The 281,811-nt window shown below is 41.8% G+C and overlaps 1 protein-coding gene, 1 non-coding gene and 1 pseudogene across 8 annotated transcripts; all 3 read left to right on the top strand.

Moving 5' to 3' along the window:
- Window positions 1-45,630: 45,630 nt before the first annotated feature.
- On the top strand, window positions 45,631-46,631 carry LOC103123276 (small ribosomal subunit protein uS2-like; annotated as a pseudogene). The gene has a single exon (XR_001601735.2). The product of XR_001601735.2 is annotated as a small ribosomal subunit protein uS2-like (transcript).
- Window positions 46,632-63,182: 16,551 nt separating this feature from the next.
- Window positions 63,183-203,226, top strand: CCSER2 (coiled-coil serine rich protein 2). 6 transcript variants are annotated; one of them, XM_060193588.1, is made up of 11 exons: window positions 63,183-63,379; window positions 99,100-99,249; window positions 112,295-113,743; window positions 116,525-116,721; window positions 137,589-137,679; window positions 142,878-143,040; window positions 161,345-161,540; window positions 168,502-168,585; window positions 171,359-171,445; window positions 176,832-176,921; window positions 202,243-203,226. In XM_060193588.1, exons 3-11 carry the CDS (start codon window positions 112,333-112,335, stop codon window positions 203,065-203,067), a joined length of 3,144 nt encoding a protein of 1,047 aa, XP_060049571.1. In that variant the 5' UTR covers window positions 63,183-63,379; window positions 99,100-99,249; window positions 112,295-112,332; the 3' UTR covers window positions 203,068-203,226. The 6 variants fall into 6 exon arrangements, with proteins under 6 accessions (XP_060049571.1, XP_060049575.1, XP_007533985.1 ...); XM_060193592.1 differs by lacking the exon at window positions 99,100-99,249 and adding an exon at window positions 75,189-75,286; XM_007533923.3 differs by lacking the exon at window positions 99,100-99,249 and adding an exon at window positions 183,336-183,420 and having other exon boundaries at window positions 202,243-202,472.
- Window positions 187,137-187,240, top strand: LOC132542720 (U6 spliceosomal RNA). The gene has a single exon (XR_009553694.1). It is a non-coding gene; the product is annotated as a U6 spliceosomal RNA (small nuclear RNA).
- Window positions 203,227-281,811: the final 78,585 nt, after the last annotated feature.

Here is a 281,811-nt window from a genome sequence, read left to right as displayed (position 1 = left end):
CTTTGTGCCACCTGTGCTTAACCGCTGTGCTACCACCCGACTCCCGACTTACTTTCTTTATATCTTTCTCCGTGCTATGAAACTGATAAGAGTTTCTGCTACTTTCCCTCTCCAAGACCTCCTAGTTCAATTTACCCAGTTTTTCTCAAATACAAACCCACTGTCCCTCAAACCTAAGTGGCTCTTCTCTTATGTTTCCTGCCTCAGAAAATATCATTGGTGTCTGTTCTATCATATAAGCTAGACAGAGGGAAATATGCCATATGCATGAATATGACTTGGTGGTCTGGGAAGATGCAGAGCTAGACTTCTACCACACGGTGGCACTGTCATCATAGTGATAACTTAATCCCCGCCCCTGAGGTGGGTGAAACTTTGATTCCTTCAAGACCAACGCCCTTCCTGGTACAGAAGCCCGAATGGTCTGCATAGTGGTCTGCTTCTTCCCATGATGATGTGATTTACATCTCTCTTCAAAGGGAACAGAACCGCATGCCCATTGTTCTGGGGACTTCCAGGCAGCCTTGTGCCTGGAAGTCCCTTGAGCCAGATAGAAACTTCCAAGCTGGGTGGAGGAGACAGCTTAATGGTTATATGAAGAGTCTCTAATCCCTGAGGCTCCAGAGTCCCAGGTTATCCTGCACAAAGTTGAGCAGTGCTCTGGTAGAAAATAATAAACCGGGGAGTCGGGCAGTAGCGCAGCGTGTTAAGCGCAGGTGGCTCGAAGCACACGGACCAGCATAAGGATCCCAGTTGGAGCCCCAGGCTCCCTACCTGCAGGGAGTCGCTTCACAGGCGGTGAAACAGGTCTGCAGGTGTATATCTTTCTCTCCCCTTCTCTGTCTCCCCTCCTCTCTCGATTTCTCTCTGTCCTGTCCAACGACAGAAACAACAACAATAATAATAACCACAACAATGATAAAACAACAAGGGCAACAAAAGGGGAAAAAAGGGTCTCCAGGAGCAGTGGATTCTTAGTGCAGGCACCAAGCCCCAGCAATAACCCTGGAGGCAAAAAAAAAAAAAAAAAAAAAAGAGAGAGAGAGAGAGAGGGAGAGAGAAAGAAAGAAAGAAAGAAAGAGAGAGAGAAAGAAAGAAAGAAAATAATAAAAGGGGCTGGGTGATGGCTCACCTGGCTAAGTGCATATGTTACAATGTGCAAGGACCTGGGTTGGAGCCCCTGATCCCCACTAGCAGGGGAAAGTTTTGCAAGTGGTGAAGCAGGGCTGCAGGTGTCTCTGTATCTCTCCCTCTCTATCTCCCTCTTCCCACTCAACTTCTGACTGTCTCTATTCAAGAAATAAATAAGGATAATAAAATCAAGTAATGGGAGTCGGGCAGTAGCGCAGCAGGTTAAGCGCAGGTGAGGCAAAGCAAAAAGGATCGCAATTCGAGCCTCCAGCTCCCCACCTGCAGGGGAGTGGCTTCACAGGCAGTCTGCAGGTGTCTGTCTTTCTCTCCTCCTCGTTGTCTTCCCCTCCCCTCTCCATTTCTCTCTGCCCTATCTACCAATGACGACATTAATAACAATAACAGTAATAACTATAACAATAAAAAACAAGGGCAACAAAAAGAAAAATAAATAAATAAAATATTTTTTTAAAAGCTGAAGTAATGAGCATAAAAAAAAAAAAAAGAGGTCTGAGTGAAGACCAAAAAACAGTCTCTACACCTCCTGCTCCTCCTCACGGAGGTGACGTACTACTCCCTGGCTTGGCTCCACATAGCCGCTCTTCCCTCGGTCCTCACATTGCTCCGCTGATGGTCTCCACGGTTCCCCCAACAATATCCTCGTCTCAGCTGCCTTCCCCTGCAGCTGTCCCAACACATGCAAGGCCTCTGCTCTCCAAGACAGGCAGTGTGACAACCTGACAAGCATGTGGGACCGGGTGCTAGAAAGACCTACAGAAGATTCTAGGACTTGTCACTTATTTAATGAATTTGACAAAGTTTCTTATCTTCGAGTTTGTTCCACTCCCACCAAATTGGACTCATTGGATTGATCTACTTTTTAATTATTTCTTTCTTTCCAGGTGACCTACATCATCGCAAAACTCACTGGAGTTTTTTATTGGTGTATCGTTGACGTGTAACACTGTTTTCATTCCAAGTGTACAAGATAATGATGAGACATTCGTTGATTTGTTGAGAAATGATCACCATCATAAACAAAGTGAATTATTCATCACCACACATAATTACCATTCATTACTTTTTAAAAAGATTTTATTTATTATGAATGAGAAAAATAAGAGGAGAGAGAGAAAGAACCAGATATCACCCTGGTACATGTGCTACCGGGGATTGAACTCGAGACATCATGCTTAAGAATCCAGTGCCTTATCCACTGCACCACCTCCCAGACCACCATTCATTACTTTTGATGATACTTTCAAGAATTATTTGCTTAGGGAGAGCAGTGGTGATGTACCTGGTTGAGTGCACACATTACAATGCACAAGGATCCAGGTTCAAGCCCCCAGTGCACCTGCAAAGGGGAGGCTTCAAGAGTGTTGAAACAGTGCTGCAGATGCCTCTCTGTCTCCTTATTTCCCCTGTCCTCCCAATTTATTTCTGCCTCTATCAAATGAATAAATAAAATATTTTCAAAAGATTTTATTTTGTGACTGGGAAGACAGCATAATGATTCTGCAAAAGACTTTCCTGCCTGAGGCTCTGAAGACCCAGCTTCAGTCCTTGGCACCATCATAAGCCAGAGTTGTGTAGGGCTCTGGTCTCTCTCTCACTCTCTCTAAATCTTTCTTACTATATCTCTCTCATTAAAATAAATAAAAATTTAAAAAGATTTTGTTTTCTTAGTGACTTTTAAAAATGCAATCGAGGGGCTGGGCAGTGGCACACCTGGCCAAGTGCACCATGTTCAAGGATCAAATTTAATCCCTCGCCCCCACTTGCAGAGAGAGTGGGGCTAGCATAAGGGTGTTTATTCCCAGGCACATGCTCTCTGGGTTGGAGAGAACTCGACCAGAGCCAACCTGGGGCTTCTTACTCAGTGCTGCAGGAGAGAGACCAGGAACTCATGGCAGAGCAGGAACGCAATGTGTCTTTATTGATCAGAGACAAAGCTTTTATCTATTAGAACAGGAAGCAGCAAGTCGGAAGAGGAAATGGCTAGGAAAGGGGATGGAGAAAAGAAAAGAGCAGGTTAAGGTAGAAATTCCCTTAGCAACTGTTGTGAAGGTTTTAACTGGTGGGATTAATTAATACTCTGCAGGCAGGGTGGGTATCAAGGTAGAAAGAAGATAGATCAAAGGTGGGGATCTTTCAGGCAAAGCAATGATTATGTAAATAAACCATAGTATCAGCGAAGAGGATGGAGCAGAGCAGGGGAGGGGCTGACTTAAGGCCCAACAAGAGAGGAAGCTCCCAAATGGTGAATAGGCTTTTCATGTGTCTCTCTTTCTCCCTCTCGTTCTCTTCAATTTCTCTTTGTCTCTATCACAAAGTTAAAAAAAAGGAAGCCTCCAGCTTCCCACCTTCAGGGGAGTCCCTTCACAAGTGGTGAAGCAGGTCTGTAGGTGTCTATCTTTCTCTCCCCTTCTCTGTCTTCCTCTCCTTTCTCCATATCTCTCTGTCCTACCCAACAACAACGACATCAATAACAACAACAATAATAACTACAACAATAAAACAAGGGCAATAAAAGGGAATAAATATATAAATAAATATTTTTAAAGGAAGTAAGGGAGGGAGGAAGGAAGAAAGAACAAAAGGAAAGGGGTGCTGGGTGGTAGCGCAGCAGGTTAAGTGCATATGGCTCAAAGCGCAGGGACAGGCTTAAGAATCCCAGTTTGTTTATTTTGAAGAATCATAGAAAAGCTCTCTCAATTTCTTTCTGCCTCTCTCTACACTGTCTATCTGGAAAATAAAAAAGAAAGAAAGAAAGAAAGAAAGAAAGAAAGAAAGAAAGAAAGAAAGGAGATAGAGAGGGAAAGAAACAGAGAGAGACCTGCAGCACAGTTTCACTATTCACAAAGCTTTCTCCCTGCAGGTGGGGACTGAGGACTTAAATCCGAGTCCTTGCACACTGTTAACAAGTGCGCTTAACCAGGTGTGCCACCATCCAGCCTTTAACATACATATGAGATCACAAATGATTTTTAAGGAATCCTATAAACTTATATTAATCTATTTCTTCAACCACCCCAGAGTCTTTTACTTTGGTGTGATATGCCAATTCCATTTCAGGTTCTACTTCTGTTTTCTTTTCTGATCTTGTCTTTCAACTTCTGCCTGAGAGTGAGATCATCCCATATTCATCCTTCTGTTTCTGACTTATTTCACATAACATGAATTTTTCAAGGTCCATCCAAGATCGGTTGAAAACGGTGAAGTCACCATTTTTTACAGCTGAGTAGTATTCCATTGTGTATATAGACCACAACTTGCTCAGCCACTCATCTGTTGTTGGACACCTGGGTTGCTTCCAGGTTTTGGCTATTACAAATTGTGCTGCCAAGAACATATGTGTACACAGATCTTTTTGGATGGATGTGTTGGGTTCCTTAGGATATATCCCCAGGAGAGGAATTGCAGGATCATAGGGTAGGTCCATTTCCAGCCTTCTGAGAGTTCTCCAGACTGCTCTCCATAGAGGTTTGACCAACTGACATTCCCACCAGCAGTGTAGGAGGGTTCCTTTGACCCCACACCCTCTCCAGCATTTGCTGCTGTTACCCTTTCTGATGTATGACATTCTCACAGGAGTGAAGTGATACCTCATTGTTGTCTTGATTTGCATTTCTCTGACAATCAGAGACTTGGAGCATTTTGTCATGTGTTTCTCAACCTTTTGGATCTCTTCTGTGGTGAATATTTTGTCCAATTCCTCCCCCCATTTTTGGATGGGGTTATTTGTTGTCTTGTTGTTGAGTCTGGCAAGCTCTTTATATATGTTGCTTATTAAACTCTTATCTGATGTATGGCATGTAAAGATCTTCTCCCATTCTGTGAGGGGTCTCTTGGTTTGGGTAGTGGTTACTTTTGCTGTGAAGAAGCTTTTTAAGTTGATGTAGTCCCATAGGCTTATACTTGCCTTAGTCTTCTTTGTAATTGGATTCGTTTCATTGAAAATGTCTTTAAAATTTATGCGGAAAAGAGTTCTGCCAATATTTTCCTCTAAGTATCTGATAGTTTGTGGTCTAACATCAAGGACTTCCTTGATCCACTTGGAATTTACTTTTGTATTTGGTGAAATACAGTGATTCAGTTTCATTCTTCTGCATGTTTCAGCCCATTGTTTCCAACACCATTTGTTGAAGAGACTCTGCTTTCCCCATTGAATAGTCTGGGCCCCTTTGTCAAAGATTAGATGTCCATAGGTGTGGGGCCTCACTTCTGGGCTCTCAATTCTATTCCACTGCTCAGTGTGTCTATTCATGTTCCTGTACCAAGCAGTTTTGATGACAATGGCCCTATAATACAGTTTGAAATCTGGGAGTGTGATACCTCCGGTTCTGTTCTTTTTTCTCAAGATTGTTTTGGCAATTCTAGGTCTTTTCTGGTTCCATATAAACATTTGTAGCATTTGTTCTATTCTCCTAAAAAATGTGCTTGGGATCTTGATGGGGATAGCATTAAATTTGTAGATGGCTCTGGGTAATATATTCATTTTGATGATGTTAATTCTTCCAACCCATGAACATGGAATATCTTTCCACTTCTTTCTGTCTTTTTCAATTTCTTTGAGTAGTGACTCATAATTTTCAGTATACAAGTCTTTCATTTCTTTGGTTAGATTTACTCCTAGATATTTTATTCTTTTTGTTGCTAAAGTAAAAGGAATTGATTTCTGGATCTCAATTTCTTCTAGCTTAGTGTTTGCATAGAGGAATGCCACTGACTTTTGAATGTTAATTTTATAGCCTGACACCTTACTGTATTGCCTGATGATTTCCAAAAGTTTCTTGCTGGATTCCTTAGGTTTTTCTATGTATACTATCATGTCATCTGCAAATAAGGAGAGTTTGACTTCTTCTCTTCCAATCTGTATCCCTTTAATGCCTTGCTCCTGCCTGATTGCTATGGAAAGAACTTCCAACACTGTGTTGAATAGTAATGGTGATAGTGGGCAACCCTGTCTAGTACCTGATCTGAGTGGAAATGCTTCCAGTTTTTCACCATTGAGTATGATGTTGGCTGTAGGTTTGCTATATATAGACTCCACTATCTTCAGGAATTTTCCATCTATTCCTTTTTTTTTTTTTGTAGTGTTTTGATCATAAAGGGATGTTGTATTTTGTCAAAGGCTTTCTCTGCATCTATTGATATGACCATGTGGTTTTTGGTCTTGCTTTTGTTGATGTGGTGGATCACATTGATTGAAACCAACCTTGCATCCTGGAATAAATCCCACTTGGTGATGATGAACAATCTTTTTGATATACTGCTGTATCCGGTTGGCTAGAATTTTGTTCAGTATTTTCACATCTATGTTCATCAGAGATATTGGTCTGTAGTTTTCTTTTTTGGTTGTGTCCCTGTCTGCTTTTGGTATCAGAGTGATGTTGGCTTCATAGAAGCTGGCAGGGAGTATTCCAGTGTCTTCAATCTTCTGGAAGACTTTTAAAAGTAGAGGTATTAGTTCTTCTTTGAAGGTTTTGTAGAATTCATTTGTAAAACCATCTGGTCCAGGACTTTTATTTTTGGGGAGATTTTTGATAACTAATTCAATTTCATTAGCTGTGATGGGCCTGTTCATGTTATCCACTTCATCTTTACTTAGTTTTGGAAGTTGGTAGATATCTAGGAAATTGTCCATTTCTTCCAGGTTCTCTAGCTTGGTGGCATATAAGCCACCAAGCTTGTTCATATAAGCCTCGCATGATATGTTAAATTTCTGCGGTGTCTGTTGTGATATCTCCTCTTTCATTTACTATCCAATTTATTTGGGTCTTCTCCCTTTTTTGTTTTGTGAGTCTGGCTAAAGGTTTGTCAATTTTGTTCACTCTTTCAAAGAACCAACATTTACTTTTGTTGACCTTTGTATGGTTTTCTTATTCTCAATGTTATTGATTTCTGCCCTAACTTTAGTGATTTCTGTCCTTCTGGTTGCTTTTGGGTTCCTTTGTTCTTCTTTTTCTAGGTCTTTAATATGTGCAATCAGGCTGTTTATTTGTGCTTTTTCTTGTTTCCTAATGTGTGATTTTATAGCTATGAACTTCCCTCTTAGTACTGCTTTAGCTGTGTCCCAAATATTTTGATAGCTTTTGTGTCTTCATTTTCATTGAAGTCTCGAAGCATTTTGATTTCTTCCTCGATTTCCTCTTTGACCCAGAAGTTGTTAAGAAGTGTACTGTTGGGAGTCGGGCTATAGCGCAGCGGGTTAAGCGCAGGTGGCGCAAAGCACAAGGACCGGCATAAGGATCCCGGTTCGAACCCCGGCTCTCCACCTGCAGGGGAGTCGCTTCACAGGTGGTGAAGCAGGTCTGCAGGTGTCTATCTTTCTCTCCTCCTCTCTGTCTTTCCCTCCTCTCTCCATTTCTCTCTGTCCTATCCAACAATGACAACAACAATAATAACTACAACAATAAAACAACAAGGGCAACAAAAGGGAATAAATAAATAAAATAAATATTAAAAAAAAAGAAGTGTACTGTTGAGCTTCCACATTTTGGGACTGTTACTAATCTTTTGTGTATTGTTAAGTGTTAGTTTAATTCCACTGTGGTCTGAGAAGATACCTGGGATGATTTCAGTGCTCTTGAATTGTCTGATGCTGTCTTTGTCGCCTAATATATGGTCTATACTTGAGAATGGCCCATGTGAATTTGAGTAAAATGTGTATTCCAGTTTCTTGGGATGAATGACTCTGAAAATGTCCAATAGTTCTAGTTTATCTATCTCTTCATTTAGCTCCCTTATGTCTTTACTGATTTTCTGCCTGGATGATCTGTCAAGTTGAGAGAGTGGGGTGTTGAAGTCCCCTACTATGATTGTGTTGCTGTTAATATATTGCTGTAGCTCTTTCAGTAGAGGTTTGATGTATTTAGATGGCTTCTCATTTGGTGCATAAATGTTAATAATTGTTAAGTCCTCTTGATTGACTGATCCTCTGAGCATTAAGTAGTGTCCATTCCTATCTTTTTTAATCTTACCTATTTTAAAGTCTATCGTGTCAGATATGAGAATAGCTGTTCCTGCCCTTTTTTGTGGGCCATTGGCTTGTATGATAGTTTTCCATCCTTTCACTTTAAGTCTGTGTTTGTCTTGTTGAGTTAGGTGGGTTTCCTGTAGACAACATATTGTTGGGTTGTGTTTTCTGATCCATCTTCCTACTCTGTGTCTTTTAATAGGTGAATTCAGGCCATTGACATTTATTGATATCAAAGATTGAAGATATTTTAACACCATTCTTGTAGAGTTTTAGAGTATTTTGATATATGTACTATTTGTGGTGGTCTGGTTGTTTATAGGAGACCTTTCAGAACTTCTTTCAGGGCAGGCTTGGTGATAGTTGATTCCTTCAACTGTTGCTTGTCTGAGAAGGTTTTGATGCTTCCATCTAGTCTGAATGACAGTCTAGCAGGATATAGTATTCTTGGCTGAAAGCCTTTCTCATTGAGCACTCGATAGATATCTTGCCATTCTCTTCTGGCCTGTAGTGTTTGTATGGAGAAGTCTGCTGCTAATCTTATGGGTTTTCCTTTGTAGGTGACTCTTTGTTTTTCTCTTGCAGCCTTCAGGATCCTTTCTTTATCCTTATTCCTTTCCATTCTAAATATGATATGTCTTGGTGTCTTTAGGTCTGGGTTAATTCTGTTTGGGACCCTCTGGGCTTCTTCAATCTTTATGTCTTTGATGTTGTCTAGACTAGAGAAATTTTCAGCTATTATGGCCTGGAAAATGCTTTCTTCCTCTCCTTCTCTTTCTTCCTCTGGTATGCCAATAATGTGTATATTGTTCCTTTTGAAGTCATCCCATAGGACTCTGTTGTTGTTTTCAGCATCTATTAATCTCTTTTTGAGATCTCTTACTTCTTTTTTAGTTGTCTCTAATTCATCCTCAATCTTGCTAATTCTGTCTTCAGCCTCATTGATTCTATTCTCTCTGCCCTCTACTGTTTTCTGGAGTTCATCTATTTTGTTGCCCTGTTCTGATACTGTTTTAGCTTGTTCAGCTAGTTGTGTTCTTAGCTCAGCGATATCAGCTTTCAGCTCTCTAATAACCATGAGATAATTAGTATTTTCTTCCATAGTCTCATTTGTTGTTCCTGTATTTCTGATTACAATTTTTTCAAATTCTTTACTCACTCCTGTTATTATTTCCTTAGCTAATGTTTGGATGTTGAACTCGTTATTTTGTGCTTCACCCTTTGGAGGACTTTTAGCTGGACTCTTGTCCTGGGTCGATTCTCCAATATTTCATCTTGTTGTTTTAACCATTTTATATATTATGTTATGAGTTCCCTTTATCAGTACTTTTCAAATTACTGATCACGATTGCCTGGATTGAGTTGTGTCTAAGTAAGTTAATTAAAGGGTTCACAGTGGCAGAAGTTAACAGTTCTTTCAGTAGTATTTAAATCTCCGAGTTGGAGCTCAGTAGTTTAAAAGCCTCTTTTTTTTTCTTCCCTGTAGGCTATGGGAGCCTGAGGGCTTTTAAACTATCAATAGGCTTCAGCTTAATCATTGGCTCCTGACCAAGAGATAAAGCAGGGTGTGGCAGAGATAATCCAGTGGTTATGCAAAGAGACTTTCACAGCCCCTCAGCTATGCCCCGGAGGTATAGGTCTTCTCCTGAGTTTCCTGGTTAAATCTCTGTCCCCTGGTGTCCCTCCATGTCGCTGCTCCAGATTCTGAGGGCAGTAGCAATGGAGACTCAGAGTTGTACTTGGTGAGTCCCTGGGGAGTCCTCTCCTCCCTTCAGCTGTCCCCTTGTTGGTGGAGCAGACTGGAGGTGGTGTCTCAACTGATAAACTGCTGGACTGTTAGCAGTCACTTAATCTCTCCTTAGGCCCCTCTCTCCTCTCTGTCACCAGCCACGCGTGTTTGTACTCACGGGTGATTTAGTGGGTTCCTGTGGTCTTTCAAGTCCTGTCTTGTTTTGGCCCCGGGTGGTCTCCTTTTCGGTGTCTCTCTTTCTCTCTCCCTCTGTCTAGTGGATTCGTAGTGCAGGCACCGAGCTTCAGCGATAACCCTAAAGGCAATAAATAAATAAATAAATATTTTTAAAAATTTAAAAGACTCTGCATTTCCAATAAACCCAGTGAAATAGTGCTGGTACCGTGGTATGCTCGGACGAGGAAGCACATAATGATCTGTGATTCCAGCTGCATTCTCTTTCCTTCCTAGCTACTGACTAGAGAGGTTCTTTCTGATGGTTCAGCCAGAGTTTTAAGTCATCATCTATGGAGACTGACAACTAGCTGTCCTCGGTCAGCTACCCTCTACCCTCTACCCTCTACCACCCTCTACCCTCTACCCTCTACCCTCTACCCTCTACCCTCTACCCTCTACCCTCTACCCTCTACCCTCTACCCTCTACCCTCTACCCTCTACCCTCTACCCTCTACCCTCTACCCTCTACCCTCTACCCTCTACCCTCTACCCTCTACCCTCTACCCTCTACCCTCTACCCTCTACCCTCTACCCTCTACCCTCTACCCTCTACCCTCTACCCTCTACCCTCTACCCTCTACCCTCTACCCTCTACCCTCTACCCTCTACCCTCTACCCTCTACCCTCTACCCTCTACCCTCTACCCTCTACCCTCTACCCTCTACCCTCTACCCTCTACCCTCTACCCTCTACCCTCTACCCTCTACCCTCTACCCTCTACCCTCTACCCTCTACCCTCTACCCTCTACCCTCTACCCTCTACCCTCTACCCTCTACCCTCTACCCTCTACCCTCTACCCTCTACCCTCTACCCTCTACCCTCTACCCTCTACCCTCTACCCTCTACCCTCTACCCTCTACCCTCTACCCTCTACCCTCTACCCTCTACCCTCTACCCTCTACCCTCTACCCTCTACCCTCTACCCTCTACCCTCTACCCTCTACCCTCTACCCTCTACCCTCTACCCTCTACCCTCTACCCTCTACCCTCTACCCTCTACCCTCTACCCTCTACCCTCTACCCTCTACCCTCTACCCTCTACCCTCTACCCTCTACCCTCTACCCTCTACCCTCTACCCTCTACCCTCTACCCTCTACCCTCTACCCTCTACCCTCTACCCTCTACCCTCTACCCTCTACCCTCTACCCTCTACCCTCTACCCTCTACCCTCTACCCTCTACCCTCTACCCTCTACCCTCTACCCTCTACCCTCTACCCTCTACCCTCTACCCTCTACCCTCTACCCTCTACCCTCTACCCTCTACCCTCTACCCTCTACCCTCTACCCTCTACCCTCTACCCTCTACCCTCTACCCTCTACCCTCTACCCTCTACCCTCTACCCTCTACCCTCTACCCTCTACCCTCTACCCTCTACCCTCTACCCTCTACCCTCTACCCTCTACCCTCTACCCTCTACCCTCTACCCTCTACCCTCTACCCTCTACCCTCTACCCTCTACCCTCTACCCTCTACCCTCTACCCTCTACCCTCTACCCTCTACCCTCTACCCTCTACCCTCTACCCTCTACCCTCTACCCTCTACCCTCTACCCTCTACCCTCTACCCTCTACCCTCTACCCTCTACCCTCTACCCTCTACCCTCTACCCTCTACCCTCTACCCTCTACCCTCTACCCTCTACCCTCTACCCTCTACCCTCTACCCTCTACCCTCTACCCTCTACCCTCTACCCTCTACCCTCTACCCTCTACCCTCTACCCTCTACCCTCTACCCTCTACCCTCTACCCTCTACCCTCTACCCTCTACCCTCTACCCTCTACCCTCTACCCTCTACCCTCTACCCTCTACCCTCTACCCTCTACCCTCTACCCTCTACCCTCTACCCTCTACCCTCTACCCTCTACCCTCTACCCTCTACCCTCTACCCTCTACCCTCTACCCTCTACCCTCTACCCTCTACCCTCTACCCTCTACCCTCTACCCTCTACCCTCTACCCTCTACCCTCTACCCTCTACCCTCTACCCTCTACCCTCTACCCTCTACCCTCTACCCTCTACCCTCTACCCTCTACCCTCTACCCTCTACCCTCTACCCTCTACCCTCTACCCTCTACCCTCTACCCTCTACCCTCTACCCTCTACCCTCTACCCTCTACCCTCTACCCTCTACCCTCTACCCTCTACCCTCTACCCTCTACCCTCTACCCTCTACCCTCTACCCTCTACCCTCTACCCTCTACCCTCTACCCTCTACCCTCTACCCTCTACCCTCTACCCTCTACCCTCTACCCTCTACCCTCTACCCTCTACCCTCTACCCTCTACCCTCTACCCTCTACCCTCTACCCTCTACCCTCTACCCTCTACCCTCTACCCTCTACCCTCTACCCTCTACCCTCTACCCTCTACCCTCTACCCTCTACCCTCTACCCTCTACCCTCTACCCTCTACCCTCTACCCTCTACCCTCTACCCTCTACCCTCTACCCTCTGTAGGGTAGGGGGTAGGGTAGGGGGTGGGGTAGGGGGTGGGGGGTGAGGTAGGGGGTGGGGGGTGGGGTGTTTCCGTGCTAACTCCAGGGATTCGATCACAGGCCTCTAGCTTCACATCCAGCGATGTAACCTCTCGACCACAGCCGTCAGCCATGCCGGGAGAAGGTTTCTAGTAATCTTGGCTTCTATCCAGAATCAAGAAAACCTGCCAGCACCTACTGCCTGCTTCCAATCACACCGTTCAGGTGTTTTCCTGTCTGCAGCTCACTCTGGCTCTTTCTTCCCTTTCCAGGCCAATCTACCCCACTTTTTCAACGTATCCCCAAGTGCCCCATCATTTCTCCTCTTTTTCCTTAGTAATGCTTTTGCTTTTTTTTCAGGGGGGGGTGAGGTGAGGAACTCTGGTGATAGTAATTCTGTGAAATTGTACCCCTCTTGTCCTATGGTCTAGTAGATCATTATTAAATCAATAAAAATTGATATGAGCTAAAAAAAATTTAAAGTTCATTTATTTTGGTGGTAATAAAACCTTTCTATCTTCCTTGGAATTTGACTATAGATGTCCTAGAGTTATTATAAACTTCTCTTTCAAAAGGTCTGTTTTTCTGGTATTATTCTTGATAAATTCAAAACCTTTCACCTTAAGTATCACCATATATTTGGCTTGCCACTCTCAGAGGATCATATTTAGTAAATTTCCAAGTCAAAGTCCTGGTTCAAAGTTTCACACTTAACAAACAAACTTTCGAGCAAGGCAGATAACATAATGGTTATGCAAAATATTCTCAGGCCTGAGGCTTTAAAAGTCCTCAGCACCACAATAGCCAGAGTTGTGCAAGGTTCTGGAAAAGAGAAAAAAAAAAGTTCAATTAAATAACTACTTTTTAAAAAGAGGGAGAAAGATATGACCCCCCCAAACAATAATCTCTCTTATGTGACAACTGTTTTGTGACAATTGCACTCAACCTGGTGAGCCACAACCTGCCCCAGCAACTCTTTTGTAAACCATTATTTCTCCCAGTGAAGTGATTTGAGGGAAACAAAAAAAAAAAAAAGGGAAACGACCCATTTGAGTACTCAAGGGAGAGCTTACTAATAAGACAAAAGAAAATGATGTTAATTCCAAGCTAATGAAACCATCTAAGTAAAGGCATGGTGTGGAAAAAATGGGTTGGGCAAATCTACCAGACTGCTGCTGCTGAGGGTGGGGTTTGGCTTCTAAAAGAAACAAAATCCGTGGGATACACAAGGCATTATCCAGAAGGGATTAGAAAGTCATGGGAGGAGAGTTTAGGCAGGTAAAGAGTGCAGTCTGCTTTGTATTTGGATTACAGCTGCTCAGTTAATTGTGTGCGGGGAAGAGAGGCAGACAGGGAAGATACTACAATGTCCCTCTCCTCCCCTTTGAGAGAAAAGATGAAGCAGGCAGTGGTGGTGCTGCAGCAGGGGGGAGAGAGGCTTCTTGTATACTTTGCATGAAGAGCCAGTGAAGTTCAATGGTTAGTTAACTATTTTATTTTTATTTATTTATTTATTTTATATAAAGGAAACACTGACAAAGCCTTACGATTAGAGAGGTACAACTCCACACAATTCCCACCACCACAACTCCGTAGCCCATCCCCTCTCTTGATAAGCTTTCCTATTCTTTTATTTACTTTTTTTATTTATGAAAAGGAAACATTGACAAAACTATAGGATAAGAGGGGTACAACTCCACACAATTCCCACCACCAGAACTCCATATCTCATCCCCTCCCTTTATAGCTTTCCTATTCTTTAACCTTCTGGGTGTATGGACCCAAGGTCATTGTGGGATGCAGAAGTTGGAAGGTCTGGCTTCTGTAATTGCTTCCTCATTGAACATGGGTGTTGACAGGTCGATCCATACTCCCAACCTGCCTCTCTCTTTCCCTAGTAGGGTGGGGTTCTGGGGAATCAGGACTATGACCTGTTGTTAAAATTTTCGGAAGCTCTTGCCGGCCGGGTTGGCTGGCTTCATGGCGGGTAACAGAGACGCGGAGACAACGGCTGGGCAGGGAAGCTGTATTTCTTTATTCAGAAACAACGATTCATAAACTAAGACAAACTAATCACCAAACAGAACTCTGCTGTCTCTTTGCAGCAGCGCAAGCACTCTCTCTTACTCTGTAACTCGGGAACTCTGGAACTCTCGTACTCGGGAACCCTCTGAAACTCTGGCACTCTGGAACTCTGGCGGGTTCCTAGGGGCGGGGCCAAGCGGGCCGCGAAATTAACTGGACTGATCTAATTCTCTTGGCGGGGGAGAACTAGAACCCAATGTAAAGCATACAACAATGACCCACATAGTCCACGACTGCCACCTCTCCCAGCCACTGCCACCCCTCCCAGCCACTGCCACCTTCCATCTGCTAACTACTATATGAGCCTTTGCTCCTGTGCTTTGCCAGCTTGCATGCTTTAGTGGTTTACATTACATGTGTGAGTGACAGAAAGCAGGACCATCTTGCATTTTCTAACAATTCATCCCTGATGTCACAAAGGGTCTTTTTAAACCTCTGGGTAGTATTTCCCTGATTATATGTCACCTGGTAATGGGCATTCTGTTCATTCTACATTCTCACTATTGTGCATGATGTGAGTATGAAATAAGGGTGCAGACATGCTTTTGAATGAGTGTTTTACATCTGTTGGATCAATCCTTATTTTATTTTTCTATGAGTTTTCAGTTCTTCAAATTCCTGTGTCCTTATGTCTCTTCCTCCTCCTTCTTCTCCTCCTTCTCCTCCTCCTTCTTCTCCTCTTCTTCTTCTTCCTTACCAGAACACTGATCAGTTCTGGCTCACTGGGGGGGGGGGGGGAGGGTATAGGGGGTTGAATCTGGGACTTTGGATCCTCAGACATGAAGATCTCTTTACATAACCATTATGCTACCTACCCCTGCCTGCAAGCATCACTTTCAACAACCATAATTTTTTTTTTTTTTAATCTTGAGCTGGGATTTAATGAAGAAGTCTCTGGAACAAATTTCTGATGCCAGGAACTTAGATAAAATAATTGGCTTTGTATCCCCTGAGCTTCTCCACTACCAATAAACTGGTTAGCTTAGCTCCGATAGGAATTACTGGGACAGTCACCAGGGGTGAGTGAAGCTGTGGCATGCCATTTGTTAGGTGGAGTCAGCGAAGGTATGTGCAAGATCAATCCTACTCAGGAAGCATAGGGATGAAATAGTGGGAAAATAAGGCCACTTATTCTCTGATCAGGAGGAAAATTCCAATGCCCACTATATGAACTATCAATATATAAGGATTGAAAGCATGGGAGACCCCCACCTACAGAGAGGAACTTCAGAGAGTGGTAAAGCAGGGCTGCAGGTGTCTTTCTTTCTTTCCTCCTCTCTACCTCCCCCTTCCCTCTTGATTTCTGATAGTCTCTATAAATAAAAATTGTAAGAATAAAAAAAATAAAGCATGTGAGAACATGCATGGGCAGCACAGGGGTGACACCTCCATTTCTGAAGGTGCCGTGTACTTAGAGACAGGAGACAACAGGCTACAAGCCAATGAATGTAGGTGCCTCTCAGTCAAGCATCTGAGTCTAATGAGTATCTAGAAATATGAACCGGAGCTAAGGGGAGTTGTCCTAGGTAGAGTCACCCACATCCGTTGGCATCACCAGGACAGAGTGACATACTTCCAACCTCAGTCTCTACGACAGCCCAGAAATCAGAATAAGCGGTGGCCTGGGATTCTGACAAATGTTTAGGGCAGTGACTTAATCCCCTGCACCACCATAAACCAGAGTTCAGCAGTGCTCTGGTGGGGGAAATAAATTATATATATCATTGCATATGCTTGGGGTTTTTGTTTTTTGTTTGTGTGTATGTTTGTTTTTGCCTCCAGGGTTATCACTGGGGCTTGGTGCCTGCACTATGAATCCACTGCTCCTGGAGGCCATTTTTTCTTTTTTTTTTTTAATTGCATAGGACAGAGATAATTTGAGAGAAGAGGGGGAAATGGAGAGGGAGAAAGAGAAAGACACTGGAAGACCTCCTTCACTGCTTGTGAAGTAACACCCCTGCAGGTGGAGGAGCCAGGGACTCAAACCAGGATCCTTGCGAGGGCCCTTGAGCTTTGTACTATGTGCACCACGGCCTGACCTGTCACCAGTGAGCAGTGCAAGAATTTGGTTGAGAGTCAGAGGCTGGAATCAACAAAGATTCATTTGTCAAAGTCCAAATTGATTCATCAGAGAGAGCACACTCCAGAGAAACATGGAGTAGGTCATTGTTCCAAAGGGAGAAGAAACGTCACTGGCCATTCGCGGTGGGGTTTTAAGAGCTCTTTGGGTTCCTTCTCAAGGCTCAATTCCCCTCCCACCTCATGCATGTGGATACAAGCTGGTATCTTTGCACATGTCCCCTACTTTTGCATACTCAACTATTGGGACTGTCCATTGATCCTTATCTTCCCCTGAGGTCCCTGTCCACAGGACTCTTTCTGAGCTGTCTATGCATGTCCTAGGGTTGTCCTAGGGGTGGCCAGCAGGGCTGCAACATCAGCTAATTACAGCTGCCTTGGTATTTTCCACTCAAGCTTCCTCCTTCCTGCTCTTGTCTGGCTAACTGCCTGCATTACACTACAGAAGTTAGAATTAAACATCTTCATAACCTAGCTTCCTTCAGTGACCCTTAAAACAACCAAAAAAGGAAAGCAGGAAGCGGGCTGGAGCTCCATTTTCTAGAATGAAAAAGAAAAAAGGGGGCAGGGGAAGATAGCATAATGGTTATGCAAACAGACTGTCATGCCTGAGGCTCCGAAGTCCCAGGTTTAATTCCCAGCACCACCATAAGCCAAAGGTGATCAGTGCTCTGGTAAAAAATAAATAAATAAATAAATAAATAAATAAATAATAAAAAAGAAGAAGGAGAATAAAGGGGGATTGGGGTAGATAGCATAATGGTTATGCAAAGAAACTCTCATGTCTGAGGTTTCAATGTCCCAGGTTCAATCCCCTGCACCACCATAAACCAGAACTGAACAGTGTTCTCGTAAATAATAATGAGCTGGGTGGTGGCACACTTAATTGAGCACACACATTACAGTGCTCAAGGGCAAGGGTTCAAGCTCCTGCAGGGGGAAAGCTTTGTGAGTGGTGAAACAGGGCTATCGGTGTCTCTGTCTCTCTCTGTCTCTCTCCCTCCCTCTCTCTTTTTTTTTTAAAGAAATATAATTTTATTTTACTTTACTTTAAAGAATTTATTTATTTATTCATGAGAAAGATAGGATAGAGAAAGAACCAGACATCATTCTGGTACATGTGCTGTCAGGGATTAAACTCAGGACCTCATGCTTGAGAGTCCAGTGCTTTATCCATTGTGCCACCTCCCAGACCACACTTTCCCTCTCTATCACCCCTTTCCCTCTCAACTTCTAGCTGTCTCTGTCCAATAAATAAAGATAATAAAAAAATTTAATAATAATAATTTTTTATAAATCCTTTTTTTAAAGAATGTATTTATTTATTTATCTATTTATTCATGAGAAAGATAGGAAGAAAGAAAGAACCAGCCATCACTCTGGTACATGTGCACCAGGGATTGAACTCAGGACCTCATGCTTGAGAATCCAATGCTTTACCCACTGAGCCACCTCCCGGACCACAATAATAATAATAATAATTTTTAAAAACAGTAAAAGAAAAAGAAGAAAAGAAAATCCAGGTTTATGTAGCTGAACGGAACACACCAGAACCTGTGTTTGATTTCACCCTCTTGATTCTAAATCTAGCCTCTAACTGCTGTAGATGTAAGACTAGTCAGATAAATACCTTCTAGGATACAAGATCTATACAAAGGTATCCCGTGACTCAAGACAGCACAGTCTCGAGCGTGTGCTGTGCTGTCGGCAGTGACAGGACAGGGTGGCCAGCAGATAAGGCTGGACTTTGGTCAGGACACCTTTCTGGAGTCCCAACACTCTTGCTCCCTTCCTTCTGATCTCCCATACACCACTGAACTCTCCCGGTCTGCATTTTCCTCTACCCAATAAGGGACCTGAACCAGATCAGTTGTTTTCCAACTTAAAAAAGAAGCTTAAGACTAGGAGATAGTTCACCTGGTGGTGCACACACCTGACCACATATGAGGACCAGGTTTGAGCTCTGACACCACATTGGAGCACTGTGGATGGCACCATAGGGAGACAGCCCTACGACATGGTGAAGCTACAGTGTGTCTGTCTCTCTATATCTCCCTCCTGGAAATCTAAAAATATGAAAAATCAGGTGGTAGCAGTGGAATCACCTATGTGCAGGGCCCAGGTAACACACGGGAAAAATAAGTAAATAAATAAATAACACCTAGAGACATAGCATAATACTTATGCAAATTATCATAAAGCCTGAGGCTCAAAGGTCCCAAATTCAGTCTCTAGAACCACTATAAACCAGAGCTAGTGCTCTGATCTTCCTATCTATCTCCTTTCTCATTAAAATAAATAAATAGATAATAAAAAAAAGAAGTAAAGAAGCTTTTAAGTGGTCCAGGAGATGGCACAGTGGATAAAGCACTGGACTTTCAAGTATGAGGTCCTGAGTTCAATTCCTGGCAGCACATGTGCCAGAGTGATGTCTGGTTCTTTCTCTCTCCTCTTGTCTTTCTCATTAACAAATAAATAAAGTTCAAAGAGAGAGAGAGAGAGAAGCTTTTAAAAATTCATTTACTTTTAGAAACACCATGCCAGAAGTGCAAATAAATTTAATTTTAAAATTTGGAGCTGAGTGGTGGCATGTCTGGTTGAGCACACACATTATAATGCACAAGGACCCGGGTTCAAGGTTCTAGTTCCCACCTGCAGGGTAAAAGCTTCACAAGTGGTGAAGTAGTTCTGCAAGTGTCTCTCTGTTTCTCTCCCTCTCATTTTTTTTTCTTTTTTCCAGAGCACTGATCTGCTGTGGCTTATGGTGGTGTGGGGCATTGAACCTGGGACTTTGGAGCCTCAGGTATGAGATGTCTCACTCCCTCTCTACCACCCCCTTCCCTCTCATTTCTGGCAGTCTCTAGCCAATAAATAAAGATAATAAAAATTTTTATTTTAATTAAGGGGGCTGGGTAGTGATGCACCTGGTAGAGTGCACATGTTCCAATGCACAAGGACCCAGGTTCAAGCCCCCACTCTCCACCTGCAGAGGGAAAGCTACATGAGTGGTGATGCAGGGCTGCAGGTGTTTCTCTGTCTCTCCCTCCCTCTCTGTCTCCCCCTTACTTCTTGATTTCTGGCTGTCTTTATCCAATAAAGAAAGACAACAACAAGGGCAACAAAAGGGAATAAATAAATAAAATAAATTTTAAAAAAAGAAAGATAAAGAATAATAATAGTAATAATTTTAGCAAAATATATAATCTTTCTTCTACTCTTAAGTCTATCATCCTATAATGTCTACGGAGTCTTCTGCTTTGCTCCCTTTTCCTTTGTTTTTTTTTTTTGTTAAAGATTTTTTTTAATTTTTTATTTATAAAAAGGAAATATTGACTAAACCATAGGATAAGAGGGGTACAACTTCGCAAAATTCCCACCACCAGAACTCTGTATCCCATCCCCTCCCCTGATAACTTTCCCATTCTTTAACCCTCTGGGAGTATGTGCCCAGGGTCATTCTGGGATGCAGAAGGTGGAAGGTCTGGCTTCTGTAACTGCTTCCCCAATGAACATGGGTGTTGACAGGTTAATCCATGCTCCCAGCCTGTCTCTCTCTTTCCCTAGTAGGGAAGGGCTCTGGGGAAGCAGAGCTCCAAGGCACATTGGTGGGGTTGTCTGTCCAGGGAAGTCTGGTCACATCCTGCTAGCATCTGGAACCTGGTGGCTGAAAAGAGAGTTAACATATAAAGCCAAACAAATTGTTGACCAATCATGGACCTAAAGGCTGGAATAATGCAGATGAAGTGTTGGTGGGGGTCCTCCATTTTGTTGTTAGCTAGTAGGCATATTTTAGTTATATTTCAAAGGGCTTATAGCTATACTAGTGTTTTGTTTTTGTTTTGTTTTGTTTTGTTTGCCTGAGCCTGAAATCTGATATACAGGTGGGTTGAAGTCATTGTCTGGGGAGATGATGTCATGGCTAGGAAAAGGACCAGAAAGCTGGATCAGGGAAGAGAGTAGCTCCCTAATATGGGAAAGAATATGGGAAAAGGGTATAAATATTGACTGTAAACCCCATCGATTTGATGTGATCTGGGACCCATAATCAGTTTAGGAACCTATGTGACCTCTGCATTCCTCTAGATCTGAGCTCACATTTTGTAGTCATGAGTAGGAATATTCCATGCTGCCCCAGTATTGACCCATCTTCCTCAGGTGTAGCATAGAGTATGTTGTCCATCCTTCCTTCAGAGGATGGAACATTCTCTACCATTGTTGATCCAAGTTGAGGGCAAGCTCCTATGGGGTCCCACAGAGGGGTCTATTTTGTTGTTCCTGTAAAGATTTTTTTTAAGATGTATTTATTTATTTCCTTTTTGTTGTCCTTGTTGTTTTATTGTTATAGTTATTATTGTTGCTATTGATGTCATTGCTACTGGATAGGACAGAGAGAAATGGAGAGAGGAGGGGAAGACATAGAGGGAGAGAGAAAGATAGACACCTGCAGACCTGCTTCACCACTTGTGAAGTGACTCCCCTGCAGGTGGGGAGCCAGGGGCTCAAACTGGGATCCTTACACTGGTCCTTGCACTTAGTGCCATGTACACTTAACCTGCTGTGCCATGTACACTTAACCTGCTGGGCTACCGCCTGACTCCCTCTTTCTTTATTTATAATTGTTTTATTGGGGGGATTAGTGGTTTACAGTACAAATGTTGGCACAGGGGCACAATCATCACCCCCCCACAGGTGACTGCAGACACTCTCACCCCCAACTTCCTGCCCCAGATCTTTTGCTCTGGTGCAATACAGCCTACCTGGTCCCCGTTTTGCTTGGTGTTTCTCCCTTGACGTCCTTGTTTTTGAGGTTGCTTCCTTTTCCAGGCAAGTCCTGAGTTGGTCTGCTGCTGGGCTAATATGAGGGTGCCTCTTCTCAGGTGTGTACTCTCTGGGTTGGAAAGAACATGACCGGAACCATCCTGGGTTGCTACTCACTCAGCGATGTGAGAGAGATGACCCAGGAACAGAGCTGGTGGTGGCGAGGCGATTCAATTCTCTATTGATCAGAGAGCCAAGGCTTTTAAGAGTTGGACCCAGAAGTGGCAAGTCGGAAATGGAAATGGCTTGATATGGTTTGGAAAGGGGCAGAGAAGGGCAAAAGGGGACTGGGAAAGGTAGGAACTTCCTTAGCAAATGTTGCAAATGTTTTAACTGGTAGGATTAATAATACCCTGCAGGCAGGGAGGGTCTTAAGGGTAGAAAGAAGATAGATCAAAGGAATGGAATGGGTGGGAATCTTTCAGGCAAAACAATGATTATGTAGATAATAAGGGAGCAGGCCATAGTATCAGGAATGCAGGGTGCTTTGTGAGGCAGGGAGTCTGATAAGATGAGGCAAACCTTGGGGGGTTGTGTCCCTCCTCGCTCAACCCTCAGAGAGAGAGAGACTGATGTGCCCTCAACTCAAGCCCTGCCAAGCTCAACCACATCCTCACAATTTCCCTAAAGTCTGCTTGCCTGGCTTTAACCCTCCCCCCCCACCCTCCAGAGAAGCCACCTTGCAGTCTCAGCACCCTACCTACCTGCTTGGCTGCATTCAGCCACAAGTGTTCTCTGTCCCTGGTTCTGTCAGAATGTGAACCCCATTGACAGCACCCTGGATTTCTGCTTGCCCAGGTTCAAAGAACACTTTGATGGATGCTCAGGCATCAGGTAAAAACACTATTTTCCCTCAATTTCTTTTTTTTTAAATTATCTTTGTTTATTTATGTATTGGATAGAGACAATCGGAAGTCAAGAGGGAAGGGGGAGACGGAGATGAAGAGAGACAAAAACAACTGCAGCACTGCTTCACCACTTGCAAAGCTTCCCCCTGCAGGTGGGGACCGAGGGCTTGAACTCAGGTTCTTGTGCACTGTAGTATGTGCACTCAACCGGGTGAGCCACTACCACCAAACCCCACCCCCAGCCCCAGTTTCTATTAGTAGGTGTGCATTAAACCTTTACTCAAGCTAAATAGGAAGTGATTATGGGCAGCCTGCAGTTAGGAGCAGTCAGGAAAATAAACAGTGATATTGTGAGTAGCCATGCCTGTGTGCCATGGCTGTACAGTGTGCCAGGTCATCTGATCCTCTGAACCATGGGAGTAGGATGCATCATGATCTTAGGTGTTATTAGTCACATCACTTGAGTCTCTAAATATAGTAGCTTTCCCTCACTCCTTCTCTCTTTCCATTATCTTTCTGAAAAAGTTGACCTGGACCTGTGAAGCCCTGGTAATGACCAAAAAAAAAAAAGGGGGGGTGGGAGAAAAAAAAGAAAGGGGTAGGGGTACATAGCATAATGGTTATGCAAAGAGACACTCACTCATCCCTGAGACTCCAAAATCCCAGGTTCAATCCCCCTGAACCACCATAAGCCACAGCTGAGCAGTGCACTGGTAAAAGAAAAGAAAGGAAGAGAGAAAGAAAGAAAGAAAGAAAGAAATAGAGGAAGAGAAGGAAAAAAGAAAGAAAAGAATAAGAAAAAGAAAGACAGCATAACTCTAGGTCCTAAAATCAGTAAGTACACATACCCTTCTGGTTCTCTGAACCTCACCATTGCTAGTTTACAAGAGTCACACACTTGCTTTTTTTTTATTATTCTTATTCTATTTACTGTTTGTTTATCTAACCAAAGTGATGGGCTAGCTTCTCGGGCAGGAGACAGATGACCAGGGACTCATGGCTGAGCTGGGAAGCAGTGCAATGCCATGCTGGCTTTATTCATCTGCATTTATACTTTCCAGGAAGGAAGAGACAGGGTGTAAAAACAGGGTGTGACTAGGAGAGGGGGCGGAGCAAAAGGAGAGTACAAACCAGTGGGGATTAAACCAATACCCTGCAGACAGTGCAGGTCTCAGACAAAATGATTATGTAAATAGACCAACATTGTTAAGCAGTGGGGAGCTGGCTACTGCCCAACACTAAAGCACTGCTCAGCTCTGGCTTAGAGTGGTACCAGCAGGGCCACTAAATCTGAGATATTGGAGGCTCATACCACACTTTGAGAGTCTCTTTGCTATATACCCCTACCTGACTTTTAGTTGGAATGTAATAAGTAAGTACCAGAACCCTGCTGGTAGGGTGTCCAGGAAGATCAAAACAGAACAAAAAATTTTATCATCGATGGTGGGAAATGATTGGCTTTCTCATGGAAGAGCATGAGTTCTGGCTGGGATTGTGACTGGTGTGCTTTTGTATTAGCAGAGTGGAAATGCAGAGATGATTGGTTATGAATGAAGCTCAGGGAGGTTTGAGAAGTGTGGAGACATGCCAGTCTTTGCTACAGAGTTGGTATAACTCCAGTTGTGATTGTAGTCCGTGATGGCAAGGTGACAGGATCTTCTCACTTCAGAACTTATCTGTGCCTTTTATATCATCAAAGAATCAAATATTAATGAGTATCAATGTTTGCTTACAAAATATGCTTTCACCTCTTTTTCCTTAGTTGTACACTGCTCTGAAAATAATTCAGTGTTCCAAAGACAACTGCTTTGGGAGTCGTTACAGAACATTCTCGGGAGTCGGGCTGTAGCGCAGCGGGTTAACCACAGGTGGCGCAAAGCACAAGGACCGGCATAAGGATCCCGGTTCGAACCCCGGCTCCCCACCTGCAGGGGAGTCGCTTCACAGGCGGTGAAGCAGGTCTGCAGGTGTCTATCTTTCTCTCCTCCTCTCTGTCTTCCCCTCCTCTCTCCATTTCTCTCTGTCCTATCCAACAATGATGACAACAATAATAATAACTACAACAATAAAACAACAAGGGCAAAAAAAGGGAATAAATAAATAAAATAAAATATAAAAAAATTAAAATAAAATAAAAGAACATTCTCCTCGAACCTGTAAATTAACCAAACAAGCAGCAATTTTTAGAATTAGTCACCTGTAACCAATAAAAATGTAATAGAAGTATTATTTACCCTTGTCTCCTCATAGATGAAGAAATTCTATTTGGGGCCAGGGTAGATAGCATAATGGTTATGCAAAAAGACTCTTGTGTCTGAGGCTCCAAATTCCCAGATTCAATCCCCCATACCACCATAAGCTAGAGCTAAAGGAAAGAAGAAAGAGAAATACTATTTTCCACACACCAGTCTCTGTTCTCCCCCCACTTTTTGCCCAGGGCTCCAGCCCTACTTCATGAAAAGACTGTGTATTCAGTGAGAAAGACACGAGGTTGGCTTGTGCAAACCAAGCATAAAAGACACAAGAGCAATTTATTCTGGTTATTCAGCTGAGAGAAAAGTACGTAGAGGCCAATTGTCTGGTGGGCACAAGAAGGCTTCCTGTATGAAGAGAGTAGAATGTGATGGCAGACAGTGTTGTTTATTTGCCTACCGGGTAGCTATGACCCTTCCTTACTGCACAGAGAAAAGCTACTTGCTACAGCTATCAGGCAGGTGGCCACAGGGTTTAGGAGACAATGATTTACTATTAGCTCTGACACACACACACACACACACACACATACACACACAAACATTCCAGTTTCCCTACAAATCACAATGGAGCCAGACCCTCAAATGTGTCTCACCTCCTGGTGTTTCTCTCTATGTGTGGCATTGTCCTACACTAAGGGTATTGAGGAGATTAAATTAAAAAAAAAAAAAAAGCAATCTCAGAGACTACTCTACCGCATGCCTACTGTACGTAAGACTAGAATCCAGGTTATTGTTTAATTTAATGATACAGGTAGAGTGCTAAGTGCAAGGTCTGGAGTGCAGTAGAGGCCCAGTAAACATGAGCTGCCAGCATGGCTGTCCTCACCACATTCTCCAGCAGGAAGTCAGTCATTAGCATGAATGTTAAACCAGACCTGTCTCCAAATTTTCCAGCTGCCTCAGCCCCTTTCTCAGTTGACTACAGCACTACAGTGCAGAGCGGTAGAGAGTCACTACAGAGACTGATCAGAGGCCACAGCCAGGTTGACCACAACAACTGCACATCAAGCTTCAACATACTCAAGTAGAGAGAAAGGAGAGTGGTCAGAGGATCCAGAAAGCTGTCCTTCAGCACCAGTCAGAATTGCCCCCCCCCCGGGGGGGGGGGGTTTGAGTCAGGAACCCAGGGAGCAGGTGCTGTCCCTGGCCTAAGCACTGAAAATCCCTTGGGTCCTGCTCTCAACAGCAGCAGTAGTGAGGAGGAAGGAAAAAACAAACAAACAAACAAACATTGGGACAGGGTAGATAGCCTAATAGTTATGCAAAGAAACACTCCTGCCTGAGGTTCCAGAGTCCCAGTTTCCATCCCCCCGCACCACCATAAGCCAGAGCTGAGCAATGTTCTGGCATAACAATAATAATAATAATAATCAGAATAAGTAGTGAAGGGGTCAGGTGGTGGCACATCTGGTTAAGCGCTCACATTACAGTGTGCAAGGACCCAGGTTCAAGCTCCTGCTCCCCACCTTCAGGGTTAAAACTTTGCAAGTGGTGAAGCAGGGCTGCACGTATCTCTCTCCCTCTCTATCATCCTCTTCCTTCTTGATTCCTGGCTGTCTCTATCCAATACATAATAAATAAATAAACAAACTCATCTTGAAAGCATGTTTCAGATGTGGTCAGTTCAGCAATCATCACATGTTAGCATAAGCCTTGGGCAAGATCATAGGATGGTGGTTGTCAGTTCAAATAGTCTCCATTCACTGTAACTCCTTTTTCCTTTTCTTTTCTTTTCTTTTCTTTTCTGTTCTTTTCTTACTTTTTTCTTTTCTTTTCCTTCTCTTCTTTCCTCCTTCCTTCCTTCTTTCTTTCTTCCTCTCCCACTCTCTCTTTATCAGAGCACTGCTCAGTTCTGGTTCATGGCAATGTGGGGGATTGAACCTGGAACATTGAAGCCTCAGGCATGAGAGTCTCTTTGCATAACTATTATGCTATCTACCCCCCCCCAGTAACTTTCCAACTATAACTTTGGCAATATTTGCGTAACTTCATAAGCCTCAGTTTTCCCGTCTATAAAAAGGGGTGAGTGCAGTTGATGGCCTGCAATTATGTCTGCTGTGGGCCTGGCCTATGGAAATTTTTCTATAAATTTTAGTTATTTTATTCTAATGAGTGAACAGTGATGCAGGTCACTGAGGAAGAAGCTGCAGGTTTGCAACAATAAAAGAGAGATATTCTTTAATGTGTCTCCATTGTCCCTGAGGATCTGGAAAGACAGGATGGACTTGGTCTCACAGCCCCAGGTGTCAGTGACATTTCCTGACTGGTCCCACCCAAGTCCTAAAACATTCCCAAGAAGGACAGGAGGATGCAATGACCTCAACCCCTCAGCTGTGTCATAGTTGAACCTCTGATTAGGCACCCACAGAGTCCCAGGACAGAGAAGATTTGCAGGGGCTGTGGAAAGTGCTCACCTGGGTCGGGGAGTCACAGTGCCATCATTCTCCTGCCAGTCTCTCAGTAAGGTTCAGCTTAGCTACCTCTGAGGGTAGAGGGGAAGGCTCCCCTCCAATCCCTGAACAAGAAGCTATAATATCCAGACAGGGACTCACTTCACACAAGTGCCCACCAGAGAAAACCTGTCAGAGTGACTTCCTGCTAAATGGACATGAGCAAGAGCAGTGTCCTGGAGCTCAGTGGGTATCTAATCAGAGGCTCAATTGGTCTAATGAAAAGGCCTCTAGATATAATCTTCCACACTATTAGGGAGTTGGGTGGTAGCACAGCAGGTTAAGCGCATGTGGCACCAAGCACAAGGACGTAAGGATCCCAGTTCAAGCCCCCGGCCCCCGACCTGCAGGGGAGTCATTTCACAGGTGGTAAAGCAGGTCTGCAGGTGTCTATCTTTCTCTCCGCCTCTCTGTCTTCTCCTCCTCCTTGATTTCTCTCTATCCTATCCAACAATGACAACATCAATAACAACAACAACAATAATAATAATAAAAGGGCAACAAAAGGGAAAATAAATTTTTTTAATATTTTATTTTATTTATTTATTCCCTTTTATTGCCCTTGTTGTTTTATTGTTGTAGTTATTATTGCTGTTGTCGTTGTTGGATAGGACAGAGAGAAATGGAGAGAGGAGGGGAAGACAGAGAGGAGGAGAGAAAGATAGACACCTGCAGACCTGCTTCACCGCCTGTGAAGCGACTCCCCTGCAGGTGGGGAGCCGGGGTTCGAACCGGGATCCTTATGCCGGTCCTTGTGCTTTGCGCCACCTGCGCTTAACCCACTGCACTACAGCCCGACTCCCAATAAATAAATTTTTAAAAAATCTTCCGGGAGTTGGGCAGTAGCACAGCGGGTTAAGCGCAGGTGGCACTAAGCGCAAGGACTGGAGTAAGGATCCCAGTTCGAGACCCCAGCTCCCCACATGCAGGGGAGTCGCTTCACAGGAGGTGAAGCAGGCCTGCAGGTGTCTATCTTTCTCTCCCCCTCTCTGTCTTCCCCTCCTCTCTCCATTTCTAACAACGACATAAATAACAACAACAATAATAACTACAACAGTAAAAAACAACAATGGTAACAAAAAGATATATATATATAGAGAGAGAGAGAGATAAAATGGGGAAAAATATATATATTTTATTTGGAGAAATTGACTCGTGTAATTGTAGAGGGTGGCCAGTCCAAAATCCATAGGGCAGGCCAGCTGCCTGCAGACCCAGATGGATCTCTAAACAACAGTCGTACAGACAGACTTCCTTCTTCTGTGAGAAACATCAGTTTCTTGATTTCAAGGTTTTCAGCTGTTAGGATGAGGCCCAGCTACCTTATAGAGGGTAATTTACTTCACCTAAAATCAACTAATTGGGGTCCAGGTGGTGGCACACCTGGTTGAGCGCACATGTTACAATGCTCAAGGATCTGGGTTCAAATTTCCAATCCCCACCTGCAGAGGGAAAACTTTGCAAGTGGTGAAGCAGGGCTGCAGGTGTCTCTCTGTCTCTCTTCCTCTCTATCATTCCTTCCCTCTTAATTTCTGGTTGTTCCCATCCAATAAATAAAGATAATAAAAAATAAACAAATAAAATAAAGTCAACTAATTGTAAATGGTAGCCATGTCTACATAAGCTTTCATAGCAACGTCTAATCTAGCATTTGACCAAGCAACTGGTGCCATAGTTCCACTGACATGAGTTAATCATCTCAGTCAAAAGAGTAAGTGGAAGCCAGCTAACATGTTCAAGTGCACTTTGACTTCTGACAGATGCTCACCCATCTTATGATCTCATCGTTAGAGAAAAACAATGAGAAGGCTGAAAAGTGTGTGTGTGTGTGTGTGTGTGTGTGTGTTTTCTTCAGGTGGAAACTTTATATTCAAAATCGCACTTAACTGGAATATTTATTCTTTCTTCCTAACTGCTGAATGCATCTCACACAGGTGCATTGCCTCCAAGGGGAGAAAAAAAAAAAAAGAAAGAATAACCATTTAAAACTGAAACAGGGTCTTAGTCCTGGAGACAGATATTTGGCAAAAATGCTAGCAGCATCACTATAGGCACTGAGATTTTAGAGATAAGGACAAGGAAAGATAAGACCCAACAAAAGGAATCTCTGAAGTTGTAAAATCCCATTCTTACTGTCCTTTGTGTTTTTGTCTCCTGACTCTTGAGCATGAACTTTCAGATCTGGCAAGGTGAGGGGAAAAGTACAAAGATAGAAACTACCCCATTCTCTCCCCTCCCCCTTTTGCCTCTAGGGTTCTTGCTGGGGCTAGGTGCCAGCACTAGGAATCCACTGCTCCTGGAGGCCTTTTTTTTTTTTTTATTCCTTTATTGGGGGATTAATGTTTTACATCTGCAGTAAATACAATAGTCAATAGTTTGTACATGCATAACATTTCTCAGTTTTCCACATAACAGTACAATCCCCACTAAATCCTCTGTCATCCTTTTCCAGGACCTGTACTCTCCCCCCAGCCCAACCCCGAGTCTTTTACTTTGGTGCAATACACCAACTCCAGTCCAGTTTTTTTTTTTTTTTCATTTTATGGGACAGGACAGAGAGAAATTGAAAGAGGAGGGGAAGATAATGAGAGGGAGAAAGATAGACACCTACAGACCTGCTTCATTGCTTATGAACTGATTCCCCACCCCCACCTCTACCCCGCAGGTGGGGAACGCAGGTGGGGAACGAGGATGCGTGCACTGCTGCGTACTGTGTGTGAAACTGCCCCATTCTCGATCTCAAAGAAAGAAATTACAAGGGACTCTCCCTCTTTTCTGATGAATCTTTATAACAGTAATCCACATAGTGAATCAGAATCGAGTTTACACCGCTGGGTGCCCCCGTGATTTCACCAAGAAAACACCTCAGCTTTTTGGTGAGGATTTGTCTTAGTGTCACAGAGAAGCTACAGAGGGTGGTCCTCAAAGAAACGGGGGTGGGGGAGTGTACACAGACTTCCCTCCGCTGTAATGCGTTTTTTGGATCTGGTTGTAAAGCAGAGTGTTCTGCTTTTAGTAGCATGGTTCCCTCCATTCCCCACTCCACCCCACCCACCACGCACATCCTGACCTTCAGGGTAGGAAAGGCTAAGCAGGGAGACTAAGCTGAGGGCAGCTCAGTCAGGCAACATTTAAATTTTTATTTTTTAAGTTCTCATGTTGTTGTTGTTAATTATCTTTATTTATTTATTGGCTAGAGACAGCCAGAAATAGAGAGGAAAAGATGTGATAGAGAGGGAGAAAGACAGAGAGATGCCTGCAGCCCTGCTTCATCACTAGTGAAACTTTCCCCCTGCAGGGGAGGACCAGGGGCTCGAACCTGGGTCCTTGCACATTGTAACATGTGTGCTCAACCAGGTGTGTCACCACCCAGCCCCAACATTTATAAAAAATATATATTTTTTCTTTATTTAATAGAGATGGCCAGAAATTGAGAGTAAGGGGAAATTAAGAGGGAGAGAGACAGAGATCCCTTCAGCCCTGCTTCACCACTCATGAAGCTTTCCCCTTGAAGGTAGGGACTGGGGGATTGAACCTGGGCCCTTGTGCATTATAACGTATGTGCTCAACCAGGTGTGCCCACCCGGCCCCAATTTTTTTTTTTTTTTTATACAGAGAAGGTACAGAGAGTGAGAGACCATAGCCCAGTAGGCTTATTCTTTCAAAGATACCTCTGGTCTTATCACATCAGGAGTCAGGTGTGGCCAAAATAGACCTGTTTCAAAATGAGCCCTCTTATCCCTGTATGTATTTGTATGCTTTTTCTTTTTTTTCCTTTTGTTATTAGTGATTTAACAAAGTTTTTACAAAACAGGATTTCAGGACTTTAAGTTCACAGTCATACAAAATCAGTGTATGCCACCACACGCTGTCTATGTATTTTTATAAAAATTTTCTAAAACATTTGTTAAATAACATCTCCTCCAGGTGGTGCAGAGGGAAGCAGCATAATGGTCATGCAAAAGGTCTTTCTTTCCTGAGGCTCCAAAATCCTAGGTTCAATCCCCAGCACTACCATAAACCACAACTGAGCACAGCTCTGGTTTTTCTTTTTTTCTTTCTCTGTATCTCTCTCTTATTAAAACAAACCAAATATAGTAAAATAAATAAATAGTGTTTAAAATACATATGCTTGAATACATTTTAAATGTATCTCACATCTATTATTTTTAAATATAGTTTTGTTTGTTTGAGAAGTTTTCTGACACTTTCAAACATTCCTAGTGAAACTTGTTGGATACTTGCAAGACAACAATTCAGAAACCTTAACAATGTGTTGGTAAACACCTTGGCAATTTATTTTGAAGTAACTGACAAGTGCTCAGGAATATATGAATGGTGCTGTGGTGTCATTATTTAATGAAAACATGAGAAGTGCGGGCGGCTTAATGTTCAACAGTACTGAACTTATGAGTAAATGGTGATGTTATACTATGTTGCAATTGCTATGGAAATTTAAATGAATATTTATTTATTAATTAATAGATATAGCTGTATTTTTGTTTGTTTGTTTGTTTGTTTTTGCCTCCAGGGTAATTGCTGGGGCTCGGTGACTGCAAGACCAATCCACTGCTCCTAGAGGTCATTTTTTCCATTGTTGTTGTTGTTGTTATTGTTATTGTTGTTATTATTATTGTTATTGCTGCTGCTGCTGCTGTTGTTGTTGGATAGGACAGAGAATAGTTGAGAGAGGAGAGGAAGAGAGAGGGGACAGAGAGAGAAATAGACACCTGCAGACCTGCTTCACCACTTGTGAAGCGACCCCCCTACAGGTGGGGAGCCAAGGGCTGGAAGTGGGATCCTGGTGCCAGTCTTTGTATGTTGAGCTATGTGTGCTACCGCCCAGCCCCCAATAGATATAGTTCTTCTAAAAGGGGGGGGAGAAGGTGGGGGCAGATAGCATAATGATCATCCCCCACACCACCATGACTGAGCCATGGCTGAGCAATGCTCTGGTTTTTAAAAAAGGGTTTTGTTTTTTTTTTAAAGGAGGGGATCGGGTGGTAGAGCACATAGTACAAAGTGAAGGGATCCTAGTTTGAGCCCCTGGCTCTCCACCTACAGAGGGGGGTCGCTTCACAAGTGGTGAAGCAGGTCTGCAGGTGTCTATCTTTCTCTCCTACTCTCTGTCTTCCCCTCCTGTCTCAATTTCTCTCTGTTCTTCTTCTTCTAGCGTTTGCCCTTCTTCCATAGCCAGTCAACAGGTCAGGTTGAAAGCTGTCAGGAGCTGCTTGTTGCTGGCTTTGAAAGTGACTGGGATCCATGTGGATTCAGTCAGCTAGGAAGGATCGTCAGTTTCCCCAATGAATGGGTACTCACGGGATGCACCACGAGAAGGTCGATCCAATGCATCCCATCTCTCTGTCCTATCCAGCAACAACAGAAACAACAACAATAATAGCAGCAACAACAACATTGGGAAAATGATGACCACCAGGAGCAGTGGATTCGTAGTGCAGACACCAAGCCTCAGTGATAACCCAGAAAGACAAAATAAAAAAGATAATAAAATAATAGAAAAATACTTCTATGTCCCTACCCAGATACTATTACCATGGTGTATTTTCTTTCAGTTTCTTGTTTCCTGATACATGTGTAGTTGGAAATATATCACACAGCCTTGTACTAGGGAAAACTGGCCACTATCTCCCATTTCCTTTAGAAGAACATGGGGATGAAAGGGGCTTGGCTGAGAATGAAATGAAGCCCTTGTTAGAAGGATCATTTTACAGCCCCTGTCAGGGTAACCAAGGGAGCCTCTTTTGAAGAACAGTGTGACCTCATTTTTTAGGCCAGCCCCCAGAGAGGCAGGAAATATATTACACAAAACACAACAGAGAAATGCAGCCCACTGACTCCCAGGGAGAAGGGAGGTATGTCACTAAGTATGTTTAGAAAAACACTTCTTCCTTGCTGTGGGCTTGGGGACTGTCCCTGACAATCAGTACTGGTGTCTGCCCCTGAAACAAGTGGGTGTTGATGCCGGATGACACACCTGCTGAATCTGAGGGGGCAGGAGAGCCCAAGGTCACACCTATGGTGATGTGGCAAAGTGACACTGACTCACTGGCCGTGTGCACTTGGACATTAACATCTGAGCCCCATGGTCCACCTGACAGAGTGCAGGGGAAACTAGCTTATGAGACCTGGGCTCCCCATCACTGTCCCTGGACCCAGGAGGCTGGTTGAGATGAATGGCTCACACTCAGGGACAGGTACTAGAGCTCTGGAAATTGGATGTATGCGGAGAGTGACATCACGTTCCTCAGATGGGGGCTATGTCTTCTGAAAGGTAGGTGGAGATTTAGATTTTAATTACTTTATTTTTTACTTTTCATCAGAGCACAGCTCAGTTCTGGCTTATGATGCTGCTGGACAAGTGGGTGGAGATTTAAAGAAAGTAGCTTCACCATAGTGGGTGGGGCAAGCAGAAGCAGGAAACCCTGGGCTGTGCCCTGAGGGACCTCACCTTGACTGACTCCTCTCCTTGGTATTTAAATCCTGGGGAGAAATGCTAATTACCGCCCAGGTGGGAAATCTAAGTGGGTCAGGGCGGTGGCTCAACTGGTAGAGCATAAGACTTGTATGAGGAAGCCCCTTGGGTTCCATCCCCATTACTGCACATGCTCAAGCAAAGTGGTCCTCCTCTCCTCTCCCCTCCCCTCCCCTCCCCTCCCTTGTCCCCTCCCCTCCTCTCCTCTCCTCTCCCCTCCTCTCCTCTCCTCTCCCCTCCTCTCCTCTCCTCTCCTCTTCCCTCCTCTCCCCTCTCCTCTTTTCTCTCTCTCTCCTCACTCCCTCTCTCCTCTCTTCCTCTTTCCTCCCTCTCCCTCTCTCCTCATTCTTTCCTCTTTTTCTGCTTTCTCTCTCTCTTCTCTCTTCTTTTTCTTCCTTTCCTGTTTTCCCCCCTCTCTCCTCTTCCTCTTCTCTCTCTCCTCTCTCTCCTCTCCTTATCCTCCCCCCTCTCTTCTTTCATTATTATTATTATTATTATTATTTACCAGAGTACTGCTCAGCTCTGGTTTATGGTAGTATGGGGGGTTGAACCTGGGACTTTGAAGCCTCAGGCATGAGAGTCTCTTTGTATAACCATTATGCTATCTACCCCACCTCCTCTCTCTTTCTTTTTTCTCCTCTCCTTTTTCTCTCTCCACCTCTCTAATTTATCTCTCTCCTTCAATACATTTTTCTTAAGTTTTTCTTATTTATTTATTTATTTACTATTGGACAGAAATAAATTGAGAGGGGAGGGGGGAAACCGAGAGGAGAGAGACAGAGAGACACCTGCAGCCCTGCTTCACCACTCGTGAAGCCCCCCCCACCCCCCGCAGGTGGGGACCAGGGACTTGAACCTGAGTCCTTACACATTGTAGTGTGTGCACTTAACTAGGTGCACCACTGTCTGCCCCCATCCTTTTTAAAAATTTTAAAATACTTTATTTATTGATTAATGAGAAAGATAGGAGGAAAGAGAAAGAAACAGACATCACTTTTAGGCTACCAAAGATTGAACTCAGGAACTCCTGCTTGAGAGTCCAGAACTTTATCCACTGTGCCACCTCCCAGATCACTCAATACTGTGATATATATTTTTTAAAATTTTTGTTATCTTTATTTATTGATTGGATAGAGACAGCCAGAAGTCAAGAGGAAGGGGGAGACAGAGAGGGAAAGAGACAGAGAGATACCTACAGCCCTACTTCACCACTTGCAAAGCTTTCCCCCTGCAGGTGGGGTCCAGGGGCTCAAACCTGGGTCCTTGCATTGTGGCATGTGAGCTCAACTAGGTGCGACACCACCTGGCCCCATATCTTGCTCTTTTCACTTAATGTTATCTTATGGGGTTTTTTTGTTTGTTTCTTTGTTTGTTTTGCAGTATGTGTCCTTTGACAATTTGTTCTAAATGGTATTTGGTATGGCTATACTATCTTAGTGGCAAATTGGAAAATACAGCACTGTACTGGTTAAGAGTGCTGGAGTACCACTCCCATCTTCTAGACTAAACTCGTGCCTGCCTCTTTCCAGCTACATCACCTTAGGACACACAGTTTCTGTTTCTTCTTCTGTAACAAGAAACTCATGCTAATTTTATTTATTTATTAAAAAAATAATTTCTCCCCTTTTGTTGTCCTTGTTGTTTATCATAGTTGTTGTTGTTATTGCTGTTGTTGTTGTTGGATAGGACAGAGAGAAATGGAGAGAGGAGGAAAAGACAGAGAGGGAGCGAAAGACACCTGCAGACTTGCTTCACCGCTGTGAAACGACTTCCCTGTAGGTGGGGCGCTGGGACTTGAACCAGAATTCTTACACGGGTCCTTGTGCTTCATGCCATGTGCGCTTAACCTGCTGCACCACTGCCCAGCTCCTGCTAATTATATATATTTTTTTTATTTAAGAAAGGATTAATTAACAAAACCATAGGGTAGGAGGGGTACAACTCCACACAATTCCCACCGCCCAATCTCCATATCCCACCCCCTCCCCCGATAGCTTTCCCATTCTCTATCCCTCTGGGAGCTAATTATATTTTTTTAAATTTTTTTGCCTCCAGGGTTATCGCTGGGGCTGGGTGCCTGCTCTACAAATCCACAGCTCCTGGAGGCCATTTTTCCCATTTTGTTTTCCCTGTTGTTACCCTTGTTATTATTGTTGTTGTCATTGCTGTTATTGGATAGAACAGAGAAAAATCAAGAGAGATGGAGAAGACAGAGAGGGGGAGAGAAAGATAGACACCTGCTAACCTGCTTCACTGGCTGTGAAGCGACCCTCCTCCAGGTGTGGAGCAGGGGACTCAAACCGGTATCCTTAAGCAGGTCCTTGTGCTTCATGCCACATGCAGTTAACCTGCTGCGCCACCACCTGGCTCCCACTAATTTTATTTATTAATTGGTGCTGATGATTTAATCCAAGGTCTCATACATATGACACATACACTACCACTGAGCTACAACCCTGGCCTCTCATCCTCATTTTAAAATGTCTTGAATTTTCAAGTATCTTTACCACTTTGGGCTGACTTTTTCAGAGAGAGGTTGAGAGAAGCAGAGAGAGACCACAGCACTACTGCCTCCCCACCATGAGATGGGGCCCAGGCTTGAACCTGAGTTGTGGACATGGCAAAGGAGTATACAAAGGGAGGTATTTTGCTGACCCCACTTTCTTTTTCTTTAAATTTTTTTTCTTATATTATCTTTATTTATTTATTGGAAAGAGAAGGCCAGAAATTGAGAGAGTAGGGGGGAGATAGAAGCAGAGAGACAGAAAGACACCTGGAGCCCTGCTTCACCACTTGTGAAGCTTTCCCCCTGAAGGTGGGGACTGGGGGCTCAAATTCAGGTCTTTGCACATTGTAACGTGTGTGCTCAACCGGGTGCACCACCAACCAGCCCCCCAAGTTTCTTTTTATTATTATTATTTTAATTATATTTACTTATTTTTTAAATATTTATTTATTCCCTTTTGTTGCCCTTATTGTTTTATTGTTGTAGTTATTATTGTTCTTGTTGGATAGGACAGAGAGAAATAGAGAGAGGAGGGGAAGACAGAGAGGGGGAGAGAAAGACAGACACCTGCAGACCTGCTTCACCGCTTGTGAAGAGACTCCCCTGCAGGTGGGGGGAGCTGGAGGTTGGAACCGGGATCCTTATTGCTGGTCCTTGTGCTTTGTGCCACAGGTGCTTAACCCGCTGTGCTAACACTGGACTCCCTTATATTTACTTATTTAATGGATAGAGACAACCAGAAATCGGGAGGGTAGGGATGATAGAGAAGAAGAAAGACAGAAAGACACCTGCAACACTGCTTCACCACTTGCAAATCTTTCCCTCTGCAGGTGGGGACCAAGGGCTTGAGTCCTTGCACATTGTAATATGTGCACTCAACCAGGTGTGCCACCACCCGGCACCCCAAGTTTCCCTTCCTTCCTTCCTTCCTTCCTTCCTTTCTTTTTTCCTTCCTTCCTTCCTTCCTTTCTTTCTTTCTTTCTTTCTTTCTTTCTTTCTTTTTACCAGAGCACTGCTCAGCTCTGATGGTGGTGCAAAGACTTGAACCTGGGACTTTGAAGCCTCAAGCAAGAAAGTCTCTTTGCATATCCATTATGCTATCACCCCCGTCCCCAAGTCCCAAGTTTCTTTTTCTTAAAGTTCACTTTTGATAAAAATAATAATAAAAAAAAAAGGACATTTTTTTGGAACAACTTAGTAATAGGGCTGGGGAGACAGCAGCACAATGGTTATGCAAAAAGACTTTCATGCCTTTATCTCTCATTAAAATAAATAAATAAGGAATCGGGTGATAGCGCAGGTGGCAAAAAGTGCAAGGAATAGCGTAAGGATCCTGGTTCAAGCCCCCAGCTCCCCACCTGCAGGGGAGTCACTACACAAGCAGTGAAGCAGGTCTGCAGGTGTCTTTCTCTCCCACTCTCTGTCTTCCCCTCCTCTCTCCATTTCTCTCTGTCCTATCCAACAACAATGACATCAATAACAACAATAATAACTACAGCAATAAAACAAGGACAACAAAAGGGAATAAATAAATATTAAAGAAATGAAGAAAGAAATGAATTTTTATATATTTTTGTGTGTTTTTTATGTTTCTTTTTTAATTTCTTTATTGAGGGAATTAATGTTTTAAATATTAATGTTTAAATTTTTTTAAATATTTATTTATTTATTTATTCCTTTTTGTTGCCCTTGTTGTTTTATTGTTGTAGTTATTATTGATGTCGTTGTTGTTGGATAGAACAGAGAGAAATGGAGAGAGGAGCGGAAGATAGAGAGGGGGAGAGAAAGATAGACACCTGCAGACCTGCTTCACCGCCTGTGAAGCAACTCTCCTGCAGGTGGGGGGCCCGGCTCGAACTGGGATTCTTATGCCGGTCCTTGCGCTTGGCGCCAATGGTGCTTAACCCGCTGCACTACCACCCGACTCCCTAAAATATTTTTTAAAGGGGGTCAGGTGGTAGCGCAGCAGGATAAGTGCACATGCTGCGAAGTGCCAAGGACTGGTATAAGGATCCGGGTTCAAGCCCCCAGCTCCCCACCTGCAGGGGAGTCACTACACAGGGGGTGAAGCAGGTCTGCAGGTGTCTCTCTTTCTCTCCCCCTCTCTGTCTTCCCTTCTTCTCTCCATTTCTCTCTGTCCTATCTAACAATTATTACAGAACAATAATAACTACAATAAAACAACAAGGGCAACAAAAAGGAATAAATATCAAAAAAAAAAAAAAAAAAGCAAAGGCAACAAAAGGGAAAAATAGCCTCCAGGAGCAGTGGATTCATGGTGCAGGCAGCACGAGCCCAGCAACAACCCTGGAGGCAAAAAAAAAAAAAGTAATACAAATAATTTATATTCACTATAGAAACAACTATATATGTAGATGAGCAAAGAGAAAGGAATCAAAAGTCACATGACTGTTATCAACTCTCCAAACTAGCACAGTATATTCGGCATGCATATTTCAAGACCTTTCCCCATGAATTCTGTGATTCTGTTTCATAGATTTCTTTTTACAAGTTAAGAGCAGGTTAAGAACAATTGTAAGGAGAAAAGTCAACAACAGAAATTTTAGTAGCTACCTACTCTTTCTTTGCATATTTGTATTATTTTTTATTATCATCCACTGTTAATTATATATAGCATTTTCTATTCAGACTGTGTGTAATGGGGTAAAAATGTTTGCACAGTCTACTCAGGTACAAAAGAGCACAACTTTGAGTGGAGCACCTGGTTAAACAGAGGTACTATCAAGCACAAGGATCTGGGTTCAAGCCGCCAGCTCCCCACCTGCAAGGGGTCTGCTTCACAATAGGTGAAACAGGACAGCAAGTGTCTATCTTACTCTCTCTCTCTGTTTCCCCATCCTCTCTCAATTTCTCTCTATCCGACCTAAAAAAATTAGAAGGAGGGCGAGGGGGGGTGTAGATAGCATAATGATTGTGCAAAGAAATTCTCATGCCTGAGGCTCCAAAGTCCCAGGTTCAGTTCCCCAACCACTGTAAACCAGAGCTGGGCAGTGATCTGGCTAAACAAACAAACAAAAAATAGAAAGAAAGAGAGAGGAAAAGAAAGAAAGAAAAAGGGGCAGGGTGGCAGCTCACCTGGTTGAGTGCACAGGTTAATATGTTCAAAGACACTGGTTCAAGCCCCGCCCCCACCTGCAGAGGGAAAGCATTCCAAGTGGTGAAGCAGGCTTGCAGGTGTCTATTGGTTTCTCTTCCTCTCTATCTCTCCTTTCCCTTCAATTTCTGACTGCCTGTATCCAATAAAAAGATTAAAAAAGAAAGAAAGAAAGAAAGAGCACAGCCTTTACATTTATGTTTCTTAATAAATGTCACAAGATAATCTCTATTATTCAGTGTAGTGAGAAAAACTTAAACTTGCCACTGAAAACTTTAGCCATCTCTTCTTGTTTGTGTCTCTTATTAGAGATTATTAGCTGGGTGGGATTAAATAACATAATGGTTATGCAAAGAGACACTCATACCTGAGATTACAAATTCCAAGTTCAATCCCCCTCACCACCATAACCCAGAGCAGAGTAGTGCTCTGGTTAAAAAAAAAAAGAGAGAAGAGAGTTGGGCAGTAGCACAGTGGGTTAAGTGCACGTGGCGCAAAGCACTAGGACTGGCGTAAGGATCCCTGTTCGAGCCCCCAGCTTCCCACCTTCACAGGCTGTGAAGCAGGTCTGCAGGTGTGTCTATCTTTCTCTCCCCCTCTCTGCCTTCCCCTCCTCTCTCCATTTCTCTCTGTCCTATCCAACAACAACGACATCAATAACAACAACAATAATAACTACAGCAATGAAAAACAAGGGAAACAAAAGGGAAAATAAATAAATAAAATAAAAAGAGAGAGAGGTTATTAGTTCATCAACGCTCAGTCTTCTCCTTCTGAGTGCAGCACAGTATGTGCTCAGGTTGTAGAAGACAGATGCCAGAACAGGACTCCCAGCTGCTGTGTGCTCTGTCATGTCTGGTCATGAAGTGGGAAGTGGCAGGCTTAGTATCTGGGATCCCCTTTCCAACTGAGTTCAGGAATCCTGTAAATCCTAAGTGTAGACATTTTCTTGGTCTGTCTCATTGTCAGATGGCCTTGGCCTGTGCTTTCCAAAACTCTAGCACGGAGAGAAATCAGTTAACTAGGGAGCCTGTCAAAGCAGCTTCCTGGGTGCCACACCTGGAGACTCTGATTAGTAGGTGTTGAGTGGGGCTGAGGGTGTACAGTTCTAACAAGCTCCCAAGCAGAGCACAAAGGCTGTGTTTTAGGTAGTGACAGCCCATGTCTCTACCATAGCTTCTGCTTGGAGTCACTTTGCCTTCATAGAAGTGACTTATTCTCAGCTCAACTGTCTACTCCACACATTTCTAGGTATTTGAGAGAACTCATCCGGATTCCTTGATTAAGTCAAAAGAATAGGAGAAGGGGAGGAGGAGGAAGGGGGAGGGGAGGAGCAGGAGGAATGGAAGGGGGAGGAGGGAGGGACTTGATTTCTTGATCTCTCTTTCTCTATTTAGCATTCCAGAACAACTCTTCTTCACTCAAGTGTTGTGGGAGCTACCTGTGAAAGACATCCTTACAAATGAGAAGAGAAATACAAGCTCCCTATGCTCTGGACTTCTGATCTGAAGGTATAATTTCCCATGTATTTCCCCCACACACACTTTAACATTAGAATGCAAATGTGGAAACAGGTGGACACAGGGCACTGGCACTCGACATCATACATATTTTCTGTTCTATTCTCTTAGCCTCTGAACCCCACAAAGATGTTCCTTAATTTACCCTCTTTCTTGTTAATTCTTCCTTTGTCCTGTGGTGTCCATTTGCTCTGCTTCCCCGGGCCCTAATGGCAGGGTTTCTTCTGGTAAACATAATTTAGAGAGTAAAAAAAAAGACACACAGCTTATTGTTTTAAAGAAAATGTCCCAACTCCATGTGGTAATTGTATTATATTTTTCTCTATTACATTTGCTAGAGACTTGTCAATTTGTTTCTGCTTCTTTCAGATTCAATAATGTCATGACCTTTATGATGTTTTTCCTTTGTGGATATCTTTCTCTCTGTTAACCTATTGAGTGGAAAATGTTCATCAATGTGAACTTTTGCAACGGAAGTTTACCCTCATACATAGACACACAATCTTGCAAATATGAGGTCAAGTTGTATATGCTGTTTTTTTAATATTTATTTACCCCCCTTGTTTTTTATTGTTGTGGTTATTATTGTTGTTATTGATGTTGTTGTTGGATAGGACAGAGAGACATGGAGAGAGGAGGGGAAGGCAGGGGGAGAGAAGGATAGATACCTGCAGACCTGCTTCACTGCTTATGAAGTGACTCCCCTGCAGGTGGGGAGTTGGGGGCTCAAACCAGGATCCTTACGCCAATCCTTGTGCTTTGCACCATCTGTGCTTAACCCACTGCACTACTGCCCGGCTTCCTGTATATGCTGTTTTTATGTCCTCTCAGCTCTGTCATCCCTTCAGGCCAGCACCACCTTTGCATCTTTCTTTTTATGTAATAAAGTATTGAAGTCTAGAATCTTTCCTATAGTTTAGCTGTTTCTCCTTAGTTCAGCCTGGGGCATTCTCATTATCTTTAATTTCTACAGACATTAAATTCTGGCATAGCTTAGTGATGCTTCATCTTTCTTACTCTCATTTTCTTTTTTTTTTTTTTTTCACCAGAGCACTGATGACCTCTGCTTATGGTGGTACAGGGACCTTGGAGAGAGTCTTTTTGCGTATCCATTATGCTATCTACCCCCCACCCTCTCACTCTCTTTTCACCCATCCTCTTTCGACTCAAATGAGACACATTATTATTTTTATTTTTTAATTATCTTTACATATTTACTGGATAGAGACAACCAGAAATGGAGAGGGAAGGGATGACAGAGAGGGAGAGACAGAGAGAGGCATCTGCAGCCCTGCTTCACCACTCACAAAACTTTCCCCCTACAGGTGGGGAAAATTTTTATCTTCACCACAGAGGGAAGGGAGCTGGAAGATAAGAAATTGAATCATATTTTTGTTTGTTTGTTTGTTTGTTTGTTTGTTTGTTTTTGCCTTCAGGGTTATCACTGGGGTTTTGGCGCCTGTACTATGAATCCACTGCTCTTGGCGGCCATTTTTCCCATTTTGTTGCCCTTGTTGTTATTGTTGTTGTTGGATAGGTCAGAGAGAAATTCAGAGAGGAGGGGAAGACAGAGTGGGGGAAAGAAAGATAGACACCTGCAGACCTGCTTCGCCGCTTTGAAGTGGCCCTCCTGCAAGTGGGGAACCAGGGGCTCAAACCAGGATCCTTATGTGGGTCCTTGTGCTTTGTGCTATGTGCACTTAACCGCTTAACCCACTGCTCTAACATCCAGTCTCCTGAATCATGTTTTAAGGACAACATAGCCTCCAACTTTCTGAAAGTCTCCTGGTTCACTTACCGCAAGTTACTGGATAGCAACTGACTAAGAGATGCTGTAATTGTTGCTCTGTCCTGATGTCTAACAGCCATAGAACCAGACTCAGCCTAGTTCGTGTTCAAGGTGAGGTAGCTGTCTGCTAAAAGGTAGCACCAGCTGCAGCCAGGACTTTGATGATTTTGGAAAGTCCCAGCTATAAAGACCTGTATCTCCTCTTTCCTTCTCATTAACTTCACAGTAAGCTGAAAATTTTGGACATTTCTGAAACGAATCATGGTGAGAGGTAATCATGGTGAGGAGTAAATCTGAGACAAGTTCTAGTTGGGTCTGCTAGCATCCCTTTTTCTAACTTTTTAAAATTATATTTATTTAAATTATTTTTAATTTCATTATTTATTATTGGATAGAGACAGCCAGAAATCTAGAGGGAAGGTGGTGATAGAAAGGGAGAGACAGTGGTCTGGGAGGTGGCACAGTGGATAAAGCACTGGACTCTCAAGCAGAGGTCCCGAGTACGATCCCCAGCAGCACATGTACCAGAGTGATGTCTGGTTCTTTCTCTCCTTTCTCATGAATAAATTCTTTAAAAAAGAGGGGCAGGGAGACAGAGGGACACCAGCAACCCTGCTTCACCACTCGCAAAGCTTTTCCTCTGCAGGTGGGGATGGGGGCTCGACTCCTGGTCGGTCCTTGCACATTCTTTTTTTTAAATTTTTATTATTATTATTTTTTACCAGAGCACTGATCAGCTCTGGTTTATGGTGGTGCAGGGGATTGAACCTGAAACTTAGAAGCCTCAGGCATGACAGTCTGTTTGCATAACCATTGTGCTATCTACCCCTGCGCTCCTTGCACATTCTAACATGGGTGCTCAACCAGGTGTGTTACCTGGACTTTGGAGCCTCATGCATGAGAGTCCCTTTGCATAACCACTATGGTATCTATCCTCCTCCCCCCATATACTCTCTTTTCACCTTGCTCCAATCAGACTTCATTCCTGGCTCCTGCTTCTGCTTCTCACACCTGTGGCTCCTAACCTGTGAGCAACTTCCTTCCTTAAGCCTTATTACTTTGGTATCTATGTTTATACTTTGTTTTGTTATTATTATTATTCTCTGTCTTCTAACTTCCCACTTTGAGCACATGACACCACATAGAAAAAAAGCTATACAGAGTTGTGCAGTATAAATAAAGTCTCCTCCATGTCACATATTTTTTAAAATCATTTTTATTTATTGGATAGAGGCAGCCAGAAATTGAGAGAAGGGGGGAGATAAAGAGGGAAGGAGTGGTCCAGGAGGTGGTGCAGTGGCTAAGACACTAGACTCTCAAGCATGTGGTCCCGAGTTCAATCCCCGGCAGCACATGTACCAGAGTGATGTCTGGTTCTTTCTCTCCTATCTTTCTCATTAATAAGTAAATAAAATCTTTAAAAAAAAAAAAAAAGAGGGAAGGAGAGGGGCTGGGTGGTAGCACACCTGGTTGAGTGCACATGCTACAATGTGCAAAGACCCAGGTTCGAGCCCATGGTTCCCACCTGCAGGGAAAAAGCTTTACAAGTGGTGAAGCAGTGCTGCAGGTGTCTCTCTGTATCTCTCCCTCTCAGTCTCCCCTTCACTCTCAATTTCTGGCTGTATCTATTTAATAAATAAAGATAAAATTTCTTTAAAAAGGCAGGGGAGGGAGATAAAGCACTAGAGTCTCAAGCATGAAGTCCCGAGTTCAATTCGCAGCAGCACATGTACCAGAGTAGAGTAATGTCTGGTTTTCTCTGATCTTCTCAATAAATAAAATTCAAATAAAAGGAAACACACACACTTTTTTTTAGTATGAATTGTGTAGGCTACATATTACAATTTGCATGGTATTATTGTTATTAGTGTCATGTTACTATTATATTACATCCCTATCTTTCTTCTCTTATCATGACTTGGAGAGAGCTTCATTTCAGTATACAGACTTGCTCATTTAACTTTTTGTTCTTTTTTTTTTTTTTTTTTACAAATCTTTATTTATTTATTCCCTTTTGTTGCTCTTGTTTTATTGTTGTTGTTATTGATGTCGTCATTGTTGGATAGGACAGAAAGAAATGGGAAGGGAAGACAGAGAGGGGGAGAGAAAGATAGACACCTGCAGACCTGCTTCACCGCTTGTGGACTTCCCTGCAGGTGGAGAGCCGGGGGCTGGAACCTGGATCCTTCCGCGCTGGTCCTTGCACTTTGCGCCACCTGCGCTTAACCTGCTGCACTACCGCCTGACTTCCAACTTTTGATCTTTTAAAATGCAGTGCTAGGAAATGAACACAAAGCCTTGTGCATGAGCAATCCTACAGCACTTCCCAGCATGATTTTTTTTTTTTTTTTTTTTTTACCAGAGCACTGCTCAGCTCTGGCTTATGCAGTGTGGGGGATTGAACCTGGCACTTGAGAGCCTCAGGCACGAAAGTCTCTTTGCATAACCATTATGCTATACCCCCACCCTCCCAGCATGATTTTTAAAATATATTCCATAGGGGGCTGGGCGCTAATGCATCCAGTTAAGCTCACATACCAGCATGTTCAAGGACCTGCTCTCCACTTTCAGGAGGGACACTTCATGAGTGGTAGAGCAGGGCTGCTGTGTCTCTCTGTCTCTCTATCTCCCCCTCCCCTCTCAATTCCTCTCTGTTCTGTCAAATAAAAAAAAAATAGAAAGAAGGGAGGGGTAGATAGCATAATGGTTATGCAAACAGACTTCCATGCCTGAGGCTCCAAAGTCCCAGGTTCAATCCCCTACACCATCATAAGCCAGAGCTGAGGAGTGATCTGGTAAAAAAGAAAGAAAGCAAGAAAGAAAGAAAGAAAGAAAGAAAGGAAGGAAAAACAGTGGGAGGTAGATAGCATAATGTTTATGCAAAGAGACTCATGTCTGAGGCTTTGACATCCCAGCTTCAATCCCCTACACCACCATAAACTAGAGGTAATCAGTGCTTTGGTAATAATAATAATAATAATAGAAAGGAAAAAGTAGCTGCAGAAAGCAGTAGATTCATAGTGCATGCCCAGCAAAAGCCCTGGTGGGGAAAAAGAAAGAAAGAAAGAAAGAAAGAAAGAAAGAAAGAAAGAAAGAAAGAAAGAAAGAAAGAAAGAGCCTTTCTGCACTACCCAAAGACGGGCCCATACGGCGTTGTTCTCGGTTCCCGTTGTAACTTAAAGGGAAACATTCACAATGTCCGGAGCCCTTGATATCCTGCAAATGAAGGAGGAGGATGTCCTCAAGTTCCTGACAGCGGGAACCCACCTCGGTGGCACCAACCTCATTTCCAAATGGAGCAGTACATCTACAAGAGGAAAAGTGACAGGCATCTACATCATCAACTTGAAGAGGACCTGGGAGAAGCTGCTGCTGGCTGCGCGCGCTATTGTTGCCATGTGATCTCTTCCAGGAACACTGGCCAGCGAGCTGTGCTGAAGTTTGCTGCTACCACTGGAGCCACTCCGATTGCTGGTCGCTTCACTCCTGGAACCTTCACTAACCAGATCCAGGCTGCTTTCCGGGAGCCAAGGCTTCTCGTGGTTACTGACCCCAGGGCCGACCACCAGCCTCTCACAGAGGCTTCTTACGTTAACCTGCCTACCATCGCTCTTTGTAACACAGACTCTCCTCTGCGCTATGTGGACATTGCCATTCCCTGCAACAAGGGAGCCCATTCAGTGGGTCTCATGTGGTGGATGCTGGCCCGTGAAGTTCTGCGCATGCGTGGCACTATCTCCCGTGAACACCCCCGGGAGGTCATGCCTGATCTGTACTTCTACAGAGATCCTGGGGAGATTGAGAAGGAAGAACAGGCTGCTGCTGAAAAGGCTGTGACCGAGGAGTTCCAGGGCGAATGGACGGCTCCAGCCCCAGAGTTCACCGCAGCCCAGCCTGAGGTCTCAGACTGGTCTGAGGGCGTGCAGGTGCCTTCCGTGCCCATTCAGCAGTTCCCGACTGAAGACTGCAATGCTCAACCTGCCAGAAGACTGGTCTGCAGCTCCCACTGCTCAGGCCACTGAATGGGTGGGAACAACTACTGAGTGGTCTTAAACTGTTCTCCAATAAAATCAGAGAGTGGCAAGTAAACATTTTCTATTTGATGGGAAATAAAACATTTCTAAAAAAAAAAAAAAGAAAAGAAAAGAAAAGAAAAAGAAAGAAAGAAAGAAAGGCGGGCAGGTGGTGGCACACCTGGTTAAGTGCACACACTACAATGCACAAAGACCCAGGTTCAAGCTCCTAGTCCCCACCTTGTGGGGGGTGGGGGGGAGCTTTAGGAGTAGTGAAGCAGGGCTGCAGGTGTCTCTCTGTCTCCCTGTCTCCCCTACCCTCTCAATTTCTCTCTGTCTCTATCCAATAATAAATAAATAAAATTATAAATAAATAAATAAAATAATATAAAATAAAAATAATGAAATAAATAAATAGTAATAATAGAGAGGGAATAAATGGCTGCAGGGAGCAGTAGATTCATAGTGCAACCCCAGCAATAGCCCTGGTGGGGAAAAGAAAGAAAGGAATAAAGAAAGAAAGAAAGAAAGAAAGAAAGAAAGAAAGAAAGAAAGAAAGAAGAAAGAAAGAAGGAAGGAAGGAAGGAAGGAAGGAAGGGGGGCCAGGTGGTGGCACACCTGGTTGAGCACATATGTTGCAATGTTCAAGTTTGAGCCCCCGGTCCCCACCTGCAGGGGAAAAGCTTTGTGAGTGGTAAAGCAGTGCTGCAGGTGTCTCTCTGTCTCCCTCTCTATCTCCCCCTTCCCTCTCAATTTCTGGCTGTCTCTATCCAATAAATAAATAAAGATTAAAGATTTAAAAAAAAAAAAAAGGAAGGAAGGAAGAAAAAGTATTACATATAAGACGGAATCTCACATGAGATAAAAAGGAATACAACAAGGGCAACAAAAGGGAATAAATAAATATTAAAAAAAAAAAAAAAAAGGAATAGAGGCTCACCAGCAGTCACTCTGGTCCATGTGGTCTTGGGAGCAGGCTTGGATACTCCAGTGTAAAAAGTCTGATGTTCTACCAATTGAGTGACTTCTCTAGTCACAATTCCCAGCACAATTTTACACTACCTTTTGTTTAGGAAGAAGGGACAGAGAGAGGAGAGCAACACAAAGCATTACTGAAGTTCCCATGGTGCTGTCCATGGAGCTCTCACATGGCTCTGGATGTCGAACCCAGGGCCTCAGGTATCTATCATAAAGCACGTGCTCTGCCCATCTAGCTGCTTGCCAGGCCTCAGGCACTCATTCCTGATGATACCATCACAGTTTGACTTTGACTTTTGGAGAAATGTCTTAGGTCACTATGGTGACACCCTAAACTTGCCCAAGCTGTGATTTTTCAGTCAGGGGTCCATCCTGCTGTCCTCCTCAACCTTAGGGCCACCACAGTCCCTGCAGCTCTCCTTCGTGGTCCTGCCAGTGGCTACAAGGTGAAAAATATAACAGTTGTAGTTGGTTCTTTATTTATTCCCCGGAGTGGCTACCTCTTTCTGGAAGAGAGTCCATGGACCTTCAACAATGACATGCTGATGCCAGGCAAGCCTCCAGGAGTCAAAAAGCCTCCCCAGCCACAACAGAGAAACAGCATTTATACAGTGAGGGCAAGACTCCCAATATCAAATCAGCAAATCCTTCCTGCCTCATCTGCCTGTTTCTCCTGTAAGATAAACAGGAAGCCATTTCCCGCAAGGGACAGTCAGTCTCCTTCTCAGGCTCCATGGCTGCAGAATATTTCAATATTCTTTCTCCATTATCATATAGGTCATTATAGTCTCCCTTCCTAAAATGTGAAACATTCTCTCTCCAATTCAACACATACTCAACAATTATACATTGCTCTCTAGACATCACTACTGTATAGAAAGTTTTGGTTCCTATGTTCAATCTAGTTTTTTTTTTTTTTTTTTTTTTTTTTTTAGTCTGCCTGTTGCCTATTGTTTGTATATTTCCACTGGGAGGTAATTTGGTGGGCAGGGCAGAAAACTTTGCTCAACTGTCCTGCTTGCTTTCAGTTCCTGTTTCTTCTTCCAGAGATGTCACAGGTCAAGTGAGTCAAGCAGAGAGCATCCTGACTTCTCTGGATTAGGCCTGGTGTCCAGGAGAATGCAGAGGAGGACACTGGAGGAAAAAGGAATCAGACACTGTAGTCAGCTGTGGCAGGAACTTTTGTGGTTGTTTGTTTTGTTTTGTTGTTTTTTTAACTGAAGGGTCTGACTTATTTTTTAATATATATTTATTTTTAAATTTTTTTATTACCTTTATTTATTTATTGGATAGACACAGCCAGAAATTGAGAGGGAAGGAATGATAGAGAGGGAGAAAGACAGAGAGACACCTGCAGTACTACTTCACCACTGATGAAGCTTTCCCCCTGCAGATGGGAACCTGGGGCTTGAAGATAGGTCCTTGTGCACTGTAACATGTGCGCTCAACCAGGTGCACCACCACCTGGCCCCTAAAATATATTTATTTATTTTATTGACAGATAACAGAGTGAGAGAGAGAGGGAGAGAAAGACTGATCAAAGCACTTCTCAACTCTGGCATAAGAATCTTTTTGCATAACCATTGTGCTGTCTCCCCTGCCTGGTGGGAAACTGTTTTGAATGTACATTTTCCCTGTCTCAAATAGTTACAAGTTTTTATATACAGGCACAGAACACTGGAGAAGGAAAACAAACAAATATATATTTGCCGGTCTCTGGACAACTGGCTGTGGTCATGAGCTAAAGCTTTAGGAAGTGTACTGTGACTACCTTGGGGAGTTTCCTTAAGAGACTGCTGGGAAGTACCCAGCCTTTTTTTTGTTGTTGTTGTTCATTTATTTCATTTCATTTTTTCATCTTTTTATTCCTTTTTCCATCCTGCTGACTTGTAAGGTTACTATCTTAGGAATGAAGGAGGGACTTCAAGGGAGTTTGAAAGAACCAAGTCCCTATTCCAACCTGAGAGTGGACACATCTTGACTTTTCCACAAGTGCAGAATCAGTTTTGATCTGGTTTGTCAGGTAGGATTTTGTTGATTTTTTTTTTCACCTCTTCCTTTTCCTGATGAACTATCCATTTGAAACTCTCAAGAAAGCAATTTTAATGTCTTTAATCTCTGCTGCTAAAAATGATAATGGTTAAATTTATGAAGTTGATTTAATGTCTATCAGCCATTCTCAACTCCCTATATTCTCAACAGACAAAATAATCTCTTTTTAATTTTTTATTACCTTTATTTATTGGATAGAGACAGCCAGAAATTGAGAGGAAAGGGGGAGAGAGAGAGAGACACCTACAGCCCTGCTTCACCACTTCTGAAGCTTTCCCCCTGCAGGTGGGGACCAGGGGCTTGATCCCCGGTCCTTGCACAATGTAATGTGCATGCTTAACCAGGTACACCACCACCCGGCCCCCAAAATAATCTCTTTAGCTTGAAATGAAAGCCCTTGTCAGTGGGCAAGCCCAAGAGGAGAGCAGGCACAGAATTACACATAGGGTTTATTTGTTTATTCAGCATATTCAGGTGGGTCATAGTCCAATATGATTGTTGTCCTTATAAGAAGAGAGGCCATGTAAAGACATCCACAGACTGAGAGAAGCCTTAGAGATCAACCCAAATCTTAAATTTTTAGTCTCTGGATCATGAAACAATACACTTCTCTATTTTTTAAAGATTTTATTAGCTTTATTTATTTATTGGATAGAGATAGTCAGAAATCAAGAGGGAAGGGGGAGATAAGAGAACATGAAAAACAGAGATACACCTGCAGCCCTGCTTCACCACTTTTGAAGCTTTCTCCCTGCAAGTGGGGACTGGGGCTTGAACCCAGGTCCTTGCGAATTATACCATGTGTGCTAAACCAGGTACACCACCATCCTTCCCCCTCTTTTTTTTTTTTTTTTTTTTTAACCAGAGCACTGCTCAGCTCTGGCTTATGGTGGTGCAGAGGGTTGAACCTGCAACTTTGGAGCCTCAGGCATAAGAGTCTGTTTGTATAACCATTATACTATCTACCCCCACCAGACAATACATTTCTTTTAAGAATTTGTTTATTTATCCATGAGAAAGATAGGAATGAGAGAAATAACCAGACATCACTCTGGTACATGTGTTGTCAGAGATTGAACTCAGGACCTTATGGTTGAGAATCCAGTGCTTCATCCACTGTGCCACATCCCAAACCACCCAACAATACATTTCTGTAATGAAATTTTAAAAAAAAACATTTTTATTTATTATTGGATAGAGACAGAGAAGTTGAGAGGAGTGGGGGAAGATAGAGAGGGAGAGAGAGAGAGAGAGAGAGAGAGACAGAGAGACAGAGAGACACCTGCAGCACTGCTTCACCACTCATGAACCTGGGTCCTTGTGCACTGTAATGTGTATGCTTAACCAGGTGTCCCATTGTCTGGCCCCTGATAATACATTTCTGTCCCCCCTCCCCTTTCTCTTTCTATCTATCTATCTATCTATCTATCTATCTATCTATCTATCTTTCTTTCTTTCTTTCTCTCTCTCTCTTTCTTTCTTTCTTTCTTTCTTTTTATTTCTTTATTGAGGAATTAATGTTTTACATTCAACAGTGAGTACAATAGCATAACATTTCCCAGTTTTTCACATAACAATATAACCCCCACTAGGTCCTCTGTCATCCTTTTTGGACCTGTATTCCCCCACCCCCCCCCCACCCCAGAGTCTTTTACTTTGGTGCAATATGCCAACTCCAGTTCAGGTTCTACTTGTGTTTCCTCTTCTGACTTTGTTTTTCAACTTCTGCCTGAGAGTGAGATAATCTCATATTCATCATTCTGTTTCTGAGTTATTTCACTTAACATGATTTCTTCAAGCTCTATCCAAGATGGGCTGAAAATGGTGAAGTCACCATTTTTAATAGCTGAGTAGTATTCCATTGTGTATATATACTACAACTTGCTCAGCCACTTATCTGTTGTTGGACACCTGGGTTACTTCCAGGTTTTGGCTATTACAAATTGTGCTACTAAAAACATATTCGTACACAGATCTTTTTGCGTGGATGTGTTGAGTTCCTTAGGATATATCCCCAGGAGAGGAATTGCAGGGTCATAGGGTAGGTCCATTTCTAGCCTTCAGAGAGTTCTCCAGACTGTTCTCCACAGAGGTTGGACCAATTGACATTCCCACCAGCAGTGCAGGAGGGTTCCTTTGACCCCACAACCTGTCCTGCATTTGTGGCTGTTAATCTTTTCTGTTGTATGACATTCTCATAGGAGTGAAGTGGTATCTCATTGTTGTCTTTTATTTGCATTTATCTGACAATCAGTGACTTGAAGCATTTTTTCATGTGTTTCTCGGCCTTTTGGATCTTTTCTGTGGTGAATAATCTGTCCATGATCTCTCTCCATTTTTGAATGGGGTCATTTGTTTTCTTGTGGTTGAATTTGACAAGCTCTTTTTATATTTTGGTTATTAAACTCTTGTCTGATGTATGGCATGTAAAGATATTCTCCCATTCTGTGAGGGGTCTCTTGGTTTGGGTAGTGGTTTCTTTTGCTGTGTAGAAACTTTTTAATTTGATGTAGTCCCATAGGTTTATACTTGCCTTAGTCTTTTTTGTAATTGGATTTGTTTCATTGAAGATGTCTTTAAAATTTATGCGGAGGGAGTCGGGCAGTAGCGCAGTAGGTTAAGCGCACATGGCACCAAGCGCAAGCACCGGCATAAGGATCCCAGTTCGAGCCCACAGCTCCCCACCTGCAGGGGAGTCACTTCACAAGCGGTGAAGCAGGTATGCAGGTGTCTATCTCTCCCCCTCTCTGTCTTCCCCTCCTCTCTCCATTTCTCTCTGTCCTATCCAACAATGACGACAACAACAATAAAAAAACAACAACAAGGGCAACAAAAAGGAAATAAATAAATATTTTTTAAAAATTTATGCGGTAAAGAGTTCTGCCAATATTTTCCTCTAAGTATCTGATAGTTTGTGGTCTAACATCCAAGTCCTTAATCCACTTGGAATTTACTTTTGTGTTTGGTAAAATAAAGTGGTTCAGTTTCATTCTTCTGCAAGTTTCAATCCATTTTTTTCCAACACTATTTGTTGAAGAGACTCTGCTTTCCCCATTTAATAGTCTGGGCAACTTTGTCAATGATTAGATGTCCATAGGTGTGGGGGCTGACTTCTGGGCTATCAATTCTATTCCACTGGTCAGTGTGTCTGTTCATGCATGTTCCAGTACCAAGCAGTTTTGATGACAATGGCCCTATAATACAATTTGAGATCTGGGAGTGTGATGCCTCCAATTCTCTTCTTTCTTCTCATTGTTTTGGCAATTCTAGGTCTTTTCTGGTTCCAGACAAACATTTGTAGCATTTGTTCTCTTCTCATAAAAAATGTGGTTGATATCTTGATGGGGATAGCACTAAATTTGTAGATGGCTCTGGGTAGTATATTCATTTTGATGATGTTAATTCTTCCAACCCATGAACATGGAATATCTTTCCACTTCTTTGTGTCTTTTTCAATTTCCTTGAGTAGTAACTCATAATTTTCAGTATACAAGTCTTTCACTTCTCTGGTTAGGTTTATTCCTAGTTATTTTATTTTATTTTTGCTATAGTAAAAGGAATTGATTTCTGAATTTCATCTTCTTCTAACCTTTCTGTTTTTTTAAGCCACACAGTTTGTGATATTTAGTGGTGACTGCCCCAGCAAACATATATTTTTATGTCTGAATAATATTGTGAATACATTTACATTCCCATTACATCTTTATTTTTACATAAAATACAATATCTAGTATTTAGTGTCAGGCATTGTTCTAAGGCTATGTCTGTAATGACTCATTTAAATTCTTACAACCACATCCTTCAATTGCCATTTAAACTGAAGATTTGAGAAAGTAAGTTGTCCAAAACTTTACCAAATATAAATAGCAAATATCAGAGTCAGTATTCAGAGCCAGGCAGTTAAGCCCCAGAGTCAGGTATTCTGCCAGTGCAGGGTAATTTGGCCTTTCACTTAAATATCCTTCTTGATAGTCTTCCAGTCAGGATATATATATATATATATTGCATTTAAGAGTCACAGAAAATTCTTTGAGTCTAGAGTAGATAGATTAACCTTCACTGGTGTTGCTGCTTTAAGCAAGAAGCTTTTGATCTGACCTCAAGAACGCTGACTCATACAGAAAGGATGAGGGTGTTTCCTCTTGCCAGCAGAGGCTGACTGGCCATTGTGTTTCTAATGATTCCTGCCCCACCCTCTACCCACCACCCCTATAATTTAGAAAGCAGACACTTTTATTTATTTTTTTTCTAATTTTTTATTTAAGAAAGGATTAATGAACAAAAACATAAGGTAGGAGGGGTACAACTCCACACAATTCCCACCACCCAATCTCTATAACCCACCCCCTCCCATGATAGCTTTCCCATTCTCCAGCCCTCTGGGAGCATGGACCCAGGGTCATTGAGGGTTGCAGAAGGTAGAAGGTCTGGCTTCTGTAATTGCTTCCCCACTGAACATGGGTCTCCCAATCCAAACCAAATAATATTGCATCCGCCGATCACAACCTAACCAACGCAACGATTGCCACCTCAACATGCTTCACCTCAGACTGCGTCCAGAGACTTCACATGTGGAATGACAACCCTTCGGCTTCATTACTCAGGTGAGACCTTTCCTTTTATAGTACACTCTAATTTCATCTCAGGTAGTTCACTTTCTAACAAAGTCCCATAACCTAGATATACACCAGTTTCTGTGAGAGAGAGCATATGTTCACACGTATCCATAAACTACTGCAAAATATATACCAGAAAGCAGAAGTACATTAGAGTTTACAGTGAGTACCTCCCTAACACTTCCTCTCCACTATTCCAAGCTTGGGATCCATGATTGCTCAACAAATTGTTTGGCTTCGTATGTTAACTCTCTTTTCAATCACCAGGTTCCAGATGCCACCAGGATGCTGGCCAGGCTTCCCTGGATTGAAGACCCCACCAATATATCCTGGAGCTCTGCTTCCCCAGAGACACACCTTACTAGGGAAAGAGGCAGACTGGGAGTATGGAGCGACTTTTTTTTATTTCTAACAAGAGCCCATTTCAAAGAAACCTGAAAGGACTTTAAGCTATATGTGACAGAAAGAAGCAGAGAGGACTAAAGAGATTTGAGGAGCCGGTTGTTGGTACACCTAGCTGGACATGTTACAGAGAGAGAGAGAGAGAGAGAGAGAGAGGGAGAGAAAGAGAGAGAAACCTGGCAGTAGTGCACCAGATTAAGCACATATAGTAAGAGGAAGTACTGCTGAAGGATCCTGGTTTGAGCCTCCAGCTCCCCACCTGGAGAGGGGTTGCTTCACAAGCTGTGAGGCAGGTCTGCAGGTGTTTATCTCTCCCCCCCTGCACCCTCTCAATTTTTTTCTGTCCTATTAAAAAAAAAAAAGGCCACAGGAGCAGTGGATTCACAGTGTGAGCACCCAGCCCCAGCAATAACCCCAGAGGCCAGAGAGAGGGAGAGGTTTGAGACAATACCTTTCTTTTTTTTTAATTTTTTTTAATTTTTTTTGAGACAATACCTTTCTATAGCTTAAGTCTCCTATGCAGTACCTGGTTAAGGCAACCCTAGCAAAGTAATGTGTCTGTACTCATGAATACTAGCACACTAGTATTAACTAGTATTAAACTTGAACTGAATTTTAGCTGGCACCGTAAGAATTGCTGAGGAGGGCTGGTGAAATAGCTTACTTGAATAGTGTGCTGCTTTGCCATCTGCTCGCTTCTATTCTGTCTCAATCTAAAAAACAAGAACACAATCCTGGGCAATTGGGAACAGAAAGAAAGATTCTGGTTCTTGGGCTAGTACTTGACATTGTTTGCATGGTTTGGAAAAGGCCATATCTGGGTAGGGGGTTGATAGCATAATGGCTATGTAAAGAGGTTTTCATGACTGAGGCTCCAGTGTTTCAGACTCAATCCTCCCCATCACCTTAAACATGCAATGAGCAGTGCCCTGGTTAAAAAAGGAAAAAGGAAAACGCCATATCCAATGTGATGGGGGTAAAGTGTTATAGGAGGTTCTGTTGGGGTGCCCAGAAAGTAATAGCAGGCTAGGAAAGGGTGATCCTGCACCAAGAGGTCAAAAGTGGTCACTTCCCTGTCTGGGCTTTAGTACTCTTGACTTTCATAATAATGATAATAATTATTATCATCATCAAATTATTATTATTATTAATAGAGCACTACTCAATTCTGACTTATGGTGGTACAGGGGATTGAACCTAGGATTTGTGAGCCTCAGGCACAAGAGTCTTTTCATAACTATTATGTTATCTACCTCCACCTGACTTCCTAGCTTCATTCTTCTTCTGCTAGCGTTTGCCCTTCTTCCGTAGCCAGTCAACAGCGTCAGGTTGAGCCTGATGTAAAGTTTCGAGACCTCCTTTGAATCATAATGCTGTCCATTATATACCTGCTCCACAGTGAGCCACTGTTCTATGAAGGCCTTTTTTTTTTTTAAATGAGTGTGCAGGTTCTCTTTTTATTATATTTATTTATTTATTCCTTTTTGTTGTCCTTGTTTTTTGTTGTAGTTACTATTGTTGTTGTAGTTACTATTGTTGTCGTCATTATTGGATAGGACAGAGTGAAATGGAGAGAGGAGGGGAAGACAGAGAGGGGAAGAGAAAGATAGACACTTGCAGACCTGCTTCACCGCCTGTGAAGCGACTTCCCTGCAGGTAGGAAGCCAGGGGCTCAAACCGAGATCTTTACCCCGGGTCCTTGAGCTTTGTGCCGCGTGCTCTTAACCGGCTTTGCTATGGCCAGACTCCCAAGGCCTTTCTTTTCATCCCTCAGGATTTGACAAGTTTTCAGGAGAGTTAATTTAAATCATTTTGTCACCTGTTCTCAGTTTCTTTCTTTCTTTCTTTCTTTCTTTCTTTCTTTCTTTCTTTCTTTCTTTCTTCTTTTCTTTCTTTCTTTCTGTTTGTGTCTATTTATGGGAGAACACTTCATCTTTAACTTCTGTTCCCTCTTTTGGGTTTCTATTTTGCTATTATCTTTTTACTTTCCAAAGGTTGTGTTTTTAGAAAATATTTTTTATGGGGCCGGGCGGTAGTGAATCTGGTTGAGCACACATGTTACAATGTGCAAGGACCCATGTTCGAGCCCCCAGTCCCCACCTGCAGGGGGAAAGCTTTGAGAGTGATGAAACAGGGCTGCAGGTGTTTCTCCCTCTCCCTCTCCTTGTTTCTCTCCCTCTCCTTCTTTCTCTTCCTCTCCCTTTCCCTGTCTCCCTTTCCCTCTCCCTCTCTACCTCCCCCCCTTCCTTCTCAATTTCTGGCTGTTTCTATACAATGAATAAATAAAGATAATTTTAAATATAAAAAAGAAAATATTTTTGTGCTGTCTGTTCTTGCTTCATGATTGCAATATTCTGCCATATTTCTCTGAATTGTATGGTGTTGGTGTATTGCACCAAAGTAAAAGACTCTGGTGTGTGAGGAAAGGTTCAGGTCCTGGAACATGATGGCAGAGGAGGACCTAGTGGAGGTTGAATTGTTATGTGGAAAACTGAGAAATGTTATGTATGTACAATCTATTATATTTTACTGCCAACTGTAAACTATTAATCGCCCAATAAAGATATTTAAAAAAAAAAAAGAAAAAAGCTTGGATGAGTAGTAGCACACCTGGTTAAGTGCACACATTACAGTGTACAAGGACATGGGTTCAAGCCCCCAGCCCCCACTTGAAAGGGGAAAGCTTCACAAGAGGTGAAGCATTTCTGTAGGTGTCTCTCTATCTCTCTCCCTCCCCTTTTGTCTCAAGTTCTCTCTGTCCTATCCAAAAAATAAATAAAATTAAATAAAATTTTTAAAAGAAATTCTTTTAAAAAAATCTGTATGGGGTGGGGTGCTTTTTCTTTTTCCTGAAAAGTTTCTGATTAATTTCCTTATCTTCCACTTTAGAAATTAGTTTCTAGTATCTAGCAGTTTTGGTTTCCTGTTCTTTGTCAATCAGAAAAGGGCACTAATATGTCCTACAAAAAACTTTTTGAATTGTGTGCCTATATAAAGTACAATATATAGTTTTGTTCAAGTGTGCATGAAATATTCATGAAGATTGAATTACTAGACACCAGAAAAATCTCAAGAAATAAATACTACAAATGAAACAATACAGTACATACTCTTGCTTCTTTTACCTTTTTATTTTCTTTTCTCCAGAGCACTGCTCTGCTCTGGCTGATGATGGTGTGGGGGATTGAACTTGGGACTCTGAAGCCTCAGGCATGAGAGTCTCTTTGTGTAACCATGATACTTATCTACCCTCCCCTTTTATCCTCCTTTTAAATTGTGACCTAGTATTTTACCTGTAGCTATTTCTACAGTTTGTTTATGCTTTTACCTGTTCAGGGATAGGTGGTCATTTGCAATTTGGAGCATTTCTGAACTTTTTATTTAAGTTTGTTTTATGAATACACTTTCATTTCTTTCAAGTAAATACCTCCAGGAATAGTCACCTGGTTGTAGTGCAAGACTAGGTTTAATTTCAAGAGGAACAGTCAGAATTAGCTTCCATCTGGTTCTATCACCTGTAGAGACTTATGGTCTCTTGGTAGCCTTTATGTTGTTGAAATATTCTTACCAATTATCTTTAAATTCGCACATTTTTCTGATTTACACTTTTCTTGTGAATATTGTCTCCTACTTCCTTTTTAAAAATTTTTAATATTTATTTTCCCTTTTGTTGCCCTTGTTTATTATTATTGTTGTTGTTGTTATTGATGCCGTTGTTGTTATATAGGACAGAGAGAAGTGGAGAGAGGAGGGGGAGGGCGAGAGGGGGAGAGAAAGATAGACACCTGCAGACCTGCTTCATCGCTTGTGAAAGGACTCACCTGCAGGTGGGGAGCCAGGGGCTTGAACCGGGATCTTTATGCTGATCCTGATCCTTGCGCTTCTTGCCAAGTGCGCTTAACCTGCTGCGCTACCTCCTGACTCCCTGTCTTCTACTTTCTGACTTGCTTTTTCTGTTCCTCAATAATTTCTTGAAGAATACAGATTTCTGATTTCATAGAAGTCAAACTTATTTATGATTAGTACTTTCATGGCTCTTCTTCTTCTTCTAGCGTTTGCCCTTCTTCTGTAGCCAGTCAACAGCGTCAGGTTGAGCCTGATGTAAAGTTTTGAGACCTCCTTTGAATCTGGAGAGGTGGCAGTCATTGACTATGTGGGTCATAGTCTGTCTGTAGCCGCAGGGGCAGTTCGGGTCGTCTCTGGCTCCCCAGCGATGGAACATAGCAGCGCACCGGCCATGGCCTGTTCGATAGTGATTGAGGAGGGCCCAATCATAACGTGCTAGGTCAAAGCCGGGTTGATGCTTGCAGGGGTCTGTGATGAGGTGTTTGTTCTTTACCTCAGCTGACTGCCAACTCTGTTTCCAAGAGTCTGGAACAGAGAAGTTCAGTGTAGGCGTAGGGGACCAGATTGGGTGACGAGACGTCAAGCGTTGGTCAGGGTGGGTGAAGATATCCGCGTATATTGGCAGGTCCGGTCGAGCGTAGACATGGGAAATGAACTTAGATGATGCCGCATCCCGACGAATATCTGGCGGGGCGATGTTGCTAAGAACTGGCAGCCATGGAACTGGGGTGGAATGGATGGTTCCAGAAATTATCCTCATGGAGGAATATAATTTGGAATCGACCAAGTGGACATGGGAGCTACGGAACCATACTGGGGCACAGTATTCTGCAGTGGAATAGCATAATGCCAGAGATGATGATCGTAGTGTGGAAGCGCTCGCGCCCCATGAGGAGCTGGCCAGTCTTGCAATGATGTTATTCCTCGCGCCCACCTTTGCTGCAGTTTTTATGAGATGTTCGTGAAATGACAGAGTGCAGTCGAGAGTAACGCCAAGATAGACTGGCTGGGCTTCATGCCGGATTCTCGTACCGCCAAGCTGCACATTAAGCTCATGCGAGGCCGAGGCATGGTGTAGATGGAAAACAGATGATACCGTTTTTGCAGTGCTAGGGATTAGTCGCCATTTTTTACAGTAATCAGATATCAGAGACATGTCTTTCGTGAGTGTTTCCTCGAGGATGTCGAACTTGGATGTCTGAGTTGCACAGGCATCTAACAAATATGTTCATATTCCAAGATTGTGAACATCATTTCCTATGTTCTACAGGTTTTGTCATTTTAGCTTCTATATTTAATTTTTGTGTACATATCAGAGTTGATTTTTTTTTTTTTGAGATCAGAACACTGCTCAGTTCTGGCTTATGGTGGTGCTGGGGGTTGAACCTAAACATCAGAACCTCAGGCTTGAAGGCTTTTGCATAACTATTATGCTGTTTCCCCAGCACCAAAGTTGATTTTTAAAATTATTATTATTTGTTCTTTTTAATAGATTTTTTTTAGTATTTTTATTTATTTATTATTGGATAGAGACAGAAAGGAAAGGGGGAGACAGAGAGAGGAGACAGAGAGACACCTGCAGCCCTGCTTCACCACTTGTGAAGCTTCCCCCATGCAGTTAGGGACCAGGGGCTTGAACCTGGGTCCTTGCACACTGCAGTGTGTGTGCTTAAGCAAATGCACCGGCAAGCGCTAGAAGAAGCAGATGCACCACCGCCTGACCCCTTATTATTTGTTCTTTAATTTTTTTAATTATTTTTACTTATTTATTGGATAGAGACAGCCAGAAATTGAGACGAAGGGGGAAGGAGAGAAACAGAGAGACATATGCAGTCCTGCTTCACCACTCACAAAGCTTTCCTTCCCCTTGCAGGTGGGGACAGGAACTTAAACCTGTGTCCTTGCACGTTATAACATATGCATTCAACCAGGTGCACCACCAGCTGGCCCCCCAAAGTTAATTTTTAAAATTTCATGTGAGTAGTTGGTTGTTCCAGCACTGTTAAAAGGGATGAACTTTAGTGCTAAGGTTATCAGAGAGGCACATGAAAGAGAGAAAATTTCAGTTATGGTTGACAGGAAAAATAGGTGGTTTAGTCAAGTGAGCTATATTTCAGAATTCTGACCTACAGATTGTTTATTATTACTAGTGATTTAATATTGATTCACAACATTACAAGATAACAGGGTACAATTCCATACCATTTCCACCGCCAGAGTTCTGTGTCCCATTTCCTTCACTGGAAACTGCAGTACTTCTCCCAAGGTCACAGATATGAGTTGACTTATTTTTATAACTGTCTCTATCTATTTTTGCCCATTTTTCCTATGGTCTTAAACTTCTCTTTCTTTCTAAGTCATACCTACACTTCCTATTACTTCTGAATGTCTTCTTTTTTTTTTTTTTTTTAACCAGAGCACTGCTCAGCTCTGGTTTATGGTGGTGCAGGGAACTAAACCTGGGACTTCGAAGCCTCAGGCATGAAAGTCTGTCTGCATAACCATTATGCTATCTACCCCTGCCCTGAATGTCTTTCCTTTTCCCCTCTTTTCTCTCTGGGTCCTGACACAATTGAGTTTTAGAGCTATGTTTAGTCATTTTCCCCTAACATTTCTCCTCTGCTGAGAATATGGACCGAAATTCTTTTTGGGGTGCAGAAGGTGGGAGTTCTGGCTTCTGTAATTGCTTCTTCATTGTACATGGATGTTGGCAGGTGGCTCCATATCCCCAGCCTGTTTCTCTCTTTCCCTAGTGGGGTAGGGCTCTGGAGAGGGGAGACTCCAGGACACATTGGTGAGGTCGTCTGAATGGAATCATAGCAGCACCTGCAATGTGGTGGCTGAAAGGAGGACTTCTACATTATAGTAGGTGACAACTAAGCTTTTGCCTCTCAGCAATCCTTTAATGGGTCCTGGAAAAATCGTCATTTTGGGGGCTGGGTGGTAGCACAGTGGGCTAAGCACAGGTGGCATAAGGACCCTGGTTCGAGCCCCTGGCTCCCCACCTGCAGGGGGGTCACTTCAAGATAGACACCTGAAGCAGGTCTGCAGGTGTCTATCTTTCTCTCCCCTTCTCTGTCTTCCCCTCCTCTCTCCATTTCTCTCTGTCCTATCCAACAACAGTGACATCAATCATAACTACAAGGGCAACAAAAGGGAGTAAATAATAAATAAATATTTAGAAAATTGTTATTTCAAGAGGTTCTCTCCTATTTGGATGATTGTAGCAAATACTGTTAGTGAGGTACTTCAGTGCAGTGGCACCCAAGGTGCCATGCCAGGGGCACTGCTCTCCTGAAAACTTTTTAGAAACACAACTTCTGGGGCTGGGGTTCAGTTAGAATCACAGTGTCCAGTCCCTTGGAGGGCAATATGCTAGAGCTTTGCTCTAATTTCAGTTTCTCTCACTCATATGATACATAAATGAATAAACTCCAATAAGTCCTTGGGCATTACTCCAGGCTGGCTGAACTAGGAACACAAGGGCTGGTGCCCAGCAATCTGTATTTTGTTGAATCCCCCAGATGGCTCTGATACATGCTAAATGTGATATGCCGTTTAACTTTTCAAACTCTCTTTAATTCAGGCTTCAAACTCTCAGATATATTCTGCACATTTTTATAAGTTTACATATCTGTATGTGTGTAGACGTTTAATGTCTACACTTAAATATTCTATAAATCAAATGCACACATATCTACAGATGGAGACCTGCAGTGCAGATCCGGATATGGGGAAGAAGGGAATAGGAGGTGGCCCTCAGAAGAAGGAAGGTTTCTGGAGAAAGAGCCCAGTTGATAAATCTCCAGAGTGCTGCCCGGCCAGGCCAGCACACAAGGATGTCTGTCTCTCAGCAGGCCTTGGTGTCCCAGTGGGGTATGACAGACAAGTCCGCGCTCTGGGAACAGGCAACGGAGCAAACTCGCAGACATACAGCCTTGGAGGCGTCCACAGCACCCAAAAGTGGAGGACCTGGGTAGCCCCTAACTTCCGACCACTCTTCACTTTCGGGTCACTAGATGGAACACAGGTGTGACAGCGACGAGGCAGGAAGCGTTGTCGAAGGCTTGGCTGAAGGCTAGGGTGTGTGGCCAGCGGGCGACATGGGGTGGGTTTTGGGGACAGAAGGACAAGGTCAGCGTGGGGCGGTAGGGCTGAGTCCAACTTGGGGAGGAGCATAGGCTACAGTGGGAGGGGCCTGAGCGTGCAGTGAGGGCGGAGTCTGGAGCACGTCTGGAGGTGGGTGGAGCCTGGTGAGAGACTGGAGTGGGCGGGGCCCGCGTTGAGCGGGTCTGGGGCTGGCCTGGAGTGGGCGGAGCCTGGGGCGCGCCTTGAGATAGGTGGAGCCTGGGAGGAAGTGAGCCTGGAGATGGGCGGAGCGTTGGCCTGAGGCGGGGGTGGAGCCTCCTGAGACTAGTGGAGTGGGCGGGGCCCGGGTTGAGCGGGCCTGGACTGGCCCGGAGTGGGCGGGGTCTGAGCGTGCGGCGAGGGCGGAGTCTGGGGCGCACCGGGAGTGGGCTGGGCCCGGGGCGCCTTGCCAGGGCGAAGGCGTGTCAGAAGTAGGCGGAGCCTGGGGGCGATTTTGGAGGTGGGCGGAGCCTGGGGCCCGCGGCCAGACGGGAGGCGTGTCTGAAATGGGCGGGGCCTGGAGCGCGCGGCCAGGCCGGAGGCATGTCTTGAGTGGGCGGAGACCGCAGTCCCGGGGCGGAGCGGACCGAGGTCGCGCGTGCGCGGGGTGCCGGGGTGGGGTGGCGCGCGGCTGGGGAGGGCGGTGTCCGGCGGGCGCTGAGGGCGGGCACGGCTGCTTCTGGAGCCGGCCACCCTCAGGCCTGACGCGGTGCTGGCTGCTGCGGGGCGGCGGGGCCGGAGGCCATGTAACGCGCAGTGCTCGTCCTCGGCCCCAGGGGCGCAGAGCTCGCGGCGGCCGGGCGGCGATCAAGGAGGCGCGACCTCCGCGCGGTGAGAGCGGGGTCGGGGGACCGCGAGATCGGGGAGGCGCAGGTCGGGGGATCGGGGGAGCTCTGGGCGGGGGACCGGGGGGGGGCGCGGGATGGGGGCGGGGAGCTGGCGTAGCCCCTGAAAACCTGCCCCCCCGCCTCAGCGACCCCTCTCCTCGCGGCCCAGCCGCCCTCCCTCCCCCGTGACGCCCGGGCCACCCATGGGCGCCTCGCCCTCCGCGAGGTCGCGTTGACACCCAGACACCCCGCCCGAGCCGGGATGCTCCCCGGGGCTGATGGGGGCGCGGGGTAACCCGATCAAGGCCTGGCTTTGTTTTTCCCTTTGATGACTGAGCCAAAACAGAGACACACCCTACGACCATCTTCAGATGAACTTGGAGGGACCCGGCCTTGCTGTGGGTCCAGATGTTCCGTCCCTCTCCCTCATAGGCCGCTGCCATGTTCTTGACTGTCACTGTGCATTTGCGTGTCTGTGTGTCTGTCTGGCTATTCACCTGCCCCTGCTATTGTCAGAGGAAGAGAAGGATGACTGCTTAGAGACAGATTGGTAGTGAGTTTGAATTTCAGTAATTGCAGACTCATGTCATCAGGCTCCTGTGTCCGCTCAGGTCCTCCCTGCCCCTGCCCTCCCTCCCAACCTCCCTCCCGGTGTGCAGAGCACCTACCCTCTCCCACTCTCCCTCCCTCCCTTCCAGTGTGCAGGGCACCTGCCCAGTCCCACCCTCCCTCCCAGTGTGCAGAGCACCTGCCCCAGGCCCACCCTTCCTCCCAGTGTGCAGGGCACCTGCCCCTGGCCCTCCCTCCCTGTGTGCAGGGCACATTCTCTCTCCAGGCCTCGGCAGTGTCACTGCTGCCAGCCTGGGCCGGGCCTGTTCTCTCATGGTTCGATGAACCACTCTTAGGGATTTTCAGCATAGACTAGTTGTTAAGACTTTACTTTTATTTTTATTTTTAATTTTGGTTTTCGTTGCCAGCATCACTATATTAATCTATTGGCTTTGCTAGTTTTTAAATGCATTGCCCATACTAGTTTAAATGTTTAGGAGCAATTTAAGTTAAGCTTTCCTTTTTTTTTTTTTTTAAAGATTTTATTGACTTATTCATAAAGAAGATAGGGAAGAGAGAGAAAAAAAATCAGACATCACTCTGGTGCATATGCTGCTGGGGATTGAACTCAGGACCTCATGTTTGAGAGTCTAATGCTTTCTCTACTGCACCACCTCCTGGACCACAAGTTAAGCTTTTCTTAACCAAAAGGAATTCAGAATATTCTCTTTCTACACACAGACGCAAAACAATGCCTGATCTATAATCAGCATGTGATGAAGATTAAACTTCCTTGAATGTTTTGCTTGGACTCACTCTTTTCACACAGAGTTATCTTCAGATTTATTATATAGCTCTTTACTGTTTTCCTAGTGTCTTCACCAACTTTAACATTTCATAGTTCTTAGGTAAACATACACATTTTCCTGTGTCCTTTGATAGTCACTCATAATGGTTTACTTCAGTGTTGCTATAAATATGCCCTGGAGCTGGGGAGATAGCAAAATGGGTCGGTGCCTGCACCGAATGTCCCTGAGTCAATACCCAGCACCACTGTAAACCAAAGTTTAGCAGTGCTCAGGGAAAGAAAAAAATCATGATGAAAATGCTTTTAGATGAACACATAAATAAATAAATAAATAAATAAGCCCCAGTAAGTAACTTCTAGAAGCAGTCCTAAGATCAGGAGCACTCCATTAAACAACAAAGTTTATTCTACCTTTCTATATGTCCTGGTCTGTACTTTTTGTTTGGTCCTTTGATTACCTTTGAATTTGATGGGCAAAGGTGACTTTGAGTCCTATTTTTTCTTTACTTTTTTTTTTTCAGGTGTCTTTTTCAATTGGAGGATTAATGTTTTACATTTGACAGTGAATACAATAGTTTGTACATGCATAACATTTCTCAGTTTTCTACATAACAATACAATTCCCATTAGGTCCTCCATTTTGGACCTGTACTCTCTCCCACACCCACCTCAGAGTCTTTTACTTTGGTGGAATATACCATTTACTTATTTTTAAATATTTTATTTATATATTAATGAGAAAGGTAGGAGGAGAGAAAGAACCAGACATCACTCTAGTACATGTACTGCCGGGGATTGAACTCAGGACCTCATGCTTAGCATTCATTGCTTTATCCACTGTGCCACCTCCTGGACCACTGCCCCCCTTTTTCTTTTTAATTTAATTTATTTGATTTTAATGAGAGATACAGATATGGAGAGAAAGACTAGAACACTATTCTGCTCTTGTATTATAGTGGTGCTGGGGATTGAACCTGGGACTTTGGAACCTCAGGCATAAAAATCTTTCGCAGAACCATTTTGCTGTCTTCCTAACCCCTGGGGACCTTGATTCCATATTTAATAGTCATAGTGAATCCCAAAAGCCTGGATTTGATAAAATTCAAGCTTCTGGTACATACTGTGTTTCTAACTACATCTTATTTTAATAACTGTCCTCATAGGAAGACTACTTAGATTCTCTGAAGATGGCATTTTCACTTTCTGGCACTATTTTTTCCAGGAATTTTATTTTAGTTTATTTTTTATTGGATAGAGTCAGTCAGAACTCAAGAGGGAAGGGGGAAATAGAGGGAGAGAGACAGAGAGACACCTGCAACCCTGCTTCACCACTGACAAAACTTTGCCCCCTGCAGATGGGCACCAGGAGCTCAAACCTGGGTCCTTGCACATTGCGACATGTGGAGTCAACCAGGTGTGCCACACCCCAGCCCCCACTTTCTGGTTTTACACTGCCCTTTTGGTTGAGAATTCTGTATGTAGTAAACAACGTGCTTTTCAACACCTAATCAGAATAATCACCTTTGACTTGTGTCTAGACATTTTATTCCCCCTACTTCAGCCAACTCAGCTGTACATTGTACTTCTGCAGTTAGCATTTGTCAACTGGCAGCTAATGACTTGTTCATATGTCTCGCTCCGCTATAGGTTTGGAGGTTTGGGTTTCTTAAAAGAAGAGACCATTGCAACTTAAGCACATACTGTTGTGTGTGGCACAGGTGGTGAAAAATCTGTTATTGAATGAATTTCTGAGGAATATTGCCATTCTTGAAGAATGTTTTTTTTTTTTTTAAAGATTTTATTAATGAGAAAGATAGGAGGAGAGAGAGAGAAAGAACCAGACATCACTCTGGTACATGTGCTGCCGGGGATTGAACTCAGGACCTCATGCTTGAGAGTCTGATGCTTTATCCACTGCGCCACCTCCCGGGACCACGAAGAATGTGTTTTTAAGATAGGCAAACTGCATTAACATCAGAAAAGATGGAGAGATGAAGGCACAAAGTAACTTTTAAATTTCTAAGATGTAAAAATTGTGTTTGGTTAGAAGTGAAACCTCAGTAATGAGTGAAAAAAACAATTCATTCTATGAAGCGAGGATAAAGTGGGCATGACCAGGTTGTTGCTTTCATTTTAGGACATTATTATGAGATGTGATTTGCCCAAGGCAGACAGGTAGGAGGGAGTGATAGAGTCCAGATCTTTTGACCATCTTTGCATTTTATTCTTGTCTCCAGTTTTCCTAATTCTGAATTTCAATAATTGCTTTACAATTTCAGTAGGGGGTTTTGAGAGACTTGAGTACATAGTTGATAAACAGGGATCAACTAATTTAATAGGATACTCAAGTTTAAGTAATCTATTAATTACTCATGAAACACCCACAGCATGGACAGGCAAAGGCAACCTGTTCGGTTTTTACTTAGGACCACCTGTATCCCATATCTCCTTACTTCATGCTTGTGTGTTTTCATTACTCCATGGTGCTTTGTAGGAAAACCAGGAAATTGTTAATTTTCTTTGAGGGATAGTCAGTCTACTTGTGTGCAAATTCTGTCTCTTTAGAGCTTACTTGCCAGTCCAGGAGCTTAGAGCTGGGGTGTGAAACACAATCATTCACTTGGGCATATAAGGGAAACCTAACCTTCCACTTACAGGGCCGCTGCTTTTTAACTGAAGTGTTTGGGGCTTCTTCTCCAGATGCTGCTCAGTAAATGGCTTCTGTTCACCAGATGGTCACATTTTGATGGTAAAGTGAGATTTTAATATGATAAGGCTGCAGTTGGCTAATAGCAAGGCTAATCTGAATGCAAAGAATCTCCTTAAATTACTCTATGTAGTAAGTTTTTATTTTCATTTTTTAAAGTTAGATTATTATGGTTTTATGTCTCTGAAAAGTCAGTTTTGAAATGTATACTTACTCTGATAGGCCTGATCATAATAGATGTTTTTAAAAAATATTTATTTATTGGCTAGAGACAAAGAGACTTGGAAGGGAAGAGGGAGAGAGAGAGGGAGAGAGAAAGACAGAGAGACACCTGCATCCCTGCTTCACCACTTGTGAAGTTTTCCCCCTGCAGTTGGGGACTGGGGGTTTGAACCTGGGTCCTTATACATTGTGACATGTGCATTTGACCAGGTGTGCCAACACCTAGCCCCCCCAATAAACTTTTAATTTAACAAGCAACTTAATGGTCAAAGAAATAAGAAAAAGGAAAATAAAAAATTCAGAAAAACTTAACATTTAACTCATTTATTTTTTTGTCATATATATGTGTGTATATGATTTTATACTATTATCAAAGCATAAAGATAGTGCCTACTATCTACTTTTAGATTTAATGAATGCTTTTGTTAGAGTTTTTTTTTAATTTAATTATCTTTATTTATTGGATGGACAGCCAGAAATTGGGAGGGATGGGGGAGATAAAGAGACAGAGAAACACCTGCAGTCCTGCTTCACCATTGGTGAAGCTTTTCCTCTGCAGGTGAAGGCCGGGGGCTCGAACCTGGGTCCTTGTGCATTGTAATGTATGTGCTCAACCAGCTGCACCACCACCCGGCCCTTTGTTATAGTTTTTATACATTTTAATCACACAGTATTACAGTGTGTTGAATTACTTTTTTTAAAAAATGTTTTATTTATTTATTCATGAGAAGTGATAGAAGAGAAAGAACCAGACAGCACTCTGGTATATGTACTTCCAGGGATTGAACTCAGGACCTCATGCTTGAGGCCTTATCCACTGTGTCACTTCCCAGACCACTTGAATTACTTTTTTAAAGACTTACTCTTAAAAGATTTATTTATTGTTTATTTTGTTTGATTGTTTGTTTGTTTTTACCAGAGCATTACTCAGCTCTGGCTTACACGGTGGTGCAAGGAACTGAACCTGAGACTTTGGAGCCTCAGGCACGAGAGTCTCTTTGTATAGCCATTATGCTATCTACCCCTGCCCAAAAGATTTATTTATTTATTTATTTATTTACTTATTGATAAAGACAGAAATTGAAAGGGAAGGAGGTCTTGAAAGGGAGAGTCAGAGAAATACCTGCAGTACCGCTTCACAGTTTGTGAAACTTCCTAGCTGCATGTGGGGACCGGCATCTTGAACCTGGGTCCTTGTGTACTATAATGTGTGCACTCAACAAGGTGCACCACCACCTGGCCTTTGAGTTATTTAATTTTATTTTTTGCTAACAGAGTTATTGCTGGACCTTGATATTTGTGTCTTAACTCCACTACTCCTAGTGGCTTCTTTTTGTTTGTTTGTTAATTTCTCTCTCTCTCTTTTTTTTTTGATAGAGGATGAAACAGAGTTAGAAAGGGAAAGAGGGAGAGAGAAATAGGAGAAATAGCACCTGCAACACTGACCACCTGTGAAGCTTTGTCCCTACAGAGAGGGACTGGGCACTTGAACTGGGTCTTGATGCATGGTAATGTGTACACTCTACTGGGTCCGTTAGCACTTGAACCCGAAACTCCATAGATGTAGGAAGAGCATCTTTAGAAATTGACAGCTGTCAAGTAGGAGTAGGTAGCAACCTTAGTGCTGGAGGTGGGTTGGGATGTTAAGGAGAGAGAATTATGAACACAGACGTAAGCACAGAATGCTGCCTCGGGCTCCAAACAGTTCTGGTTGGTTTGGCCCGTGTGGTGTGCTGACAAGCAGTGGTTGTTGAGAGCTAAATTGCTTTTCACTCATTGCTGACTGTTCTGCCCCACCCTGTCCCTTCTTAGTATCCCCTGACTTTTGCTGACTTCTGCTCTGCTATAGGTGCTGATGCTGGAGCTTGTGGCAGCCTATGGAGAGCAACCAATCAGAACTTTTCTTTCTTTTCCTCTGATTCGACCACACAGAGTGTGATAGGTGTAATCTATTAAGGTTTTAGCCCTTCTTCTGAGCTGATTAATTTTGAATACTCTCAAAATTACTTTTTTGATTTCCAGTTGATTAATTTGAGATTTGGAGCCCTTGGGAAGCCAGAGAAGACTCTTTAAAGACTGGACCTACTAAAGCTTGAAAATTGTTTTCCACTTTGATTAGTAGATTCATTTGATTATAGTTGGTCTTAAACATGTACCAGGAGGGGCCAGGCAGTGGTGCTCCTGGTTGGGCACACATCTTACTATGAGTAGGGACCTGGGCTCTAGCCCCCAGTCTCCACATAGTGGGGAAGCTTCACTTTTGGTGAAGCAGGGCTGCAGGTGTCTCTCTCTCCCCCACCCCCAATTCCTCTCTGTTCCATCAAATTAACAAAGAAAAAAAAAAAGGAAAGGATGGCTGCTGGGAGCTGTAGATTTATTGTGTAGGTACTGAACTCCAGTGAAAACCCTGGTGACAATTAAAAAAATGTACCAGGAAGGGTAACTCAGCCAATAGAACATAGGACTAGTGCGTGAGAGACTGGATTCTATCCCTTTCACCAAATGTGTCAGAGTGGCACTCTGGTATGGGTGCATGTTTCAGTTTCATAAATTAATCAAAGATGTACCTGGACTATGATCCCAAATAATTAGGGATCTCTCCTCTTTGTACAGTTCTATAGTTAGCTAAGGTGTGGTTATCAATTCCTCTATCAGTTCCTAACTTAATCCATGTCCTTTCTTCTTTCTTCCTTTTTTTAAGAGAGCAAGGGGTTCCCAGAGCACTTCTCTGCTCTGGTTTGTGGTGCTGGGGATGCACTTGGGACCACCTCATGCATGCAGATCCTGTGCTCTGCTGCTGAGCCACCTCTGCTGACATATGTCTGTTTTTCAGAGTTGCTCCAAAAAGGAATTTATGTTGATATTTTCTACTACCATTTATTTGAGCATCCTTAGCCTTCACTTTGTCTTTTTCTTTAGTTTTCATTTTTTCAGTTTTTGCACCTCGTACAACTGGAATTCCCAAAACCCAAATAAATCAGGAACCAAAGCATGTATTCTTTTCTCTGCTCCAACCCCCCCCCTTTTTTTATTTTTTAACGAGCACTGCTCAGCTTTGCCTGATGGTGGTGCAGGGGGTACAGGGGTGGTGAACCTGGAACTTTGGAGTCTCAGGCTTGAGAGTCTCTTTGCAGAACCATTATGCTATCTACCCTTGCCCTCCCCTTCCTTACCTTAGTTGTTACTGTGCTTCTCTTCCTCAGCACTCTGCCTGCCTCTGACTGCCATGGCTTCTGGTTCTGTGAATGGAATGGGGTTTGCAAGACAGTTCTTTCTCTGAGAAAGTCTGGCTGCTTCAGGGTTCTGGTCCTTCTGTCATTCTCTCTTTTTTTTGTCTGATATCAAAAAGTCCAAGTGAGGTGTCTTAGTAGATGCTTTCTGATCCTTAGCACACCTCTCTTTCAAAAGCAAAGAATAAATTTAGATTCTGGTATTATAGAACCCCCCCTCCCTGCCCAGTTCTTCCATGCCAAAATAGAAGCCTTGATGACTGAGCCCCGGAGTGAACGCATGAGGGGCAGTAAAGACACGCAGACACAGGAAGGCACTTAGAATCGTTTCCATGGTACTAATGATATTGGGTTGCAGCTTGAGTGCTTTGGAGGAAATTTGAGCACTTTCTCTGACCATTATGTCTTGGCAGCTAGTGTTAGGGATGGGAGTTACAATATTCTCTGAAGACCATGGCTTAGAAAAGCAGGAATTACTCATAACAGCTATTTAAGTATTTAGAATGATATTTTGGTCTGAATTGGTAACCTAGCTTATAGGAATCATCTAGGTGGTACTTTACTTCTAAGGGAGTCGGGAATCAGGGGTGGCCATTTCTACATTTTATTTTACATTCAAAAACATTTTTTTTATCATGCATTTATTTATTTTTATTTCTTTATTGGGGAATTAATGTTTTGCATTCAAGTGTAAATACAATAGTTTGTACATGCATAACATTCCCCAGTTTCCCATATAACAATACAACCCCCACTAGGTCCTCTGTCATCCTTTTTGGACCTGTATTCTCCCCACCCACCCACCCACCCCAGTGTCTTTTACTTTGGTGCGATACACCAACTCCAGTTCAGGTTCTACTTGTGTTTTCTTTTGTGATATTGTTTTTCAACTTCTGCCTGAGAGTGAGATCATCCCATATTCATCCTTCTGTTTCTGACTTATTTCACTTAACATGAATTTTTCAAGGTCCATCCAAGATTGGCTGAACACGGTGAAGTCACCATTTTTTATAGCTGAGTAGTATTCCATTGTATATATATATATATATATACCACAACTTGCTCAGTCACTCATCTGTTGTTGGACACCTGGGTTGCTTCCAGGTTTTGGCTATTATGAATTGTGATGCCAAGAACAAATGTGTACACAGATCTTTTTGGATGGGTATGTTGGGTTCCTTAGGAGAGGAATTGCAGGGTCATAGAGTAGGTCCATTTCTAACCTTCTGAGAGTTCTCCAGACTGTTCTCCACAGAGGTTGGACCAATTGACATTCCCACCAGCAGTGTACAAAAACATTTTTTTAAGTTACCTTTTTTTTTTTCTTCTTTCATTTTCTGGATAGTGTGAACATACCAGTTCTGTTACTGGTACCAGTTAGGTTACAGACTTGGCTTGTGTTCCTTCTTGCCTTTGATTTTCTTCCCCCCCAGGATTTGAGAATGGTCTCAACCCAGGTTTTATTTATTTATTTATTCCCTCTTGTTGCCCTTGTTGTTTTACTATTGTAGTTACTATTGTTGTCATCGTTGTTGGATAGGGCAGAGAAATGGAGAGAGGAGGGGAAGATAGAGAGGGGGAGAGAAAGACACCTGCAGACCTGCTTTAACTGCCTGTGAAGTGACTCCCCTGCAGGTGGGGAGCCGGTATCTTGAACTGGGATCCTTACGACGGTCCTTGAACTTTGCGCCATCTGCGCTTAACCCCCAACTACCGCCCAACTCCCTCAACCCAGGTTTTGAGAGCAAATCCAACTACCGCCCAACTCCCTCAACCCAGGTTTTGAGAGCAAATCCTTAGCCTAGATTTTCCTTATTCTATCAGCTGTCAGTTCTAGAAATATCTTCTAAGGACGTTGCTAATAACAGTGCAGTGGGGAAAAAAAGAAAACACATTTTCATTCCTGTAGAACTTACATTCTAAGGACACAATATGAAAAATAAGCAAGTATATATGAAATGCAGCAGCTATTATACTGATGTGGGTAAAACCAATATAGAACGACTCAGAAAGGACTTGAAAGGGGTTATTGCAGTTTTCTATAAGGTGGTTAGAGAGGGTTGCAGTGATAAGTGGTATCTGAACAGATGTGATTTGCACTTCGCAGATACGAGGGGAGAGAGGGTTTGAGGAAGATGACACAGATGTGCAAATGTTTTAGAACTGGAGCATGCTTGTCTTGTTTCAGGAGGAGCAAGTCGATCAGTGAATCATTGGAGGGGACGATTGAATATGAGGTCAGAGAAGTGAGGAAGGGGGAGGAAAGGAACATTGGGGCGGTTCAAGGTAAATCATATACGGAAACTACATGCCAACAGTAATTTGGAATTTAATCTAAAGGTGGGAAACCTTATAGAATTTTGACTGATTTTTTTTTTTTTTTTTTTTTTTAGTAGCCTTTCAGTTGCTATGTGGAGAGTGCCATGGTGGGGTGGTCCAGGAGATGGTGCAGTGGATAAAGCATTGGTCTCTCAAGCATGAGGTTCTGAGTTCAATCCCTGGTTGCACATGTATCAGAGTGATGTCTGGTTCTTTCTCTCCTATTTTTTCATTAATAAATAAATAAAATCTTAAAAAGAGAGAGAGAGAGAGAGCGAGCCATGATGGGCAGTGAGATCATTTATAGACTCCAGCAATAATCCAGGTAGTTGGGAGAGGTCCTCAAAGTCTGCATGTTTTGAAGTTGGAATCAACAGAATTTGATGGGCTCTGGCGTCTGGCCTGAACAACTTAAGAGAACAGATTTTTCTGTTTTACTGAGATGGAGAAGATTTTAGGGAGACATGAACGAGTTCAGTCCAAGCAGAGGTACTGTCTAGATATCTAGACAGGTAGACATGAATCTGTAATTCAGGCCCAAGGTCTGAACTGGAGCTGTAAATCTCTAGTTACCAGTTTAGTGATACTATTTAGTACAGTGAGAGTTGATTAAGATAATAACCTCTGGAGTAAGCGTGTCCAAAGACTTTCGGGTCAGTATTTACACATGTGCACACACCTGTCTCTGTTTTGTCTAAGTATGTATCTGTCATCAGTAGGGAGACCTAGAGCCAACAGAGGAGACTAAGGAGGAAAATTAAGAGTAAGTGGTAACTCTAAGATCAAGTTACATAGCTTAAGGAGGGAATGAATGATCAGCTGTGTCAGATGCAATTAGATCAAGGACTAAGATGTGACTTAGAGCTGGCAACATGAAAATCATTGGTGACTCGAACAAGTTGTTTCTAGTGGAGTGGTAGATGTAGAGTTTAAGAGAGGAATTGTAGAAAGCCATCTCTTTCAAATTATTTGCGGTAAACTAAAGTTGAAGCTGAGAAACAGTGTGTGAGCTGGAAGGGTTGTGTACTCTAGGAATTTTTTTTATCAGTTTTTAAAATATGGGTGCTTTTCTGTTACATTTATGTAAATACAGAGCACTTGTCATTGATGAAGCAATATGTCACATAGAGAAACGGGGCCACTTACTAAAAAAAAAATAAAAAATTGGAGCCACTTATTAAAAAAATAAATGGGGAGTTAGGTGGTAGTGCAGCAGGTTAAGTGCAGGTGGCGCATAGCACAAGGACCGGCATAAGGATCCTGGTTCGAGCCCCCGGCTCCCCACCTGCAGGGGAGTCCCTTCACAGGCGGTGAAGCAAGTCTGCAGGTGTCTATCTTTCTCTCCCCCTCTCTGTCATCCCCTCCTCTCTCCATTTCTCTCTGTCCTATCCAACAATGACATCAATAACAACAACAGCAATACAACAACAAGGGCAACAAAAGGGAATGAATAAATATTTAAAATAAATAAATACATAAATATTAAAAATAAATAAATGAAATTAATTTCATACTAATGTGAGTCCAAGGTCTATCAGTATCATATTTTTGTTCTTCTGCATTGATCTACTTTTCTCAAATGAAGATGACTGAAGATAGTGGGTTGAAGTGTTAAAAAAAAAAACAACCTTTACCAGGGAAGCCCAATTGAGTGCACACATTACCATATGCAAGGACTTGGGTTCAAGCTCCCCTCTCCCTGCAGGGGGATATGTGAGGAGTAATGAAGCAGGTTTGTTGGTGTCTGTCTTTCTCTTTCCCTCTCTATCTCCACCCCCTTCAGTTTCTCTCTGTCCTATCCAATAAAATGGGGGCAGGGGATGGCTGTTGGGAGCAGTAGACTTATAGTGCTGGCTGAACCTCGATGATAGATAACCTTGGTGGCAAAAACAAAAGAAAAAAATGTTCCCTCAGTCTGTGAATTCCACTGTTTCACAACTATTTTTGTGTGTGGGTAACACGTTCTCTGCATTATTAGGAAGTGGACCAAGTGGGCTTTTCTTGGAACATAGTTCCTCACTGATGCCATTTCTGTATCAGTCACCATCTCGGCAGCTTTGTGGTGCTTGACTTACAGTAGGTTTTGAATTTGATTTTATTCTTACAGTACTGCAGTTTCACTCTGAAGTGCACTTAAAAAAAAGAAAACTGAATTTTAAATGAAAACTTTTAGAGAGTAAATACTTTTAAAGGGGACATTTTATGGACACTTTTCATCCCTTTCCTTTCTGCTAATGTACCTACCAGCACTTTTACTGTAATTGCCTCTGGTTATTGAGTTTGTTTGAGAAGAGTTCAGAAGCCTAGGCTGAAAGCCCATATTACAGTCATAGCACTCTATGTGCCTGTTCTGTGGCTCATTTATATTTGAGTAAGTAGCTGTCAATACTTGGTGCATTATTACAACCACTCCTCAATCCTTGCTGGTCTTCCTCCAGACTCTCTCCCCTTTGCTACTGACCCAAGCTACTAACATTTGGATTTCTGAAACACACATCCAGTTTCTGTGATTGCTTAAAACCTGTGACTCCCTGTTGTCTAATAGTTTGCTTCTTACATGCTAGATATTTTGCTTCCTGTGCTGCTCCTGTCTTGTCAGCACATACATTCTGCTTCAGGGTTTCTGAAGTGCTTGCTGCCTCTGGGCTGTAATGCACATTTGTTACTTCTCACCACAGTGTTGGTAATAGTCAGAATCCTTAACGTGAACAGAAAGTTTTGGTATTGTAGGTTTGGTTCCAGGACACAGTACAATGTACATTGCAGTAAAGTCTGTCCCATGTAGTTCTTCCCAAGCACATCTTAGAGCTATGCTTGCATGATAGTCTAGTAAGTGTGCAGTAGTGTTCACAAGTGTGCATGCCTTGATTACATATGACACAAACACAAAGTCAGCACATGATATAGAATCATGGTGCTGACAGAATTGCTCAATGCAGGGTTGCCACAAACCTTTACTCTGTAAAAATAGCTAAAAAGCTGTGTCTTTAGAGCATGGTAAAGCAAGGCATGCCTGGAGTTTGTTCTTATGAGCACACAATGAAATTCATTGATAATCTGATTGTATATCTCAGATTTCTATGTTTGGCTGAATATCTTTAGTATTCTTTCTCCCTGTGGTTTCATTTTTTTCTTTTTCTTTTCTCTATCATTTCTGTCTGCATGCTGTCCTTAGATACCATTCATCTGAAACACATCTTAAACTCACTCATTCCCTAAACTTGATGCTGACTTCTTCATAGTATGTTCATTAATCTTCTAAGTACCTTAGATTCTATGCAGTTATCTGTTAAGTCTCAACTTCTGTCTTGTTACTGAGCTCTGTTATAACTAACAGCCTTTTTTTTTTTTTTTTTGCCATTTCTTAAGTTCCAGGCTTGTTAGTACTAATGGTAAGAAACTGCATAAAATAGCACTTCAAAAGAAAAGATAAAAGATTAAAACTAGAAAATACAGAGAAAACATAAAACATGAACTAAAAAGAGAAGTGAAAATACCAGAATAAAAAAAACCAAACACACACAAAAAACAGAGGGTCTGTAAATGATTTTGATACAATGTGATGAATATAAGAATATGATAATGGTGGAATACTTAGGACTCCCTATAGGTAGAGAATATCTCTTATATTAATCCTTAATTCTTACTTTGCCAGTACTAACATCTTTTAGATCCTATCCGTGTGTTTAGATAATTTTAAGACTGTTTAATAGCTTTTACTATTAAACAGTAATTTGTCACTCCAGTTTATCATGGATTCTGCTATCATAGTCACTATCTGTAATTCATTAATTAATGAGAGACGATGACAACCAGAGAATCACACTAGTTTTTTAGTGCTGAGGATAAAACTCAGGACATCATGTAAGTCTGCTGCTCCACCTGCTGTACAAAATTCTGGACCAGAAGAATTGTCATAAAAAGAAATATATATCCAAAAAGCTACATGTCTTCTTCCTGTTCATAGAATAAAATTCAAAATAGAACAAAATCTGGAAAGCTAAGTCTTTGGTTTAGAACTGTCTTCTGCTTCAGGAGCTTTTAATTTTAGAAAAAAACTTCCACAGTTTATTTGAAACACTTCACAATCTCTCTTTTTTCTCATTTGCTTGAGCCAATCCCCTCTCCACAGTGTTCTACCCTTTATCTTTAGATTATTAAACAAATAATCATTGGAGGAGTCTGCCTGTAGCGCAGTGGGTGAAGTGCAACAGGTGGTGCAAAGCGCAAGGAGCGGCGTTAGTCCTGGTTTGAGCCCCCAGCTCCCCACCTGCAGGGGGGGTGCTTCACAGGCAGTGAAGCAGGTCGGCAGGTGTCTATCTTTCTCTCCTCCTCTCTGTCTTTCCCCCCCTCTCCATTTCTCTCTGTCATATCCAACAACGACGACATCAAGAACAACAATAATAACTACAACAATAAAAAAACAAGGGCAACAAAAGAGAATAAATAAATAAACATTTAAAAATATTCATTGGATACAGACAAAAAAATCAAGAGAGCAGGCAGAGATAGTGAGGCAGAGAGACACCTACACGTCCAATTGACTGCTCATGATGCTTTCTCCTCCACCTGTGGGGAGTGGAGACTGGAAGCCAGGGCCTTGTGCGTAATAACACGTGCTCTGCCTCTTGACCCCCACTCCTGCTTTTTACGTGTACTGAAGTTGTGTGTCATTGGGTGTGGTTCCTAATTATGAAATACTTGCAAACCTTTAGATGGCCATGCTCATGTTGACACCCTCTTCCTTTGCTGTGCCTGTTAACACTTTCTTTTGCTCCTCTCAAACGTACTTTTCCTTCGCTTTCTTTACTCTCTCTTTAATTTTTATGTTTCCCAGAGTTTCAGCTTGATACTTTCTTTTTGTTCATTCAATAATCTTTTTCTTTTTCTTTTTTTTAAAATTTTTTTCATATTTATTTATTTTTCTTTTGTTGCCCTTGTTGGATTTTATTGTGGTTGTAGTCATTATTGTTGTTATTGATGTCGTTGTTGGATAGGAACGAGAGAAATGGAGGGAGGAGGGGAAGACAGAGAGGGGGAGAGAAAGATAGACACCTGCAGACCCGCTTCACCGCCTATGAAGTGAAGCGACTCCCCTGCAGGTGGGGAGCCAGGGGCTTGAACCGGGATTCTTATGCCGGTCCTTGCGCTTTGCACCACCTGCGCTTAACCCGCTGCACTACCGCCTGACTCCCAATCTTTTTCTTTTTTTAAAAATATACTTAACATTTATTTTAATACAAGAGGGAGAGGGAGAGAGTCTTGAGTATGTGCATGCCTGTCTCAGCTCTGGTTGATAGTGGTGCTGGGGTTTGAACCTGGGACTTCAGAGCCTCAGGCATGAATGTATTTTTGCATAGTAATTATGCTGTCTCCTTAGAACTCTTTTTATTTAAAAAAAAACACTTTATTTATTGGATAGAAACAAAAACAAATAGGGAAGGGAAGATAGAGAAAGAGATAGAAAAAAAATACCATTTCTTTTCCCATTAGAGCTTCACTGGGGGTTCATGTCAGTAGATGATGACCACTACCACCACAACCTATTATTTTTTAAAGATTTATTTATTTATTTATTTATTTATTTATTTATTTATTTATGAGAAATATAAGAGAAGAGAGAGAAAGAACAAGACAACACTCTGGTACATGTGAGGCCAAGGACTGAACTCAGGACTTCATGCTTGCGAGTACCTCCCAAACCACACCGTGACTTATTTATTGTCATTATTTTTTATTTTTATTACTGCCAAGGTTATTGCTGGGGCTTGGTGCCTGCACGACGAATCCACTACTCCTGGCAGACATTTTTTCTTTTTTTTCTTTATTTGATAAAACAGAAATTGAGAAAGGAGGGTAGATAGAGAGGAAGAGAAAAAGAGAGACACCTGCAGCACCACTTGGTAGTATGTTCAAATGGGTGCACCACCATCTGGTCCCTGCCTCTCACATCATCATCGTCTTTTTCTTCTTTTACTTTTTCCAGGTAGAAGGTGAGAGATAGGGGGAGAGATCCAGAAAGAGTAGAGACATCATGGCACTGCTCCCCCTTCACTTTCTTGTGCCCCACGTGGTGGCTGAGGCTTTAGACCTGGTTCCTCTTCCATGGTAAAGTGAATCTGCTGGCTGAGCTATTTCATTTTTCCCCTCCCCTCCTCCCCAATGTTTTCTTTTTTTTTTTAAACTTTTTTTTTATATTTTATTTTATTTATTTATTCCCTTTTGTTGCCCTTGTTGTTTTATTGTTGTAGTTATTATTGATGTCATTGTTGTTGGATAGGACAGAGAGAAATGGAGAGAGGAGGGGAAGACAGAGAGGGGGAGAGAAAGATAGACACCTGCAGACCTGCTTCACCGCCTGTGAAGGGACCTGCCTGCAGGTGGGGAGCCGGGGGCCCGAACCGGGATCCTGACGCCCGGTCCTTGAGCTTAGCGCCACCTGCGCTTAACCCGTTGTGCTACAGCCCGACTCCCCCCAATGTTTTCTTAACTAGAAAAGAGACTAGTGAGGATATAACATTTTTATGGTTAATCTTCAACAGTTAAAGAGCAATTAACTACAGAAAGATCTTGAGACTGACTCTAGACCAGAATGGAAACTGCAGAATTGAAGTTATGAGCTAATATATGAGCAGTAGTGATATTTTGAAGAGATGCTGTTTAATTCTCAGTTAATGCTCATGAGAGTCTCCTTATATCATTGTTCCTGGAAGATACTGGTCTAATATGCTGAAGCTACAGCTGTGGTAACATAATCATTGCTCTTCTGTGCCATCTAATATGTGTTATAAGCCAGGTCATTAGTATTGAGTGTTTCCTGAATTTAGATGTCCTAGAAGAGCTCTGTAGTTTTTTGAAAAACTTCTTGGTATGTAAATGGTAGCTGTTAGACAAGATTTATCACATTTGTAACATTTAAAAAGTCTAAGTTTGCTGAAGAAATTACTAGAAAACTTGAATTGCACATATTCAGAATGACCCCATATTTCACAGTAACTAAATATTAAATATTTGTGAATATTTTACTATATTGTGTATTTTTTTTAAATAGAAGAACTTGAGGACTTATGCCTCTCTTTTTTAAAAGTTTATTTTAATGAGAGAGAGATAGAGAGAGATGCCAGAGTTATACTCAGCTGTGGCTGATGATGGTGATACTGGGGATTGAACCTGGGACCTTGTAGCCTCAGGCATGGTTGTCTGTAAAAAAAAAAAGTGTGGTCTGGGAGGTGGCACAGTGGATAAAGCATTGGGCTCTCAAGCTGAGGTCCCGAGTTCAATCCTCAGCAGCACATGCACCACAGTACTATGTGGTTCATTCTCTCTCTCTCCCTCTCCCTCTCCCCCTCCCTTTCTCTCTCTCTCTCTCTCTCATCTTTCTCACGAATAAATAAATACAATCTTAAAAAGAAAAGTTGTTTGTGTAACCATTATGCTGTTTCCCCAGCCCTATATTGTGTATCTTTAAAGTATTTTCATTTTAATGGGAAAGAAATTGAGAGGGAAGGAGACACACACACATACACACACACGGCGGGGGGGGGGGGGAGAGGGAGAGAAGAAGGGAGAGAAACACACACACACACACACACACATTCACCCACTCAACTTGCAGGTGGGGACCTGAGGCTTGAAACTGGGTCCTTGTGTATGGTAGCCTCTAAATTCAACCTAGAGTGCCACTCTCCTGTTGCCCAGTATTGTGTGTTTTTATTAGTTCTTGTGGTTGTGTTGTTGGTCTTTACTCACTTTCTCTTCTGTTTAGGGATATGAGGCTGGCACTAGAGTTTTAATTGATGTCACCTTCCAAAATCTGTGTGAGGCTGAGAGTGGTAGCATTCTGAAGTTCAGAGGTGGGTATATCATTTTGAGTTAGTATACGTTATTCTAGTCAGAGCAAAGGCTTCAGGGTTCTCTCCACACTGGATCAAGGTAGAGGAGTGGCATCCAAGCTGAGGGAATAGTGTGTTTTATGGTAAAGACTCCTGTACTATACTAAGGTCACAGGTCCTTAGGTGGTTTGGCGTGATTAAAGGTAAAAGGAGCCTTTCTACACTGCTGGTGGGAATGCAAATGGGTCCAACTCCTATGGAAAATAGACTGCAGCTTTCTCAGAACACTAGAATTGGACCTAGTCTATGATCTGGCAGTTCCTCTCCTGGGGAGATATCTGAAGGACACAGGCACCATGTAAAGAGATCTTTGTTTTTATTTATTTTTATTTTTTTTAATTTATTTCTTTATTGGGGAATTAATGTTTTACATTCAACAGTAAATACAATAGTTTGTACATGCATAACATTCCCCAGTTTCCCATTTAACAATACAACCCCCACTATGTCATTTATCATCCTTCATGGACCTGTATTCTCCCCACCAACCCACCCCAGAGTCTTTTACTTCGGTGCAGTACGCCAATTCCATTTCAGGTTCTACTTGTGTTGTTTTTGTTTTAATTTTTTATTATCTTTATTTATTGGATAGAGACAGCCAGAAATTGAGAGAGTAGGGGAGATAAAGAGGGAGAGAGAAGGAGAGACACTTGCAGCACTGCTTCACCACTTGCAAAACTTTCCCTCTGCACTTGGGGACTGAGGGCTCGAACCCCAGTCCTTGAGCACTGTAACATGTGCGCTTAACCAGGTGCACCACTACCTGGTCCCTGTAAAGAGATATTTGTACATCTACATTATAACAGCACAATTTGGAATGTTCTTGGAAGTAATCCACGTGCCCAACAACAGATGAGTGGCCAGGAAAATTGTGGTATTGTGGAACTATACCCCTAATATCTTATGATTTTGTAAATCACTAATTAAATAAAGTTGTGGTATGGCTACATGGTGAAATATTACTCAACTGTTAAAAATGACGAAGTCGTGTCCTTTCCTTCATCTTAGATGGAACATAGAGAAGTAGGAACACTTAATATTAGAATATTGGCTAGTGGTCCGGGAGGTGGCACAGTGGATAAAGCGCTTGACTCTCAAGCGTGAGGTCCTGAGTTCAAGCCCCAGCAGCACATGTACCAGAGTGATGTCTGGTTCTTTCTCTCTCTCCTCCTATCTTTCTCATCAATAAATAAATAAATAAAATATTTAAAAAAAGAATAATTGGCTAGATGGGGGCCAGGTGGTGGTGCACCTGGTTGAGCACACATGTTACGATGCTCAAGGACCCCGGTTCAAGCCCCTGGTCCCCACCTGCAGGAGGAAAGCTTTGCAAGTGGTGAAGCAGGGCTGCAGGTGTCTCTCTTTCTCTCTCTCCCTCTCTATCTCCCCCTACTCTCTTGATTTCTGACTGTCTCTATCCGATAAAGATAATTTAAAAAAATTTAAAAAATATATTGGTTAGATGGTAAGCTTTAAAAATTTTTTTTAAGATGGTAAGATTTTAAATGAACACATGGTAAAGTTAGGAAAGAAAGACTGGATTTGAGAATTATTACTCATCTATACATGCATTGTAGTTCTTGAGCAGGGGAGGATCTGAAAGGAAGAAGAATAGATGGACCAGCTGAACAGAGAACATTTTATTCTCTGGTTCATATAGGAGAAAACAGAAAATGCTGACTAAAGACACAGGGTTCTGCTTGCCAAGGCTCTTTGACTGAATGGGGGCGCCTGCCGGTCGCTTGTTGGGAGTAGAACATTGGGCAGCTAGTCTTAGGTGGCTCAGTGATAACATGCGGGACAGGCCTTGTAAGCATGAACAGATCTCATCAACAAAACTGAGGAAAAACTACTTGCTGAGAGTCTGGAAGGACAACTGACGATTGCGCTTGATTTGGACTTCTCCAGATTCTACTTTGTGATTGCTACGAGGAGCCGTTCTGCTGGGGGTTGGGGGGAATTGAGCTTTACAGACTCAGAAGTACAGTTTCAGCATCTAATGTATAGAAAGTTGACTGGGATATTCTGAAAGCGTCATCTGTTTTTTCTCAGTAGAGATGCATTTCTCTTTTCTAGTTTTGTTTTGGGAGTACTTTATGCACATTCTCATTTAATCCTTTTCTCTTTGACTAGTTTAATTTAGCATTTTAAAATTACTTTTCACAATAAAATTATTCATTTTTAATTTGTTTACTAAGTTGACTATCCTTTACACAATTTTAAAGATTCCTTGATAATTGAGAACAAGGTTCTTTCTCGAGTATACGATATATGTGCATATATATTAATCATTGAAACATTCCTTACGCTGTACTCAGCAGCTGTTAGTATAGTCTAGATAGCAGTGTACTTTGATTTTTAAGGTGTGGTGGAGACTTCTTCTCAGCCTAAGCTGCCCTTTTTTACTTTCGTTTTACCACTAGGGTGGTCACTGGGACTCTGCGTCTACATGATTCTGTTGCTCCCCTCAGCCTCCCCGTTTTCCTTGATAGAGGGTGAGAAACGGGCTGAGAGAGACAGAAAGAAGGGGAGACACCGTTTTACTGCTCTACCACTTGTGAAGCTGCTCCTGGAGACATCTCCAGGTGCTGCCCTCTACTTCTTCTTCTAGCGTTTGCCCTTCTTCCGTAGCCAGTCAACAGCGTCAGGTTGAGCCTGATGTAAAGTTTCGAGACCCCCTTTGAATCTGGAGAGGTGGCAGTCGTTGACTATGTGGGTCATAGTCTGTCTGTAGCCGCAGGGGCAGTTCGGGTCGTCTCTGGCTCCCCAGCGATGGAACATAGCGGCGCACCGGCCATGGCCTGTTCGATAGCGATTGAGGAGGGCCCAATCATAACGTGCTAGGTCAAAGCCGGGGTGACGCTTGCAGGGGTCTGTGATGAGGTGTTTGTTCTTTACCTCAGCTGACTGCCAACTCTGTTTCCAAGAGTCTGGAACAGAGAAGTTCAGTGTAGGCGTAGGGGACCAGATTGGGTGACGAGACGTCAAGCGTTGGACAGGGTGGGTGAAGATATCCGCGTATATTGGCAGGTCCGGTCGAGCATAGACGTGGGAAATGAACTTAGATGATGCCGCATCCCGACGAATATCTGGTGGGGCGATGTTGCTAAGAGCTGGCAGCCATGAAACCGGGGTGGAACGGATGGTTCCAGAAATTATCCTCATGGAGGAATATAATTTGGAATCGACCAAGTGGACGTGGGGGCTACGGAACCATACTGGGGCACAGTATTCTGCAGTGGAATAGCATAATGCCAGAGATGATGATCGTAGTGTGGAAGCGCTCGCGCCCCATGAGGAGCTGGCCAGTCTTGCGATGATGTTATTCCTCGCGCCCACCTTTGCTGCAGTTTTTATGAGATGTTTGTGAAATGACAGAGTGCAATCGAGAGTAACGCCAAGATAGACTGGCTGGGCTTCATGCCGGATTCTCGTATTGCCGAGCTGCACATTAAGCTCACGCGAGGCCGAGCCCTCTACTGGTGAGCTATCCTGGCCCCTTCAGATTTCTGTCAGTCGTGTTTTAAAAAGTTGTGATCACTTATGTTATTGAAGTAAAATCTGGGGGATTGTACACCATAATTATCATTTTTACTTATCAGCAAACTCTAGGTGTTATGTATCTTTTGATATAAAATTAGAATTAGACTTTCTACATACTACTATGTCCTTGGCAAAAAAAAATAAATACCTTTAATAGAACCATAGTCATAATATTTTTTTCTTTTTTTTTTTGACTCTGATTTTTTTTTTTATTGGGGAATTAATGTTTTACATTCAACAGTAAGTACAATAGTTTGTACATGCATAACATTCCCCAGTTTCCCATATAACAATACAACCCCCATTAAGTCCTCTGAATCCTTCTTGGACCTGTATTCTCCCCACCCACCCACCCCAGAGTCTTTTACTTTGGTGTGATATGCCAATTCCAGTTCAGGTTCTACTTGTGTTTTCTTTTCTGATCTTGTTTTTCAACTTTGGCCTGAGGGTGAGATCATCCCATATTCATCCTTCTGTTTCTGACTTACTTCACTTAACATGAAGTTTTCAAGGTCCATCCAAGATTGGCTGAAAACAGTGAAGTCACCATTTTTTACAGCTGAGTAGTATTCCATTGTGTATATAGACCACAACTTGCTCAGCCACTCATCTGTTGTTGGACACCTGGGTTGCTTCCAGGTTTTGACTATTACAAATTGTGCTGCCAAGAACATATGTGTACACAGATCTTTTTGGATGGATGTGTTGGGTTCCTTAGGATATATTCCCAGGAGAGGAATTGCAGGGTCATAGGGTAGGTCCATTTCTAGCCTTCTGAGAGTTCTCCAGACTGTTCTCCACAGAGGTTGGACCAATTGACATTCCCACCAGCAGTGTAGGAGGGTTCCTTTGACCCCACACCCTCTCCAGCATTTGTTGCTGTTACCTTTTCTGATGTATGACTGTCTCACAGGAGTGAAGTGATATCTCATTGTTGTCTTGATTTGCATTTCTCTGACAATCAGAGACTTGGAGCATTTTGTCATGTTTCTTAGCCTTTTGGATCTCTTCTGTGGTGAATATTCTGTCCATGTCCTCCCCCCATTTTTGGATGGGGTTATTTGTTGTCTTGTTGTTGAATTTGGCAAGCTCTTTATATATGTTGGTTATTAAACTCTTATCTGATGTATGGCATGTAAAGATCTTCTACTCTGTGAGGGGTCTCTTGGTTTGGGTAGTGGTTTCTTTTGCTGTGAAGAAGCTTTTTAATTTGATGTAGTCCCATAGGTTTATACTTGCCTTAGTCTTCTTTGTAATTGGATTCGTTTCATTGACGATGTCTTTGAAATTTATGCGGAAAAGAGTTCTGCCAATATTTTCTTCTAAGTATCTGATAGTTTGTGGTCTAACATCCAAGTCCTTGATCCACTTGGAATTTACTTTTGTATTTGGTGAAATACAGTGGTTCAGTTTCATTCTTCTGCATGTTTCAACCCATTGTTTCCAACACCATTTGTTGAGGAGACTCTGCTTTCCCCATTGAATAGTCTGGGCCCCTTTGTCAAAGATTAGATGTGCATAGGTGTGGGGGCTCACTTCTGAGCTCTCAATTCTATTCCACTGGTCAGTGTGTCTATTCATGTTCCAGTACCAAGCAGTTCTGATGGAACCATAGTCCTAATATATGTAGATTTTTTTTTTTTAGTGACTTGTTTCTTCACTTGGAGCATTTATTGATTTATTATGGTGCACTTTAGGGATTGAAGTGGCAGGGAGAAGGCCCACCCAGTACAGCATGTATATTATTACCATGTGCAAGGATCATTTCAAGCTCTGGCAAGCATCCACATGCAGTCGATGAGAAACTTCACAAGTGGGGAAGCAGTGTTGCAGGTCACTTTCTCTCTCTCTCTCCTTTTCTATTTTCCCCTTCTCTTTTAATTTTTCTGTTTCTATTAAGAAGAAAAAAATGAAAAAAAAAAAAAGTAAAACAGCTACCAGGAGTGGTGGATTTATTTTGTAAACACTGAGCTGCATTGGAAACTTTTGTGGCAAAAATTAAAAAAAAAAAAATTCCATGGCCAGCAAAATAGAGTAGTGTGTCTGTGTTGCCAGTTGTGTGATCCAGGCTCACGCCTGTCCCCACCACATTGAATAAAGCTTCGTGCTATGACTTTTCCTCTCTTTCTGTTTGTTTCTCTTTGTATCTGAGAAAGTCAATGTGGAGTGCTGAAACCTCAGCAGTGACACAAACAAACAAACAAACAAAAACACCCATCCTTAAAATTGTGTGATCCTTGTTCACAAGGATCTCTGCCTAGAAGAAGAACACATTTAAAAAATTATGTTGACATAGTTTTTAGGATAAAATAGTTTGATAATTGTTGTGCTTAGAGGTTATTGGAAACATGTCAGGGGGCAAGGCAGTGGTGCACCTGGCTAAACACACACATTACACTGCACAAGGACCCAGGTTCAAGTCCCTGGTTCTTCACGAGTAAGCTTCACAAGTAGTGGGGAAGCTTCACGAGTGGTAAAGAAGTGCAGGTGCCTCTCTCCTTTTCTTTCTCCTACTCCCCTGTCAATTTCTCTCTGTCTCTATCCAAAGCAAGCAAACAAACAAACAAAAGACCCAACATGTCAGAGGAGCATCTATTCCAGACACATGTTATATGATAGGTTAGTTTTACAGTGAGATTTATTGCTTTATATTACAGGAGAAGAAAAATATAAGATTGTAAAGTTTTCATGTAGTGGTCTGATACAGCTCAGGGCCTAGGACATAGTCTAGCCTAGAATACGGTTGCACTTCTTGGGAAGGCGTAAGTTGCAAGAGCCTGTTATGGTTCTCTTGTCATGCCATCTTTTCACAGAGTTGTGTACGCATCTTATCTCCCTGATGGGGAGATTACTTTGGGTATTGGGAAAATATCTTCACTTTCTTTGACTCACTTTTCTTTTCTTCTCATTTGGCAAGTTAAGAAACAGAGGGGAGAGGAGGTAGGGAGAAAGAGACACCTGCAGCCCTGCTTTACCACTCAGGAAGCTTTGTTCCTGCAAGTGGGGATTAGGGGCTTGAACCTGGGTCCTTGAGCATGGTAATGTGTGTGCTCAACTTGGTGTGCCACTGCCTGGGCCCTTAGATTATTTTCCTAGATGATTTGTGATTTCCTAATACCAACATTATGGTTTATTAAAATATAGTTTCCAGAGAGACATTTTGAATTCAGGACCTCATGCTTGAGAGTCTAGTGCTTTATCCATTGCACCACCTCCCAGACCACCAAGGATTCTCTTTTTCTCCACACCCTGCCAGCACTATTATATCTGCTAAGAATAAATTTCTCATTTATGAGAGGAATGGGGGGCACACAAACCAGACATCACGTTGGTACATGTGCTGGTGGAGATGGAACTCCAGACCTCATGCTTGAGAGTCCAGTGCTTTACCCACTGCACCACCCCCTGGACCACAAGAATCAATTTCTTTTTTTTTTAAATATTTATTTTATTTATTCCCTTTTGTTGCCCCTGTTGTTTTATTGTTGTAGTTATTATTGTTGTCGCCATTGTTGGATAGGACAGAGAGAAATGGAGAAAGGAGGGAAAGACAGAGAGGGGGAGAGAAAGAGAGACACCTGCAGACCTGCTTCACTGCTTGTGAAGCGACTCCCCTGCAGGTGGGGAGCCAAGGCTTGAACCAGGATCCTTATGCCAATCCTTGTGCTTTGCGCCACCTGCGCTTAACCCGCTGCGCTACAGCTTGACTCCCCAAGAATCAATTTCTATGTAGTTTATTTTATTATGGTTTATTTATAGATATTGTCCTCAGGCACATTTTGCGATTCTCAAATGGAACGACAAAGTTTTTTCCCTTCAGAATTAATACTGGAGCAAGAATTGGAAAACACAGGAGGCGGGAAGGATAAGTACCTTGTTTTGATGTTTGTGCATAAAGGCTCTGTTGTCTTGGTAACTAGTAGCCACATCTAAATATTTAAATTTAATGACTTAAAATTGAATAAAAATAAATTTCTCTAGTCACCCTGACTCCATTCTAAGGGCTCAGTAAGATATATGTGACTGGTTAGTGCTATGTTGTTTAATCAGAGGATTAATCAGGAAAGAGATCTCCAACACTGCTCAGCTCTGGTTTACGGTGGTGTGGGGTATTGAACCTGGGACTTTGGAGCCTCAGGCATGAGAGTGTCTTTGCATATCCACTATGCTATCTACCCCCGCCCGGATAGAGGATGTTTCTATCATCACAGAAAGTTCTGTGACCCGTGGTGGGATAGCACATGCTATGGGATGACTCAGGAGACTGAAGACAGGTAATACAGTGGTTCTTCTGTGTGTTACTTTAGAGACTGAAGAAGAAAATCTTGAAAGGTGGGCATGAGAGAAAGGAGGTGTGTACATAAGGTGCCCCAAATACAAGCTTTGGGCTGACCGTCAGATGACAGTGTCTGCTAGGTCAGTGGGTAATGGAAGAGGCACTGAAAAAAGAAAGAAAAAGAAAGTCTTGGAGTGGGTGATTGCTGGTTTGCACAGTTGTGTTGGTGGAGTCTTAACATGTGAAGGAATACCTATACAGAAAACATTTCTTGGGAATTAGAATAGAATAGTTTATTCTGGTATATTTTCTTTCTTTATTATAGTTACTGTTTTGGGTAGAGACAAAAAGGTGGAGAGAGTGAACCTTCCTTTATTGTGGTAGTGGCCAGGCTCGGTGGTGAATCCACTGCTTCCAGTGGCTACTTTTCCCCCAATAGAGACAGAGAAATAGGTAGAGAGAAAAAGAAAAGAAGAAGAATAGGAGGAGAAACCGAAGCTTTACTGCTAGATGGGAACTGTGGGCTTGAACCTGGGTCCTCATGTGGTAATGTGTGCGCCCTTCCAAGTGTGCTACCACCTGTCTCTAGTACTTGTGTATTTGAAATCTTAAGTGTTCAGAGCATTTCACACGATGCGCGCGCGTGCGCGCGCGCACACACACACACACACACACACATCTAACTGAAACTAAAGTGTTCTAAAACTCACTGTGTTTGATGTCTTTGATATTTTTCTTTGTCTTTTTTAAAAATTTCTTTATTGGGTAATTAATGTTTACATTCGACAGTAAATATAATAGTTTGTACATGGATAACATTTCTCAGTTTTCCATATAACAGTACAACCCCTACTAGGTCCTCTGTCATCTTTTTTGGACCTGTCTTTGATATTTTTCATCCCATCTTATTTTTGTTGTAAATGTGGCAAGTACAGTGATTTATTATTAAGTAGGAAAAGCCTGCTTAAGATGTTACTATAGGGCTGGGGAGATAGCATAATGGTTATGCAAACAAACTCTTAAGCCTAATACACTGAAGGTACTAGGCTCAATCCTCAGAACCACCATAAGTCAGAGCTGAGCAGTGCTCTTGTAAAAAAAAAAAAAAAAAGAGAGAGAGAAAGTTACTATAATATAATGACTATACTATATATAATAAAGTTACTATAATATAGTTAATATTCTAAATATATTACAAAACATTTTGTTGAGGTTTTGCAAAATTAATTTGAAAAATCCAGCTGAAGGGTGGCAGTGATAGCATAATGGTTATACAAAGAGATTTTCCTGGTTGAGGCTCCAGGGTCCCAGAACTGAGCAGTGCTCTGGTGAAAAGAAAAAGTTATAGTAAAAAAATCCAGCTGAAACCACAAGGGCAACAAAATGGGAAGATAGCCTCCAGGAGTAGTGGATTTGTAATGCTGGCACCGAGCCCCAGTGATAATCCTGGAGGCAAAAAAAAAAAAAAAAATCCAGGTGAATACTGCAATGATTGTTGTGTCTAAGTGATGCTTGGTCTTAGTTTTCCTTACATTAGATAGCACGAAGCAACTCTATAGTACAGGTAATTTCATGTTGTTCTCTGTGTGTGTCCAGTGTGTTTCACCACTTCCAAGCTGTCTTTTCATACAGATGGAGAGGGATAGGGAGAGACACCTTACTCCCAGAGCTTTTCCCAGTGCTGTGGCTGCATGCTTGCCAAGACATAAGCCCTACCTGGTGGGCTAGCCCTAATTCATTTTCAGCTTTCTGAATGTTTTTTGCCTCCAGGGTTATCACCGGGGCTCCATGCCTACACTATGAATCCACTGCTCTTGGAGGCCATTTTTCCCATTTTGTTGCCTTTGGTGTTAATTGCTGTCCTTGTTGTTGGCTAGGAAAGAGAGAAATCGAGAGTGGAGGGGAAGACAGAGAGGGGAAGAGAAAGAGAGACACATGCAGACCTGCCTCACTGCTTGCGAAACAAACCCCTTGCAGGTTGGGAGCTGGGGTTCTAACCAGGATGCTTATGCTGGTCCTTGCGCTTCATGCCATGTGCACTTTTAACCCACAGCTTTACTACCGAGCTCCCTTCTTTTTTATCTTTATTAGAGAGAATTGGATCTTTCCACTCTCCTCATTCTGTGAGAAGAGTTTTCTAGGCTGGACCCAGGAGACACTGCAGCCCCACCTCTCATATGTTCTCTCAGATGTTAGGCTGGCCCAGCCCCCGGGAATCATTCTTCTGTATTCACTGACGTCTTTTGTGTGCTAGACTCGGTGTTAGGTGGGAGAATTTAAGAAGTCTTTTCATTATGCTACTGAACACATATTATATTTTCATTACATATATGTTTTAAAATACTTTTATTTTTTATTATTTTATTTGTAAAAATATATTATTTATTTTATTTTAATGAGATAGATACAGAAAGACATAAAGAGAAACACCAGTGCACTGCTCAACTCTGGCTTGTGGTGGTACTGGAGATTGAACCGGGTAACTTGGAGCTGCAGGCATGAAAGTCCTTTGCATAACCATTATGCTGTCTCCTTAGCTCTTGAAATAATTTTAAAATTAGTTGTATTGCCCATGTTTGGTTGAGTTGCTCAGCTTTGTGTGACTAAGTCACTTCCTTGTACAGCCCCAGTTTCCACAACCTGCTGTTGAATCAGTCCTAAGGTGGAGTGATTGCAACATACAGTTAATTCCTGGGTCAGGAGCTGAGCAGGGTGTCAGTCAAGCTGCCCCCTTCCCCTTCCCCTTCCCCTTCCCCTTCCCCTTCCCCTTCCCCTTCCCCTTCCCCTCCCCTTCCCCCTCCCCTCCCTCTCCCCTCCCCTCCCCCTCCCTTTCTCTTTCTTTTTTTCTTTCTTCTTCTTTTAAAAAATATTTTATTTTATTTTATTTTATTTTTGAGAGAGATGCAGAGAGAGAGAAAAACACCAGAACACTGCTCAACTCTGGCTTATGGTGATACAGGTGATTGAACCTGGGACCTTGGAGCCTTAGGCATGAAAGTCAGTTTGCGTAACCATTATGCTATTTCCCCCACCCACACCTTTCCTTTCTTCCTTTCTCTCTTTCTTTCTTTTAAAGTTTTATTTTATTTCTTTTATTTTTTATTATATTTATTTATTAGATAGATACAGCCAGAAATTGAGATGGAAGGGGAGATTAAGAGGGAGAGAGACACCTGCAGCACTGCTTCACCACTTGTAAGGCTTTCCCCTTGCAGGCAGGGACCAGGGCTCAAACCTGTGTCCTTGCACATTGTAGCATGTACGCTAAACCAGGTGCTCCACCGCCCGCCCTCCCTCCCTCCCTTCCTTCCTTCCTTCCTTCCTTCCTTCCTTCCTTCCTTCCTTTTTCCCTCTTTCTTTCTTCCTTTCTTTCTTCCTTTCTTAGGGCTCAAACCTGTGTCCTTGCGCATTGTAGCATGTACACTAAACCAGGTGCTCCACCACCCACCCACCCACCCTTCCTTCCTTCCTTCCTTCCTTCCTTCCTTCCTTCCTTCCTTCTTTCCTTCCTTCCTTCCTTCCTTCCTTCCTTCCTTCCTTCCTTCCTTCCTTCCTTCCTTTTTCCCCCTTTCTTTCTTCCTTTCTTTCTTAAGGCTCAAACCTGTGTCCTTGTGCATTGTAGCATGTACGCTAAACCAGGTGCTCCACCAACCTTCCTTCCTTCCTTCCTTCCTTCCTTCCTTCCTTCCTTCCTTCCTTCCCTCCTTCCCTCCTTCCCTCCCTCCTTTCTTTCCTTCTTTCTTTCTTTCTTTCTTTCTTTCTTTCTTTCTTTCTTTCTTTCTTTCTTTCTTTCTTTCTCCAGATCACTGATCAGCCTTGGCTTTTGGTGATGTGGGGGACTGAACCTGAGACTTCAGAGTGTCAGGCATGAGACTCTCTTTGTATAACCATTATACTGTCTACCCCCTCCCTGATGCTACCTTTTCTTGACTGACTTTACAGCAGGACTTCTGCTTTGTTTTCCTGTCTGATCTCTGTTTTAGCTGTAGGTTATTTTCCTTGTAATGTCAGTCCAGCCCTTTTTTTTTTTTCCTTTTTCTTTCTTTCTTACTAGATGGAGGTAGCCTTCTAGCACATTGTCTTCTTGTTGCTTGTTTTTCTTCACCTCAGTAGTTTGGAAGGTACATAGCACTACAACATCGGGCATCCTATGTGTGTTTCGGTTCTCATTGGCACATCTGTTTAAAATCTTGCAGTCCCCAGAGCCCTTACCCCACTAGAAAAAAGATAGAAACAGGCTGGTGGTATGGATCTACCTGCCAATACCCATGTCTAGCAGAGAAACAATTACAGAAGCCAGACCTTCCACCTTCTGCATCCATAGAGATTTTTGGTCCATACTCCCAGAGGGATAAAGAAAAGGGAAGCTTCCCATGGAGGGGATGGGATGTGGAACTCTGGTGGTGGGAATTGTATCTTTTTTTTTTTTTTATTGTTATCTTTATCTATTGGATAGAGACAGCCAGAAATAGAGGGGAAGGGGAGACAGAGAGGGAGAGAGACAGAGACAGAGAAAAGCATGCAGACCTACTTCACCACTTGTGAAACTTTCCCCCTGCAGGTGAGGACCGGGAGCTTGAACCCAGGTCCTTGCACACTGTAACATGTGCGCTCAACCAGGTGCACCACCACCCGGCCCCAAATTGTACCCTTCTTATCCTACAAACTTGTCAGTCATTATTAAATCACTAATAAAATTTGTAGTCAGAATAGCCCTTCAAAAGTCAAATGGTGTGGCTAGGCAAGTGTCTTAGTAGTCAGAACACTCTACTTCCATTTGTAAGGTCCTTAAGTTGATTGCTTGCAGCCCATATGCTGGAGTTATACTTCTACTTTCTTCTTTTAAGTCATGATAGTTCTTTTATTAGTTTGTAAATAAACTCTCTTAGCAAAGACACTTTTACTGCTTGATAGGATGGAAAGTAGCTTTTGTGAAGTCAAGATGCTATGCAATTTAAGAAAAATAGCAATAATCCCCAAGATGTGTAGAAATAGGTTTTCTTTAATTTTATTTATTTATTACTGGATAGAGACAGAGAAGATGAGAGGGGATTGGAAGATAGAGAGAGAGAGAAACAGAGAGACACCTATAGCCCTGCTTCGCCACTCCTGAAGCTTTTCCTGTGCAGATGGGGACCAGGTACTTGTATACTATATTGTGTGCATATAACTAGGTGTACCACCACCTGGCCCCAAAATACATTCTTTTTCTTGCCTCCAGGGGCATCACTGGGGCTCGGTGCCTGCACCACAGATTCACTGCTCCCGGAGGCCATTTTTCCCCTATTTTTGTTGTCCTTTTTGTTATTGTTGTTATTGGTGTTGGATAGGATAGAAAGAAAGCAGAGCTTTCACTGCTTGTGAGGGTGACCCCTGCAGGTGGGGAGCCAGGAGCTTGCACTGGGATCCTAGAACAGGTCCTTGAACGTTGTGCCATGTGCACTGTGCTACTGCCCAGCCCCTCAAAATGCATTTTCTAATGCCATGATTTAGACATACTAACAGAAATCTGGGAGTAACGCTCAGTCACCTCCATGTGATTCTGATGAACACTGACATTGGTTCTGTTCTTACTGCTGTTACCATAGTGGGGTATACAAGTGATATTGTGCTGCTGAGAACTCGTAAAGAGTCTCTGTGCTGATTGAAGGGCATGACTAATCTCTGGAAACTTATCAGTACAGAGGTCTAAATATGTATGATGTTATATATATAAATACAGCAGATACATGTTATTAAACTTCTGTTTTTCTCTTGTTAATTTGTCTTTTGTTAGAAGGGTTCTCAGCCAAGAGCATAGAAAGGTAGAGGGAAGATAATTTTTCTCTCCTCCATATTAGGTATGAGTAACATTCACTGTAGCTTCTAAGTCCTAAATAGAAGGTGAAGTCTTGACTCCCTACATCCCTGCACTCGCTACCTTTTATAATTTAGTTAAAGGAAATTTACTAGAACAGGCCGGTAGAGAGAAACACTAAATTATCACATGCTGTGATTCAGCAAGCAACTGATGTTTGTAAAACATTGATGCCTGATTGCTGCTGTCTGCTGTTCTGAAAGGTGCTGTAGCCACTGAGGTGTATATTTGTCCATTACCCAAGCAACTTGGCATCTGTCATCTTCACTAGCTTCAGCACTTTAATCTCATTTCCATGCCCAGCACACTGAATTTTATTTGAGTTAAATGGTAACAGCCAGATCTCTTACTGTCTGCTAGAGCTCTCCTTGTTCCTTAAATTAAAATGCCAGGGGCATTTTTTGAATATACTTTGAATATACATTTCCTTTAAAAAAAAACTATTTATTATTGGATAGAGACAGAGAGAAATTGAGAGGGGAGGAAGAGATAGAGATGGAGAGAGACAGAGATACACTTGTAGCCCTGCTTCACCACTTGTGAAGCTTTTCCTCTGCAGCTCGGGACCAGGGGCTTGAACCTGGGTCCATGATCACTGTAATGTGAGCACTTAACCACTACCACCTGGCCCCTGAATATACATTTCCCAGCAGACTCCTTCATTTCATCCAGAGTGTGAGAGAGAAGAGAGAGACAAAATAGAGATGCCTTTAGCACTGTTTCACCACTTGTAATGCTCCACCTCCCCACCACGTAGGTGGAGATCAAGGATTTATTTTATTTTATTTAAAGATTATCTTTTTTAAAAATTTTATTTATTTTTCCTTTTGTTGCCCTTTGTTGTTATTGATGTCGTCGTTAAGATAGGACAGAGAGAAATGGAGAGGAGAGGAAGACAGGGGGGAGAGAAAGGTAGACACCTGCAGACATGTTTCACCGTCTGTGAAGGGACTCCCCTGCAGTTGGGAATCCCGGGGCTCAAACCAGGATCCTTAAGCTGGTTCTTGTGCTTTGCGCCACGTGTGTGCGCTTAACCTGCTGCACTACCACTGGATTCCTAAGTGTTTATTTTTTAAATATTTTATTTATTCATAAAGGAGATAGGAAGAGAGAGACAGAGAAAACCAGACATTCTGGTACATGTGCTACCAGGGATTAAACTCAAGACCTCACACTTGAGAGTCTAATGCTTTATCCACTGTGCCACCTCCCAGACCACGAGATCAAGGACTTTAACTCGGGCTTTGTTCTTAGTATCTTGTACATTTTACCAAGTGTGCTACCACCCAATCCCAGAATATACATTTAACATAATTATTTTATGTTCCTAAGCCACAAATAAATTTTGAGCTCAATTTTTAATAAGTTGCTTTGATCTTCATGTGTATAAGAACTATTGCTGAAGGATAATTAAATCATCTTGAAAAACAATGCTTTGTGTTAAAATTAGTGTGTACCCTATAAAACTGTAACAAATTTGGAATGAAGTTTTTAACCATTACTTTTGGCTGATTTTTTTTGCTTATAACTGCTGTCATAAAGCTTCTGAATCAAGTTGTACCACAGATAACAGAAAAGAGGATACAGGAGAAGAGTTAAGTAACTCTGGGCAAAAGTAATTAAAACAAAACAAATAAACAACAAAATAATGTAGTTACCAGTATGTGGAAGCAAGTTTCAAAAAGTGGCTAGTTCTGGGCATGTAGTCACCATAATTGTTCAGTGAAGTGCTCTGGGTTGGACTGATTAGTAATCAAATCATGCCTCTATAAATTCCTAAAATGCAGACTATTTATACCTTCAGAAAAGCTATTTCAAAAGCTAAAAAAAGAATATGAGTGGGCAGTTCCTCAGGTGATAAGGAATGAGTTTGAGGAAGTCAAAGCTTTCTCTGTTCTTTGGTAAAACTCCTGCAATTAGTTTTGGTTCTCCTCCTCTGCCTCTGTTCCTTGTGCTTCTCCCTAACTTCCCTCTTGTCTCTAGCTGTTAGCCTCCCAGAATATTCCATTCTTGGCCAGGGAGGCAGCCTCCAAGGGGCCCCGGAACCCTAATCCGTTTTAGTAGTTGATGAACGTGACATTGGACAGTTATTTTAGCTTTTTGAGTCCTTAGGATCAAAGCTAACACCACATACTGTTATGAAAATTCAAAAATGCTGTTTCCTCTTTTTTCCTTCTTTACCCAATTGTGAATTCCTTTTAAAAGGAGAAAAAAAAAACTTTACTAGTGTCCATTTTATTTCATTATTTTTATTGCGTTTTAAATGGGGATTAACAAGAAACTTTGACAATTCTTTTGAAGTTAAACAGCAGTACTGTAAATGTGCTATACTTTTAAAACCTGTTTTATAGAGAGTCTTAGACATTTCCATACCTGTACCAGGTGTAATTTTTAGTCCAGTATTAAATTAAAATTCACATACAATATCAAAGTATTTCATTGGTGATTATATTGCTAGATTATATAACCAACATACATCTATTTTTTCAAATTATGATAAATTTTTAAATATTCCCTTTTGTTGCCCTTGTTTTATTGTTATCGTTGTTGTTGGATAGGACAGAGAGAAATGGAGAGAGGAGGGGAAGACAGAGAGGGGGAGAGAAAGATAGACACCTGCAGACTTGCTTCACCACCTGTGAAGCGACTTCCCTGCAAGTAGGGAGCCAGGGGCTCCAACCAGAATCCTTATGGTGGTTCTTGCACTTTGCGCCACATGCGCTACTGCCTGACTCTCTAAATTATGATATTTTTTAAATTTATAAAATATAAATATTGACAAGGTCAGGATAATAGTGGTGCAATTTCACACAGTTCCCACCACCAGAACTCCATATCCCATCCCCTCCCTTGATAGCTTTCCAATACTTTATCCCTCTGGGAGTATGGACCCAGGGTCATTATTGGGGTGCAGAAGGTGGAAGATCTGTCTTCTGTTATTGCTTCTCGGCTGAACTTGGGCATTGATCCATACTCCCAGCCCGTGTCTCTCTTCCCTAGTGGGGCAGGGCTCTGGGGAGATGGGGCTCCAACACACATTGGTGAGGTCATCTGTCCAGGGATGTCAAGCTGCCATCATGTTAGCATCTGGAACCTGGTGGCTGAAAAAGCATTAAGATATAAAGCCGAACAAATTGTTAAATAATCAGGAACCTAAAGGCAAGATTATTGCAGTTTTGCCTGAGCCTGACAGCTAACATGCAGGTGGACCCAAGGTATTGTCTGGGGAGATGGTGTCATAGTTGGAAAAAGGACTAGAAAGCTGGATTAGGGAAGAGAGTAGCTTGGAAATATGGGAAATGTATAAAAATATTGTTAACTACTGTGGGAGTCGGGTGGTAGCACAGTGGGTTAAGAGCAAATGGCGCAAAGCTCAAGGACAATGTAAGGACCGCGGTTCGAGCCTCCGGGGTCCCCACCTGCAGGGGAGTCACTTCACAGGCGGTGAAGCAGGTCTGCAGGTGTCTGTCTTTCTCTCCCCCTCTCTGTCTTCCCCTCCTCTCTCCATTTCTCTCTGTCCTATCTAACAACGAAGACAGACTACAGTAATAACTACAACAATAAAACAAGGGCAACAAAAAAGGGAATAAATAAATAAATAAATATTGAAAAAAACTGTTAACTATAAACCCCATCAATGTTATCTGGGACCCATATTCATCTCAGGAGCCTTTGTAACCTCTGCATCCTGTAGATCTGAGCTCATGTTCTGTGGTCACAGCTAGGAATATTCTAGGCTACACTAATTTCAGGACTAGTCTTCCTTGAGTGGTAGAGTATGTTGCCCAACCTCCCTTTGATGATTGGGGCTGTTCCTACATTGTTGATCCACACTGAGGGCAAGGTCCTATGGGGCCCACAAAGGGGTCCATTATGTTGTTCCTGATGGAGATGACCAGTGACAGTGGCGAGAGGGATCTGTTAGAGGTCTAGGCCCATCATGTCTGTGTGGAAATCCCAGAACTCTCTGACGAGGGTCTGGGTGATGGGGTGGCCTGGTAGTGACCAAAGAGCCATCACTGAAGTATGCTCATCTCTTGTACTTATCCAGCTTTTGTAAACCTTACTTTGTCTGACCAGGTTAGCCTTGGAGTGACTGAGGGAAGTGAAATAGGTAGTAGTTGAGGAGGGTATCCAGGTCTAAGTAGAAACTATTTGATTAGGTACCTTATGGTATCTTGTTTAGGTCTTTCTATTTGCTTGCTGCATTTAGTGACTCACTGCAGACTTGTGCACTTTTGCTGTAAGGTATGTATTTTCCCCCAATGTATGGAGACATGTGTACATATGCCCTATCTCATGGGTCCTGTTCTATATCTAGGTTTTGAGGCTTTGTTAGGAAGTGCACCACCTGAAATGGAATCAAGAAGTTCCTACAAGCTAGGAGAGGTCTCACCAGAGGAATGAAGCTGGAGGGTTGACATTCCATGCCTGATGTATCTGGACACAGTCTGAAGTGAAACATGCTGAGGTGGTACTGGTTTCACTGATTGTGACAATTTTTTACTCTGGTTTCTGACAATTTTTAATCACTTAGTAGAATGCATATCTCATAAAGTACATTCAAGACAATCCAGCTACTAACATGAGACAGATTTACAGTGTCTATTTTGTTTTAAAGTCATGATCACATGTAATAGTTTCATGACTAGTTAAAGGCAGAAGGCAATTCATCTATATATAAAGTAACAAACATAATATAAGCAGATCATGGAAACTTTACTGTTGACCGATCAGATTATCTTAGTCTCAGATCTTAGTCCAAAATGAATACATTAAAAAAAATACATATATATATTATTGGATAGAGACAAAGACAAATTAAGGGGGGAGGAGAAAGAGACACCTGCAGCCCTGCTTCACCACTCATGAAGCTTTCCCCTGCAGGTAGAGACCAAGGGCTTAAACTTGGATCCTTGTGCACCATAATGTGAGCACTTAACCAGGTACGCTGCCACCTGGCCCCTCCTTTTTGTTGTAACAAAGAGATTCTTGATTGGAAATAGTTAATTCCAGCTCTAACCCTCCCAGGCGCTCTCTCTCCTAAGTAGTAGTAGCATTTCAGGGTGTTAAAGTCACAGTGTGTCTTTCTTGAGAGTATGTCCTGACCTCTAAATCATTAATACTTAAGATGTTCCTGGAGTCAGGAGGTAGTGCAGCAGGCTAAGTGCACATGGTACAAAACTCAAGGACCACCATAAGGATCCCGGTTTGAGCCCCCGGCTCCCCACCTGCAGGGGAGTCGCTTCACAAGCGGTAAGCAGGTCTGCAGATGTCTTATCTTTCCCCCCTCTGTCTTCCCCTCCTCTCTCCATTTCTCTCTGTCCTATCCAACAACAACAACATCAATAATAATAATAGCTACAATAATAAAACAAGGGCAACAAAAGGGAATAAGTAAATAAATATAAAATTTTTTTTTAAATACTTAAGATGTTCCTGGGAGATAACATGTATCCCCCTCATTTTAGACAATAGGATAGAGGTTCATGGAGAGAAAGAATAGAATGTTTTGTTCTCAATCTATTTATGACATGCCAGGGACCTTTCAGGCTGGAAGAGTGACTCTAGAGGACAGGACTGTTCACATGTGTTATTTGGCTATTTGCAAAATGAGTCTTTTGTTTAATATGCTTGGGATCATGTCACTGGTGATTTTGAAAGTGTGTGTATCAGTGTGCTTTGTAGAAAAGATTATCATAAAAAATGTGAATGAAAAGTGTTCATTTGACAGCACATGTACTAAACTTGAAGCAATGAAAATTAGCCCCTGTGTGAGGATGATTAGTGCAGATTCATGAAGCTTTCCACAGTAAAAAGCAAAAAATGGCACTGGCAGTTTTATCTGGCATGATATTGCCACTGTGCTTTTTTCTGCTGGAACAGATATGACTGTTATCTGAGCATGATACTTGAGAGTCTAGATTCAGCTCCACAACGCCTTCTAACACGTTGCTCAAAGCAGTTATTACCCTCCAATCACAGCCCCACAAAGCTGTTCTTTTTTCAGTTTTGACTAATTATAAAGTTAAATCGCACTAAGAAATTATAAATGTGTTTGTCAAATCTGTGGTCCTGTAGCAAGGTATAAAGCTCATAGGATTCTGTTCAGTTTCTCAATGAGCTCACCTTTTTACAGGTCAAATAGATTTGCATAGTCACAAAACAGACTCAGTTATGCTATTGGTGTAAAGGGAGATACAGAAGGACATGAGAAAATATTAACTGGGAAATGTTAAGGGAGTAGTGATTTTGAACTTTGAGGGTAGGACTTTTTACCTTTTTTAAAATTTTTATTATTATTTTTAAGATTTTATTTATTTTATTAAGGAGAAAGATAGAAGGAGAGAGAGAAAGAACCAGACATCACTCTGGTACATATGCTGCCAGGGTACATGGCATCACTCTAGTACATGTGCTCCCCTCCTCCGACCCCAGAGTCTTTTACTTTGAGAGCTTGTTTAATTTTTTAAAAAAATTTTTGCCTCCAGGGTTATTGCTGGGGCTTATATATGTTAGTTTTCCATACTTTCACTTTGAGTCTATATATATTTGTCTTGTTGAGTTAGGTGGGTTTTCTATAGACAACATATGGCTGGATTGTGTTTTCTGATCCATCTTCCTACTCTGTGTCTTTTAATAGGTGAATTCAGGCCATTGACATTTATTGATATTATAGAATGAACATAGTTTAATGCCATTATTCTATAATTTTAGAGCGTTCTGATATATGGCATGTTTATGATGCTGTGATTGTTTATAAGAGACCTTTCAGAACTTCTTGCGGGGCAGGTTTAGTGATAGTTGATTCCTTCAACTGTTGCTTATCTGAGAAGGTTTTTGTGCCTCCATCAAGTCTGAATGACAGTCTAGCGGATACAGTAGTCTTGGCTGAAAGCCTTTCTCACTGAGTGCTTGGCATATATCTTGCCATTCTCTTCTGGCCTTTAGTGTCTGTGTGGAGAAATCTGCTGCTGATCTTATGGGTTTTCCTCTTTTGGTAACTCTCTGTTTTTCTCTTGCAGTGTTCAGGATCCTTTCTTTATCCTTACTCCTTTTCATTCCAAATATGATGTATCTTGGTCTTGTATCTTTAAGTCTATGTTAGTTCCGTGCGGGGGGAGTCGGGCAGTAGCGCAGCAGATTAAGTGCACGTAATACAAAGCGCAAGGATCAGTATAAGGATCCCGGTTTGAGCCCCCGGCTCCCCACCTGCAGGGGAGTCGCTTCAAAAGTGGTGAAGCAGGTCTGCAGGTGTCTTATCTTTCCCCCTCTCTGTCTTCCCCTCCTCTCTCCATTTCTCTCTGTCCTATCCAACAACAACATCAATAACAACAATAATAATTACAACAATAAAACAAGGGCAACAAAAGGGAATGAATAAATAAATATTAAAAAAATTTTAATTCTGTTTGGGATCCTATGAGCTTCTTGAACCTTTATTATCTTTATTTATTGTATAGGGACAGCCAGAAATCGAGAAGGGGGAATTAGTAGAAAGGGAGAGATAGACACCTGCAACCCTACTTCACCACTCATGAAGTTTTTCCCCTGCAAGTGGGGATCAGGGGCTTGAACCCAGGTCCTTGTGCACTGTGATGTGTGCACATAACCAAGTGTGTGTCCACCTGGCCCCATCTTTACAGTTTTAACAAAGGCAGCAAAGGTAGAAAATGAATGACAGTACATCTTGACTAAATGTAAATTGATATGACAATGATAGGGCTGACTCATATAAACACACACACTTTCTTTTTAGATTTTTTATTATCTTTATTTATTTATTGGATAGAGATAGCCAGAAGGTGAGAGGAAGGTGGGGATAGGAAGGGAGACAGAGAGATACCTTGCTTCATGATTCACAAAGCTTTCCCTTACAGATGGGGACCGGGGCTCAAACCTGGGTCCTTGCACATTGTAACATGTGTGTTACATGTGTGTTTAACCAGGTGCGCCACCACCTTGCCCCGTATAAATGCTTTATGTCTGTAAAGTAAATTTTGGATTTTATTTTGTTGTTCATCTACTGCAAATAGTTTTTAATCAGTAGGATGGTATGGTTAGATCTGTACTTAAACAGAATAAATGTTGACAATTTAAATAGAATATTGAAGTCTGGACTTAATATAGGAAACTTAAAGAATGAGTTGATACCAAGAAGGATGACAGAGGACCTAGTGGGGGTTGTACTGTTATACAGGAAACTGGGGAATGTTATGAATGTACAAACTATTGTATTTACTGTTGAATGTAAAACATTAATTTCCCAATAAAGAAAAAAAAAGAATGAGTTGATAAAGGTAAAAGACTAGAATTGTGGGACAGAAGTGAATTTAAGTATGTTTTAATAAAACTTTACATGTGATGCATATTAAATTGAAATTATGTTATCTGGGAGGTGGTGCAGTAGATAAAGCACAAGACCATCAAGCATGAGGACCTGAGTTTGATCCCAGCAGTACGTGTACCAGAGTGATATCTGACTCTTTCTTTCTGTCTGCCTATCTTCTTTATGAATTAAAAAAAAAAAAAAGAAAAGAAAGAATTGAGGTTGAGGTCTGGAAATTGAAATGGTAATATATGAAGAAATAATTTCTGTTGAATAATTGTTTTTTTTTTTATCCAGACAGCTCCTGTTTTTGTCTTTTAGATTGATTTTTATATAGTTATAACACTTTTTCTTAGTTTGAACAACGTCTTGATGGGAGTATTTTTTAATTTTTAATTTTAATTTTTATTATTTTTAAAATATATATTTTTATTTATTATTAGAGACAGAGAGAAATTGAGAGGAGTGGGGGAGATAGAGAGGGAGAGGAAGACAGAGAGACACCTGCAGACCTGCTTCACCACTTAGGAAGCTTTCTTCCTATAGGTGGGGACCAGGGGCTTGAACCTGGAACCTTGTACACTATAATGTGTGCACATAACCAGGTGCACCACCACCTAGCCCCTATTTTTATTTTTATATTACAGAATTACATGTTGACAGAGGTTTGAATCCACACCATTCTCACCATCAGTGTTCTGAATCTTCACTCTCCCCACTGCAATCCACCCCAGTTCCCCTAAGGTTGTAGACATGAGCCAACCAACTTCTCTGAACTATCTGTCCACATTTATACATAGTTGCCCCCTTCTCTGAGTGTAGTATATTCTTCTAGGGCCTCTAGACTCTTTCATCAAATTAGAAAAATGCCATAGGAGCTCACAAGTTTTCTTGAACACTTGCCTCACTGAGGGTTTCAAAGTTTCTGAAAAAAAAAGTTTTCTTTTCAAAGTTTTTTTTCTAAGAAAAAATATTTTCTTAGATTTTTTCGAAGACATGTCAGAAAAGCTCTTTCTGTTCAATCTAGAGGCAGTTAAGCGTGTTCAAGTTTTACTGTTTTTCTTTCTTCTTTCCTTTCTGTTTACCAGAGCACTGCTCAACTTTGGCTTATGCTGGTGCAGGGAATTGAACCTAGGACTTTGGAGCATCAGGCATGAGAGTGTCTTTGCATAACCACTATGCTGTCTACCCCTGCCATAGAGAGTCTTTTTTTTTTTAAATTTCTTTATTGGGGAATTAATGTTTTACATTCAACAGTAAATACAATAGTTTGTACATGCATAACATTTCCCAGTTTTCCACATAACAACAAGCCCCACTAGGTTCTCTGTCATCCTTTTTGGACCTGTATTTCCCACCCCACCCTACCCCAGAGTCTTTACTTTGGTGCAGAGATTGCTTTTTAATAGAAGTGTAGTGCTCATATAATGATCTTAATAGTAGGGAAAGTATTTCAATGCTTATACCTCATCTTCATAATCTCATCATATAATCCCATACTTTATTAGATATCCTAATAGAAGACATTTTGTTGTTTCTGGTCTTATGTCCTTATGTATGCATTGAACTGTTTTATATCATCTTTAAACAAATTTTAGAGTGCAATTAGTGGACTAGTCAACTTTATTAAATAATTATGCATGTCAGTTAACCATAGTGGCTATTTGTTACTAGATGGGCATTCTTTGTTATATTGCTTAAAATGCTAATATCTCAGTCCTCAGTGTAAATTTTTTTAGTATTCTTCTAAATTTGTAATGAATTAATTAATTATTGGTTGGAGAGAGACACCTAAAGACTTACCCCACAGTTTGTGAAGAGTCATCCCTAAAGGTGGGGACTAGGTGCTTGAACCCAGGTCCTTCTGCACTGTAATATGTGCAGTTAACCAGGTGCGCCACCACCTGGCCCCTTGAATATTCTTTACCTGGTCTTTCCCATGGTTTTAATAATGAAATATTAAAAAGATGTATTCTTGTTTTTAGAAGATCATGTGTTTTAAAAGATAAAAAAGCAGGAGTCCTGGGGAATCGCAGAGGGTTAAGCGCACATGCCACTAAGCACAAGGACTGGTGTAAGGATCCCAGTTCAAGCCCCCGGCTCCCCACCTGCAGGGGAGTCACTTCACAAGTGGTGAAGCAGGTCTACAGGTGTCTGTCTGTCTCTTCTCCTCTCTGTCTTCCCCTCCTCTCTCGATGTCTCTCTGTCCTATCCAACAACAACGACATCAACAACAACAACAATAATAACTACAACAATAGATTCGACTTCCGGAGGCGGAGCTACGAGCAGCAGATCGCTTTCTCTCCTCTCCTCTCCTCTCCTCTCCTCTCCTCTCCTCTCCTCTCCTCTCCTCTCCTCTCCTCTCCTCTCCGCTCCGCTCCTCTCCGCTCCGCTCCTCTCCTCTCCTCTCCTCTCCTCTCCCGGATCAACTAGGAATACCAAAGGAGACCACCCGGACCGAAACAAGACAGGACTAGAATGACCACAGAAACCCAGTAAATCACCCGTGAGTACAAACACGTGTGGCTGGTGACAGAGAGGAGAGAGGGGCCTAAGGAGAGATTAAGTGACTGCTAACAGTTCGACACTTTGTCAGTGGAGACACCACCTCCAGTCTGCTCCACCAACAAGGGGACAGCTGAAGGGAGGAAAGGACTCCCCAGAGACTCACCAAGTACAACTCTTGAGTCTCCATTGCTACTACCCTCAGAATCTGGAGCAGCAACAGGGAGGGACACCAGGGTACAGAGATCTAACCGGGAAACTCAGGAGAAGACCTATACCTCGGTGGCATAGCTGAAGGGCTGTGAAAGTCTCTTTGCATAACCACTGGATTATCTCTGCCACACCCTGCTTTATCTCTTGGTCAGGAGTCATTGATTAAGCCAAGAAGCCTATTGATAGTTTAAAAGCCCTCAGGCTACCATAGCCTACAGGGGAAAAAAAAAAAGGCTTTTACACCACTGAACTCCAACTCAGGGATTGAAAAAACTGTTAACTTATATAAAATGGTTAAAACAACAAGAAAAAATAATGGAGACTCGAACCAGGACAAGAGTCCAGCTAAAAGTCCTCCAGAGGGCGAAGCACAAAACAACGAGTTCAACATCCAAACATTAGCTAAGGAAATAATAACAGGAGTGAGTAAAGAATTTGAAAAAATTGTAATCAGAACTGCAGGAACAACAAGTGAGAATATGGAAGAAAATTCTAATAATCGCATGGTTATTAGAGAGCTGAAAGCTGAAATTGCTGAGCTAAGAAGGCAGCTAGCTGAACAAGCTAAAACAGTATCAGAGCAGGGCAACAAAATAGATGAACTCCAGAAAGCAGTAGAGGGCAGAGAGAATAGAATCAATGAGGCTGAAGACAGAATTAGCAAGATTGAGGATGAATTAGAGACAACTAAAGAAGAAGTAAGAGATCTCAAAAAGAGATTAAGAGATGCTGAAAACAACAACAGAGTCCTATGGGATGACTTCAAAAGAAACAATATACGCATTATTGGCTTACCAGAGGAAGAAAGAGAAGGGGAGGAAGAAAACGTTCTCCAGGCCATAATAGCTGAAAATTTCTCTAGTCTAGACAACACCAAAGACATAAAAATTCAAGAAGCCCAGAGGGTCCCAAACAGAATTAACCCAGACCTAAAGACACCAAGACATGTCATACTTAGATTGGAAAGGAATGAGGATAAAGAAAGGATCCTCAAGGCTGCAAGAGAAAAACAAGAGTCACCTACAAAGGAAAACCCATAAGATTAGCAGCAGACTTCTCCATACAAACACTACAGGCCAGAAGAGAATGGCAAGATATCTATCGAGTGCTCAATGAGAAAGGCTTTCAGCCAAGAATACTATATCCTGCTACATTGTCATTCAGACTAGATGGAAGCATCAAAACCTTCTCAGACAAGCAACAGTTGAAGGAAGCAACCATCACCAAGCCTGCCTTGAAAGAAGTTCTGAAAGGTTTCCTATAAACAACCAGACCACCACAAATAGAACATATATCAAAACACTCTAAAACTCTACAAGAATGGCGTTAAAATATCTTCAATCTTTGATATCAATTAATGTGAATGGCCTGAATTCACCTATAAAAAAGACACAGAGTAGGAAGATGGATCAGAAAACACAACCCAACAATATGTTGTCTACAGAAAACTCACCTAACGCAACAAGACAAACACAGACTTAAAGTGAAAGGATGGAAAACTATCATACAAGCCAATGGCCCACAAAAAAGGGCAGGAACAGCTATTCTCATATCTGACATGATAGACTTTAAAATACATAAGATTAAAAAAGATAGGAATGGACACTACTTAATGCTCAGAGGATCAGTCAATCAAGAGGACTTAACAATTATTAATATCTATGCACCCAATGAGAAGCCATCTAAATATATCAAGCTTCTACTGAAAGAGCTACAGCAATATATTAACAGTAACACAATCATAGTAGGGGACTTCAACACCCCACTCTCTCAACTTGACAGATCATCCAGGAAGAAAATCAGTAAAGACATAAGGGAGCTAAATGAAGAGATAGATAAACTAGAACTATTGGACATTTTCAGAGTCATTCATCCCAAGAAACTGGAATACACATTTTACTCAAATCCACATGGATCATTCTCAAGGATAGACCATATGTTAGGCCACAAAGACAGCATCAGCCTATTCAAGAGCACTGAAATCATCCCAAGCATCTTCTCAGACCACAGTGGAATTAAACTAACACTTAACAACCAACCAAAGATTAGTAACAGTGCCAAAATGTGGAAGCTCAACAGTACACTTCTTAACAACTTCTGGGTCCAAGAGGAAATCAAGGAAGAAATCAAAATGTTTCGAGAGTTCAATGAAAATGAAGACACAAGCTATCAAAATATTTGGGACACAGCTAAAGCAGTCCTAAGAGGGAAGTTCATAGCTATACAAGCACACATTAGGAAACAAGAAAAGGCACAAATAAACAGCCTGATTGCACATCTTAAAGACCTAGAAGAAGAACAACAAAGGAACCCTAAAGCAACCAGAAGGACAGAAATTACTAAAGTTAGGGCAGAAATAAATAACATTGAGAATAGGAAAACCATACAAAAGATCAATGAAAGTAAATGTTGGTTCTTCGAAAGAGTAAACAAAATCGACAAACCTTTAGCCAGACTCACAAAACAAAAAAGGGAGAAGACCCAAATAAATCGGATAGTAAATGAAAGAGGAGATATCACAAGAGACACTGCAGAAATTCAACATATCATGCGAGGCTTCTATGAACAACTATATGCCACCAAGTTAGAGAACCTGGAAGAAATGAATGATTTCCTAGATACCTACCAACTTCCAAAACTAAGTAAAGAGGAAGTGGATAACATGAACAGGCCCATCACAGCTAATGAAATTGAAACAGTTATCAAAAATCTTCCCAAAAATAAAAGTCCTGGACCAGATGGTTTTACAAATGAATTCTATAAAACTTTCAAAGAAGAACTAATACCTCTACTTTTAAAAGTCTTCCAGAAGATTGAAGACACTGGAATACTCCCTGCCAGCTTCTATGAAGCCAACATCACCCTGATACCAAAAGCAGACAGGGACACAACCAAAAAAGAAAACTACAGACCAATATCTCTGATGAACATAGATGCGAAAATATTGAACAAAATTCTAGCCAACCGGATACAGCAGTATATCAAAAAGATTGTTCATCATGACCAAGTGGGGTTTATCCCAGGCATGCAAGGTTGGTTTAATATACGTAAATCAATCAATGTGATCCACCACATCAACAAAAGCAAGACCAAAAACCACATGGTCATATCAATAGATGCAGAGAAAGCCTTTGACAAAATACAACATCCCTTTATGATCAAAACACTACAAAAAATAGGAATAGATGGAAAATTCCTGAAGATAGTGGAATCTATATATAGCAAACCTACAGCCAACATCATACTCAATGGTGAAAAACTGGAAGCATTTCCACTCAGATCAGGTACTAGACAGGGCTGCCCACTATCACCATTACTATTCAACATAGTGTTGGAAGTTCTTGCCATAGCAATCAGGCAGGAGCAAGGAATTAAAGGAATACAGATTGGAAGAGAAGAAGTCAAACTCTCCTTATTTGCAGATGACATGATAGTATACATGGAAAAACCTAAGGAATCTAGCAAGAAGCTTTTGGAAATCATCAGGCAATACAGTAATGTGTCAGGCTATAAAATTAACATTCAAAAGTCAGTGGCATTCCTCTATGCAAACACTAAGTTAGAAGAAATTGAAATCCAGAAATCAGTTCCTTTTTCTATAGCAACAAAAACAATAAAATATCTAGGAATAAACCTAACCAAAGAAGTGAAAGACTTGTATACTGAAAATTATGAGTCACTACTCAAAGAAATTGAAAAAGACACAAAGAAGTGGAAAGATATTCCATGCTCATGGGTTGGAAGAATTAACATCATCAAAATGAATATATTACCCAGAGCCATCTACAAATTTAATGCTATCCCCATCAAGATCCCAAGCACATTTTTTAGGAGAATAGATCAAATACTACAAATGTTTATCTGGAACCAGAAAAGACCTAGAATTGCCAAAACAATCTTGAGAAAAAAGAACAGAACCGGAGGCATCACACTGCCAGATCTCAAACTATATTATAGGGCCATTGTCATCAAAACTGCTTGGTACTGGAACATGAACAGACACACTGACCAATGGAATAGAATTGAGAGACCAGAAATGAGGCCCCACACCTATGGACATCTAATCTTTGACAAAGGGGCCCAGACTATTACATGGGGAAAGCAGAGTCTCTTCAACAAATGGTGTTGGAAACAATGGGTTGAAACATGCAGAAGAATGAAACTGAATCACTGTATTTCACCAAATACAAAAGTAAATTCCAAGTGGATCAACGACTTGGATGTTAGACCAGAAACTATCAAATACTTAGAGGAAAATATTGGAAGAACTTTTTTCCGCATAAATTTTAAAGACATTTTCAATGAAACGAATCCAATTACAAGGAAGACTAAGGCAAGTATAAACCTATGGGACTACATCAAATTAAAAAGCTTCTTCACAGCAAAAGAAACCACTACCCAAATCAAGAGACCCCTCACAGAATGGGAGAAGATCTTTACATGCCATATATCAGATAAGAGTTTAATAACCAACATATATAAAGAGCTTACCAGACTCAACAACAAGACAACAAATAACCCCATCCAAAAATGGGGGGAGGAATTGGACAGAATATTCACCACAGAAGAGATCCAAAAGGCCGAGAAACACATGACAAAATGCTCCAAGTCTCTGATTGTCAGAGAAATGCAAATCAAGACAACAATGAGATATCACTTCACTCCTGTGAGACTGTCATACATCAGAAAAGGTAACAGCAGCAAATGCTGGAGAGGGTGTGGGGTCAAAGGAACCCTCCTACACTGCTGGTGGGAATGTCATTTGGTCCAACCTCTGTGGAGAACAGTCTGGAGAACTCTCAGAAGGCTAGAAATGGACCTACCCTATGACCCTGCAATTCCTCTCCTGGGAATATATCCTAAGGAACCCAACACATCCATCCAAAAAGATCTGTGTACACATATGTTCTTGGCAGCACAATTTGTAATAGTCAAAACCTGGAAGCAACCCAGGTGTCCAACAACAGATGAGTGGCTGAGCAAGTTGTGGTCTATATACACAATGGAATACTACTCAGCTGTAAAAAATGGTGACTTCACCGTTTTCAGCCGATCTTGGATGGACCTTGAAAAAATCCTGTTGAGTGAAATAAGTCAGAAACAGAAGGATGAATATGGGATGATCTCACTCTCAGGCCGAAGTTGAAAAACAAGATTAGAAAAGAAAACACAAGTCGAACCTGAAATGGAATTGGAGTATTACACCAAAGTAAAAGACTCTGGGGTGGGTGGGTGGGTGGGGAGAATACAGGTCCATGAAAAATGATGAATGAAATAGTGGGGGTTGTATTGCTAAATGGGAATCTGGGGAATGTTATGCATGTAAAAAAAAAAAAAAAAGAAGTAGAAACGCAAAGCAGAAATTGACTGAGTTTGGAGTATGGCACCAAAGTAAGAAAGCAGAAGTATACTAGAGTTTGCAGTTAGTACCTCCCTAATACTTCCTCTCCACTTTTCCAAGCTTTGGGTCCATGATTGCTCAACAATTTGTTTGGCTTTGTATGTTAACTCTCTTTTTAGTCACCAGGTTCCAGATGTCATCAGGATGCCGGCCAGACTTCCCTGGATTGAAGACACCAATGTGTCCTTGAGCTCAGTTTCCCCAGAGACCCATCCTACTAGGGAAAGAGAGAGGCAGACTGGGAGTATGGACCGACCAGTCAACGCCCATGTTCAGCGAGGAAGCAATTACAGAAGCCAGACCTTCTACCTTCTGCAACCCTCAATGACCCTAGGTCCATGCTCCCAGAGGGATAGAGAATGGGAAAGCTATCGGGGGAGGGGGTGGGATATGGAGATTGGGCGGTGGGAATTGTGTGGAGTTGTACCCCTCCTACCCTATGGTTTTGTTAATTAATCCTTTCTTAAAAAAAAAAAAAAAAAAAAAACTACAACAATAACTACAACAATAAAAAATAGCAAGGGCAACAAAAGGGAATAAATAAATAAATATTTTTTAAAAAAGATAAAAAAAAAACCAGACAAACAAATCTAATACCACAGATTTTTCAGATTATTACTGTTAAAGTAGATAATATCCAAAGTGGGGAAAAAATAGATAGGAAATTGTAAAAGTTGTGGAAGTGCTTTTATAAAGATGATTTATTTACGTGTAGATGTGTGTATGAGAGGGAGAGAGAGAACACACATACCAGAGCACTGCTCTGGCACATATGGGATTAACCTTGGGAGCTTCATAGAAGTATTCTCTATTTTTTCTGACATAAAGCTATTCATTTATTTGTGCATTTAGTGCTTGCTAAGAGTTTTTTAGGGGCTAGAAGATAGTAAATGTACCTTACCACACCACACCCTGAATTTATTCTCTAGTTCCACACTGGAAAAATTAGAGTCATCAGTAGCATTTGGACTTTGTTGGATTTAATTATATAAATGTGAATTCACATTATGCGGTCTATAATTATTGTTATTTATGAATGACTTATCTATTTTTTTATCTCCTCAGGTTCTGTCAAATTTTAAGAACAAATGCATCTATAGCTCATGGAAGAAAAAACACAAATCAAGACATTTTTTGGTTCCAAGTTGCCAAAGTATGGAACAAAATCTGTAAGAAGTACACTGCAGCCAATACCAAATGGGGCACCTGTTAATTTATTGGAAACTTCCAAGAATAGCAATGTCAGAAGTTACATCAAAAATAATGGCTCTGATTGTCCATCTTCCCATACATTTAATTGGAGAACAACAAATAAATATCAACTCAGCACACATAATGCTGAGGTATTTAATACTCAGAGTTCACATAAAACAACTGAACCAGAAAAACACACACCCAATCAAGGAATGCTTGATAAAAATGGGATCAAAGGAGGTTTGAAAAGTGTTTCTTTACTTACATCCAAGTTAGTAAAACCATCCACTATGTTTGTGCCATCTACAGAGGAATTAAACCAGAAGTCCTTATCTGGGCCATCTAACCTGGGTCAGTTCACCAAAGGGAAGTTACTGGGAAGGACTCCGTTTTCTTCAGTCAGTGCTCCAAAGCCACAGTTGAATGGATTTTATGGAAACCGGTCAGCTGGTAGCATACAGAGACCTAGAGCCAACTCTTCTGCCACTAGAAGCAGTTCTGGAGAAAGCTTAGCACAGTCCCTAGACAATATTAAATCTATGACTTGTGAAAAGATGGTAAGGTCACAAAGTTTTTCCCATTCCATTCAGAATTCACTACTCCCATCTTCAGCTATAACCCGATCGAACTCCTTCAGTCGAGCTGTAGATCTCACCAAGCCTTATCAGAACCCACAGCTACCAGTTAGAGTGCCTCTAAGGTCGAGTTTGCTCACAAGAAACCCTCGACAGTCAGAAGTGCTGAACGGGAACGAAACTTTAGGATATGGGTTCAGCAGGCCATATGCTACCGGTGGGAAGAAGTTGGCTTTGTCAAGTGGACCAGGGGTGACGTCCAGTTTGGGCTATAGGATGGTTCATCCCTCTCTACTAAAATCCAACCGGCCTCCATTTCCTGGGACTATCATAGTGGATGGTAATGAGAATTCACCTGCTGACCCTTGTGTAGAAGATGAGGCTACACTTTGGGCTAAGAACATAACTACTCATAATGGCCAAGAACTGACTGAAAATAACAGTTTTAGAACAGAAAATGACCAGGGCATTAAACATGATTCTAAAATTAAGTACTTGAGTGATGATGTAGATGATATTTCTTTGTCATCCTTGTCATCTTCTGATAAGAATGATTTAAGTGAAGATTTTAGTGATGATTTTATAGACATAGAAGACTCCAACAGAAATAGAATAACTCCAGAGGAGATTTCTCTCAAAGAAGACAAGCATGACAGTGTACCACCAAAGGATATATTTGACTCCCCAAAAGAAAAAGAAAAATCCTTAAGTAAAACTGATGAATGGCTAGATTTAAGTGTCTCTGGTAAATATTAATATCTTTATATTTGTTTGCTTTTTCCTAAATAGTATAACTGAACTTACTTTTAGGATTGTCTTCTGATAAATTCCAAACGCTGTCAATTTCATGGAGTGAATAAAAGAATATGAAGATAAAATTAGAGTGAGGTAACATTTGTCTACCTTATGACATTTATTCTCTGTTCCTTTTCAACACCCTTATCTGAGTCAGCATCAATAAAACACACTCTCCCCTAAGGTACTTTGCCTTTGCTCATCTTTGACTGTTAGAAACACACTGATTCTTATTTTGCTTCCAACTTCTTTTCTTTTTGCTTTCTCCCATCATGGGCACACCACTTTAAGCCATCTCTTTCCTTAGGGTGGTATTTGATTGCTATTTTTCATAGTACAATATACTAACAGGCAAATGAGCTAATATAGATTTGGGCCAATTTAACAAATATTTTTATCCTAGGCTATTCCTAGGATATTTTATTCCTAGGCTATAAAAAGGAAAACTTAGATTTTTTTCCTTCCTCCTCCTTTTTTTTTTTTTTTTTAATAGATATTTCTGTTTATTTAAATGAGAGAAAAAGACAGAGCAAAAGACTAGAGCCGTGCTCAGCTCTGGGTTATGGTGGTTCTGGGAACTGAACTTTGGACCTTGGAGCCTGAGGCGTGAAAGTCTTTTGCATACCATTAAGCTGTCTTCCTAGCCCTTGGATTTCACGTATAACGAACTTTATTTTTGGGGTAGGGGTAGATAGCATAATGATTATACAAACTGACTCTCATGTCTGATGCTCCGAAGTCTCAGGTTCAATCCCACACACCACCATAAATCAGAACTCTGCTCTAGTTAGGAAAAAAAAAAAAAAAAAGGAGTCCAGCGGTAGTGCAGCAGGTCAAGCGCATGTGGTACAAAGCGCAAGGACTGGCTTAAGGATCCCAGTTTGAGCCTCCAGCTCCCCACCTGCAGGGAAGTCACTTCATAAGCAGTGAAGCAGGGCTGTGGGTTTCTATCTTTCTCCCCCCTTCTTCCTCTCCTCTCTCAATTTATCTTTGTCCTATCCAACAACGACATCAACAACAACTATAATAACTACAACAATAAAAACAACAAGGGCAACAAAAGGGAATAAGTAAATAAATATTAAAGGGGGGCAAGTGTTGGCACACCTTGCTGAGCGGCATATGTTACAATGCATAAGGACCCAGGTTCGAGTCCCTGGTCCCCACCTGCAGGGGGAAAGCTTCATGAGTGGTGAAGCAGTGCTGCAGGTGTCTCTCTGTCTCTCTATCCCCCACTTCCCTCTTGATTTCTGGCTATCTCTATCCAGATAAAGATAATTATCTCTATCCAAATAAATAAAGATAACTTAAAAAAATCTTTAAAAAACCTTTATGTTTGCAGAAGAGCTTTTATTTTTCTAATTGAGAGTGAGAAAATACCTGTTATACATTTCCTTGTACAGTTGTTTATTCCAGTGCTGAGTACTGAAGAAAAATAGTATCTGCTCATGTAGCCTGACAGGAAATAGACTGAGGATATTGGGGGTAGCCATCAAGTATCCAAGCACTGGCTTGTCTGAGAATATTTTAGAGAGAGCACAAGCTATATAATCTGAAGAAGGAGTCTCCTGGTCAGTGCGCAAAAGTAAACATCTCAGAATATATATGTAAAACTATACAAGTTTTATTTATGATTATAGAAATACTACAGAAAGAAAGTTGGAAATTTTCTTTATTAGAAAACATTTTAGTATGGTATGTTTAAGATTTTACCTCTATTATTTAGGTTTTAGAAAATGTTACAATTACCAAAAGCACTGATCAGCTTTGGCTTCTGGTGGTACAGGGGATTGAACCAGGGACCTTGGAGCCTCAGGCATGAGAATCTCTTTGCATAATCATTATGCTATCTATCCCTGACCTTTTAATTATTTTTTTTTGCCATGTCACATTATCAATAGAACAGTTTTTTTTTTTAAATCAAGTTGTTATTTTTACAACAGAGCACTGCTCAGCTCATTTCAGCTCTGTCTTATGGTGATGTGGTTATGTGGGGCATTCTATCTGGGACTTTGGGGCCTTAGGCGTGAGAGTCTCTGCATAACAGTTATACAATCTCTCCCACTCTCCACTCAGTTTTCTACCCTCCCACCCTCAATGTCAAGGAATTAAGCCAGGTTTGTACATACATAATACTGCTGAGCCACTTCTCTGCATAATATGTGTATTTTTAACTGCTGGGCCTTCACGCCTGCACATTTCCATGTGTGGTCTTTGTTTTTGGTTTTGTTATTATTGTTGTTGGATAGGACAGAGAAATGGAGAGAGGAGGGGAAGACAGAGGGTGAGAGAAAGACAGACACCTGTAGAACTGCTTCAACACTTGTGACGCAACTTCCCTACAGGTGGGGAGCTGGGTGCTCGAACCAGGATCCTTATACAGGTCCTTGTGCTTTGCGCCATGTGCGCTTAACCCTCTGTGTTAACGCCCGTCCCCCCCCCTCTGCTGTTTTTTTTTATTGTAAATTGACTTTTCATTACAATGTTGTGGATGTCTATTTCACTTGTTATAAAATATACACACTTCAGGACCAAGGAGATTATTTCTCAGCCTTTTAAAGCTCCAGGTTGTATACCTGGGACCCTAGAGGTCCCAAGTTCAATCCCCAGCATCATCCTAAACCAGAGCTGAGCAGTCCTCTGGTGATAGAACAGATTTTTAAGTACCTGAAAAATTATGTTTTTGTGAATTAATAACTCTTTCTCCTCTCTTTTAAAAAATCATTTGAAGACAGGAGTGAACGTACAAAACATACTTCTGGAAATAATTTGATTTCACCAGATACAGATTACAGAGCTGGCTCTTCGTTTGAGCTCTCTCCGTCTGACAGCTCTGATGGAACATACATGTGGGATGAGGAAGGCTTGGAGCCCATTGGACATGTGCACCCTGTTGGGAGCTATGACTCTTCTGAAATGAACAGCATTGTATGTATGAGTTCATGTACTCTTTTGGAACATTTTGTTTATCTTATAGAGATTTGTCAAGTTTACCTGATTTTTAAAAATTTATGAACTTACTCTAAAAGTATATGGAGATTCATATGGTAGTTCTGTAGAATGTCTATAAAACACCTGATCTTAGTATTTAGTAAAATAGAGTTAAATATACTTGTACACAGGTATTTGTGGTACATATATCCACACATATATATGACATTTAGATTAAGCTGTATTGGTGGTTCTCAAGGGAGGAAATTGTTTCATATTTGTGTAAAATGTAGTTGGTGTATTTAGTATGACAGTATACAAAATGGACTTTTTCCAATAGCTATCTGATATTTTTTTTTGCCTTTGTGAATATATTAAATTCCAAGTTGATTTCACACCATGTGATTTTCTATACTCATATTAACTTGTGACTTCAGAAAAATAATCATTATTCCTGTGGTGCTTTTAAATTGCATAGAAAGAGAAAGCACATTTTTTAAGTTTAGAGTATTTCTCTGATGTAGCTTAGAAAAAAAGTTCATGCCTTATTTGAACCCAGGTTCTTGTGCACTGTGATGTGTACACTTAGCCATGTGCACCACCACCTAGCCCCTATGCTTTATTCATTTTTTAAAAAATCTTTTAATTCTAATTTTGAAAATATTATTTACTGGATAGAGAAAGCTAGAAATCGAGAGGGAAGATTGTGATAGAAAAGGTGAGAAACAGAGAAACACCTGCAACCCTGCTTCACCACTTGCAAAGCTTTCTCCATGCAGGTGGGGACAGGGGGCTGGAATCCGGATCCTTGCACAGTGCAACCTGCCACCTGTCCCCCTAGTTCATGCTCTCTTACTCAAACTTTGTAAAATTTCTGAGTTGTGTGTGTGTGTTGTTGCTGTCTTTGAATTTTGTTTTTAATGATCTCAGAATTCTGCAACAGTTTTAGTCAAATTGTTTCCCATTTAAAAGTACTGATTTTTAAACCTAATAGCTTGACACTGCCACACACACACACAGAGTCTACAAAATATTCTTTCCTTCTGAAGGTCTTTTTTAATATTTTATTTATTGAATAGAGATAGGAAACAACCAATGAGATAGAAAGGCAAAGAGAGTCATACCTGCAGCCACTTCTGAAGCTTCTTCCCTGCAGATGGGAACTGGGGGCTTGAACCCAGGTCCTTTGCGCATCCTAACATGTTTGTTGTACTAAATGCATCATCACAAAACCTCCTCCTGAAGGTTTTATGATACAGAGCTGTCATTAATCAGTCTTTTACTATGGCTTTCTTTTTTCTTTTAAATCAGAGCACTATTCAGCTCTGGCTTATGGTGGTGTGGGAGGTGTCAGTCTTTTACTATGACACTTAAATGGCCAAGTAAGACAAATAGTTCTCTGGCTTTTCTCCCATCACTGATGAAGGGTAACAAGTATTGGGGACAATACTAACTTGGTAAAATGTGTCTGATTATAAATGGAGAGGAACATTGTATCCAGTAGGTGGCAGCAATGAACCACTTAGGTCCTAAGGACATTTTCTGAGGTTCACCATACTTGGGTCGCTGTACCTGTAACTTCATAATCAAGCATCCTCTAGAAAGGTTCAAAATGCATCTGCATGGTCATTAGTATTTAAGATCCATGAGTTTTTTCCTTGATCACAAGGCTTGTGTACATGTTATGGGAAACAACAGAAGTGCTTTGAAGTAAGATGGTATCTTTTAATCTAGGAGGAGAGTCTGATAAAGCATGGGAAGTTGACAAAGCATGGGAAGTTGATGACAAAGGTTGGGGGAGGATGTGTTAAGGTGATTATAGTGGCTTTAGCATTTTTGCTCTGAAATTGAGTTCGTTTTTTGTTTGTTTATTTCACATTTGGAGTTTATTTTTAAGTGTTTGACTTTATGGTGAATTAGATTTTTAGTTTTTTTGTTTTTTCTTTTATTACTATCCCTCATAAAGCTTTTTGTCTTAGGGCTCTTTTTTTCAGATATTGTCATATTTTATTAGTTTTATTAGTTTTATTTGTGTCTGCTTTATCCTTTGTTGACCACCTTTTTGATATATAGAAGTAGATAATTCTAAAATGCAAACTGATTTTTTTTTATCTATTTATTTATAAAATGGAAACACTGACAAGACCATAGGATAAGAGGGGTACAATTCCCATCACCAGAACTCTGTATCCCATCCCCGCCCCTGATAGCTTTCCTATTCTTTAACCCTCTGGGAATATGGACCCAGGGTCATTATGGGGTGCAGAAGGTAGAAAGTCTGGCTTCTGTAATTGCTTCCCTGCTGAACATGATTTATTTTAACAGATGAATCTAATCTCTTTCTGTATGCATTTTTATTTATTTATTTATTTATTTTGCCACCAGGGTTATTGTTAGTGCTGGCACTGTAACCTCTGCCCCCAGTTTGGTTTGGTCTTGTCTTCTCTTGTGTTGTCTTTTCCTTCCTTTTTCTCTTTTTCTTTCTTTTTTCTCCTTTTTTTCTAAATTAGAAAGTACAGATAAGGAGCTCCAGTGGCACAAGCAGTTAGTGTGCGATACTTACACAGAAAAGTAAAGATAGAAACTGAGAGCAGATGTGGGTAGAGAGGGAGAGACAAAGAGAGATGCACCTGCAGATCTACTTCAGCACTCAAGAAACCAAGTAACTTTCCCCCACAGGCGGGGACAGAGGCTGGAAGCCAGGTCCTTGCACAAGGCTACGTGTGCTCAACCAGAGTTGTTTGTTTGTTTGTTTGTTTTTTACCAGAGCACTGGTCAGCTCTGGCTTATGGTGGTACAGGAGATTGAGCCTGGGACTTTGGATCCTCAGGCATGAGAGGCTCTGCTTAACTCCTCCAGGATTATTGTTGGAGCTTGGTGGTGCCTACACTCCAAATCCACTTCTCCTGGAGGCCATTTTTTCCATTTTTCTTGTTGTTTCTGTTGTTGTTGGATAGAACAGAAAGAAATTGAGAGAGGAGGGGAAGATAGAGAGGGGGAGAAAAAGATAGACACCTTCATATCTGCTCCACCGCTTGTGAAGTGACCCCTCTGCAGTTGGGGGACCAAGGGCTCAAACCAGGATCCTTGCGCCTGTCCCTGCACTTTGTACTATGTGTGCTTAACCCAGTGTGCCACTGCCTGGCCTACTAAGGGCAATTTTATTATAGTTTAGTTCAACACACTATTTAGTGGTGTTTTGTTTGTTTTTCCTTTCCACCAGAGCACTGCTCAGCTCTAGTTTATGGTGGAGTAGGGATTGAGCCTGGGACCTTGGAACCTCAGGCAAGAGTCTTTCTGCATAACCATTATGCTATCTCCCTAGCCCAACAACCCACTATTTAGTTCAGCTGGCATTGCTTTCATAGCAAGACTTGCTTTTTGAAGAAATTAATGTGTTGATAAACATTATGGACACTCAACTTTCTTGTCACAAACCCTGATAATTTGTAAACTGATTGTCTATTTTTATTGTTTTTTTTTAATTATTTTTTCCCATCAGTTATTGCTGGGACTCAGTGCTTGCATAATGACTCCACTACTCTCAGAGGCCTTTTTTTTCTTCTTACAAAGGCAAAGAGAAATAGGGAGGAATGAGGGAGAGAGGAGAGAAGAAAAGAGAGAAGGGGGGGAAGAAGAGGGATACCACAGTACATGAAAGCCCAGGTTCAAGCACCTGCTCCCCACTTGCAGAAGGTAAGCTTCCCAAGCAGTGAAGCAGTACTGCAGGTGTCTCTTGCTCATTCTTTATCTCCCTACCCCCTCTCAGTTTCTCTCCTAAACAGACAAATAACTACTATAAATAAAAGAGAGAAGGAGAGAGAGAGATAATGAGAGACACATGAAGCACTGCTCCTCCACTCATGAGGCCTCCCCTCTGCACATGGAGACCTGGGCTTAAACCCGGGTTCTTGCCCACATATTACTAAGAATTTTACCAGTCGCACCATTGCCTGACCCCTGGTTGTCTCTTGTGTATAACACTTGTTTAGAGTCTAGGGATTATTTTTGTTTACATGCTAAGTATTTTGATAGGACACAATTTGCATATAGTGATGTATGCAAGTACAGTTGTGGAAAATGTGAAAATGTATATGCTTTGTGGATAGCAGTAGATTAGTTCCATCACTCCAGAATGTTTCTTGTTTTTGTTCTCTCAGCTCCTTCTCCATTATACAACCAAGTATTCAGATTTTTATCATTATAGCTTAATTTCTTCTTCTTCGTCTTCATTTTTTTGTCTCCAGGGTTATTACTGGGGCTCAGTGCCTGCACTATGAATCCACTGCTCCTGGAGGCTATTTTTTTCTTTTTGTAGCCCTTGTTGTTTATCATTGTTGTTATTGTTGTTGTTATTATTGCTGTCATTGTTGTTGGATAGGACAGAGAAATCGAGAGAGGAGGGGAAGAGAAAGATAGGCACCTGCAGATCTGCTTCACAGATTGTGAAGTGACCTCCCCCTGCAGGTGGAGAGGCAGGGGCTCCACCTGGGATTTTTGCACTGGTCCTTGCGCTTTGTGCCATGTGCACTTAACCTGTTGCGCTACTGCCCGGCCCCCGCCTAATTTATTCTTTTTTCAAAAATGTGTTGATTGATTGATTCATTCATTCATTCATTTTTTTTTACCAGAGTAGTGCTTGGCTCTGGCTTATGGTGGTGCCACGTTGGGGACTGAACCTGGGACTGTGGGTCCTCAGTCATGAAAGTCTCTTTGCATAATCTTTGTGCTATCTCTCCGGCCCCAGAGAGACAGAAAGACAGATATTAGAAACTGCTCAGTGCTGGTCTGTGCTGTTGCCAGGCCTTGTACCTGGGTTTTCTGGGACCTCTGAGACCTGAGGTATACACACATGCCATGTGCTCTTACATTGACTATCTTCTGCTCTAACTGTGGTTATTGAACTCCGTGTAAGGAGAACTATAAACATTCTTTTGTCAGTGCTGACATTTTAAATATTTTTTATAATTTATTTTTCCCCACCTCTGTTTTTTTATTTTTTTTATTTTATTTTATATTTTTTTACATTTTACTTTTTTTTTTTTTTATTTAAATTTTTAATTTAAGAAAGGATTAGTGAACAAAAGCATAAGGTAGGAGGGGTACAACTCCACACAATTCCCACCACCCAATCCCCATAACCCACTCTCTCCCATGATAGCCTTCCCATTCTCTAGCCCTCTGGGAGCATGGACCCAGGGTCATTGAGGGTTGCAGAAGGTAGAGGGTCTGGCTTCTGTAATTGCTTCCCCGCTGAACATGGGCGTTGACTGGTCGGTCCATACTCCCAGTCTGCCTCTCTCTTTCCCTAGTAAGGTGTGTCTCTGGGGAAGCTGAGCTCCAGGACACATTGGTGGGGTCTTCAATCCAGGGAAGCCTAGCCAGCATCCTGGTGGCATCTGGAACCTGGTGATTGAAAAGAGAGTTAACATACAAAGCCAAACAATTTGTTGAGCAAACATGGATCCCAAGATTGGAATAGTGGAGAGGAAGTGTTGGGGAGGTACTCACTGCAAACTCTAGTGTAATCCTGCTTTCAGGTATATATTTTGCAGTAGTTTATGGATACGTGTGCGCATATGCTCTCTCTCACAGAAACTGGTGTATGTCTAGGTTATGGGACTTTGTTAGAAAGTGAACTACCTGAGATGAAATTAGAGTGTACTACCTCTGTTTTTTTTTTTTTATATTGTATATATATTATGCCGATATACTTATTTTTTATATATTCTATATTTTCAGTAACTTAGCTAAATGTATCTGGATATTTTTTACTTTCTTATTAAATTTTCGGCTTTAAGGGATTTTAATGAGAGAGGAAGGATTGGCTGGTGGTGGACTGGATCAAGTGCACATAGTACATAGCACATACCACAAGGACACACACAAGGATCCTGGTTCCAGCCCCCGGCTCCCCACCTGTAGGGGGGGTCACTTCACAGCGGTGAAGCAGGTCTGCAGGTGTATATCTTTCTCTCCCCCTCTCTAGCTTCCTCTCCCCTCTCAGTTTCTCTCTGTCGTATCCAACAACCACAGCAACAACAAAAATGGGGGGGGGGGAATGACCACCAGGAGCAGTGGATTCATAGTGTAGGCACGCAGCCCCAGCTATAACCCTGGAGGCAAAAGAAAAAAGAGAGGGAGAGGAAAAAGAGAGAGATGCAAAAGCACTGCTTTGCTAGTTTGTGACATTTAGTTTGTTTATGTCTGGCTAAGAGTTAATGTGTCAGATAGCATTCTATCTAGCATGTAGAAAGTTATTGTACAGTGGGCCAGGATGACCTATTTCTCAGCTCCTGTTGCTCTCTTCCTTCCCCTGTTAAGAGTTTATGCACAGTTGGGGTGTGTGTGTGTGTGTGTGTGTGTGTGTGTGTGTGTGCGCACACACACACACTGATTTTTGTCGTAATTTTTGAGAATTTGCCCATCCTTGTTAAATTGTCATTTGCTGATGAAAGCTGCTCAGGGGCCAGATGGTGGTGTACTTGGGAAAACTCATACATTACTGTGCTCAAGACTCAGGTTCAAGCCCCTCTGGTTCCTGCCTGTAGGGGGAGGTTTCACAGATAGTGAAATAGTGCTATAGGGGTTTATCCTTATCTTCCCTCTTACCAAAAAATAAGATAATGACTGCAGTAATTGGTGGAGTCATTATGCAGACACAGAGTCCCCATGGTAACACTGGTGGCCAAAAATAAAAGAAAGTTGTTCTGGACTGTATTTAGTTTTTTTGTTTTGTTTTGTTTTTTAAAGATTTTATTTATTTATTAATGAGAAAGATAGGAGGAGAGAAAGAACCAGACATCACTCTGGCACATGTGCTGCTGGGGATCGAACTCAGAACCTCATGCTTGAGAGTCCAAAGCCTTATCACTACACCACCTCCCAGACCACAATTTTTTTTTTTTTAAACCAGAGCACTGCTCAGCTCTGGCTTATGGTGGTGCGGGGGATTGAACCTGGGACTTTGGAGCCTCAGGCACGATAGTCTCTTTGTATAACCATTATGCTATCTACCCTCCTACTTTTTAAAGTAGTGATTTAATAATGACTGACAAGATTGTAGGATAAGAGGGGTATAATCCCATACAGTTCCCACCACCAGAGTTCCATGTCACATCCCCTACATTGGAAGTTCCCCTATTCTTTACCCCTCTGGGAATATGGACCAGAATTCTGTATGGGGTGCAGAAGGTGGAGGTCTGGCTTCTGTAATTGCTTCTCTGCTGGACTTGGGTGTTGACAGGTGGATCCATACCCCCAGCCTGTTTCTGTGTTTCCCTACTGGGGCAGGGCCCTGGGCAGGTGAAGTTCCAGGACACATTGGTGAGGTTGTCTGCCCAGGGAAGTTAGGATGGACTCATGGTAGCATCTGTAACTTAGGCAGGACTGTCTTTTTAAAAAGTAAGTTGTGGGCAGGGGTAGGTAGCATAACAAACTGTCATGTCTGAGGTTCTGAAGTCCCAGGTTCAATCCCCTGCACCACCATAAGCCAGAGCTCATCAGTGCTCTGGTTAAAAAAAAAAAAAAAAGTAAGTTGTCATTATGAAGTAACATTAACTAGTGAAGTAACATTAGTTTGTAATATTCAGGCTTCTCTCTCTTTTAATGCTCTATTGCATTAAAATGGCAGATTATCAATATAAATAAACAACTAAAGTTTTTATTTAATATTATTCAGTATTTCCCCAAACATATTGTGACATAACGTATTTGTAAAGTAAGTTTCTGAGGTATCACGTGTCATAATAGCAAGCTGGAAGTAACTAAAAATGTGACAGTAGCATAGATGTGATAGTGGAGAGACAGCTTATGAAAGTTAAGACCAACCACCCTAGTATAGGTAAGTGAAAAATCTAAAGATAACATAGATGCTTCTTGCTCTGATACAGAATAGAGAACTTGAAGATAAGGAAAATACATTTTTCTTATATAAGTAAGGCTCTTTTTTACTATCTTTATTTATTGAATAGAGACAAAGAAATCAAGAGTGAAGTGGGAGATAGAGAGACAGACACCTGTAGCCCTCCTTCACCACTTGTGAAGCTTTCCCCATACAGGTGGGGGCCAGGGGCTCAAACCTGGTTCCTTATGCATGTTAACTTGTGTGCTCAACCAAATGTACTACCACCTGGCCCCATCTTTTTAAAAATATACTTATTTACTTATTACTGGATAGACAGAGAAATTGAGAGGGGAGAGGTAGAGAAGGAGCAAGATAGAGATACTTGCAGCCCTGCTTCACCACTCATGAAGCTTCCCCTCTGCAGGTGGGTACCAGGGGCTTGAACCTGGGTCCTTGAGCATTATAACATGTGCGCTCAACCAGATGCCACCACCTGGCCCCATAAGTAATTATACTTTTATAAATTATATCACATAAATTATGATTATTACACATGGGTTCTCTCTCTTTTTTTAATGTTTTATTTATTTATTTATTTATTTATTTATGAGAAATATAGGAGGAGAGAGAGAGAATGAACCAGACATCTTTCTGGTGCATGGGCTGCTGGGCTAGCGTGGGGGTGCCTCTTCCTGGGAGTGTACTCTCTGGGTTGGAGAGAACTCAACCAGAGCCAGCCTGGGCTGCTACTCACTCAGTGATACAGGAGAGATGACTCATGAACTCGTGGCAGAGTGGCAGTGCAATGTCTTTATTGATCAGAGAGCCAAGGCTTTTAAAAGGTAGACCCGGAAGTGGCAAGTCGGAAACAGAAATGGCTAGGAAGGGGGTGGAGAAAGACAAAAAAAAAAAAGAGAGAGCTAGAAGGGTAGGAACTTCCTTAGCAACTGTTGCAAGGGTTTTCACTGGTAGGATTAATATTACCCTTCAGGCAAGGAGGGTCTTGAGGTAGAAAGAAGATAGATCAAAGGAATGGAATGGGTGGGGATCTCTCAGGCAAAACAATGATTATGTAGATAGGCCATAGTATCAGGAATGCAGGGTGCTTTGTGAGGCTCCTCACAATTACCCGCCAAGCACCTCATGCTGGAGAATCCAATACTTAACCCACTGCACCACCTCCTGGACCACTCACACATGGGTTCTCAATGCAGAAGGCAGGTTTAAATGACTGAGTGAGTGAGTGAGTGAGTGAGTGAGTGAGTGAGTGAGTGAATTAAAGTTTTAAAAGGAAGTAGCATCTGAGCTGTATTTCAAAATATGAATGCACTGTTGACCACTTGGCCAAGGAAGTTATCTTTTTGTAAGGTCCTTGTTATTAAAGGTATCACAGTTTTACCAATATTTGCTCAATCTAATTTAATTTTTAATTTTTAAAAATTGTACTTGTTATTAATAGTTTGTTGCAAGACTGTAAGATTGCAATGTATAGTCCCACACCACACCCCCACCAAAGTTCTGTATCCTCAAAGATAAACACCAGAGTTCTCACTTGTCTTACAAACAAAACAGTTTGCTTGTGTCTATTTTGTTTGAAGTGTGTGTGTGTGTGTGTGTGTGTGTGTGTGTGTGTGTGTGTGTGTGTGCGTGTGTGTGTGTGTGTATGGTTTTGTTTTTGGCAAGTCCATGTAAATCAGATGTCCAGAATCCACATTATGAGTGAAACCATCTGATAGGTGTCTTTCTTCTCTTTACTTATTTCACTAAACATAATCACCTTCAGTTCCATCCTCAATCATAGTTTTAATTACAGTTATGCTCTAGGGGATCTTCTGGAAGCTAGAGAGGAGTATATAGATTCAGGTTTTCAGTGTTGTACTCACAGCTGATGTTTTTGTAGATAATCTCCCAGTTAAAGCAGATATCTGTCAATTTTGGCGCCTAATAAATGTGGTCTTGCCAGTTAGAGAAAAGAGCCTCTAATGTGGAACAGACACTCTTTCCCATGTTAAGCAATCTCTATATTGACTGACTTTTTTTTAAAAAAAAAAATTTATTTATGGGAAAGATAGGAGAGAGAAAGAACAAGACATCACTCTGGCACATGTGCTGCTGGGGATCAAACTTGGGACCTCATGCTTGAAAGTCCAAAGCTTTACCACTGCGTCATCTCCATGACCACGACTTTTTTTTTTTCTGTCAAGACAATAATGTAGTTCCTAACCTGTGCAGGTGGCAGATCTCTAAGTGAGTGAAGGAAGTATATAGTAGATTACCTTTCTCCTTTGTCTTTTGTCTTAACCCTTATTGTAAGGTCTGATGGAACTCAAAGGGTGTAGAGATGAATAGAGACAAAATAGTCTTTAAGACAGAGACACTAAATCCCAGTCTTCTCACTTGATACTGCTTCTCTTTTCAAAGTTGTTATTTAACTTTTTTTTTTTTTTAGTTGTCACAGGTGACTCCTAGACCTGGGTGGCTCATACACCTGTCATCTCTTTGCTTATCTCTGCTTTCTCACACATTTGGTTATTTGCTACGTATGTCCGAATTACCAGCTTTAAAAACTATCATTATTTTATTTGTAATCATTTTATGAAGGTTATTGACATGTGGGTGCAATTACTCATCTCCCTGTGATAGGTATGTGCAAAGCACTCTCACCCCCAGTTTATATCCACATCCACTACCGTGCACCAGCACCCCAGAGTCCTTTGGTGCAATACATCACACCCATAGTCAGTCCAGGTTTCACTTTATGCTTCCCTTTCAGTCCTTTTTTTTTTTTTTTTTTTTTTTTTAAGATTTTATTTATTCATTGATGAGAAGGGTAAGAGGAGAGAGAAAGAACCAGACATCATTCTGGTGCATGTGCTGCCAGGGATGGAACTCAAGACCTCATGCTTGAGACTCTGGTGCTTTATCCATTGCGCCACCTCCCAGACCACTGTCCTATTTCTCTCTTAATATCTATTTTTTATTATCTTGGATAGAGACAGAGAAAAGTAGAGATGTAAGGGAGAAATAGAAGGGAAATACAGAGAGATACCTGCAGTACTGTGTCACTGCTTGTGAAACTTTGTCCTATGCAGGTGGAGTCCAGGCCTTGAACCTGGGTCCCTATATCCTTGTTCTTATGTTCTACCTATAGTTAAGTTCACTCAGTATTTTCCCTTCTGTTTTATATTTATCCCTCTTAACATGATTTTTTTCAAGTTCCATTCAAGATGGCAAAGGAGTTGGTCTCTCTTCTTAATTTATTGGATAGTGACAGCCAGAAATTGAGAGGCTAGGGGGAGATAGAGACAGAGACACCTGCAGCCCTGCTTCACCACTCGTGAAGCTTTCCCCCTGGAGGTGAGGTCTAGGGACTTGAACCTGGGTCCTTGTGCTCTGTAACATGTGTGCTCAACCAGGTGGGCCACACCCAGCCCCATGATCTCTCTCTCTTTTTTTTTGCCTCCAGGGTTATTGCTGGGGCTCGTTGTCTGCACTATGAATCCACTGCTTCTGGAGGCCATTTTTTCACTTTTGTTGCCCTTGTTTATCATTGTTGTTGTTATTATTATTATTGTTGGCTAGGACAGAGAAATCAAGAGAGGAGGTAAAGACAGGAGGAAAGAAAGACAGATACCTGCAGACCTCCACCACTTGTGAAGCAGCCCCCCTACAGGTGGGAAATCAGGGACTCAAACCAGGATCCTTACATGTCCTTGCGCTTTGCTAAGCGCACTTAGCCCACTGCACTACCGCTAGGCCCCATGATCTCATTTTTTTTTTAACAGCTGAGTAGTCATCTGCTGTGTATACAGACCACATTTTGTTAGCTGCTCTTCTGTTATTGGACATCTGGGTTTCTTCCAAGTTTGGGCTGTTATGAGTTGTGTTGCTGTGAGCACAGGTATACATAGATCAATTTGGATAGATGTTTCTACACTACTGGTGGGAATACTAATTGCTCCAACTCTTGTGGAAAACAGTCTGGAGATTTCTCAGAACATTAAAAATGGACTTACCTTATGACCCAACAGTTTCTCTCCTGGGCATTTATCCAAAGGAAATAAAACTATTCTTTGATTCCCTACCAGAGCTAGTCTTTTTTTTTTTTTTCTTAATTCTGAAGTTCATTTTAATGAAAATTTTATGGTGGCAGTAAATTTCAGTTTACAACACAGAGTTTTGAAATCAACCCATGCTTTAAAGATCTATGACAATAAACTCATTCAAAGAACTTGAAATTCAGGTGCGGGGGGAGGGGGTAGATAACATAATGGTTATGCAGAGACTCTCATGCCTGAGGCTCTGAAGTCTCAGATTCAATCCCCCTTATCACCATAAGCTAGAGCTGAGCAGTGCTCTGATGTTTCTCTGTGTCTTTCTCTCTATGCATCTCTCTCAAAAATAAAATAAACAAAATACTTTAGACTGGGAGTATGGACCGACCAGTCAACACCCATGTTCAGCGGGGAAGCAATTACAGAAGCCAGACCTTCTACCTTCTGCAACCCACAATGACCCTGGGTCCATGCTCCCAGAGGGATAGAGAATAGGAAAACTATCGGGGGAGGGGTGGGATATGGAGATTGGGCGGTGGGAATTGTGTGGAGTTGTACCCCTCCTACCCTATGGTTTTGTTAATTAATCCTTTCTTAAATAAAAATAAAATAAAATAAAATAAAAAATACTTTTATAAAAAAGAAAAGAACTCAAAATTCATAAAGAACATCTGACTGTAGACTGAACAAAGCACTGTTATTTTTATTTTCTAGTTGCCATTTTCTTCTAGTTACAATGAATGCCCAAACCACCTGCAATAAAATCTTGATGATAGTGTAGCAAAAATATGACAGTTTCTCCTTAAAAGGTGGAAAATAGAGTCAGTTCTTTCTTTATACTTAATCTCTAGTAACAAGCATACCTGAACAAGAGTTCTCTGCACTAATATCATATGGGCAAGATTTCATTTTGTTTCCATTCTTCATTTATGAACCTTTCATTTTACTGCTTTTCTCACTTTTGTTAGAACTTTTTTCTTACAAACCATGTCTTTGCAAATTTTTCTGGTGTGTCTAACTTGAGTTTGGGGTAGATTTTGTATTTTTACATAGTTCCCCTTTAAATGGTATCACCTCCCCTCACCTTACTGCAAACCCTATATCACTTCAGAATTATTCAATGCCATTCTTTTTAATGCTTCACCTTCATTATGTCCCTGTGAAGCTTGTTCATTTTATCATTTATTTCCTCATGATTTTCTTTCCATTTTTGTTGTTGTTGGAGAGCCACTGTTTATTTATTTATTTATATACTATGGGAAAGAGACAGAGAAAAATTCAGAGGGGGTGGGGAGGTAAAGAGGCAAAGAGACAGAGAGACACCTGCAGCCCCACTTCACCACACATGAAGCTTTTCCCCTGCAGGTGGGGACCAGGGGCTTGAACCTGGCTGGTCCTTGCACACAGTAATGTGAGCGTTTAACCAGTTGTGCCACCACCTGGCCCCTGAGAGCCACTCTTTCTTTACTTGCTACGTAATAGGGACTATGCTAAGAAGCACTTGACATAAATTTTCTCATCTCAGAGATGAGAAGGAAGGCATGCAAAAGTTTCATCTAGTCCATGACAGATCAATATAGTGACTGGACATGATATAAATTTGGGCATTTCAACCCAACCTGGGATATCATCATATTTGCCATGAGACCAGCTATCAATGGACTGCATCTAGCTGACTTCTCTTTCTTTCTTTCTTTCTTTCTTCCTTCCTTCCTTTCTTTCTTTCTTTCTTTTTTTCCCCCTTATTGGGGGATTAATATTTTACATTTGATAGTAAATACAATAGTTTGTACTTGCATAATAACATTTCTCAGTTTACCACATAACAATACAACCCCCACTAAGTCCTCTGTCAACCTTTCCTAGGACCTGTATTCTCCCACCTATCCACCCCAGAGACTTTTACTTTGGTGCAATATACCAACTCCAATTCAGGTTCTGCTTTGGGTTTTCTCTTCTGCTCTTGTTTTTCAACGTCTGCCTGTGAGTGAAATCATTGCATATTCATCTTTCTGTTTCTGACTTATTTCACTTAGCATGATTTCTTCAAGCTCCATCCAAGATGGGCTGAACACAGTGAAATCACCATTTTTTTTAAAAAAATTCTTTATTGGGGGATTAATGTTCTACATTCAACAGTAAATACAATATGGTCAGTGTGTCTATTCATGTTCCAGTACCAAGTAGTTTTGATTACAATGGCCCTATAATACAATTTGAGATCTGTGATTGTGATGATGCCTCCAGTTCTGTTCTTTCTTCTCAAGATTATTTTGGCAATTCTAGGTCTTTTTTTTAAAAATACTTATTTATTTATTAATTCTCTTTTGTTGCCCTTGTTGTTTTATTGTTGTAGTCATTATTGTTGTTGTTATTGATGTCGTTGTTGGATAGGACAGAAAAGAAATGGAGAGAGGAGGGGAAGACAGAGAGGGGGAGAGAAAGATAGACACCTGCAGACCTGCTTCACTGCCTGTGAAGCAACTCCCCTACAGGTGGGGAGCCGGGAGCTCGAACCGGGATTCTTATGCTGTTTCTTGCACTTCGCGCCATGTGTGCTTAACCTGCTGCGCTACCACCCAACTCCTGCAATTCTAGGTCTTTTCTGGTTCCAGATAAACATCTGTAGCATTTGTTCTATTCTCCTAAAAAATGTGGTTGAGATCTTGATGGGGATAGCATTAAATTTGTATATGGCTCTGGGTAATGTGTTCATTTTAATGATGTTAATTCTTCCAACTCAAGAACATGGAATATCTTTCCACTTCTTTATGTCTTTTTCAATTTCCTTGAGTAGTGACTCATAATTTTCAGTATACAAGTCTTTCACTTATTTGGTTAGGTTTATTCCTAGATATTTTATTGTCTTTCTTGCTATAGTAAAAGGAATTGATTTCTGGATTTCAACTTCTTCTACCTTAGTGTTTGCATAGAGGAATGACATTGACTTCTCTAAGTTAATTTTGTAGCCTGATACCTTACTGTATGGCCTGATGATTTCCAAAAGCATCTTGCTGGATTCCTTAGGTTTTTCTATGTATACTATCATGTCATCTGCAAATAAGGAGAGTTTGACTTCTTCTCTTCCAATCTGTATCCCTTTAATTTCTTGCTCCTGCCTAATTGCTATGGCAAGAACTTCCAGCAGTATGTTGAATAGTAATGACAGTAGTGGACAGCCCTATCTAGTACTTGATCTGAGTGGAAATGCTTCCAGTTTTTCACCATTGAGTATGCTGTTGGCTGTAGGTTTGCTATATATAAACTCCACTGTCTTCAGGAATTTTCCATCTATTCCCATTTTTTGTAGCATTTTGACCATAAAAGGATGTTGGATTTTTGTCAAAGGCTTTCTCTGCATCTGTTGATGTAACCATGTGTTTGTTGGTCTTGATGTGGTGGATCACGTTGATTGATTTACGTATATTAAAACAACTTTGCATCCCTTGGATAAACTCCAGTTGGTCATGATGAACAGCCTTTCTAATATACTCTTATATCCAGTTGACTAGAATTTTGTTCAATTTTTAGCATCTATGTTCACCAGAGATATTGGTCTGTAGTTTTCTTTTTTGGTTGTGCCCCTGTCTACTTTTGGTATCAGAGTGATGTTGGCTTCATAGAAGCTGGGAGTATTCCTGTGTCTTCAATCTTCTGTAAGACTTTTAAAAGTAGAGGTATTAACTCTTTTTTTTAATTCCTTTTTTTTTTTTAGATTTTATTTACTAATGAGAAAGATAAGAGGAGAGAGAGAAAGAACCAGACATTACTCTGGTACATGTGCTGCCAGGAATTGAACTCAGGACCTTATGCCTGAGAGTCCAATTCTTTATCCACTGCGCTGCCTCAAGGAATATGAGGTATTAACTCTTCCTTGAAGGTTTTGTAGAATTCATTTGTAAAACCATCTGGTCCAGGACTTTTATTTTTGGGAAGGTTTTTGCTAACTATTTCAGTTTCCTTGACTGTGATTGGCCTGTTCATATTTTCTAGTTCCTCTTTATTTAATTTGAAGCTTTGTAGGTATCTAGAAAATCATCAATTTCTTCCTGGTTCTCCAGCTTGGTGGCATATACTTGTTCATAGAAGCCACCCATGATATGTTGAATTTCTGCAGTGTTTGTTACGATATCTCCTCTTTCATTTACAATCTGATTTATTTTAGAGAGGGGTAGAGAAAGAGAGGCACCTGCAAACCTGCTTCACTGCCTGTGAAGCGACTCCCCTGCAGGTGGGGAGCCAGGGGCTTGAACCAGGATCCTTCTGCCGGTACTTGAGCTGTGCTACTGCCTGACTCCCTGAGATAATTAGTGATTTCTCCCAGAGTCTCATTTGTTATTTCCCCATTTCTGATGACAATTCTTTCAAACTCTGTACTCATTCCTGTAACTATTTCTTTAACTAGTGTTTGGTTGTTGACTTCATTGTTCTGGGCTTCAACCTTTGGGGGGCTTTTAGCTGGATTTTTGTCCTAGTTCATTTCTCCAATATTTCTTCTTGTTTGTTTAACCATTCTGTATAGTTTGTTATTAGGTCCCTCTCTCAGTACTTTTCAAATTATTGATAACTCTTGCCTGGATTGACTTGTGTCTAAGTAAGGTACTTAAAGAGTTCACAGTTGTGGAAATTAACAGTTGTTTCAGTATTACATCAAGCTGAAGCACAGTGGCTGTTAAAACTTCTTTTGTTCTTTTTCTTCCCTGTAGGCTATGGGAGCCTGAGGACTTTTCAACTATTAGTATACTTCTTAGGTTAATCACTCACTCCTGACCAAGAGATAAATCAGGGTGAGGTAGAAATAAGTGGTTATGCACAGCTATTCTCACGCCCCAAGGATCCAAACCACTGGGCTCAATTCAGCTGCTCTTCCAGCAGCCTGAGCCAAGCTGAACGTACATTGTCAGTTTACAAACAAGTCCCATTTATACTCTCTGCATTCTGTGGCAGTTATTCACCATGTCTCCCCAATTCATCAGAAGAACAGTGTGGAAAGGTTCTCACTATACAGCCCCACCTCTAGCCCACCAGGGTATAGATCTTCTCCTAAGTTTCTGGACCAGTTTTCTGCCCCCTAATGTCAGCATGGAACTTCCTGGCTGCTGTTCCAGCCTCTGTGGGCAATAGCGATGAGACTCACAGTTGCATTTGGTGAGACTTAGGCAAGTCTTCTCTTTTCAGCAGTCTTTTTGTTAGTAAAACAGACTGGAGGTGGCGCCTCAACTGGTAAACTGCCCACTTTTCATTTGTGTGTGTGTGTGTGTGTGTGTGTGTGTGTGTGTCTTATTTTTTCCAGTGAATACAAATCATCCATTTGTTTCTCAAACAGGAACCAAGGAAGGAGACACTCATAACATGTCTCCTTCACTACTTCCTGGTTGACTTATGTTCTGTAGATCAAACTTTTTTCACACAGTCCACATTTACTTAGTCATCATTCTCTCAGAGACTAATACTAGTCACTGTCAGGTGTCGTATGGATTTTGCAATACCTTCAAAACTGGTTCTTCTTTTCCACTTAAATAAATTCTCTGTACTGCAGTCAGAATAATATTTTCCAAAGCATGTTTTTTCTATTTTTTCCTGTTCCCGCCCCTAAAGCATGTTTTTTCAGGTTTTTGTTTGTTTGTTTTCGTTTTTACCAAGGTGCCACTCTTTGAGGCCTATTTCTTTTTTCAGGTAGAAAGAGAGACAAAAAGAAGGAAGGAGAGGAGCCAGGCAGTGGTATACCTGGATTAGCACACACACACACTACAGTGCACAAGGACCTAGGTTCAAGCCTCTGGTCCTCACCTGCTTCACAAGTAGTGAAGTAAGGGGTACAGGTGTCTTTCTTGTCTCCCTCTCTATCTCCCCTCCCTTATCGATTTCTCTCTGTCCCTATCCAATAATAAACATTAAAAAATTAAAAAGGCAAATGCTTAAAAAAAATTAAAAGACAGAAGGAAAAAGGGAACAATACCACAGCACATAGCTTCCTCCTAGGCATTTTATTTTTAATTGGAGGAGATTAATGGTTTACAGTAAACACAGTCATTGAGTTTTCCGAACAACAGTCACACCCCTAGTCTAGGTCTTCCTCCACCATCATGCGTCAGGACCTGAAAGCACTACCACCCCCATCTCCCCACCCCCATCCCCCTGCCCTCCTTAGAGTCCTTTACTTTGATGCAATATACCAAACCAGTCCGAGTTCTGCTTTGTGTTTTCCCTTCTGTTCTTACTTTTCAACTTCTGTCTATGAGGGAGATCATCCCATATTCATCCTCCTCTTTCTGGCTGATCTACTGAATGAGTCCTTCAAGTTCCATTCAAGATGAGGAGAAGAAAGTGAAGTTATCATTTTTAATAGCTGAGTACTATTTCATTGTGTATAATTACCACCACTTCCTTAGCCACTCTGTTATTGGACACCTGGGTTGCTTCTAGGTTTAGGTATTAAAATTATGCTGCTATAAACGGGTGCACGCATATTTTTTTATGCATGAGTGAGTTTTTTGGGTGAGTTTGGTTACTTAGCATATATTCCTAGGAGAGGAACTTCAGGGATATATATTTATATTGAACTCTGGAATTGGACTCTGGACCTCATGCTTGAAAGTCCAATGCTTAATCCACCGTGCCATCTCCTGGACCACCATGGGTACAATTTTTCATCACCTTATTATTACACTTTTTTTTTTTTTAATTAACCAGAGTACTGCTCAGATCTAGCTTATGGTGGTGTATAGAATTGAATCTGGGATTTTGGAGCCTCAGACTTCAAGAGTCTCTTTGCATAATCATTATTCTATTTACCTCCCATTACTACACTATCTTGATATACATTTAAATTATTTCAATTTGTTTGATTTACAGTGATCCATTAAAAAATCATTTGCAAGGGCAAAAGACTGAAACAATTTTATTCTGCCTTCAATTATATCTTTCCACATCTTTATATATTTTCTTAACATGAGGATTTTTAATTAAAAATTGAGTTACATATAATGTGCATTTGATAGTTTTTCTATCAGTTGTAAGGAGCCATAACTGACATGGAATGTCATACTAGTTAAAGGTATACAACATAATAATCACATTGTTTCTACTTTTTTGCATCCTGAACAGTCTTACAAGAACTGTACACATACATTTTCTGTGTTTGTCTACTTATTTTTAGAAAACTTTTTCTGTGGTCTGGGAGGTGGCACAGTGGATAAAGCATCAGACTCTCAAGCATGAGGTCCTGAATTCAATCCACGGCAACACATGTACCAGAGTGATGTCTGGCTCTTTCTCTCGCCTCTTATGTTTCTCATTAATAAATGTATAAAATCTTAAAAAAAAAAAAGAAAAATTTTTTAAAAATTTAACATACTGTGTGGGAGAGAGTTTCCTATGAGAAAGAAAAACATCAGACCACTGCTATGGCATATGCAGTTCTAATCAGGTTTCAAATCAATAAAAGTAAGCTCCAAATGGATGAAATATTTGGATATTAGGCCAGAAACTGTCAAATATGTAGAGAAAAATACTGGCAGAACCTTTTTGACGTAAGCTTTCAGAACATCTTTGAATAGTTCTCAAGTCCAACTGCAAAGAACCCCAAACCAAAAATAAACCAATGAGACTACGTTAAGCTGAAATTTCTGTGCAGCAAAATGAATCACCATCAAAACAGACTCACTGCAGAGTACAGGAAAACCTTTACTTGCCAGACATCAGACAAAGGGCTAGTAACCAAAATACATTAAAAAACAAACAAAAACACCAAACTGAGCAAAACACCACCACCAACAACAACACCTTTTTTAAAGGTAGACAGTAAGATTGCAAAGACCAATCTGACCAGTCCTATTTTGGAGAAAGAATAGAGGAAGAGAAGACCATGAGGTAATGAGTATGCAAATGAGTAAACAACATTGCTAAAAGCTTACTGTTTTATCTATGTGGTTCATTCCTAGAGATAATAAAATAGTGTTGCACACCAGACATGAACATTTTTGGAGAGTATTGTCTTTGTTTATGTTTCCAGGGAAGTTGAAGTCTGAACTTAAGGACTAGCTCTGTGTGTCCATACATCCTTTCAGCCAAGTTTTTTATTTATTTTCCCTTTTGTTGCCCTTGTTTTTTATTGTTGTTGTGTTGTTACTGATGTTGTTGTTGTTAGAGCAAAGAGAAATGGAGAGAGGAGGGGAAGACAGAGAGGGGGAGAGAAAGAGACACCTGCAGACCTGTTTCACCACTTATGAAGCTACTCCCCTGCGGGTGGGGAGCCACGGGCTAGAACCGGGATCCTTACACCAGTCCTTGGCACTTTGCACCACCTGCGTTTAACCTGCTGCGCTACCACCCACTCCCTCATTTCAGCCAAGTTTTTATTTTTATTTTTTAAGATTTTATTTATTTATTCATGAAGAAGATAGGAGGAGAGAGCCAAAAAACCAGACATCACTCTGGTACACGTGGTGCTGGGAATTGAACTCAGGATCTCATGCTTGCGAGTCCAGTCCCTTATCTGCTGCGCCACTTCCCGGATCACTCAACCAAGTATTTAAGACTCTTGCTACATTAATTTTACATATGTGTCATGGGATCATATTACTCATAAAGCCTCAGAACAATATTTTATATTTTACAGATAAAGAGCTTTTTAAAAGTAAAAATAATTCACTGGAGGATATTGCAGATTACAGGTGGAATGTAATTTTTTTTTTAATTTATTTTTTTTAACCAGAGCACTGTTCAGCTCTGGTTTATGGTGGTGTCGGAGATTGAACCTGGAACTTTGGAACCTCAGGCATGAGAGTCTGTTTGCATAACCATTATGCTATCTACCCTCCACCCAAATGTATTTTTTAAAGTTTGTTTTATTCTTTTGACAAAAATAGTAGTGTCAGTTATTACTATAGTGATGTCTTCAATACTAATGATTATGTATACCTTTTTAACATGATACCCCTTTTTCCCCCTATTGTTCACAGGATATTCTGAATAACCTTGAGTCATGTGACCTTGAGGATGATGACCTTATGCTTGATGCGGACCTTCCTGAGGATGCCCCCCATGAAAATGGTGAGTGGGGGAGCAGACTGAGATTCCAGAGGTGATGGTGAGTTCCTTGACTCCAGTCAGTCTGGTATCTCTTATCTGTGGACTTCCTCATGGTAATTGAGGAAACTGTCACAAACTTGAAGATCAGTTCTACGGAATGGTTATTTATTTAAAAAAATTTTTAAATTTAGTTTCCCTTTTCTTGCCTTTGTTGTTTTAATTTTTTTTGTTGTTGTTGCAGTTATTATTGTTGTTATTGATGTTGTTGTTGATAGGACAGAGAGAAATGGAGATAGGAGGGGAAGACAGGGGGGAGAGGAAGACAGACACCTGCAGACCTGCTTCACTGCCTGTGAAGGGACTCCCCTGCAGGTGGGGAGCTGGGGGCTCAAACTGGGATCCTTAAGCTGGTCCTTGCGCTTTGTGCCATGTGTGCTTAACCTGCTGCGCTACCACCCAACTCCCAGAATGGTTATTTTATTATTGCATTAGGAGACTTCTTCCCAGTGCTAAAATTTTGCCTTAAATGTTTAATTTTCACACAGGAGAGATGGGGAGAGAATGAAAGAGAATTTCTTACAGTCTGGCGGAGACCAGGCTGGAACCTGGGTCATGCACAGTACCCCAGGGAGCTATTTCTCCAGCTCCTTACTTAGAATTTAAAACTTGACTTTGTAGGTATTCATATAAATATATATAATAATCAGACAGTATTATGCCATAAAGTAAATGGTAAATAGGATTTTGTTCTTTTTTTCCTTGTGTATGTATTCAACTTTCCCTCTTACACATTTTGATTCTGAGGAAAACTGTGGTTAGAGAAAATCCATCATTTGACTTTTAAAGCAGTGGTAAAATCAAGTTGATAAATATTGTTAAATTTCTGGTGGTGATAAATATTGTTAAATTTCTGGTGGTCCAGGAGGTGGTAGCGTGGATAAAGCACTGGATTCTCAACCATGAGGTCCTGAGTTCAGTCCCTGGCAGCACATGTACTGGAGCAAAGTCTGGTTCTTTTTCTCTCTTATCTTTCTCGTGTGTTGTATGCTTTACGTTGGTTTGTTCTAGCCCTCCCCCCGCCAAGAGAATTGGATCAGGCCTGCTAATTTCGCGGGCCCGCTTGGCCCCACCCCAAAGGAACCCCAGGAGAGGGTTCCTGAGTTCGAGAGTGCCAGAGTTAGCCAGAGTTCCTGAGTTCCTGAGTTAGACAGAGTTCCTGAGTTCATGAGTTCATGAGTTCAAGAGGAAGAAAGAGAGGGCCAGAGAGTTCCTGAGTTCGAGAGTGAGAGAGTGCTTGTGCCGCCGCAAAGAGACAGCAGAGTTCTGTTTGGTGATTAGTTTGTCTTAGTTTATGAAACGTTGTTCCTGAATAAAGAAATACAGCTTCCCTGCCCAGCCGTTGTCTCCGCGTCTCTGTTACCCGCCATGAAGCAAGCCAGCCCGGCAAGAGCCTCCCGAAAATTTTAACAACACTCGTGAATAAGTAAATTCTTAAAAAAATTTTTTTTTCTGGGAAAATAGTGGTCTTCTGAGTGAATCATTTTGCCTTGATATTTCCAATTCCATTCTATTTTCCTGTGCATATTCCAGTGACTACTGGAATAAAACTTTAGATAATTTGTGATTAAGAGCTATGATCACTCTTGTCCCAGTGACATAGCATTTATTCAATTTGCTATCTTAAGGAATGGGTCAAGAAAATGAGAAAACCTAGGGAGTAGGACTAGGATTAACAAAGGGTTCCTGGGATCCTGTTAAGTATACATGTTATCTTATGCATAACATGTTCAAGCCCCCTGTTCTCCCCTGCAGGGGAGAAAATTCACAAGTGGTGAAGCAGGACTGCAGTGTCTCTCAACTTCCATCTCTCTCTCTCTCTCTCTCTCACTTTGTCCCCCTTCCCTCTCAACTGCTGCCTATTTTATCAAAGAAGATAATAAAAAGATAATATTAAAAAGAGATTTCTTCTGGGAAGAGAATGTAGCCATAACCTGAGGATTCCTTTTGAGTTAATCCCTCAGGTCAGAGATAATGGAGAAGACTTTTTTTTTTCCTTCTTTTTAAAAATTATTTATTTGTAATACTTTTTATGTTCTGTGGTCCAGGAGGTGGCGCAGTGGATAAAGCACAGGACTCAAGCATGAGGTCCTGAGTTCAATCCCCAGCAGCACATGTACCACAGTGATATCTGGTTCCTTTTCTCTCTTTATTTATCTTCTTCATAGATAAATAAAATAAAAAGTTGTTTTAAAACCTTTCCTTTGAGGGTAAAAGTTCTAATTTTTATTATTTTTTATTTTACGATTATTTTTACCAGAGCCCTGCTCAGCTCTGGCTTACAGTGGTGCTGGCATTTCAGCCTGGGGACTGAGAGCCTCAGCCATGAAAGTCAGTTTGCATAACCATTATATTGTCTCCCTAGCCCCAAACTTCTGATACTCTTACATTCATAATGAAAAAAACTATGAAATCTGTTGCCTTTTGCTTTTGAGGGCTCTTCCATATTGCCCTTACTGTTCTTTGGTGCTAAGCTTATATAGATAGGTAGGGTCAGATCTGTTGTGTAGATGATTTTAATTACTATGTTGGGTTAAAGTTTTTTTTTTAATATTTATTTGTTCCCTTTTGTTGCCCTTGTTGTTCTATTGTTGTTATTGATGTAGTAGTTGTTGGATAGGATAGAGAAAAATCGAGAAAGGAGGGGAAGACAGAGGGGGAGAGAAAGGTAGACACCTGCAGACTGCTTCACTGCTTGTGAAGTAACTCCCCCGGGGGCTCGAACTGGGATCCTTGCGCTTTGCGCCAGGTGCACTTAACCCACTGTGCTACCTCCCGATTCCTAGGGTTAAAGTTTTTTCAAGTTCCCACCATCCCATCATTTTCTGTGGTATTACACATCCAGAGGGGCTTAACTTCCTTTCTTAGTCATTTGTAATGTTTTGTCATTGATTCTCAAAATGAGCTTTACGTCCATCTTACAATTTTATTTACTCTCCACTTTCTTTAGTATATTCTCTCATTCCTTAAGAAACCCATAGCCTTTTCAAAAAAGGAACAAAACAAACAAAAAATGGGGGGTGGGTGGGGGGTGGCATTGGGGTTAAACGCACATGGCAGCAAAGCACAATGACCTGCACAATGAAGCTCACAGTTTGAGCTTCTGGCTCCCCACTTGCAGGGGGGTCCCTTCACAAGCGGTGAAGCAGGTCTGCAGGTGTCTACCTTTATCTCCCCCTCTCTATCTTCCCCTGCTCTCTCAATTTCTCTTTGTCCTATCCAGCAACAACAATGGGAAAAAAATGGCCCCCAGGAGCAATGGAATTGTAGTGTAGGCACCAAGCCCCAACAATAATCCTGGAAGCAAAAACAAACAAACAAACAAAACCAAACACTAATGCTATTTCACATTATCTTGTTAGTAATATTTTTACATTTATAAACACGTGATTGATATGTGTTTGTGATAGGAGTCTAAGTACCAGATTGTAGAGACATCAGAACCATTTCTCTTAGAATTCATGCCCCTTTGTTCAGTTTCTACCTCTTGTCACAGAGAATGTACGTTTGTTTCTATGCTACTTAACACTGTGCCTGTGGCTAAAATTCTGTCTAGTAAAAGTGTTTTAATTTGGGGCCCATGTGTAGTACTAATAGTAGCAAACATAGAAGCAGCACATCAGTCCCTATACTCTAACTTCTCACAGTATCTAATCCATTTCCTGACCTCTTTGCTTGAGTCTTTTTCTTCTTGCTATTGTGTGCACTGTCATGATATCCTAACTACTTAAGCAGGTTCTTATGAGAGATTTTTTTTTTTTTTTTTGGCGAGGGGGGTAAGTAGAATATTATTTGCCTAAATCAGATGATGTTTTCAGATCACTTAAAAGTACAGATTTTCCTCAGCTACAAGTTGCTTAAACAGTTTGATGCCATGTAAACTTATTTAAGGAGCATAACCTTTATACAGAGTTTGGTATCAAAACCGATTTCTCTAAAGTTCAATTTTTTTTTAAATCTTGTTTCTTATTTTGAAGAAATTTGTGAAATCAATCTAAAAGAATCAAAACATCTACACTTTACTGTAACTCTATCTTTTTTTGGATTGGAAACACTTTTATCTAGTCGACTATAATTGTCTTAAATTCAAGTTTTAAGTGAAAACTTAATTAAGTTCAGATAATCAGATTTTTAAAAAAGTGTTTTCACACAGATTTGTCTATTGTTTTTTTAGTTGTGAGGAACTCTGAGTTTGGGAGATTTTTAACTTTCTCATGCAGTAAGCCTCAGACTAGAGAAACTTTTTCTGCCAGTGGTTTGGCTTGGTGTTAAGCTGTATTTTTAGTTCAGCCCTAACTCAGTAGCTATGTGAGCACTGAGGAGATGGAGTCACAGGGTAGTCTGGGCTCGCTTCCCACAGGGAGGGCTGGGAGTTGAGCAGGAAGGAAGGCTTGTTTGTCAGCCCTGTATGCAACTATGTCTGAGTAGGCCGCTGCCTGCTGCACAATGTACAATGTCTTCCTTGTACAGAGCAGCCCCTTGGTGAGTGCTGAAATATGCGAGGAAAAAGTATTAGGGTAAGTGCAGGAAGAGCTGGGTGTTTCACAGATTCTTCTTATGTTTTTGCAGCATTCAGATTTTAGGGAATGTACTATTTGTTGCTTCAAATTACTGGCTTTGTTTTCAGTGGCATTTTAGACTGCTTGAACAAGCTCTCACTAAGGCAGATTGAATCCTTCTAAAACTGAGCTTAATTTAAAAACAGAATTTGTGATGAAATTAGTTTCTTAATGTCAGTGAACAATAGCAGAGGCATTCATTGTTAGGAGTTCACTATTAGATTTAAAACCTCCTGTTTCTTACATTTTTTTTTCTAAAGTGAAACTCACTAGTGATAATGTAAGAAAAAACACTTGAAATTTGTAATGGCATTTAAAATTGGCACAGTGTTGATTTCAAGAATCAGTTCCTTGTTTTCCAACAGAAGGGCCCTTAGTTGTTACTTACATGACTATGTGTGGATATTTTATAAGTATGTTTAATTAAAAAAAAAAACTGGCTGTTTTTTTCTAGAAAACCTTTTTGTGATAAGCTGACATTTAAAAAGAAAGAATATTACTTTTATGTTTTCAGCAGCATTTAACTACCAGACTATCAGTAGTTAACTTTGATAGAGTTAAGAGCTTGTTTATAGTGTTTGTTCTGCTTTGCAATCTGTCTAGTGGAGTGGGACAATATGAACCGCTTTGACCGACCAGACAGAAATGTGCGTCAGTCCCAGGAAGGATTTTGGAAAAAGCCAACCCAGAGGTGGAGTGGACAGGAACATTACCACCTCAGCCATCCTGACCACTATCATCACCATGGGAAAAGTGACTTGAGCAGGTGAGTTGGCTTTATGTTGTGCTTTTAATCTTTTGATTATACTGAATTATAATTTTCTCCATGAATTGTGCTTTTGATTAGCTTTTAGAGACAACAAGAAACATTTCAACTTACACATGGTGTAATTAGAATGTAATTAGAATGTCTAGTTCTTTCTGTTGGCCCAAATCTTTTATATATTTTTTTACTTAAAGTAATTTATAATTAAGTTTTGGTATGCCTTTTCTAGTTCTCATTTGATAATTATTAAATGTTGATTTCATTAAAGTGGTTTTTTTTAATAGAAGTACGTGAAATTAGTGTCAAGTGATTTGCCTTCTTAGACAACAAACTAAGATTTTAAAATTCCAAGCTGAGGAGACAGCATAATTTTAGGTTCTGCAAAAGACTTTTGTGTCTGAAACTCCAAGGTCCCAGGTTCAATCTTTAGCACCACTATAAGCCAGAGCTAGTCTTTCTGTATTTGTCATTCAAATAAAATAAAATTGAACCTGCAGGACAAAAGACTTGCAAGTGTTGAAGCGGTGCTGCAGGTGTCTGCCTTTCTTCCTTTCTCCCTCTCCTTTCCTTTGGATTTCTGGCAGTTTCTATACAATAAATAAAGATAATAAAAAAGTAAAGACTTAAAAATTAATTAAAATTAAAAAGATAAATGATATTCTTTAAGTATTCTTAAAAACAGCAGGAGGTAGTGTATAATGCTCAGATTCTTTTATTTTTTGAAATCCAACATAACTTTAATGTAACCAGTCCTTATATGTAAGGTAGCTTTGTAGTTATTTGAGCTTGGGATCAAAACTAACCTGGCATAAATTAACATTGTGAGCATACACAGTTTATTTAAATCTTCTATACTTCAGTTTGCTTTTGTAAACCATATGTAAAAAGACCTTTTCCTCAGTGTTCCAGCATCAGGGATAAAAATGTCTAGAGTGGGGCCAGGTGGTGGCACACCTTGTAGAGTGTACATATTACAATGCTCAAGGATCTGGGTTTAAGCCCCTGGTCCTCATCTGTAGAGGGGAAGCTTCACAGGTGGTGAAGCAGTGCTACAGGTGTTTCTCTGTCTCTCCCTCTGTCTATATCCAGTAAATTAATACAGATAATAAAAATTTAAAAAGAAATGTCTAGAGCATTTTGACTTACATTAGGCACTCAGCGGTAACTATTATTAATTTCTTTCCTTTTCGGTCTTTCATTCTGTTAAGCATTTGAAGTCATATTGGGGGCACTTACTATACAAGAAACAAATGAGATGAAAGGATGATGGAAAGGAAGCATATGGCCCTATATGTACTTCCAACTAAGGGAAAACAATTGGCCTTAAGATTCCTTGAGACAAGTCAACCAAAACTTGATCCTATATAAGACTTATAGTATATACAAAGATAAAAAGTATCTTTTTTTTTGGTTAATTCATTTTTATGAAACAAACCTGAAAGAAATGGCTTTGCATGAATGAGCTCTTACAAGGGGAATAGTTTGAGTTGTCTCAGAGTAGCTTCTCAAAGTAGAAATAACAATTCCTTAAGTCAGTTTCCATTTATGTTCTTCAGTGTGAGCTACAGAGAGCTCTAGTTCAGGTGACATAGAGTTCTTCAGTGGATCACCAGATTATGAGGTCACAATAAAGTTTGTTTATTGCCACCAGGTTATTGCTAGGGCTTACTGCATATATGGAGAATCTACGATTCTTAGTGGACTTTTTTTTTTTTGATAAATGCAAAGAACTTGAGAGGGAAAGGAGAAATAGAGAGAAAGACACATAGAGACTAATGGCTTAAACCCGGGTCCTTGTGTACTGTAACATGTACGTTTTAGTGGGTATGCCAATGCTTGGCCCCTAAAGATCCTTTTGGTGTGAGGATAAAATTTAGAAGATCTGGAGTACTATACAGAATGTATATCCTTCCAATCTTATTATTTATTTATTTATTTATTTATTTATTCTAGTGTATTTATTTGTTTTTGTTGTATATTAATCTCTGAAATAAAGCAACACATGCAAAAACATTGGCTTACAGTATGGCCTGTAACACATAGGCACAACCTCTCATCTTCCCTTGACATGTGGAGACACAATGTCCCTTCATCCTGTCCCTCTCCCTCCTTCCCCAGTCATTTGCTTTGGTGCAACATGCCACACCCAGTCCAGGTTTCAATTTATGTTTTCTGTTACTGTCCTTTCTTCTTAAGTTCTGCCTATAAGTGAGGTCATTTGTATTGGTCATTCTCTTTCTGCCTTGTCTCATTCAATATGATGCCTTTAAGCTCAGATCATGCTATTGCAAAGGACATGACCTCATCATTTTAAGAGCCTAAGCATTATTTTGATTATTTTTGTTTTTTTCACCAGAGCACTGCTCAGCTCTGACTTATGGTGGTGTAGAAGATTGAACCTGGGACTTTGGAGCCTCTGGCATGAGTGCTTCTTTGTATAACCATTATGCAACCTACCCCCACTTTTTATTTATTTATTTATTTATTTATTTATTTGCTTCCAGGGTTATTGCTGGGCTCAGTGCCTGCGCCATGAATCCACTGCTTGTGGAGGCCATTTTCCCCCCTTTTGTTGCCCTTGTTGTTGTAGCCTTGTTGTAGTCATTATTGTTATTGTTGATGTCATTTGTTGTTGGATAGGACAGAGAGAAATAGAGGAGGGGAAGACAGAGGGGGACAGAAAGACACCTGCACACCTGCTTCACCACCTGTAAAGTGACTCCCCTGCAGGTGGGGAGCAGGGGCCTCGAACCGGGGTCATTACGCCAGTCCTTGCGCTTTGCGCCACATATGTTTAACGCGCTGCACTACCGCCCCACCCCCACCTTTTTTTTTAAATGAAAGGAATATCAAAGAGTTGGCATTTATCTTGAATATGTTATAAAAATGGTTTTCATTGATAATTAAGGTTTTGCTTCTTTCATCTTTGATGATTGGTTATAAGAAGGTAGGCTTAAGACCAACTTAAAAAATTAAAAGTCCAACTAAAATTGAACCACCATTAATATCAGATAATATTTATTTACCTATTTAAGAAATATTAATGTAAAAATCTATATGTTGAGCTGTATGTCAAATTCTCCCCATGTGCACTTAACCCACAGCACCACTACCCAGCCCCTATATGTTAAATTCTTAGTTTATAGGGACCAGGTGGTGGCACACCTGGTTGAGTGTACATGTTACAATGCACAGGGAACCAGGTTTGAGCCCTCAGTCCCCACCTGCAGGGGGAAAACTTTGCAAGTGGTGAAGCAGGGCTTCAGGTGTCTCTCTGTCTCTCTCCTTTTATCACCCCCTTCCTTCTTGATTTCTGGCTGTCTCTATCCAATAAATAAATATATACAAAACTTTTAAAAAAACTTAGCTTGTGAAGAATTTTTGAGGAGTAAAAATTGTGGATTAGTAGTGCAATTTGTTTGAGAAGAATGAGAAATATTATACAGTATATGAAACCACCAGTTAGGTGGAAGAGTCATTTCCCTCTTCCATTCCATACAACAAGCATCAAATATTTCCTGCTCCTAGATGCTCAGAGTCTGGGGGAGGAAAAGTAATGCAGGTAGTTAAGAGTTAGTCTGAGTATGGTGTAGTGATAGGCACATGAATAGGGTGACATACTGCAGGGATATATAGCAACTGGGTCCCACCTGGATTGTGATGTATAAAGCTTGAAGTTACTATGGAATTGCTAAATATGACTTTAGTTTTTTCAGAGTTGTTGTTTCTGTAGAATATGTATTTATATGGAAAAACAGAATTTTTAGTGAACTACTCAGGTCATAGCTGATTTAGAAAAATGTACATATACATATATACATATACATATATATATATATAATCTGTCTGTTAGACAGCAAAACTATCTGTGCTTTTTTAAGAGAGAAGGTGGCAAATTTCAAAAACTAGATTAAGTATCCCAAAATGAATGAAACTACATGGAGTCAGGCATGCCTATCCTTGGGGATGATCAAGATGAGCTTGATTGGTAACATTTTCTAAAAAAAAAAAAAAAACTAGTTCTTAGATATTAACATCAGAAAGATTCTTTGGTCATGTGAGTGTGGGAATGAGTAAGTAAGCAAAGTTAAACAAGCTTTTATTTCTTTTTCTTGATTGGAGGGAGTAATGGTTTATGGTTGACAGTAAAATACAATAGTTGGTCCATGTGTCACATTTCTCAGTTTTCCACATAACACTCTAACCCCCCACCTAGGTTCTCCTCCACCATCATGTTCCAGGACCTGAACACTCTCCCTCCCCCCTGCCCCAACTCCAGAGTCCTTTACTTTAGTTCAATACACCAACTCCAGTCCAAGTTCTGCTTTGTGTTTCCCTTCTGTTCTTATCTTTATACTTCTGTCTGAAACTTTTATTTTTTAAATAGAGAATTCCACAGTGCCTTTATAAAGATCTATGGTTTTCCAAAAAGTTGTATAACTATTTCCTAAAATGTTTAACTACAAATCCTTTCTTTTTTTAATTTTTATTATTTTTATTTATTTATTGGATAGACACAGAAATCAAGAATGAAGGGGGATATAGGGAAAGAAACCGAGACACCTACTTCACCACTCGTGAAGCTTTCCCCCTGCAGATGGGGACCAGAGACTTGAACCTGGATCCTTATGCACTGTACCATGTGCACTCAACCAGGTGGGCCACTGCCAGGCCCCACCACAAATCCTTTCTACAAAGTATATTTTTAGAAAGCATTTCTTAATGGACCACATGGCGATCTTTAGAGAAAAAGGGACAGCAATCTTGGGTTTGTTAATCTGACTCAGTACAGAACATCGAAGTATGTGGCAGAGGCACACTGATTTATGATGAATGATTACGAGTTAATCATTTATTAATTACTTCAAGTTTTGGTGTGGTTGTATTAGATTTATCTCATCCAAGGGCCTGGTGCACCTGGTTGAGCACACGTTACAAGGACGTGGGTTTGAGTCTCCAGACCCCACCTGCAAGGGAAAATCTTTGTGAGTGGTAAAGAAGTGTTGTAGGTATATCTCTCTCTCTCTCTTATCACTCCCTCCCCTCTTGGTTTCTGGGTGTGTCTATCTAGTAAATAAAGATAGTAATAAAAAAAATCTCATTCAGTTTAAATCTTAACTAGTGTAACCATAAACTATTATTTTTTCTCTTTGATTTAGTAAGGAATAGGTGGACTAACCCTGGGACCTTTTTAATATTGGTAATATCCCTCATTCCATTTTATAACTTCTTGACTTTGGCTTCCTTTCCTGTCTTTCACTCCCCTATTTTCAGTTTTCAGTTAATTATAGGGTAGTGTCTTATTCAGAACTCAGTGGTTTAAGACCACTAATGTACATATATATATATATATATATATATATATATATATATATATATATATATATATCAAAGAGAAATGGAGAGAGGAGGGGAAGACAGAGAGGGGGAGAGAAAGACAGACACCTGCAGACCTGCTTCACCACCTGTGAAGCATTCCCCTGCAGGTGTGGAGTTGGGGGTTTGAACCGGGATCTTTACACCAGTCCTTGCTCTTCCCCCAGCATGTGCTTAACCCGTTGTGCTACCTCCCGACTCCTATGTACTTTTTTTTTAAGTCACAGTACTGTGTGTGTTTTTTTGTTTGTTTGTTTTTGTTTTTGCCTACAGGATTATTGCTGGGACTTGGTGCCTGCACTATGAATCCACTACTCCTGGAGGCCAATTCCCCCCGCCTATTTTTGTTGCCCATGTTATTGCTATTGTTGGATAGGACAGAGAGAAATGGAGGGTGGGAGAAAGAGAGGGTGAAAGAAAGATAGATACCTGCAGATCTGCTTCACAACTTGTGAAGCAACCCCTCCTGCAGGTGGGGAGCCTGGAAATCAAACCAGTATCCTTACACCAGTCCTTGCGTTTTGTGCCATGTGTGCTTAACCTGATGCGCTATTGCAGGCCCCAATACTGTGTTTTTCTTTCATCTTTTCTTTCACTTTTCTTCTTACATATCCACCTCCCCCAACCTTCTACTGTCCTACATGGAGTTTTATACCAATAAGTTTGTGTTCTATAACTTTAAATATATTTTCATTTATTTATTGGATAGAAGAGAGAAATCAAGAGGGGATGTAGAGATGGAGAGGGAGAGAGACAGAGACACCTGCAGACCTTCACTTGTGAAGCATCCCTGCTGCAGGTGAGGACCAGGAGCTTGAACCCAGGTCCTGTGTATTGTAATATGTGTTCTCAACTGGGGCGCTGCTATCTGGCCCTTAAAACTTTTTAATCCAGTTCTCCCTTGATGGGTATTTAGGTTACTTCTATGTTTTGGCTATTGAACGTAGGGTTACATATATCCTTTCAGATTAGTGTTTATATGTCTTTTGGCTATATGCCTGGGAGTACTGCAGCATCATAAGGTATTTTCATTTAAAAAATGAAGTATTCTTAAGTCTCTTGAGGTTTGGGCCTTTTGGCTATATGGCCTTCTCTGCTGGTTCTGACTCCAGCTCACAAAAACATTGACTTGGGGCACTTCTATTGATTGTAGTTTTGTTACAATCCTGTCTGACTCACCTGCTACCAACATGATTTATTTATTAATTTTTAAATGTTATCATCCTTTAAAATTTTTTTTTTATTTATAAAAAGGAAACATTGACTAAACCATAGGATAAGAGGGGTACAACTCCACACAGTTCCCACCACCAGAAATCTGTATCCCATCCCCTCCCCTGATAGCTTTCCCATTCTTTTTTTTTTTTTTATTTTTATTTTAGGAGGGGTACAACTCCACACAATTCCCACCGCCCAATCACCATATCCCACCCCCTCCCCCGATAGCTTTCCCATTCTCTATCCCTCTGGGAGCATGGACCCAGGGTCATTGAGGGTTGCAGAAGGTAGAAGGTCTGGCTTCTGTAATTGCTTCCTCGCTGAACATGGGCGTTGACTGGTCGGTCCATACTCCCAGTCTGCCTCTCTCTTTCCCTAGTAGGATGGGTCTCTGGGGAAGCTGAGCTCCAGGACACATTGGTGGTGTCTTCAATCCAGGGAAGTCTGGCCGGCATCCTGATGACACCTGGAACCTGGTGACTAAAAAGAGAGTTAACATACAAAGCCAAACAAATTGTTGAGCAATCGTGAACCCAAAGCTTGGAAAAGTGGAGAGGAAGTATTAGGGAGGTACTCACTGCAAACTCTAGTATACTTCTGCTTTCTTACTTTGGTGCCATACTCCAAGCTCAATTTCTGCTTTGCGTTTCTACTTTTTTTTTTTTTTACATGCATAACATTCCCCAGATTCCCATTTAGCAATACAACCCCCACTATTTCATTCATCATTTTTCATGGACCTGTATTCTTCCCACCCACCCACCCACCCCAGAGTCTTTTACTTTGGTGTAATACTCCAATTCCATTTCAGGTTCGACTTGTGTTTTCTTTTCTAATCTTGTTTTTCAACTTCGGCCTGAAAGTGAGATCATCCCATATTCATCCTTCTGTTTCTGACTTATTTCACTCAACATGATTTTTTCAAGGTCCATCCAAGATCGGCTGAAAACGGTGAAGTCACCATTTTTTACAGCTGAGTAGTATTCCATTGTGTATATAGACCACAACTTGCTCAGCCACTCATCTGTTGTTGGACACCTGGGTTGCTTCCAGGTTTTGGCTATTACAAATTGTGCTGCCAAGAACATATGTGTACACAGATCTTTTTGGATGGATGTGTTGGGTTCCTTAGGATATATCCCCAGGAGGGGAATTGCAGGGTCATAGGGTAGGTCCATTTCTAGCCTTCTGAGAGTTCTCCAGACTGTTCTCCACAGAGGTTGGACCAATTGACATTCCCACCAGCAGTGTAGGAGGGTTCCTTTGACCCCACACCCTCTCCAGCATTTGCTGCTGTTACCTTTTCTGATGTGTGACATTCTCACAGGAGTGAAGTGATATCTCATTGTTGTCTTGATTTGCATTTCTCTGACAATGAGAGACTTGGAGCATTTTTTCATGTGTTTCTCAGCCTTTTGGATCTCTTCTGTGGTGAATATTCTGTCCAATTCCTCCCCCCATTTTTGGATGGGGTTATTTGTTGTCTTGTTGTTGAGTCTGGTAAGCTCTTTATATATGTTGGTTATTAAACTCTTATCTGATGTATGGCATGTAAAGATCTTCTCCCATTCTGTGAGGGGTCTCTTGATTTGGGTAGTGGTTTCTTTTGCTGTGAAGAAGCTTTTTAATTTGATGTAGTCCCATAGGTTTATACTTGCCTTAGTCTTCCTTGTAATTGGATTCGTTTCATTGAAAATGTCTTTAAAATTTATGCAGAAAAAAGTTCTTCCAATATTTTCCTCTAAGTATCTGATAGTTTCTGGTCTAACATCCAAGTCCTTGATCCACTTGGAATTTACTTTTGTATTTGGTGAAATACAGTGATTCAGCTTCATTCTTCTGCATGTTTCAACCCATTGTTTCCAACACCATTTGTTGAAGAGACTCTGCTTTCCCCATGTAATAGTCTGGGCCCCTTTGTCAAAGATTAGATGTCCATAGGTGTGGGGCCTCATTTCTGGGCTCTCAATTCTATTCCACTGGTCAGTGTGTCTGTTCATGTTCCAGTACCAAGCAGTTTTGATGACAATGGCCCTATAATATAGTTTGAGATCTGGCAGTGTGATGCCTCTGGTTCTGTTCTTTTTTCTCAAGATTGTTTTGGCAATTCTAGGTCTTTTCTGGTTCCAGATAAACATTTGTAGCATTTGTTCTATTCTCCTAAAAAATGTGCTTGGGATCTTGATGGGGATAGCATTAAATTTGTAGATGGCTCTGGGTAATATATTCATTTTGATGATGTTAATTCTTCCAACCCATGAGCATGGAATATCTTTCCATTTCTTTGTGTCTTTTTCAATTTCTTTGAGTAGTGACTCATAATTTTCAGTATACAAGTCTTTCACTTCTTTGGTTAGGTTTACTCCTAGATATTTTATTGTTTTTGTTGCTATAGAAAAAGGAACTGATTTCTGGATTTCAATTTCTTCTAACTTAGTGTTTGCATAGAGGAATGCCACTGACTTTTGAATGTTAATTTTATAACCTGACACATTACTGTATTGCCTGATGATTTCCAAAAGCTTCTTGCTAGATTCCTTAGGTTTTTCCATGTATACTATCATGTCATCTGCAAATAAGGAGAGTTTGACTTCTTCTCTTCCAATCTGTATTCCTTTAATTCCTTGCTCCTGCCTGATTGCTATGGCAAGAACTTCCAACACTATGTTGAATAGTAATGGTGATAGTGGGCAGCCCTGTCTAGTACCTGATCTGAGGGGAAATGCTTCCAGTTTTTCACCATTGAGTATGATGTTGGCTGTAGGTTTGCTATATATAGACTCCACTATCTTCAGGAATTTTCCATCTATTCCTATTTTTTGTAGTGTTTTGATCATAAAGGGATGTTGTATTTTGTCAAAGGCTTTCTCTGCATCTATTGATATGGCCATGTGGTTTTTGGTCTTGCTTTTGTTGATGTGGTGGATCACATTGATTGATTTACGTATATTAAACCAACCTTGCATGCCTGGGATAAACCCCACTTGGTCATGATGGACAATCTTTTTGATATACTGCTGTATCCGGTTGGCTAGAATTTTGTTCAATATTTTCGCATCTATGTTCATCAGAGATATTGGTCTGTAGTTTTCTTTTTTGGTTGTGTCCCTGTCTGCTTTTGGTATCAGGGTGATGTTGGCTTCATAGAAGCTGGCAGGGAGTATTCCAGTGTCTTCAATCTTCTGGAAGACTTTTAAAAGTAGAGGTATTAGTTCTTCTTTGAAAGTTTTGTAGAATTCATTTGTAAAACCATCTGGTCCAGGACTTTTATTTTTGGGAAGATTTTTGATAACTGTTTCAATTTCATTAGCTGTGATGGGCCTGTTCATGTTATCCACTTCCTCTTTACTTAGTTTTGGAAGTTGGTAGGTATCTAGGAAATCATTCATTTCTTCCAGGTTCTCTAACTTGGTGGCATATAGTTGTTCATAGAAGCCTCGCAATGATATGTTGAATTTCTGCAGTGTCTCTTGTGATATCTCCTCTTTCATTTACTATCCGATTTATTTGGGTCTTCTCCCTTTTTTGTTTTGTGAGTCTGGCTAAAGGTTTGTCGATTTTGTTTACTCTTTCGAAGAACCAACATTTACTTTCATTGATCTTTTGTATGGTTTTCCTATTCTCAATGTTATTTATTTCTGCCCTAACTTTAGTAATTTCTGTCCTTCTGGTTGCTTTAGGGTTCCTTTGTTGTTCTTCTTCTAGGTCTTTAAGATGTGCAATCAGGCTGTTTATTTGTGCCTTTTCTTGTTTCCTAATGTGTGCTTGTATAGCTATGAACTTCCCTCTTAGGACTGCTTTAGCTGTGTCCCAAATATTTTGATAGCTTGTGTCTTCATTTTCATTGAACTCTCGAAACATTTTGATTTCTTCCTTGATTTCCTCTTGGACCCAGAAGTTGTTAAGAAGTGTACTGTTGAGCTTCCACATTTTGGCACTGTTACTAATCTTTGGTTGATTGTTAAGTGTTAGTTTAATTCCACTGTGGTCTGAGAAGATGCTTGGGATGATTTCAGTGCTCTTGAATAGGCTGATGCTGTCTTTGTGGCCTAACATATGGTCTATCCTTGAGAATGATCCATGTGGATTTGAGTAAAATGTGTATTCCAGTTTCTTGGGATGAATGACTCTGAAAATGTCCAATAGTTCTAGTTTATCTATCTCTTCATTTAGCTCCCTTATGTCTTTACTGATTTTCTGCCTGGATGATCTGTCAAGTTGAGATAGTGGGGTGTTGAAGTCCCCTACTATGATTGTGTTACTGTTAATATATTGCTGTAGCTCTTTCAGTAGAAGTTTGATGTATTTAGATGGCTTCTCATTGGGTGCATAGATATTAATAATTGTTAAGTCCTCTTGATTGACTGATCCTCTGAGCATTAAGTAGTGTCCATTCCTATCTTTTTTAATTTTATCTATTTTAAAGTCTATCATGTCAGATATGAGAATAGCTGTTCCTGCCCTTTTTTGTGGGCCATTGGCTTGAATGATAGTTTTCCATCCTTTCACTTTAAGTCTGTGTTTGTCTTGTTGCATTAGGTGAGTTTCCTGTAGACAACATATTGTTGGGTTGTGTTTTCTGATCCATCTTCCTACTCTGTGTCTTTTAATAGGTGAATTCAGGCCATTCACATTTATTGATATCAAAGATTGAAGATATTTTAACGCCATTCTTGTAGAGTTTTAGAGTGTTTTGATATATGTTCTATTTGTGGTGGTCTGGTTGTTTATAGGAAACCTGTCAGAACTTCTTTCAAGGCAGGCTTGGTGATGGTTGCTTCCTTCAACTGTTGCTTGTCTGAGAAGGTTTTGATGCTTCCATCTAGTCTGAATGACAATCTAGCAGGATATAGTATTCTTGGCTGAAAGCCTTTCTCATTGAGCACTCGATAGATATCTTGCCATTCTCTTCTGGCCTGTAGTGTTTGTATGGAGAAGTCCGCTGCTAATCTTATGGGTTTTCCTTTGTAGGTGACTCTTTGTTTTTCTCTTGCAGCCTTGAGGATCCTTTCTTTATCCTTATTCCTTTCCAATCTAAGTATGACATGTCTTGGTGTCTTTCGGTCTGGGTTAATTCTGTTTGGGACCCTCTGGGCTTCTTGAATCTTTATGTCTTTGGTGTTGTCTAGACTAGAGAAATTTTCAGCTATTATGGCCTGGAGAACGCTTTCTTCCTCCCCTTCTCTTTCTTCCTCTGGTAAGCCAATAGTGCGAATATTGTTTCTTTTGAAGTCATCCCATAGGACTCTGTTGTTGTTTTCAGCATCTCTTAATCTCTTTTTGAGATCTCTTACTTCTTTTTTAGTTGTCTCTAATTCATCCTCAATCTTGCTAATTCTGTCTTCAGCCTCATTGATTCTATTCTCTCTGCCCTCTATTGCTTTCTGGAGTTCATCTATTTTGTTGCCCTGCTCTGATACTGTTTTAGCTTGTTCAGCTAGTTGCCTTCTTAGCTCAGCAATTTCAGCTTTCAGCTCTCTAATAACCATGCGATTATTAGAATTTTCTTCCATATTCTCATTTGTTGTTCCTGCAGTTCTGATTACAATTTTTTCAAATTCTTTACTCACTCCTGTTATTATTTCCTTAGCTAATGTTTGGATGTTGAACTCGTTGTTTTGTGCTTCGCCCTCTGGAGGACTTTTAGCTGGACTCTTGTCCTGGTTCGAGTCTCCATTATTTTTTCTTGTTGTTTTAACCATTTTATATAAGTTAACAGTTTTTTCAATCCCTGAGTTGGAGTTCAGTGGTGTAAAAGCCTTTTTTTTTTCCCCTGTAGGCTATGGTAGCCTGAGGGCTTTTAAACTATCAATAGGCTTCTTGGCTTAATCAATGACTCCTGACCAAGAGATAAAGCAGGGTGTGGCAGAGATAATCCAGTGGTTATGCAAAGAGACTTTCACAGCCCTTCAGCTATGCCACCGAGGTATAGGTCTTCTCCTGAGTTTCCAGGTTAGATCTCTGTGCCCTGGTGTCCCTCCCTGTTGCTGCTCCAGATTCTGAGGGTAGTAGCAATGGAGACTCAGAGTTGTACTTGGTGAGTCTCTGGGGAGTCCTTTCCTCCCTTCAGCTGTCCCCTTGTTGGTGGAGCAGACTGGAGGTGGTGTCTCCACTGACAAACTGTCGAACTGTTAGCAGTCACTTAATCTCTCCTTAGGCCCCTCTCTCCTCTCTGTCACCAGCCACGCGTGTTTGTACTCACGGGTGATTTACTGGGTTTCTGTGGTCATTCTAGTCCTGTCTTGTTTCGGTCCGGGTGGTCTCCTTTGGTATTCCTAGTTGATCCGGGAGAGGAGAGGAGAGGAGAGAAAGCGATCTGCTGCTCGTAGCTCCGCCTCCGGAAGTCGAATCCTCAGCTTTCCCATTCTTTAATCCTCTGGGAGTATGGACCCAAGGTCATTGTGGGATACAGAAGGTGGAAGGTCTGCCTTCTATAGTTGCTTCCCCACTGAGCATGGGCATTGACAGGTTGATCCATACTCCCAGCCTGTCTCTCTTTCTCTAGTGGGGAAGTGCTCTGGGGAAGCGGAACTCCAGGACACATTGGTGGGGTTGTCTGTCCAGGGAAGTCTGGTCGGCATCTTACTAGCATTTGGAACCTGGTGGCTGAAAAGAGAGTTAACATACAAAGCCAAACAAATAGTTGACCAATCATGGACTGGAATAGTGCAAATGAAGAGTTGGGGGGGGGGGGGTCCTCCATTTTGTAGATAGTTAGTAGGCATATTTTAGCTCTATTCTGAAGGGCCTGTGACTATACGAGCTTTTTCTATTTTTTCTTTTTCTTTTTTCTCCTGAGCCTGAAATCTGATATGCAGGTAGATCCAAGTTATTGTCTGGGGAGATGATGTCATGGCTGGAAAAAGGACCAGAAAGCTGGATCAAGGAAGAGAGTAGCTCCCTAATATGGGAAAGGGGTATAAATATTGTTGACTGTAAGCCCCATTGATTTGATGTGATCTGGGGGCCATATTCAGCTTAGAAGCCGATGGTGTCCCTGGTTTCAGCACCAAAAAAAAAAAAAAAGGAAGAAGCCTATGGTGACCTCTGCATCTCTCTAGATTTGACCTCACATTCTGTGGTCATCAGTAGGAACATTCCAAGCTGCCCAAACATCAACCCATCTTCCTCAGGTATAGTATAGAGTATGTTGTCCATCCTACCTTCGGAGGATAGAACACTCTACCATTGTTGATCCAAGTTGAGGGCAAGGTCCTATAGGGGCCCACAAAGGGGTCTATTGTGTTGTTCCTGATAGTAATGACCGGTAACAACGGAGAGAGGGATTTATTTGAGGTCTAGGCCCATCATGTCTGTTTGGGAATCTCCAACTCCCCGATTAGGGCCCCAGCTGATGGGGTGGCCTGATAGTGACTAAAGAGTCATGGTTAAAGTATGCCAGTCTCTTGTCCTTATTCAGCTTTTGCAGTCCTTGCTTTGATAAGGTTAGCTTTGGAGTGAGTGAGAGAACTGTAATAGGAAATAGGTGAGGGAAGGTATCTAAGTCTAATTAGACACAATTTCATTATGAACTTTATGCTGACTCACTACAGACTATTGTGTATTTTTGCTTTCAGGTATATATTTTGCCCTAATTTATGGATACATGTGAACCTATGCTTTATCTTACGGGACCTGGTCTATATCTAGGTTTTGGGACTTTGTTAGGAAGTGAACCTCCTGGAATGCAATTAGAGAATCCTATGAAAGAAAAGGTCTCAACTGAGTAATGAGGATGAAGGGTTGACATTCCATATGCCTGACATCTCTAGACACAGTCTGAAGTGAAGCATGCTGAGGTGGTTCTCATTGCGCTGACTTTTTTTTTTTTTTTTTTTTTAGCCTCCAGGGTTATTGCTAGGGCTCAGTGATGGCACTACAAATCCACTGCCTCTGGTGGCCATTTTTTCCATATTGTTGGATAGGACAGAAAAATTGAGAGAGAGGGAGAGAAAGATACTTGCAGACTTGCTTCATCATTTGTGAAGCTAACCCCCTGCAGGTGGGGAGCTGAGGGCTCGAACCTGGATTCTTACACAGGTCCTTGCATTTAGTAATTAATGTGCTTAATCAGGTGTGCCACCTCATATAACTTATTTAATTAACTCTTTAGATTTATAACAAAGTAGGCACATTCTCTATAAACGAGTTTTTTTTTTTTTTTTTTTAATCTAAGAATAACAGTTTTACGGTCCTCTCTGCAGTCTGGGTGCTGCAGAGGTGTCCAGGCTTGAACTGGATCCATGTCATAACATAGCAGGCCCCTCTCTGGTAAGCTGTCTTATTAACTATTCTCTCCTAGCATGAAGGGTAGTTTGACTTGATGCAGAATCCTTGTGTGATATTCTTATCACATTTAGATTTATGTGTCTTCTCACAACAAATTATTTGCTAGTCTTATAGAGTGTATCTTCTACATAAGTTACATTTTCTTAATGTAAGTTTGATAATCTGTTTTTTCCTTTCGTTTTTGACAGTTTAACTATGATTTTTTTTTTTAATCAGTCAGGTTTTGGAGTTTAACTCATGGCTAGACAGCATTTTTCTTAGACATCTTGAACCAGTCAGTCGCCCAGCTTTTGCTAAGGGACTCTGTGTATTTAGTGTTCTGATCTGCCTGCAACAGCCTGGTCAGCAGTTTCCAGCTTTGCCTTTTCTTTCCATTTTGCTCCAAGATTCCAGGTCAAGTGAGAGATTAAGGCCTTCACAGAATGTCTTTTTGCACACACATCCCTACATATGTGCGTGGCCTCCACGCCTGGGAATATTTGGTTTTTCTTTTTCTTTTCTCCTCTCTCCCCGTTCCTTCCTTCCTTCCTTCCTTCCTTCCTTCCTTCCTTCCTTCCTTTCTTTCTTTCTTTCTTTCTTTCTTTTTTACTTGTTTACTTTTATCTTTATTTATTGGATAGAGAAAGCAAGAAAACAAGTGGGATAGGGTTGGTAGAGGGGATGAGAGACACCTGCAACTCTTCTTCACCACTGTAAAGCTTTCCCCCTACAGGTGGAGACCAGGGGCTCGAACCCAGGTCCTAGCACATTGTGACATGTGCGCTCAACCAGGTGCGCCACCACCCAATCCCAATATTTGGTATTTCAACATCTTCTGTGGACATCATATCTTCTGGCTTACCTCTTATGTTTTTTAATTACCTTGACTATTCCAACTGGTATCACCAGTTTTTTTCTCCTGAATTTGAGTAATTCTCTTGCTTAAAAGTAGCTTATTTCCCTGAGTGAACCCAGAAATAAGTCAAGCAAAATAATTTGAGAATGGACCTTTTCTAGAAGGTGCCAGATAGGTCAGGTAGTAGTAGTTCTTTAGAAATGACACTTTTGAAGAGTTCCAGACAGAGTTTATTTTCTATCCGGCCTCTTAGTGTTTGCTGAGTTTCACAGCTACCTTGCTTGTAAGCCTTTTCTTTCAAGCTACAACAAAACTAAGGAGAGAGGTAGGACAATGAAATAACCACAGAGCTTTCTGGTCTCTCTAAAATGCAGTTAGTTTCGTGGGATCAGGTGGTGGCATACCTGGTTAAGGACTTAAATTTTAGTGATCAAGAACCTGAGTTCGAGCCCCCAGTTCCCACTTGCGGGGGGTAATCTTCATGACTGGTGAAGCAGGGAAGCAGGTGTCTCTTTGTCTCCTCTCTCTGCCATCTCTCTGTCTCTGTCCAAAAATAAATAAATTAAAATATTTTTAAAAATAAAAGAAAATTTTAGTTTGCATACCAGTATAAATTACCTGTCAACTTGTTATAGTTTCTAGTAAATCCTCTTCTATTTCTTGTTTCTCTTTCTGTTGTTTATATATTATATAAAGTATAACTCTATATAATATATCAAATATATATTATATATGTTTGATAGAGACAGCCAGAAATTGAAAGGGAAGGGGGTTATAGAGAGGAATAGAGACAGAGAAACATCTGCAGCACTGCTTCACCACTTACAAAGCTTTCCCCCTGCAGGTGGGGACCAGGGGCTTGAAGCTAAGTTCTTATGCATTGTAGCATATGCACTCAACCAGGTGCACCACCACCCGGCCCCTGTTCTTTATATTTCTTTTTGTTACTGAATTTGTGCTTCCTATCTTGGGAAGTGGTTGTCACATTGCATTTTGAATTCTGTTCTCATGTCTAAAATACATTGTTTTCTTGGAATGTGAGATCTCAGAATCTCTGATGTTTCTGCTTAATTTTTTCTAATGCTATTATTTTTATGAAAATAACCATTGTTAAACTACTGTTCTGTGACCCTAAATTTATGATATAGTGCAAATTAAGGGAAACTATATATGTATCACTTGTAATTAAATTACAAGCCCTTTGAAAGCAGCTACTGCTTACTGATTTTCTCTTTTGTTGCTGAGGCCAGGGTTTTACCACTCTGAGTCAAGTTGTTCAAACAGACAAAGAAAGACGAAAGGAGAGAGGAGATACCACAGCACCAAAGTTTCCTTCCGTGCAGTGAGGGTCAGGATTGAACTTGGGCATGGTGCATGACAAACTTGGAACATTATCCATGTGAGCTATCTTCTCAGCCTCTGACTAATGTCTTCTATTGTCTGCAGAGATAATCTGAGTTAAAACCTCAGGGGGCTGGAGAGATAGCTCACCAGGTATGGTACATGCCTTGCCAGGTATATAGGTTCCAGCCTTAGCAATCAATACTGGGAGTACCACAGCACCAGGGGACGATGTGGAGGAAGAGAGGCAGAGAGACACAGGAAGCACTACTCCACTCCCCATGAAGCTTCCCTTCTGCAGGTAGTGACAGAGGACTTGAACCCAAGTCCTTGTACTTGTGCCTGGTAATATGTGCACTCTACTGGGTAGCCACCCCGTGTCTCCTCACTGTAAAAGCAGAAGAACAAATAATAGTTCATCTCTCTTACTTGTCTTCTGGTGCTTCAAGGAACAGGACTCCCCAAGTGTGTCCATAGTGGGAACTGATGTGGGTAGTGTAGTGAAAAGCTAAAATCATGCAGAGTAGACAGTGAAGAAAAGAAGTATAGTTTTCCATGCAACCCTCCCCCTACATCTTGTGGGTTTTGTTCCTGTTCTTATTCTTTTTTTTGCCTCCAGACTTATTGCTGGGGCTCCGTGCCTGCACTATGAATCCAATGCTCCTGGAGGCTATTTTTCCATTTTGTTGCCCTTGTACTTGTTATTGTTGTCATAGCTGTTGTTGTTGGATAGGACAGAGAGAAATCGAGAGAGGAGGGGAAGACAGAGCAGAGGAGAGAAAGATAGACATCTGCAGACCTGCTTCACTACTTGGGGGCTCGAGCCAGGATCCTTACACCAGCCCTTGCACTTTGCACCATATGTGCTTAACTTGTTGCGCTACCGCCCAGCCCCACCCCCCACCCCACACCCGTTCTTATTCTTAAGGAATAGTGCTTATCCAGTCAATGTGTAAAAAGAGGCAGAATGTGCAAAAGACTATAGCCAATTCACATTTTCAGTAGAAACAACTTAGTGTCCACTAGCATGCAAAGATAAGAAACTGTATATAAATGATAACAGTCCTAAATCATTTCTGAATAAAGTGGTAAAACATTCCATTTTTGAAGTATGCAAAAGTCAGGGGTTTTGCCACGTTACAGGATTTTTAATAAGCGTTGCTATAGTTGCAATATTTCTATTAGCATGATTTCATCTGGAAATGATAGTTTATATTTTTTCATCCAACTTCCTTTTTCTTCCAGAGGCTCTCCCTACAGAGACTCTCCATTGAGTCATTTTGAAAGCTATGGAGGGACCCCCTTTTTTCCGATGCAGAAGATGTTTGTAGATGTACCTGAAAACACAGTTGTGTTGGATGAGATGACCCTCCGGCACATGGTCCAAGATTGCACTGCAGTAAAAACTCAGCTTCTGAAGCTGAAACGCCTGCTACGTCAAGTGAGTACTAGTGAATGCTTGTAGCTGATATTCTGTTTTGCAAGGCATATTTATTTACATGCCATTAAATAAACAGATCTGCGGCTTGGGAAGTGCACTGTGAGTAGAATAGACTTGCATGCATCATGTCCTGTGTTTGAGTTCTCTGGCACTGCAGATGCCAGAGGAATGATCTGGTGCCCACCTCCTAACCTCTCCCTCACAAAATTGAATAATAAGTATTTAAATAAAGTTATTTGGGTTTCTAAAGTTTTTCTCTCCCCCCAGTGGAGGCAAGAGTTCATACATGGTTTATTTTTATTTTTAGCTTTTTACTATTGTGCAAGCACGTGTGTGTGTGTGTGTGTGTGTGTGTGTGTGTGTGTGTGTGTGTGTAGAGAGAGAGACTGGGAAACTGTGTGTGTGTGTGTGTATGTGTGTGTGTGTGTGTGTGTGTGTGTGTGTGTGTGTGTGTGTGTGTGGAGAGAGAGAGACTGGGAGACTGTGTGTGTGTGTGTGAGTGTGTGTGTGTAGAGAGAGAGAGAGACTGGGAGACTGTGTGTGTGTGTGTGTGTGTGTGTGTGTGTGTAGAGAGAGAGAGAGACTGGGAGACTATAGCACTGTCGCTGTATTTGTAGTGCTTCCCCTGATGTGACACTTCAGTGTGGTACCGGAGTTCAGATCTGGAGCTTTGCACATCGTAAGGTTCCCGCTTTACCCGGCGACTGTCTCCAGGTTGCCTAACATCCATTTGGAGTTTTTTTTTTTTTTTTTTTTTTTTTTTTAGAAAAGCTTGTAAATAGTATATAAGCAAATTTGTAAGATGAGAAAAGATAAGGTTTTTCATGATGGCCTCACTACAGTACTAACATTTATGAACTGTTGGTTCATACTTGGTACACCAGTTTCTCTGTTCATGCTACGTCATTTTTGTGGTAGCTATATTGTAAAGTTGTTGAAAGAATCAGAAATAATAGTTGTAAATTGAATGATCTATACCTGAGATAGCAGGAATTCAGTCATTAGTGGCTGCTACCGTATTTCACAAAGGTTGAATAAGGAATTTTACTTTCATGATTATTGTCATATAGTTTTATTTTTGTTTGAAACCATAAAGTTTCATCTCCCTCATTTTCTCATTTTATTCGTTTGTTGAGAAAATCTAGATTCATAGTAGTGATGTGATATATGTAAATATACAGGATTGGCTGATGTTAGAACTTGACTTGATTTAATATTATTTTCTGTCTTGAGAAGGCCATAGACATTACAAACAATAAGGAGCAAAATATTAATTAAATAGTGAAAATTTTCTTTATTTTAAATCTTTTTCTACTTGTCTTTTCTAAACTAATCAAATTTGGTTAAAATTGATAAAGAAAGAAATAGATACTTTGCTTACTTCTCTTTCTGAGTTACCTTATTCAAGATTATATGTGCAGACTTTCTGAGTCGGAACCCAGACTTCCTACTGGGCCATCAGAATCAGTCATGACTTGTGTTCACTAAGGCTAAATGAAGTGGTGATAGTGACTAGTGCAAAAACTTCCTAAAGCTATGCTGATTGTTTTATGTTACTTGATTGGGCAAATCTCTGGACTATTTGTCTCCGTTTTTTTTACTATTTGACAGCCCTTGGAAAATAAACTAAGCTGGAAACGAGATAATGGAGGGTCCTTTTAAAAAAAAAAAGTAATTTAATACTAATTTATAAACATATGAGATAACGTGGGTACAATTCTGCACCATTCCCACCACCAGAGTTCTGTGTCCCCATTCCCCCCATTGGAAATTGCAGTAGTTCTCCCAAGGCCACAGATATGGGTTGACTATTATTTCTATAACTATCTATATTTATATGTATATGCTTTTTTTTCAATTCTTGGACTCTTTTTAAAATTATTTTTATTATCTTTATTTACTGGATAGAGATAACTAAAAATTGAGAGGGAAGTGAGAGGGAGAGAAACACAGAGATACCTACAGCACTGCTTCACCATTCACAAAGCTTTCCCTCTGTTTGTGGGGACCAGGGGCTCGAACCCAGGTCCTTGCACATGTTAACATGTATACTCAACCATGTGTGCCACCACCCAGCCCACTTCTTGAACTCCTCTTAAAATAGAAAGAGATGTTAAAATAATTGTCCAGATATAAAGCTTACAACAGTCTGTGGTAATCAGTACATTTAATAATATAAATTTTATACAGCTTCCCTTTTAAAATAGCAACAAAAATTTAAGATACAGAATAAATTCAAAGATTGTCTTTCTAATACAATACGTATAAGAATTTAAAAAGTTATATAGAAACATGTAAGTGAAGATACTTGTAATGCTCATAAAAGTACTTGTCCTAAATATGTTCAAATCACTTTAGCTCTAAAATACATACTGAAAAACCAGGGCTTATACTACTATATTTTTAAAATTCTCTCAAATTCAGCATGAATACTTAGATTTAAAATGCCCTGCATGGATTAACACCATCACACAGACATTATTTTCACTGTATGTTCTCTAGTTTTTGTGATGTTATTGCTCAACTACCTGCCTTTGTATTGAGCAGAAAGTCCACTCTGCTCCTCTGTCCCACTTTCTCGGTGCAGCTTGTGATTGTGTTGTAACTTTTTGAGACACAAGGCAGCTTTGTTGACCTCACTGATGGTGCTTGTCAACAGGGACTGGGCAGTGCTGCCAGCCTTGTTAGTCATTTCAAGTGTCCATGCCCATTGCAGCTGCCCTGGACCTCCTAGGAAAACCCCAGTTTTTACAAGTCCATGGCCAACCCACCTGGGTAAGCTGGAGTTGCTGTAGCATTTCCCAACAAGTTAATATGGAGAAAAGTCATATTATTAGAACAAGTTTGCTTTTATATTTGTTAAAAAGAAGGAGAAGATGGCTTGTTGACTGTAATCCTCAGTACAAGGTTGACACCTCATGGACTGTAGTCTGCAGCAATTCCAGGTGCTCATAGGGGGAAAGAGAGGCACTGAAGTAGAGCTGGAACTCTCAGGCCCTCTGGGAGAACAGGCTGATAGTTTGGTAAAGGGCAAGATACAGTGACACTTCCGTTGTGGAGATGTACTCTTGTGACAGCAGTTCTGTTCCCTTGATAATGCAGTACTGATTGAATACCCCCACCATCACCCCCCAAAAAAACCTGGTAAAAATATAAAGTCTTATCTAGCTTTTGAGTCTTTAAGTAAAGCAATAATTATACAGAGTTAATTTACCTTACTTGCATTCAGAATTCAGAAAAGCATTCCAGAATACTTGGACTACCACTTAACTATGAATTACTGTGTGTGTGTGCGCGTGTGCATGAGTAAACAGGCACGTGCAATGGTGTTTTATAATCATGTTAATTTTGCACCTTTGCACTTTACAACATGCAGGATGCAAAATGCTTAGAAAATTGCCCAGCACTGATCAGTCAGTGTCAACTTAGTATGTGTAAAGTATTATCATTGAATGTGTGATGGCTCTTAGCATTTTTCAAGAAGAAAGTATTCACTGTCCATTTCATGATTTTAAAAAAAGTCCTTCTTATCCTCAGCTTCTCTCAAGACATTCTCTGGTTTTGAATTGCTTACTTCATCTTAGTTTAGATTTAACAGAGTATACAATATAGCCTAGTGTCAAAGTTACTTGTAGGGTAAGGTGGCCTTAGTAATTTAATTGGAGATTATATTCGTTGTCTTTTAGCTCTTTGATTATAGATTTTTCTTTTTCTTTTTTTCTTTTTTCTTTCTTTTTTTTACCAGAGCATCACTCAGCTCTGGCTTATGCTGTGCAGGAGATTGAACCTGAGACTTTGGAGCCTCAGGCATGAGAATCTCTTTGCATAACCATTATGCTCTCTACCCCTGCACGATTACAGATTTTTCAAATTCTCTTTTTAATGCTGTCAGGTTTTATTTCAGTCTCTTCATGTTATTTTGTAAGGTGTGTAAATGTTTATGATGAGTATATCTTTTGTGCTGTTCCATATATATATATATGTATTATATATTATATATATTATATATTGTAATATATAATACATATTATATATATATAATTTTCCCTTTTGTTGCCCTTGTTGCTTTTTATTGTTGTTGTAGTTATTGTTGTTGTTATTGATGTCATTGCTGTTAGATAGGACTGAGAGAAATGGAGAGAGGAGGGGAAGACAGGGGGGAGAGAAAGATAGACACCTGCAGACCTGCTTCACCACCTGTGAAGCGACTCCCCAGCAGGTGGGGAGCCAAGGGCTCAAACCGGGATCCTTATGGTGGTCCTTTGCTGCACTTTGCACCACTTGCGCTTAACCTGCTACGCTACCACCTGACTCCCTGTGCTGTCCCTCTTATTGCTTGTTAGACTTCAACCTCATTCATACTTTATAGCTCTTCTTCTTCTAGCGTTTGCCCTTCTTCCGTAGCCAGTCAGCAGTGTCAGGTTGAGCCAGATGTAAAGTTTCGAGACCTCCTTTGAATCTGGAGAGGTGGCAGTCATTGACTATTTGGGTCATAGTCTGTCTGTAGCCGCAGGGGCAATTCGGGTCGTCTCTGGCTCCCCAGCGATGGAACATAGCGGCGCACCGGCCATGGCCTGTTCGATAGCGATTGAGGAGGGCCCAATCATGATGTGCTAGGTCAAAGCCGGGTTGACGCTTGCAGGGGTCTGTGATGAGGTGTTTGTTCTTTACCTCAGCTGACTGCCAACTCTGTTTCCAAGAGACTGGAACAGAGAAGTTCAGTGTAGGCGTAGGGGACCAGATTGGGTGACGAGACGTCAAGCGTTGGACAGGGTGGGCGAAGATATCCGCGTATATTGGCAGGTCCGGTCGAGCATAGACGTGGGAAATGAACTTAGATGATGCCGCATCCCGACGAATATCTGGCGGGGCGGTGTTGCTAAGAACTGGCAGCCATGGAACCGGGGTGGAACGGATGGTTCCAGAAATTATCCTCATGGAGGAATATAATTTGGAATCGACCAAGTGGACTTGGGGGCTACGGAACCATACTGGGGCACAGTATTCTGCAGTGGAATAGCATAATGCCAGAGATGATGATCGTAGTGTGGAAGCGCTGGCGCCCCATGAGGAGCTGGCCAGTCTTGCAATGATGTTATTCTTCGCACCCACCTTTGCTGCAGTTTTTATGAGATGTTTGTGAAATGACAGAGTGCGATCGAGAGTAACGCCAAGATAGACTGGCTGGGCTTCATGCCGGATTCTTGTACCGCCAAGCTGCACATTAAGCTTACGCGAGGCCGAGGCATGGTGTAGATAGAAAACAGATGATACCGTTTTTGCAGTGCTAGGGATTAGTCACCATTTTTTACAGTAATCAGATATCAGAGACATGTCTTTCGTGTTTCCTCGAGGATGTCGAACTTGGATGCCTGAGTTGCACAGCAGATGTCATCGGCGTAGCTCTAATTTTACCTGTCTCCTGTATTATGCTAATTCTTTATTTTCCCCATTGTTGACAGTTTATTTTTCATATATTCATTTTCTAAACCTGAGTAGCAAAGTACCACAACTTGAAAGGAGCATAATGACAGAAAGTGTATTCTCTGTCACTCTGGAATTCTGAAGCCAGGGTCCTCAGGACCTTGTTCTCCTAGAAAGCTGCAGCAGAGGAGCCTTCCTTGCCTCCAGTGTCTGGTGTTAGCTGGCAGCTATGAGCCTTCCTTTGACCTCTGCCTCTGTCTCTGCATGATCTTTACTCTCTTGTGTCTGTCTAGATTTCTTTTGACGCTTATCAGTTGCCGTGTTTATAATTCTCATCCTAACTCTCTATGATCTGAACTCACTTACATAAGAAGAGACTTTTTCTAAATAAGGTTATATGTGAATTTCTAGGAGGACATAATTCAACTCTATTGAGGCATATTTTACATGCTGTCAAATTCAGCCTTTGTATTATACAGTTCTGAGTCTTGACAAAGGCAGCATACACTTGTGCAGCTGTGATGTAAGCCAGTACTCAGAATTATTTTCTTACAGTCTCTATATACATTGCTAGCTCCTGGAAACCACTGTTTTATGTAGATTTGCCTTTGCAAGACGATCATTTAAGTACTTTCTCTTTTTTCACCTGTCATAATGTATTTCAAATTCATGCGTGTATTTCTGCTAATTCATGTGTCAGTAATTTCTCCTCCTTATTCTTTATATTACTGAGTAGTGTGCATATACCTTATGCACACCTTAGTTTGTCTCTTTACTAATTGAAGGATATTTGGTTTTTCCACTTTTAGTTATCAATAAAGCTACTATAAACATCCATGCATAAGTTTTATGTGACCATGTTTTTCATTTCTCTTGGATAAATAATTTGGTGTAGGGGTTGCTGGGTTATCTGTTAATATTTTTTAGCTTTTAAAAAAAAAACTGCTGAACAGTTTTACAAAGTGGTCACTTGATTTTGTATGTCCAGTGATGATTTATAGTTTTTCTAAAGGGCTAAAATTCTGCTATTAAAGGCAGATTTGTTTTTAATAGATCACATTTTTGATATGTTTTAAGAATCTTTTATCCCAATTCAGGTCCAGAAGGATTTTCTGTGTTTACTTAGAGAAGTCTTGTAATTTTTTGCTTAGCATTTAGGTCCAAGGGCCAGACAGTGGCATACTTGGTTAATTATAAACAGTACAGTGCACAAGGATGCAAGTTCAGGCCTAGAAAGGAGTTTTGTTTTTTTTCTCTCTCTCTTTTCTCCAACAGAGACAGAAGTGACACAGAAAAACACACATGCACACACACAGCACTGGAGCTGCCTTCAATGCAGTGTGGGTTGGATTCAAATCTGGGTTGCACAAGAGAACATGGTTGAAGTGAGCTGTTTTGCTGGCCCCGGAAGGAGATTTTTAAATATTGTACTTTTTTTTTTTTGCCATGGTAGGACTTAGAGTAAATGCAGTCTGAATTAAAGGGCTAGATTTACTTTCTTTGTTAATCTCATGTCTTCCTTTTTTCCTTGTACCAGCATGATGGGAGTGGTTCATTGCAGGATATTCAGCTGTCACTGCCGTCCAGTCCAGAGCCAGACGATGGGGACCATGTTTACAAGGTACTGCCAGAAAGTCATGAATTGCATAAGATACTTCTTTGCTGTTAAAGTTATAAAATTACAGCAGTTGAACTGCTCAGTAGTAAATATATTAAAGTCTGCAACTGTGCTTGCTCTAATCAAGTTTTTAAAATTTTTTTATTATCTTTATTTATTTGTTGGATAGACACAGCCAGAAATTGAGAAGGTTATAGAGAGGGGCGAGAGACACCTGTAATACTGCTTCACCACTCATGAAGCTTTCCCCTGCAGGTGGGGACCAAGGGCTCAAACACAGGTCCTTGTGCCTGTAACATGTACCCTCAACCAGGTGCACCACCACCCAGCCCCTAAAACAATTTTTTTTCTTTTATTTAAAGTCTTCAGATTCATTGTTGGGGCTTGGTGCCTGAATGATGACTCCACTGTTCCTAGTCATCTTTTTTGTAAATAATTTTCACGATCAGTTTATTTTTAGTTGAAACAAGGTGTGAAGTAGACTCGCAGTGTAATTTACTGAGTCTAGTTACTGGATTTGGGTGTTTATCCCTATGTAGTTTCTTTCCATGTGTAGAAGCTTTTTATTTTATTTTTTTTCTTTCTAATCTTTATTAAGTAGGACAGAGAGAAATTAAGAGAGGAGAGGGAGAGAAAAAGAGAGACATCTGCAACCCTGCTTTGCAGACCACATGTGAAGTGTACCTTCCCTGCAGGAGGGGGGTGGGGGGCTCAAAGCCAGGTCCTTGCATTTGGTAATGTGTGTTTTTAACTGGGTGTGCCACTACCTGGCCCCAATAATTTTTTATATGATTTGTTGAATGGAAAAACAATTTAGTAGGATTTGAACATAATTCACAGTCCTATGAAGGATTAGACTTGTGTGAGAGAAAATTTATACAGGTCAAGGAAGTGTAGTGGCTGGAATAATGGAATAGTAGTAAACAGTGGACTAGCTTTATGGCAGTGACGTTCTGTACTTGGAATCTTAACTGGATCCCTGCTTAACTTTAAAATCTAAAATTTCCCGGGGCTGGGCCATAGCGCAGCGGGTTAAATGCACATGGTGCCAAGCGCAAAGCTGGGCGTAAGGATCCCGGTTTGAGCCCCCAGCTTCCCACCTGCAGGGAGATCACTTAACAGGTGGTGAAGCAGGTCTGCAGGTGTCTGTCTTTCTCTCCCCCTCTCTGTCTTCCCCTTCTCTCTCCATTTCTCTATTCTATCCAACAACAACGACAATAATAACAACAACAATAAACAAGGGCAACAAAAGGAGAAAAAATAGCCTCCAGGAGCAGTGGATTCGTAGTGCAGGCACTGAGCCCCAACAATAACTCAGAGGCAAAAAAAAAAAAATCTAAAATTTTCATTCAACACCATTAGAAATTTCTTTTTTCTTTTTCTAAGATTTGTTTATTTTATTTATTATTGGATAGAGACAGAGAAATTGAAATGGGAGAGAAAGAGACAGAGAGACACCTGCAGCCTTGTTCACTACTCGTGGAGCTTTCCCTCTACAGGTGAGGACCAGGGGTTTGAACCTGGATCCTTGCACACTGTGGTGTGTGCACTTAGCCAAGTGTGCCACCACCTGGCCCCCTGAAATTTCTTACAGGATTTCCAGGGTATCTTCTCTTTGATTTGGCTTAGCAGCTCTCAGCTCTCAGGGAGAGGAGAGTCTCTGTCACCTTGTATTTCTTTTTTTTTTTTTTATTCCCTTTTGTTGCCCTTGTTGTTTTATTGTTGTAGTTATTATTGTTGTTGTCATTGTTGGATAGGACAGAGAGAAATGGAGAGAGGAGGGGAAGACAGAGAGGAGGAGAGAAAGATAGACACCTGCAGACCTGCTTCACCGTCTGTGAAGCGACTCCCCTGCAGGTGGGGAGCTGGGGTTCGAACCGGGATCCTTATGCCGGTCCTTGTGCTTTGCGCCACCTGCGCTTAGCCCGCTGCACTACAGCCCGACTCCAGCACACTTGTATTTCTGCTGACATCTGACCCACCCATGAAATAACTCTGCTTTTAATTTTACTGTTGTAGGGACAAAAAAGTAATAATTTTACTATTGATTTCTGCTATTGTGCCCTTTATTCCCTGTAACAGGAGACTCTGAAATATCCTTTGAAACTGAGATAGAGTTTCTGTTTGTTGGTTTATCTGACTAGATGACCTGTGTAAAAGGGGGATACTGTGCCTATAACAGGATTATACTCAGGAGCAAATGCTTACATAGCCAAAAGTACTTAGTGATTGGCATCTATAAGTAGTCAGTGAACTAGATGTTGCTGTTACTGTTAGTGGTTACATGACTTCTTATCATACAATGAATTTTTAGAAGATCAAAATGTTTTGTTTTCTTTTGTTTTGCCTCCAGGGTTATTGCTGGGGCTCAGTGCCTGTGCCATGAATTCTCTGCTCCTGGAGGCCATTTTCCCCCTTGCTGTTGTATCATTGTTATAGTTATTATTATTGTTATTGTTTAGGACAGAGAGAAATGGAGAGAGGAGGGGAAGACAGAGGAGGGAAAGAAAGATAGACACGTGCAGACCTGCTTCACCAACCGTGAAGCGACTCCCAGGACCCTTATGCTGGTCTTTGTGGTTTGCGCCATGTTCACTTAACCTGCTGTGCTACCGCCCGATCCACCAAAATGTTTATATTTTTAGAAGATTAATATCCACCATATTGAAATCTTTTCCATTTACTGTAGAAATCAATTACTACTACGTCTTTTATTTATTTAATTCTTCTCTGGGGTATTATAAGTAATATAAATATTTCATTTTTAATATTTTAGAATGAAGATTTGTTAAATGAAATAAAACAACTTAAAGAGGAAATAAAGAAAAAAGATGAAAAAATCCAACTACTAGAACATCAGCTTGTAAGTATCACAGTATAATATATGAAGTATAGGCTCCTCACACCAGACACTAGATGTATTTCTAATAGAATTCTAGTTGGAATTGAAATTCAGCTTTTTTGGCCTTCAGACTGAAAGGAAATGGAAAGTCATTGTCAATCTGAATTTTTCAGCTCTGCTTGGGAGCTTTGAAATTCAACAATTTGGGAGTCAGGCGGTGGCACAGCGGGTTAAGCGCACATGGTGCAAAGCGCAAGAACTGGCTAAGGATTCCGGTTCGAGCCCCCAGCTCCCCACCTACAGGGGCATCGCTTCACAGGCAGTGAAGCAGGTCTGTAGATGTCTATCTTTCTCTCCTCCTCTCTGTCTTCCCCTCTTCTCTCCATTTCTGTCTTATCCAACAACAATGACAACAATAATAACTACAACAATAAAACAAAAGGGAATAAATAAATAAATATTTAAAATAATAATAATAATAGAAACCATTGAAATTCAACAATTTACATGAATTTATTGTTATACATTAGTTTCTTCACACATATTTGAAGAATTGAGCACTGCTGAGTTGAGAACAGGCAGAACAGAAAAGATGAAGTAGGGTATTCAGGCTTAAGAAACTGTATTGACTGATTTAGAATGAAGGTCAAAAATGACCTTCCCCATGAGTGATGTTGCATGTTCTCTTAGATTCATATTTGATGCTTTATAACATTATTTTACTCATTTTTTATCAGCTTTATTGGATCATGAAAGCCAAAATCAAGAGGGAGGGGGTATATAGAAGGAGAGAGAGACACCTGTAGCCCTGCTTCACCATTTGCAAAGCTTTTCACCTGCAGGTGGGGACCAGGGACTTGAACCCTGGTCCTTGAGCATTATAACATCTGTGCTCAACCAGGTACACCACTACCAGGACCCTGAAGTTTATATATATATATATATATTTGCCTCCAGGGTTATTGCTGGGTTTCGGTGCCTGCACTATGAATCCACTTGTTCCTGGAGGCTATTTTTCCATTTTGTTGCCCTTATTGTAGTTGTTACTGTTATTGTTGTCATAGATGTTGTTGTTGTTGGATAGGACAAAGAGAAATTGAGAGAGGAGGGGAAGACAGAAAGGAGGAAAGAAAGACAGACACCTGCAGATCTGTTTCACCTCTTGCGAAGCCACCCCCTGCAGGTGGGGAGCTGGGGGCTTTGAATCAGGATCCTTAAGCTGGGCCTTGCACTTAACCTGCTGCGCTCCCGCCCAGCCCCCAGTTTTATAATTTTATAATTATTTTTAAAAATATTTTTATACTTTATTTAATTGATAAAGATGGAAGGAAATTGAGAAGGAAGTATGAGATAGGGAGAGAGACAGAAATACCTAAAGTACTTCTTCACCACTCATGAAGCTTTCCCCCTGCAGATGGAAACCAGGGGTTTAAACCTTGGTCCTTACTCATGGTAGCATGTGTGCTCAACTAGGTGTGCCACCACCCAGCCCTCTATAGTTTTATAATTTTCACAATTTCAACACAAACAATGTGTGCATTGGCTTGACTGTAATGTTATTTGTAGTAATACAAAATATCAAGAACAAGAACCCTAAAGGCAGAGAAAACATTACAGATCAAAGGAAGTATTTCACTGGAAGTCAAAAGAACAGTTTTTTGTAGCAAGCAACTCAAAATATAAAATACTAACCTGAAACTATAGTAAACATGATATAGTGAACTGAATGTTAGGGTTAAAAGTTCAAAGAAAACTTCTAAGTCTTAAAAAAGAGTCACTGAATATTGTAAATAGAGAGACTAACAACTATAAAATTGAGAAGGAAAATCGTAACATCTAATGTATATATTTTAAATTCAAAGACAATGACACTTTTGACACAGTTTTCAGGAATGAGAAAAGACAAATTTAGAAAACTAAGCTTTAAACTTTGGGAAAAAATGTATTATAGAGAATAATAAAGGTCTGTTTGTCTTTAATGAATGTTTCTTTCATACACGTTTGAAAGTAGGTTTGCAGCTGTTGAACTATTATCAGCTGGAGCTAAGAAAGGCTTTGTACTCTCTGTCTCTGTCTTTCTCTCATTGAAATACATTAAATATGGGGTAGAGAGACAGCGTAATCATGATTGACGCTCTGAGATCCCAGGTTTAAACCCCTGCCCCACCATAAGCTAGGTGTGAGTAGTACTTTGGTCTCTCTCGTCTGTCTTTATCTGTCTGCCAGAAATAGAGAAGGAACGTAATAAGGAGAGAGAGACAGAGAGACGCCTACATCCCTGCTTCACCACTCGCAAAGCTTTCCCCTTACAAGCAGGAACTAGGGGCTCAAACCTGAGTCTGTGCATACTAACATGCACGCAACCAGGTGCACCACCACTTGGCCCCATGATAGGTTTTATTTTTTATTTTACCAGAGTACCGCTCAGTGCTAGCTTATGGTGGTGTCAGGGATTGAACCTGGGACTATAAAGCCTCAGGTACCAGAGGCTCTTTGCATAACCATTTTGCTATCTCTCCTGCCCCATAATAGCTCTTTATACAAATCTTTTCACTCTAATCTCCAGTAATTTTGAATCTGTTATTTATTTATTATAAGAGTACTAGAGAGATTTTTGTTCTCAAATAGATTTTATTTTATGTGGATATTACAATGATCTGGTTGCAATTGCATTTTACAAAGAGAATTTAACACTTTTTTCTTTTCTTTTTAATTTTTTAAATTTTTTAAAAATTTCTTTTAAGTACTTATTTATTCCCTTTTGTTGCTCTTGTTTTTTTGTTGTTGTAGTAGTTATTATTGTTGTTCTTAATGTCATTGTTGGATAAGACAGAGAGAAATGGAGAGAGGAGGGGAAGACAGAGAGGGGGAGAGAAAGATAGACACTTGCAGACCTGCTTTACCACCTGTGAAGCGACGCCCCTGCAGGAGGGGAGCGGGGTGCTTGAACTGGGATCCTCACGCCGGATCCTTGCCCTTTGTGCCACGTGCACTTAACTTGCTGCGCTACTGCCCGACTCCCAATTTTTTTTAATTTATAAAATGGAGATATTGACAAGACCATAGGATAAAAGGGGTACAATTCCACACAGTTCCCATCACCAGAACTCCATATCTCATCCCAACCCCTCTGAAAGTTTTCCTGTTCTTTATCTTTCTGGGAGTGTAGACCCAGGATCACTATGGGGTTCAGAAGGTGGAAGGTCTGGCTTCTGTAATTGCTTCTTGGCTGAACTTGGGCGTTGGCAGGTTAATACATACTCCTAGCCTGTCTGTCTTTCTCTAGTAGAGCAGGGCTCTGGGGAGGTAGGGCTCCAACACACATTGGTGGGGTCTTGCCCCGGGAAGTCAGGTTGGTATCATGGTAGCTTCTGGAACCTGGTGGCTAAAAAAAAGAGTTAAGATATAAAGAACAAATTGTTTACTAATCGTGAACCTAAAAGGCAAGAATATTGCAGATGAAGATTTGGGGGTCTTCATTTTGGAAAAAGCTAGAGGGTCTATTGTAGGTGTATTCCAGGGGCCCATGACTTTACTAGTTTTTACCTGAGTCTGACAGCTCACATCCAGGTGGACCCAAGGTATTGTCAGGGGAGATGGTGTCAGAGTTGGGAAAAGGACTAGAAAGCTGGATCAGGGAAGAGAGTAGCTCCCAAATATGGGAAAAATATATAAATATCAGGCATGGAATGTCAGTCTTCCAGCTTTATTACTCTGGTGAGATCTTTCCTAGCTCATAGGACTCCTTAATTCCATTTCAGGTTGTGCACTTTCTAACAAAACCTAGATATAGGCCAGGGCCCATGAGATAGGGCATATGTACACATATATCCATAAGTTAGGGGAAAATATACACCTTAAAGTAATAGCACACAGTAGTTTGCAATGAATTAGTAAATGCAGCAAACAAGTAGAAAGACCTAAAAAGATACCATAAAGTCCCTAATCAAATAGTTTCTCCTTAGACCTAGACACTCTCCTCACCTACTTCCTATTTACTTCCCTCAATCACTCCAAAGCTAACCTTGTTAAACAAAGTAAGGACTACAAAAGCTGGATAAGGGCAGGAGACCAGCATATTTTAATGATGACTCTTTGGTCACTATTAGGCCACCCCATCACCTGGGGCCCTAGTCAGGGAGTCCTGGGATTCCCACACAGACATGATGGGCCTAGACCTCTAACAGATCCCTCTTGCCACTATCACTGGTCTTCTCCATCAGGAACAGTATAATGGACCCCTGTGTGGGCCCCTACAGGACTTTGCCCTCAATGGGGATCAACAGTGGTAGGGACTGTTCATTCTCTGAAAGGAGGTTGGGCAACATACTCTTACCACTTGAGGAAGATGAGTCCTGAAATTAGTGCAGCCTGGAATGTTCCTAGCTGTGACCACAGAATGTGAGCTCAGATCTACAGGGATACAGAGGTTACATACGGTCCTGTGCTAAATATAGGCCCCAGTTCAAATCTTGGGGGTTTACAGAATTTAAAAATTTATCTTGATCTGATCATTGAGAATACATAGGCGCTTTTTTTTTCCCCCCTCTGGTTTATGGTGTAGGAGATTGAACCTGGGACTTCAGAGCCTCAGGCATGAAAGTGTATTTGCATAACCATTATGCTATCTACCCCTGCCCAATACATAGGCTTTCTTAAAAAGAAAGTATATTTATCTCATTTGGGGTTGCTCAACAAATATGGTTGTATGACAATGTTGGATTAAGGACAGTTCTCATTTTCACTATCATGAATTAAAAAAATCAAGACAGATATTTATCCCATAATAGATGTATTACTTTGTGTTATATAAATGACTTGAGAATGCTTTGACTGTAATTACCTACAGAGAATTCGTGAACTGATGTAATCAGATGGATCTTGTCAAACAACTAAGATTCTTCAAGTTCAATAAATCAAGTCATTTGGGTGGGGATAATAGTAATAGTACAGAGCTGAGGATGTAGCATAGTGAGTATGCAAAAAAACTCTTATCCCTGAGGTTTTGAGATCTCAGGTTCAACAGCCATAAGCCAGAGCTGATATCTCTGTCTCATTAAGTAAAATGTTAGTACTACATAATCAAAGAGACAACCTTGTTTGTGAAGTACTGATACTTAATATCTATCAGAGCCCCATAAAATATAATTTAAGAAATTAATGTGATGCAGGAACTAAATTTATGGAAATAAAAATTTTCAGTAATATCCTTTATATTACAAAACATATTTTGTAGCTATACTCATAGTGATATATGTATTTTTATGAATATGAGGTGTCAGACTACTGAGTAGACCTTGATGTTTACTTTTTGTTTTAATCCATGGATCCCCTTAATAGCTTTATTTGAATCTATATATGTTTATGTAGAATTATACCAGTGTGAAAAGTTTTATTTTTGTTTTAGGCTACTCGATGTAACTGTCATCTAAATTCTAAAGAGGAAAAATGTTCGTATACTGATAAATACACCCAAACACCCTGGAGAAGAATGCCTGTAAGTGGCACTCAGCCTACTCATTTTATCTTGTCATTCAGTATTGTAATAGCTTTCTTTGAGAAACTTTTTTTACTCTAATTATAGTATTTTTTTAATCTGCTGTGGCTGTTATTTCTTTGTTTTTGAATAGTTGGCTTTGCTTGTCTTTGGGGTGTTTATGTGCTTTCTAAAGCTTCTCTTGTGTGTCTTATATAAATCAATGTGTATTTAATAGCTTTTTCATTCTACACACTCATTTGAGTATCTAGTTTCTTCTCATTGCATATTTCTGAAGGCATTATTTCCCCACACATTAAAAGAAACAAAGCCCCAAAGTACAGTTTCCCTTAACTACCATAGACTCTAAAAGTGTATGTTGTAGTATATAGCTTTTGTTGTTAAAAGTCTTCAGATATATCCTATAATTGTAATTACTCAAATGTTGAGTTTGTTAGGTTGTATGTGTACATTAAGATACAGATAGTTAGTTATGTTTTAATTATAACCTGTAAATGCTTTCTTCTAAGCAAAAAATAACTGCATTATTAAATTTATTATTTCCCAACATTGATACATCTCAAAATGGGGTTAAGGATACTGGATGGCTAATTGTAGAGGAATGAAACTCGATTATCACTTAACACCACCATATGCCAAAATAAACTCAAAGTGGACTAAAGACTTGTATATTATAGTAGAATCTATAAAATGAAAATATATTTAGTACTAAAATACTGACAGAATTGAGTGAGTAATGAAGGTCAAGGTAGTGGCTGGATTATAGACAGTAAAATTACCAGTAAACAGTGATAATGAAGTAATTCTTTTTTTAATATTTATTTATTCCCTTTTCTTGCCCTTGTTTTTTACTGTTGTAGTTATTATTGATGTCGTTGTTGGATAGGACAGAGAGAAATGGAAAGAGGAGGGGAAGATGGGGGTGGAGGGCATAGACACCTGTAGACCTGCTTTATCACTTGTGAAGTGACTCCCCTGCAGGTCGGGAGCCGGGGCTCAAACTGGAATCCTTACCTGGTCCTTGCACTTTGCGCCATGTGCGCTTAACCCACTGGGCTACCACCTGACTCCCGGAGTAATTCTTTTATATCAGAAGTATGGGAACTTCTGGCTACACAACTGTAGTATAAAAGGGCATGCTTCTTCTGGATGGAGGTTTGCTTGCACCTTGATGGGGCTGCTGGGTAAATTCCCCAAGTGATTTTACTAGCTGTCAAAAGTTGCATTTTGCCATTTTCATGGTAATATGGATAAAATCTACAACTCTCAGTTTCACTGTTAAAGACTGCCATCATAGTCTCCATATACAGGCAACTCCCAGACACTTGTGAATCTATTTCTGATTCTAATATAATTTGGGAAGAAGTGAGGTGAAATTTTCAGCTTACAACACCTTAAAAATCTAGGCTGTATTGATTTTTTTACTATAGAAATCACCCTAGGGCTCAGGTGGTGGCTCACTTAGTTGAGCACACACATTAAAGTGCACAAGGACCCAGGTTCAAGCCCCTTGGTCCCCACCTGCGGGGGGGGGGGGGGGGGCTGGTTCACAAGTGGTGGGTAAACTAGGGCTGCAGGTGTCTCTTTCTCTCTCCCTCCCCCTCTGTCTCCTTTTTCTAACTCAGTTTCTTTGTCTGCATTCACTAAGTGAATGAGTAAAGTATTAAAAAAAAATCACCTTATCTATAAGCTGATCCTTTTATAGACAGGGAAATTACATCCCTTAGTCTAGCCTGATTAATGGCAGAAAGAAAATGTAGGGAATTCCTCACCGTGTCCCCTTAGATTTCAAGTTTTCTTAGCTAGTCTGCCTTCTACCCCCACTTTTCAGGGATTTTAGTTGTACTTAGCAGGAAGCAAAAGGAGAAATCTCTTCCATGTGTGGGAAATGGATGTCTTTCTGTTAAATGTTACTCATGGCATGTTGTTGCTGCTCTGTGAAAATCATTTAATAAGCTTTAATTGATAAGAAGAGTAAGAAAGTTTTTATTCTTGGTGTAGTTCTATTTTAAAACATTCAAATCAGCATAGTAAAGACACATTTCCTAGGGCAAGTAGTCAATAAAAGTGGATATTTACAAACAAAAGCAATCAGGAAAAACATTAGAAAAATGTCTTTGAAATGGACTTGAGCACAGGGATAGATAGCATAATGGTTCTGCAAAGAGACTCTCATGTCTGAGGCTCCAAAGTCCCAAGTTCAATCCCCCACACCACCATCAGCCAGAGCTGACTAGGGCTCTGGTAAAAACAAAGAAAGAAAAGGAGAGGAGAGAGGAGGGGTGGGGAGGAGACTTGGAAGATCAGATAGAATTCTTTGACAGATGGGGACAGGTTACTATAAGAAATGATTTTATGGGAGTCCGGCTTAGTGTAGCGGGTTAAGCGCACATGGTGCAAAGCGCAAGGACCAGCATAAGGATTCTGGTTAGAGCCCCCAGCTCCCCACCTGCAGGGGAGTTGCCTCACAGGCGGTGAAGCAGGTCTGCAGGTGTCTTTCTTTACCCCCATTCTGCCTTCTCCATCTCTCTCCACTTCTCTCTGTCGTATCTAACAATGACAACATCAGTAACAACAACAATAATAATAACAACAACAATAAAAGACAACAAGGACAACAAAAGGGAAAATAAATATTAAAAAAATTTTTTTAAGAAGTGATTTTATGTGAAAGGATTAAAATGAGTAACATTTTTCCTTTCTAGATATAAATTCAGATGACAACCTCTTAGTCAAAATAATAAATGACTACCCTTTGGTAATAGGCAGAACTGCTTATTCAACTCTAAAAAGTATACCAGAGTTGGTTGTGGGCTGTGAATAGTGTAAATAATGTACATGGGTCCTGTTAGATTTGTTTGTCTTTTTTTTTCTTTCTTTTTTCTTTTTTTTCTTTAGAGGCTTACACTATGTGTCCATTCCTGACACTGTAACTTTATCTCTTAATAAACATATTAATAGAATTGAGGTTAAGTCAGTAAATAGAATTTTCTCTGTACTGGGGGAACAGACCAGAGGAGGAAGTGGAATCACTTCTTCAAAAATGCCTTCTAGTTTCTAGGCATAATAACACATTTTTCACTTAAAGTATTTCAAAGAACTAGTAATTTACCAGAAGACATTTGAATGAAAAGTTAAGGCCCTCTTCCTACTGTCTCCTAACATGGTGGGAGGGTTGAAGACACCAGTTACTAGGTCGTCTCTCACCTGTAAATACTGTCACACATGGGAAATTTGAGAGGGAGTCTACAGTTCCTTTCTTTCTTCCTTTCTTTCTTTCTTTCTTTCTTTCTTTCTTTCTTTCTTTCTTTCTTTCTTTCTTTCTTTCTTTCTTTCTTTTGTCTCCAGAGTTATTGCTGGGGCTTGGTGCCTATACCATGAATCCACTGCTTCTGGAGGCCATTTTTTCCCTTTTGTTACCCTAGTTGTTTTTATGGTTGTTGTGGTTATTATTATCGTTGCTATTGATGTTGTTGTTGGATAGGACAGAGAGAAATGGAGAGAAGAGGGGAAGACAGAGAGGGAGAGAGAAAGATAGACACCTGCAGACCTGCTTCACCGCCTGTGAAGAGACTCCCCTGCATGTAGGGAGCCGGGGGCTCGAACTGGGTTCCTTCCTCTGGTCCTTGCGCTCTGCACCACGTGCACTTAACCTGCTGCTCTACCACCCGACCCCTACAGTATATTTCTACCTCATCTAGGGAGTCCGGCAATAGAGCAGTGTCTATCTTTCTCTACCTCTCTGTGTCTTTCCCTCTTTCCATTTCTCTCTGTCCTATCCAATAACTATAATAACAAAAAACAAGGTCAACAAAAGGGAATAAATAAATAAATAAAATATTTAAAAAAAAAAAAACTCATCTGAGAGTTTCTACACAGTGCCCTAGTATAGAAGCTTGAACCAGGTAAAACTTGTGAGGAATGAGTACACACAGTGTCTTGATTGAGGAATTGCTCTGTGTAAAACTTTTGAACAAAACCACGTGAAACTCCAAATAGAATTCTCTCAAGTAGTTCCTGAGACGCTCATGCATGGTCATCACCCTGTGAAATATTTCTTTTCCCTTTCTCTCCATTCACTCTCTTTCCTTGCCACCAGGGTTATTTTTGGACTCGGTGCCTGCAAGAGCCCCCTGCTCCTGGCAGCCATTTGTTTCATTTGATAGAGGGTGAGATGTTTGGTTGGGGGCTGTGGCAGAGAGAGAGAGAGAGAGAGAGGCCTACAGCACTGCTTTACTACTCAGGAACCTTCCCCCCTTTGTGGGGGCCAGAGGGTTAGGACCTGAGTCCTTGTGCATAACAATGCATGCTCTCTGCCAGGTGCCCCACCACCAAGCCCCTTTGTAATATTTTTTAACCTTAGTTTTATAAACCTATGTTATGGCTAAATTAGTGGACAAAATAATAGGAATTTCAAAAGGTGATGTTTAATTTTTTAATTATTATTATTATTATTATTACTTTTTTATTTTTACATGATAGGACAGAAATTGAGAGGGGAGGAGATAGACTTGGAAAAAGAGAGACACCTATGGCCCTGCTTCACAAATCCTGAAGCTTCCCCCCTGCAAGTGGGGAGCAGGGGCTTAGACCTGAGTGTGGTAAGCTTAACCAGGTGTGCCACCACCGACACCCCCCCCCCAAGAAAAGACATATTCCTCATTTATTAAACAGTTTTAAAGCATCCTAATTTTATTTAGCATCTTTAGCTTTTTTTTTATCAGCATAGAAGATGGACTTTTTAAAAAAAAATTGACTTAGTAATGATCAGCAAGGATAAGAGGGGTACAATTCCACACAATTTCCATCACCAGAGTTTTGCATCCCATCCCTTTCATTGGAAGCTTCCCTATTCTTTATCCATCTGGGAGCATGGACCCAGGATCATTATGGGGTGCAGAAGGTGGGAGCCCTGGCTTCTGTAATTGCTTCTCCACTGGACATGGGCATTGGCAGGTTGATCCATACTCCCAGCCTGTTTCTAAGAAGATGGATTTTTTTTTTTGGTTTGTTTTGTATTGGACCATATAGGATTACTTTCTTTTAAAATAGTTTTATTTATTTGTTTATTAATGGATAGAGACAGATAAATTGAGAGGGGAGGGGGAGAAAAAGAGGGACAGAGACAGAGAGACACCCGCAGCCCTGCTTCATGACTTATGAAGTTTTCCCCCTGCAAGTGGGGACCAGGGGCTTGAACCTGTGACTTGCACACTGTAATGCACGCTCTCAACCAGGTGTGCCACCACCTGGCCCCTATATAGGATTACTTTCAAATTTAAAGAAGTGCCTGATGATACTGAGCCAAGGAAGATTGTTGATGGGGGGAGGGGGGAGTTGTAAAGCACCTGTAAGCAATGTTAGAATCTTGTAGTACTTTATTTCTATGTCTGAATAATTGTGGAAAGCTATGCATAACCTATTATTGCAAATTAAAGTGATTATGATGATTTCTAGACTCACTTTTTCTTGGTGATACCTTGAGTCTTTCAGTCATTTTTTCTGACCAGGAACCAGAGATACATGAGACCCAATCTGATTTTCTTTTAAGAGATTTTAAGGGTGGGAGTAGATAGCATAGTGGTTATGCAAAGAAATTCTCATGCTTGAGGCTGGCTCCAAAATCTCAGGTTCAGTCCTCCGTACGACCATAAGCCAGAGCTAAACAGTGCTGTGGTTAAAAAGAGAGAGAAATAGATTTTAATCTTTTCAATTCACTTGTTGATACTTTAAAAATGAAGTAGATAGGAAAAAGCAATGACTATAATCAGCTGCAAACCTACTGTGATAATTTCCTTATATCTGTAATTCAGATTTAGGTTGATAATTGAGTTTGATTTTTTTTTTTTTACTTTGTTAGGGAAATAGTGATTTATAAATGTATAAATGCCTCTCATGGAAAGATAAGAACCTGTATCCATGTGGCTATAACAGTCTTATAAAATCATGTATTTCCAATCTGGTCATTTTTGTGTCACATTTAATAAGTACTTTTCTTGAAGACCTGATTTTTCTGAAAAGTGAAGAAATTGATGTAAATGGCATTTCAACTGATCATTTATAGTTAAAATAACCTCTCACTATGATATGTGACTTTATTCATAAGAATTCACAGGTTATTCAGATTAAAAAGCTGCTTCCAGGTATTGCTCTTTATTTTCCCTGCTAATTCTCTAAAAACTGTGATTTTTATAAAGCAAGTTTGGGTATGGTAATTTTTTATTGTCTGTTTAATGTTTGATTAATATGTTAGGAAGAAGTTAATTTTTTTTGTAATTTGAATTGCCCATATGAAAAAAAGTGGAATCTGTTTTCTTGTTAACTCCATTGTGCTATTTTTAAGTGTGACGTTGGTTTCTCTATTTTGTGGTTCCCTTTTTTATTATACCTTCCTATCCTCATCTCTCTGCACAGGGTGGGTATTCTGCTCCCTCCTTCTCTCCTTGGCAGGGCTCCTTCCAGGGGATCCCACGGACTGTTCAGCAGCACCGCAGACAGAGTGAGTCTGTGTCTCTCACTCCCATCCTGCTCTGGCTTCCGGTTTATGGTCCTTCCCTTTTGCATGATTTGTCCCTTCCTAGCACCTCCTTTCCCACCCAGAGGGACCTGCAGGCACATGCTAAACCAGCACTTCCTGGGCTATTTTCTCTTTAATTAACATTTTCTTTGACTGCATGTAAATAGCTGTCTAATTAGAGCCTTAGGAAAGCTGTGTGAAGTTAATTTCATTCTAATGCTATTTAAACCAGTGACATGCCCATTGACACGCTTAATGTATTTTCTTCACAACCTTAAAGTATGTGCATAAAGATGTTTATCTAGCTGTGCTAAAATGTATATACTGTCTGCAGTGGTATAACTGACAGAAGCATTCTGCTCAGGGAGCCGGCTTAATGAGACTGGTGCACATTTCTTCAAATATTTTTAATGCTTGATTGGATTATACTGTCACTTAAAAGAATTTTTCAGTTGTCTTTCTAGGTTTTTTTGTTAACCACATAATATGTCATCTGCTTTATGGCACCAAAAAGTGGCTTTTGAATATGCATGGTTTACTAACAGTTCTAATGATTGAGTAACTGTTTGATGTAAAAAATTTTGTTTACTTGATTCTACTTTCCAAAACAGTGTTTATTATTTTGCATTATGTACTTTAAGTATACCTGGTAAGTTGTTTATATTTTACTTTTTTGAAAAGTCACCCAAAATAGCTAATGTTAGTAAAAAAAGAAAGATATTGTCAATCAGAGCCACTCTTATGCCTTCTTTGTAGATTTACCCTGATTAGTGATTTATTTTTTTCTCTCTTTTCTATTTTTTTTAATTAACAAGCAAATAATAATAAAAAACACAACAAGTTGAAATAGAAGTGAGTCATACTGCTGCTGGAGTTTGTAGATGTATCGGAGGTACATGCCCCCTCACTGCGAGGCAGGACTTCGTGATTTTTATTTTTACACTGTCTTTACATATGTGAAGTATCAGAAATCGAAGATGGAAATTTTTAAGCAATTAAAATTAAGTAATTGATTCACTCAAATAAAAAAATAATTGTGTCTGTCAAAATTAGGAGTCATCAACTTGAATTTTAGGCTCTAAGAAGCCAGAAGCACTCTTGTCCTCTCCCCAACTCTTCCCTATAGTATATGTCAAACCCACTCCAGGATTTACTTTGTGTTTTCCCTTTCTTTGTCTTTCTTTTTTTTTAATCTTTTTACAAAATTTTTATTATTTTTATTGGATAGAGACAGCCAGAAATAGAGAGGGAAGGGGGAGATAGAGAGGGAGAGAGACAGGGAGACACCTACAGCCCTACTTAACCACTCATGAAGCTTCTCCCCAGCAGGGGGATACTGGGGGCCACCCGGGAGCTTGCACATGGTAATGTATGTGCTTAACCAGGTGCACCACCACCTGGCCCTTGTGTTTTCCCTTTCTATCCTTGTTTCTCATGGTCCACCTATGAGTGACATCATCAGGTATTTGTCCTTTCCATTTTGGCTTATCTCACTTAACAGGATTCCTTCAAGTTACATCCAAGATGAAACAAAGGGGCTTTCTTCATGCCTCTTGGGTTCAGGGCTATCACCCCAACCCCACGCCCAAGTGGTTTTCACTGCTCCACTTCTCATGAAGCTTTCACCCCAAAGGTAGGGACTGTGCTTTTGAGCCCAAAGGCTGTATTTTCATTTCTGTGGACTGGCAGCACAACTATCTGTTTGACTGACTTTACACTAGCTCAAACCTCTTTATATCTAAAGTAAGCGAAAAGAAGGTTTTGAATCTCCAAAGTTTGGATGTGTTAACCACACAAGACAAGGTGTAGACACTGAAGCCTGTTATGGGTAAGTTCTCATGACTTTGCACCTAAAAGAACTGACCCTGGACCTTACTTGATTTAAGACTTGCTGGGTCCTGTTTATGAAAAGTGCTAACTGAATGATTTGTTTACAACTTTTGACCTTATGAACCTGAAAAGTCTTTTAGAGGAGGGTTATGTTTTAAACTCCTACACTATTTTGAATCCTATATTGCACTATTTTTTCTTCATCCTGAGAACAACTGAAATAATTTACTAATACAATTATTGTTGTTATTATAGTTGGCTTATTTCTATAAAGGACAAAGATAGGGAATTATGGAAGTAAATCAAATGTTTTTTTGAGAAGATTTTGAAATAGAGCTACTATTTGCCTATACTAATCTTATATTTAGTGATACTATTATGGTTCCTAGTACTGATTTTTTAAAAAGGTGTTTTGAAATTTTTCTTTTTAATCTTTTTATATATTTATTATTGAATAGAAACAGACAAATTGAGAGAGATGGAGAATTTAGAGAGAGGGAAAGAGAAAGACACTTGTAGCCCTGCTTCACCATTTGTGAAGCTTTCCTCCCTGCTGGTGGGGACCAGGGGCTTGAACCTAGGTCCTTGCGCATTGTAATGTGTGTACTTAACCAGGGACGACACTGCCTGGCCCAAATACTGATTTTTTTTTTGAGAAGTTAATTCTGTTTTTTTAAAGATTTTATTTATTAATGAGAAAGATAGGAGAAAGACATCACTCTGGTAACATGTGCTATTGGGTATTGAACTCAGGACCTCATACTTGAGAGTTCAATGCCATACTCAGTATGCCATCTCCTGGACCATGAGAAGTTAATTCTTGAAGTGATGGTAGACAATTGAGGATTCTTCTATATTATTAATTTCTTTTTTCTTAAATATTTCGTTTTATTTTATTTTAGAGAGATACAGAGTGAAAGATATACACAGAGAGAAAATGACCAGAGCCCTGCTCATCTCTCTCTGACATTGGAGCTGATGATTGAGCCTGGGACCTTTGAGTCTTAGGCATAATAGCCTTACATACTCATTATTCAATCTCCCCAATCCTGTAGTTAATTTCATTAGTAATTTCTTTATGATAACATGTTAAGTGAGCTATCTTAAATGTGGAAGCCGGGTGACTTTGGCTATTAATTATTCCTTAGAAAACAATGTTTTGGCTCCCCTTCCCCCTCATTCTATTTGACAGGACAGAAAGAAATTAAGATGGGAGGGGTACAGAGAAAGAAAGACAGGCACAGAGAGAGAAAGACAGGTACCTGCAGACCTGCTTCACCTCTAGTGAAGCTTTCCCCCTACCGGTGTGGAGTGGGAGCTTAAACCAGGTCCTTGATCATTGTGCTATATGTGCTTAACCAGATGCACTACCGCCTGCCCCCACCCTACCCCCCCACCCCGGGCTTTGCTTTTTTTATGTTTATTTATTTTCTCTTTTGTTTCCCTTGTTGTTTTATTGTTGTTGTTATTGATGGTGTCGTTGTTAGATAGGACAGAGAGAAATGGAGAGAGGAGGGGAAGACAGAGACGGGGAGGGAAAGATAGACACCTGCAGACCTGTTTCACAGTTTGTGAAGTTACTCCGCTGCAGGTGGGGAGCCGGGGGCTTGAACCGGGATCCTTAGGGTGGTCCTTGTGCTTGGCGCCACGTGCGCTTAACCCGCTGCGCTACCACCTGACTCTGGGCTTTGCTTCTTAATTTGTAAAAGTGGTAGAATTTATAGCATAAAACTATTTGGGTTAGAGGGTATATAGCATAATGGTGATGCCTGAGGCTCTAAAGAGGAGGGAAAGAAGGAAGGTAGGGAGAGAGGGAAGGAAGGAAGGGAGGAAGGCAGGCAGGGAGGGGGGGAAGGAAAGGAAAAAGAGTGCTCGTTTCGGCAGCACATATACTAAAATTGGAACGATACAGAGATTAGCATGGCCCCTGCGCAAGGATGACACGCAAATTCATGAAGCGTTCCATATTAAAAAAAAAAAGAATAGAAAGACAAATTTTGTAAACATGCAATGAAAGAAATAACTAATGCTTGCAGAGAGTAAAAGCTGTTCTAGATTGAGGATGTTCTTCCCGAGTTAAAGAAAAACTCCAGAAAAGTAGAGATAAAAGAAAAAAAAACTGATTTTCACCCTTCACAAGAGATTGTAGCTCACATTTCTCAAGTTCATCATTAGTCTTGACCTGATGATGCTTCTCTTTTAGTTTTAAATCAAAATGCTTGCTGATTTAGCATAAAAGAATGCATATTTAGAAAATCCTATCTTTCTGTTGTATGATTTTTGTTCAGATAAACTTTTCTGACTTTTTCATCTTTCTAATCTTCAGCTGTGTAAAATCAGGAATTTTTTTTAAAAAGTTAATAAATATAAGTTCTTTTACAAAATAAAAAGCCTTAATGGTAATCTTTAATACTACTGCTCCTTGTCAGAAAACATCCTTCAATGAATGCTTAACTTTCAAAAAAAAAAAAAAAAAGCATGTTTTAGGGGGTGGGGGGTTAGGTAGCATAATGGTTATACAAAGAGACTCCCAGGCCTGAGGCTCCAAGGTCTCAGATTCACTCCCCTGCACCACTATAAACCAGAGGTAAGCTGTGACCTGGGGGAGAAAAAATAAAGTCTATTTTGAAGTTAATACTTATTACCTGTCATGCTTAAAGTGACTTTTAAAAAGCTGCTTTTGGGCATCTTCCATAAAAGACTTTAGAAAATTTAATTTAATCTACTTTTATCTTCCCTAGATGGGGGGCCAGGGATGCTAAAACAACAAAAATAATATAAAGTACTTACCCTGGCAGTTTTTTTAAATAATGTTTCCTGATTTCTAAATTTGTATGATAATTATTATTATTAATCAGAGTCAACAAAATTATTATCTTCTGTCCTCTTCATTTATAACCTTTTTCAACAGAGGCACTTATAGATTCATTTTATATTACAACCTATTATATGTTTACTGAACAAAGTGTTTTTTTCTAAATACTTATTTATTTATTCCCTTTTGTTGCCCTTGTTTTATTGTTGTAGTTATTGTTGTCATCATTGTTGGATAGGACAGAGAGAAATGGAGAGAGGAGGGGAAGACAGAGAAGGGGAGAGAAAGATAGACACCTGCAGACCTGCTTCACCACTTGTGAAGCCACTCCCCTGCAGATGGGGAGCGGGGGCTCGAACCGAGATCCTTGAGCTCGAACCGAGATCCTTACGCTCATCCTTGCGCTTTGCGCCACCTGCGCTTAACCTGCAGTGGCCTGACTCCCCTGGACAGTGTTTTTAACATTCAGATTATGAAACAGCATTTTCTCATATATTCAAGTTCTGTATTTACCCACTGAGCTACCCTCCCCATGGTAGAAACAATATCTTCTCTTCCACCATATAATTTCATATATATCCTCCTCACGTCTTGTTTTTTTCCCTACATGCAGTTACATATGAACTTTTGAACACAGTAAATATTTCTCTAAGATGTTATTTTGATGACTGAGTGATAGTATATCATATCGATGGCCTCTAATTTACTTAATTTGGGGGGCTTGCATATTGATTCCATCTTCCTTTGCTAAGCAAAGACACTGGTAGAACAGTCATCCTGCTTATCTATGTATATAGATAAGCATCGCTGAAGTAGACTCCTAGAAGGGTGTGTGCATTCTCAGGGTGAATGGTTTTGCATTGCAGAGCTGTCCAACAAGCCCCTCAGGTATATTAATGTGGCTTACTCTGATTGGCTGCACCATGTGACTCTAATTAAGTTTATATGTAAGGAAAGCGTCATCCTCAGTGCTTTAAGGAGACATTTAGCTCTGGGAGTGACTTTTCATAAAAATAAAATATGTTTAGTGAAATAAAAATTGGTAACTCACTGAGAGCTGAACAGTTTTTCACTTTCCAGCAAGCTTAAGTGTGTTAATATAGAAGAATATGGAAGTGTGTGTATGTGCTTGCAGCTGCTTTCATGTGCTGTATAGAATATGTTATTTTGTAATTGATTTGAAATGTGCATTAAGCTCGTGGTCAGAAGGCCATTCCATGAAGCTAGGCTTGGGCTAACTTTCTCGACACTTTGCAATTACGAGAAACACAAAAAACACTGTTTTCTGTGCAAACTTTTTATAAAGCCTACCTTGCAGATTGTGAAATTGTTTTGTGAGATGTATGTTATTTTATCATAGTGCCTGCAGAATCCTACTCTGAATAATTATACTATGCATATTGGTCACACCAATGGAATTGTACTATTATAGTGTTATTTACTTTTTGATTTTTTTTTTATTACTCTGCATCCCAGATCTCGATGCTGATGGGTTCTATGTCTAAGAGATATAGACCCATGAAAATCAAGCATCTTATACTAATAGTGCCTAGTCACTATTGGTCATGTTGATAGTTTTTGAAAGCAGTTCAATGAGCAATATAGAAAAGCCATTGAACTTATTTCAGAATTTAATTACATATGATTTGTATATATCAATCAGGTAGGTATCCTCTAATTCTCTGAGATCCAGAGATACCATTCTCAGATCTTGAGGAATCTCAAAAGTATCCCTGTGTTGTGATTGGGAGTTATGTGGTTCAAGAGCAGAATCCTTGTAACCTAGTTGTATTAGAGGTCCAGTCATGTCTTTCATCTGTAGTGATATGTGAAGCCTTACTAATATTTAGCACATCACACTTAACTTTTACATGAAAGATTTGCTTATATTCTTTATTAGCCTTTAATTCAACATAAGTAATCAAAGTAAATTAGCAAATACTGAGATTTACTTATAATGTGTAAGGTATCAATATATTTTTTTCTAATTTCCTGTAGGATGTAACATGAATCTAAGCATTTTTAGCTATTTGAAATATGGGTATGAGATTGTATCAAAATCATTTTCTATGTTTTATATTGAGAATTTCAAGTGATTCCTTTCAAGTATGACAAGTTTTACATGAATACCCTTAGGTGAATATGAGTATTTGCACTAACTTGCATATGACTTCAATCAAACATATACATTTATTGAATGTTTTAATTTTATACACATATAGTAATGCCTAGAGAAGCAGAGCAGGTCTTGTTAGCTGCTGCTCAGTGGTGGCAATTCCTTGGTGTTGTGTGTGGTCTCTGACACCATTGTCCTGTCTCTTTCTTGTCTTCTGCTCTCCCATTTTGCCATTGGCAAGGAGTTGAGAAGTTAGTCCATTACTTCTCTGACAAAGCGTGGTACAGTACAACTTTAGACTTTCCCTACCACCTTCTTATAATCACTTTTTTGTTTTTTCTTTTCCCAAGTTTGCATGATGCATGTCAGAGTCCGCATGTACTACAGGCATGTTTACATATGGCTCCATTTCCATGTACTTTCTGACCTGCAAAATGTACTTGGTATTGATAGCAATAGCAAACTTGTATATACTGAGAAAGTAATTTCAGGTAACCCCTGTATCTGTTATGAAGTAGCATTATTATACTTTACAACATTTTTGTTAATGCCTCACACACTTTGGCATATTTTCACTCAATCGAAATCTAACTTTTCTAGCTGCCATCTTACTGCTGTTAACTGTGAAAGAAGAATATTTACAGAAACTGATTTGGGGGGTTTTCTCGGTGACAAATACTAAGTTTCCTCTCCTAGTGTTTAGCGCATGTCTCCCAGTGGATCACGTGAAACTTCTTTTCCCCAGAAGTACTACTTCACAATGTGGCTTAAACTTGGTGTCTGAGAGTTATATTACGTAGATCATCTAAGAAGGAAATAGTCCAAGAAAGTTGGTAATTGTATGCTTGCTTTCATATTGGTTTTTAAAAATAATCATTTGCCCATATAGCATATTCTGAAAATCTGTGAATTAGTTGGGATTGCCCAAGTATTTATTATAAAATAATAATATAGTATATATTATTTATTATTTTTTTTATTTATTTATATTTTATTATATAATATATAATAAAATATAGTAGTTTTACTACTGTATTTTAAGTTATTAAATTTTATTATGCTACTTACTTTTTAAAAATATTTTTATTTATTTAATTTCTTTATTGGGTAATTAATGTTTTACATTTGACAGTAAATACAATAGTTTGTACATACATAACATTTCCCAGTCTTCCATATAACAATACAACCCCCATTAGGACCTCTGTCATCCTTTTTGGACCTGTATTCTCCCTCCCGAACTCCACCCCAAGAGTCTTTTACTTTGGTGTAATACACTAATTCCAGTTCTGGTTCTACTTGTGTTTTCTCTTCTGATTTTGCTTTTCAACTTCTACCTGAGAGTGAGATCATCTCATATTCATCCTTCTGTTTCTGACTTATTTCACTTAACATGAATTTTACTTTTTTTTTATTTTTAAACATTTTTTTAAATTTTATTTATTGATTAATGAGAAATGATAGGAGACAGAGAAAGAACCAGATATCACTCTGGTACATGTGCTGCCGGGGATTGAACTCAGGACCTCATGCTTGAAAGTCCAATACCTTATCCACTGCGCCACCTCCCGGACCATAACATGAGTTTTTCAAGGTCCATCCAAGATCCACTGAAAATGGTGAAGTCACCGTTTTTAATAGCTGAGTAGTATTCCATTGTGTATATATACCACAACTTGCTCGGCCACTCATCTGTTGTTGGACACCTGGGTTGCTTCCAGGTTTTAGCTATTAAAAATTGTGCTGCCAAGAACATATGTGTACACAGATCTTTTTGGATAAGTGTGTTGGGTTCTTAGGATATATCCCCAGGAGAGGAATTGTAGGGTCATAGGGCAGGTCCATCCTTCTGAGAGTTCTCCTGACTGCTCTCCACAGAAGTTGGACCCATTTACATCCCCACCAGCAGTGCAGGAGGGTTCCTTTGACCCCCACAACCTCTCCAGCATTTGCTGCTGCTACTTTTTCTGATGTATGACATTCTCACAGGAGTGAAGTGGTATCTCATTGTTGTCTTTGTTTGCATTTCTCTGACAGTCAAAGACTTGGAGCATTTTTTCGTGTGTTTCTTGGCCTTTTGGATCTCTTCTGTGGTGAATATTCTGTCCATGTCATCTCCCCATTTTGGGGTGGGGTTATTTGTTTTCTTGTTGTTGAGTTTGGCAAGTTCTTTATATATTCTGGTTATTATTAGCCTCTTGTTTGATGTATGACATGTAAAGATCTTCTCCCATTCTGTGAGGGGGGTCTCTTGGTTTGGGTAGTGGTTTCTTTTACTGTGAAGAAGCTTTTTAATTTAATGTAGTCCCATAGGTTTGTGCTTGCCTTAGTCTTCTTTGTAATTGGATTCATTTCATTGAAGATGTCTTTAAAATTTATGTGGAAAAGAGTTCTGCCAATATTTTCCTCTAGGTATCTGATAGTTTGTGGTCTAACATCCAAGTCCTTGATCCACTTGGAACTGACTTTTGTATTGGGTGAAATATAGTGGTTCAGTTTCATTCTTTTGCATGTTTCAACCCATTTTTTCCAACACCATTTGTTGAAGAGACTCTGCTTTCCCCACTTAATAGTCTGGACACATTGTCAAAGATTAGATGTCCATAGGTGTGGGGGCTTACTTCTGGGCTATCAGTTCTATTCCACTGGTCTGTGTGTCTATTCATGTTCCAGTACCATGCAGTTTTGATGACAGTGGCCCTATAATACAATTTGAGATCTAGGAGTGTGATGCCTCGAGTTCTGTTGTTTCTTCTCAAGATTGTTTTGGCAATTCTAGTTCTTTTCTGGTTCCAGATAAACCTTTGTAGCATTTGTTCTATTCTCCTAAAAAAATTTGGTTGGAAACTTGATGAAGATATCATTAAATTTGCATATGGCGCTGGGTAGTATATTCATTTTGATGATGTTAATTTCTGCAACCCATGAACATGGAATATCTTTCCACTTCTTTGTGTCTTTTTCAATTTCCTTGAGTAGTGACTCATAATTTTCAGTATACAAGTCTTTCACTTCTTTGGTTAGGTTTATTCCTAGATATTTTATTGTTTTTCTTGCTATAGTAAAAGGAATCGATTTCTGGATTTCAACTTCTTCTAACTTAGTGTTTGCATAGAGGAATGACATTGACTTTTCTAAGTTAATTTTGTAGCCTGACACCTTACAGTATTGCCTGATGATTTCCAAAAGCATCTTGCTGGATTCCTTAGGTTTTTCTATGTATACTATCATGTCATCTGCAAATAGGAAGACTTTGACTTCTTCTCTTCCAATCTGTATCCCTTTAATGCCTTGCTCCTGCCTGATTGCTATTTCAAGAACTTCCAACACTATGTTGAATAGTAATGGTGATAGTGGGCAGCCCTGTCTAGTACCTGATCTGAGGGGAAATGCTTCCAGTTTTTCACCATTGAGTATGCTGTTGGCTGTAGGTTTGCTATATACAGACTCCACTATCTTCAGGAATTTTCCATCTATTCCCATTTTTGGTAGCATTTTGATCATAAAGGGATGTTGTATTTTGTCAAAGGCTTTCTCTGCATCTGTTGATATGATCATGTGATTTTTGGCTTTGCATTTATTGATGCAACGGATCATGTTGATTGATTTACGTATATTAAACCAACCTTGCATCCCTGGGATAAACCCCACTTGGTCACGATGAACAATCTTTTGAATGTACTGCTGTATCCGGTTGGCTAGAATTTTGTTCAAGATTTTAGCATCTATGTTCATCAGAGGTATTGGTCTGTAGTTTTCTGTAGTTTTCTTTTTTGATTGTGTTCCTGTCCGCTTTTGGTATCAAAGTGATGTTGGCTTCATAGAAGCTGGAAGGGAGTATTTCTGTGTCTTCAATCTTCTGGAAGACTTTTAAAAGTGAAGGTATTAGTTCTTCTTTGAAGGTTTTGTAGAATTCATTTGTAAAACCATCTGGTTCAGGATTTTTATTCTTGAGAAGGTTTTTGATAGCTTTCAATTTCATTAGCTGTGATGGGCCTGTTCATGTTATCTAGTCCCTCTTTATTTAATTTTGGAAGTTCTTAGGTATCTAGGAAATGGTCCATTTCTTCCACATTCTCTAGCTTGGTGGCATATAGTTGTTCATAGAAGACTCGCATGATATGTTGAATTTCTGCGGTGTCTGTTGTGGTATCTCTGAAAATGTCCAATAGTTCTAGTTTATCTATCTCCTCATTTAGCTCCCTCATGTCTTTATTGATTTTCTGCCTGGATGATCTGTCAAGTTGAGAGAGTGGGGTGTTGAAGTCCCCTACTATGATTGTGTTGCTGTTAATATATTGCTATACCTCTTTCAGTAGATGTTTGATGTATTTAGATGGCTTCTCATTGGGTACATAGATGTTAGTAATTGTTAAGTCATCTTGATTGACTGATCCTCTGAGCATTAATTAGTGTTCATCCCTATATTTTTAAATTTTATTTATTTTAAGGTCTGTCGTGTCAGATATGAGAATAGCTGTCCCTGCCCTTTTTTGTGAGCCATTGGCTTGTATGATAGTTTCCCATCCTTCACTCTGAGTCTGTGTTTGTCTTGTTGAGTTAGGTGAGTTTCCTGTAGACAGCATATTGTTGGGTTGTGTTTTCTGATCCATCTTCCTACTCTGTGCTTTTTAGTAGGTGAATTCAGTCCATTGACATTTATTAATATCATAGATTGAAGATATTTTAATGACATTATTGTAGGTTTTTAGAGTGTTCTGATATATCACATATTTATGGTGATCTGACTAATTATAGGAGACCTTTCAGAACTTCTTTCAGGGAAGGCTTGGTATTGATTTTTTTCCACTGTTGCTTGTCTGAGAAGGTTTTTGTGCCTCCATCTAGTCTGAATGACAGTCTAGCAGGATACAGTAGTCTTGGTTGAAAGCCTTTCTCACTGAGCACTCGATAGATATATTGCCATTCTCTTCCTGCCTGTAGTGTTTGTGTGGAGAAGTCTACTGTTAAATTTATGGACTTTCCTCTGTAGGTGACTCTTTGTTTTTCTCTTTCAGCCTTCAGAATCCTTTCTTTATCCTTATACTTTTTCATTCTAAATATGGTGTGACTTGGTGTCTTTAAGTCTGGGTTAATTCTGCTTGGAACCCTCTGGGCTTCTTGAACCGTTATGTCTTTGATGTTGTCTAGACTAGAGAAGTTCTCAGCTACTATGTCCTGAAGAATGCTTTCTTCCCCTCCCTCTCTTTCTTCCTCTGGTAAGGCAATAATGCGTATATTATTTCTTTTGAAGTCATCCCATAGGTCTCTGTTGTTGTTTTCAGTATCTTTTCATCTCTTTTTGAGATCTCTTCTTTTTTAGTTGTCTCTAATTCATCCTCGATCTTGCTAATTCTGTCTTCAGACTCGTTTGTTCTATTCTCTCTGCCCTCTACTGTTTTCTGTAGTTCATCTGTTTTGTTGCCCTGTTCTGATACTGTTTTAGCTTGTTCAGCTAGTTGTGTTCTTAGCTCAGCTATTTCAGCTTTCAGCTCTCTAATAACCTTGAGATAATTAGTGTTTTCTTCCAGAGTCTCATTTGTTGTTTCTGCATTTCTGATGACAATTATTTAAACTCTTTACTCACTCCTGTGATTATTTTCTTAACTAGTGTTTTGGATGTTGACCTCATTGTTTTGTTTTTCAATCTTTGGGGTGCTTTTAGCTGGACTCTTGTCCTGGTTCATTTCTCCAATATTTCTTCTTGTGAATGCTTTAACCATTCTATATAGGATGTTATGAGGTCTCTTTCTCAATAGTTTTCAAATTACTGATAACTCCTGCCTGGATTAACTTGTGTCTCAGTAAGGTAATTAAAGGCCTCACAGTTGTGGAAATACTATTTTAATACCTGAGTTGTATTACAGTGGTTTAAAATACCTGAGTTGTAGTACAGTGGTTTTCTTTTTCTTCCCTGTAGGGTATGGGAGCCTGAGGGCTTTTAAACTATAAGTAGGCTTCTTAGCTTAATCCCTCACTCCTGACCAAGAGATAAAGCAGGGTAGGGCAGAGATAATCCAGTGGATTGTGCAAAGAGATTCTCACAGCCCCACAGCTAGACCACTGAGGTATAGATCTTCTCCTGAGTTTCCTTGTTAGTTCTCTGTCCCCTGGTGTCAGCACAGGGCCTCCCCCCTGCTGTTCCAGTTTCTGAGTGCAGTAGCAATGGATACTCACACTTGCATTTATTAATTCTTAGGGGAGTCTTCTCCTTTCAGCCGTCTTTTTGTTGATGAAACAGACTGGAGCTTGTGTCTCAACTGGTAAACTGCAGGACTGTTACCACTTAATCTTTCCCTAGGCTCCTCTCTGTCCACTAGTCACATGTATTTGCACTCACTGGTGATTTGGTGGGTTCCTGAAGTCATTCTAGTCCTGTCTTGTTGTGGTCCCAGATGATCTCCTTTGGTATTCCTAGTTGGCCCAGGAGAGGAGAGGAAAGAAACACAGCTGCTACTGCTCTGTAGCCCCGCCTCGGAAGTCCAAAATTATTTTTTATTTATCTACCAGAGTACTGCTAAACTCTGGTTTATGGTGGTGCAGCAGAGTGAACCTGAGCATCCGGCATGAGAGTCTCTTTGGCCTGAGAGTCTCTTTGCGTAATGCTATCTACACCCACCCAACTTTGCTAGTTATGTGTGTGGATTTACTTTTACTGTGGTCCAAGAGGTGGTGCAGTGAATAAAGCATTGAACTTTTTAGCATGAAGTCCTTAGTTCAATTCCTGGCAGCACATGTACCATAGTAATGTCTGATTCTTTCTCTCCTCCTATCTTTCTCATGAATAGATAAATAAAATATGTATTAAAAGAAATTTAGACTTTAATTTCTTTTTGACCTCAGTTTATTTATAAAAGGGGGACTATGCTTTCCACTGAGGATTTGGTGATACAGAGATAATGCATACAATCATTAGAATTTGACTCAGCCTGGATATCCTATTCTCTCAGAATTTAGACTCTAAAATTTCCCAAACATTTGTAATGCATCAGATATTATACCAAGCACTTTGTATGTATGTTATTATTTATTATCTATAGTGGTTCAGTTAGGAATAAGTACCATTCCACATTTTATTTATTTTTTTATTGGTTTATTTATTTTTAGCAGAGCATTGCTCAACTCTAGATTATGGTGGTGCAGGGGATTGAACCTGGGGCCTCAGAGCCTCAGGCGGGATATCCTTTATGCTATCTACCCCCATCCCTGTTCTACATTTTATAAGTTAAAATTTCACTAGAAAAGAGTACTACAGTTTACCCAATATGACACATACCATAAGTGATAGAGCCAGAACTCAAGTCCAGGTTGATCTGGCTCTCTATGCCAAGTGATTTAGTACTGTGTTGTACTTACTTGTAAATTACTTTGAAGTGTTGAACTACTTTTATTCTATAAATAGAAGCATGCTTATTAAATAATTCATTTAGATAACTGACTTTTATTAAAATATGTATCTGAAGGCTAAATACTTCTAAGTCTATAGAAACTGATTATATGAAGTGTTTCCTTCCCCCACCCCTAAGAACCAGTTACAAAATAGTCATGCTTTTATGATAACACTTTTTAATCATCATAGGTGAAGATTATTATGCTTTTTTGATGCACTAGGAGATTCTGTGCTAAGTGTCATACATGTATAATTCTGAGAATTAGAAATATTCTAATTAGAATATTTCTAAAATTAGAAAATAGCTAAATGCCTTCTGATGCAGTTCTTCCAATTTATTTCATCTAGAAATGTCTCATCTCCAATTTTTAAAATGCAGTCTCATTTTTTGGTCACTATGGGAAAGCATGTATTCAGGTTAGCATGTAATTAATCCTACTATGCTTCTAAAAATGAATCATTACGATACCTCTAAAATTTAGAAAAAGCAACATAAGATTTTTTTTTAATCAATGCTTTCTTCTAAAGCTTTCTGTTTGATTATTCCTGTTTTGATTATTAGGGGTCATATAGGTCAGTAAAATTCCTTTCTTTTGATTATTATGATCATGTAAGTTGACTGAGCATTGACTTAACAAAGAAGTACCATCTTACTTTATTGCAAAGAAGCAACTTTGGAGTATGACCCTCACTAATCTTCATTTGTGTTTTCACAAATATATATTTAATCCCTGCTATGTGCCAAGAGTACTGATTATAGCAGCATGAGTTCATAACACTTGACATCTGATTGTAAGGGACTCGTTGACTCTGATGACTTTTGTAAATGGCTCAGAGTAGAGTTTTTAAGTTATCATAGAAGATATTTACCAATCCTTTGCATAAGTACCCAGCAGTTTCTATTGCTACTGACTTCAACACCCTTAACCACTGCTTCTGACAATTGTCAGAATCATGTGCTAAAGTACGTTTATTTAATTAAAGTAAGTTTGAAGTTCCTGAGTTTAGTTATAAGCATTTAGTTCTGTAAGTCTGGGAATGGGGCATACAATGTGAAGCTTCCATAACACTTCCATTAAGTAGCAAGGATAGATAGGGTGCTGAAGTGAATTTGCAACTATATAGACATTTTCTTAGGAGAGTGTATGGAGGGTTCCTCTTAAATCATGCATCTGCAAAGCCAAGCCTGCGCTCATCATAAATTTCCAAACAGCCCCCCTGCCTGTCTCATCTTCAGAATAGCTTTCCATTCATTGTAGCTTTTCTCACAGTATCCAGATTATAAAACCATCATGTTACCACTTGGGCTACTATCCATAGCTTGCTACCTGACTAGTAGTATACATAGTAGTAGCATACACTGTAGCCGCATTCGTGCCTTCATACTATGTTTCTCCCTGACTGCTCTAGAATGACTTTATAATACATTCGTTGGACTACAGTCCTCTGCTCTATTGTTCATCAATGTCTTTCACCATCCACTGGGCAACATCTGAACTGCTTAGTCTTGACTGGATTTCCTCTGAGCTCGCTCTAGACTAGACTTGCTCGCTAGTACTGTGCTCTCCAAATTCAGTCTGATAACTATCTAGAGTTACTAGGACAGACATGTTCTTTTTTCTGCCTTTATGCTTAGTGTGTACTGGCTCACTATGCTGACTGCTCTTACTTTTGTGTCTAATTGGCAAATTTCCTGCTCATTCTTTTAAAGCTCAGTTCAGATGTTGACTTTTTTTCCTTCTTTCTTACCAGAGCTCTGCTCAGTTCTGGTTTATGGTGGCATGGGGTATTGAACCAGGATGTAGAAGTCTCAGACTATAGAGTCTCATAACCATTGTACTACCTCCCCTCGTGAGATATTAAAGCTCTTGGGTGTCCTGTGACACCTCTCCAGATAGGCACATGCTTCCTTTGGGTTCCTATATGCTGTTTTGTTTGAAGCATGGTCTTATCAATTGGATACCTTACTCTCACTAGAACAGCATTCTGTTCCCATTCATATTTTCATATCCCCAGTGTAATGTGCATAATGCATAGAAACATTTAAAAAAGTGAATCTCCGAGTGCCTGTCCCAGCTGACCAGCCCATCCTTTCCACTCAGCCCTGGAGGAAGAGGAGGAGGTGGTAGAGGTGTCTGTCTTGCCCACCGGTCCTGGGCACCAGCTCCCAGGAGGAAGACAAGGCCCAGGAGCCTGACAACCCCCCACCCCAAGTGCTCCAGTCTCCCTGTCTTTACGTCCACCTCCAGCCTTGCCCCCCCCCAAAAAAAAAAAGTGAACGAGTAAGGACAGATATTTGGCTTGTGGTAAAGCACCTCAGGTTCATCCCCAGCAGCATGTAGGAGTAGCAAGGAGAACTGCATGGCGTCGAGCTGTGCTCGGTGTTCTTTTCTCTTTCTCCCCGCACTGCTGAGAAATGGGCCACAGAGAGGTGACTCAGTCACAATACTTATGCACGACTCCCTGAATTCCTTTTCTAGCATCTCATTTAAGAGAGTTTTTCATATACTTTCCTGTTGTTTTCCTTATCCACAAGAACATGGAATCTTTTATATTTGGTTTTCATTCTAGAGGTGTTTGAAAGTAGTGCGTATGATCAAGAGGCACTGTCTTGAGTTTCTAATGTCTTAAGGTTATTTCAGGCTCATATTCAAAACCTGTCAAACTTGCTGACATTTTCTTTTTTATTTATTTATAAAAGGGAAACATTGACAAAGCCATAGGGTAAGAGGGGTACAGCTTCACACAGTTCCCACAACCAGACCTCCGTATACCGTCCCCTCCCCTGATAGCTTTCCTATTCTTTGCCCCTCTGGGAGTATGGACCCAAGATCATTGTGGGATGCAGAAGGTTGAAGGTCTAGCTTCTATAATTGCTTCCCTACTGAACATGGGCATTGACAGGTTGATTCATACTTCCAGCCTGTCTTTCTCTTTCCCTAGTGGAGAAGGGCTGTGGGGAAGCGGAGCTCCAAGTCACATTGGTGGGGTTGTCTGTCCACGTTAGTCTGGTCACATTCTGCTAGAATCTGGAACCTGGTGGCTGAAAAGAGAGTTAACATACAAAGCCAAACAAATTGTTGACCAATCATGGACCTAAAGGCTGGAATAGTGCAGATGAAGTGTTGGGGGGTCCTCCATTTTGTAGATGGCTAGTGGGCATATTTTAGTTATATTTCAAAGGGCCTGTTGTAGCTATACTAGTTTGTTTGTTTGTTTTTGTTTTTTAGCCTGAAATCTGATATGTAGTTGGATCCTAATTATTGTCTGGGACTTCTTGACATTTTCAACCCACATTACTCCTCCTCCTACTGCCTACTACTATTGACTTTTTAGCTGAGAGAGATGCAGAGAGAAAGATACCAGATCACTGCTCAGCTCACCGCTTTGGTGTATGGTGGTAGGGACTGAACCTGGGACCTCAGACTCTCAATCAGGAAAGTCTTTTGCAGAACCATTATGATGTCTCCCCAGCCCTCACTCAGCCATCTGACTTAATAGAAAGTGTGTGTGTTTATACATTTGTGGGAACCACCCTGTCCTCAAGAAGCTTTAGCCGTTAAGCAATTGAAAGGTATTCGCTTATCAGAAAAAGTCAGGATGCATTTTCCTCTATGCAAAAAATGGATTCTGACTTTTCTGACAACCCAATAATCTGAAGACTAGGTTTTGGAACTTTAGTTCAAGTTAAAGGCACATTTGTTTTTACCCTCAGCCATCATTCAAAAAGCTAGACATTTTAAATTTTACTGGGTGCAAGTTCACTCTGGTGTGTGGTGAATCTGTTAGCCATGGAGTAAGTTGAGTTGGTCCCTCATGTGACAAAGAGAAAGAACAGAGCAGCTGTGAAAACATGTCATTCTGAAACTGTCCAAGAATATTAAAGACAGTGAGTTAGCATTAACTAAATAGATGTTTTGTCCTTTTTTTTTTTTTTGCTTAAATATAATTTAACACCAACTTAGAGATAATTTCCATTCTAAACCTTGTTTCTCCCCATCTCTACCTTAAGTAAATAAGTAAAACATTAAAAACATTTTTGGATCTATAGAGAGGAAGGTAGCACAGCACCAACACATCCTTCATGAAGCTTCCCTGGTGCTATGCTAGGTGCCTCCATGTGGTGCGGGGGGCTTAGACTCTGATCTTCATGTGCGGTAACATGTACACTGAACTGTCTCCCACCAGCCTCTGGCACTTTTAAATGAATGCTTTCTCTAGTCAAGTGTAAATAACGTGTTATTCAGCTTTCTTTTTACAAATCTTAAAGTGGATAGTGCTTTGAAGACCACAGTTAAAATCAGTGTTTCATGGAGATTAAATCAAAGTGCTATAGACGTATCATTAAACTGTCTTGGATGTCAAGTTTTAAACACCTGGTCAGTTGAGGCACGATTCTTTCTCTGTAGTAGATTAGTACTCAAGCATCTTCCCCCGTTTGAGTTTGACTCTTGTTTAACTGCCTGTACCACATTTTGTTTACATTATCACCTGTGTATGTGTCTCATGAATTCATTTGAATATTACTATTTATTTTTTAATTGAAAAAGTACATGTGTTTCTTAAACATAGTAAGTATCAACTTGGCTTACTTGGATCTACTAGTTTTAGGTGACATTTCTAAAGGATTTATTGTTGTTTTTATCTTAATAGCCTCAAGTACTACAGCCTTCCAGCAACCTTCCCAGGCCCACAGACCACACCCAGGGAAAACTAATAAAGCCACAACATACAGAGGCCCACAGTGAATGCACAATCCAGGCTACACATCAGGATGTTGCACGTCTGGATGAAAGCTGTGCCTGTGACTTGCAACCAGAGAGTAGCCATGGCCCGGAGGAGCAGCAGCCCTTTGCATCAAGACTACAATGCACTAGGGATGTCGTTGAGAGTCCTTCTTCTGAAGCAGACTTGAACATGACCAGGGATGCTCAAGAGCCTCACCATTTGGCAGATTATCAAGTTAGTGACATGCAGTCAGTACCCACTTCTCTTCAGACACTTCCTCAGCCCAATGTGGCAGAGCAGGCTAAGAGAGTTGGAGGAGGTGGTCAGCCTTCTCCAGAGGGCTGCACGTCTCAGCCCAAGTCCTGGAAGCTTCCCAAGCCATCCATGTTGAATTCTTTGGTACCTCCTCCAGTTTATGAATTACTTCCAAATAGAACTTCCACTTGTAAGAAGTCATCAGTAATCACACCCTGTAATTCAGCCAAACTTCAGCCAACATCTAGTCAGACAAATCTTGCCAGTAACCCAAGCCCCAAGGTTTCTAAGCTCCGTCCCCCGTCAGGCTCTTTCAAGCAGAAACAAATAAGTAACCCACGAGTTGAACCTCAGAACTTTCAGTCCAAGACAAACATCCCAAGGCCACTAATTAGAAGAAAAGAAATCATGCAGAATGCTAATGGCAATTTGAATTCTGGGGACTGTTTAGCCTCTAATCGATATTCTCGTCTTCCTAAACCAAAGATACATTAAGTACTTAGCCACCGCCTGCCAATTTGCCTTTTTTTTTTTTCCCCTTCCCTAAATCAGTCTAACTTTACATGCAGTTTGTAATGTTACATGCAGTTTGCTACCTTGATGAAGGTTCCAAAGAAAGCCTGAAAATCTTAAATTAAAATATGGAAACTGCTACTAGTTTGGCTCTTCAGTTTTATGTCCTGCTTGAAGTACCTAGCATTTGAGTGTATTTGTCTCAGGTAAACACCGAGTTTGCTTGCCCACTTTAGAGGCCTACAGAAGAACTCCAGTCATGCTACTCATCCCTTTGCATATCAGAACGTTCATAAGGTCACCCTTTGCAGGTGGAAAAAATGTGCTTTGCTGATCTAGTCCTCTTAAGTCACATTGATTGTGGTTCTCAGAGCTTCGCTCTTTTTCACTTGTCCCTTTTGTAAATATGGCGACTATTTTAACTATATATTTGGTGATAATGGAAGACGATAATTTTTAAGCAGAGTTCTGGTCAGTGATTTGTATATTTGAAAGGTCTAAAGGTCTATGCAAAAGCTCTGATGAGTATAAGATATTGGACTTTTAATGGGAAGTCTATGTAATTTTATTTTTGCTTTCTGGCATCAGTAAGCTTTTCTCAGTATTTATTTATTTACCAGATAAATTCTCTATGCTATAAATGTCTCCTATTGTATATCAGCATATCACACACGTTGCTTTAACCTTGTCATACACAGACACACTGCATGTGTGTGTGTGCACATATACATATTTGTTTCTGCTACTGGCTAAATCTTGTAAAACAAGATACACCTTGAAATCTGTATCTGGAGATGTATTTATTTGTAACATATGTTGGTGCTTAAGTTTTGCCCATAATCAAACTTTGAGACCTTTGTAAGTTTATGTGTCCATTATAGCTATGGTTAAAGGTTCCACAGCATATATTTTAAATTAAATCTGTATTTTAATATTTATATTTATTGAGTTTCTGCTATTAGCTGAAGGAATGATGGAGTTGAAATGTTTGCACATGAATTTGGTAGACTATAAGTGTCTCATATATATATATATGTCTATATGTGTAATATATATAACAAGGGAACATGTTTTGAGAACAATTATAAATTTTAGTAAGGCTATCTTGAGGAAGTTGGGATTCATGTTTTGTCCTTGTAGTTTTCCAGGTTTCCCTTTTATGTGGCTGTGTATTCAAATGAATTTTTAAGAAATGTGTATTTCTTAAAAAAAAAAAAAAAGATTTAGGAAGCAAAATTAGAGAGGGGTGGTTGTGATGTGTTGACTATGAAAGATACTCTGTTTTTTGTTTTTTTTTAACCAGAACACTCAGCTCCGGTTTATGGTGGTGTGAGGGATTGAACCTAGGATTTTGGAGCCTCAGGCATAAGAGTCTCTTTGCATAACCATTATACTATCTACCCAACCCTCTGAAAGACATTCCAATGTCAACATGCTTCTTTGTTTTAATGTGCTAGGAAGGCAGCTGTGGAATCTCCAGGAGACCAAGGTCACTCATCTAATCCGCAGACTTGCCCTCTCAACTCCCCTCAAATCATGTCATATTTAGCCTTTTCAGTGCTTTTAAAACAGGTAACTTTATATATATATACCAGTGTACTATTCAGCTCTAGCCAGGGATTGAATTTGAGACCTTGGAGCCTCAGGCCAGAGAGTCTCTTTGGATAACCCCAAAAGACAGGTAACCTTTTATAAGGTCAAATTTTGCTTTAATCCACCGTGCAAAATGTACCAAAAGGGATTATGGCCAAAAAATTGAGTCCACTCAGATTGCCAGACATTCCTGAGATTTCTTTTATTCTTCATTTTTTCTGCCTTCCACTCCATTTTTCTTTTTCTCTGCTGACTCAAGTACATGTTGGGCCTAAGGATATCTTTTTTTAAAAGTGAGTGTGAAAAATTTCCCCTGAAATGTTGCAATTCTGTAAAATTTGTTAAATCAGTAATAGTAATTCTGAAAAGAGGAAAAATGAGTATTGACACCAAGTGGTGTCGTGGACATTTCCAGAGATGTTTGCTACCATTTTGATGTGATTGTTCCATCATGGCAAATGATTCCACTGAATCTAGTATTTAGTGTTATGAAAACCATGCTTGGATTGGTGAGGGTGGCGATACTTGAGTCTGGAATCATACTCTCATCTGGCAACACATCTGCTGGAAGAACCACTAAGAGTCAGTGAATCTGTCAGACAGTCCAGATATTATTAATATGAAGTGGTCAGATATCAGCAGTTTCTGTTTGCTCACAGAGATAAGCAGTCACTGCTGCAGTGGTAAGGGGGTACATATGAGCTTCATTCTGAGGGAAAATGAAAACTAATGTCATATTGCCAGTGGAATGTTATCACACTTTAATTTCATTGAAGTAAACCCACTGATGAATTAGTAGTTTTTGGTTTTTAAGAAGAGGCTGGGGAGTTGGGTGGTAGCACAGCAGGTTAAGTACAGGTGGCGCAAAACACAAGAACTGGCATCAGGATTCTGGTTCGGCTCCCCACCTGCAGGGGAGTTGCTTCACAAGTAGTTAAGTAGGTCTGCAGGTGTCTTTCTCTCCCCTCTCTGTCTTCCCCTCCTCTCTCTATTTCTCTTTGTCCTATCCAACAATGACGACAATAATAACTACAACAATAAAGCAACAAGGGCAACAAAAATAAATAAACAAATATTTTTAAAAGAGTATCAGTATTTCCACTTAAAAAAACTGGTATAGACTCTTTTGAAACATTATAAGTAAACTTTTATCACTAGGGGAAAATTCTAAATTTATATTTAAGTTCCTTTTTAAAATTTTTTGTTTAGTTTTGGATAGAGATAAATTGAAAGGAGAGGAGGAAAGCAGAAGAGATCAGGGGTGGGGCAGGCTAAGTGCACACAGCAGAAAGAGATATACCTCCTGCCCTGCTTCACCATCATGAAGCTTCCTCCCTATAGGTGGAGACCAGGGGCTCGAACCCAGGCATCTGAGCATTGTAATGTGTGCTCTACCATATGTGCTATTATTGCCTGGCCCTATAAGTTCTTTTTCTGAGAAGAGTGGTATTTTCTATTCTATAAAAATGTTGATTCCTAAAATTTGCTTATTCTAGTCACTTCCATGTTTATTTTTCTCTCCAGTGAACCCCACCAGTTCAACTTCTTTGTACCCTTGTGTCTGAGCCTTGTGCAGATGTCTCCTCAACAGAACTGTAATATATAACACACTTAAAAGAACAGCCAGAATGCTTGCACAAAGTAACACAGTATTTACCTGCATTTTTTTCATTAGAAACTGAAGACTACTAAAGTAGTCTGCTCTGGAGTAATGTCAAATTTAGAAGTGAAACAAGAATGTAGTTCACCTGAATAATCAGAAGTCACTTTTCAATTTGGCTTGATCTCTGCTCAGTGCTTCTGTAAGTTGACTGTGCCCAGTCCTTCCCCATCAGAACTGTATCTTAGTTCTTGTGATGTGAGTGAAGATGGCTGCAGGGTAAAAATACTAAGTCCCCAGGAAGAAGTTTTATGGGATTGTCTGAATGTCACATTTGTAAGAGAAGAGTTACAAAGTATGTAGAGTTATACCTTTTGTGTATATATAAAATTTATATATATATATATGTAATTTAAGGGGTGCATATCAAATTCCTTAGAGAAAGCTTGGCCTAAGTAGTTAAACAGTACAGGTGCAGATGATTTTAAAGCATTAAGCAAAGGATTATATAGTCCATCATATAGAATGTCTCTAAGAACTGAGACCCACTAGCAGTTTTCTTTTGGTGTCTCATTTTAATGTGTGCAATACTTTCAGGCATATAGAGCATTTACTGTTTGTGGTATTTAGATATTAGGAAATTTACTAATTATTTTAACATGTGAAAATCTGAAAATGAGAGCAATGAGCAGATTTGCACTTTAAATGAGCTTAATTGCTTGGAGTTGTGCCTGAAATGTTGAAATGCCTCCTGTGGGGGAAGGCTTTCTTTGTTGAAAAGACTTTCTCTGTAATCATAAATATTTTAAGTAAAAGCCTTTCACAGAATGATACCCCCAGCACATCACTTTTCCCATTAAAGTTCTTGAATTCTTTGAATGTTCCATTCCTCCCTTAAATATTTGTACTTTATACATCCAAGAGAACATGACCCCACTAGAGCTGTCATTTCTAAATCTTGTAAACCAAGGTGCACTCTTCAATTCTGAAGGAATTGTGTGGTTTTCTGGTCTTTAGGACACTGAGGATGGAATTTGGCTTACCGTGAGGATCACTGGAGGTTGCAGTACAGTTTCCTATTACTCCATCTTGCACAGTGATTTTTGCCTTCATATGTTAGGTGGTTATATTTGCATGCTTATGCACATGGAAATTAATGACAGCTATAATGCAAACACCTGATGTTCTTCTTTGGGTATGATGGCCTTGCTATTTTAAACTCTGGATACTTGAATTATATTTTCTACATCTTGATTTTTTTTTTTCCCTGCTGCAGTAATTTTGAAAGAGTATGTTTGAATACATGATCCTGGTGGGTGTCAACCAGCAACTATGCCGTTGATGTTAATATACATCATTTATTTTAACCTTGTTGGGACAAAAGCTACCTACTTTTCTTCTTTGATAAAACATAACCATAAAGTAAAACTGACCGTAATAACTTAGTCTTATAAGTCATTACTCACTGAGAGCAAAACACCACAGTCTGAAGTATCTGCACTATTGTTTTCCCATTAACTAAAAAAACAATTCAGAGAAAATACTGTATATTAAGAATTTGCTTGTAAAATGAATTATCAAGCTGGATGTAAAGTATCTTTCCTGAAAACGTTGAAGAAGTAAATAAAAATAAAGTTCATAATTAGAAAAACTTTCTTGTCTTCAACATTGACTTGGTTCAGTCTACTTTTTGTCAAAACTTTTTTTTTTCCACAAAGGTTTAAGAAAAAATTTTTCATTAGGTTGATTGTTTTTTCTCTTTCAAACTGCATATGATTTTACATGTTTTTTTAATTTTAATTTTATTAATGCTTTAACATTGTGGGATAAGAGGGGTGCAATTCTACATGCCCTACCCCCTCCACTGGAAGCTTCCCTATTCTTCACCCCCTCTGGGAGTGTCCTGACTGTGACCACATGCTCTCTTCTACACATGCATCACATCCCCAGATATTACTAAATACCAGTTTGTAGTGGTGTCACAGACTCTGTAGATGGTCTAGTTTTCACTTTAGTAAAATGCTAACTTGGTCTTGAGAAACAATACTGGGGTAATTACCCCAGTTGTAGTGGAGTTGTAATACTGCATAAGAAGTGGAAAATGATAATTTCATTGTTACTAAACAGTTTTTTAATTTTTTTATTAAAAGGGAACATTGACAAAACCATAGGATAAGAGGGGTACAACTCCACACAATTCCCACTATCCGAACTCCTCATCGCATCCCCTCCCCTGATAGCTTTCCTATTATTTATCCCTCTGGGAGTATGGACCCAAGGTCATTATGAGATTCAGAAGGTGGAAGGTCTGACTTCTGTCATTGCTTCCCTGCTGAACATGGGTGTTGACGGGTCAGTCCATATTCCCAGCCTCTCTACCTAGTGGGGTGGGGCTCTGGGGAAGCGGAGCGCCAGGACACATTGGTGGGTTGTCTGTCTGGGGAAGTCCGTTTGGCATCATGTTGGCATCTGGAACCTGGTGGCTGAAAAAAGAGTTAACATATAAAGCCAAACAAGTTGACTAATCATGAACCTAAAGGCTGGAATAGTGCAGATGAAGAGTTGGGGGAGGGGGTCTCCATTTTGTAGATAGTTAGTAGGCCTATTTTAGTTCTATTCTAAAGAGCCTGTGATTATACTAGTTTTTTTGTTTGTTTGCTTTTTCCCCTGAGCCTGAAATCTGATATGCAGGTAGATCCAAGCCATTGTCTTGGGAGATGGTGTCATGGCTGGAAAAAGGACCAGAAAGCTGGATCAGGGAAGGGAGTAGCTCCCAAATATGGGAAAGGTGTATAAATATTGCTGACTATAAATGCCATCGATTTGATGTGATCTGGGGCCTATATTCAGCTTAGGAGCCTATGTGACCTCTGCATCCCTGTAGATCTGAGCTTACATTCTGTAGTCATGAGTAGGAATGTTCTAAGCTGCCCGGATTTCAGGACCCATCTTCCTCGGGTGGAGCATAGAGTATGTTGTCCAGCCTCCCTTCAGAGGATGGAACATTCTCTACCGTTGTTGATTCAAATTGAGGGCAAGGTCCTATGAGGGCCCACAGAGGGGTCTGTTGTGTTTTTCCTGAGAGAGATGACTAATATTGGCTAATATTGGGGAGAGGGATTTATTCGAGGTCTAGGCCCATCATGTCTGTTTGGGAATATCAGGACTCCCGCAAATAGGGCCCCAGATGATGGGGTGGCCTGATAGTGACTAAAGAGTCACCGTTAAAGTAGGCCAGTCTTACCCTTATTCAGCTTTTGCAGTCCTTTTATAAGGTTAGTTTTGGAGTGACTGAGGGAAGTATAATAGGAGGTAGGTGAGGAGGATATCTAAGTCTAAGCAGACACTATTTCATTAAGAACTTTATACTGACTCACTGCAGACTTGTGTATTTTTGCTTTCAGGTATATATTTTGCCCTAATTTATGGATACATCTGTACATATGCTCTATCTCATGGGACCTGGTCTATATCTAGGTTTTGAGGCTTTTTTAGGAAGTGAACCATCTAGATTAGAATTAGAGAATCCTATGAAAGGAAAGTTCTCACCTGAGTAATGAACCTGAAGGATTGACATTCCACACCTGACGTCTCTGGACACAGTCTGAAGTGAAGAATGCTGAGGTGGTATTCGTTAATTAGGTTGGGATCGGCGGATGGAATATCATTTGGTTTGAACTGAGAGAAGCATTCAGGAAAGTGAGCCCCACCCTAGAGGTTCCAGGACTGGGGGAAATAATAGGCTCTATAGAGGAAGCAGGAGGTTCCTGCTGTCTTAGGGTTTAAGAAGGCAATAGATAGTTAATGCTATAATCATATTATTTGGCAATTGAGTTAACTTTGAAAAATCCCTTTGTTGGGATTTGCTGTATCATACACATCACCATAATTTATGTCACTAAGCATTTTTTTAAAAGAATTTATTCATGAGAAAGATAAGAGGACATGATTGAAGTGAGCTGTTTTGCTGGCCCTGGAAGAAGATTTTTATATTGTATTTTTCTTGTCATGGTAGAATTTAGTGTAGAATAAATGCAGTCTGAATTAAAGGGCTAGATTTATTTTTTATTATGTATTTATTTATTTTTTACCAGAGCACTGATTGACTCTGGCTTATGGTGATGTGAGGGATTCAACCTGGGACTTAAGAGCCTCAGGCATCAGAGTTTCTTTGCATAACGATTATGCTATCTACCCCCATGCTCAAACATGCACTTCTGTAATAATTTAAAACTTGCAGATGAAAATTAGATGATTCAATATCTGTATCTGGTAACCGAACTTTAATCAATCTGAGTCATTTTTAAGCACATGAGTTCAGAATACTAGATTTCAGGTAATTTTCATGAGCAATTTGAACTGAGGTTTTATACTTAGTGCATTATAAATTAAAAGCACAAGTAAGAGTTGCAGTTGCAATGAAAGCAAAAATAAAAGGATTTGAGATACAATGTTAACAGGTTTCTTTTGTTTCCTTTTTGAAAGAGGAAGAAAGAAAGGGAGAGGGTGTGGGAAGAGGAGGGAAAATAGCTGTTGCTCCACAGCTCATCCCCTCTTCAGTTGGGGACCAGGGACTTCAACCCCTGTTCTTGTGCGTGGTAATGCATGTACTCTACTGGGTGTGCCACCACCCAGCCCCTAATGTATGTTTCTTGAATTGTGTTCCAGATTAATGCTGATAAACAAACACATGCCTTGCAAAGTCTTTGCCACTTTCATTAGGTTCAGATACCAGGGCTTGGACCAAAGGGGGTGGAGTAGAGGGCAGTAATGTTTTACCTTTTAGAGAGTCCCCCAGAATTTCAGTTTATCTCTGGCTCCAAGCAAAGGTTGATTTTTCCATGTTTCATGACCCTTTTGTATATCTATGATTAGTCTACTCTGTGACTTAAGTAGTGCTTTTTACAAGATTCACAGATGACTTTAAGTTCATGGTCATCTCTGCTTTTCCCCTCTTAAATTCCAAGCCCCCTGTAGGATGCCTGCAATCAGACTGAGGCCTAGGGTTTGCAGGAGCCCAAGATGAACTGTCCATGAGACCAAAACCCTTCCCCAAACACCTCTTGGAAGTTCTGCATAGCCCTGAATATAGAAGTTACATTATCAGAATCATTGAGTATCTACAAGTAAAATGTCAGTAATTTTTGTAGTTATTAATATATTAATATTAAAAATATTAATATAAAGATTACATAGCACTATATAATCATTGTAAATATTATAGTTTATATAAAAAGTAAGATAAAAAGGGGCTGGGTGCTGGAGTAGGGCACCAAAGTAAAAACCCTGGGGTGAGGGTGAGGGTCGATATTCCGCTTCCCGGGGTGGAATGGGTGGGTTTGTGGGATGGGTCACAGTCTTTCGGTGGTGGGAATGGTGTTTATGTACACTCCTATTAATTTTTAGTTTTATAAATCACTATTTTATATGAGAGGGGAAAATGATTATATGTCTCAAACTTTTTAAGGCACAAACTGAATCTTTTTAATACATAAGCTGAGTCTTTGATATGGTAACTCTCAAAAGCTAGACCAGGGAGAACAGAAGCAACCAGTGGCAAATAATGTCAAAGGACATAAATTATGGTGATGTTGTATATGATACAGCAAATCCTAAAAAAGTGATTTTTCAAAGTTAATCCAATTACCAAATAATGTGATGATAGCAATAACTATCTATTTTCTTCTTGAACCCTAAGACAGCAGGAACCTCACATTTCCACTATAGAGCCTATATATCCCCCAGTCCTGGAACCTTACGGTGGGACCCACTTTCCTGCATGCTTCTCTCAATTCATATCAAATAATATTGCATCCGCTGATCCCACCTTAATCAAAACAAGTACCACCTCAGCATGCTTCACTTCAGACTGTGTCCAGAGACATCAGGCGTGGAATGACAACCCTTAAGCTTCATTACTCAGGTGAGAACTTTCCTTTCATAGGATTCTCTAATTCCAACCTAGATGGTTTACTTCCTAACAAAGTCCCAAAACCTAGATATAGACTAGGTCCCGTGAGATAGAGCATATGTTCACACACATCTATAAACCAGGGAAAAATATATACCTGAAAGTAAAAGTACATAATAGTCTGCAGTGCGTACCCCCCAACACTTTGTCTGCACTACTCCAGCCTTTAGGTCCATGATTGGTCAACAATTTGTTTGGCTTTGTATGTTAACTCTTTTCAGCCACCAGGTTCCAGATGCCAGCATGATGCCAACCAGACTTCCCTGGACAGTGTGTCCTGGAGCTCCACTTCCCCAGAGACCCACCGTACTAGGGAAAGAGAGAGGCAGGCTGGGAGTATGGATCGATCAGTCAAAGCCCATGTTCAGCGGGGAAGCAATTACAGAAGCCAGACCTTCCACCTTCTGCATCCCACAATGACCTTGGGTCCATACTCCTAGAGGGATAAAGAATAGGAAAGCTATCAGGGGGAGGGGTGGGATATGGAGATCTGGAGATGGGAATTGTGTGGAGTTGTACCCCTCTTATCCTATGGTTTTGTTAATGTCTCCTTTTTTAAATAAATTAATTTTTTTTAAAAGGGGGGCTGGGTGGTGGCACACCTGGTTGAGCAAACCTGTTACTATGTGCAAGGACCTGGGTTCAAATCCCCAGTCCCCACCTGCAGGGAGGAGGCTTCTTGAGTGGGGGAGCAGTGGTACAGGTCTCTCTTTTTCCCCTCTCTATTTCCCTTTGCCTCTCAGTTTCTCTCAATGTCTAGCCAAAGTGAATAGAAATACTTTAAAAGAAACAGAAAGATAAGAGGCATCCAAAATTTTACTCTGGCATATGTGGTGCCAGGGATACAACCTGGGGCCTCATCCTTGAGATTCTAATGTTTTTATTCACTGTGCCAAAACCCAGGCATAACAAATGCTATCTGTACTTGGATGAAATACTAACTGGGTTTGCCATCAAGAACTGTAGTAATGGCAGTATGTACACTCAGAGCGGGGGATTTATCCAGAAGCCCCTATCTCTTCCCAAATCAGTTCATGTCTCAGGAACCTTCCATCCCTATGGCATGGATTTTTCAAACCTTTCTCTGTGCTATAGAGGTGAGCAAATGAACATCTGAATATTGTACAGACTGGCACTTGAGCACCTTCCAGGAACACACAGGGGACTGAGTAGTCTTTATCTGGGCAAGGCAGGACCAGAATGCTCTGGAGTCATGGTACCTGGACTATGCACAGAGTAAAGCAGTGCATTTCCAGGTGAGATATTTTGCTGGCCTTTCTTTTTAAGATTTATTTAGGGTGGGGAGCTAGCATAATGGCTATACAAAGAGACACTCCTGCCTGGAGCTTCAAAATGTCAGGTTCAAGCTGCACCCCTACCCCAGCTCTACCAGAAACCAGAACTCAGCAGTGCTCTGGTTAAAAATAAAATAAAGAGACGGGCGGTAGTGCAGTGGGTATAATACAGCGGGTTAAGCGCAGGTGGTGCAAAGCACAAGGACTGGCATAAGGATCCTGGTTTGAGCCCTCGGCTCTCCACCTGCAGGGGAGTCACTTCACAATCGGTGAAGCAGGTCTGCAGGTGTCTACCTTTGTCTTCCCCTCCTCTTTCCAATTCTCTCTGTCCTCTCCAACAGCAACAACATCAATAACAACAATAACTACAACAACAGAAAAAGGAATAAATATTAATTTTAATTTTAAAAATAAATAAAATTAATAAAAATACATACTTATATAGAATGATCCAAGTGAAATTGGTAGAGATGAAAAATAACAATTTTTAATAAAGCCCATTTGGTGACTATTACTAACCACAACAGATAAATTTTCAAATTAGTGAAATTGAATGAAGACCAGTCATAGGGCTGTGGGGGACAGGATAATATATGCAAAAGGCTTTCATGCCTGAGGTACTGAAGTTACAGGTTCAATTTTCAGCTCAGCCTTAAACTGGAGCTAAGCATAGGAGGGGATGAAGAGGAGAAAAAGAAATTACCCAGAGGACCAAATTCCAGCCCCCAGGCCCTAACCCCCAGCCCCCATAAGGGAATCTATGTGCAAAGGGGAAGCAATGCCAAGCTAGCGTGGGGGTGCCTCTTACCAGGCACGTACTCTCTGGGTTAGAGAGAACTTGACCGGAGCCAGCCTGGGCTGCTACTCACTCAGTGATACAAGGGCAATGACTCAGGAACAGACTCGTGGTGATGAGGCAATTCTTTATTGATCAGAGAGCCAAGACTTTTAAAGGGTGGACCTGGAAGTGGTAAGTCGGAAACAGAAATGGCTAGGAAAGGGGCGGAGAAAGGCAAAAGGGCTGGAAAGGTAGGAACTTCCTTAGCAACTGTTGTGAGGGTTTTAACTGGTAAGATTAGTAATACCCTGCAGGCAGAGAGGGTTTTGGTGGTAGAAAGAAGATAGATCAAAGGAATGGAATGGGTGGGGATCTTTCAGGCAAAACAATGATTATGTAGATAATAAGGGAGCAAGCCATAGTATCAGGAATGCAGAGTGCTTTGTGAGGCAGGGAGTCTGATAAGATGAGAAGGTGGATGTCCCCTCAAGTCAAGCCCTGCCAAGCTCAACCACATCCTCACAATTTCCTGACATCTCCCCCTTTCTCTTTATCTAATGCAGGGTGCTTTCCGAGGCAGGGAGTCTGATAAGACAGGGCAAACCTTTGGGGTTACTCTTGTCCCTCCTTGCTCAACCTCTTGGGAGAGAGAGAGACTGACAGGATAGACACACTCCTCAGGTCAAGCCCTGCCAGGCTCTACCACATCCTCACAATTTCCTGACAAAGCAGCAGGCTAGCTTCTGAGCAGCTACATCACCCCCATGGACATTGTAAAGGCTCAGCCTAGAGTTCAGGTGTTTGGAACTGGTAGGTGAATGGGGCTGTCTTGACTGAAATCTGGTTTTGGCTTTCCTGTGAGAGGCAAGCAAGGCTAGGCCTGCTTTAGAGAAGCAGGCTTTGAAATGGCTGACCCCTAGAAGGCATTACTGCCTGGCCACAGATACCAGGAATGGGGCAAGTTGGCCACCATCTCTGCCTCTGAAGATCTTGTGAGTTGCATGACTGAACTGAGGTGTTTAGACTCAGTGTTTTCTTGACTTGTCTGCAGCTTTGAGACCATGTGCACCAGCAGGTCAGTTATGTTCTGGGTGGGCTTGTGGGTCTGGAGAGCATGCTGGAGGTGCCTTTTGCTTTGTGGAGGTTGGAGATCCCTGGTGGGGGCATGTGGATAAGAATTACAGCTTGGGGCTTGGGTGGGCCCTGTGCTCCAGAGGTCTCTGGGGCAGCTGCCTGCATGCTGTGCAGTGGGACGACTATTGCGAGTTTTCTGTTCCCTGCTAAATGATCTTTCTTTAATATTTTGATATATTTTATTGCTACTGACTGAATGGTGGGTTCCAAAATTGTAAGATTTCAGGAGTATAGATTCACACCCAGAGTTTGTGTGTGTAAGTCAAGCACCCTCCACCAAGGTCCTGAGTCTCCCCACCTCCTTTTAAGACCACACGAGTACTGACAAACTCTGAGTCAGTTTGGTTATCTTTGTGTTGTAAATTTGTTTGCTTTGGTCATAAAAGTTTCATATGTAAGGAGTATTACCTCGAACTTGTCTCTTGATTCTTATTAACTTGTTGCAGAAATTACCCCCAAACCCAAGACCAAGACCGGTTGAGGTGAAAAAGAGATTTATGTCACCGGTGGGGGGGAGAAGCTGAATAATTTCAGAAAGATTCTCTGCCCCGAACAAAGTGCACAGCACAGGTTTAAATAGCATTTTACAACATGTACATTTCCTTTACAAAGGAACAAAACAAGATGAATCAGCTTTCACAGGGATGCAGTCAGGATTAACGTGTTACTTTGACACAAAGCAACTTGGCTCTGTGAGGAGCCTGGTACTTCCTCAGTCCAGAATTGCCCCCCTGGTGCTGGCCTGCTGAATTCTTTCTTAACGGCTCTTATCTCACAGGACATCTTATGCTATTCTGCTCAGGGTAAATGGGGTGGGGGCAGCAGCTGCATTAGGCGGGAGGGAAATATGAGTGCAGGTTATGCTTATGGAAGATGCATCTATTTTTCTGCTTTAAGCTGACCACAGTCAACAGTTCTATCAGTTTTCTTTTTTTCCAAAAGACAGTCTCATCTTTTTAAACCACAGGGTTGTATTTCATTGTATCCTTGCTAATTTTAGTTTCATTTTAACAGAGACAGAGGGTGTGTGGGGGGGGGGTGGGAGAGCAGCACAGCACTGAAACATTTTTCACAGAGGGTGTGTGGTGGGGGCTAGGTTCAAACTTGGGTTGTATACATAGCAAATTAGCACACTTTTTAAAAGTTATCTTTATTTGTTGAACAGAGACAACTAGAAATCAAGAGGGGTAATAGAAGGGGAGAGAGACACCTGCGACACTGCTCAACCACTCATGAACCTTTAACCCCTGCAGATGGGGACCAGGGGCTCAAACCCAGGTCCTTAAGCATTGTAATATTTGCGCTCAACCAGGTGCGCCACTACCCAGCCCCAGCACACTATTCAAGTAAGCTATTTCACCAGCCCTTCTTGCTGATTTTTAAGTTATAATTTTATTTTATTTTTTACCAAAGTACTACTGAGCTCTAGCCTATGTTGTTATGACAGACTGAACTTCAGACCTTACCATTGTATTTACATTTGCATAACCATGATGCTACCTCCCACACTCCACACTTTTTCTTTTTAAAATGTAATATTGGGAGGAGGGGATGGTTCCCCAGTAAAGCACAGAGGAAGGAGAGTTAAGTCCCTCTACACAACCGCATAATCATGTGTAGGAAGGTTCACAAGTAGTGGAGCAGATAACCCTGGTTACATAAATATAGATTTAGAGAGCAGTACAGAGCTTTGGTGATGGGTGGGTGCAGTGGAAAACTATGCCCTTATAATCTTCCAATCTTGCAAATCACTAATAATGATAAAATAAGGGGGCTGGGCCATAACACAGTGGGTTAAGCAAACATAGCTTGAAGCACAAGGACTAGCATAATGATCCCGGTTTGAGCCGCCGGCTCTGCACCTGCAGGGAGGGTTGCTTCACAAGCAGTGAAGCAGGTCTGCAAGTATCTATCTTTCTCTCCCCCTCTCTTATCTTCCCCTCCTCTCTCCATTTCTCTCTGTCCTACCCAACAACGGCAATGACAATAATAACAAGGACAACAAAAATGGGAAAAAATGGCTTCTATTTCCCCCCTGCAAGTGGGAAGCTGGAGCTCAAATGGGTCCTTGTGCATGGTAACTTATACACTTAAAGTTTCATATGTTTTATCTCTAGATTACATATATGAATGAAACCATCTGGAAGATGTCTTTCATCTCTTTACAATAATACACATTTTGAAAATACTAAGGTACTGGGGCAGGGATAGATAGCATAATGGTTATACAGAGACTCTCATGCCTGACGTTCCAAAGCCCCCGGTTCAATCCCCCATACAACTATAAGCCAGAGCTGAGCAGTGCTATGGTGTTTCTCTCATAGTTAGTTCTCAAAAGATCTTAGAGACAGGCTGGTTATTTAAAAAAAAAAAAAAAACTGTTTTATTTGATAGAACAGAGAGAAATTGAGAGGGAATGGGAGAGAGAGAGAGGGAGAGACAGACACCTGCAGCAATGGTTCACCACTTGTGAAACTTTCCCCCTGTAGATGGGGACTGGGGGCTTGAACCTGGATTTTTTAGTTTGTGTGCTTCCCTTTTCTAATATTATTTATTTATTTAAATACATTCATTTCTCTTTAGTATATTTTAAAACTTTTTTTTACCTTTTATTAATTTATTGATAGAGACAGCCAGAATTCAAGAATAAGGGGAGAGATAGAGAGGGAGAGAGACAGAGAGACACCTGCAACCCTGCTTCACCACTCGCAAAGCTTTCCCCCGGCAGTTGGGGACTGGGGACTCAAACCCAGGTCCTTGCTCACTGTAATGTGTGCTCAACCAGGTGTGCTACTGCCTGGTCCCTTTATTACGTTTTTTAAAACTTTATTTTATTTGGTAGTACAGAGAGAAATTGAGAGGGGGGGGGAAGAGGGGGAGAGACAAAGATATCTGAAGCTTTGCTTTACCACTCCTGAAGTTTTCCCCCTGCAGATGTGGACTAGGGCCGTGAACCTGGGTTGCTGTACATGTTAACATGTGCTTACTTTTTATTAAATATGCTCACATACTTTTTATTTATTTAATGAGAGACACCAAAGCACTTCTCAGCTCTGGCTTGTGGTGCTGAGGCTTGAACCTGGGGCTGTCTATTAGATTTGTGTGACACTAAAAGGCCCAGAGGGAGAGGCCCCTCTCTGGTTTTAGCACCAAAATGTTAGAATTATGAGGTGAAAGGTAAGTCAGGTAGAGTAAGTGCAGACAAAGAAAAATTTAATATAGTAGCCCACGTCGGGGGTCAGGGGAAGAGCCCCAGTTGGGATGGAGAGCCCAGTCTGGGGGGAGGTAAAGCCTGAAGCTCAGGAGTCGTGCGGTAGCACAGTGGGTTAAGCACAGGTGGCCTGAAGCTCAAGGACCAGCAGAAGGATCCTGGTTCGAGCCTCTGGCTTCCCACCTGCAGGGGAGTTGCTTCACAAGCGGTGAAGCAGGTCTGCAGGTGTCTGCCTTTCTCTCCCCCTCTCTGTCTTCCCCTCTTCTCTCCATTTCTCTTTGTCCTATCCAACAACAATGACATCAATAACAACAATAATAACTACAACAATAAAACAAGGGCAACAAAAGGGAATAAGTAAATAAATAAATACAAAAAAAATTTATATATAAAAAAAATGCCTGCAGCTCGACCTGCTGTTTGGTCCTTAAATAGGGTCTTGTTACTTTGTCTGGCAGGATCATGGCTGGGTCATTGGATTTGGATTTATGATCCCAGTGCAGGCAGGGCTAAATCTTCCTGTGTGGGTGAGGGGTCTGCTTAATCTCAGCACATGGCCTCTAGTCTGTTTCAGCAAGACAAGTCCTTCCGTTGAGAGTCAGGGGTCAGTCTTTGTTGTTTTCGACGGGTTATGTTGTTTTCGCCGGGCTGGCTTCATGGGTGGGTAACAGACGACCAGGGACTCATGGTTGAACTGTAGGCAGTATCTCTTTATTCATGCAGGACGCAGCACAATCTAAGACGAGCTAAGCTAAACTCAAGTACCCTAAAACTCACAATGCTGTCTTTATATATACTTGCCAAGTAGGGTGGAAACAGGATGTGACATAGAGAGGGTGGAGAGAAAAGTGACTGGTGAAAATCAGAGTGTGACAAGGAGGGGGCAGAGCAGGCGAGAATCCTATCACTGAACCACCAATGCCCTGGAGTGATTTATGTAAATGTAAAAGTGATTTATGTAAATAGACCAAAGCTTTGAATGGGATTAAATCTATCCCTATATAGGCATATGGTTAAGCAGAAGCCAGGGGGAGCTGGCATACTATCCAACAAGGCTTCAGCATATTTTCTTCACTATAGAGCCTCAGGCATGAGACTATTTTGCAGAACCATTATGCTGTCCCCTCAGCCTTGCGCTTCTATTGTCTATATTCCACATTCGAGCAAAACCATCCAAGTTGCCTTTGACCTCTTTACTGAAGTCGTTAGGCAAATCACATTCAGTTCCTTCCATTTTGTCCTGAAGGATACAATGCCATATTTTCAATTGCAGCATAATATTCAAGTTTATATCCTATAACTTTTATTTTTGTATTTAGTTCAATTAATTAATTGATTTCCTTTCTCTATCATTCACCTGTTGATGGGTACTTAGGGTACTTGTACTCCTTGCCTGTTGTGGATAGTGCAGCTATGAACAGAGGGGCATGTGCACCTTTGAATCAGGCAAATAGGCAGAGAGACTGACAGCTAACACAGAACCAAAGCCTCCTTCGGTGCTGTAGGGACAGGCTCAAACCTGGCCTATCTTTCTTTTTAGATTGTTTATTTGTTTATTTATTTTTGAGAGGGGGAGGGAGAGAGAACCAGAGCATCTCTCTTGTACATTCAATGCTAGAAATGGAACCCAGAACCTCGTGCTCGAGAGTCCATGCTTTATCCACAGTGCCACCTCCTGAGCCACTAGGATCTTTTTCCATAGCAGCACTATGTGTTAAATAGATATTTTCATTTTATTGACCCATACAGAGAGAGAGAGAAGGAGTGAGAGATCTAGACCAGAACACTTCTCGGCTCTGGTCTAGATATCCCATACTGCTTTCTATAGCCCATAATTTCTCTATCCAGTCATCTGTTGATGAGTACTTAAGGTATTTCAACTCCTTGCCTTTTGTGTATAAGTGCAGCTGTGAACCTAAGGGGTGCATGTGTACCTTTGAATTAGTGTTAAAAACCTGTTTCTGGGGGCCAGGTGGTGGCGCACCTGGTTGGTCACACATGCACAAGGACCCAGGTTTGAGCCCCTGGTCCCACCTACAGGAAGGAAGCTTCATGAGTGGTGAAGCAGGGCTTCAGGTGTCTTTCTGTCTCTCTCCCTCTCTATCACCCCCTTCCCTCTCAATTTCTGGCTGTCTCCAATATATAAATAAAGATAATAATAGTAATTTTTTAAAAAACCTGTTTCCATGTCCATTTTGGGCCAACTAATTTCAAAAGATATCCTGGAAAAATAACTGTTTTTCAAAATTCACTCAGATATTGTGATCTTGTGTGATGATTTTAGACATCCTAATCTAAAGTCCCTGCAGCATTGCTCCTACACTCATGAAACTTCCCCTCTGCATGTGGGAACCAGGGCTTGAAACCAGGTTCTCTGCTTGGTAACGTGTCCTCTCAACCAGCTGTGCCACCATCCAGTCACCACACATTATTTTTTTGGAATTCAGTGTTATCATTTCCCCCCTTCTTCTATTCTACCACTCTTTGAAAGTGTTGTGTATGGTAAAGCCAAGTGAGAGAAATCAAAGCACTTGTAATGGTTTTGATCAGTCTGAAGACCTCACACTTGAGGGCCCAACACTGCCCACTCACTGTACCACCTCCCCTACCACCACAATGTACTTTTTTTTTCCCCTTATATTAAATCGCTGCTCACCTTGGGTTTATGGATTGCAACTGGGGCCTTGAAAATCTTTTCTGCATAAGCATTGTGCTATCTTCCAGTCCTCAAGTTTGTTCCCATGGTGCCTTCCCATGTGGACTTTGTTATCAATGGCCCTACGGTTATCATTAGTCTCTGTGCCTGCATGATGAGCCTATGGCTCCTGGTGGTTTGGTTTGGTTTGGTTTTGCCTCCAGGGTTATCACTGGGGCTCAATGCCTCACCTTGAATCTACTGCTCCTGGAGGCCATTTTTTTCCCATTTTGTTGCCAACCCTTGTTGTTATTGTTGTTATAGCTGCTGTTGTTGCTGTTGTTGCTGTTGTTGTTGTTGTTGTTGTTAGATAGGACAGAGAGAAACAGAGAGAAGAGGAAAAGACAGAGGAAGGGAAAGATAGACACCTGCAGACCTGCTGCACCGCTTGCAAAGCAACCCCCCTGCAAGTGGGAGCTGGGGACTCGAACTAGGATCCTTAAGCCGGTCCTTTGTGCCATGTGCACTTAACCCACTGTGCTACCACCCAGCACCCTCCTGGTGGTCTTTTTTAATAGAGACAGAGAGAAGTTGAGAAGAAGGAAGGAGGTGGAGAGGAAGGGATTAAAAGAGACACCTGCAGCACTCACCAGTTGTGTAGCTTCCCTCTCACAGGGAGAGACTGGGTCTTGAACTCAGGTCCTTGGGCATAGTAACATGTGATTTCTACCAAGTACACAACCAATTGCCCCTTGGACCTTTTGCCTCCATTTAAATACTGTGTACTTCAGGTATCATTGTAAATGGTGCTTGTTGGCCTCATATGGCCTAAATTTTTCCTTTTTATATATGATGTACATGATCATAGAGGTAAAAAGACATTTGTCTCCTAGTTTTATGTTCTTTTCTTTCTTTATTTTCTTTATTGGGGGGGGGGGAATTGATGACCTACTAGTTCTTATATGCTTGCTAGTAGTGTGTGATTTGGTTCTTTATAATTTCTTTTTTTTATTTTTTAATATTTATTTTCCCTTTTGTTGTCCTTGTTTTATTGTTGTAATTATTGTTGTTCTTGATACCGTAGTTTTTGGATAGGACAGAGAGAAATCGAGAGAGGAGGGGAAGACAGAGAGGGGGAGAGAAAGATAGACACCTGAAGACCTGCTTCACCACCTGTGAAGTGACTCCCCTGCAGGTGGAGAGCAAGGGGCTGGAACCGGGATCCTTCCGCCGGTCCTTGCGCTTTGAGCTACCTGCACTTAACCTGACTCGCGGTTCTTTATAAACTCTAGTAGAGCATTTCTGTAATGTGCAAAAGCTTTGGTCAGATGTCAAGAGTGTTGACTGTGCAATAAGAGGTCATTTCTTCTGCCTCTCCTTTGGTCAGGGAAATGGTTGTGTCAGCTCTCTCCTCTACACAAAGCAACTCCACTTGCTGCTTCACAGAGCTGCTGTAAATGTGAAATAAGCAAATGGACAGCGCAGTGCCTGGCAACCAGTGCAGTCTGAAGAAGTGGCACCTGGTTTGGCACATTTTATTCTTCTTTCTGAAGACATTCCTCCCCAATTCAGATATGACTTTTATTTATTTATTTATTTATTTTTATTATTGGGTAGAGACAGAGAGAACTTGAGAGGGAAGGGGAAGACAGAGAAGGAGAATGGCAGACACCTGGAGCCCTGCTTCACCACTTATGAAGCTTCCTCCCTGTAGGTGAGAACCAGGGCCTTGAACCCGCATCCATGTGCACTATGATGTGTGCGCTCAAGCAGGTGCGCCACCTCCTGGTCCCGAGATATAACTTTCTGTATGTGTAAGGTATATGGTGTTGATATGATGCACATAGGTTGCAAAATGATTACTTGCATAAGTCACGAAGTAGCTTTGCTAAAGAGCTATCTTAGGAGTTCTACCAAGGACTTTCATGCCTGTGGCTTCAAGAACCCAATTTCAGTCCCTGGCACCGCCATTAGCTTGAGCTGAGCACTATTCTGGTGTTTCTCTGTGTGTTTTCCTCTAGTTCTCCCTCTATCTTCTGTATCACTAATAAATAAATCAGTCTTTTATTTTATTGTATCTTAATGAGGGAAACAGGAAACTAGAGATAGAGGAGGGGGGTGTGCAGGCTAGAGGCTTGCTAGAGGCTCTGGCTATTAGGGATTGACCTAGGATTTTTGATGCTTCAGGCATGAAAGTCTTTTTGCATGATGACTATGCTATCTCCCTAATCCTAATAAAACTTAAAAAAGAAAAAAGAACTGGAGCACATTCATGTTGTGTTCATAAATAAAAGCAATACATTTAGAAATAATAATATTAAATTATTCTCCAGCAGAGAAATATCTAAACCTGGTCTGGGAGCAGCACTTAGAGAACTTTCCTTAAAGATGCCTTCAGTCCAGCTACTCAGCTGAGGTTTTTCAAAGTAGTCCAAAACCCCAGTGGTGAGCATGGAAGAAGACAATGAATTCAGTTCTCCTCCCAGACATCAGCTGTTGTCAGTACTAGACCTGGGAGACACGACACAACTCACTCTCTGGTGGGTCTCATTTTTTTCTGGCAGCTAGGTGAGAACTCACATGGCTAACATCAAATATCTACTCTCATGTCTCTTGCTCCTAACTGGTTTTATATTCCTCTGTTCTTTGGCCACAGTGCTTGATTTTAGAGATAAGAATTTCAACAAGACAAGTTCTTGACAATGCACATTAAGTACACAAAGACCCAAGTTCAAATCTCTTAATACTCACCAGCAAGGGGTGGGGATTGAAGGGAGTTTTATGAGCCATGAAGCAGTGCTGCTGGTCTCTTTATCTCTCTCCCTCTCTATCTCCTTCTCAGTTTCTTATCAATTCTAACCACAAAAGGAACTGAAGGGGATGGGGGCAAGAGGAAGAGAGAGAGGTAGAGAGAAGCAGGAGACAGTTCACTGGGCAGAGCACCAGGCTTGCGTGGCTGAGGTGCCAGATTGTCTGGCCTGACGGGCTGGCCACAGAGACAGAAGGGTAATCACAGACAGCATCCAAGTTTCATAGCTGTCCACAGTGCCTGGTGTCAGGGTTGAGGTCACACAAGGAATCCTTCAAGAGGATTTATTCCCTCCTACCTCTTGACCCAGTAAGGCCCTGAGCTTTCCCCTCATGTAAACAAAGGTCTCTGGTGTCCTAGGAGGTGGGTCAGTGTACAGGGCCTTGCATGGTGATGACTGAGTTCCTCTGACTTTGAGCAAGAAATGCTCTGAATCTCGCTGTCTCATTGTCTCTTTCTCTTTCTGTCTCTCTCTTTCTCCCTATTGGTTTGTGATAGGTAATCAGTAACATCTTGCAGATGTTGCATCCTAAACTGATGCCACTCAGAATAAAAATCAGAGAGAAAGAGAGAGAGGAATCAAGTTGGCTTGGGGATTGCTCAGTGCTAGGAAAATGGAAAATCCAGCCAGCAGGAGCTGAGTTTTTCCCACTGCAAGGGGGATGTGATTCAAGGTCTCCTCTTTGTCCAGGGATCTGGAGAGTTTGCATTTTTCATGCTGCTCAGGAATTCACTCTTTTCCACGGGAAGAAAACAGATTTGTGTATTTAGCCAATCCAGTAGAGGGGATCACAATAGTTAGGCCTGGGAAGGGCAGGGAATGGAACTGAGGCTCTCAGATGTTCTACATTGAGCTATCTGGCCAGCTGCTCCATTCTTGGCCTGAATCAACAGTCTGAGGTGAGGGCCCATGTTGAAAGAAGACCCTGGGAGCTGGCTTGATAACATCATGGTTATGTCAAAGGCTTTCATGCTTGATGTTCCCAGGCTTCAGATTCAATCCCCAGATTTCCAGCATAAGTCTGAGCTGAGCAGTGCTCTGGTCTCCCTCTCAGATTTTTTTTTTTTTTTTTTACACTGGAGCTTTGCTCTCTAGTGTGAGAGTCTCTTTGCATCACCATGATCTCTATCCCTGCCCATCTCAGTCTCTGTAGCTTTCTCTCTGTATCTCTATCTCTCATTACTAAAGATAAGAAAATAAATTATGATAAAGTAGTAAATAAGAAAGGAGATCTTGGGTAAAAGTGACTGCCACGTAGTTAGCATCATTCTCTCTTTAAACCTATGTCTCATTACTAAAAGTACTAACAAAGTAAAGTAAAATAAACATATTAAGAAAAGAAGTTCTTGGGCTGGGAGACAGCTTACTAGCTCGCATCATTCTCTCTCTCTCAATAGCTAAGTACAATAAAAAGCTAAGTACAATAAAATGCAAGTATTTAAAATGAGAAGACCTTGAGCCTAGGAGCTATTTTAGGAGTGCTTCCAAAGACATTAGTGCTTGTGGCTTCAAAAAACCCAGTTTCTTTCTTTCTCTTTTTTAAGATTTTATTTATTTATGAGAAAGATAGGAAGAGAGAACTAGGCATCACTCTGGCACATGTGCTGACGGGGACTGAAACTGAGACCTCATGCTTGAGAGTCCAAAGCTTTGTCACTGCGCCACCTTCTGGACCACAGTCCCTGGCATCTTCGTGAGCTTGAGCTGAGCGGTGTTAAGGTTTTCACTGTGTTTTTCTTACTGGACGTGTTTCAGGAAAAGACAATACAGCCTCCCTTAAAGTGCATTCTATTCTGTGTCCACAAGGGGGCGACATTTTTTCAGCTGTGCCCCTACTGGGGTAGCTTGCTCCCACTGGACTGTCCCTTGATTGTTCCTGTGGGGAGGGTGTTTGCAGTCTATTCATAGGATCTGTTCTTGGAAGCTTCCTTGCCAGGAGTTAGAAAGAGGCAGGAGACAGGGTTCACTAGGCAGAGCAACAACTTTGTGCAGCTGAGGCACCAGGTTTTCTGACCTGATGGGATAACCACAGAGATACAAGGTTCCTACAGCTCTGCCTTGCAGCCCCCTCTCTCTTTCCCTTTCTGTCTCCTGCACTGATCAAACCCTCTTCCAGGAAAAAGGCGATTTGAGAACCTATGCTGGCTTGCTGGATGGTGAAAAATTCCATGGAGTTCCCAGACTTGCATGCACAGAGACCCGGCTTGGATCCCCATTCCCCACCTTCAGGGCGAGGAGATATGAAGCAGGCGTGCGGGAGAATCTCTTTCTCTCTTCCTCTCTGTCTCACCCTCCCCTCTCAATTTCTCAGTGTAATTTAAAATCAAAGGGAAAGATCAAGTTGGGAGTGCAAGGGACATCTGCTGGCATCCTTGGGTTCATAGTGGTGGCACAGAGCCTCAGCAATCAATATAGTAATATCATAACAAGAAAAGGAGGGATAGATACCACACACAGTGGTAGTGCAAAAACACTGTCATACTTGAGGTTTTGAAGTCCTAGGTTCAATGCCTCCATAACCAGGTCTGAGCCATTCTCCAATTTAAAATATAAAAAAATACAAGAGAAAGAAAAGAAAAGAAAAGAAGAAACATAAAGAGAAAAAAATGTGCAGACAAAAAGAGATAAGAAACCAATAAAGAGGGAGTTGGGCTGTAGCGCAGCGGGTTAAGCGCAGGTGGCGCAAAGCACAAGGACTGGCATAAGGATCCCGGTTCGAACCCCGGCTCCCCACCTGCAGGGGAGTCGCTTCACAGGCGGTGAAGCAGGTCTGCAGGTGTCTATCTCTCCTCCTCTCTGTCTTCCCTCCTCTCTCCATTTCTCTCTGTCCTATCTAACAACGACAACAACAATAATAACTACAACAATAAAACAACAAGGACAACAAAAGGGAATAAATAAATAAATAAAAATTAAAAAAAAAGAAACCAATAAAGAAAAAAAATAGAAAATATGGAGAAAGCACAAATGCAGGAACCCGCACAAGTGGTGCTGGGATTGAACTGGTAAAATGAAGGTCAGGGCTGGTGCTTGTCACTGGTCCAGCCATCAGAAACTGCATCCGAGTTTCAAAGCTGAGCACAGTGCCTGGGGTCAGGGTGGAGGTCACACAAGCAGGACTCCTTTAGGGGGTTCCTTCCCTTCCAGCTGTTGACCCAGGAAGGCTCTGAGCTATCTCCCTCATTGCTTCAAAGGTGTCTGGTGTCTCAGGAGGTGTGTCAGTGCATGGTGCCTTGGATGGTGATGTCTGAGTTCCTCTGCCTTTTTTTTTTTTTTTTTTTTTTGCCTCCAGGTTTATCACTGGGGCTCAGTGCCTGCACTACGAATCCACTGCTCCTGGAAGCCATTTTTGTCTTTTGTTGCCCTTGTTGTTTATCATTGTTGTTATTGCTGTTGTTGCTGGACAGAAAGAAATCAAGGGGATGGTAAGACAGAGAGAGAGAGAGATAGACACCTGCAGACCCACTTCACCACTTGTGAAGCGACGCCCCTTCAGGTGGGGAGCCAGGGGCTCGAACTGGGATCCTTACCCCGGTCCTCGTGCTTTGTGCCATATGCACTTAACCCGCTGCGCTACCGCCTGGCCCCTGTTCCTCTGCCCTTTGTCTGAGCAAGAAATGCTCTGAATCTCTCTCTCTCTCTATCTATCTGTCTGTATCTACCGCTATGTATATCACTATCCCAATTTGTGTGTAATAGGTAATACATAACATCTTGAAAATGTCGCATTCTAAATTGATGTCATTTTGGGGAAAAAAAATCAGAGACAGAGATAGAAGTCAACTTGGCTTGGGGGTTGCTGAGTAGTGGGAAAAAATGGAAAACCCATACAGCAGGTGCAGAATTTTGCCCACTGCAAGATAGGATGTGAATGACACATTCTTCTCTGTCCAGGGATCTGAAGAGTTTGCATTTTTCATGGTGCATAGGAATTCACTGTTTTCTACAGGGGGAAACAGGTCTCTGTATTAACGCACATAAGTTGAAAGAGGTAATGAGAGCAGGTAGGTCTGGCAGGTAGGGAATGGAACTGGGGCTCTCACATGTCCTACATTGAGCCATCGGCCGTCTGCTCCATTCTTGGCCTGAATCAACAATGTTGAAAGAAGAATGTGGGGGCTGAGGAGATAGCATCATGGCTATCATGCTTGACGTTCAAAGGTTTCAGGTTCAATCCCCAGCTCTCCAGCATAAGTCTGAGTTGAGCAGTGTTCTGGTCTCACTCTGATTTTTTAAAACATTTTTTAAATATTTATTCCCTTTTGTTGCCATTGTTGTAGTTACTATTGTTCTTATTGATGTTGTCATTGTTGGATAGGACAGAGAGAAATAGAGAGGGGAAAAGGCAGAGAGGGGGAGAGAAAGATAGACACCTGCAGACCTGCTTCACCACCTGTGAAGTGACTCCCCTGCAGGTGGGGAGCTGGGGGGGCTCGAACAGGGATCCTTCCGCCGGTCCTTGCACTTTGCACCACATGCGCTTAACCCGCTGAGCTACCGCCTGACCCCCTCCCCCCTTTCTTTTTTTTTACCAGAGCCATGCTCAACCCTACATCATGCTGTTGAGGGACCCTCAGAGCTTCAGGTATGAGTCTCTTTGCATCACCATTATTATGTCTACCCCCACCCATCTCACTCTATATCTTTCTCTCTGTAGCTCTAGCTCTCAATACTAAAGATAACAATTCAATAAAATATGACAAATAGTAAATAAGAAAGAAGAGCTTGGACTCAAGTGACTCTCATTATCATCTTTCTCTCTTTATTTTTTGTTTGTTTTTTAAATTTATAAAATGAAACTATTGACAAGACCATAGGATAAGAAGGGTACAGTTCCAAACAATTCCCACCCCCAGAACTCCGTATCCCCTCCCCTCTCTTGGAAGCTTTCTTATTCTTGATCCCTCTGGGAGTATGGACCCAGGATCATTATGAGCTGCAGAAGGTGGAAGGTCTGGCTTGTGTAATTGCTTCCCTGCTGAACATGGGCGTTGATAGGTCAATCCATACTGCCAGACTGTCTCTCTCTACTTAGTGGGTCAGGGCTCTGGGGAAGCGGGGCTCCAGGACACATTGGTGGGGTCATCGGTTTAAGGAAGTTAGGTTGGTGTCATGGAAGTATCTGGAACCTGGTGGCTAAAAAAGAATTAAGATATAAAGCAGAACAAATTGTTGACTAATCATGAACCTAAAGACAAGATTAGTGCAGATGAGATTTGGGGTCTCCATTTTGAAAAAGAGCTAGTAGGTCTATTTTAGGTGTATTCCAGGGGCCCATGACTTTACTAGTTTTGCCTGAGTATGACATGTATGTGGATCCAAGTTATTGTGTGGGGAGATGGTATCAGAGTTGGGAAAAGGACTAGAAAGCTGGATCAGGGAAGAGAGTAGCTCCCCAATATGGGAAAAGTATATAAATATTGTTAACTGTAACCCCCATCGATTTGATCTGGGGCCCATATTCAGCACAGGAGCCTGTGTGACCTCTGCATTCTGTATGTCTGAGCTTGCAATCTGTGGTCAGGGCTAGGAACGTTACAGGCTGACTAAGTTCATCTTCCTCAAATGGTAGAGTATGTTGCCCACCCTCCCTTCAAAGAATGGAACAGTCCCTACCATTGTTGATCCCCATTGAGAGAAAGGTCCTATGGAGGCCCACAAAGGGGTCCCTTATGTTGTTCCTGATAGAGATGACTAGAGACCATGGATAGGGGGATCTGTTAGAGGTCTAGGCCCATCATGTCTGTGTGGGAATCCCAGGACTCCCTGACTAGGGCCCCAGTTGATGGGGTGGCCTGGTAGTGACCAAAGAGCCATCATTAAAGTATGCTGGTCTCTTCCCTTCTCCAGCTTTTGTAGTCCTTACTTTGACAAGTTTAGCCTTAGAGTGACTGAGCGAAGTGAAATAGGAAATAGGTGAGGAGGGTGTCTAGGTCTGAGTAGAAACTATTTGATTAGGTACTTTATGGTGTCATTTTTAGGTCTTTCTACTTGTTCACTGTATTTGTTGACTCACTGCAAACTATTGTGCACTTTTGCCTTAAGGTGTGTATTTTCCCCTAACTTGTGGAGACATGTGTACATAAGCCCTGTCTCATGAGCCCTGGTCTAGATCTATGTTTTGAGGCTTTGTTAGGATGTGCACCACCTGAAATGGAATTAAGGAGTCCTATGAGCTAGGAAAGGTCTCACTGGAGTAATGAAGCTGAAGGGTTGATACTCCATGCCTGATGTCTCTGGACACAGTCTGAAATGAAACATGCTGAGGTGGTGCTGATGTTGATTAGGCTGATATCAGCAGATACAGTATCAGCTGGTATAAATTGAGAGAAGCATGTAGGAAAGTGAGCCCCACCCCAGAGGTTCCAGGAATGGGAGAAATATGGGCTTTATAGAGAAAGGGGAATATTTCTGCTCTCTTAGGGTTTAAGGAGGCAATAGATAGTTACTGCTGAAACCAAATTATTTGGCAATTGGGTTAACTTTGAAAATCCCATTGTTAAGATTTGCAGTATCATACAAGACCTCACCATAATTTATGTCATCTTTCTCTCTTTAAACCTATCTCTCATTACTAAAATTAACAAAGTAAAGTAAAACAAAAATATTAAAAAAGAAGTTGGCTGTGAGACAACTCAGAAGCTAGCATAATTCTCTCCCTTTCAATAATATTGTATAATAATACAATAAAACACAATTATCTAAAACAGGAAGACCTTGTGCTTAAGAGCTATCTTAGGAGTTCTGCCAAAGACTTTCATGCCTGTGGCTTCAAGACCCCAGTTTCAATCCTCGGCATGACCAATAGCTTGAGCTGATCAGTGTTCTGGTGTTTCCCTGTGTGTTTTTCTCACTGGATCTGTGTCAGGACAAGAAATGAAGACACTGTTCTGAGAAATACAGAGAAAGCCCCTTGTTGGCTCTGGTCTCCCTTAAGGTGCATCCTACTCCTTGTCCACAAGGGGGCAACGTTTCATGGCACTGCCCCTACTGGGCGCCTTGCTCTCCCTTTAGTTGTTCCTGTGGGGAGGGTGTTTGGAGTCTGTTCACAGGATCTGTTCTTGGAAGCTTCCTTGGAACTAGAGAGAGGCAGGAAACAGGGATCACTGGGCAGAGCACCAGGCTGGCATGGCTGAGGGCCAGGTTCTCTGGCCTAATGGACTGGCCACAGAAACACAAGTTTCCTGCAGCTCTGCCTTGGCTCCTCCTCCCTCTGTGCCATGGATCAGTTCCTTTCTGTCTCCTGCACTATTCAAACCCCTACCCAGGAAAAAAGCACTTTGAGGACCTGTGCCAGGATGCTGTATGAGGAAGAACCCGGTGCAGTTCCTAGACTTGCATGCATATGGACCAGGGCTGGAGCCCTACTCCCCACCTGCAGGGGGAAGAGAGGTGAAGCGGGGATTTTTGGGGGTCTGTCTCTCCCCCTCTCCCTTTCTGTCTCACCCTCTGCTCTCAATTTCTCAGTGTACTTTAAAATCAAAGAAAGAACAAGCAGGAGAGGGTTTGGGGGAATTGCCACTGGCATCCTAGGATTCACAGTGCTGGCACAGAGCCTCAGCAATCAACCTAGTGGTATCATGTTGGGAAATTGTGAGGAGCCTCACAAAGCACCCTGCATTTTTCTGCATTTTCTCCAGGAGCCTGACATTCCTTAAAACATTAAGCCAGCTCCCCCTGCTCCACCCTGCATTCCTGATACTATGGCCTATCTACATAATCATTGTTTTCCTGAAAGATCCCCACCCATTCCATTCCTTTGATCTATCTTCTTTCTACCATCAAGACCCTTCCTGCCTGCAGGGTATTATTGTTAATCCTACCAGTTAAAACCCTCGCAACAGTTGCTAAGGAAGTTCCTGCCTCTCCAGCCCCTTTTGCCTTTCTCCACCCTTTCCTAGCCATTTCCATTTCCGACTTGCCACTTCCAGGTCTGCCCTTTAAAAGCCTTGGCTCTCTGATCAATAAAGCAATTATATTGCCTCGCTGCCACCGCCATGAGCTTAATTCATAGTCATCTCCCTTGTGTCGCTGAGTGAGTAGCAGCCCAGGCTGGCTCCGGTCGAGTTTTCTCCGACCCAGAGAGTATGTGACCAGGCAGAGGCACCCCCACGCTATCAAAACTGGAAAAGGGGGTTCAGGTAGATACCATAATGGTGGCACAAAGACACTCTCATGCTTGAGGCTCTGAAGTTCCATGTTCAGTGCCTTGCACCACCACTAGCCAGAGCTGATCAGTGCCCCAGTTAAAAAATTTTAAAAAAAAAAGAAAAAAAGAAATGGGAAGGGCAAAAAAGTATAGACAGAAAGAGATAGGAGAAAGATAGAAAACAAGGAGAAAGGGCAAAAAAAAAAAAATACAGACAAAAAGATAAAAGGAGAAAGCTAGAAAACAAGAAAGAAAGAAAGAAAGAAAGAAAACAAGCAGGCAAGAAAATAAGAGAGAGAGAAAGAAAGAAAAGGGAAGGAATAGAAAATGTTTAGAGTGGTCCAGGAGGTGGTGCAGTGGATAGAGCACTGGACTCTCAACCATGAGGTCTGGAGTTCAATTCCTGGCAGCACATGTACCAGGGTGATGTCTGGTTCTTTCTCTCTCCTATCTTTCTCATGAATAAATAAATAAATTCTTTTTTAAAAAGTTTAAAAAGGAGTTGTTTAAAATATATATTTTCCTTAAAAAGGAAAAAAAGAAAATGTTGAGAAAGTAAAAATACAGGATGGTCCGGGAGGTGGCACAATGGAGAAGACTTTGGACTCTCAAGCATGAGGTCCTGAGTTCAATCCCCGGCAGCACATGTTCCACAGTGATGTCTGGTTCTTTCTCTCTCTCCTATCATTTCTCATGAATAAATAAATAAGAAAGTACAAATGCAGGGATCTGCATAGTTGATGCTGGGGATTGAACTAGTAGAATAAAGGACAAGGCTTATTCTTGTCATTCTGCCAGTAATCAGTAAGTACATCCAAGTTTTATAGCTGAGCACAGTGCCTGGGGTTGGGGTGGAGGTCACACAAGCAGGGCTCCTTCAAGGGGATTCGTTCCCTTCCAGCTGTTGACCCAGGAAGGCTCTGAGCTGTCCCCCTCATGTATACAAAGGTGTCTGGTGTCCTAGGAGGTGTGTCAGTGCACAGGGCCTTGGATGGTGATGTCTGAGTTCCTCTGCCCTTTGAGCAAGAAATGTTCTAAATTTCTCTTGATTTAAGGTACTTCTTCCTCTCTCACACTGAGGTCTAAATGTTTGCTCTCTAAGACCATAAGATAGAGAAGCAAGCCTCTTTAAAATTATTGAGTGACTGGTTTTGTGATAAATTGGAGTGACTTGAGTTCATTACAATATACAGGTTTCAAAAGTAGTAATTGAAATCAAGTTCAAAATTGTCCCCTGCGGGTGTCAGGCAATTGTGCATTTGATTGAGTCTACACATACTGTGTACAAGGGTCCAGCTTCACAGCCTTGGTCTCTACTGCAAGGAGGATGTCTTACTAACTGTGGTGCTACAGGTTTCCTTCCCTTCCTCTCTCTCTCTCTCTCCCTTCCTCTACCCTTTGTTTTTCCTCTACCCAATAAGATAAATAAGAGGGGGCTGGAGAATGGTTCACCTGACTGAGAGCATACATCATGTGTATGTGTATCCCGGGACCAAGCCCTAGCACCTCACCTATAGGGGGAAAGCTTCATGAGTGGAGAGGCAAGTGTCTCTCTTCCTAACTTCCTCTTCCCCTGCTTTTTTTTTTTTTTCACTTTTTATTTGGGATTAATAATGGGTTACAACACTGTAAGATTACAGGGTGTAGCTCCACACCACTTATCACTAAAGTTCTGTGTTCCTACCTTCCCACCTCCCAAAGATTGACACTGTAGTTTTCCCAAAGTCTTAGAAATAGTTTGCTCTATTTTGTTTTGCAAGTTCAGGTGTATCAATTCTCTACATTGCATATGTACGTGAAATCATCTGATTTTTTTTTTTTATCTCTTTACTCAGAATGACCATTTAATAATGTTTATTTTTCCAGTCTCAGAATAGGGAGTTTTCTTCCATTTTTTTTTTTTTTTTGCCTCCAGGGTTATTGCTGGGGCTCAGTGCCTGCACCATGAATCCACTGCTCCTGGAAGCCATTTTTTCCCCTTTTGTTGCCCTTGTTGTTGTAGCCTTGTGGTTATTATTGTTATTGTTGATGTCATTCATTGTTGGATAGGACAGAGAGAAATGGAGAGAGGAGGGGAAGACACAGAGGGGGAGAGAAAGACACCTGCAGACCTGCTTCACCCCTGGGGAGCTGGGGGCTCAAATTGGGTTCCTTACCCTGGTCCTTGCTTTTTGCACCATGTGTGCTTAACCCGCTACGCTACCTCCCAACCCCCATTTTCTTCCATTTCTATGCATTTCTATTTCTGTCAGAAATGTTTTACAGTTTTCTCTGTAAAGGTCCTTTGCCTCCTTCATGAGGTTTACCCCAAGTTATTTTATCTTTTGAGGTTGTATTGTCTATGGGATTGAGTCTTCTATTTCTCTTTCCTCTGACTGTTTTTATACAGAAATGCCACAGATTTATATGTATCGATTTTGTATTCTGCTACCCAACTGAATTTATTATTTCCAGTAGTTTTCTTTGTAGTCTTTTGGAAGTTCTCTAGGTATGTTAATCGTATCATCAGCATGTAGTGATCATTTGATTTCTTCTTCTCCAGTCTATATACTTTTGATATTTCTTTTTTTTTTTCCCAATGTCTCAAAAGACTTTATTATTATGACTCCAGAGTCTTTTACTTTGGTGCAATATGCCAATTTCATTTCAGGTTCTATTTGTGTTTTCTTTTCTGATGTTGTTTTTTCAACTTCGACCTGAGAGTGAGATCATCCCATATTCATCTTTCTGTTTCTGACTTATTTCACTCAACATGATTTTTTCAAGGTCCATCCAAGATCGGCTGAAAACGGTGAAGTCACCATTTTTAATAGCTGAGTAGTATTCCATTGTGTATATAGACCACAACTTGCTCAGCCACTCATCTGTTGTTGGACACCTGGGTTGCTTCTAGGTTTTGGCTATTACAAATTGTGCTGCCAAGAACATATGTGTACACAGATCTTTTTGGATGGATATGTTGGGTTCCTTAGGATCTATCCCCAGGAGAGGAATTGCAGGATCATAGGGTAGGTCCATTTCTAGCCTTCTGAGAGTTCTCCAGACTGTTCTCCACAGAGGTTTGACCAATTGACATTCCTACCAGCAGTGTAGGAGGGTTCCTTTGACCCCACAACCTCTCCAGCATTTGCTGCTGCTACTTTTTCTGATGAAAAAGTACATTACATTCTCACATGAGTGAAGTGATATCTCATTGTGGTCTTTATTTGCATTTCTCTGACAATCAGAGACTTGGAGCATTTTTTTTGTGTGTTTCTCGGCCTTTTGGATCTCTTTTATGGTGAATATTCTGTTCATGTCCTCCCCCCATTTTTGGATGGGGTTATTTGTTGTCTTGTTGTTGAATTTGGCAAGCTCTTTATATATGTTGGTTATTAAACTCTTTTTTTTTTAAAAATATTTATTTTATTTATTTATTCCCTTTTGTTGCCCTTGTTGTTTTATTGTTGTAGTTATTATTGTTGTTGTCGTTGTTGGATAGGACAGAGAGAAATGGAGAGAGGAGGGGAAGACAGAGAGGGGGAGAGAAAGAGAGACACCTGCAGACCTGCTTCACCGCCTGTGAAGCGACTCCCCTGCAGGTGGGGAGCCGGGGCTCGAACCGGGATCCTTATGCCAGTCCTTGTGCTTTGCGCCACCTGCGCTTAACCCGCTGCGCTACAGCCCGACTCCCGGTTATTAAACTCTTGTCTGATGTATGGCATGTAAAGATCTTCTCCCATTCTGTGAGGGGTCTCTTGGTTTGGGTAGTGGTTTCTTTTGCTGTGAAGAAGCTTTTTAATTTGATGTAGTCCCATAGCTTTATACTTGCCTTAGTCTTCTTTGTAATTGGATTTGTTTCATTGAAGATGTCTTTGAAATTTATGCGGAAAAGAGTTCTGCCAATATTTTCTTCTAAGTATCTGATAGTTTGTGGTCTAACATCCAAGTCCTTGATCCACTTGGAATTTACTTTTGTATTTGGTGAAATACAGTGGCTCAGTTTCATTCTTCTGCATGTTTCAATCCATTGTTTCCAACACCAGTTGTTGAAGAGACTCTGCTTTCCCCATTTAATAGTCTGGACACATTGTCAAAGATTAGATGTCCATAGATATGGGGGCTCTACTTTTGATATTTCTTTCTTGTCTGATTGCAGTGACGAGGACCTTGGGAACTGTGTTGAATAACAGTGCAGATAGTGGATATCCTTGTCTGGCTCCTGACTTTAGGGGAAAAGCTTTCAGTTTTTTACCATTGAGAATGATGTTACCTGTGGGCTTTTCAAATATGGTCTTTATTATGTTTTAGGAATTGTGCTTTCTATTTCCAGTTTCTGGAGAGTCTTTATTATAAATGGCTGTTGGATCTTGTCGAATGCCTTTTCGGCACCAACTGATATGACCACATGAGTTTTAGCTTTCTTTTTGCTGATGCAGTGGTTTATATTGATTGACTTGCAGGTGTCAAACCATCCCTGTTCCTGGGGGAAGAACCTCACTTTGACTTGGCAATCTGTTGTTAGATTCAATTTGCTGTGACTTTCTGAGGATCTTTGCATCAATGCTCATCAGGGATCTAAGGCTATAGTTTTGTTTTTGGGGAGAGCCCTTTCCTGTTTTGGAGGTCAGGGTGATGTTAGCTTCACAGAACATGTTTGGGAGTGATTCCCCTACCTCAGTTTTCTTGAAGAGTTTGAGAAGAATCAGTGTTAGTTGTTCTTTGAAAGTCTTATAGAATTCTTTCAAAGCTTCATCTTTTATTCTTAGATGGAGTTTTGATTATGGATTCAATTTCTTTACTAGTGATTGGCCTGTTCAAGCTATCTAATTCCTCTTGGCTTAAGCTTAGAGGGTGATAGGATTCTAGGAATGCATCCATTTCATCTGGCAGGGCAGGGCTGGGCCACTTGGACACAGAAGTAAGATGGTGAGTTGTGACACAATCAGTTGAGGACAATCTTCCAGATGTGAAATGAACTCCTAGTGTAATAATATTCTGGGCTGGGGATTGAACCTGGTGCATTAGAGCCTTAGGCATGAAGATTTTGCTTAAGCACTATGCTGTCACCCCAACCCCACAAAAGGAATTTTTAAAAAATTCAGATTAGGTACTTAGATCATGTAGAAATACCTGTGCTTAGATCATGTAGAAATACCCTTGGTGATCTTCTCTCTCTCTCTCTCTCTCTCTCTCTCTCTTTTCTCTCTCTCTCTTACCAAAGCACTGCTCAGCTCTGGCTTATGGTGGTGCAGGGGATTGAATTTGTGAATTTGGGACTTTGTAGCCTCAGGCATGAGAGTCTCTTTGCATAACCATTATACTATTTACTCCTGCCCCTAAAGGTGATCTTCATTCTACCTTCACTCCCCTCCCTTGAAATAACCTTTTGCCAAAGACACTTGTAGGTGAGGGTGGGCAGAAAGGGATGTTTATTCCCCTGCATCAGTAAAGCCTTTCCTATTCCTCTTAAATGAAAATTTTTTATTGGCTCTCACTTCCTCTTTCAGTACAATTTTAAGCTGATTTAGGTGTGTGTGTGTGTGTGTGTGTGTGTGTGTGTGTGTGTGAGAGAGAGAGAGAGAGAGAAAGAGAGAGAGAGAGACCTCCATACATGAGACTTTCTTTCCTCAGGACAAAGCCATGATTTTTTTTTTTCCTCCAGGGTTATTCCTGGGGCTTGGTACTTTTACTACAAATCCACTGCTCCTGGTGGCCATTATTTTCCATTACTGTTATTGTTGTTGCTGTTGTTGTTGGACAGAACATAGAGAAATTGAGAGAGGAGGGGAAGACAGAGGGGGAGAGAAAGACCTGCTGCACCTCCTCAGGCCGGCAAAATAACTCACTTGGACAGTGTAATGCTCTCTGATGCTATGATGTCTTTCATTCTCTCTCTCTCTCTCTCTCTCTCTCTCTCTTTCTTCTCTGCTTGAGTCAAATGCAAGCATAGTACTAACCAACCACTCCCTTTCAAAAGTTTATGTGTGTGCTAGCAAAATGGCTCACCTACATAGTGCATTTGTTCTGCCATAATACTATGTCACACTTCTTCAAAACACTACAAATGTTTTAAACACATGTATAAATTCCATGCTGCACTTTAGAAAACCAATTCATAGCTATCCTATGTATATGTTTGTGCTTTAACTAAATGCAGTGCAAATCTTCCTAGATATCAGGCTGAAACATTCAAAGCACTTTCTTTTAATTTTTTTTAAAGATTTTGTTTACTCTTTAATGGGAAGATAGGAGGAAAGAGAGAAAGAACCAGACATCACTCTGGTACATGTGCTGCCAGGGTTTGAACTTGGGACCTTATGCTTGAGAGTCCAGTGTTTTATCCAATGCACCACCTCCTGGATCACTCAAAGCATTTTCTTTTCTGTTGCATTGAAGAGAGTAGACTTGAAGGACTGTTTTTCTAGTGAAATTTGAGATATAGTAGAGTGGAAGTGGAAATATCATTCAAATGTACTTGAGAGTGTTGGATGAAAACATTGTTTTCATATGTATGAAAAATATTGGTTAGTGTGTTAGGTAGGGATTTATATCATGATTTTTTTTTTTATCTGCAACAGTGATTAAAGGTAGTGAAGTGAGCACCACCTTCATGGCTTTCTCTCTTTTTTAAAATTAAAAATAATTAGGTTGTAAGATTTGTAGGGCATAGTTTAAGCATAATCACCTCCAGTTCCATCCATCTTGTCCCAAAGGACACATCATGACCCTTTATGACTGCTGAGCACTGATATTCATTGGGATCTATGCAGTGCAGCGTCTGCGGACTATCATCTGCCGAGGGGCACTTTGGCTGCTTCACTCTTTGGCCACTGTGAATAATGCTGCTACGAATATGGGGATACAGAGGCCTTTTTTGGTAAATGTTTGTGTGTCCTTTGGGTAAATACCTAAGAACAGCATTGCCTGATCATCTGGTGATTTCATTTTTATTTAAAGGCCCCCCTTATTATCTTACAAAGGGGCTGACCAGTTTGCATTCCCACCTGCAGTACAGAAGAGTCTCTTTTTCTGCAGAACCTCTCCAACACCTGTTGTTTCCTGTTTTGTTGGTGTAGGCCATTCTCACAGGTGTGATGTGGAATCCCAGTGTAGTTTTTTTTTAATCTTTATTTATTTTTTGCTTAGACACAGCCAGAAATCAAGAGGGAAGGGGGTGCTAGAAAGGGAGACAGAGACACCTGCACACCTGCTTCACCACTTGCAAAGCTTTGCTCCTGCAGGTGGGGACTGGGGGCTCAAACCTGGGTTCTTGTGCACTGTAACGTGTGCTCAACCAGGCACCACCTGCCTCCCCCCAGTGTAGGTTTTATCGGCCTTTGTCTCATAATAAGTGATGTGGAGCATTTCTTCATATGTATGTGGGCCATATGTGTCTGTTATTTGGAGAGCTGCCTGCTCAGTTCTCTGTCCCACTTTTAGCTGGTTACAGGACCCCCGCCCTTCTGAATGCAGGCCCCCCCACAAGCCCCTCCCCTCCTGACTACTGGCCCCACCCACTTCTGGTAGTCACTGGCTGCTGTGGTTCCCAGTTGCAGACCCCAAATGCTTGTCCTGGGTCTCATGCAGGTGACACCTCCCATGTCCACCCTCAGCCCCTTGTCACCTGCATGGTCGCTTTTGCATCCCCTGTGAGTCCCCACCCCAGGGCCTGGGCCCCTGCCTGCTGCCCCCTGGGTTGGTCCCCATGCATCTGGGCAGTGTCCTGAACCCCTGACTCCTGGGGAGTGACTGTGGGGGTCCCTGAGCCCCTCTCCTGCAGGATCAGCATCCCTGTCCTCTGCCAGGTGCTCAGGGCTGAAACTGCACCCTGCCCAGCCTCCTGCAGAGCAGCACGGAGGGCACAGAGGTGCTCCAGGGACAGGCGGTTCACTTCTAAAGAGAAAATCTGGGGCTCACTACTTAAAAAATGCAGTTGGAGGGCACGCCCCACCCACCAGCACACACAGGGTTTCCTCCTGCTGTCGCCCAACTGGCCTGGGGCTGCTGCCTGAGAATCTGCTGCTTCTGCCCCAGAGTCTTCCGCCCACACAGAAACAGTCACTGAGAAGCTGGCTCTGTAAGTGACTGTGAGGTGACCACTGTATAAAGGGTAGCGCCATGGTGCCTGGAGACATGGGTCCTGCTGGGTCTGCCGGCAGCATAGACAAAGCTTCCTGCATCCCAGCCTTGGGGGGGGGGGGTCCCATCTCTGCCTGGGCCCCCATAACACTCTCCCTCTCTCTAAGACCATATGTTTGGGGCTACATCACTTTATTTCCTATGCCATCTCCTGAGCCACCACACACAGTTTGTGCTGTGGGAAGTCATTTATACAGAAATCCATGTGATTGTCTTAGTTTTTATTTATTATTTTTTTTTGTCCATTTACTTGTTCAACATTTTGCTATTATCTTTACTTCTTAATAGAGACAGCCAGAAATTGAGAGGCTAGGAAGAGCTAGAGAGGGAAACACCTGCAACACTGCTTCACCAGTCGCAAAGTTTTCCCCCTGCAGTTGGGGACCAGGGGCTCAAACCTGGGTCCTTGTGCATTGTAACATGTGCACTCAACCAGGTGCTCACCACCCGGCCCCTAGTCGGTGGTTTCTTACAGAGGGGAGATGGAGGAGGTGGCAGTCCCTGGTGCTGTGTCACCGAGGACATTCAAGGTTACTGTCCCCGCAAGAGGTGCAACCCGGCCCTGGGTCCCAGTCTGCCCGCTCTGGGCCTATTCTGAGCACCCTGCCCTGGGCTGTCTCCTCTGGGTGCACGAGCACAAGCCGGCACCCTCTGTCTCCCTGCTGCCCGGGGAGCACACACACCTCTCCTCCCTTGGCGATTCCGAGCCAAACTGCAGAGACCCCCTTGCGGTGGTTCGACCAGAAGCACGAGAACCCAGAGGAATCTGCAGGGCGGCCCAGACCAGGTGTGGAAGGTGCTGTGCGAGGGAGGGGTCCCGCCTCGGCCACGCAGCCGCCATGTGCATCCCAAGGCCTAAGAGCAAGGACTGTCCCCTCCCGTGCCGCGAGCCCAGGATCCACGGGGGTTCAAAGGTCAGTGCCACCCCACCCCAGCCCCGCAGACAGGAAGGCCCCGCGCCTTACAGCGCAGTTCAGAAAATGCAGGTGTCGGGGACAAAGGCTTCTGGCTTGTCACACGCCTTCCCTTGTCAAGGGCTGCCACAGTGTGTGCCTGTCAGACTAGCTTCGCCAGCAGAGACAGATGACCAGGGACTCATGGTTGAGCTGTGTTGTATGCTTTACATTGGTTTGTTCTAGCTCTCCCCCTGCCAAGAAAATTGGTTCAGTCCTGCTAGTTTTGCAGCAGCTTGTCCCTGCCCCAAGGAACCCCAAGAGAGGTCGAGAGTTCCAGAATCCCAGAGTTGGAGAGTTCTTGGCACCGCAGAGCCGCCGAGGGGGAAGGAGGCAGGAGAGTTTTGTTTGGTGATTAGTTTGTGTTAGTTTATGAATCGTTGTTCCTGAATAAAGAAATATAGCTTCCCTGCCCAGCCGTATGTCTTCGAGTCTCTGTCTCTGTCTACCACCGCAAAGCTAGCCCGGCCTGCTGGAGCTCCGAATTTTAACAACAGAGCTGTAGGCAGTATCTTTTCATTCATGCAGGACGCAGCACAATATAAGCCGAGCTAGACTAACTACTATATTTAAGAACTATTCTGTCCTTATATATACTGGCCAAGTAGGGTGGAAACAGGATGTGACATAGAGAGGGTGGAGCGAAAAGTGACTGGTGTAAATCAGGGTGTACTACTAGAGGGGGCAGAGCAGAAACACATCATGAACCAGTGGGGATTAAACCAATGCCCTGCAGTGGTTATGTAAATAGAATACAGTGGTTATGTAAATTGAATACAGTGTTAAGCAGGGGGTATTAAACCAATGAAACAGAAGGGGGTTTTAGAAGCAGAATTAGAAGCATACCAACAGGTGCTGTGGTACAGGGTCCAGCGAGCAAGGTGCTGGTGGGGGAGGGGCTGCACTGGGCGAAGTTGGGGTGCACTGTGGGCCGGGCTCAGCCTATGTATTAAAAAGATTCAGCTTTAAAAAGTTTGAGACATACAATTTTTCCCCTCTCATATTAATTAAATAATAATTTATATGACTACAAATTAATAGGAATGTGCATAAACACCATTCCCACCACTAAAAGACTGTGTCCCATCCCAGCCCCCGCCCCCACCCGCCCAACCCCCCAGGAAGCCAAATATCCACCCTTACCCTTACCCCAGGGTTTTTACTTTGGTGCCCTACTCCAGATTTGGTCAAATCCTGCTTTTAGTTTCCCTTTCTGTTCTTCTTTCTCAACTTCTGTTGATGATTGGGGTCATCCCATACTCATCTTTGTCTTTCTGACTTAGCTCACTTAACATAATCTCTTCTAGTTCCATCCAAGATGGGTCAGAGAAGATGGGTTCATTGTTCTTAAGAGCTGCGTAGTATTTCATTGAGTATATATATACCACAGCTTTCTCAGCCACTCATCTGTTGTTGGGCACCTGGATTGCTTCCAGGTTTTAGCTATTATGAATTGTACTGCTATGAACATAAGTGTACACATATCTTTTTGGTTGGTGATTATGGAATCCTTGGGGTATATCCTCAGGAAAGGAATTTCTGGGTCATATGGAAGGTCCATGTCTAGCCTCTTGAGAGTTCTCCAGACTGCTCTCCACAGAGGCTGGACCAATTTACATTCCCACCAGCAGTGCAGAAGAGTTCCTCTGTCCCCACAGCCTCTCCAGCATTTGTTGCTGCTGTACTTTTTGATGTATGCCATTCTCACAGGAGTGAGGTGTTATCTCAATGTTGTCTTTATTTGCATTTTCTCTCACAATCAGCGACCTGGAGCAATTTTTCATATGTTTGTTAGCCTTTTGAATCTCCTCTGAAGTGAATGTTTTGTTCATATCCTCTGCCCATTTTTGGATGGGGTCATTTGCTTTTTTGGTGCTAAGTTTGCTGAATTCTGTATAGTTTGGTTGTTAGTCTCTTGTCTGATGTATGGCATGTGAAGCTCTTCTTTCATTCTGTGAGGTGTCTCTGTGTGACAGTTTCTTTGCCTGTGCAGAAGCTTTTCAATTTGATATAGTCCCACTGGTTTGTTTCTGCTTTAGACTTCCTTGCAATTGGGTTTGATTCATCAAAGATGTCCCTGAGGTTTAGGTGGGAAAGTGTTTTACCAATGTTTTCCTCTAAGTATTCGATGGTTTCTGGTCTAACATCCAGGTCCTTGATCCCTTTGGAGTTGATTTTTGTTTCTGGTGAGATAAGGTGGTTAAATTTCATTCTTCTGCATGTTTCAACCCAGTTTTCCCAGCACCATTTATTGAAGAGAGCCTCCTTCCTCCATTTAATACTTTGTGCCCCCTTATCAAAGATTAGATGTCCATAGGTGTGGGGGTTTAGTTCTGGGCTTTCAGTTCTGTCCCACTGGTCTGTGTGCCTATTTTTGTTCCAGTACCAGGCTGTTTTGATTATGATGGCCTTATAATATAGCTTGAGATCTGGGAGTGTGATGCCTCCATTTCTGCTTCTTTTCTTCAAGATTGTTTGGGCAATTCTAGGTGTTTTCTGGTTCCAGATAAATGAACATAGTTTTTGTTCTATTCTCTTAAAGAAGCTTGGTGGAACTTTGATGGGTATTGCTTTAAATTTGTATATGGCTTTGGGAGAATATTCATTTTGATGCTATTTATTCTTCCAATCCATGAGCATGGGATGTCTTTCCATCTCTTGGTATCAGTTTCTATTTCCTAGAATAGTGACTCACAGTTTTCAGTATACAAGTCTTTCACTTCTTTGGTCAGCTTTATTCCTAGGTATTTTATTGGTTTCGCTGTTACAGTGAATGGGAGTGATTTCTGGATGTCTTCTTCTTCAGATTTAGTGTTTGCATAAAGAAATGCCACTGATTTTTGTACATTGATTTTGTAGCCTGACACCTTGCTATATTGCCTAATAACTTCCAATAGTTTTCTGCTGGACTCCTTAGGTTTTTCTTTTTTTTATTTTTTTAAATTTTTATTTATTTATTCCTTTTTGTTGCCCTTGTTTTATTGTTGTTGTTAATGATGCCGTTGTTGTTGGATAGGACAGAGAGAACTGGAGAGAGGAGGAGAAGACAGAGAGGGGGAGAGAAAGATAGACACCTGCAGACCTGCTTCACCGCCTGTGAAGCAACTTCCCTGCAGGTGGGTGGGGAGCCGGGGGGTCAAACCAGGATCTTTACACCAGTCCTTGCGCTTTTTGCCACGTGCACTTAACCCGCTGCGCTACTGCCAGACTCTCTCTTTAGGTTTTTCTATGTATACTATCATATCAACTGCAAATAGTGAGAGCTTGACTTCTTCCCTTCCAATCTGTATTCCTTTGATTTCTTTCTCTTGCCTGATTGCTATGGCAAGAACTTCCAATACTATCTTGAAGAGTAATGGTGACAGTGGACAGCCCTGTCTAGTCCCCGATCTGAGGGTGAATGCTTTCAGCTTCTGTCCATTGAGTATGATGTTGGCTGTAGGTTTGCTATATATGGACTCCACTATTTTGAGGAATTTCCCATCTATTCCCATTTTTGTAGTGTTTTGAGCATGAATAGGTGTTGGATTTTGTCAAAGGCTTTCTCTGCATCTATTGAGATAATCATGTGTTTTTTGGTTTTGCCTTTATTGATGTGGTGAATGACATTAATTGACTTACGTATGCTGAACCAGCCTTGCATTCCTGGGATAAATCCCACTTGGTCGTGATGAACAATCTTTTTGATATACTGCTATATCCGGTTGGCCAGGATCTTGTTTAATATTTTGGCATCTATGTTCATCAGAGATATTGGTCTGTAGTTTTTCTTTTTTGGTTGTGTCCCTGTCTGCTTTTGGTATCAAAGTGATGTTGGCTTCATAGAAGGTGGAAGGGAGTGTTCCTGTTTCTTCAATCTTGTGGAAAAACTTCAGAAGTATGAGTGTTAACTGGTTTTTTAAAAAAAATATTTATTTATTATTAGTTAGAGACAGAGAGAAATTGAGAGGGGAGGAAGAGATAGAGAGAGGGGAAGGAAAGAGACAAAGAGGCACCTGCTGTACTGTTTCACCACTTGTGAAACTTTCCCCCTGCAGGTGGGGACCAGGGACTTGAACCTGCATCTTTGCACATTGCAATGTGTGTGTTTAACTAGGTTTGCCACTGTCTGACTCCAGAAAATATTTATTTTAAAAAAAAAATGAAAGGGACATCACCCACCAAAATAATTTTGGTTCATACTCCCAGAGGGGTAAACAATAGGAGATGATGACCAGAGAGCTCTGAACTCCAATTTCACAAGGACCCGAAGCATTTGTCACCAGGAATCTTTTTTTATTATTATTAAGAGAAAGGAAGGGAGAGAGAAAGAACCAGACATCACTGTGCTATACATGTGCTGCCAGGGATTGAACTCAAGACCTTATACTTGACAGTCCAATACTTTATCCACTGTGCCACCGCCCAGACCACACGAATCTTCGTTATATACCATCACTGAAAGGAAAACACCAGAGGAAGCCAGGCATAGTTTCTCTTATGGGGGGGGGGGGAAGAAGGACATTTGGAAGCAGTAATAGAGGTGTAGTGTGACTTAAAAAGGAAAAGAAGGCAGGATCATAGAACAAGTGAATGAAAAATTATGTAGAGATATAGACACATAGTTCTAGATATAAAATCAACCCATGTCTGTGACCTTGGGAGAACCACTGCAGTTTCAATGGAGGGGGATGGGAACACATAACTCTGGTGGTGGGAATGGTGTGGAATTAAACCCCTGTAATTCAGAATTTTCTAAGTCAATATTACATCACTAATAAATAAAAAAGGGGAGGGTGGTGGTGGGCTACTTCATGTCTGAGGTGAGGGTGAACAGAGCCTCCCACAAGCCAGTGTCTAAAGGACCTCAACAGTAGCCCAGCAGCCACCCTGCAGCCAACCAGGCACCTGAGAGAGGTGGGTGCCTCCTCTCTCCTCAGGCCTACAGTGCCTGTCTCCTCAGCACAGCAGCTGCCTTCATCTGCATGGTGACGTTATGACATGTGCCCAGGGCTGACTCAGACATGGATCAATATCTCTTGTATGCCCAGAACACGGAGAACCTGGAGACTCACATCAGAAAGAGGCGTGGTGAACATTAAACCTATGGTGGGTGGGCCAGAGTGGTAGTGCAGTGAGTGACTAGGACTTGCATGCTCCAGCTCCCATGCCCAGCAATACCAATCACAAGAGCTGAGCTGGGCTCTGTTCAACAAAATATGCTTTTTTTTTTTTTTTGGTGGGACCAATCAGTAGTAGTGATTTACAGACTGGAATCCTGCCTTTGCTGTATACACACACACACACACACACACACACACACACACACACACACACACACACACACACTTTTTGCAAAGAGACTGAGAAATTGAGATGAGGAGGAAGAGATAGAGACAGAGAGAGCAGCTGGTTGGTGAAACACCTGGTTGAACACACATGTTACAATGTACAAGGACCCAGATTCAAACCTCTAGTTCCCACCTGCAAGGGGAAAGCTTTCTGAGTGGTGGAGCAGGGCTGCAGGTGTCTGTCTCTCTGTCTGTCTTCCTCTCTGTCTCCCTCTTGACTTCTGACTGTGTCTATCCAATAAATAAAGATAATTTTAAAAAGAGGGAGAGGCAAGAGAGACACCTGCAGCCCTGCTTCACCACTCACAAACTTTCCGCACTGCAGGTGGGGAGCAGGGATTTGAGCCTGGGTCCTAGTAGAATGCAATATGTGAACTCAACCAAATGTGCCACCACTTAGCTCTGACACATATATTTTTAAAAAAATATTTTATTGTAATGAGAAATAGAAGGAGATAAATACACAGAAAGAGATACAGAGAGAAAGAAAGACCAGAGCCCTGCTCAGCTCTGCTGATGGTGGTGCTGAAAGCAGGAACATTAGTGCTTCAGGCAGGAAAGTCTTTTTGCAGAGCCATCATACTGTCTCCCCAGTATTATTATTATTATTACTATTATTATTATTATTATTATTATTATTATTATTATTATTACTTTCCCCAGAGCTCTGCTGAGCTCTGGCTGATGGTGGTGCTGGGGATTGAACCTAGGACCTCAGAGCCTCAAGCAGGAGCATCTTAAGCAGAACCACTGGGATATCTCCCCCAGTATCCTTTGCTACAGATTCTCAAGGATTAAAGTTTTGCAAAGCAGCACATCGTTACTAGGAAGCAATTTTAAAAAGAATCCAGGGAGTCGAGTGACTCCTCACCTGCAGGGGAGTCGCTTCACAGGCAGTGAAGCAGGTCTACAGGTGTCTATCTTTCTCTCCCTCTCTCTGTCTTCCTGCCCTCTCTCCATTTCTCCCTGTCCTATCCAATGATAACGACATCAATAAAAACAACAATAATAACTCCAACAATAAAACAACAAGGACAACAAAAGAGAATAAATAAATATTAAAAAAAACTCATAGGAGATCAGTGAGAAAGGCAGAGACAGCAGAAGCAGATGAGCCAGGAAGATAAGGGCAGAGAGAGACTGCCACAAGCCCCAAGCAGTTCTGGGCCAGAGACGCCAGGCAGGGAGCAGGACGTGGAGGTGTGAGGGGAGCCTGAGCAGGTGGTGGCCTTTCTTTTGGTGTGTGTCCCCATATAGATGATACACAAGGGGAAGGGTGATAGGGATGGCAGAGGCAGGTGACAGAGAGTATGGCACACATAATGGTTGTTTCAAAGACTTACACACTTCAAGACTGTTCTGAGTTATTCATAGAAATAATGACATTTAAATTAAGCAAAGAGGCAGGTGCTGGTGCACATGGTTAAACGCACACATTACTAAGCAAGGACCCAGGTTTGAACCCCCAGCCCCCACCTGCAGTGGGAGGTTTTATGACTGGTGAAGCAGGGCTGCAGGTGTCTCTCTTCCTCTCTATACCCTGCTCCTCTCTCAATTTCTCTCTGTTCTGTCAAACAAAATGCAATGAAAAAAAAAAAAGGAAGAAATGGTCACTTTGGAGAGGTGGACTCATAGTGCTGACATGAGCCCCAGTCATAACCCTGGTGGCAATAACAGAAAGAGAGAGACAGATGGGGGGGGGACAGCTGGAGGGGAAGGTGTCAGTGGTGGCAGGTCTTCAAAGTCTGTGGTCGCAGAGCCAAGCACCTGGCCACCACTTGAAACTGCAGAAGGGAGGACTCACCAGTGCTGGATGCATGCTGCTGTGTCTCTCACTACCTCTCTCTCACCTTCTATATACATCTGCCTGTTTCCTTCTTTCTTTTTTTAACGTTTTATTTATTCCTCTTTTTATTGTTGTTGTAGTTATTATTGTTCTTGTTGTTGATGTCGTCATGGTTAGGACAGAGAGAAATGGAGAGAGGAGGGTAAGACAGAGGAGGAGAGAAAGATAGACACCTGCAGACCTGCTTCACCACTTGTGAAGCGACTCCCCTGCAGGTGGGGAGCCGGGGAGCTCGAACCGGGATCCTTATGACGAGTATTTTATTTATTTATTTATTAAATAATTAATTTATTTATTAATGAGAAAGATAGGAGGAGAGAGAGAAAGAACCAGACATCACTCTGGTACATGTGCTGCCGGGGATTGAACTTAAGACCTCATGCTTGAGAGTCCAGTGCTTTATCCATTGTACCACCTCCCAGATCACTGAATATTTTATTTATTAATGAGAAAGATAGGAATAGAAAGAGAGAGAGAAAGAACCAGACATCACTCTGGTACATGTGCTGCCAGAGATCGAACTCAGAACCTCACGTTTGAGAATCAGTGCTTTATCCACTGCGCCACCTTCCGGGCCACCCTGTTTCTTTCTTTGACTCACACTTTTTTTCCCCCAAAACTTTATTTTCCAAAAATATTTTCATTCATTTATTTTAGATAGAAACAGAAAAATTGAGAGGGAAAAGGAAGGGAAAAGAGAGGGGTAGAGAAACTTCCAGCCCTGTTTCAGTGCTTATGAAGCTTCCTCCCTGCAGACAGGGGGCAGGGCTGGAACCCAGGTCCCTGCACACGGTGATGTGCACACTCAACCCGGTGTACCACCACCAGCTCCCTATCTTACATAAAAAGAAAAATGAGTCCAAGGGGATCTGTGGAATTCTGCAGGCAGCAGCTAGAGATACACTAATGGCACAGTAACTAGTAAATAGTGATAATAAGTAAACAAACAAAAGTAAAATGTCAGGGCAATTATTTCAATACATCAGAGGAGAAAGAACTGAGTTTTGAGTAATTTGCACAACACAGACCCAAAAACCCACTGTGGACACAGCCTGAGCTCTCCACAACTCGCTTAAAAACAGCCTGAATTGCAGTGTGTTGCTGCCCCCTTGTGGAAACAAAGCAGAATGCTCCTGGAGACACAAACTCAAGAACTCCCAATGTAGTCTGATACTCAGACACATGTCACTTCACTGAAAATAGAGCAGCTGGGAAGGTGGCACAGTGGTGGGGCGCAGGTGTTGGCTTTGTGGGGTCCTAGGTTCAACCTCTGCCCCTCCTGTGCTGGCTGCTGCTCTGGAGCCCTTTCCCTCATGACACAGATGGTGTTTATATGGATGGATACAGGCCCTGGGCAGGGACTGCGGACTGCTCAGAAAAGGGGGGTGACTCCACCAAAAAACAAAACAACAAACCAAAAATGATGGGGCTGGACAGGTGAGTGCACAGGTTACAATGCACAAGGACCGAGGTCCAAGCCCCCAGGCCCCACCTGCAGTGGGAAGCTCCTTAGTGGTGAAGCAGGGCTGCACGTGCCTGTCTCGCTACTGAGCTGTAGCCCCTTCCCTCTCAACTCTTCTCTGTCTCTCTGTAATAAATAAAATAAAGAGAAATGGGGAAAGGAAAAAAGGCCATCAGGAGTGATGGAGTCACTGTGCAGGTGCCAAGCCCCAGCCATACCTCTGGTGGCATAAATAAATAAATAAATAAGAAATAAATAAGAAAGAGAATCAAGGCAGCCCAGAGGGAGCAGCACCCTCCCAGTGGGGCTGTGCCCACAGAGAGCCCGGATGTCAGGGGGACACAGAAGAGCTGCCAGGCGCACACTCTGTGTGACACTCTCACTCCCATAACTGACATTTCATTCTGTTAATTTGAAGTTATCCGTGAGGAAAATCGGGAGATTTCCACAAAAGACAAAATCAAGGAGTGAGAGAATCGTAAACCCTTTGCTGTCAGAAGAGTCAAATGTAATTTGCCTGCTGTGTGTATAGATCCAACGTAAAGATTAAAGGGGAAAGACTTGCTTTGTTGCAGAAGAGAGTGTGTGTGTGTGTGTGTGTGTGTGTGTGTGTGTGTGTGTGTGTGTGTGTGTGAAACACCCGTCTAATATTCTAAATTCAGGGAGGCCAGAGCCATCTGTGTCAAGTCAGCTTCCTGTGTGAGGTGTTGCAGAGCCAGGGAAGAAGTTGGGGGCCCAGAAGCCAGATGAGGAGCCGATCTCAGGATCTCTCCCTCTCTCACATCTACCTTAAATTAAAAGGGAAAATGTGTGGCACGGGAGATGGCGCAGTGGGTCAGTCTTTGTCCTCTCAAGCATGAGGCCCTGACTTAGAGCCCCAGCAGCACATGCGCCAGAGTGAAGCTCTGGTTCTCTCTCTCTTCTTTGTTTCTTCTGTCTCTCCCATTAATACAAAGTCATTAGAAATAAATAAGATGGAAAGGAACTCATTGACAGAAGAGTATAAAAGGAAGGACACTTGGAAGTAGTAGTAGTAGTAGTAGTAGGTATAAGTGTGGCAGATAGAAAGTGAAGGAAGGACTGTAGAAAAAGATGGGAGTCAGGTGATAGTGCAGCGGGTTAAGTGCACATGGCGCGAAGCACAAGGACCCCGAAGAAAGGATCCTGGTTGGAGCCCTCGGCTCCCCACCTGCAGGGGACTCGCTTGTGAAGCGGTGAAGCAGGTCTGCAGATGTCTGTCTTTCTTCCTATATCCCCATTCCCTCTTAATTTTTCTCTGCCTGCTTTCAATAAAAATAAAGTAAAAGGAGTTGGGCGGTAAGTTCACGTGGCACAAAGCGCAACAACTGGCACAAGGATGCTGATTTGAGCCCCTGGATCCCCACTGACTTCAAAAGCAGTGAAGCAGGTCTACAGATGTCTATCTTTCTCTCCCCCTCTTCCCCTCCCCTCTCCATTTCTCTCTGTCCTATCCAACAACAATGACAACAACAATAATACTTACAACAATAAAACAACAAGGGCAACAAAAGGGTATAAATAAATATTTTAAAAGGAAAAAAAAAGAATTAGTGAGCATGGTCCAGATGGTGGCACAGTGGATAAAGCACTGGACTCTCAAGCATGAGTCCCAAGTTCAATCCCTGACAGCCCATGTACCAGAGTGATGTCTGGTTCTTTCTCTCTCTCTTCCTATCTTTTTCATTCATAAGTAAATACAATCTTAAAAAATAATTAATGTGGCATCGAAAAATAAGAAGAAAAGCTTACCTACAGCAGCGGAGTGACATGGAGACTGCAGCGTGCACTGTGAGCAACGCAGGAAACACATAACCAACTTCGTTTTAAGAGTGGTTTTCATTTATATATATTTTTTGTTGTGTAATTTTTTTTTATTACTGCCAGAAAGAAATAAAAGAAAAAAAGGTGCTGCTCAGCTCTAGGGTGAGGTGGTGCTGGACAGGGAACTTGGAACCTCAGCGCTAATCACTATGCTCTCTCCACAGACCACAACAATGTTTAACATTTTGTAAATGATCATTTGTTTGTTTTTTTTAAGCAGAAATGAGGGAGCAGGGGAGAGAGGGAGAGAGAACCAGAGCATCTCTGGCACATGGGATTCCAGGAATCAGACACAGGACCTCCTACACAGGACCTCCAAGTCCAGCACAGCACTCACTGCACCAGCTCCAGGTCACAGCTGATTTTTTTAAAAAAATTTACTTGTTTTTTTTCTTTATTGGGGATTAATGTTTTACATTCAACAGTAAATACAGTAATTTGTACATGCATAACATTCCCCAATATTTGTTTGTTTTTAATATTTATTTACTTATATTTTTTCCTTTTTGTTGCCCTTGTTGTTTTTATTGTTGTTGTAGTTATTATTGTTGATGTCATCATTGTTGGGTAGGACAAAGAAAAATGGAGAGAGGAGGGGAAGACAGAGAGGGGGAGAGAAAGATAGACACCTGCAGACCTGCTTCACTGCTTGTGAAGCGACGCCCCTGCTGGAGGAGAGCCGGGGGCTCGAACCGGGATCCTTATGCCGGTCCAATGCCGGTCCTTGTGCTTTGCGCCACGTGAGCTTAACCCACTGCCTACCGCTGGACTCCTTTTTTTTTAATTTTTATTTATAAAAAGGAAACACTCACAAAAACCATAGGATAAGAGGGTTACAACTCCACACAATTCCCACCACCAGAATTCGGTATCCCATCCCCTCCCCTGATAGCTTTCCTATTTTTTATCCCTCTGGGAGTACAGACCCAGGGTCATTGTGGGTTGCAGAAGGTTGAAGGTCTGGCTTCTGTAATTGCTTCCCTGCTGAACATGGGCGTTGACTGGTCAATCCATACTCCCAGCCTGTCTCTCTCTTTCCCTACTGGGGCAGGATTCTAGGTAGGTGGGGCTCCAGGACACATTGGTGGGTTGTCTTTCCAGGGAAGTCCAGTTGGCATCATGGTAGCATCTGGAACCTGGTGGCTGAAAAAAGAGTTAACATATAGAGCAAACAAATTGTTGACTGATCATGAACCTAAAGGTTGGAATAGTGCAGATGAAGAGTTGGGAGGGGGGTCTCTGTTTTGTTAGATAACTAGTAGGCCTATTTTAATTATATTGCAAAGAGCACATGACTATACTAGTTTGTTTTTTTTTTTTCTTCCTGAGCCTGACATCTGATATGCAGGTGGATCTAAGTTATTGTCTGGGGAGATGATGTCATGGCTGCATAAAGGACCAGAAAGCTGCATCAGGGAAGAGAGTAGCTCCCAAATATGGGAAAGGTGTATAAATATTGTTGACTGTAAACCCCATCAATTTGCTCTGATATGGGGCCAAAATGCAGCTTAGGAACCTATGTGACCTCTATATCCCTGCAGGTCTGAGCTCACATTCTGTGGTCATGAGTAGGAACTTTCCAAGCTGCCCCAATTTCAGGACCCATCTTCCTCAGGCGTAGCATAGAGTATGTTGTCCAGCCTTCCTTCAGAGGATGGAGCATTCTCTACCGTTGTGGATCCACACTCGGGGCAAGGTCCTATGGGGGCCCACAAAGGGGTCTGTTGTGTTGAAGCAGATCTGTAGGTGTCTATCTTTCTCTCGCCCTCTGTTTTCTCCATCTCTATTTCTCTCTGTCCTATCCAACAATAACAACAACAATAATAACAACAAGGGCAACAAAAGGGGAAAAATAAAAAATAAACAAAAAAGGGGAAAAGTGTGAGGAAGCCAGAGAGAGAAAATAGATACTTCAGGGCCAGGAAAATATTCCAGCTGCTTTTTCAGGTGTGCCAGCCTGCCCCACCTCATTGAAAAAAAGATTTGACCTCTCTGTCTCTCTCTCTCCCAAAATGTCTTGTCTGTATCTGTTTTTTTTAAAAAGTAATCTTTGGGGCCCTGTGTCGGGCTGGCTTCGTGAAAGGAGACAGACGACCCGGGACTCATGGTTGAGCTGTACACAGTATCTCTTTATTCATGCAGGACGCAGCACAATCTCAGCCGAGCTAGACTAAACTAACATTAAAAACAATCTTGTCCATATATATATATATATATATTAGCCAAGTAGGGTGGGAACAGGATGTGATGTAGAGAGGGTGGAGAGAAAAGTGACTGGTGAATATCAGGGTGTGACAAGGAGAGGGGGTGGAGCAGGCAAGAGCCCTGCTTTTAGCCCTGACCTATTCTGGGTGCAGAAAGCAGCCCCAGGGAAGCAGCAGAAGCAGCAGATTGGTTGACAGGCCACAGACTCCCCATGTCCCTGCTCTCACGTTCAGCTCCATGTGTGAAGTGTGCCTCCAACCTGCACTCTGACAGTGAGGCTTTTTCTCTGCCATGTGGAGGGCCAGCAAGGCCAGGGGCAAAAGACACCCCTCAGTGGAAGTAGAAGAAGAAAAATCTGTGACCAATCAGCTAATCAAAGACATAGCACAATGGTAGAGCTTTGGCTTAGTAACCAGAATTTCATAAGTTCAAAATCCACAGAGGAGGACAAAATATTTATTATTGTGAATGTTTTAATCACATCTATAAATTGTATGGTGATATTTTAATAGCCAATTTATGACCACAGAGTATGTGATTTCAAACCAAATACACTCTTAAGTCTCCCCACGTTTGTTTGGAAATTTAAGCATATCCAAGGGTCAGGAGCACTGAGAATCAATTTGAAGGGTTCTATTCCCATAAAAGTACAGGTACAATCAAGTAGAAGATGACTTACCATTCAAAATTTCTTGAATGAAGAAAATGGAGGTGGGAGCAGATAGCATAATAGTTATATGCCTGAGGCTCCAAGGTCCCAGGTTCAATCCCCCGCACCACCATGAGCCAGAGCTGAGCAGTGCTCTGGTAAAAAAAAAAAAAAAAAAAAAAAAGATTGTGTTGACTGAGGTATGAAAGCTCATTGGTCAGTGTGATATGGTGTGTATTATTAGGATAAAGATTTGCTGATACATTGTCTTTCTAGGGTATTAGATCAAGAACTTAACTCCATCCAGGGATAAGGACAATGAAGTGAGCACAATACTCACAGATTTCTCTATTTAGTAAATTTCATTACTTGCTCAAAGGTTAGAGGAAGTCAGACCAGCCCTGTGCACTGACCCACCTCCTGGGACACCAGACACCTTTTTATTAATGAGGGGCTAGCTCAGAGCCTACCTGGGTCAACAGCTGGAAGGGAAGGAATCCCCTTGAAGGAGTACTGCTTGTATGAACTCCACCCTGATCCCAGGCACTGTGCTCAGTTTTGAAACTATGATGCAGTTTCTGATGGCTGGACCAGTGACAAGCACCAGCCTTGACCTTCATTCTACCAGTTCAATTCCAGCACCACCTGTGTGGATTCCTGTATATGAGCATTATTTCCCCCACTTTCTAATTCTTTTTCTTCTTTCTCTTCTTCTTTTCTTTCTTTCTTTCTGTCTTTCTTTTAATCTTCTTGTCTTTGTTCCCCTTTCCATTTTTTATAAATGAAATCTTTTAAAAATTATTTATTTATTTATTCATTCCCTTTTGTTACCCTTGTTGTTTTATTGTTGTAGTTATTATTGTTGTTATTGATGTTGTCATTGTTGGATACGACAGAGAGAAATGAGAGAGGAGGGGAAAACGGGGTGGGGGAGAAAGATAGACACCTGCAGACCTGCTTCACCGCTTGTGAAGCGTTTCCCCTGCAGGTGGGGAGCCGGGGGCTCTAACCAGGATCTTTACGCCAGTCCTTGCACTTTGCGCCATATGCGCTTAACCTCCGGACTCCCTCCATTTTTTTTTTAAACCAGGGCACTGATGAGCTCTGGCTAATGATGGTGTGGTCATTGAACCTGAACTTCAGAGCCTCAAGCATGAGAGTGTCTTTGCATAACCACTATGGTATCTATCCCTGCCCCCTTGTCTAGTTTGGATACCACTAGGTTTGACTGCTGGGGCTCTATGCTGGCATTATGGATTCAGGGATGCCAGTGGATATTCCCCCCTCCCGTCCCCTCCCATTTTTTCTTTCTCTTTGATTTTAAAGTTCACTGAGAAATAAGAGGGGAGGGTGAGAAAAAGGAGAGAGAAAGACAGACTCCCTCCTGCAGACCTGCAGGTGGGGAACACCAGGGCTCCAACCCTGGCTCTTGTGCAGGAAAGTCTGGCAGGTCCTCAAAGTGCTTTTTTCCTGGAAGTGGGATTGAACAGTGCAGGAGACAGAAAGGGACTGGCCCATGGCACAGAGAGAGAGGGGAAGGCAAGGCAGAGCTGCAGGACACTTCTGCCTCAGTGGCCACCCTGCCAGGCCAAGGAACCTGGTGCCTCAGCCACACAAGCCAGGTGCTCTGCCCAGTGAACCCTGTCTCTTGCCTCTGTCTAGCTCCTCCTGGGAAGGAAGCTTCCAAGAACATATCCTGTGAAAAACTGCAAACACCCTCCCAGCATGAACAACCCAAGACCTTCCAGTGGGAGCAAGGCCCACCCAGTAGGGGCCCTGCTGTGTTATGTCGCCGCCTTGTGGACACGGAGCAGAATGCACCTTACCGGAGACTAGAGCCAACCAAAGGACTCCGGTATTTCTCCAAATATTCTCTTCATTTTCTTTCCTGACACAGATGCAGTTTGGCAAAGGACAGCCCCTCAACATTAAGTTGGAGGACTCGAAGAGCAGGACCAACAGCTTGAAAGCTGGCAGGAGCTGCTTGTTGCTGGCTTTGAAAGTGACTGGGATCCATGTGGGTTCAGTCAGCTAGGAAGTTTCCCCTTCTTCTAGGAAGTTTCCCCTTCTTCTAGCGTTTGCCCTTCTTCCGTAGCCAGTCAACAGCATCAGGTTGAGCCTGATGTAAAGTTTAGAGACCTCCTTTGAATCTGGAGAGGTGGCAGTCATTGACTATGTGGGTCATTGTCTGTCTGTAGCCGCAGGGGCAATTCGGGTCGTCTCTGGCTCCCCAGCGATGGAACATAGCGGCGCACCGGCCATGGCCTGTTCAATAGCGATTGAGGAGGGCCCAATCATAACGTGCTAGGTCAAAGCTGGGTTGACGCTTGCAGGGGTCTGTGATGAGGTGTTTGTTCTTTACCTCAGCTGACTGCCAACTCTGTTTCCAAGAGTCTGGAACAGAGAAGTTCAGTGTAGGCATAGGGGACCAGATTGGGTGACGAGACGTCAAGCTTTGTGAGTGGTGAAGCAGTGCTGCAGGTGTCTCTCTGTCTCTCTGCCTCTCTATCACCCCTTCCCTCTTGATTTCTGGCTGTCGCTATCCAATAAATAAAGATAATAAAAATTTTTAAAAACATCTTAAGAAGAATTACTTACTGTGTGAGAGTATCAGAGAGTGAGAGAACTGAGCATTTAACTCTGTCCCCTGTGGTGTGAGAATCAAACCCAGGGCCTCATGCATGCAAGACTGCTGTCCTACTGCTGAGTCACTTCCCTAGCCTTGTTCTTCTGTTTCTATTTTCTAGTAAATCAGTATTTAATCTTGCAAAGTTTTTTGTTTTGTTTTGTTTTTTTGCCTACAGGGTTATCAGGGCTAGTGCCAGTACTACCAGTCCATTGCTATTGGCAGTAATTTTTCCTTTTTAATTATTTATTTGATAAGGCAGAGAGAAATTTAGAGGGAAGAGAGGGACAGATGGAGAGGGAGAGATAAAGAAAGAGTTTTGAGCTTTTAAGAAGTGATGTTAAGATCTGGTCGTCTGTATTGTCCACTGCTTACCTGAAGCTGTCCCTCTGTCCTTTGGGTAAGGGCATGAGTGGCTTTTGCAGAATTTTAGGAATAAAATTTGCTTTACCATGAAGCACTTTCATGGATTCCAGGTCTAAGAGCTCGGAACTAGAAGGATAACAGGAAAAGTCAGCCCACTGCTTTGTCATGTGCAGAACTGAGGTTCAAGCCTGGCCCCTAACACATGGGAGAAAGCTACAGTGCTATGATCTCTCTCTCTCTCTCTCTCTCTCTGCCTTCACTCTTTATATCTGAAAAAGTGAGCCTGAGGGGTGAAGCACTTGTAGATGACAAAAGAAAAAAAGGAAAGAGAGAAAGAGAGAGAGAAAGTGTGGTCAGAGAATGTCCCAGGTCAGCAAAGCTTCCAAAGAAGAAAACAGGCAGAATTTGGGTCTCTACAAGCTTGTGGGAAACAGAAGTCAAGTCAAGAGGGGCTGGGCATTAGCACAGCAGGTTAAGCACACATGGCACAAAGTGCAAGGACCAGCATAAGGATCCTGGTTCGAGCCCCTGGCTCCCCACCTGCAGAGGGGTAGCCTCACCAGTGTTGAAGCGTGCCTACAGGTGTCTATCTTTCTCTCCCCCTCTCTGTTTTCCCCTTCCTCTCTCGATTTCTCTCTGTTCTGTCCAACAATAGCAATGGCAACAACAAGGACAACAAAATGGGAAAAATGGCCTAATGGCCTCCAGGAGTAGTGGATTCGTACTGCAGGCACCGAGCCCTAGCGATAACCCTGAAAGGGAAAAAAAAAAAAAAGCCAAGTCAAGGGGAACCACATCAAACTTAAAAACATTGCTCATCAAAGGGCATATTCACCTGGGTGAAAAGGAATGAGGGAGAGGGCTGGGTGGCGGCACATCAGCTAGAGTGGACACATTGCTGTGTGTGAGGACATGACTTCAAACTCCATGATCACTATCTGCAGAGGAGAAGCTTCATGAGTAGTGAAACAATACTGAGGGTGTTATAGCCAATAAATAGATCATCATCTCTGGCATTATGTTATTCCACTGCAGAATACTGTGCCCCAGTATGGTTCCGTAGCCCCCATGTCCACTTGGTTGATTCCAAATTATATTCCTCCATGAGGATAATTTCTGGAACCATCCGTTCCACCCTGGTTCCATGGCTACCAGTTCTTAGCAACATCGCCCCGCCAGATATTCGTCGGGATGCGGCATCATCTAAGTTCATTTCCCACGTCTACGCTCGACTGGACCTGCCAATACACGCGGATATCTTCACCCACCCTGTTCAACGCTTGACGTTTTGTCACCCAATCTGGTCCCCTACACCTACACTGAACTTCTCTGTTCCTCTTACTAGTCAGAGAGAACATCTCTCAACATTAATAGCTGACTTGACTCAGCACCCAAAAGTTATTTGAAGCTGCTGCTGTTGCATTCTGGGTCCTGGGCTTGGGGCATAGGAAGTGGTGTGGGGCAGGGGGAAAGGAAGCTATTGTCCTGTGACCTAGCAGGGTCTTCTCCTCTATTTCCTCCAGGATTGCCACGAATGCTGACCCCTGGGCACAGCCCATGTGCTCAGTCAGCCCTGTGCTCAGCTCATGTGCCTTCCCCCCCCCCCCCCCCCCCCCGGCTAAAGGTGGAGGTATTGTCTTGGTATCAGACCTCCCTCCTCCTTACTTCTTCTCATCTGCCTGTCAGGAAAATCATGGAAATAACAGCAGGAGGGACCGGGTGGTGGCACACCTGGTTAAGTGCTCACATTACAGTGCGCAAGGACCCAGGTTCAAATCCCTGGTCTCAAAAGCCTCACAAGTGGTGAAGCAGGGTTGCAGGTGTCTCTCTGTCTCTCACTCTCCCTCTCTCTTTTCTTTAAATATATATATTTAAATTATCTTTATTGGATAGAGACAGTCAGAAATTGAGAGGGAAGGGCGTGATAGAGATGGAGAGAGAGGCAGAGAGACACCTGTAGCACTGTTTGACCACTCTCAAAGCTTTTCCCCTGCAAGTAGGGACCAGGTGCTCAAACCCAGGTCCTTGTGCTTTGGAACATGTGCACTCAACCAGGTGCACCACCACCTGGCCCCTGTCTCTCTCCCTCTCTATCTCTCCCTAACCTCTCCATTTTTCTGTCTCTAATGAATAAATAAAATATAGAATAAAATAATTTTTTTTAAAAAAAGATCTGGTTGTTTACCCCAACCCCTCCCATCTGAAGCCCTTTGTTATGACAAACTAACCCACCCACCAAGGTCCAGTCTTCTTTCTCCCAGCAGAGAAGTGTGAGTTACTCGTGAACTCCAACAGCAGTGTGTTCTTGTCAGAGCTCCTATGAGCCTCTGTAAAGGCTGCTCAGGGACATTGGCAAGTGACTATGTGCCTCGGGCCAGGCATCCTGTTGTGAGTGATTATCATCCCCTGTTGAGAAGGCACTTGTAGCCCTCTGTTTCCTGGAGCTCTTAGCTCTTGGCAACAGTCCAACTTCATACTCCAAATAGGAAGAAATGGATTGATTTAAAAAACTTATGACACCATCTCCCCAGTCAACCAACTTGGGTCCACCTGCATATCAGATGTCAGGCTCAGGCAAAAACTAGTAAAGTCATGGGCCCCTTGGAATATACCTAAAATAAACCTACTAGCTTTTTCCAAAACAAGAGACCCCACATCTTCATCTGCAATATTCTTGCCCTCAGGTTCATGATCAGTCAACAATTTGTTCTGCTTTATATCTTAACTCTTTTCAGCCACCAGGTTCCAGATGCTACCATGATGACAACCTGACTTCCCTAGACAGATAACCCTACCAATGTGTCCTGGAGCCCTGCTACCCCAGAGCTCTGCCCCACTAGGGAAAAAGAGAGACAGGGTGGGAGTATGGATTGACCTGCCAATGCCCATGTTCAGCAGAGAAGTAATTACAGAAGCCAGACCTTCCACCTTCTGCACCCCGTAATGACCCTGGGTCCATACTCCCAGAGGGATAAAAAATAGGAAAGCTATCAAGGAAAGGGATGGGATATAAAGTTCTGGTGGTGGGAATTGTGTGGAATTATACCCCTTACCCTAAAAAAACAAAAAAATCTTATGCTTGGGACCAGGCAGAGCACACCGGGTTAAGTGCATATAGTGCAAAGCGAAAGGACCAGAGCAAGGGACTCAGTTCGAGCCCCAGACTCCCCGCCTGCAGGGACGTGGCCTTTTAAGTGGTAAAAGAGGTCTACAGGTGTCTATCTTCTTCTCTCCATCTCTGTCTTCCCCTCTTCTCTCAGTTTCTCTCTGCCCTATCCAACAACAACAGCAACAGCAACAATAACAGCAACAAAAACAACAATGGAAAAAAGATGGCCACCAGGAGCAGTGGATTCATAATGTAGGCACCGAACCCAGAGATAACCTTGAAGACAAGAAAAAAAAAAACCCTCAGGCCTCTCTAGGTGTTACCTTGATTTACGTGGAAAACAATCCCAGCAAGTTGAATAACAACAGCTCACCATTCACTTGCAGTCAGCCAGGCCCCATAAACAGGCACATTCATCTCTACTGTGATGACATCAATTTGTACCAGCCATGCTTCCAAGTTAAGAAGAACGTGTCATGTTGTTCCAAGAGTGTGTTTGCTTGGTACCGAGGCATGCTAAGTGGCTCCAAAAAAAATGAGCTTGTATATTTTCTCTAGGGAAACTCATGTTATTATTTCAGTTCAAAACATCTCTGGCACACAATTACTAATCAGGAATGAAAATCAGCATCTGTGCTGCTTGTCCATCTGGTCCATCTGTGGCCGTTAGATGTAACTGGGCAGGGGGTGGGCTGGGTGCTCTGGGTTCCCTCCTCTTTATCTCTCTTTCTTCCGTTTTATTGGATAGGACAGAGAGAAATTGAGAGAGGAGGGGGAGATAGGGAGGGAGAGAGAAAGATAGACACTTGCCTTACCACTTATGAAGCATCCCCCCTGCAAGTGCAGAGCACAGGGCTCAAACTTGGATCCTTCTGTGAGTCCTTGTGCTTGGTACTATGTGTGCTTAACCCAGCGTGCCACCCCCAACTGCTCTCTAGCCAGGGATAAGGCTCTCCTATGAGGAAGAAGCCTAGCTTGGGGCCAGAATCTAAAGGTATTTGTGAAGCCTTTCCCCTCACTGAGCTCAAGAGGGTCTGGAACCCGTTGCACAAACTGTTCCAGCAAGAATGCTGTGGAGACCTGCTCAGAAGAAAGGCTTCATTAGCTGGGAACGAATATTCATTTTTTCCCTTTGCCTTCCTTTCCTTTTTTTTCTTTCTCTCTCTCTCTCCTCATTTCCCAAGGGAAGGCTAATCTTTAGAAACACAGGAGGTCAATAAAATTGAGCAAGGAGAGAAGCAAGATTGTTTCATTGTTGGAACTATGAAATGGAGTTTGTTTTTACTAGGGGCACTTTTTTCCTTCAGGAAAGCTCTGGGTTAAGAGCCCTGGTAGATTACTCTGCACCCTGGTTCTGCCTTTCCCCCCATTGTTCCAGTTGCCTTTTTATCGGAGAAATCTCTGTCAAGTTCAATGCTGTTCTTGTTTCATGTCCTCTTGGCTGCTGGGTCATACTCCTGACTGTTCCCCGAGGTGGTGCTGTGCCATCCTGTTACCACCCTTTCATGTCACACGTCTCCTTCAGCTGCCCCTGACACAGGCTCAGGGTGTCACAGGACACTTGTGTGGGTGGTCTGCTCTGCCTGGTGGAGGGGCTGATGCAGGCCCACACAGTCTATGCACTCAGTCTATTGCACAGAAATAGGAAGCCCAGTGGGGGTAGATAGCATAATAGTTGTGCAAAGAGATTCTCATGCCTGAGGCTCCAAAGTCCCAGGTTCAATCCCCATACTACCATAAGCCAGAACTGAGCAGTGCTCTGATGATGATGATGATGATGATGATGATGATGATAAGGAGAAGGAGAAGGAGAAGGAGAAGGAGAAGGAGAAGGAGAAGGAGAAGGAGAAGGAGAAGGAGGAGAAGGAGAAGAAAAGCAAAACAGGAAGCCCAGAAGCACAACATGCAGGCTTGGAGTGGTATCCCTGAGTGCCAAGTCAGGGCTTGGGGACCAAGAGCACCACACAGGGGACTGAAATGCTTTTGTGTACATGATGGCTGTTAAACATGGGAAGCTCAGAGCCCAGGCCATATTCAGACAACAGGGAAGTTAGATTGGGAAAGGAGATGATGGGCTGGAGCTGGATAAGGAGGGTCCTTTCCTGTCCCTTTCAGGGCACTTCCAGGGACTGGGAGTAAGCCTTGCATCCTGACCCCCAAGGCTTACCTTTAGGACTAGCAAACAGGCCTCAATGCTGCTTGCTGAGGAAGACTGGGCTTGTGACTCAGGCTAGTGCTATTAGGAAGAAAAGGCTACATGAATTGCTTGTGGGGGCCTAAGCATTGTAATTCCTCAGAAACCAGCTGTCCAGGGTGGCTTAGCCCCACCAGTGAGAAGGAACCCAGGACCCAAGAACAAGGTTCCAGCCTTTCTAGTGTCAGCCTGACTGTCCCACTCCGACCTTTGTGTATGCTCCCTGCCCCCCCCCAAAACACACACACACACACACACACACACACACACACACACACAAACACACACACACCTCCAGGACAACTCAGGAGCCCCATCCACCATGCTGGGGTCAAGTCAATGACACACTCTCTGAACTGGGTAGAAAGTGAAATTGATCTGGAAAGAACACTTCTTTTTCTAATATTTTATTTATTTAGGATAAAGGCAGAAAGGAATTGAGAGCAAAGAGGGGTGATCAAGGAGGGAGAGAGAAGCAGAAAGAGAAAAGGGGAACTGCAGCATTGCTTTACCGCTCACGAGATCTCCCTGCAGCTGGTGTGGAGTGGGGGCTTGAAGTTGTGCACTGTAATGTTAGTGCTCTACCAGATGTGCCATGGCCCAGGCCCTGGAAGGAACACTTTTCACATGAGTACATTATCTGTGAGCAGTGCTGCCTAGCTTTCCCTAGGATAAAATTGTCTCAGTCTCTGTGCAGCACAATCTCTACCCTGGGCACTGGGTCACGTGGGCTACTCGAGGCTGTCAAAAGGTTGGAGGCATGACCACAGCTCTCTAGGAACTGGATGTCAAGAACAATTGTCTCAGATGTGGTGACATTGAGGGATGTTGCTCTGGGCTATCTTAGCCAAAATGCGCGCCGTGTGTGTGTGTGTGTGTGTGTGTGTGTGTGTGTGTGTGTCTTTTCTTTGGGGTTTCAATGCTCTGAGCTGACTTTTTTTTTAAGTGGGATATACCTGTACCAGGTAATGCTTTCTTTTTTAATTTTTTGTTATCTTTATTTATTGGATAGAGACTGTCAGAAATCAAGAGGAAGGTGGAGATAGAGAGAGAAAGAGAGAGAGAGAGAGAGACACCTGCAGCCCTGCTTCACCACTCATAAAGCTTCCCCTGCAGGTGGGGACTGGGGACTTGAACCTGGGTCCTTTGGCATTGTAACATGTGCACTCAACTAGGTGCCCCACCACCAGGCTCCTGAATTGACTTTTTAGATAGTGAGAAAGGCAGAGACAGAGAGACGGTAAGAGAGGACTCAAGCTTCCTCCAGTGTCCTGGGAGCCAGACTCAAGCCCTGGTTGCGCACATCCAAAGAAGCTATCCTACCCAAGTGAGCCAACTTGCAGGCTCTTAGCCAAACCTTTTAGTCTGTGATATACTGAAGCACTGCTCTCAGCACAATTTTGGGGGAGCTTCCAGGTCATAACACTTTTATTCACCAAACAATATATAACATCGCATGTTTCTGGTTAAAGATACCATAGAGAAGGGCCAAGAAGGGGGCCGGGTGGTGGCACACTGGGTTAAGTGCACATAGTACAAGAAAGGCCAGGATAATGCACCCAGTAGATTGCACTCTCCCGTGTGCAAGTTGAAGGCCCTAGTCTCCGCCTATGGGGAGGAGGAGCTCCACAAATTTTGGAGCAGTGCTGTGGGTCTCTATCTTTCTCCCCCTCTGTATTTCTGTTGAGAGAGAGAGATGGAGGAAGGTAGGAAGGAAGGAAGGGATGAAAGAAAGAAGGAAGGAAGGAAGGAGAGAGAAAAGGGGCAAAGTGGCTGCCAGAAGTAGTGCAGTTATCATGCAGGCACAGACTCCCAGTGACAACCCTGGTGGTAATAAATAAATAAGTAAAAAATTAAATATATAGGCCTGGGCAGTGGCATACCCAGTAAAGCACACATGCTACAGTGCTCAAGGACATGGGTTCAAGTCCCCAGTCCCACCTGCAGAGTTGACACAATGCTGCAGGTTTTTCTGTTTCTCCCTCTCTGTCCCTCCTTCTTTCCAGTTTCTTTCTGTCTCGGTAAAAAAAAATAAGAAATTTAAAAAAATGGGAGCAGTGTATTCATCTTCTTGGAATGATTTATAAAAATCCTAGTTAGAAGGGGGTCGGGCGGTAGCACAGTGGGTTAAGCGCAGCTGGTGCAAAACTTGGGGACCTGTGTAAGGATATCGGTTCGAGCCCCCGGCTCCCCACCTGCAAGGGAGTCGCTTCACAGGCGATGAAGCAGGTCTGCAGGTGTCTGTCTTTCTTTCCCCCTCTCTGTCTTCCCATCCTCTCTCCATTTCTCTCTGTCCTAACCGGCAACAACGATATCAATAACAACAACAATAATAATAGCCACAACAATGATAAAAACAAGGGCAACAAAAAAAGGAATAAATAAATAAATGTTTTTTTTAAAAATCCTAGTTACTATGCAGCTATCAAGAACAATGAACCCACCTTCTCTGACCCATCTTGGACAGAGCTAGAAGGAATTATGTTAAGTGAGCTAAGTCAGAAAGATAAAGATCCCACTCATCAACAGAAGTTGACTAAGAAGATCTGAAAGGGAAACTAAAAGCAGGACCTGACCAAATTGTAAGTAGGGCACCAAAGTAAAAACCCTGTGGTGAGGGGTAGACATGCAGCTTCCTGGGCCAGTGGGGGGTGGGAGTGGGTGGGAGGGATGGGTCACAGTCTTTTGGTGGTGGGAATGGTGTTTATGTACACTCCTAGCAAAATGTAGTCATATAAATCATTAGTTAATTAATACGAGAGGGGGAAAATTAATTGTATGTCTCGAAGTTTTTCAAAACACAAACTGAATCTTTTTAATATATAGGCTGTGTAATTGATATGCAGACTCTCTCAAAAGCCTAGACCAAGTAGATCAGAAGCAACCAATAGCACAGCTATATACAAGACACTGGGTACTGTACAGCAGACCCTAACAAAAGGACTTTTCAAAGTTAACCCAATTACCAATTAATGTGATGATAACATTAACTATCGATTGTCTTTTGGAACCCTAAGACAGCAGGAACCTCACATCTCCACTATTGAGCCTTTACTTCCCCCAGTCCTGGAACCCTTGGATAGGGCCCACTTTCCTGTATGCCTCTCCCAATCCATATCAAATAATATTGCATCTGCCAATCACAACCTAACCAACACAACAATTGCCACCTCAACATGCTTCACTTCAGACTGTGTCCAGAGACTTCACGCGTGGAATGACAACCCTTCAACTTCATTACTCAGGTGAGACCTTTCCTTTCATAGTATACTCTCATTCCATCTCAGGTGGTTCACTTTCTAACAAAGTCCCAAAACCTAGATATACACCAGTTTCTGTGAGAGAGAGCATATATTCACACGTATCCATAAACAAGTGCAAAATATATACCTGAAAGCAGAAGTACACTAGAGTTTGCAGTGAGTACCCCCCTAACACTTCCTCACCACTATTCCAAGCTTTGGGTCCATGATTGCTCAACAATTTGTTTGGCTTCATATGTTAACTCTCTTTTCAGTCACCAGGTTCTGGATGTCATCAGGATGCCAGCCAGGCTTCCCTGGACTGAAGACCCCACCAATATGTCCTGGAGCTCTACTTCCCCAGAGACCCACCCTACTAGGGAAAGAGAGAAGCAGACTGGGAGTATGGACCGACCAGTCAACGCCCATGTTCAGCGGGGAAGCAATTACAGAAGCCAGACCTTCTACCTTCTGCAACCCAAAATGACCCTGGGTCCATGCTCCCAGAGGGATAGAGAATGGGAAAGCTATCAGGGAAGGGGGTGGAATATGGAGATTGGGTGTGGGGAATTGTGTGGAATTGTACCCCTCCTACCCTATGGTTTTGTTAATTAATCCTTTCTTAAAGAAAAAAGAAAAAAAATCCTAGTTAGAAGTCAGTGAAGTAGACTGGGGCACCCAGTAGAGTGTACATGTTTCCATGAACGAGGAGTCAAGTTCAAGTCCTCATTCCTGACTTGCATGGGGTCAGGGGGAGCTTCACGAGCAGTGAAACAGTGCTGCAGGTCTCTCTCTCTCTCTCTCTCTCTCCCCCTTTCTGTCTCCTCTATCTCAATCTCTCTCTGTGTCCTATCAAGTATTTTTTAAAATATTTTTATTTTATTTATTTATTCCCTTTTGTTGCCCTTGTTGTTTTATTGTTGTAGTTGTCATTGTTGGATAGGACAGAGAGAAACGGAGAGAGGAGGGGAAGACAGAGAGGGGGAGAGAAAGATAGACACCTACAGACCTGCTTCACCGCCTGTGAAGCGACTCCCCTGCAGGTGGGGAGCCGGGGTTCGAACCGGGATCCTTATGCCGGTCCTTGTGCTTTGCACCACCTGCGCTTAACCCGCTGCGCTACAGCCCGACTCCCCTATCAACTGTTTTTTAAAAAGAAAGAGGAAAATTTGGTGAAGTGAAGAATGTGTTTCTTTCATCAGCATCTGTGGATACGCTGAGCCCCTCCATGGGGTCCTTGGGGAATAGAGGTTCTCGCTGAACAATCTATCCTAGGAGACACATGCTTGGAGGTACACAGACACTGAGGGGGAAGCATTTGCAGTGTGTAGGCTAAAGGGCCAGCCTCCTCCACATCCCCAAAGCCACCTACCCCTCTGCTTTGCTCCAGACTCAGCCCTAGGTCCACACAGCAGTGGGGTGGGGTCAGAGGCAGAGGCCATGTTAGCTGTTGAAGCTTTGATAGGAGAAAAGTTTATGGGGACTGAGAGGGCCTCCTTCTCTGTGAGCAAAATGATGTGTACTGGAGTCAGAAGGCCTCATTGTGTCTTATCAAGTGGGAGTATGCCTCTCAATGGAGATTGTCAGTCTCATGGTCCCCTCCTGGACACCCACTATCCCCACACCACAAGGAGCCCCTCTGACATGGTACAGACAGTGCTGGCTCTTGGATTTCATGGTCCCTTCTTCATGGGGGCCAGGTGGTAACGCAGTGAGTTAAGCACACATGGCACTATGCACAGGGACTGGCCTAAGCATCCTGAGGATCCTGGTTCGAGCCCCCAGCTCCCCAACTGTAGGGGAGTCGCTTCACAGGCAGTGAAACAGGTCTGCAGGTGTCTATCTCTCCCCCTCTCTGTCTTCCCCTCCTCTCTCGATTTCTCTCTGTCTTATCCAACAACAACATCAATAACAACAAGGGCAACAAAAAATGGGAAAAATGGCCTCCAGGAGCAGTGGATTCATAGTACAGGTACCAAGGCCCAGTGATAACCCTGGAGGCAAAAAAGAAATATACATATATATTTTTTCCTCTTTTTAAAATTATATTTATATTTATTTATTATTGGATAGAGACAGAGAGAAATTGAGAAGGGAGAAGGTGGTAGAGAGGGAAAGAGACAAGAGAGACACCTGCAACCCGGCTTCACCACTCTTTTTTTCCTTTTCTTTGCCTTATTATCATTATTTATATTTGCAGCCCCCCCTTTTTTTGTCCCCAGGATTATGCTCCAGGAGGTTATTTTTTTTCCCTTTTGTTACTATTGTTGTTTAACATTGTTATTACTATTGTTGTTGTTGGATTGGACAAAGAGAAATGGAGAGAGATGGGGAAGACAGAGAAAGGGAGAGAAAGGTAGACACCTGCAGACCTGTTTCACCACTTGTGAAGGGACTCCCCTGCAGGTGGGGAGCTGGGGACTCGAACCGGGATCCTTACACCAGGTCTTTGTGCTTTGCGCCACATGCACTTAACCTGCTGCACTACCACCCAACTCCCTTTTTTTACTATTTCTTTTTAAATTTTTATTTATAAAAAGGTAACACTGACAAAACCATCAGATAAGAGGGATACAACTCCACACAATTCCTACCACCAGAACTCTGTATCTCATCCCCTCCCCTGATAGCTTTCCTATTCTTTAACCCTCTGAGAGTATGGACCCAGGGTCATTATGGGGTGCAGAAAGTGGAAGGTCTGGCTTCTGTAGTTGCTTCCCCACTGAACATGGGCATTGGCAGGTCAATCCATACTCTCAGTGTGTCTCTCTCCCTAGTGGAGCAGGGCTCTGGGGCAGCAGGGCTCCAGGACACATTGGTGGGGTTGTCTGCCCAGGGAGGTCCAGTTGGCATCTTGGTAGCATCTGGAACCTGGTGGCTGAAAAGGAGTTAACATATAAAGCCAAATGAATTGTTGACTAATCATGAACCTAAAGGCTGGAATAGTGCAGATGAAGATTTGGGGTCTCCGTTCTGAAGATAGCTAGTAGGCCTATTTTAGTTATATTCCAAAGGATCCATGACTATGCTAGTTTTTTCCTCAGCCTGACATCTGATATGCAGGTAGATCTAAATTAATGTCTGGGGAGATAATGTCATGGCTGGAAAAAGGACCAGAAATCTGGATCAGGGAAAAGAGTAGTTCCCATCGATTTGATCTGGGCCCATATGCAGCCTAGGAGCCTATGTAACCTCTACATCCCTGTAGGTCTGAGCTCACATTCTTTTTTTAAATTTTTATATTTATAAAAAGGAAACATTGACTAAACCATAGGATAAGAGGGGTACAACTTCACACAATTCCCACCACCAGAACTCTGTATCCCATCCCCTCCCCTGATAGCTTTCCTATTCTTTAACCCTCTGGGAGTATGGACCCAAGGTCATTGTGGGATGCAGAAGGTGGAAGGTCTGGCTTCTGTAATTGCTTCCCTGATGAACATGGGTGTTGACGGGTCAATCCATACTCCCAGCTTGTCTCTCTCTTTCCCTAGTGGGGAAGGGCTCTGGGGAAACGGAGCTCCATGATGTACTGGTGGCATTGTCTGTCCAGGGAAGTCTGGTCGGCATCATGCTAGCATCCGGAACTTCGTGGTTGAAAAGAGAGTTAACATACTGTTGGGTAGTTGCCATCTCCCCCTGGCTTCTTCTTATCCATATGCCTATATAGGGATTTACTGATCCAAAGGTTTGGTCTATTTACATAAATCACTTTTACATAAAGCACTCCAGGGCATTGGTGGTTCAGTCATAGGATTCTCGCCTGTTCCGCCCCCTCCTTGTCACACTCTGATTTTCACCAGTCACTTTTCTCTCCACCCTCTCTATATCACATCCTGTTTCCACCCTACTTGGAGAGTATAAAAACAGCTGCTCTTCTGATTAAAGACACTTGGAAATTGCTTTCCGGCTCCGAGAGTTCCAGAGTGTATCTCCTGCGGAAGTTGGTGCAGCACGCTTTCCTGATCCCTCTCCCACACAGCAGCCTAGATCAGCTCCAGTTGAGTTCTCTCCAACCCAGAGAGCACCGGCTCGGGAAGAAGTACCCTCAGGCTATCCCGGCATCTGGCGCCTGAACAGGGACCCGTAAGCAGCAGATTTACAAGAAGACATCTTAGATAAGTACACACCTTTTGGGTATCTGCAATATTGTGTTAAGGCACTGTGATTTTTTTTTCTTTTTTATTGTTTTCCGGAGATCTTTCCACCATGGAAAATCTTTTCCAAATCCTGCATTCTTTTTCCAGTATACAATTTTTATATATCTGGGACATTTTTCTCGGGGCTTCACCTTATATCCTGTTGATCATCATAGCAGCTTTTAAGGGATATATAGGGCAACCTCTCAAAAGGCTTAAGAAACTAGAGGCTGAGGTCCAAGAGATAAAGGAAGTAATCATAGAACTTAACCAGCACCTTAAAAACAAGAAGAAGCAAAGGCCTGTCGTGATCTTGACCCACCCTAATTCCTCTGCATCTTGCCCTGAGGCCCCTATTTTGGCATCTTGCCCTGAGGCCCCTATTTTGGCAGACACGTGTCCGAATTCTCCTTTGGACTCCACAGCCACTTCTTCGGCCACCCCCATTTTGGCAGAAACGTGTCCGGAACCTCCTGCTGCCTCCACGGCTGCTTCTTCACCCCACCCTGTTTTGATAGACACATGTCCGAATTCTCCTGTAGCCTCCAAAACCACTTCTTCGGCCACTTGTCCAGAAGCTTCCACTTCAGTGACTCCTCCTACCGCTACACACTTATCAGAGGAAGTCCACACATTTCCGGTCAATGTTGCCCCCAATAGACAAAAACCTCAGGCCTGGTATCCATATTCCGCCACAGACCTGAAGGAACTACGCCAGGCTATCAAAGATGACGGTGTTCATGCCCCATGGACCAGGTCCATTTTACAAGGCCTGCTTCAGAACCTTAATACCCCTCAAGATTGGAGAGATGTGACTCGTGCTACGCTCCCAGGCCCCCTCTTCCTGCAATGGGAGGCATTCTTTCGCGATGAATGTTTACAACAATCGCGGAAAAATATTCAAAATCAGCCAGAGGGTAATTTTGATGCATTGTTTGGAACAGGCCAATTAGAAACAGGGATTCAACAGGCGGAAGCCAAGTTTCCAGCGGGGTATTTTGATCAAGTACGCCTGTGTGCATTAAAAGCATGGGAGCGATTAACACCACCCATGGGAGCAGCCTCAGCCCCCATTCTCTCCCTGCAACAAGAACCTGATGAATCCCTCGCTAAATTCATTGCCAGGGTCCAGTCGAGTTTGGAAAGGAAGATTTATAATCCTGACGCTCGTTTTCTCCTACTGCGATCCATAGTCTGGGATGGAATGCTTCCGCATTTTCGACAGGCCTGTATCACTCTTAAAAATGAACACCCAGATACTTGGATTCTAGCTACACAGGATCTCAGATCAAGCTCTTTTCAAGGACCTATGTTACAGGCCTATGCAGCTACCTTACATAAGCAAAAAGGAGCTTGCTTTCAGTGCGGTCGCCAAGGGCATTGGCGTAACCAATGTCCAGAAAATAGACCGCGACCCCGCCTCCAGTCAGGGCGACCCCACCTCCAGTCAGGGCAACCCCGCCTCCAATCAGGGCAACCCCGCATCCAGACAGGGAATCAGAGACCACGAATGCCTTGTCCCAGATGCCAGAAAGGATTTCACTGGAGGAGAGATTGTTGGTCAAGGTTCCATAGGAATGGCACGCCTCTGCCAAATGTAAACAGGGATTTAAACTAGGTATGGGGCTTCCCTTAGCCCCGCCCCCAAGAGGGAAGGAAGCAGGTCGCCCGCTTGGTGCTGTGCCCTTCTTCCACAAACAGAAGCCCAGCTTGGGACCCAATCCGTCGCTATACCCACCACGCCAAGTAACAATAACAGAGGGTGAGCAGAAGGAGGAACCCGTGGTATGTGGGAACTTCCAGCATAGAAATAACCGGCTGGAGCAAGAGAACAGCTCGAATTCAGAGCCTGAGATTTTATGGACCACCCCTGTTTTAGAAAGGGGTCACCCAACTATGACAGTAAAGATTGGTAATATTCCTTTTAAGTGTTTGATTGACACGGGAGCAGATAAGACAATATTAAGACAAGCAGAGGTTCCCCAGAGTTGGGAACTCCTCCCAGGACCACGCTTACATGGTGTTGGAGGATTGACTCAGGCATTCCGCACACGAGATTCCCTTGTGTGGGAAGATCCAGAAGGGACTACCGGACGCTTTCAGCCTTTAATAGCTGATATAAGCACCAATTTATTGGGAAGAGACTTGCTGGAATCTTTAGATGTAGTGATATCCTCAGACACCTCTGCAGGACACCACACTCACTCCTGTGAGACTGCTAGACCCAACCAGCACCCCCAATACTAACTGCCACTGTTCGTAACAGAACTCCCCGCTTAGATTGGCTTTCTAATGAGCCTGTCTGGGTGGAACAGTGGCCTTTGCCTAGGGAGAAGCTAGAAATTTTAAAAAAACTCGTCCAAGAGCAGTTATCGTTGGGACACATTCGTCATTCTCGGAGCCCATGGAATACTCCAGTCTTTGTAATTAAAAAGCGCTCAGGAAAATGGCGCCTCCTCCAAGATCTTCGTGCAGTTAATAAAACCATGCAGGTTTGGGGCTCCCCCCAAAGGGGTTTGCCTCTTGCTTCCGCAATTCCCACAGGAATTCCAGTCATAGCTATTGATATACAGGATTGTTTTTTCTCTATTCCCTTACACCCACAAGATTGTAAACGTTTTGCTTTCTCTGTTCCTTCTATTAATAATGCCAGCCCTGCCGATAGATTTGAATGGGTGGTACTGCCCCAGGGCATGGCTAATAGTCCTACTATTTGTCAAGAGGTTGTTAAATCTGCCCTTTTTCCATATATTCATAAGGGCCTTAAGGTTTTTCATTATATGGATGACGTGTTAATATGGGGAGAATTAGATACAGATCTCTCCGCCCTACGTGATTTTCTAATCCCTGCCTTAAAGAGAAGTGGACTTAATGTAGCTCCTGAGAAGATACAGCTAATCCCTCCAATATCTTTCTTAGGCTCAGAGATTTCCCTAACGCAGATTCGTCCTTTAAAACCTTGTGTTACTTTTCCTTCTAATCTCACTCTTGCTTCTTTACAAAGTTTTCTTGGAAATTTGAATTGGCTTAGGCAGTATCTTTATCTGCCTACGAGCTGCCTGCAACCACTGTTCGATCTGTTAAAAGGAAACAAACAGCCCTCCTCAAAGCGTATGTTAACCCCCGAAGCATCCTTGGCTCTGGAAAAAGTTAACCAGGCTCTCCAGGACATGCACCTCGTTCGATTCTCCCCCTCCTCTCCAGTAAATCTTCTAATCTTTAACTCCACCCCCACGGTAGTGGGGGCATTGTGGCAGAAACATGGCGTTCTCGAATGGCTTCATACGCCAGTAGGCGGAGCTCCAAGACTCCTTACCGAGATTGATGCCTTAGCATTTATGGTTCGCCAAGGAAGAAACAGATCGGTTCAGGTCTTAGGAAGGGAACCAGATTCAATCATTCTTCCCTTTTCTCTCACTGACACAGAATGGCTCATACGCCACCATTCTCGTTTTGCCATAAGTTTAATGGGTTTTCCAGGACAATTAGATAATCATTTTCCCTCTAATAATTTCATAGCTTCTTTACCTCTGTTGCCTCTACTAGTACCTAAACTTTTCTCTCGAGATCCCATCCCCTCTGCTCCTACAGTGTTCACTGATGGTGGAAAAAAGGGAGCTGCTGCCCTTATATATTATCCAGACCAGCAATACCCCAAACCTCTCTTTACTGAACTTCCTGATAATTCCCCTCAGTACAAAGAACTTTATGCTGTTTTCCTTGCATTAAAAGCTGTACCAGAATCCTTCAACCTTTTTTCTGACAGTGTGTATACTGTTAACTTACTTCCATGGCTTGCTCGATCTTATGTAAGAATTGATGACAACCCACTTTCTCCTCTTTTAATTCAAATTGCCTCTATGCTCTGTTCTCGAACCCATCCACTGTATGTTCAGCACCTACGTTCCCACAGCCCTCTTCCTGGTCCCCTGTCCGAAGGGAATGCTGCAGCTGACCGCCTTGCCTCCACAGGAATTCTCCTAGCCTCTGTCTCTAATCCTGCTGACTTTCATTCCCTAACCCATGTTAATCTTAAAGGTCTTCGAGCTCGATTTCCTGATATTCCTCTGCCACAGTTAAAACGTATTCTTGCTACATGTTCCTCCTGTGCAGGTCTAATCAAAACACCTGCTATTCAGACTCTAGGGGTTAATCCTCGAGGTTTAAAAGCCAACGCTCTTTGGCAAATTGATGTTACCCACATACCTAACTTTGGCAAACAAAAATATGTGTTCGTCTCAATTGATACCTTCTCTAAGTTTATGTGGGCTACAGCTCAGACTGGAGAAAACTCAAAAAAGCTTATAAGCCATATGCTCTCCTGTTTTGCTGTAATGGGCTTACCTCTTCAACTTAAAACGGATAATGGACCTGCTTTTACCAGCAAACAATTTAAAGATTTTTGTTCCCTCTGGAACATTACTCATACTACAGGCATTCCGTATAATCCACAGGGACAAGGCATTGTTGAGAGGGCCCATCAAACTCTTAAGGCTCAATTAAATAAAGAAAAAGGGGAAATGTACCCCCCTAATATCCAGCTGGCAAAAGCCTTAACTACATTAAATCTCTTTAATATTTACAAAAACTCCGACCAACCTCCTATAATTCTTCATTGGCAAACACCACCCACTCTCCCAGCTATTAAAGTCAAATGGAAAGACCCACTTGATAAAATTTGGAAAGGACCTGACCCCCTGTTGACTATGGGGAGGGGTTTCGCATGTATTTTTCCACAAAATTACTCCAAGCCTGTTTGGGTTCCTGCCCGCCATGTCCGGCAATACCCACATGATGGTGCTGATATCCCTGAAGAACAAGAAACACTGCAAGAAGACTGGCTGCAAGAGGACTGGCTACAGGATGCACCCCAGGATCCATAATACAGCATGGCAGAATCAAAAAAAAAAAAAAATCTGATTCACAGAACTCTCCCCCCCCCCGAATGAATGTCTTATGCTATGACTGGCCAGTTGTGTTTGTGAGTGAGTGAGTGAGTGAAAAAAAAAAAAAATTGAGTGAGTTGAGTGACCAAAATTTTTGTATGACCCATTGTGCTCAGAGTACTCTGAAAGTTAACTGACTTTATATCAAACGGCTGGACGCAGCCATGGTTTCTGGAGACGTCCAGAAACAGTCCATAAATTATTCATTCCCCCTTTTGATTTCTTTTTTAAGTCTTGATACCAATATGAAATGTTTAGTCTTAAACTGTGTGAGTAAAGATGGTTCAACTATGACAGTAGTTCTAAATTCACATTTGAAATGATATATCTTATTTACAAGTTTTTCTCCTCCTGTGTGTTATAAACTATATGTTTAATATGCGTGTTTCAAGTTTGGTAAACATTAACTTAACAGTTAAATTGTAACTTCGAAGTTACATTTTTACGAGAAGAGGTAAAATCAATTCATTTAAGTAACTGAGTGTTTAAGGTAAAACTCTAAATATTCAATGTGACAATTCTTCATCTCCTAAGTTAAAATACAGATTCTCTATACAGGACATTTTTGGAGGGCCCCCAAAAATGTCCTGTAAGCTATCTTGTGGAAATTAATCCACAACAAATTTGGCATCAATCTGATATTGTAAATGTACCAAAAAAAAAAAAAAATGTCACTAAAATGTGTTAACTCTAGTAACCTGAGTTTGCTTAAAAACCCAATGTAAAAATAGTCAAGAATCAATATATGTAACTTAAACTCGGTATGAAAACTTTGCTATATAAAGACTGCTACATGAGGTCACGTAAGATGACCTTTACACAAAATTATAAAGATACCTAAACCAGTTATAATCATTGAGTTATCAATTGTAGTAAACTTCTAATTTGTTACAAAGTTTTTTCATAAGTAATTGACTACAGCTATGACAAGCCTTCGCATAAAGAAGCATCTGCTCATATAGAATCCCCAGAAATCCATCTTGGACCCCTGACCTCTGACATCACCCACAATTACAGCCATCCCCAGAAACCCATGATGTGACCTGACACGATCTGGAGAACCTGATTCACAGACTCCGAAGGACAAGACTTTCCTACTGCCTTTCTCTCAACCATCGGTGTCTGCTCTTCCTGCTTCTGTTTCGCCCATCATGTTTTGGCGGTTCCAGGTCACTCTCTACAGAGAAGAAAAGTTCCGGTGGCCGTCCTCCTCCATCAAGATAGACGTGTGGCATTTATTTCCTGGCTGTTGACATTGGACTGATGCTTCTATAGAACTTGCTAGACACTCCTTTTATACTCCTGGACTTCTTGAAGAATGACTGTAGCAGGCTGACTCGGGATTTTGCAATGCCAGATCACCCCTCTAGCCCCTCGGCTTATCAGGCCCCCACTCCTCCACCCATCAGGCTCACTCTGTCTCTTGCTACTCTTACTTATCCCTCCGTCTTGTGCTAGTTCTTTTTAAAGACACTTACACACTATCATTCTGCTTTCTTCCCAACAGGTTTCCGTTCACCCCTACACTGCTATTCCCCTGACAGAGATGAAGCCTTTTACAGACATTGACCCAGTTATATATGGCCATTAAGTAAGAGGAAGATGTTGGGGAATTGTGAGGATATGGTTGAGCTTGGAAGGGCTTGAGCCTGAGGGGTGTGTCAATCCTGTTAGTCTCTCTCTCCACGGAGAGGTTGAGCAAGGAGGGACAGTAGAACCCCCCCAAAAAAAAGGTGTGCCTCTTATCAGTCTCCCTGCCTCACAAAGTGCCCCACACTCCTGATACTATGGCAAAAAGTTAAAAAGAAAGGGGGAGATGTTGGGTAGTTGCCATCTCCCCCTGGCTTCTTCTTATCCATATGCCTATATAGGGATTTACTGATCCAAAGGTTTGGTCTATTTACATAAATCACTTTTACATAAAGCACTCCAGGGCATTGGTGGTTCAGTCATAGGATTCTCGCCTGTTCCGCCCCCTCCTTGTCACACTCTGATTTTCACCAGTCACTTTTCTCTCCACCCTCTCTATATCACATCCTGTTTCCACCCTACTTGGAGAGTATAAAAACAGCTGCTCTTCTGATTAAAGACACTTGGAAATTGCTTTCCGGCTCCGAGAGTTCCAGAGTGTATCTCCTGCGGAAGTTGGTGCAGCACGCTTTCCTGATCCCTCTCCCACACAGCAGCCTAGATCAGCTCCAGTTGAGTTCTCTCCAACCCAGAGAGCACCGGCTCGGGAAGAAGTACCCTCAGGCTATCCCGGCAACATACAAAGCCAAACAAATTGTTGACCAATCATGGACCTAAAGGCTGGAATAGTGCAGATGAAGAACTGGGGAGTCTTCCATTTTGTAGATAGCTAGTAGCCTTATTTTAGTTATATTTCAAAGGGCCTGTGGCTATACTAGTTTTTTTTTTCTTTTTCTTTTTTCCCCTGAGCCTGAAATCTGATATGCACATGGATCCAAGTTATTATCTGGGGAGATGATGTCATGGATGGAAAAAGGACCAGAAAGCTGGATCAGGGAAGAGAGTAGCTCCCTAATATAGGAAAGGGGTATAAATATTGTTGACTGTAAACCCCATTGATTTTATATGATCTGGAGCCCATAATCAGCTTAGCAGCCTATGTTACCTCTGCATCCCTCTAGATCTGACTGAGCTCACATTCTGTGGTCGTGAGTAGGAACGTTCCAAGATACTCCAATTTCAGGACCCATCTTCCTCAGGTATAGCATAGAGTAAGTTATCCAGCCTCCCTTCAGAGGATGGAATATTCTCTACTGTTGATCCACACTGAGGACAAGGTCCTATGGGGGTCCACACAGGGGCCCATTTATTGTGTTGTTCCTTATAGAGATGACCGGTAACAATGGAGAGAGGGATTTATTCGAGGTCTAGGCCCATCACGATTGTGTGGGAATCTCAGGACTCCCTGAGTAGGGCCCCAGCTCATGGGGTGGCCTGATCGTGACTAAAGAATCATTAAAACATGCCAGTCTTTTGCCCTTATTCAGCTTTTTTAGCCCTTACTTTGATAAGGTTAGCTTTGGAGTGACTGAAGGAAGTGTAATAGGAAGTAAGTGAGGAAGGCATCTAGGTCTAAGTAGAAACTATTTAATTAGGAACTTTATGGTGTCTTTTTAGGTGTTTCACCACTCATAAAGCTTCCTCTCTGTAGGTGGGGACCAGTGGCTTGAACCCATGTCCTTGCACACTATGATGTGTGCAATTAGCCAGGTATACCACCTCCTGGCCCAGTATCTATTTTTAATATTTATTTGTTTATTTATTTTAATGAATGAGATAGAGGAAGTGGGAGACAGAGAGAGAGAGAGAGAGGAAGAGACCAGAGCACTGCTCAGCTCTAGCTGATGATGGTGCTGAGGACTGGATCTGGGACCTCAGAGCCTCAAGCATAAAAGTCTTTTGCATAACCATTCTGCTGCGTGTCTCTCTCCCTCTCTTTCCTTCTTTTTCCTTCCTTCCTTCCTTCCCTTTCTTTCTTTGTTTCTGGCTTTCTTTTTTTCTTTGCCTCCAGTCGCTAGGGCTCAGTGCCAGCATTATGAATCCACTACTCCTCGTGGCCATTTTTTTTTAATAGAACAGACAGAAATTGAGAGGAGATAAGAAGATAGAGAGGTAAAGAGAAAGATAGACACCTGCAGACCTGCTTTGCCACTTGTGAAGCATCCCCACTGCAGGTGGGGAGCCGAGGATCAACCCCTGGTCCTTTCGCTTAGTACTATATGACCTTAAGTAGGTGCAGCATTGCCAACCCCCCTCCCCACCATTATTTCTTTATTTGTGAAAGAGAGAGATTCAGAACACCACTCTGGCATATGCAGTGCTGGGGTTTGAACGCAGGATCTTAGGGGTACACATCCTGCCCTCTACCACCAAGCCACCTCCCTGGTCATTCATGGATCCTTCCTAATAGGACACTGCCTTAGGAATGTATTTTATTATGTGCTCTTCTTTTATTATAGTAAAATATACTTAACATAAAATTGAGCATTGGGAGTATGTGGCATACCTGATAAAGCACATATATGATCATCAGGTGTAAGGTCCTAGGTTCAAGTCCCCGGTCCCCACTCAGAGGGAAAGAAGCTTCATAAGTAGTGGAGCAGTACTGCAATGTCTTTCTTCTTTTTTTTTCTCTCATCCTCTGTTTATTTATGTCTCTTTCTTTTTTAAAATTTTTTTATTATCTTTATTTATTGGATAGAGATAGTCAGAAGTCTAGAGGGTAGGGGAAGATAAAGAGGGAGAAAGAAAGAGAGACACCTGCAGCCTTGCTCCACCACTTGCAAAGCTTTCCCCCTGCAGGTGGGGACCCGGGGTTCGAACTTGGGTCCTTGTGCATTGTAATATGTGCGCTCAACCAGGTGCATCACCACTTGGCCCCTCTTTTTTTTTTTAAAGATTTTATTTATTTATTTATTTATGAGAAAGACAGGAAGAGAGAGAGAAAGAACCAGACACCACTCTGGCACATCTGCTGCCGGGGATCACTCAGGACCTTATGTTTGAGAGTCCAAAGCTTTATCACTTCGCCACCTCCTGGACCACTATTTTTGTCTCTTTAACGTCTATAAAAAAAAATGGTTGCAGGAGTCCGGCAGTAGCGCAGCGGCTTAAGAGCATGTGGCGCAAAGCACAAGGACTGGTGTTAAGGATCCAGGTTCAGGTCCCTGGCTCCTCTCCTGCAGGGGAGTTGCTTCACAGGCAGTGAAGCAGGTCTGCAGGTGTCTATCTTTCTCTCCCCCTCTCTGTCTTCCCCTCCTCTCTCCATTTCTTTCTGTCCTATTGAATAACGATGATTATCAATAACAACAACAATAATAACTACAACAATAAAACAACAAGGGCAACAAAAGGGAAAATAAATAAATAAAGTTTAAAAAATGGTTGCTGGGAGTAGCGGAGTTATATATGCACAGAATCCCAGCAATAACCCAGGTAGAAAAAAAATTTTAATTGACTATTTTTATCATTGAGTATTTTTTGGGGGGGTGACCAGAGCACCACTCAGATTGGGCTCTTGGTGGTGCCAGGGATTGCATGAAAATACACTATACTAGCTATTTTCTATGTCTCAAGCTCAAAATTTATATTATATTTTATTTTTCCTCCAGGGCTATTGCAGGGGCTTGGTGCCAATACTATGAATCCACTGCCCCTGGTGGAAATTTTTTCCATTTTTATTATAAAGGACAGAGAGAAATTGAGAGAGGAGGGAGAGACAGAGAAAGATAGACACCAGCAGAACTGCTTCACTGCTTATGAAGTGCCCCCCCCCCCGCTGGTGGGGCACCAGGAGCTTGAACCCAGATCTTTGTGCAGGTCTTTTTGCTTAGTACTCTGTGTGCTTAACCTGGCGCCCCACCGCCCAGCCCCTACCACCACTCAGCTTTCAATGTCTCTGAATCTGATTGTTGTATACACCTCATTTGAATGGACTCACACAGTATTTTTTTTACTTTGTGACTGGCTTATTTCACTCAGCACAATGTCCTCAGGACTTGCCCATGCAGTAGGCTGTGTGAGGATGCGAAGTCCTTCCTGTCTAAGGCTGGATGGTGTTTCCTTGCACATAGACATGCACGGTATTCATCAGCCAGTGGACACTGGGGTTGCTCCTGGGCTTTGGCTGCTGTGAATAAAGTGACTATAAAGTGACTGCAAGGAGAAGGACTGTAGAAAGATGAAAGACTCGGGAGTCGGGCTGTAGCGCAGCGGGTTAAGCGCAGGTGGCGCAAAGCATAAGGACGGGCATGAGGATCCCAGTTCGAATCCCAGCTCCCCACCTGCAGGGGAGTTGCTTCACAGGCGGTGAAGCAGGTCTGCAGGTGTCTATCTTTCTCTCCCCCTCTCTGTCTTCCCCTCCTCTCTCCATTTCTCTCTGTCCTATCCAACAACGACGACAACAACAATAATAACTACAACAATAAAACAACAAGGGCAACAAAAGGGAATAAATAAATAAAATAAAATATTATAAAAAAAAAGATGAAAGACTCCTCCTGCCTTTGTGAATACCCAAATTTCAGGGGGTTTTGTGCTTTGAAGATGACTGTAAGTAACCCCAGTCATTTTAGCTAGCTGGTTCCATCCTGTCTCCTCCAGTGTTCAGCACACATCTGCAGCCAGCGGCTCTACTGGCTCCTGAGGCAGAGGTCAGCCAGGTGGGGATACTCTGGAGTCGTAAGCCCCATGCCCCGTGAGGGTGGGGAAATCTAGATTGTCTTTTTTCTTTTTTTAATATGTGTTTTATCCTTTTTTAAAAAAATTATTTATTTAATGGAGACAGTCAGAAATCTAGGGGAAGGGGGAGGGAGAGAGGGAGAGAAACAGATAGACACCTGCAGCCTGCTTCAGCACTTACAAAGCTTTCCACCTGCAGGTGGGGACTGGGGGATTGAACCTGGGTCCTAGTGCATTGTAACATGTGTGCTCAACCAGGTGCACCACCACCTGGCCCCTAAAATTTTTTTTATTACTTTTGTTTATTTAT

Source organism: Erinaceus europaeus, chromosome 1 (assembly GCF_950295315.1).
Source record: "Erinaceus europaeus chromosome 1, mEriEur2.1, whole genome shotgun sequence".
Taxonomy (NCBI): Eukaryota; Metazoa; Chordata; class Mammalia; order Eulipotyphla; family Erinaceidae; genus Erinaceus; species Erinaceus europaeus.
This window is presented reverse-complemented; position numbering and strand designations above follow the sequence as displayed.

Bases quoted from the DNA above. Each gene is read 5' to 3' on its own strand.
- CCSER2 (XM_007533922.3), top strand. From the start codon at position 112,333: ATGGAAGAAAAAACACAAATCAAGACATTTTTTGGTTCCAAGTTGCCA. The intron at 116,722-137,588 runs GTATGTATGAGT...TATTGTTCACAG, and splicing joins CTTCTGAAATGAACAGCATT to GATATTCTGAATAACCTTGA. The intron at 171,446-176,831 runs GTAAGTATCACA...TTTTTGTTTTAG, and splicing joins AACTACTAGAACATCAGCTT to GCTACTCGATGTAACTGTCA.